Source organism: Poecilia mexicana, unplaced genomic scaffold (assembly GCF_051168715.1).
Source record: "Poecilia mexicana isolate PSO_F unplaced genomic scaffold, ASM5116871v1 scaffold_14, whole genome shotgun sequence".
Classification (NCBI taxonomy): Eukaryota; Metazoa; Chordata; class Actinopteri; order Cyprinodontiformes; family Poeciliidae; genus Poecilia; species Poecilia mexicana.
Window position 1 is genome coordinate 29,092,507 of NW_028263383.1, and position 288,358 is coordinate 29,380,864.

Genomic DNA, 288,358 nt, shown 5'->3' on the forward strand with positions numbered 1-288,358 from the left:
CATCTTAACACTAATGAGGACAATGAGAATCGTCTATAAGGTAAAAAATTACCACTTTGTTTTTAAACCACTCAAAGGCATTTGATGATGCTGTAACTAAAAGAAGGTATATACTGGCATTTAAAGCTTCAGATTAAATTTTTTCTTATCAGATGCTTTATTGAATCTCAAGTGATTAAACAGAGTGAAAAAAACTCTTATGGAGCGATAATCTTGTTGCATAACTGTGAACAGAGTAAAGCTAATATTTGTTTTATTCCATCCAGTTTACACCTGCCGTCAAAACCTGATTACAGTGGACATCTGTCTATTCACAGACACTATTTACACAAAATTATCCACTGAAAATCTGTGGATATTTGAAGCTTGACAGAACAAATGCAGCTTGGGCAGATTCTACTGGTATTGATCCAAAATATCAATAATGTCGACCAAGACTAATGTGTAAGATCCATACTTTAGTTTCAGATTCACTCTTGAACTTTCTTTCTTTTGCATTGTGGTTTCTCCACTCTACCTAAAAAATTATTTTGTTTTGATTTGCTTTTCATCCATAATAAGTGGAATATATAATACATTCTGATGTTTATTTAGGATTTTGATGCTGGAACCTGACAAAATGTAATGCCTTTTGTTACCGGTTTCTCAATTATTGACTCCATGTTGTTTTTACTACTTTTTATTTTTGTGTTTTTATGATTTAAAGCACTTTGAACTGCATTGTTGCTAAAATGTTCTGTACAAATTAACTTTATTGATTGATACATGAGACTTGAATAACAGAATCTGGATTTTAACACATTAAGTTTGATTAACAGTGATTCTTGAGAATAGGGACAAAATGGGGTTTTAATTTTCCCATAATTTTTTTTTTTGTTATTTCTCAACCTTATGTATGCAAATATGACAAATAATGTTTAGGAAATGTAAAGATGCTAAGGTACAGGCTCCCAGTTCCAAATTTTTTTTTTTTTAAATTACATTTTTAATTGACCCTATTAGTGATATTTTACTCATTTTACAGACAAATGCTTATCAAGAAACAAAAGAAATATTATTTAAAACCAAAAACAACAAAAAGGCCATCTGACAGAGTTGACAGTGCATGACGGAGTTGACACAGAACTGAAGGTGGTGACAAACTAGTGAATAAAATGAAAAACGTGGTACATGTGAAGTAATGCAATTTATGTAAATACATTAAAATAAATTAATTGCACATTTAAGTGAGATTTGACAACAATTTCACTGAAAGAGTCAGAAAAACTCTGATGGAGTTGACATCTGACGGAGTTGAAAAAAAGCCAAACTACCTATATGATGTTATTCTGAAGGAGGCCATATTGTAGCTCATCAGATCCATGAAATCTTTACAGTTTACCAAAATTAAGCTTTTATTTCACAAAATTTCATCAAAGTTTTGTAAATTGTCAGTTATGGTGTTGACACATCATGGTTGTGACAAGCAACTTAGGAATAAAACAGAAGAAAAAACTAAAGAATAACATAAGCTAACCAGAGCTAACTAGCCCTCTTAGCAAAGGAAGAGAAAAGACGACGTCATGGGGTCCTCAGAAGTTCTGGTGCCCCCCAATAATGCCTGATTTTTTTTTTTTTTTTTACATTCTTTTCATTTCTGACGGTGTTGACAAAAACTAGGGACAAATTTCAATGGAGTTGGAAAATATATAAAAATGATTTTTAATTCAATTTATTGATACTTTTATAATTATTTATATGACTACTTATACTTAATTGTCACAATACATAATTTTAGTATTTTTTAAATTATTTTAAACTACTATAATGTATTGAGTTCTGCTCCTGGACAAGGGCTTTTACAGGCATCATCCACCAACTACAATGTTTAAAATAAAAAAAAATATTCAGCAAATACCTGGAAAATATACATTGTTGTGCTCACATGACCCAGGTTAGTTGAGTCAGATATTTGAAAAAAAAGTATATTTTGTGTATATTTTATTCAAATTTTGTCCAAAACAGGTCTTATGACCCGTTTTGTCCCTATTCTCAAGAATCACTGTTAATTAATTTCCTAGATTTTAGTGCATTAACATTTTTAAAGCAGTTGCCATTTCTAAGCCAGAACCTTTGTATTTCTATGTTTTTGGTATACCCATAAATCTGTCGCACAAGGTCTGATTTACTTGGTTTAGCTGGTAATATTTAACTTTAACTGAGTTTGGTGCATTATCAGCTGTCCAGTTTCTCTTGGTGTTGAGCAGAAAACAGCTGTTAACATATTGGAGCACTTATCAGGAAGGAGTTTCTACACATTAAACCAGTTAAAAAGGTGACGTTCCCTCTATCATTGTTTTCTCATGGATTTCATCCAGAGCTGGCCCAAGCAGCATGCGAACTAAGCAGCTGCTTAGAGCCCCAACACCACCAGGGGCCCCCAAGAGCAATTTTACACACATTCTACACTTTCTGTTCCACATGTAGAAACAAAAGATATAAAACTTGAATTTTCCTGTAAATTCAGTGTTTGTCTGCAGGTGTTACATTTAAATAGTTACATTAATTTTAACATGCCACACTTAAATACCATTCTGCATTTCAAAATACCAATTAATTAGAGCATCTTTGCTTGTTTGCTACTCCTGCAGGTTAAAATCAACAACAATAGTAACACCAGTATGATGTACATTGCAAAAAAAAACCACAATCTTAACCTGATTTAATCACTAACATGGATACATTGGATTCAGGTAAAGAAATAATTAGAATACCAGACATCTCTATTTCTGCTTCATATATTTTCTTTTAATCATTAAAATCCCTTCTGTTGAGGCAGCAAATCCAACCTCATCAGTCCTGCTGAGAATTACAGGCAAAAATCAAATCTTCAAGGTTATAGACAACTTGCACTGCCCCCATGTGGTTAAAAGGAGAACTACTATATGCTTACAATAGAATAGAAATACGCTTTATTGTTCCAAATGCAACAGCAGAAAAAGTGACAGGCAATCAAAGCATGTAAATTCAGACAAAGTGTAATGAAGGTCTTCATTACTTGGCGGCACAACACTTGAAATGTGTTAAATGATAAAAGAAATGCATGATGAATGAAATGAAACAGATACAAACAGATTGAAATGATTTATTGATTGTGTGTTTTATTCAGTTGCATCTCAGCTGGAACTGATGGTGTCCTGTTAAAATACAAACAAAAGGATAATATAAGTATTGTGATTGTTTGAAGGCTTTGTGTGGGTGTGGCTTACCTCTCTCTTCCTCTGCAGGGTGTTCAGGCTAAAAGATTCCCTGGGGGCCTGAGCACCTTTTAAAGGTTCCAGAAGAGACCAAGGCAGATGAAAGAGGGGGAGCAGTAGAGCTAGGCATTTTATAAATTTAATGTTGGATTTATATTTATATTGATAAAAATGTGTTTTAGAGATGCTTAAAATTAATAGTATTTGGCAATATATATTATTCTGAGGATTTAGTTAGTTACTTTGTCAAACTTTGTGTGTATGTATTTTGTTTTACCCCATTTCTTGGTGGGTTTGTGAATTGGAACAGCCAGCAACTATAAAAGGCTGCATGTTGGCCACAGTGTGTGTTGCTGCTAAGACCCTAGGCCACTGTAAACAGGGTTGTGTGTCTGTTAAATGTTGGTGAATAAACACCCAGTGGGTTTGCACAGTTTCTCTGCCTCAAGTCTCCTACTTCCTCCAGCCGCAAAGGGCCATCCTAACACAAAGACATGAATATTAAAATATACAAATACAGAATAAAAGCAACATACTGAACAGTAAGGGCAAAAATTCAACATAAATACTGTTTATAAAATAAAATAATGACTTCCTATTCAATGGAATATGCAACTTAGAAGGTTAATTTTTAAAAATGAGAAATTGTGCATATTTGAGTATTAAAAAGAGACTATTTACAATAAATGACTGTAAAAACAGTGGAACAGCAGAGAAATTCAGAAATCAGCATTAATGTTATGTTATTTAAAATATGTAAAAGCCAGGATGTGTACATATATTGTTTGTTTTTTTTACTGTTACAAATATACTGAAATACCAGTAGTCAATAAATTACTGAAGTAAGAGTAAACAAGTGGTAAAAAGATCCCCTGAGTCCTAAGTAAATGACCTGATTGTGTGACTTAATATTTTAAAAATAAAGTAATCAGACAGACATGAATGCAAATTGTCGTATTAAAAATGAATACAAGTAACATAATTACAAAGTAGTAATTTTAAGCAGAAGAAGCACTTTTCCAAATCAGCCCATCCATCCATTCATCCACTGAATGTCAAGGTAAACATCTAACGTGTTAACACCGCAGCTCTTCAAAGTAAAAGCATTTCCGGCCGTGCTTTATTGTGTTGGTCCCCTGAGCGGAAGTGGAGTGTAAGCGTTAGATAAGGAGCTCAGCATCGACTCCGCTGCTGCTGCTGCGCTTCTCTTCACTGTGACTGTGCGGAGATGTTAGACCGTTCCCGGTGAAAAAAGCACCGAAGCTCTGCCCCGTGGAAATGCCTCACCGCCGCAGGCTGTAACCGAGCGGGATTCGCGGACAGCCGAGCGGGGCAGAGAAGGCCAGGTCTCCGGGACAGGTTGGAAGGAAAACACCGGCAGGATGTGGCAAGTTTTAGCATGCGGGGCTGTAGTTTTCCCCGGTCTTTTCTTCGTCTTCAGGAAGATTCTGCCCGCTGTGTTCAAACACTGGACCGATGCCGACGTGGTTCTGGTCAGCGAGAGGTAATATGACTCGGTTCGGTTCGGCTGTTTTCGGAACGTCTTGGCTGATTATCGGGGTTTAAGCTAGTAACGGTCGCTCTCATCCAGTTAGCTGGCTGCGCTGCTGCACTTTCTTCCCCCGGCAGAGGAAATGTTCCTGAAACGGGAATATTTCATCCTGCCGGGGGGGTTTCCTGCTCCTGCCGAGGTTTAGTTGGCTTTTTGCTCACTGGACGCATTATTACATAAATGTCACCGCGCATCCAAACTATGGGTCCCTGCAGGGAAAAAAGCAAAGTGTGAGAAACGTCTTGGTTCTGGGTTTACATGGGAATGTTGATGGGATTAGGTCACATGTAGACTGGGATTACTCACCTACACACCGGGATTACACTCCAACATTTATGGAATAATAAATTGGGCTGGGAAATATATCTCTAAACTTATTTGTCCCGTTATATACTCAGTTTTCTTCCTTCCATTTCTCAGTTATCCTGCCTTCCATTTGTTTTTTTTCCTTCCTTCCTCCTTTCCTTTCCTTCCTTTTTTCTACCATTGTTTCCTTCCTTGCTCCTATTTGTTTTCTTGTTTTATAAATCCTTATTTTCTGCCATTTTTCTTTGTTTCTACCTCCTTTCGTTCTTAGTCTCCTACCTTTTTTTAAGTCCCTTTTCCTGTCATCTTTCCTTTTTTAAATCCTTGTTTCTACCTACTTTCCAGTTTTTTTTGTTTCTTCCAACTTTCTGTTCCTTGTTTCTGCCTCTTTCCATTCTTTGTTTCCTACCTTCTTTCCTTGTTTATTAAACCGTTTCCTTCCTTGTTGCCTTCATCCTTTCCTTTCCTGTGTCCTCCCTCTCTCACACAGTTTTGTCAGGTCAGAGGTTAGACCTCACTCCCCAATGATGTCATCAACAGGAAGTATGACATCATACCTAACTGGGCCACTCTTCACCTCCAGACTGGAAACCAGCAGGATTTTCTAACTGCTGCTGAGCTTTCACTGTCTAACGATAATCCTCACCAACCAAAACAATGGCCACGTTAGAAATGTTTCCATCAGCACAGGGGTGTCAAAGTCAAATGGACGGAGGGCCAAATAAAAAATTTAGCTACAAGCCGAGGGCCGGACTGATCGAATGTTCATTGAAATTTTTTTAAATGACGCATATAGTCTAGTGAACCTAATTGAACCTACTGAAAACCTAACAAATATATTCCAATATGATCAGATAAATAAAGCAATATTTTCTTATGGCTCTGTCAGTAATCTTTAATTTTCAACAGACACAACTGAAATATTTTTAAAATATAATTGGATTGAAATACAATAAAATAAAGTGCAAAAATCTATTAATCCACATATGTCAGAGTCAAGGCATTTAGATGTGTCGCCGGCGAATTACGGTACTGCAAATTTAGATGTGTCGCTGGCGACACATCTAAATTTGCAGTACCGTAATTCCGCCACACGTAGCGCTAAGTGGAAAAATTCCAACGGTTTCTGAAAGGGGAGACGTTGCACTTTCCAGCAAGTATCGGGTTAATACGGTAACTTCGCAGCTGCAGCTGCAGAGAGTGTAATTAATCCGGGGGGCACTCGTTTAATAGACGGTATATTTCGGCAATAACTTGGTGGATATTGAAAGTTCCGGTTGTTATGGATACATGGGTAAGTACATCATCTCACAGAACATTTAAAGAACTACTTACAGTTCAAATAAGGAAGATATTTTTTTTCAGACGTTGTGCCGGCTTGCTGCGGTCTGCGGGCCGGTTCTAATAATAAATCAAGATCATCCCAGGGGCCGCAAAAAAACTTCTCGCGGGCCGGATGTGGCCCGCGGGCCTTGACTCTGACATATGTGCATCAGCAGTTCCAACGTGTTCAGTATAAATATTAACTTTAGTCTTCATGATTCCTCCTTTTAGTTCATGTATAGCCAGATTCAGTTGATTACAAGAAGCTCTGAAAATATAAAGTAATACAGGACGATGGCAGACGGATAGATCAATAGGGAGTAAAACTGGGCTGACATTAACGACCGATGTTTGTAGCCATCTTGATGCTGATGGAGAAGGGATAAGGTTGGTTATGTTGTGTTTGTTTGGTCATGTGATCGGGATGCACCAATAAATTGATCGACCGATATGTCTGAACCGATTTTCTTAAATTTGGGAGATTGGAGATTGGTGGTCTGCCGACGTAGTCGTGTAGCGTCTTTGTGTGAAAAGTCGCTATATTTAGCAACTTTCCAGAAAATAAAAATCTGCATCAGCCAAAATCGTATGGTCAGACATTTTAGAGATTGGTGATCAGCAAGAAAACTGCAGTCAGTTCTCACCTCCTATTGTTGGTGTTCCGTGTTAGCGCTTTGGTTGTTTTGTTTTTTACTCCTTGAGAAATTTTTCTAATAATTATCGATTAGTTTTTAGGGGTGGGGAAACCTTAAAGTGCTGCTGTGCCAGTTACTCAGCAGACTGTTGCTAGGTAACCAGAGTTGGGGAGGGGAGTCGGACTTGAAGCTGTTTATTACCCAGCAGGTTGTTGCTAGGTAACCAAAGAGTGAAAGCTCAGTGAATATTCTAGAATATTTTATCAGATAAATTATCTATTGATATTGATCACGTCTTTGGTGATAGATATTGTTATTGATTTGTTGTCCGGCTCTGGTGCAAACTAGCGGCTACATTAGGATTGGGTGCTTATCGTATAGTTTGTCATGATGAATTTCTTGCTTTGATAAGAATTTTGATTTATCATCGTCATAAATTCCAATTAAAAATGTTTAAAATCTAATCTGTTCATATGATCAGATTGATAGTTTTACTTTTTCTCCTCTGATCAATAGAAGCTCCAATAATTCTGAAAATACAGTCACCACATGCAATTTAGTGATACAAATCACACTTTTTTACACATTGCAGAGGATCATCTCTGTCACAGTTATTATCCAATTGTTGAGCTTATTTTAACGTATGATTGTGATTAATTGATTTATTGCTTATTGTGACAGGTTAGTTGTTTATTTCTAGGAAGTTAAATTTGTCTTAAGGAGTTCCCTAAACGTAAACGGTTCCCTCCTCAGTGATGGTTGCTGTTTGTAGTGAGCCGGGTCAGCGGGACAATCATTTCTGCTGTCAGTCCGGTTAATCCTGAACCCTGTTAGTGAGCAATGCTTCAGCTCATTTCCTAATGCTCAGCCAGCGGAGAGCCTGGCCGGAGCAGCATTCACGCCCCAGGGGAAGACGCCCTGTTCATCCGCCACAGAAACAATGTCTATTATTCCTCAGAGGAGAAATCCAGGAATCATTTCTGATGTTTCCTCAATGTAGTTTAGCTTCAGATCATCAATAACGCTGATATCAGGCAAAAATAACCGAGGAAATACAAGCAGCACTTTTCAAACGATGATTTTACCCTAATACAGCAGGTCTGATGTGAAAAAATGTGAAGAATTTACTGGTCCTTCAACATGAAGTACAAATTTTCCGCAGCAAAGGTCACACAGTCAAAGCAAATAGACTCACAGAAAGATAAGAAAATAAGATATGTAAAAGAATACAGAGCAAAACACTGTAAAGTAAGGTCAAAATTTAAAGGTAAATATGGTGGTTATAAAAACAATAAGTAGGTTAATTTAAAAATATGCATTAGTGGTGAGCATTTATCTCATGATTTACCATTTAGTACAGTAAACTTTATTATAAGACTTTTGATTTGTTACTGTCACAATAAATTCCAATTAATAATGTTTAAAATCTTCCAAAACAGTCTGTATTGTTGGTATTTTTTTAAATTTTCTCCACTGTTCATGGAGTGTATCAATATCAATAAGTTTGAAAATGAAATACTTACTGTTTGCAGATTAGGGACACAAATCGCACTTTATTTTGTTTAACAAGCTTCCAAAAGAAACATTTTATAAATAGGAACAATTTCTAAGAGCAGGATTTGTGTTTGTGAAGCTTTAATATCTGTGACACACAGTCACAGTCATAGTTATTTAAAAAAGACGTAATAAATGAGACTTATCACCAGTTTTATCATAATTAGGACTGACATTATAAAAACCTTCCTGGACGACAAAGTGTCCCTGAAGTTATTGTGATAAACAGATTATTGTTTTTAGACCATTTTGCAGTATTATGATAATGGCTTAATAATGCAAAAACACATTGTCAAAGATAATTAACTTTAGATTCTAATGAACATTTAACACTGGAACTGGAAGACATTTTAAATATCCAAAACAATAGAAATAACAAATAAAATGAATTATGAAGTCTCTGTAAACAAGATTATCCTTCAAAAACAGAAGATACTAAAGACCAAAGTTCAAGGCTGAAGACTTTTATCATCCAGTTTTTTGTACAGAGAAAATGGAAAAACAATCATGCAGATGAAATTATTGATACTTGTTTTAATTTATCATAAGATTAATTAATTTATTGTCCAAAACAGCATTTAAAACTTTTAAAAAATGAATTCTCCAGCCTTGTAAGTGGCGCTAGACATGCGGTATAAAGTATTTGCATAAAACCTCCACAGGAAATTGGCGGCAAACGCAAGAGAAGAATAGCAAATTGCGGCTGAAGTCCTGGTCCAGCTTCTTTATGGAGATAATAAGTTTATCTGATAATAAGTTTGGCTCCGTTTTGTTTGGCGTGTAAACACAAAGTGATGAGTTTGTCTGAGTGATGCAGAAGAAACTCCAACAAGAGTCACATTACCAGCGTTATGCAACCTGATTACTACAGCTGGGCTGGAGGCACGGTGACCCAGCTCCAGTTACCGTCCCGACAGCCGCGGTATCACCTTCTGTTAAATGTGTCTTAATGGCTTCAATGTGGCACCAACACAAAGCAGTGAAGGAGGGAAACTAGAGGAAAATTATAACTTCTTTTAAAAAAAAAAAGTTTGAAAAAATGTTTTGAAGAAAAAAATCCAAAAAAATATAAGAAAAATAATTTCTAAAACAAAATAAAGTCTTAGGAAAATAAAACCTGAAAGAAAATTCCTAAAATAAAAAAAAAAATCTTAAAAATACAATTTAAAAAAATTGAAAATTATTTGAAAGAAAAAAACATTTAAAAAATAGCTAACTGCATATATTTCATGATTGAAATTTAATGATTGAATTTTTGATTAAGGAGTTTTTAAAAGTTTTATTTTTGAAATGCATTTTCCCCTTCAAATTTTAATCTTTGAAACATGCTTTACTTGCAATAACATTGCAACAAATTTCTAACCATTCTCACTAATTAAAAAGCTGACTCAGCAGATCATCTTCACTCTTTGGTATTTCTGGAGGAAGTTTGTGGTTTTGTGAATAACATCAATCTTTTTTTTTCCCTTTTGAAGAACTGGACATAAAACGAACTGGTTCAGATCACAATCGACAATCGATGAACTGTTTAGTCGATCTCATTTATTCTCCTTCCATTGATCAAGAAGTGCTTCAACATAAACAAGATCATCAACATAATTTCCTGTTTTCTAACTGATTAACCGCTGCTCAGGCACTCAGTGATGTGGCAGCATCCATTTATCAGATGATGTGGTTCTAATGTAGAGAGAGACTTCCTGTTCCGATCCTGGAGGATTATAACTGGCTCCAGTACCAAGCTTTGGGCTCTGCTAGGCTGAGTAGCAGCAGCAGCAGCCTATAGGAAGGAAACACTGAGGTAGCCCGGCCTGATGCAGCAGGAGCATAAAGCCGGGCATTTCTCCTTTTCCCTCCTCGCTCTGCTCACCCCATCGACCTCAGAGTTTCGTCAGCGGGGGGGCGGGGGGGGGGTTACTGGCGGACACGATGAATGAACGGCAGACTGTGTGAAATCTGGGTCTTGTGACACGGCGTGCAGCCACACAGTCAGAGCACCAGCGGGACTGGAGGGGGAATGTTTGGCCATATTCCCTTCCTCCAGTCTGTGGTTTCAACCAGTAACTTTTAGGGTTTTCTTCTTCAAAATGAGCAAATCTGAACTGAAAACCCGTCTTCTTGGGAAAACAACTTACTCTTTCACATTTGTTACAAACTTTGTGAACTTTTAGGATGTTTTTCCTCTTGATACACCGGTAGTCTTGGTATATTTGAGACCAAAACTTTATCAACTGTTCCATCTCCAGCTGGTTCTCTTTCTCTCTGCTCTGAGTTAAATCAACCAATCCCTTTGAGCAACCTGTTTCCCTCTTCACTTGTGGGGGAACTGTATCAAGAACCACTGAAATTACACAAAACTTCAGAAGAAGACGCTGACCGTAACTTCCTTCATGAAATGGGAACAAAAATGGATGTTTGGAGTTTGGTGCCTCTAGTAAGGCACAGACCCACCATTGGGTGTTACTTCTTACTTCCACTGCTGTGTGCCTTCTGCATTCCTCAACACATTCAGGTAGCTTTTTAGGTTGTGAGCTGTCAAGTCTGACTGCGCTTGCATTTAATTAGTATCATGAAAACAAAAAACAAAAGATTTCAGCAAAAAATTAAGAACATAAAGACCTGCTGTGTGAACGAAGCCTCAGTCTCTCCTCCAGTTAAACCAGTAAACAGGGTTGGACTGTAAATTGATTTTTATCAATTATTTAAGTTTTTGGTTATTGAACATTTAGTTTTTGCATGTTTTTCTCCTCGTTTCCATAGTTCAGTGGTCCAGGGTGGCCATTTGTTTTAAAACTTCTGTTTATTTGGACTTTGAATTCGGGACAGGCAAGATTCTTTTCTTTTTTCATTACAAGAATGAGGTAGCAACGTGGGCGAAACAAACAAGGTAGCAACGTGGGCGGAACGAAGTAGCAACGTGGGCGGAATGAGGTAGCACTGAATCCGTAACATTGGCGGAACGACAAAGCAAGTATGCCGTGACGTGGGCGAAAGGAGTTCAAAACAAGGTTGTAACGTGGGCGGAACAAGGGTTATAAGGTGGCTGGAATGAGGTAGCAACGAGGTCATAACATGGTCGGAACGGGTGCAAAATGAGGTCGGAACGTGGGCGGAACGAGGTCGTAAGGTGGTTGGAACGAGGTCATAACGTGGCTACACAAGGTTCAAAACGAGGTTGCAAGGTGGGTGGAAAAAGGTAGCAACGAGGTTGTATGGTGGGTGCAATGAGGTTGTAAGGTGGGTGGAACGAGGAAGCAATGAGGTCGTAACATGGGCAGAACGAACTCAAACAGCGAGCGGAACAAGGTAGCAACGAGGTGGTAAGGTGGACCGAACGAGGCAGTGATGAGGTCTTAACGTGGGCGGAATGAAGTCGTAACGTGGGCAGCACAAGATGTACGGTAGCAATGAGGTCATTAGGTTGGCAGAATGAGGTAGCAATGAGGTCGCAACGTGAGCCGCACAAGATGGCAACGAAGAAGTAACATGGGCGAAATACGGTAGCAACGAGTTCATAAGGTGGGCAGAACAAGGTCGTAACGTGGGAGGCACAAAGTCAAAACCCATGCAGGAAAAAGCTAGCAACAAGGTCATAAGGTTGGCGAGACAAGGTCAAAACGAGGTCGGAATGTGGGCGTAACAAGGTCATAAGGTGGGCGTAACGAGGCAGCAATGGGGTCGTAACATGGGCAAAACGAAGTTGTAACGTCGGCGGCACAAGATAGCAACGAGGTCATAAGGTGGACGGAATACGGTAGCAATGAGGTCGTAAGGTAGACGGAACGAGGAAGCAATGAGGTCATAACGTAGGTGGAAAGAAGTTGTGACGTGGACAGAACGGTAGCAATGAGGTCATAAGGTGGGCAGAATGAGGCAACAATGAGGTCATAACGTAGGCGGAACAAAGTCGTAATATGGGCAGGGTGAAGTCAGAATGGAGGCGGAACAAGGTAGCAATGAGGTCATAAGGTAGGCAGAACGAGGCAGCAGTGAGGTCATAACGTGGACAGAACGAAGTGGTAACGTCGCTGGCACAAAATAGCAATGAGGTCATAAGGTGGGCGGAATACTGTAGCAATGAGGTTGTAACGTGGGCGGCTCAAGATAGCAACGAGGTCATAATGTGGGCGGAAAGAGGCAGTAATGAGGTCGTTCTGTGGTTGTAACGTGCGCGGAACGAAGTCGTAACGTGCGCGGAACGAGGTTGTACGTTGGGCGGAACTAGGTCAAAATGAGGTTGTAACATGGGCAGAATACGGTAGCAACGAGGTAAGAAGGTGGGTGGATTGAGGCAGCAATGAGATCGTAACGTGGGCGGAACGAAGTAACGTGAGCGGAACGAAGTCATAACGTGGGCGGCTCAAGCTAGCCACGAGGTCATAAGGTCGGCGGAACGAGGCAGTAATGAAGTCGTTTTGTGGTCGTAATGTGGGCGGAACGAAGTCGTAACATGCGTGAAATGAGGTTGTAAGTTGGGCGGAACTAGGTCAAAACGAGGTCGTAACGTGGGCGGTACAATATAGCAACGAGGTCATAAGGTGGACGGAATATGGTAGCAATGAGGTCGTAACGTGGGCGGATCGTAGTCGTAACGTCAGCGGCACAAGTTAGCAACGAGGTCATAAGGTGGATGGAAGGAGGCAGCAATGAGGTCATAACGTAGGCAGAACGAAGTTCTAACGTGGGCGGGACGAGGTAGCAACGAGGTCATAAGGTGGGAAACGAGGTATTAAGGTCAAAACGAGTTCGGAACGTGGGTGGAATGAAGTCGTAACGTCAGCGGCACAATATAGCAGTCAGGTTTATAATGTAGGCGGAACAAAGTCAGAGCGCAGGCAGAACAAGGTAGCAATGAGGTCATAAGGTGGGCGGAACGAGGCAGCAATGACGTCGTGACGTGGGTGGAACAAAGTCGTAACGTCGGCGGCACAAGATAGCAATGAGATCATAAGATGGGCGGAACGAATTCAAAACACGGGCAGAATAAAGTAGCAACAAGGTCATATGGTGGACGAAAGGAGGTCAAAACGAGGTCGGAACGTGGGCGGAACGAAGTCAAAATCAGTGCGGAAAAAGGTAGCAATGAGGTCATAAGGTGGGAAACGAGGTAACAAGGTCAAAACGAGTTCAGAAAGTGGGCGGAATGAAGTCACAAGGTGGGCAGAATGAGGTTGTAATTTGGCCGGAACTAGGTCAAAACAAGGTCTTAACGTGAGCAGAACGAGGCAGCAATGAGGTCATAACGTAGGCAGAACGAAGTCGTAATGTGGGCGGGACGATGTCAGAACGTAGGCGGAACAAGGTACCAATGAGGTCATATGGTGAGCGGAACGAGGCAGCAATGAAGTCGTAGCATGGGCGGAACGAAGTCGTATCGTCGGTGGCACAAGGTAGCAACAAGGTCATAAGGTGGACGAAAGGAGGTCAAACCGAGGTCGGAACGTGGGCGGAACGAAGCAGCAATGAGGTCGTAACGTGGGCAGAACAAAGTCAAAATCCATGCGGAAAAAGGTAGCAACGAGGTCATAAGGTGGGAAACGAGGTAACAAGGTCAAATTGAGTTCGGAACGTGGGCGGAATGAAGTCGTAAGGTGGGCGGAATGAGGTTGTAAGTTGGCCGGAACTAGGTCAAAACAAGGTTGTAACGTGGGCGGAATACAATAGCAACGAGGTCATAAGGTGGGCGGAATGCGGTAGCAATGAGGTCGTTTTTTGGTCGTAACGTGTGTGGAACAAACTCAAACCGCGGGCGGAACAAGGTAGCAATTAGGTCGTAATGTGAATGGAAACCCATTTCGGCCGCTTGTATCCGAGAGAGGGGCCAGAGGAGTCAGGTGCAGTGTGGGATGGGTGGTAGCCGAGGGAGGGGACCCTGGCAGTCTTATCCTTGGTTGCAGAAACTGGCACTTGGGAAATTATACAATCATTTTTCTTGTTAAAATAACTTTTTTTTGAATATTAAGATGTTTTTCTATTAGTTGTTTTTAACCTGCTAATATTATGACTATTCTTGTAAAAAAAAATCAAAAACAAACAAGACATGGATGTTTGAAATAAAAACCTCTTTTGTAATGTTTTATGTAATTTGTAAATAAAATATTTTAAAAAAAAGCTCTTATCTAAATGTGAGATTCAATTTTAAGCTGTACCAGTAAAGCCAGTTCCCCTCATCAATGTGCGCTTGTTATGCACATCCATCAGAGGAAATCATTATTCAACAAAGTGTTGTGTAAACGGAGCTATTACAGCTCCAGAGTGGGGGGGGGGGATTAAATGAAATGTTTTCAGATTTTAAAGGAGCTTAGTGTTGGTGCTGCCAAGCTGGAGCGTCGCCAGCAGCAGAGCCGGGCCCAGCTGAAGCTCCCATTCACAGCCTGGTGATGTAACCAGAGGTCCCACTCCGACATCACTCGCCTTCATCCTGCTGCTCTGTCCCTTCATCGCTGGCTTCCCAGAGGTCACAGAGCTGGTTAAAGACGCAACTTCTCTTGGGTCACCGCTCTGGGCAAAGAGGGAGGAAACAGGCGACGCTAATCCAACCGTGCTACGCTATGTTATGCTACGCTAAGAGTGGCCTACAACTTGACCTCTGTCCACTTTATGAAGCTGTGGTTACAGCAGAGCAGCAGATCAGTCCCCATTATATTTAAAATCTGTGTTCTTATTTCTGAAGATTTCCCTGAGTTTTAATGTTTGTACCATAAATGTGTAAAATCTTGTGGCACCTGGAGCTCATCCATCCTGCAGGATCCCAGAGGAAAACTTCCTGTTAGCTGATTCCTCCGTTATAAACGGACTGATTAATATCATAATATTAAACGCTGGTTATTTATTGACAGTTTACCAGCTGCTTGTTCTGATTCTATGAATTTTGACCCAGAAAACGTGAACCGTTAAAAATGTTCTGATGCACAGACGTTCCCTGGAGGCCATCTTGTCTGGAGCATTAATTCTTATTAAAGTTATAATTTTTTCAGGTAATGATAATGAACCTGTCTTTCTTTGCAGGCTGGTGTCCTCCATCCACGCTGTCATGGCAACAACAGCGGGGATCATCGTCGTTTCCTCATGCAGCAGCAACATAATTTATGACAGGTCAGATTTTATTCTTATAGTCCTTGTAGCTCAAATTAAATTTTCTTCCAGCATGTTTTAGTGGGACTGTTTGGAGACATTATGAGCAGTAAATATCTTACGTTCAGTACTTGGCTTTACTTTGGATAAACAGATGATAACGGCTAGTATGAGAGAAACTGTTTTTAAAAACCTTTTATCTGCACATAGATTAGTAATAATAATAACAGTTTTTATTTAATAAGAACAATAGCCGTTTTAATTTCAGTAGATACACTTGAGTTTATTTCCTTTACAGGGTTTCCCCCAGTGTATTATAAGGCTGGCGGCCCGCCATGCTTTACTAGCCCCGCCGCCAGGCTAAGCGTTGCTTGTTTACGTTTCTAGGAAAATTAAAAGAAAACACACACACACAGCTGACACAGCGCAACCCGAAGTCCAGCGGACATCGGAGATGATATGTGGAAACAACATTTATGTATATTAGAGATGTGCCGATCAGGTTTTCCTGTAATTCCCCCTCAAAAAGCGCAGTGGAGAATCTGTGCTGTCACATTCAGCGTTAAGCTCCCAGTCGGGGAAAACCCCTGATTTAGATCGGAGCGGCCACGACGATCCGCCGTAACACACCACACACTGCAGGATGATCGGTTACGAAATCACCAGCGACAATCTTGGATCGCCCAACGTTCTAAGATTGTCATAAGGGCAAAATGGGGGCAAAAAATCGCATAGTGTGAACTATTGCATTAGGTAGTCAGATGTGCCCATCTTCTCTACCTAAATCTAGTGCTTACTGAAGGCCAATATAGTATACAGACTTTATAATCTGCACTTTTTTGGTTGAATGCAGTATTTATTTCCACTTTGGCTTTATGTTGTTTAGTTTTTATTTAAGTACGTTTTTTGTTAATGGAGACTGAGAATCCATTTTATTTTTGTTTTTGATTGTTTTGTTTATTTAGTTTATCAGTTCCAGTGTTATGTGTTCTTTTGAAAATAAAGTGTATCTATCTTTGGCAGGAAATCGCATGCATTATTAGTCAATATTATCGTTTATCACAATAATTTTTTAGACAATTAATCGCTCAGCAAAATTTGTTATTGTGACAGGCCTAATAGGTTTATAGTTTATGGATTTAAAGCCGACAGCGCGCGGACCAATCACACCGCTGGCACCTCTGCGCTTTGCCTCGCGCGCTGCCGCTGCTATACCTCAGGGCGGATCGCTCGCGGCTCCTTTCACTCAAACTGGACACAGGCTGACCTGTATGGATATTTACATAAACCTACTGTGAGGAATTATGATCCTTTGGAGAACTCTAGGTAAGAGTTTAAAACCCTCCCCGTTAGCTCTGGTTGCTCTAAAGGTTGCACTGAAAGTCCATTAAAAATGCCAACTTTGCATTAAATTATCATAATTTACAAAATCATGCAAAGTTGGCACTTTTAATGGACTTTTAATTCAACTTTGCATTAAAAGTGTCATTATTTACCGAATGACACTTCATGACAACTGTCATAAACATTCATAAAGACTACTTTATGTTCATGACAGATGTTATGTCATGTTTTTGACAGTGTTATGTCAGTCTTATGCACACCCCTTCAAATAAAGTGTTTCCTCAAAGCCTTATATTCAGCGTCTCTAAAATACAGTTTGGTTTTGGACAAGCTTTTTTGTTTTTATCTAAACCACACAGATCAATTCATGGTGAGATATTATTGTGATAAAAATAAAAATGATGACTAAAAACTATTTATTACACATTTTTAGTGTAATTGAAAATCATGTGCCATGTGGTTGCATAAAAAATAAGTAATGCATAGGTTTTTTTAAAAATCGTAATTTATATTGTTTTCACAAGAGCTCTACAAAATATCATGGTGAAATTCCCAGTCCATATCTCACACTCTTAGTAGCGACCAAGAGATATAATTTGGTGTAAACAAGATGGGCTCTTCGTGTACCTGCTACTGGCTGAGGTGTGTGTTAGCGTAGCGCTGGCCTCTCTGTGATTCAGGAAAGTGTGATACTAGGCTAATGCTAGCCGTTTAATCCCACTGAGTCAGCAGCCGGACCAGGCAGTCCCAGTTTCAGCCTGCTAATCCCCCCCTTCAGATTAAATCCTCAGCGCTGCTCAGTTCAGTGACGCTCGTTGAGCCTGTAGCTTATCAGACCCATGCTCCTCACGAACGGCCCAGAGACTGAACCTGTCCTTTGATTGGGACGCTTTGCCTTGTCTGCTGGACGTAATGAAACGGGCCTCATTAAATCTGACTTGGTTTATTGACCTGAACTCGTTTTCCTCATCTGTGGAACATCAACAACATCTGAGCCAAAAAGCAGCCTGTGGTTTATATAAGACGTCTTAACTGGGACCCAGAATGGATCACAGAATGGGAACATCTAGGGTTTCACTTCAGTGTTTCCTGCTTTGGAGAAGCAGATGCTGTCCTTCCATCTTTCCTACCATGAACCATTTTTAGACTTATAGGAACCCTGCCCTGCTGTCTTGATAGCACCCTAAAAGCATGATAGGCATCAGAGGTTTTCTCCAGCTCATGCAGTCTGTGTTCCATTCTGATCTCTTTGGCCGGTTTCTGCTTTTAATCTTCTTCCTCCAAGTTTCAGAGCTAAAGAACTAAGTGAAAGGTCAAAGGTTGTCATTTGTATTCAGTTCTGTCTTCAGAGTGATCCACTACGTTACTCTGAACATGAACCTACCTGCTGATTCTGCTGGTTTTCCATCTACTGCCTTCTATCATACATCTCCTTTCTCCTCAGGCACTGGCTGGCCACCTATTTTGTCATTTGGTACGGCGTTCCCTACATGACATACGACATCTTCGCCATGTACCTCAGCCACTACTACCGCTACCACGTCAAGGGCCACGAGGACTACAAGCAGCACTCGCTGAGGACCGTCAACTCCTTTGTCCGGAGAGAGTTTCTGCTGGTGCTGCACCACATCGCACTGCTCACCATCCTGCTGCCTATCACACTGGTACGGAGGGGCGGGAGGGGTCCTGAGACAGCAGTGATGAGGCCAGTAGTTCAGGCCAACAATTAAAAAAGCTGGATGCAGGCAGGCAGCAGCAGCTCGGCTGGTGATAAATCTGCAGCTTGACGCATCAGGATTAGATGTTGCTGACGCACCAGGAAGCACCTAGAGAGGAGAAAACGTCCAAACAGCCTCAGAAAGTCAGGAAACACCACAAACACATGAATTTAAACTCATAAAACTCAAAGTTTCTAACAAGAGTTTGTACATTTTGGTGATTCACACTTTAATAGAACAAAATAATTTTTACAGCAGAACCTATATATATATATATATATATATATATATATATATATATATATATATATATATATATATATATATATATTTTTTTTTTTTTTTTTTACATGCTACAGTTCCACCCAGAAACTTTGTATTCATGTGTTTCTGGTGCGTCCATAAATCTGGCACACAAGCTGCATGATCCGCTAACAGCACCGATGGATGAAAATGTCATTTTTTAAATTATATAGTTTTTGATTAAACTGGAATTAACTGAAATTAACTCAGTTAACATTTTAATGGACTCCCAACACTAATTACATGCAAATCTACATAAACTTAGCATTATTATTGTAATCCAACAAATAAATTAGCTGCTCGCTCTCCTGAGTAGCGCCAACAACTAAAAATTACTAACTTATAACTAGATGTCTCCGTGTGTGCGGTTAACAACGGTCACCAACTTTGCAACTTTATCACTATATTTATCAACTTTTCAGACAATAAAATCTGAATCGGCAAGTCAGTCTTTTTGAAAGATCAACAATTGGTCGACACCTAGCACTGGCCAACCAGGATGAAGGGAGATCATGGTTGATTGTTTTCTGTTATTGTAAAAAGCCGTCTACGAAAGTTCTCCTGATGTTTCCATGTAGGAGAGAGAAAGTTGTCCAATGAATGTGATCAGATGGTTAGAAAATCTGATCAATAGTCCTGAGGTTGATGATTACTTCTGATGAGTAAAAGTCATGTGATTTTTCCGTAAACCCGCCTGCCAGTAACCCATTAATGCAGGAGCTCTGATGCGTTGCAGTGGTTTGAAATCAATCTACGCATAAAGCTGCATTACCTCCTAATGATTGCTTAAGTGGCAGCAGAAAATAGACCCAGAACTCAATGTCATGGATTACCTATGAAGTACCGATCAGACGCTGTGAGTCCGGCCGGCCCGGGTGGAAATAAGGCGGACACAGCCTGGAACAAGGAGGCGACTAAAAATAGCAGGAGCATCACTTTGAATGCTGACTTTAGATCTGATGGTAGAACTCATCCCTCACCTTTCTCTGTTCTGAGATACTCCGTTGAAATGAAAATGAAATTAACTGAGTCAGTTTGGTTTGTAGACTGTCTAATGCGCTTTGATCCAACTCTAGTCCGTTTGTCTAAAAAGTCCGGTTCGTTTGGGGAGATGTGAATGTGTAATTGGACTCTGTTGCAGATCAAAAAAAATAATTCAAACTTCAGTCTGGGTTCGGTTGAAGTTAACTCTAGTTTGGTTTGAATGCACATGAGAACGCCAAGTGGACCGGAGACCGCTCTAAAAGCAGGAAGTGGACTACAGCGCAGGGCATTCTGGGTAAATGCAACTAAAACAAACGTGCTAGCCTAGCGCTAGTATGAGAAATGGCTCACGGTTTTTAGCTAAAGCCTAAAGAGAAATCCTCCAACCTGACACCTCCATTTTAGTTTCCATTTGGTGAAGAAGGAAGTTGCGCCCTGTGTCTTCAGAGGTTTTTGTGGCGCTTCCTTCAGTGGTTCTTGATGCAGCGCCCCCACAGGTCAAGAGGGGAACGGGTTGCTCAGAGGGTTTGGTTGGTTTGACTCAGAGCAGAGAAAGAACCACAGCAGCTGAAGATGGATGCCGTCAAGTTTCACTTTCTGCTCTTCAACAGACATGTCTCCTCTCCAGTCAGCTGTAAAACCAGACTGTCCTGCAGGTTGAACATTTGCTTGAATAAATGACCCGATATTATTCTGATCACGTCTCTTTCCGTTAATGATTCAGTAATGGAATCATGTAACCATGACTTTTGGACCTGTTGGTTTTCTGTTTAGCTACTACACCTAGCAGTGAATTATTCATCATGCAGGAAGATCATTTCTACTAAAACCAGCAGCTAATCTGGATACTTCTCGCTTATAAAATCTATCCTTATGGATTTTATGAGGTAATTTTAGAGATTGATCAGAACTAGTTTCATGTTTATCCTGACGGCCGGGCAGGTTGGTGGTCCAGGTGGAAACCAGGCCTTTGTTAGCAGTCTGTGCTCTCAGATCACATTACCCTACATTATTCAGCTCCAGCTGCAGTTGGCCTCTCTGTTTGAAACGCTCCTCCCCGTTCTTTGTTTCTACTCCTGTTCCCTCACTCATCAGCTTCATGCCAGTTTGGCCACAAAGTCCCACTCTGAGAGGAGGGGAACGTGCTGGGATGAATGGAAACCTCCCAGTATGAAGAACACCGAGCACACGTCCCGGAACTGAATCCTGGAAAACATTTCGGAGGAACTGGAGCAATCAGACGATCATTTATATGCCTAAATTCATTTAGTTGAAATTATTTATTCTGCAAATAATAAACAACCAAAAACATGGCCACCTGTATAAATTATAGTTGCTTATTGTACATAGGATAGGATAAAATACTAAATTTTATCCTATAAGAACTAAATGTTTCATCTTTTTCGTGAGTAAATAAAAAATAATAATTGAAGATTTTAAGAGGAAGATGGTCCAAACTACCCTGGTCATATGAAAAGTAACACTAATTAACAACAGTTTTTGGAAAAGTAAGTTCAGTTTCTATCAGGATGTTCAGTCCTGACTGCCGGATCAGAAGAAATCTCTTCATTAGAACCGGACTGGCAGCATGAAGCAGGCTGAAAGATTGCAAGAAGCAGGGGGGCCTGCTTCCACTTTGGAGTAAACCTTTCTCCTGGCTCCAGGTTTTTTATCAGCAGCTGACTGCTCTGCAGTCGGGTTTCCTGATCCTCATCAGCTCTCGGGTTGATGCTGAATCTCATTTTTGTGGCAGAAAATTTGAATGATTCCCTGAGCAGATGGAGCGTCTGATGGGAACCACAGATAATCCATTGTTACCTGTGGCTGTAGGCAAATCACAGGCGCTAATGTCTCAGGTGGAGAAGTATTTACACCCTAAACTGCCTCTGTTTTGCTTTTTTCATCACATTTTAGCTTCTTCTGAACAAACAGAAAAGCTGTTTATAGATTGTGATTTTCATTTATTAAGAAATAAAAGCTCTAAAGCAACCCGGTGCTAACAGGAATGTTAGCGCACGCTACACTGGTCTTCAGTAGAAATGGCCTGGTTAAGGTGACATCAACATATCGTAATTAAGTTAAAGGATTTAAGTCTGTACTTTAACTAGGCCACTAAGGGGTGTTTTCACCAGTAGATTTGTTTCAATTTTAGACCAAAAATTCTTTAATTCTGTAAAGAACACGACGCACATTATAAATATCCAAAATAAAGCACAACAACCAAAAACCATAAACAAAATGGAAATGAAAACCAAAACCAAATATAACAAACACAACTAAAACCATAAACAAAATGAATCATGATTTCTAGGGGTGTGAGAATCCTTGTTAAATGACGTTTAACTAAAGTCCTACGGGGTTTAGAGTCCCAGTTGACGGTGTTTCAACTAAAAACCTAGAGGTTGGAGTCCTTGTCAAACAATGTTTTTGACTAAAGTCCCAGAGGGTTAGAGCCCCAGTTAAACGACATTTAACGGAAGTCCTAAAAGGGGTGCGGGTTTTAATGTTTTTATCTTTTTTAATCTTTTTCAAAATGTCTTTCTCTTTCTCACTGTTTATTCAATGTCACATGCTGCTTTTATTTTAGTTATGTAAAGCACTTTGAAATGCCTTGCTGCTGATATGTGCTATACAAATAAAATGTGATTGATTGATTGATTGATGCCCTTTAAAAAATATCAATCATTAGAATTAAATTGAAAATGATCACGTTCATTTTAACTTGCTATGCAATTAATCGATTAATGAAATTAATGCGACAGGCTTAGACAAGCCTATGTGTTCTTTTGGGTCAGCAGAGGTTCTGGCATTCAAACTCTTCCATTTTTGTCTCTTTCTTCTTGAATCATGACATTTGACCTGAACTGGGTCAGTGAGGCCTGCAGGTCTTCAGATCTTATTCTGGATGAATCGTTGAGAGATTCTGTTGGCTCGGTGTGTGGATCCTGGTTCTACTGAGCTTCTCTGGACTTCCTGAACCTTCTAGGTGGTTCTGTAATCTGATGGACGTCACATATTTTGTTCTGTTGTTGAATTTATTTGGTTTGGGACCAGATGTGTTGTGTTGCTTTTCTGGATCTCTAAGCCTACTTCCTGCTGCCAGACAGGTTCCGATCCAGTGATCCTTTCGTTCTCCAGCTGCGGCAGCAATCAGACCCGGGTGTGTCTGCTGGAATTAAACCCAATATTGAGGTTTAGTTTAATTATATAGGCGATAAATACTTTCCCACACTGGGCCAGGTTGGTTTGAGATACTTTTTTCTCTTTTATTTAAAATAATTTAAAAACATTTGTTGTATATTCACTTACTGTGATATGTTTCTCAGTTCTGCCTGACCAGTCGCCAGGCGGATCGGTAAGAGCCTCTGGTGGTTGGTCCTCTGGTGACAGATGGTGAAGCCTGGCCTGCAGGCTCATGGTTTATTGATCCAGCCCAGCTGCAGGCGGGCTTGTCTTTTGTCTTCAGGCTCTTTATCCACCTGGCCTGACTCACCTGTTCTGGGGGCGGCGTCAGTCACCGCTGCTCAATATTTGAAAGCTTCATTCATTACTTATAGCCGGGACGCCACAGCTGGCTGCGCTGCGGAGGTGTCGCCTTAGTGAAATTCAAAACAAGAGCAACATTGAATAAAACCTGATTATTATTATTTTGTTTTTTCTTAGGTAGTAGTATGGACTCTAATGTCACTGTGTGTCATTAGAATGTAAATTTTATTGATCTCTGAGAATGTATTATACTATTATCATTATATAGCCAGGAAATGGTCTCAAAACAACAATATTATCGTTTATTGTTGTAACGGAACAATTTATCGTCCAGCAAAATTTGTTATTGTGACGGGCCTTGTTGTCACACCGATTATACCCCCACAAACATAAATACTGCTCTTGAAAATTATCCCAGTATTTATAAAACGCTTTAAGAAAATTTAAAGAAGTGTGATTTGTATTACTAAAACTTCAGACAGTAACTGTATTTAATAATATGTTCACATTTATTGGTATTTATTGATGCTTTTATTAAACAAAAAGTGGTTAAAATACTAAAACTAACAATTGAAACAATATGGACAGATTGGGGCGTCTTAAACATCATCAACTGGAATTTATTCTAACAACAATGAATCAAAATTATTATGAGTTTACTACAATAAATGATAAACTATATAAAACAACTATGCGCAAATACCTGAGACTCAGTCTAAAAACACTTATAAAAATCAGACGCATTAATTCGCAGTAAAAGGCAATAAAAGTGAAAAGGTTCAAGGGAGTGTGAAAACTTTAGTGACACTATTTTTTTACATTCATATTTTTAATATTTTTATTGACAGCAAAGTGGAACTGAAGTTTAATTCTTTGTGCAGAAACTTGGTGAATAAAGCTGGTTCTGATTCTGGATGCAGTTTTTATATCCTGATTGGTTGGAAAAAAATCTGTCTGTGACTGCGGTTTATCAGAGTTGATCAGGTGCCAGAACATGGGAGGTTTGAACCTCACAGCTCAAGTCATCGTTTGTTCATATTGTAATGCGCTCAGATCAGTCTCACGCTTCGGTTGGTGGAACAAAAATAACGCCATAATAATAAACCTTCAGTTTATTACCAAAACTGAGAAAGTGAGATGTTTAAACACCCACAGCCCTCATGGTTGTGACCCCCATCCTACAGATGATGACCGGGCCACCATTGAAGCACCTTTAAGGTTCTGGTCTCTAGAATATTAAAAAGCTGCAAAAAAAAATCTAGAAATGTTTCCTTTTTAGAATTAGAACCTGAGGGAACCCTAGTTTTAGTTGTTCTGTTTCAGCTGGAACGTTTATTTGCCTGTAGGATTAAAACTGAGGAACGAGTCGGGACTTGATGCTCTGACTGCGGAGGGATTTATCTCTGAATGTTGGCCCGATCGAACCAGTTCAGCTGCTGCTAACAAGACTAACGCCACCGCAAGTTGGGTTAATTGGTTAAAGCTACAAATGTTTAAATTTCGCAACACAACATAAACATAGAATGTCACCTTCAATGACATCTTCAGTGTCAGAAGTCTTAATTCCACTTCTACTTCTCCTCAAACAATGTCATGGTGAACCTGGAGCGTAGCTTGGGTTCATTGTCCTGTAGGAAGGTCCAAAGATCCTCAAGCTGTAACTCCCTCACCAGCAGCAGGACATTTTCTCCTGGTAGTAAATCATCTGGTTCCCCAAATGATGCCTCTATGCCTCCACCATGCTTCATTCTTCCCCCAGACAGTCCACTGATCTATAAACCCAACGGTTCCACAGAACAGATCAGCTGAGTAAGCACAGGCCGGTGCGGTTCAGTGTTTCCCAGTCCGTCTACTGGTCCACATACTGGTGAAATGAATGTTTGTTGTTTTTCTACTTATTTCCTCAAGTAACTAGAAACTAAACCCAGATGGCAGCATTTGACTGAAATCTCAGCTAAAGAAATCTGCAGTAGCTTTAACTGTTCCTCCATGAAGGAAAAAGGCAGATCAGATGGTGATTATTGGTAAAGTTTGGTAGGAAACGGTTTTATTGTCTCCGTTTGTCTCAGTTCTTCAGGAAGGACCAGGGGGATTTCTTCATCGGCTGCTTGTTCCTGACGGAGCTCAGCACGCCCTTCGTCTCCCTGGGGAAGATCCTCATCCAGGTGAGACGCACGCTAATGCTATTGCTAATGCTAATGCTAACTCCTGTTTACTGGGAGTACAGCCAGCTACTGGTGGAATTGTTAAAAGGTTCATGGGGTTGAGTATTTATTTAAAAAGGTTTGTTTCTTCAGATGAACAGAACTGATTTTTTTTTTTGGTCAACACATGAATTATTGGTTATGTTTGTTTATTAATGTGAGTGTAAAAGTAAAAAGGACTTATCTGGATTTTTAAAATATATAATAATAATGTTGGAGCAGTTGGAAACTTAAAGAGAGTTTAATCTGATTGATGCTTCAGATATTTTCCAGACTCAAAATGAAAATTAGACCCAAATATTAACAGATTGTCGAAACATTTTATGAGTTTTATTTTGGAGCTGCTGACTTCCTGGTTTGCCCCTCTGACAGGAAGTGATTGATGTAAGCTCTTCAGCTCTGGTCTTCTACTGAAGCGGGTCGATCGTTTCCCCTCAGGGCCTCATGAGGAGCTGTGATTACTGCTGCGGGACGAATTATTCACCTCTGAATATGATTTATTTCAGCTGCTGAAACTGGACCAGAACAACAAACATAACAGGTTTTACTTTTAATCAGAACCGTGCAGCAGCAGCGGTCTAGTCACAGGTTCTGTCTGTTCAGAGCAACAACAGACCAACGAGAGCTTCAAATTTCTTGGGAATCTGAATATTTATGCAGAACTTTAACAGAAAACTCGATTATGTTGTTTATTTTGACATTAAATTACATTTCTTTTCATTTGAAGAGCAGTTTGGCCTGGAAAGGTGCATGTAAACTTCTGGTTCCAGCTATATTTCAGCAGCACAACAAACATCAGAACTCGGTCCAGTTAGAGGTTCTGATCCGTTCCAGTGAGAGGTTCTGATCTCTGTAAACCCAGTGATTCATTCGGATCTCTGCTGACCTCTAGTGTCAGCAGGAGGAACTGCGATGCTGCTGCTCCAGTCGGATCAGAACCTAGCAGACGTGTTATTGGGTTGTTTGGTTCTGGTCAGATGACTTCCTGTTGTGTCTGGACCGGCAGGAAGTTCCCTCCTTTTATCAGAACCATGAAGCTCATTGGGCTCCTGCAGGTCTGGAGGTTTAACTAGAAGAAACATGCGAAAATTCAGAGACTTAAACCCGATCCAAACTTCCTCCAAGACATTTTTCCTTCTGCTAAATTTTCTGTTAGTACGCTGAGATACACAGGGATCTGTCTTTCTTCCTTTTTTTTCTTTATTGGTTTTTTTGTCTTGATTTCTTTTTCTTGATTTTTTTCTTAATATTATTTCTTGATTTCTGTTTTGATTTTTCTTGATTTTCTTAATTTTTTCTGAATTTCCTTTTTCTTGATTTCTTTGATTTATTTCTGGATTTATTTATCTTTTTTGATTTATTTTTCTTCTGTTTTTCTTTCTCTTTTGATTTTCTTTTTGTTCTTTATCTCTTTTTTGTTCTTTCTCTTTATCTCTATCCTTCCTTCCTTTCTCCTTTTTCTTTCTTTCCTGATCAGAATCTGTTTCTTTAAATCTGGACATCAGAGGCTGAAATGAATATTTCTCATAAACGATGGAGAAAACTCAATGATTCATCTTTAATTCGGACCTCGGGGTTTGATGATGTCAGCTGAGTTTTCTTTAAAAGCATCGTTACATCCAGCAGTCCCAACCCGGCCTTGCCCGGTTCTGACTAATAGAACCTCTGACTGGGTCGACTCATTAAAACACACCGACGTTCCCCACATGTTGGCGCTCATTATCCAGATTTCCTCCTGCAGCTCTGATGGATGGAAACTCTCAGAACAACAGAGCAACCAAAACCGACCCGACCCGGGTCATCAGCATGATAAGAAAGCTTCATCAGAACGAAGCTTCTGTTAACGAGTGAAGGGTTCTGATGCAACGAGTCCAACATGAATTAAAGCTAAATTAATCTGAATTTATCTAAAAATTTCTGTTTTCTCATAAATTACATTAACATTGAAACTCCACTGTACCTCTTTCTACCACATTTTATCCTTCCACTAAACTTTTTATTAGTAAGCTTGTATATACTGAGTTCCTATGCAGTTTGGAAACATCTGGAACTAGATAATGACGCGGCATCACTTCCTGTTTGACCCCAATTATTCAAAATCAAGCTTTGTGTTGTGTTTAAGGACCCAAAATAAAGTGGTACTTTTCGGTTTTCATCCATGTATTTTATGATCAGGTCGTCTGCTGGTTGAATTTTAATGTCTTCTTCCTCCTCTTCCTCCTCCGCCCCTCCAGCTGAGCCTCCAGGACTGCTGGCTGCATAAGGCCAACGGCGGCATGGTGCTGCTGACCTTCTTCATGTGCCGCATCGCCCTCTTCCCCTTCATGTACTGGATGTACGGCCATCACTACGGCATCCCGCTGCACGCCGTTCCCTTCCACCTGCCGCTCGCCACCAACCTGGGTAACTGCTGCATCCTGGCGCCGCAGCTCTACTGGTTTGTACTGCTGGTGAGGAAGGGCTACCGGCTGTACCTGCGGAGCCGCGGGGCGCCGCCCGCCAAGGAGGATTGATGCTGCGGCCGCGCTAACTGGACCCGTTACGGTACTGTAGTTCACCAGGACTGCCTGCTCTCTGTCGCTCCTCCTGGGCCTCCATACTCCAACTCCTCTGTAACAAAGCTGTTGCCTGAAGGACCTCTCACTCTGTCTGATTTTACTGCACTCTGAAGAAAGGTCACATTCACCTCACTGGGAGCGGGAGGCGGAGCTTCCTGGAGACTTTCTCTGATCTTTCACTCCTGCTGTTTCTACAGCTGCTGCTGTTGGAGAGGTTTGTTACGGCGCTAACTGCTAGCCGCTCGTGGTTGGTGGTTATGTTACAGCTCTGATGTCACGTCTCCTGGGAGCACCTCATCCACATTTAAATCTGTTACAAGTCTGCATTAATATTCCAACTACACTGTTTATTTTTAAACTTTATTGGGGCGATTAAACGTTTCTGAAATTTCAGGGTGGCAGAAGTTTCAAGGGCTTATTTTTAGGATCTGATTTCATCGTTAAAATCGGAAACGGATTGGATCATCCAGGAGTTTTTTTTATTTACTGCTGTGTGATTTTTCTAATGTGAATTTCCTTTTTCATTGCATAATCCTAGTTTAGGTTACACTGGAGGAGAGCGGGGTTAGGGCAGCTGGGAAGAGGCAGGATGATGATGGCTCAGGTTCTGGTCCAGTAAGGCTAATGCTAGCTTCTTAGCTGGACTTATTGTCCAGAAACCCAGTTTATTAACAAAAAGAAACAATTCAGCATGCCACCTTTATTAAGTCATCACAAAACTTCAACAGCCACATTTATTTAGTTATTTTTTCCACATTTTTACTTTATTTTTAGTATTTTCACATTTTTTCCTTTCAAATTTTTTCTTTTCTTTTTTATATTTCTTTTTTTCTCTCTTTTGTTCCCAACAGTTTCATTAAAACCAGAAAAATGTAACACTAAAATATTCAAACCAACCAATCACGTGTGCAGATGAGCTGACCAATGAGCAGTCAGGGGGCGGGGCTTGCAGTGTGGTTGTAGCAGAGGCTCACTCTGTGCTCAGCTGAACCACTTAAACATTCAGAGTCTGTTTTTCTGCACCTCCTCAGTTCAGATCAGCTGTTTGAAGTTTTGTTTGAACCCCGTTGAGCCCCATTCCTGGACATGTCGCCCTGCTAACGAGGCTGACATCAGGAGGTCAGAGGTCAGCCTCTCAGTGGGTCCATCAGTTTTGTGTGAACTAGGGCTGAAACGATTCCTCGAATGATTCGAGTACCTCGATTACTAAAATTCCTCGAGGAAAATTTACCTGCCTCGAAGCTTCGTTAATTTATGTTTTATTAGTTAGCGCACCGTGTTCCGGCCGGGACTTCATTTGCGTTGCGCGGAGCTCTCACTTCCGCCTCTGAGTTGTTGACAAAAGCTAAGTCTCAGCGGCATAAAGTCCAATCTTCAAGATTGGCCCGTGGGGATTTTATGGATTGATGATAATGCCTGACTTTTTATCGTTTTTGGGGAACCAATAAGCATCCTTAAATGACTGGGGGAATGCCTGGAGTACGGCAGCATTTCTCCTCCGGGGCTGCTGGTTGAAAGCGAACGGCGGGAAGAGCGCTGAGGTGAGCGGATAGCCTGAACAGGGCGGGCGGCTGAGTAGCTGATGCTTACCGTGTAAATGTAGCTTTACCGACGAACCGCACAATAAATTTCATATCCCGGTCTGAAGAAACGGGTGGCGGAGCGCATCGTACATGGCTGGTAGATGAGTTTCTGAGTGTGATCAGTGAAGGTGTCGTAAATATCCCGTATTGCTTCCCCCCGTGTTCGTCCCCCGGTCTAACGGTTCGTCAGTCCGCTGGTCTATTTCCTCCCCTCCACCCATCTTACGTTCGTTCATTCGCCCTCTCCTCCCACTCCAGGCGGCATTTCCCGTATTTTCAAACCCAAAGCGTGACAGGTTAGGTGGCAAGGTGAGTTTAATTAATCTATTAAACTCACTGAAGATGAATACATAAACTAAAAGCTGGATTGTAGACATTTTTTATAAGCATATTTGTGAGCCTGCCTCTTTGTTATTAAATTCAATATAATTTCAGATTTTTCTATAACTTTTCTTCTGGTTAACTTAGAAAGTGAGCTATTATTGTTACAGGTTAGTTTTCTAAACTACAAAAAGCAACTGTTAGGGATGCTCAAATATGAAAAATTGGACTGATATTGATATCTGATAGTAACACCGGTATTATGCCAGATTTACCAATATTTCATTTTATAATTTTTTTTATCCGATTACTCGATTAATCGTAAGAATAATCGATAGATTACTCGATTACTAAAATATTCGTTTACAACAGCCCTAGTGTGAACTTCTTTATCAGTGGCTGCCTGAAGCACTTAACAGGAATGACTGTATATGAAGATTTAAAGATTGAAATCATGTTTTATTTTAGCTTGAGGACAGTTTGCCAACTCAAAATGAACCTGCTGAACATGGGAGGACCATTCCCTCATCCTGGTAGATATTTATCTGAAAGATAATCAACACTTATTGATTAGTTTTAGTTTGTTGTCTATATCATTAAAATATCTATAGAAAAGCTAATTATATTTTACATCTAGGGTTTGAAGACATGAAGACTTTGTGTGTCAGATGATCTTATTGTTTCCTGTAACTTCTCTATGCAACAGAGGCCTCTGCAGCGCCGCATGCTGCGCCGCAGTCAGCCGTAACGAAATTATCCTTTGACATAATAATCCAACGCTACGTTTCTAACTTTCCCGTCTGGTTGGTCAGATTTAAAGCTATAGGGTCATTATTGAAAACCGGATCAGGATTAATGCACTAGGCTACGTTCACACAGCAGGTCTGGATTCTAAACGCTTATTTTTAATTTTTGTGCCACCATTCATGACACTAATTAAATACAACCACAATCAGTTTTCTGTGTGAGCGGTTTGTGACACCAAAATGAAGAAGAACGTAGCCGTCTTCCAGCAGTGCTCTATCTACAGCAGTAAAGATGGCCGCCGCATCGCTCTAGATGGGTTTTAAAGTTATTCATAACTGACGGTATGGCCACCGGATCAGAACCAGATCACATCAGCTAATAAACAGAAAACCCAGCTCACAGCAACGGGCTTTAGTGGAGAATCAGTCCGGATGGATGAAGTGAGGCCTGTTGCTCTGATCTGTTAACAGTCGGCTTCCTGAACCCAGCCTTGGGGATGGAGTAGAGCGTCTCCATGCTGGGAACTCTTTCCACCTGATAGTCCGGTAGATTCAGTTCTGTTGAAACCAAAACTTCACTATGTGATCCATCTCCAGCTGCTGTGGTTCTCTGGTTCTTGGTTGGTCGCTTGGAGACTGCAGCTAGCTTAAAGCTACTGTTGCTGGAAGTTCCAACCTTCATCCATAGCCAGCTGATTTCTGGGCCGGTTTTTGCCTGGTGCAGAACCGTGAAGCAGGCCTAACCAGATCTGACTCCATCTTCAGTGATTATCCAGCATTGCTAACACTGGCCTCAGTGATATAAGCTAGCAGAGCAAGCTAGGTTGTAGCAGAGCATGGGACTAAGCTGAGCCAGGAAGTGCTTTGTTGTTGTCTGGATTACTGATGGGATCAATCAGAGTTCTGATCGCTTCGTGGTTCTATTTCCTCCACCCACAAGCTAATAGAACATGGACACTTCGGTGTTTCAGATCATCAAACCAGGTTTTATATTAGACAAAGAGAAACAGAGTAGATACAACCTATTCATTAGGACCTGTCTGACAGCATGAAGTAGGCAAATCACATCCAATCTGAAGAAATTCAAGGAGCAGACTATAAATAAACATCCATCAGTCTGGAAAGAGTTACAGAACTGTCTAGAAGGTTCTGAGTTTCCAGAGAACCTCAGTAGAACCGGAATCCACACATAGAGAATCTTCCCAGGCTAAGGTACCAGAATGACTCCAGGAAAACATCAGGGACTGATCCAGGAGGTCCAAAAGAACCCACAGCAAAATTTTTATGACGCATTGGCTGGAACCATAGCTTCTCCCTTAGTTAAAGTCAGAGGTCACGACTGAACAATAAGTAAGAGAAACTGGGCAAAATGGCTTCTATGGTAGTGATCTAAGACCAGAACCACTGCTGACCCAAAACAGCACAAAGACTCATCCTGATCTTTCTGGAAGGTTTTGGTTCTGTTACGTCTGAATTAAAACATCAGCATTTCAGAACCATCCCTACATTCAAACACAGTGGTGGGGGCATCATGATGTGGGACTGCTTCGCTGCTTCAGGACTTGGTGGGTGGAATCATGAGTTCTGCTATTTGTCCGACCGTCGGTCAGGTCATGTTCTTAAACTCTGTAATGTCTCAAAAACCAAAACCCGAGTGGCCGAGTCAAACTCCAGACATGGCGTAACACTTTAGCATGCCCTCAAACAGGTTAATCCAGCTAGAAAACCCTCCAGTGTCTGGATGAAATGAGTTCAGTAAAGCAGCAAGGGTCAAAGTTCCTCCAGAGAGACTCATGAACACCTGGTGGAACCAGCAGTTTGGAGGTTTGGGGTGTGAATACTTTCCCCAGCGGACCGGGCAGGTTTCCTTTGTCTCGCATGAAGTCTGGTTTGGTGATCTGAATCGCTGAAGTATCTCCTTAACTTGCTGAAGCGTTCCTGCAGATCATTCCTTTCTTCTCATTCGCTGGAGCCAGTCAGGTTAGAGTCCTCTGCTGCCCCCTGCTGGCGAGACTCATCCCTCCAGCCTCACGTTTTCCTCCATTCAGCTTCCATAAAACGTGTTGAAGAACAGGAATATGTTGCTGCTTCATTAATACATATTCTAAGGTTTTAATAAACCAGATACCTCAAACATTAATTATTCCTTGTTTTGCTTTTAAGGTGAATCTTATCCGTTCTGAGAGCAGAAACCAGAGCTTAAAGAAATTAATCAACCCATAAAAAAATCTGAGCCTCACATTCTCAATCGCACACATGTAGCATTTTTATTTAAAAACATTTTAATTAGTTTTTAATATTAATGTATTTGTGAACACATTAAGCATATCTTTATTTGTATGGCAAGTTACTAGTATCAAAAGTAAATCATAAATAACAGGATGTGCAGATTATAGGGCATTTTCACCAATTCATCTCGCCTTACCAGCTATTTTTAAACCATAAAACATTATTAATCTTTAACAGGAATGTGTTTATTTCTTATTTAGTACACTACTGTAGTTTTCCATTTTGTTTTATAACTTGAACTTATGTTTTAGTGATTCTAAACTTGTAGTGATCAATTAAAATACCCTAAAATCCAGGAGGAAAGCACAAAAAAAAAAACTTCTCGTTAATAAAATATGCACAAAGCGCCATTATGTCACTGTTGCTAAATAAAAATCAACCAAAACAAACAAAAGAAAATTATTAGAACAGGGGCGTCCAAACCTTTAGTCACTGGAATCTAAAGTACTCGCAGGCCAAAAATAAAAATAAGAAAATAGATTTTGTTTTCCGGTTTGTGAGAGAGGAATTTTATTCAATACAAAAAAAAACTTTAGAAGGATTTAATTATAAGAGAGGAATCTGGCTTTCAAATTATTTTTGGCTCGATTGAACAAATTTATTCTCAGTTATAAAAGCAGAATTTGGGTCAAAATGATTATGTTTAGCCTAATTTAATAAATTAAATAAAAGCTGGTTTAGGTGCAGGAAATTTTACTTTTCTGGATAAATGTTGTTCTACTCTTGATAAAAACCTGGAAATTAAAAGCCAAACACTTTGTGTTGTACTGAACATTTTCCATTGTTAAAATATTATTTCTGTATTAATTTTACCTTGATTGAAAATATAATGCTGGACACCCTCAATGCATTAACATGCAGATTATTTTTTATACCAACCGCTTGCCATATATCCAGCTCATCAAAAGCTTTCAGTAATAATCCAGAACTTTTTTAGATCCATAAATTACAGTCCTAAGTAAACCAAAGAGTCCTGTTTATGGTGAGAATATAAAGTCAGATTTTTAATTTCAGTAAACTGAACTGACCTTCAATCTGTTTAACTTTATTTTTAGCATCTAGCCGTAAAAATACAGACTTCTACTAAAGTTTTATATTATAAATTCTGTTTTTCATTTTTGAAAATGGAGCTAGGCTGCAAAACAAATTCACCAGGATCTTCTAAATATTATTGGACGTAGTTTAGACTTACAGGGCCACTTTATTAGGTACACCTGTTTTATTACTTCCCAACACAAAGCTGCTGAGCTAACTGGGATTTTCACCTACAACATGTTTTCCTGTTGGTTTATCAGCCGACTTCTTTAGAAAAGACAAATGTGATTTTGATTTATTCAACCTGTTTAAAAGAGCAATCCAAATTCTGTTATGTCTGACAATAAGCTGTACATTTCTCTAACTGGATATTTTTATGTTCATAACGTGAAAAAGTCTTAAGTTTTGGATCTACTAATATTTAAGCTTCCTCTTTCTGTTATCAAAAAAACATAAAATAAACTGACTTTTTTTTCCTTATTTAATCAGAAAATTACTGTAATTTTTTGTGGTTTTAGAATTTTGTTTTGACTTAACAATTTTGTAAATAAGTTTGGCCACCCCTGTCCGACTGAATCTGTACCACAGCATGTAGACGGTTCTGATGGGGGGGCGGTACCTAATAAAGTAGCCATTTATGCCTCTGTTTCTACTTAGCGGTAGAAACTGATGATGTTTTGTCAGTTTTGTCCCCAACAATCAACCCATAGCGCGTCATTCCTGACGCGCCTTTGGTTGTAGGTTAGTAGGTCCACAGTCCGGTCCAGTTGGGGCCCAGTCCTTCAATCAGTGGTCAGAAAAACGTTGCATATTTGTCATCGTACTACATCGTACTAATAAGACACTGTGCGCAACTTCCTTCTTCATCAAATGGAAACAAAATGGAGGCGTCAGATTTTAGCAGTTGAAGACCACGAGCCATTTCTCTCGCTAGGCTAGCACGTTTGTTTTGGTTGTATTTACCCAGAATGCCTTGCCCTGTTATCCACTTCCTGCGTTTGGAGCAGTCTCCGGTCTGCTTGGCATTCACATATGCATTCAAACCGAACCAGAGTTCACTTAAACTGAACCCAGACCGAAATTTGGAGAACCAGAGTTTGATTAGCGTTCACACCTCTCCGACCGGACCGGACTGAACAGGACTGACGAAAAAAGCTACGATTTTCTTCTGTTCTTGCGTTCAAACCGTTTTACTAAAGGTCAATTCAACGTTGACCAAGAAGACGTTTTTGCTAACGGTTAGCATTTTATGCTAGCTTTAACATAAAGGTAAATTAGGATTGTTGATCTTCATGTTGGATCTGTAATTCAAAGATAATGATTTTGTTTATCAACTTAAACCCTTTAACAGATGTGGCAATTTAGCCATCTACTAGAATGTTGGCATGCTAATCTTTGAGCACTTTTTTGTCCAACAACACTTTGACCTCTGCTAGCTGTTATTTTACTGCTGAGTCACATCAAGGCCTTGATGAAGCCTTTGATATTGTTTCAGTCAGAGTGGATTTTAATTCATACATTCCTAATTAGTCAACATAAATAGCATAAGCTAACTTCAGAACTGCTGAGTCACTTTACGCTCAAAGCTGGCATGTCGATTAGCCAGGTCAGACTTCCTTGCTAATGGCTTAACAAATTTAACAAAAGTTTGTTTCTGACATAAAGTAACAATGGAAATTATTTATTAACTTCAGTGTGTCTGAATAAACTTTAGAGCCACTAATCAACAGAATGTGATGACGTAAAAGGCCCCAAGCTACATATTTATGACCAAAATCTCAAAACAGTTGATCCACTTTACAATAATGCTTCCCTTCATAAATGTATAAATTCAGTGAATAGCCAGGATACATTTATAAATCACCAATAAGAAGCTTTAAGACTATTTCTACTAATTCAGACAGAATAACTGTTTGCTAAACTGGTTTAAAAAGTAATTTATTTTTTATTATACTTTAATAATGGTACTCCTGTCTTGAAAGCAGTGAAATTTAAACTCAATTTTTTTGCTGTCTTGTTGAGCTGCAAGTTGCTACGCGCCTTCAAATTAAAAGCATTAATAAGGTACGACTGGAGCTGGTTTAAATTCTACGATTTTTTTTTTACTAAAGACGGACTTCTGTAGCTGTTTGAAAACATTAAATTTAAGTCCAGCAAATGGCCTCCTTTTTCATTTTCTAAAAGGATAAAAATAAAGAGTAAAAGTAAATGTAGTAAAATACAAAATAAATAAAAATAAAGTCGTCTTGGTTCCTTTGGCCTTCAGGCCAGGAGTCTCCTGATGCCAAACAAACTGTTTTTATTTGTTTTTGCTTTAAGAAAATAAATTGAGTATCCAGAAATCAGGCGGTCATTTTCCTCTCTGAATAACCAGAAGCTATAAAGATATAAAACCAGATGTTAGGAAGATGTTTTGTTTGTCAGAAAATAATAAGAACTGATTTTAAAACTTGAATTAACCCTGTTTTTATGCTGTTCTCTATAGAGTTGTGGGTCATTTGCACTAAAATGTTATTCCAGGGTACAGAGAGAGGCTGTGCTGGTCAGAACATTTCAGCCTAAAGCTAACAGACAAAACATGCAGCTAATTTAGATTAACACTAGGGGGCAGCAAATCACATGCTGGTCCACCAGCTGCAGCATCTCATCTGGTTTTCAGTGGAACAAGAGCATTTTTAGTAAAAACGTGCAAAAAAAAAAAAAAAAACATGCAACCCTGCTAAAACATGCATGTTATAGAAAAGGATATAAAACATGCAGGGTTTTAGAAAGAAAAATTCAGGTTTTTAGTATAAAAGATGGAGGTTTTATGTGTACTGCAGCTTGGATCCAGTAATTTATTAGAATTGAGTTTTTTAGTGATTTGTTGACCAGAGCCGGGCTGGAAGGGCCTTTCACAGATTGGATGGGGCCAACATCCCACATGTCGCCACTAGGGGTCAGCACTGACTCTGCTTGCTGGTTTTGCTTTTATTTATTGAATCCAATCAGCTCCACACAGAGGAACGTGGAGACGAGGTTTATTCCTCACTTATTAACCAGATATGTAGATTTTCAACACAAATTCACCCAAATTAAAGTGTTTTAGGTTAATTAATGTGGATTATTTGAGGCATTTGAACAGATTCAGAGCATGAAAACATGGAACCCATCATTTTATCACAGCTGCCATATTTATTAAGCTAAAACATGTTCCTCACCTTTTGTTTTTATGAAAGTTTTTACATTTATCAGAACGTTTAAATCTGGAGTTTGAGTTGGAGCGGCTGATGGTTTCTTCGTCAAGCTGGACTGGATCGTCCAGTCAGAACTTCCCCATTCCTCAAATAAATCCTGCATGTGGCTCAATAGAGAATAAATATCAGAGTAAAACTTTTCCTGGGGCTGAATTTGATCTGTTGACTGAACCGAACTTGGTCTCCGGTGCCTTGTGAAATATTTGATATATATCTACAAAACTGAGTTTAAAGAACTAAGTTGGCAGGCCGTGTTTACAGGTTGTGGCTGTGTTTATAGTATTCATTATTTTAAATTAAAGTTTGCAGAAATGAGGCTCATTAAAGTCAACTTTAGTTTTTAACTGATAGATTTCTGATGTAATGAGGTGAAAATCTTTATTTTCTAGTTTTGTAGCTATTAATAGGATATTCAGATAATTTTTTCTTTCTATTGCTTGAGGTTTAAATTTTGGTTTCATTTGCTGTGTCTGTTGATTAGTGCAGAGGTGTCCAAAGTGTGGCTGATGGGCCGTTGTGGCCCTCAGAATCGGCTTGTTTGGTCCAAAATTCAAAACTGGTGAATTTTTTTAGAAAAGGTTTTAGATTTTAACTGAAGGAGGTAAAACGCATACGAACCATGCTTTTTGCTTTTATTTAAATCTCAAACTTCCAGTGAATTTTACTGAAAAAATCTGGATAAGACAATAAAACTGAAAATTGATCAAAAAATACTTGAGATAAAACTGAAATCAGGCTGTTTGTTTACAACCTGACCTAAAATACTGTTCATTTTGATGTTTTTGTCATTTAAATTTGGTCAGGATTGGCCCTGGAGTTCATCAGGGTGGACAGTTTGGATCCCTCTGCTTTAGTGTTTTGACGTTTGGAGTTCAGGCGTGACTCTGCTGTTCATATCACTTCATTTTCCCGACCGATTTGAACGCAGCACCTTCACAACCTTCAACACTTCCTGCCCCACTTATTTTTGATAACACTCTAGTTTTTTCATACATATTATCTCAGACTTAACGCATCTGTTCCGGTTTTTTTGTTTTTTTGTAGCGTGACTTTTTTCGGGGAAACTTTTCCTACCTGAAATGTGACTCAGCTGTTTTCTGAGATGATGCGGAGTTCTGTACTGTAGTTTGTGAAATGAGAGCACCCCTTTAAAATCCAATAAATTTGATTTGATAGACTGTTTGCTGTCTGCTTCGTCTCTGCACTGTGGCGTTATTATTTGACGTTTTCCAGAATTCATATGAAAAATTAGCACCTATTTAATTATGTTTTTGTAGATTTACAGCAGCTAAAAATGTTGAGGCTTCCTGAACGTTCCTGTGATGGAACCACAAACTTTATTTTTCCTAAATGTCGTTAAAACTGAAATCATCCAAGTGTCTTCATCAAGTCTTTGAGGCCAGGAAGGAGCTCCAGCAGCAGTCTGTATTGCAATGAATCTGAAGATGCCTCTGACTGAAGACTGTTAGCATGTCATGCTAATGAGGATCGAGGGAAAGGAAGGCAACGAGGCTGGATAAGAGGAAGTGACCAAGGAAGGTAGAAGATGAAGGTGTTAAGGAAAGGAAAAAAGGAAGGATGGATGAAAGAACAGAGGGAACGAAAGAAGATGTGAGAAATTAAATAGATTAGAGGAAGCAAGGAAAGCAGGTAAACAGAGAGGGATGCTAGGAAGGAAAGCAAGACAGTGGAGAGCAGCAAGGGGGAAAGGAAGGACATAAAGCAGGAAGGAAATGATGAAAGAAGGAATGGAGGTAGAGAACAAGGATGGGAGTCTGGCTTCTTCTGGACCAAATTCCGGATTTTTCCAGACCTTGACGGAAACCTGGAGGACATCCAAAGAGACAATGGAGGATTTGATGGAGTTCTTAGTTGTGAAAAACGATTTCCCTTCAGAATAAAAGCTCTGGAATAAACGGAAACATTTCCAGGTAACTTCAATCATCTCTGCTGTGAAGGCCCAGAATGAAACTGATCCCAACACACACGCACACACACACACCTCTCGACCCCCGGTTGAAGTGGCAGCTGAGGGACACACAAACATCTGAATAATCCTAGCTCCGCCTGCCCGTTTTATCTCTTCCCGCCCCCTTTATGTCCCAAAATACAGAGGCGACGCAGCGAAGCGGCAGGGAAGGAGCTGCGCCTGCTGGACTCTGGGGAGGCTCACCTCTCAGCGGGACGGGATGTGCTCCATGGCGCTGGCCGGCTCCGCTTCTTCCTGCAGCAGCAAACGTCTGGAGGCAGCAGGAGCGTCCGGCAGATAGAGGTTCAGTTTGAAGAGAAGCAGCATGGAGGAGGGTGCGGTGAGCCGGGCGCTGGCTGGGTTCAGGGCCACGCTGGACGCCGCCATCAGAGAGGTCCACGTGGACATCAGCGCCTTCAAGCAGCAGGTGGAGCACCGGATGGACGAGCTGCGGGCATCTAGCCGGCCGCTGAGTGACGCCGTGGCCCGGCTGCAGGAGGAGAACCTGCAGCTGCGGGCCCGGCTGGACGCCCTGAGCCGTGCTGTGGGGGAGCTGGCCAGGGCCCGTGGCCCAGAGAATGGCCACGACGAGGCCGAGCCACCGGACTGGGCTGCACCAGAACCTGACTGGGGCGGGTCTGGACACGCTGAGGTGCCGGGACCGGGCAGCAACGACCCTGATCCAGCTCCCTGGAGACTGAAGAGACACGCGGACACAAACGTGAGTTTTCCTCCTGCAGACAGAATTCTGGTCCAGGTTCTGGTCAGGATGTGACGGCATAAAATTCATTCCTGGTATCTGATGTGGTGGAGCGATAACAACACACATCATTGTTCCACCAGTGGATGATCAGAATGGTGGCCTGCCAGGCTGAGCTCCTGCCCCGCCAGGCTGAGCTCCTGCCCCGCCAGGCTGAGCTCCTGCCCCGCTAGGCTGAGCTCCTGCCCCACCAGGCTGAGCTCCTGCCCCGCCAGGCTGAGCTCCTGCCCCGCCAGGCTGAGCTCCTGCCCCGCCAGGCTGAGCTCCTGCCCCGCTAGGCTGAGCTCCTGCCCCACCAGGCTGAGCTTTAGTTATTTGGTTCAGGTTTAATATTTGGATTGTTTAAAACTTTATGGTTGATGTTTTAGCATTTTTGGTAATGTTTTCCAATAACTCATGTTTATCGAGGGATGTTTTCAATTTTTCTGTCAACTTTTAAAAGTTTTTAACAGCAAGCCGTTGATTGACTGTCCTTGTGCCCCTATCATTGCCACAAGGATATTATTCGTTCATCAATTTCATTCATTCATTTGAAGCTGGCACCCTTTCAAATTAAATATTTAGTTGGCAAGCTTAATTTTTATCTCCAAACTCAACATCTAGCTCTGTGCTATCTAAATATTTTTTCTAACCTAAATATTTATTTCAGTATTTATCTCTAAACTGAATATTTAGCTCTGAGCCAGTTAGCTCGGAGCTAGCACAGAGCTACATGCTGCTTAACTACCATGCAAATTTTCTTGCTGATAACCAGAAGTGGACTATCAAAATAAAAGCTGCGTCTTGCTAATCTCTATGAACTCCTGCTGGTGAGTCTGAATCCATCAAAGCTGATGCATCACTCAGCAGATCCTAAACGTCGGTTGTCCTGGAAACGGCTCATCCTGTCTTTCAAGCTAAAATGTTGTACAAGAAAAGAGGAAAAGAAACGTGACAGACATTCAGAAGACCCTGCTTTTGTTTTGTTAGTCCACTTCTGGTAAGCTAAATTAAGGTAAATATTCATCCCGCTAAATAAATATTTAGTTTCAAACTGTGACATTTATAAATTAATGAAAAATCTGGTGAAATTATGACTTTGAAAAATGAACCCCTAGTTTTTTCAGACAGACTAAATAACCACATTATTACTGATAATTTATGACACATTATTGTTCCTTATGAGCCATTGACAGACCTTAAAGAACCGTGTTACAGGAAGCAAAAATTAGGAAAATTCCAGGTTTTTGCTTTAAGTGCTGATTTCTACCATCATAAGATCAGAACCTGCATCAATAAATGGACCGAACGTTCGGACCCTACCGACCAATCAAAGCCAGATTCTCCCATAAATACACCTTCAGACCTGGATGCTCAGGTGCACTGACAGCTTGGGGCTAACTGCCTTGCGCAGGGGCAACAGGTAGCTAAAGGAAGCTGGAATTGAACCCACAACCTTCCGACTCGACTGTTTCAGACAGACGGAGAAATCCAACACAAACGTAAAAACCAGAATTTCTGCCCTTTATGCAGTAAAGCACAGCCCTGTTAGGGTGTCGGTCTTTGACCTCTGACCCCAGTGCACCGCCTTTCGGTGGCTAAAATTATTTTCCTGTTATTGGCTAAATGTGACGGTTTGAGGCTGCAACCCGAAACGGCCTCCTCCAGAACCGAGTGAAGCCTGGTTCTGGGCCGCCTGCTGCTCATGAGCCGTTTTTTTTTTAACCAGGCGGGTCCTCCAAAGGGCGCGGGTATTTTTGGGTTTGTGATTTGGGCTGCAGCAGGTCTGGATCTTCCTCTCTTATCTGAGGCACAAACTGTTCTCAGGCCCCAGCAGGGGGTCTGCAGGCTCCGTCTCTACACCTCGACCCGGATCGATGAGGAGCGATGAAGATTACACGTTTAAAACGGCAATCTGGGTTTCTGCTAACGTCAACGCGCCGCCATGTGGCACGGCCAGACGTCACTCAGCAACTAATACAAGCCCACCCCCCTAATCGCTCAGGAATGCAGCCTCTGAGCCAAGTCGGGTCTCAAGTCTCCTGATGGAAAGTTGAAAAGCGTCTCCGTCGCTTCGACCCGTCAGCACACACACTTCAGAGAGACTAGCAGCTGTCCTCTGGAAACACACACCCTGCCAACATTCCTGCCTGCTGAAGTCACCTGGTCTTTAATCAACCCCCCACAGACAGACAGACATCTGACCGATTAGCCCTCCGTCACACAGGGAGCCTGAGCAGGGAACCCTCCATACTGCCGCAGATCAGGCAATATTTCACCAACATCACAAAAAACCTGAACCATCAGTTCAAGATGGCGGCCATTTTTCATTCATTTTCGCACTTAATTTGGAAATACTTATCACAGATCAATACATCTGCTGTCAAATCAAATATAATTGAATGCACAGAAATCATATTTACTCATATTTTTGGGATTTTTCAAGATGGCCACCATGATTGTGGAAAATTAATGGAATATTAATTAAATATTTTCTCAATCTTTTGTTTTCCATTTCTGGTGGGCATTGTTCTAAATGGCCATCATAGTTTTAATAGAGAATATGTTTGCACTAAAATTGCCAGAAGTTTTTAGCCACAGCTAACCAAAAAAATTAGGAGTGTAATTTTTTTTTTCTTTAGTTTCTATTTTTTTCAGTTTAAAAACAATTTTTCATCTTCAAATATTTTTACTGTTCGGGGCTGCACAGTGGTGCAGTTGGTAGAGCTGTTTACTTGCAGCAAGATGGTTCTGGGTTCGATTCCCAGCCCGGGGTCTTTCTGCATGGAATTTGCATGTTCTCCCTGTGCATGGTGGGTTCTCTCTGGGTTCTCCGGCTTCCTCTCACAGTCCAAAAACATGACTGTCAGGTTAATTGGGTTCTCTAAATTATCCTGAGTGTGTGTGTGCATGATCTGTCTCTGCAACAGACTGGTGACCTATTCAGGTGACCCTGCCTCTCACCCGTTGACAGCTGGAGACAGGAACCAGCACTGCTCCTGACCCCACTCGGGACCAGTAGGGATTAGGGTGTAAGAACATGGATGGATGGATTATCTGTTCAGTAGAGGGTCTCTGGCCCCCGGTGGGCCCCATCCAGAGCCGCCCCTGGCGATTGCTGAGTAATTTCCAGAACTTTTGGATTTGTGCTGCTGACATCATGTCGATGCTTTTAGAGGTTAGTGATCCGGACCCAGCGGGTCGGCTGGAGGATTATCCGGGTCAGACAGCCAGACTCAGATTCCCAAAGACCAGCGATAATCTCCAGCCGACGACGGACTGACGCAAGAACTGTATCGCATGATGGCCGCAGCGTTGCATGCTGGGAGAACGGCCCGGCGGGCTCGGCGTTCTGCCTGAAGTCCAAAGGGTTCGTTTGGGTCTATATTGGGACAGACGGAGAGGGCAGCGGAAACTCCTGGAATCTAAAATAGATCCGCCTGTCAGAGAAAGAGCTGCTGGCAGCTGGCGGCCCAAACGCCCAGAACCGGGTTCACAACCAGAACCGGGTTCAGAACCAGAACAGGGTTCAGAACCAGAATTGTGTTCAGACCCAGAACCGGGTTCACAACCAGAGCTGGGTTAATAATAACAGACTAATAAGAACATTTCTGAAGAAATTTAAACGGGGCCTGCCAAAGTGTGCCCATCTAATGCTACAAATTAGCATCAATGCTAAAGTAAGCTGCAATGTACTCAATAGCATGTGGAGAGTCACAAATATGTTGAGTAACATGGACTTACTCCATTCTGTATGTAAAAATTAGTGTACAAGTTAAAATGAGCCAAATTGCTAACATTAGCCTAAATGCTGTCGCTAGCATGTTGTTTTACATTTACTTCCTATATTCAGTATACTAAGTGTGACTAATAAATAAGAAAAATAGATAAAAGCTATTTTTAGGGAAAATGCTAATGGGGAGCAGTGAAATGCTAAGCTTGCTCTAGAAAACAACCATCCTAGAGTTTCCACCAGACCAGAGGTTCCCCTGCAAAGAGAAGGCTCCCTACAAACAGAGAAGACCAAGGAAAGACAGACCTTGAATCAACGAGGGGTCGCCATGCATAGTTTGGCCCGGCCTTTGCATCGACCCACATCCAGGTTGCAAACAGAGGAGACCAAGGATAGACAGACCTCCAATCAACCAGGGAGGTCTGAAGAAAGATGGACCTCCAATCAACCAGGGAGGTCTGAAGAAAGACAGACCTTGAATCAACGAGGGGTCTCCATCCATAGCCTGGCTCAGCCTTTACGCCGACCCACACTCAGGTTGCAAACAGAGGAGTCCACCAAAAGCCAAACCTCCACACAAACAAGGAGGTCCGAGGAAAGACAGACATCCATGCGACCAACCTCCACTGGTTGCATGGAGGACCTTCATGTTGGCGTTGGCATGAAGGCCAAGCTAAGCCCGGCTTGGCCTTTACACCGACCCACACCCAGGTGGCACTAACCTAGGTCACTATCCAAGCCCAGGTTTTGCCAACACTTTGCATTAGGAAAATTTGAGGCTTTGCACAAATTTGGCAAAGCCTCAAACTGTTTAACAAATATCCATCTAGATGATGGATGATGATGGTGATGATGATGATGAATGAATATTTGTTAAACAGTCAACAGTAAAATACGAAACAGAGAATTTGTGAAAATTCATTTGGCTCTGCTGCTGTCCAGAAACAACCAATCAGAACCAAAAGGCAAACTTTTGGTTCTGATTGGTTTCTAATGTGTTGAATGTGTCTCAGCACATTCAGCTACTATGTAGTGTACTGCAACTATGCAATTGGCAGAAAAACAACCTAACATTATATCATCATTATTTATAGAATGATTTAGAAAACAAATTCTTTACAGGCTTGTCAAAACTATTTCAACCCATATTAGAACTTTGCATTGATTTCCCTTCATAGCTGCGATTTTGCCTAACCCAGACATTTTCCCTAACCCAAACCAATATTAGTCTATTCCTAACATTAACTAAACCTTAATTCACATTTTGTCTCTTATCATTACCCCTGACCCAAAGCAATGAATCCATCATATTAGGACAAGTCTTTGGTCCTAATATGGTGGACCTAATATGACACTGGACATATAATGGTGCGTTCATACTAAACACATTTTGACTGTCAGGTGCATCTAGTTTACATTCAAACTCTATGTGGAGGCGCGTCGAGGGCCGTTGCGATGCTCTTCGAGCGTCTAGCGCGGCGCCATTTGAACCGTTTGGAGCGTTTGACGTGTCCAGCGCATCAAATACTTCACATAGACTTTGAATATTAAGCAGACTCGCCTGACGCTCAAAACGTGTTTGGTGTGAATGCACCATTAGAATGTTTAGTTCCTAAACAATGTCCTAACAATGACATCATCAGTGATGACATCACTCTTTGATGCATCAAAGGAATCTCCCTTGAGTTTAGCACACAGACTGTTTTTTCAGACCTGTTCCTTATAAGTTAACTTGTAAGTTCCTGTAACTTTTAAGTTATGAATCTTCTACAGGAGCATTAAAATTATTTGAAGGCACAGAATCAGCCCAGTAGGTTCACATTCTCAGGTGAGAGACTCACCTGGTGTAAAGTAAATTTTTTGGTATTGGAATTGCACAGAGGATAAATTACTTTAATCAAAGCATGTCATGAATATATGTGCATATATTCCATCTTAAGTACATAGCATAATAGTTTTTTTGGGGTGCTTTTTCCAGCACTAGATGATATAACATAAACAGCACTATTCAGAGATGCAATGAGTTTATATCAGTGGCCCTGATGCCAACATCTCCAGAAAACATATTAAAGATTGTAGCATGTGTTACACACATCAGGGCTGGTGTCGGTGTAACAGATGCCGATTTTCCTGTAAAAAGTCTAAAACAGGTAGGAGTGATGAGGCAGAAACAAATCTGTGCTTCACTAATCCTCCTGGAATCTGTTCTGGTTAAATATTTAACATTTCCAAACAACAACATTTCTGATCTTTCTTCAAAATAATCATTGTGTCCAAGTTATTTTCTTTGTCATTCTAGACAGTATGCTTATTCCTGTAATAAACTGTTTTAGATCCTTTAATACAGAGGTACAGCTTATATCACACACTTAAGTCTCAGAATAACCCCCATCTGCTACTGCATAAAAAATATACAATATATCTGGGGGGGGGGGTTTCTGTACACCAACATTTTCACAGAAAGACACAATATAGCTAAACAGATTCGACTCATGTAACAAAAAACAGTCTAAACATGTCAATATTACTTTCCAACAACTTCCAGAACCATTTTATTTCAAAGCTGATAACTGACAGTGTATTAAGCAATCTGTACATATAAACAGATCGCAATTCAGCTCCTGTACAGTAGGTTTATACCTCAGCTAACTAGAACCGCCGTCGCTCTTTTTCCTCCCAGCGCCCATTAGTTCAGTTGCTATGACAACTGTAAATAAAACAAAAGGAAAAGGACGAGTAACAGTGTGTTCCACCATGTCTGTAGTTCTAAAGAGCAGCTCAGAGGGGCAGACAAAAGTCTACGTCTATTTTGAATCAGACTTTTGTTTTGAGTTGAATTTGGCTCATTTTGAGTTAATTATGTCGCCACAGTTACTCGAAATGCCAACAAAAGCAATAGCTCCCCTCACGGGATCGAGCCGCACGTTTTGATGTATATATTGTGAAGGGGGCACACAGTGGTACGAGCCACATTAATGGTACCAGGAAGAGGCAGTTATTTTGAGGTGTAGAACAATAGGTGTCTGCCTATGCATTGCTACGGCAGGCCCCAATAATAATGGTCCTGAATTAGCTGGAGCTCCACATAGGTAGCATCACCTGGAAGGGAGGAACGCTGCATGTGGGCCGGAGTTCTGACTAGATCTACAGGTTCTGACTGGTTCTGACTTGGTTTCCTGGTTCTGACTGGATCCCATGATCTGGTTTTTATAAAGGTAAGAGGTTCTGGTTTTGTGAGATGATCTGGATCAGAACCAGTCCATCCATCCATCCATCAGCTCAGTCCGTCTTTGTTCTGAACTTTTATTAAAAAACATGACCAAAACTGAAATAAAAAAACTAACATTTCCAGTGAAATGTGAAAAATGATGGAACCCTGAGCGTCAGATGCGATTCCTGTCAGATAATAGATTTGTAAACAAATCAATAATGTGATAATCCTGAGCAGAATCTGGGTTTCAGTTCTGGTTTGTGTTGGGTTAACACAAAGATATGTCTGACTGTGAGATGTATTCCTCGGTTTTGTTTTTCCTGTTCAGGGCACGAATGCTAAAGGAGACAGGAGTAACTGTGAAGAAGCCGTGGCTGACCAGGAGAAAGAGACTGAAGCAGGTAGGACTCCTCTCCATGCAGAGCAGTTACCACGGTAGCCATCCTCACCAGGATGAAGATGGCCGCTGAGTCACACTAAAGGACTATTCCGCCTCGTTTACTAAAGCTGTACCACTGTTAAAAACATTGAGCTGCTGATTTTAACCTTACTCGTTCTAAAATTAACACCAATGTTTTAAAAAATTAGGTTCAAAGTCATATTTTATTTATTCATTCATAAATATTGGTTTCAAACTAAAAGCTAGAAAGCTACATATTTAGCTCCATAAACATTGTGCTTCCTTAATGCTAACTCAATATTTATCCAACTCAGAGCTAAATATTTACCTTGAAATTCAATAGTTAATATGGTAAATATTTGGCATATATGTAGAACACTAAATAGTTAGTAAAATATTTAGTTTGTTTCTAAAATAAATATTTAGTTTAGAAATATTCAGCTTTCTAACTAAATATTTACATTCAAGCTAAATAGTTAATAAACTACATACTGTAGTTTGTTAAATATTTAAAAACTAAATAAATATTAGTTTATTAATATTTGGAGCTAAATATTTGGTAGATAAACTGAATAGCTTGCTAACTAAATATTTATTTAGTTTAAAATCCAAACCATAAATTTATGAATGAATAACATGGTTAAAATATGATTTTGAAAACTAACACTTTTTTATGACAGTTTATTAATTTTTGACTATATTACTTAACAAAGTCACCCTGTAAAACCTGCAAACCAAGGATACTCAACCTTGAACTGGATTATTTTACATAATTTACAGATTTGTAGTAATTCTAGTTTATGATTATTTTAATTTCTTTGTGAAAAGACAACTCCTGATTTTAGGACTTTTAAACCGTCTCTCAGTGTAAAGCAGTGCAGTTACAGTTTGATCGTTATCTAAGCAGGAGGTTTTATAGAGTTGGTAAATGCAGCAGAATCGCTCTTTAGTGCTGAATGTCAATGTTCTTGTTTTCGCTCAGGAGCTGCGTCTGAAAGCTGCGATGAAGCCACGCCCCTTTCTCACCTGGCCACAGAAACCCTCAGCTCACCTGGTCAGTTCGTGTTTCTTCATCCTCCTGCTGCAGGTGAAATACAGGAAGATAAACGTTACTGTCAGTGAGGTCTGACAGGGACTGAAGAGAAAACCATCCACTCTGCTATGCAACAAAAACTAATAAACGATTAATCAGATTAATTGATTATGGAAATAATCGTCAACTAATTTAGAAATCAATTAATCGTTAATTGGTGTATCCAGACTCTAAAAAACGATCATTTGCTGAAAAAACACACACAGAGCAGTAAATAAGCAAAACTGGGTTTCCCTCCTATGGTGCCTTCAGGTACTGTTGGACACCAAACCTTATGTCCGTTCTACAACGACTACTGTCCTAAATCCTAGAAAAAGCCGATAAAATGTAGTTATTGTCAGGATTTTAACGTTATTCACCCCAAAAAGTGAAGAAATGAAACATATTTCATTTTATTTTGCGGGAATTGGACCCAGAAACGTGAGGAATATTAAACTCTGCTGGGAGACAGGTTAACTCTGTGTTTGTTACTGCAGACCAGGAAGAGTCGGGTCCATTGACCAAACCGCATCTTCCTCTCACTGCAATGACAAAAACCAACTCAGATGGTCCGGTGAGCACGCCGTCTCCCACTGCTGTGGCCCAAACCAGCAAGGAATCCCAGTCCAAACCAGTGGAGTCGACTGTAATCAGCGGTGAGTGGAAACATGGCCTCTGCCTTTCTGATGTAATGAAATAAAACCTGAAATCTGTTTGCTCCTCTTCCAGACTCTTATGAGCCGCAGCCCCACCTGCCTGTCACAGCCATGAGCACCAAACCCGGCCTGGAGGGATTCCTCGGTGCCAAACCCGTTTACTCTCCAGCTTCAGGGCGGAAAGCCGCAGCAGATCATTTATTTATCGGAGGTCGGTCACACGGATCTGCAGCTGACATGATCAGGATGTTTGATTCAGTCTTCCTGTTTCTTCCAAACTGTTTCAGTTTGTTAATCTCAACTTCTGGGTCCTGACAGAGAAAACAACCTCAGATGAGGGCTGCAGCTAACAGTTATTATAATATTTGATTATTCTGACGATTAATCATGAAATCAATCTATTATTCGGACGATTAATCAATTAGTCTGATGATTAATTAAAAATTAATCAATTAATTCAAATTAATATATTTTTCTGATAATTAATTGTAAAAATAGATTATTCTGACAATTAATGGATTAATTTGATGAATAATCGGCAGAAAAATCCTGAATCCTCAGAAAAAATAATTATTCTGATGATTGATTAATCAAATTGAAAAATCACATTCTGCTGATTTTAATTTAAGCCTCTTTATAAAATAGAAATACATTGAAAGATTTGAATCCTTTTTTAAAATTAGAAAATATGCATTTTATTGCCTAATAGTCAATAATAGCATTATTTTAGCTTTATCATTTGTAGCAAAGGAAACATATGCAGCCAGAAATCATGCGAGAGGTTTATGCCAGTGGATGCAAAGTGCTAAGTTTCTAATTTATTTACAGGAATAGCATCATAAATATATCATGGCAGAAACATTTCCCTCTCTACTTCTGTTGCAACCTGGTAGAAAATGTCAATCTGTTGTGACTCTCCCATCTTTTAGTCACATCTACTGTCGTTCTAAAATCAGAGATTCAGCTGACCACGTGGAATACAACAAAATGGTCGACCAGTAGTAGAGCCAGAAGCCGTTTCTCTGTTCATAAATATATAATCTTTTGTTATATGTGGATCTAAAGCCTGTGAAACACCGACACTGAGTCTTCTGTATTTCTGCAGGCGCTCCCGGAGCGAAGGATCCGATCTCCCAGAATCCCCGGGATCAGTCCGACTCTGAGGCTTCGTCCCATCTTCCCATCGCTGCTGCCACCAGAATCCCGTCAGATGTTCCTGCAGCGCCTAAATCTGATCAGACCGCCGAATCTCGCCTCAATCCTTCAGCGCAGGAAACGCCAGCAGCGCCGAAGCAAACGGATCATCCAGTCAGACGTGGTGCGGAGAGTCGGCTCCAGTTTCTGCCTCCTGGTTCATGTGGGGAGTTTGTTTTAAACCAGTTTACATTTTAATTTTTAGACGTGAACGAATCCAAACACCACCTGCCACTCTCCGCCATGACCAAGCCGAACACAGAGTCGGCCATTTCTGCTCCGTCTCAGTCTCTGTCAGCATCACTGGACCTCACAGTGAAACCAGGGGAATATCCCTTTAAACGAGGCGAGTTTGGCTCCAGCCAGCAAAACATTTAAGGTGCTTTCACTCCAGTCCGCTCTAATGAAACTCCAGTCCTTTTTAACCCAACTCCAGTCCATTTTAATTTTTCTTCTCAATCAAATAGGGTGTGTCAGGTGTGAAAACAGCCTTACTTCGCTGTTATCCTCTGATTGTTGGTTCTGTTTAATCTCTTCAGCGCCGGTTCTTAAGACGCCCAGTCCCAGTCTAAAACGGAGCGTGAGTTTTCCTCAGCCTGCAGGTGCGACTGGCTCTGTGGACTTTCCTCCATTGCCTCTTGTCCTCCCTGCTGAGATTTCTAACTATTCCTCCACAGAGAAACTACTTCCCTCCAAATCCTTCATGAAGTCCGGACTCTCACCCAAACTGGACCTGTATGTTGTGATAGAACATCATCTTCTCTCACGCTGCATAATTTATGACGAAAATCTGAATTTGTTTTTAAAACCTTCAGCAGGTCGAACAAGTCTGGAGGTATCGAGTTTAAACCGGAGGTGATGAAATCCCAAACCCTTCCGCGCTCCAACGGCGCCCAAACCAAACGTGGCCTGTTTGAGCGAATGAACTCTGACCCGATAAAGTAAATGAACCCAGATCAGATCCTTCAGTCCAGAAGAGGCTTCTGTTGTATAATCTGTTGCACTTTTTACCAAACAGGCCGAAGGACTCCAAGCCCAAACTGAAGCGCTCCCAGAGCTTCGGCATGTCGAGCGCCAGCGGGATTAAGCAGATCCTTCTGGAGTGGTGTCGCTCCAAAACCATCGGCTACAAGGTCCGTCTTCACCAACCCTTGCAGGTTTCCATCAGAGAGACGGATGAACGTCTTCCTGAGACGCTTCCTGTCATTTCTCCTCTAGAACATAGACATCCAGAACTTCTCCTCCAGCTGGAGCGACGGCATGGCCTTCTGCGCACTGGTCCACTCCTTCTTCCCGTTGGAGTTCGACTACAACGCTCTGAATCCGGCGAACCGCAGACAGAACCTGCAGACGGCCTTCACTATAGCGGAGTAAGTCCAACGAAGCTAGAGCTAAAAAAAACTTTGGTGTCTCTATATGGTTCTCACACATGATTGGGTTGGTTGGCTGACTGTTCACCTTTGCAACTACTTTGCTAAACCACGTTGAGGCGCCATGGTGGACGTACGAAGCGACAGGAATATTAATTTTCAGTCTGTTGGTCTTTCTGACTGAGGTGTTTTAAAGTTCTAGGTGTGTTGTTTCCTTTCAGTCGGCGTCAGTCTTCTCTCTCTGTGTTTCGTCTCAGGCAGCAGGCGGACTGTCTGCGGCTGATCGAGGTGGACGACATGCTGGACATGGGGGACAAGCCGGACCCCATGTGTGTGTTCACCTACGTTCAGTCGCTCTACAACCATCTGAAGAAGTTTGAGTAGCTCTGGCTAGTTTCACACAGAGTGAGTGTGTTCACCAGCTGACTGAGTGTGTGTGTGTGTGTAGCGGGTCCTGAGATCTGAAGATGAATACTGGATGGGAGAGAGGACGTCGCCATCTGCTGGTGGAGCAAAGGATCGATGCCCACCTGTTGTAGTTGAAATTAGTTGGTTAACTTAATGAACTCTGGTTGGAAGTGTTTCACTGAGGCGTGGAAAGTCAAGGTGGTTGCTATGGTTACCGCCCAGTCTGGAAAATGGTTGAGAATGAGAAAAGAGGAGTTTTTCTGTTTCCCAATGTATAAACGTTGTTTCCTTCCTTACTTTTTCCTCCTATCCTTCCTTCATTCTAGCTTTCCATCTATTCTTCTTTCTTTTCTTCCTTTCTTCCTTGGTCCCTATATCTTTTTTGTGTTCCTTCCTTCCTTCCTTCCTTCCTTCTTTCCTTCCTTCCTTCCTTCCTTCCTTCCTTCCTTCCTTCCTTCCTTCCTTCCTTCCTTCCTTCCTTCCTTCCTTCCTTCCTTCCTTCCTTCCTTTGCATGCTTCTTTCCACCATTTCTTCCTTCTATGTTTCCTTCCTTTCTTCCTTCTATCCTTCCTTTTGTCATCTTTCTTTCTTTGCGTACTTCACACACTTCCTTCTTTCTTTCTTTTCTTATTGTCTCTTTTCTTCCTGTTTCCTTTCCCTCCTGTCGTTGTGTCCTCTCTTCCTTCCATCTCTCCTACCTTGTGTCCTTCCTTCCTGTTCCCTGCTGTAGAAATATCATCCATAGATTAACAATGAAGTTTCTTTATTTTATGTTTTAGAAAGAAGGTTAAGGACTGGAAACTCTGAAAAAGTCTGGAACTTTTACATGGAAATGTGTAGCTGTCTGGGTTTTAATCTAACTAAAGTCTGTGTACCTTGAAAAGAAATAAAATAAACAGAAAACACATAAAATCCTAGATGTTTTATTTATTTTAGATCGTTTGAGGTATTTTTAGATTCATTTTTCACTGTAGAAACAACAGAAAAGGGAATTAACACTGGTCGGTGTGATGAAAAGAAATTTAAGTAAATGTTTGAATATACAACCAACAAATGAAGTAAGAAGATGGAATCAGAGGGAACACATTAAAACTTTTTAAGAATCTGTTATATATGGAAGCCCATTCCTGCCACAGAAGAAAAAATAAAAGCCAAACAGCCCTTCATAACTGTGGAGGGTATAGTCAAAATTATGACTATAACAGCCATAATTATGAGAATGAAAGTCATTTTCAACTTTTAAATTAAGAGTTGCAAGTTTTATCATTTATCATAATTATAAGTTTTAAAACTCGTATAAAACTGCACAGGTCCTACACATAAAACCAGTAATTCTAACTTTAAACATGTAATTATGAATTTTATCCTTATTATTCACTTATTCTCATAATTATGACTTTTATTCACATAAGTACCTCCTTTAATTGAATTATTTTCCACCTCACAGAAACCTGATAGCCCTCATGAGCATGCTAACATTAGCCTGACAGCTAAAATAATTTAATTTGGTAGCTATGTTTAGTATTCATTCTAGTTATACCCCACATGCTACTGACAGCATTTAAGCTAACCATACCATTTAAGCTGTAGTGAGCTAAAAGGCTAACAATTTAAGGTGTTGACACACATAGAATTGCACATTGAAAGGAGCGATTTAATTTGAGGGCTGCATAGTGGCGCAGTTGCCTTGCAGTAAGAAGGTTCTGGGTTCGATTCCCAGCTTGGGGTCTTTCTGCATGGAGTTTGCATGTTCTCCCTGTGCATGGTGGGTTCTCTCTGGGTTCTCCAGCTTCCTCCCAAAAGTCCAAAAACATGACTGTCAGGTTAATTGGTTTCTCTAAATTGTCCCCAGGTGTGTGCATGGTTGTTTGTCCTGTCTGTCTCTGTGTTACCCTGCGACAGACCTGTCCAGGGTGTACCCTGCCTGGAGATAGGCACCGGCAACCTTCCCGACCCCACTAAGGGACAAGGGTGTGTAGAAAATAGTTCAAATGCTGGCCTTATAACTAAAATTTGTCCTACAATTAGTAGGTTGCTGATTCAATTCCTGCTCTGGTGCATGGCAGCCTCTCCTCTAGGGCAGCTATGGCTACAATCTAGTAGCTACCATTTAACTGTGAATTCTTGTCCTTTTGCTTCTTTTCATGCCATAAGTTGGCTTCCACAGTCAGAAGACTGTTTTATTTATTTATTCATTTAATTTTTTTGTCTCACTAAAATGAAACACTTTCTTTATTACGAAAAAGTGTAGTTAATGACTTCCATAGGATTCTAGTTTTGTTTTTTTGTTTTTTTTAGTGGCCCTAATCCTCTTCCATCGGTTATATTTACAGATAATAGAAACTTTATTATCATTGTCTCCGAAAGTTGGAATATTAGAGTGAAACCACAATGAATTCTGATTTGTGCAACAATTTCTTTTTATTCCGTTAAAGTAGAGCTTTAAAAGTCCCAGCCAATATTTATGCTGAGTTAATGTAAAGTTCGGAGCTGCGGGATTCCCATGTTTTTAGGGGGCGTGAACGCACCGCTTCCCATTGACCGGGCATCCCTTTCCGGTATATGAGGTCAACTTTTCCCTCGATCCGCCATTTCAGTCCCGGAGACTGAGGTCGCTCGTTAGTTTCTGTGTTTTGATAAGCAGAAACCGGCGGTTCTGTTTGGTTTCGAAGAACTTTAACCGCAGGAAGTCGAGGCTTTGCTGCGTTTGTTTGCCAGCGCCAGCGTCCGGAAACAGAAGTTGTATGAGTTACGGGGAAAACGGGGTTCTGTCCTGAAAGCTCGGACCGGACTCCGCTGCCATGGCCGGTCATTTTGACGCCGAGGACCGGGATAGCTGGTACTGGGGCCGCCTGAGCCGCCAGGAAGCGGTGTCCCTGCTGCAGGGACAGAAGCACGGAGTCTTCCTGGTCCGGGACTCGTCCTCCATCCCCGGAGACTACGTCCTCTCCGTGTCCGAGAACTCCAAAGTTTCCCACTACATTATCAACGACATAAGCAACAGGATGAGACCTGGATCAGGTAAGGCTCGGTTCTTACTCATCCAGGTGTTTTTTTACGGCACAGATGTAGTTTTAAGGTGAAGATTCTGGGAGGGATATGGCAGGCCATTTTACCATTTAATCACATTGACATTCCAGATTTCTTAAATTGGTTAATGACTGGACACATGAGTAAATTAAGGAATCTCTAATTATATTTGACTATACAAATTACAGGTACTGGGGCTGTAATGTAATTTTGACTTTATGAAAGTCAGAATTATATTCTGGCTTTTATAAACAACATATTCAAGACATCCAGAAAGAATTACTATATGAAACACATTTCAGATATCTACAATTAAATTATGACTAATCATAAAGTAAAATCAAGAAATCTTACCTTTTGTTCTCATGTCTCCAATTAAATACATCATAATTGTATATTTAGATAAACATTAATTAGATTTGACTAGGGCAAATTAAATTGCAGTTGTCTTGAAAGCAAATAATGACTAGAAAAATCTAAATTAGGGAAATCTGAAATTAAAATTTTGAATGATTCTTTTTAAGATATCTCCAAATGAATTAGTGATACCTTTAATTAGCTTTTCAATTTGAGTTAACATTGTGACTAGTCAGAATGACATTACTGCTATCCTGAATTTGTATTCTGTCGAATAAAAAACAGAAAAAAAGATTTTTGAAAATTCTTCATTTTCAGCTTGGGAATCGGTTTACCACAGCACTCCTACTTTTCTAAAGCTGCTTTTAAGAGCATTGCGTTTGTCGGAAGTGAATAAACAGGAATTGTTTGTGCAGATTTCTGAAGCAATATTCAAGTGCATGAAGTTTGTACTGTTTGGACGGCTCAGTGGCAGCACCAGGTTGACTTGCACCGCCTTGTGTAAATCTAAACATGTAATTTAAGTTTGAGATCTTAAATTATGTCATTTAAGATATTAAAAGGAATTTTGACTTGTGAGGATGTAAAGATAAATTTTTTTTTTTTTTTCTAGTCAGAATGAGAATGCAGATTTCTTAAATTACCGTCAGATGAATGTAATTCCTTACACTCAGACTCAACTGGTTTTATGGTAAAAAGGCTTGCCATAGGGAGGGATGGGTTCTGTAGAAAGCTGCAGGTTGTGACGTCACAACTGGGACATGACTGGGCAGATTGGTGTTTCAGGAATGTCTCTAGTACGTCCCATTCACGCTGCTTTTTCCCTGAATCCTGACTGCTTCACAAACATTTCCTCAGGTGTTGCACAGTTCTGCCTGTAACCCACCAGAACCTCCAAATGTTCTGCCTGTAACTCACCAGAACCTCCAAATGTTCAGTTTATTTCAGTCACTATAGATTAATTCCACACAAACTGGTATTTCTATGGAGGGTAAAGAGTGCCAAATTACAGTAACAAGAAATAATTATTTGATAAATAATTTAATAAATAAAATTGATTAAATATCAGTTAATATTCAATTAAATGTTGATTTCATATTAAAAATTACATTTTGTTTTTCATGAGCAAGGAGTTGCTCACCTACAGTTTGCTGTAAATAATTTATCAAAGCTTTTTCCACACTTTCCAGTGAAAGTCGAAGAAGTTGTCTTGACTTGCTGTTTGAAGCAGCCAGTCAGGCGTCAGGGTTTCTACAGAAGCAGCCAATCAGATGTCAGGTTGATTAATGTTGTTTATCAACTAATGATTAACTGATAAGCAGCCATTTTCTTAAGAGTTTTCTTTTGCGTGAAAATGGACAACTGTCTTTCCATAATCTGTAGGGCAAAATGTTTAATAATATACTGGATTTTTAAAAAAAAAGTGAAATTTAAGGATCTTGAGAGTTTATATTTCTAAACAGAACCGCATAAAGTGCATTCTCCCTTCTGAACTGGACTCTGTTTGGCCCATTTCTCTTCCCTGTTCTGGTGGACCTCCGCCATCTTTATTTCTGTTTTAACAAATTAACCAGCAGCACCCTCTGCTGCATGGAGGCCGAAACTACAACAATAAGAGGTTTATTTCTCAAACTTTCTCAGAAACGTAAATGATTATTTTATATGAAGTGTTAGAGATGCAGTCAGTCAGTGCAGGCGTAGCAGTGCAGCCCCAGATCTGTGTCCCGGTGCCACGCTACATATCACAATACTGTTTTAAAAACAGTAAAAGTTCTGCAACTCATCCCGAGAAACTGAAAAAAATCCCTATAGATATGAAATCCTCTGATCATATAAACAATGTTTCACATGTTTTGTTTCTAACTGGTATCTTCCGCTTTTCTTTTAAACGACCCAATCTTAAGCAGCTTATCCATCACTATTTTTAAATGCTTTCCTTTGGTAAGCTAGTTGTACGGGTCACACTCTGAGCTCATCTCACAGCAAATAAATGAATGTTTACACGCAGTAGTTTTTTTTGGCTCTAGTGGCCTTTATTTGATAGTTAATTGACAGGAAAGTGGGTAATGAGAGAAGGGGCAAGACATGCAGCAAAGGTCGCCAAGGCCAGGAATCGAACCTGCGACAGCTGTGTTGAGGAGTAAGGCCTCCATATGTGGGTTGTGCTTAACCCCTGCACCACCACAGCACACCCCTACATGCAAAACTTTGTGGACCAAAGTTTAAAAAGGACTGGTCTAAGCAGGCATTATTAGTTGATTAATTGTGGTCCTTTTACATCTGACTCTATCTGTCAGGTGTGGAGACCAATCGGTTCCAGATCGGGGAAGAGTCGTTCCCGGAGTTGCCCGCTCTGCTGGAGTTCTACAAGGTCCACTACCTGGACACCACCACGCTGTGTGAGCCGGTTGAGAAGTCCAGGAGCGCCCCGGCCCCGCCCGCCGCCCCCCCGCAGACCAAGGAGCAGGAGTTTGTCCGGGCGGTCTTTAACTTCCCTGGCAACGATGACGAGGACCTGCCGTTCAAGGTGGGAGACGTGCTGCGCGTCCTGGACAAGCCCGAGGACCAGTGGTGGAGCGCCGCCAGCCAGGACGGACGCATCGGGATGATCCCCGTCCCCTACGTGGAGAAGTACCGGCCCAGCTCGCCCGGCGGCGGTGGCGGGGCCCCTCAGGGAAACCCGCAGGGCGACCCCGGCCTGTACGCCCAGCCCCAGCCCATGGTCAATGCCCAGCTGCCCAACCTGCAGGACGGCCCTGTGTACGCCCGCGCCGTCCAGAAGAGGGTCCCCAACGCCTACGACAAGACGGCGCTAGCCCTGGAGGTAGGAGACCTCCGTCCTCATGTCCACACACTGTCTCCCTTCAGCAGCTGCACACAGGTCCATTCACAGGGTGGTTCTGAACAGAGCCTTTAGAACCAGCTGTCTATGGCAGGCTGTTATACCATAAAATCACATTACAATCCAGATATCTGAAATTACTTTATGACTACACATATAAGCTGATTAATATTCTGACAGAATATATTGACAATATTCTGACCAGTATAAATAACTTCAGATTTATCATTAAATTGACTGGAAGCTGATATTCAAGTGAGACTGCAGATAACAATTACTTTAATAATCGATTAGTCTAACAATTAATCTGTCAAATAATCAATTTATTGCTTATTTTTATGAGTATTTGGGTAAGAAAATTGGCAAATTTAGCAGATTTTCTGTTTTGCCACTTTTTCATGTTTTAGCTTAAAATCAGCTTATATTCTGAAATTACTTTGACTAGACATATCAGTTAATTGAATGTATCTAATTATCTTTGTGCAGGAAGCTAAATTTGTGCAGATATTCAACAGTTCAGTTCAATTATGATAATCAAATGTAGTGGTGTCTCGTCAGAACTCATTTTTAGATATTTACTGTACTCTTCTGCACTAAATACAAAATCCAATAAATGAGTTTCTTCCTGTTAAACCTGAGGATACAGCAGGAACTAAACATGTAGAGAAAACCTTCAGGTTTTTAAGTGTTTCAAATTAAACTCTGGTTATAATGGAGTTATAATGTGTGGCATAACGGAGCGCTGACTGGTGCTCTGGCTTTTTTTCCCGGGAACATAACTCTTTCAGTGATGAACAAACTAACATTGACATCTGAACCAAAGACCCACAGTGTCGTCCTAAAGTCAGTCTATGGCAGGCTGTTTTAACATAAAATCAGTCTGTACAACTATCTGTACTTGCAACCAAACATCTTCAACGTGTGAATCCAAGCATAAACATTAGCATGCTAACCAATCAGGTTGATTGTTTTCCACTTGAATGTTTTGTAAAAATCACACACTGCAGCTTTAAGCCTGATTGGTTTTTCATTTACAGGACAAGCCTTCCTGTAAGCTGCTATTTCCCACTCACTTCTGTAGAAAACACAGATAAATATTCTGTAAGCAGCTTCTGAATACTGCACTGCAAAAACACAAACTCTTACCAAGTACCTCTGTCTAGTTTGTAGTGCAAATAATTTGAAACACAAAAACTAACTTATAAGTAATTTTTCAGCAAGAAATATGAGCTTGTTTTTAGTAAATAATGCCTTAATATTGATGAATAAGTCCCAGTTCCATTGGCAGATTATTTGATTTATAACAACACGTTTCCCTGGTTATAAGTAAAATAATCTCCCAGTAGAACTAAAACTGCATCAAATGCAGTTGAAACTCGACCAAATTATGCGCAGTGTGAACCTGTCGGTTTGGTAGAGTCGTACCCGGAAGCCGTTTGTGGTTCCGGTCCGACAGGCTGGTCTGGTTCTGTCTCCTTCAGGTGGGGGACACGGTGAAGGTGACGAAGATCAACGTGAACGGCCAGTGGGAGGGCGAGTGCAACGGGAAGCACGGCCACTTCCCCTTCACCCACGTCCGGCTGCTGGACGACAGCGAGAGCTGAGCAGAACCGGGCCAACCTGGCCGGGAGGAAGCTCGCCCACCGTCCGATCTGGATCGGGACCGGCCGGCGGGAGGCGAGTGGGCCGGCCTTCCTGTTGTCTTTGTGGCGGACAGGTTTGAGCCTGGGGTCGGACCGGGGTCGCCTGTTTTCCCCCTTCATCCCAGTTTCAGCTGCTGAGTGGAAAACCAGCCGCAGGATGAATCGCCCCTCATTTTATTTGAATTAATGGTGGGTTTTTTACAACTTTAATATTTATTACCATGGTGCAGATAATTCTGGAACGTCGGATCAGTAAAGGCGATGTTTGTAAAATGAACATATTAATATTATGGGTGTCTTTTTGTACTCTTGATTTTTTTACTATTGTTATTTTTGGACCAAACATCTGCTCAGAAGCTTCCAGAAGTTGGCTTCTGGTTCTGTGGCGGCCATCTTGAAACTAAATACTTTCTTCTTATTTTGAACATTTTCTGCTCTTTTTGACCACAGAAATATGGAAAAAATATTAAAGTTTTTATTCAACTAAATTTATCACATTTAACAACAGGGGTTAAAGGTCAAGGCGTTCTGGTTTCTGTGGTGGAAGGGAACCTTCAGAGAGTGGTTTCCTTGTTTGTGATAAAACGGTGTGATGCATCAGTAAGAGGATCATCCCATATCATGATGCCTCCACCGCCGTGCCTTGGTTCTGCTGGTCTCGGATGGAGCGGATCTGTGTCTCGGTTTGAGTCGAGATCAGCGGGTCGCTCACCCACAGTGAGACGGTTTAGAAATGTGAACTTTTTCCCAGTTTTTGTTTATTTCCTTTAACTTCCTGTGAAGCGTGTTGACGTCCTGCTGACCTGAGGATGAAACTGATCTGAAGCCAGAGGAGGGTCAGTTTCTGGGTGCAAACATTTTTAAAAATCCACATCCACAAATTAACACCTTTTAAATTATTAAACTTTCAAGTCAGGTTTTTTTTTTTAACAGTCATTATTGTATTGTAGATTTGTAGTAGTACAATAACCCCTACTGTTCAAACTGTTATTTTAATGTTTGAATTTTAATATTTTCTCTGGTGATAAAAACATGTTTGTTTGTTGTTGTTTTTTTTTTTACTTTGTTTTTATTCTTTAAGCAGAAGAACATAATTTTATGACTTGAAAAACTTTTGTAACAAACATCCATGTTTTATTAGGATAGAGATCAAACTTTCTGGTGTTGATAGTACTTGTCAGTTGTTCTCTCCCTGACGCTAGATTAACCCCTGAACTCCTGAATCCACAGATGCATCCACAGGGTTTCTCCGTCTGCCTTAAAAATATCCAACACATTTTGTTGGGACTCATATAAAACTGACCTCTCAGTCTTATACGAACAAATTTATGCTGTTTTTATTGCGTTTTATATATTAAAAACACCAACGCTGTATTGATGGATTTCTTCCCCTGTCTTGAGTTTACAGTCTTTTTCTTTCCAGTTTCTTTTCAGTCTTAGAGTAAAATGTAAAACAAAAAAAAAGTTATTTTGTACACTACAATAAAACCATGTTTTATTACAACGAAAATCACAGCCAGTTTGTACAACACTGCATATACTGTATTAATAAATACATAAATATATGAAATATTTCTGACTCAGTCGTCCATTCATCCGAGGGATCCTGGAATCTTGTTTTACCAGAGGTGGAAAGAGTACAAAAATAATGCTATCAGGTAAAAGTACAAAGTAATTGTGCAAAGTAATTTGTACAATTACTCTCGCATAATTTAGTCACATATACAGTGATGGCAGTGACGGCCTCTCCATGTGGCTGGCACAGAGCATCCCGATCTGTTGCCTCAAAACAACCATACAGAAGTTCTTGTCCGATGGTTTTATACCCATCTGAACAAAGGAGTTTACATTTTAAGCTGAGAAAAACAAGATTGTTCTCACTTTCCCAGAGGTGTGTGTGTATATATATATATATATATATATATATATATATATATATATATATATATACTTATATGTATATATATATATACTTATATGTTGGAAATGTATGAATCCATGACATTTGCATTAAAAAGAATCTCTTTTCTTAGAGCTGCTGGCAAAGAAACACTGCAAGTGTATCAGAGAGAGAAACATGACTAAAATCTCAAGATAATGTCACAAACGCATTAGGGTGTTGGTTAGCTACAGAAAGTTCTAGTAACAGCTGGCGACTGAATGCATATGCTATTAAAAAAACAGGAAAATTAATATGGATGATAACTTTCTGCTAACAGTACAAAATCTGTTTTACAGCGATGGATTACACCTCTTTTTCCCCCCCACAAGGACTGCTAATCCACCTCCTTTGCTTTTGCCATTCCCTTTTAAATCTGTTTGGTTCTGTTTGGTAAAGGTCACAAAGAGATACTGTAATAAACTCATCTGTAAAACAAACAATACTTAATTTTAAAGAAATTAAACGTTTTTTTAATATAAGTTCAGCATGAATATAGCAGAGAAAGTCCAACCAGCCACGCAGTTATAGATATAAAATCAATCACTTTAATACATTTTTAAACTGTTTACATAAAATCAGGGTAAAAAAGATATTTTAGTGGATTTGTAGCTTCGCGGGAGGCGTGGATGCTGCTGCTGCTGCGTGGATTTCCCGGATGGAGCTGCGGCGCCATCTTCACGCCTCTGCTCACCGGTGGGTCTTCGGCTCAGCGGAGCGACAGAGCTGTTGCTGATCCACCGCCAGGACTCTCCGAGCAGCCCGATTATCGTCCCCTGTTTCCCCACCGGGACGCTGAACGCAGCCCTCCCCGCTACCGGAGCACCATGACGGACAGAGAGAACCTGGTGTACCAAGCAAAACTGGCCGAGCAAGCGGAGAGATACGATGGTAAGGCTGCGGACACACACAGATCATAACGGTCACTGCGGAGTGCTGCGGCCCCCGCTCCGCCGCCTGCCTGTCTCCCTGCGCAGCGCAGGGGGCTCTAAGCCGCAGGTACAAGAGCTCACATGGATCTGGGGGCTGAGAGGACACAAAATGGCGGAGACTTTCCCTGCCTTATAAAGGGAAAATCTGCACCTCATAAAAATCGGTCTGAGTCCCGACAGAAACCGGGGTCCGTTTACGAGCGCGAGCCCCGGTTTCTGCTTCGCTAACCGGTGAACGTTTATGTTAATGCAGCTAAGCTAGCGTCCTGCTAGCGCTAGTTAGCTGCTAACTAGCTGGTTAGCCTTTCTTTACTCAGTCCTCCAGCTCAAACTTAAACCAGTTTACTTTCCCCCAATCATAGCAATAAAATATCGCTTAGTGTCTAAAATACCGTAATAGTTCATTTTAACGTATTTCTCCACAAACTGTGTGATTTTAAAGTACAATGACTAGCCCTTTAATTCAGGTGTTCATGTTCTCTTCACTGCAGGTGAAAATGAGGAATGGGCATGTTGGCAAACATTTACAGAACAATTCAGTCCCTAATTAAACTAATTAGGCAGAGCATTAGAAATTAATTTAATGTCACTAGTTTGGGGTAAAAAATTAAAACTGTTTCAGTGTTTTAAAACTAAACTTTCCCGATTCATGTGCGTCAGTTTGAATTAATACCAGTTAAGTGTTGTGAATCAAAAATTCAAAAAATAATTAATTTAAATTTTTAAATATTGCCCCTAGATGGAATGTGTCCCTGAATAGTCTTGCCTTTTTTACTGTTATTAATAATTATCAGTTAATTGACCATTAACCGTCACTTTAATCATTCAAAAGTTCACATTTTACTGGATAGTTATATTTTCACCCTTTAGAACAGCAACCAAACGTATTCTACATGCAAACTAAATATATCAGATACTGATATATTCAGTTTACATTGTTTTTCAAAGTGAGCATTGGAGCCAAATCAAGTTTCAAGATGAAAGATTAAATATTTTTTCATTTAAACTAGACATCTAGACATGCTTTTGTTTATGAAATTAACTAACTTTTCTTTTTTTGGGTTGGAGCAAAAAAAAAAAACAAACAAACAAAAAAAACAAGTTCTTTTGACATTTTAGCAGAAAAAAAATACGATCCTCAAAAATGAATACAACAGCTCTAGTTCTTCTAGCTGAGGCGAGTTTATTTTCGGTGAGGTTGGAAAGCCTCCTCGCCATCAGCCTAATTTTCTGTAGGTTTTACGGACTCCGATTTTGATTTAGTCCAAATAATGAGAAAAATAACTAATTTATGAACTAATTAATAACTAATTTACTAGTTAATATTTGGGCTTCTTTTTGTAGCTGTAAGTCATTTGACTCTTATGTTGTCAATTCTAGAGTTTTCTTGCAGCAATGTGTGAAAACAGACGAATATTGGAAAAAACATTGATATTGTCTGACCTCATTTCCTGCCCTGTTGTCTAAATCGTCCGTCCTGACTCTGAGGCAACACGTTCAGGAGGCCCTGCGCCTCTTTCTGTTCGATCCCGAGGCGTTCCCAGTTCCCAGTGCTGGTTGGCATTTATTGTTTATCATCTATCCTGATAAATTTGTTGGAAGAATTTTGGTTTATTGTTGTCACAATGTTTAAACCCCCCCCAAAACCAGTCTTTATTGTCATGATTGATAGTTTTACTATTTTCTCCACTGTTTCTTCAATGGGAACATCAATAAATGCCAATAAATTTAAAAACAGTGTGAAGTTTAGTGACATAAATCACTTCCTGATGTGACTGGTGTTATAAACGGCAATGTTTTTCAGGACCCGGGTTTTGTGTTTGTCTCTAATCTGGTAAAACTGGCAGTGATGATGATGATGATGAGTTTGTAGTGAAGGGTCAGAGGTCGGTTCTGCGGCTGATCTCCAGGTGTTCAGAAACATAAACACTGATATCCACAATAGTAATAATAATAATACCCAAACAAAGCATGGCAAAACGCTTTCCCACAACAAGACATTTTCATTTTGCACATTTTTCAGAGCAGCTGCAGCTGATTGGAGGATTCCTGGGTTTGCATCAGCAGCAGTTTTAGATCAGATACTGATAAAATGATCAATATCCATATATCTGAAGTGAGTTGTGGCTGAGATGAATGTAGCGGATATGGCTTGTAAATGTGATCATGTTGCTTCAGTTTCCAGGACCTCCTGAGCATCGATCAGCTTCCTGCTGCCTCAGAGGAAGGCTCTTCACCCCAACGTACAGAAATGCATTCCATGCTGGGGCTCCAACTAATAATTAATCTAATAATCAATTATTCTGACAATTACTCTGTTAAAAAAATCTGCAAATTTTGATGATTTTTCAATTAATCATAAAAGATTTTTTTCTGCAATATTAAAAACAGCTGAATATTAGATTTTTTTTGTGTCTATTTTACACATTTTGAACCAGATGAAGCTAAAACTGCTACATGACGAGTTTTTGGTGAAACATAATAATAGAAAAATAAGTTGTTTTTGCCCTCCTGAATGCTAAATGTATGTTATGCAGGTCTGTCCTAATAATAAATCAGTTACTGTCATGATGTCAAAATTAATTTCCATTTGGATGAATCATCGATTTTCTCTTTGTGTCAAAAACTGGATGATAAAAGTTTTCCATCTGGAGTTTTGGTCTCAACTAGCCGCTTATATGAAGACTTTATCATTAATTTTATTTTATTTATCATGATTATTAAAATATCTTCCAGTTCCAGCGTTAAATGTTTATTAGACTTAATTAAACACTTAAAGTTTAATTATCTCTGAGAATTTGTTCTTGAATTATTATTATTCCATTACTTGAAAATGGTCTCAAAACAACATTATCGTTTATCATGATAACTTCTACTTCATCGTCCAGCTGAAAGAAGGTTTTCTTCTGAATGAAAATGCGTTTTAAAGCATCTCATTCATCTGTTGTGTTGCGTCTCAGAAATGGTGGAGTCGATGAAGAAGGTGGCCAGCATGGACGTGGAGCTGACGGTGGAGGAGAGGAACCTTCTCTCCGTCGCCTATAAGAACGTGATCGGCGCACGGCGAGCGTCCTGGAGGATCATCAGCAGCCTGGAGCAGAAGGAGGAGAACAAGGGCGGCGAGGACAAGCTGAAGATGATCCGGGAATATCGGAAAACGGTTGGCTCCGCTCCGCACCACTGGGAACGCTGGCTAACCCAGCTGGCCTGAAGCCGATCTGACCAATCACAGTGTGTTTTACTGTCCAGGTGGAGAAAGAGCTGAAATCAATCTGCAACGACATCCTGGATGTTCTGGACAAACACCTCATCTTAGCAGCAACCACCGGAGAATCCAAGGTTTTCTACTACAAAATGTACGTACACACACACACACACACACAAAATGGTTTCCAATCCGCCAGAAATCAGTGAACGTGAGTCCAGAAAACCAGTCATGAGTCAGTTTCTGTTGGCACCGCTGACCCACTGCCTGTCCCGGTCCAGGAAGGGAGACTACCACCGGTACCTGGCGGAGTTCGCCACGGGCAACGACAGGAAGGAGGCGGCGGAGAACAGCCTGGTGGCGTACAAGGCGGCCAGCGACATCGCCATGATCGAACTTCCTCCAACGCACCCCATCCGCCTCGGCCTGGCACTCAACTTCTCCGTTTTCTACTATGAAATCCTGAATTCGCCGGACCGGGCCTGCAGGTACACGGCCGAGCCGCGGGGCGGCGCGGGATGGATGTGACGCAGTGTAACCTGGTATTTTGACCCTGGCAGGTTGGCAAAGGAGGCGTTCGATAACGCCATCGCGGAGCTGGACACGCTGAGCGAGGAAAGCTACAAAGACTCCACACTTATCATGCAGTTGCTACGGGACAACTTGACGCTATGGACCTCAGACGTTCAGGGAGACGGTGAGACGCCACGCTCTCCACTGCAGCCTTCTCATTTCCCTCCTGAGTTCTTCCTTCCACTAACTCTTCATCTGCTCCTCATCCTCCTCAGACTGTTGAGGAGCCTCCTCTTCCTCCCCTCCTCTCCGTTAGAACAGTGTGTTTAGTAAGTCATTCCTCCTCTCTGGCTCCGCCCCTCACTGCTACCCTAACCTCCCCCTCACACCTCTGAGCTGCTTCCTGTTTCCTGTCTGCTTCCTGTTTCCTGTCTACTTCCTGTTTCCTGACTACTTCCTGGGTTCAGAGACCATCGGGAAGTTTCAGTGTTTTTGAAAAAAATAAACATATTTCCAGACAATATTCCATATTTTCATCCACCCGTCCATCCATCCATGATCAATAACTGAGCTTTTATAAATTCACATTAAATATTTTCCTTCATTTCTCATGAATTTCTGATCTTTTCTCCAGTGAAAACGGCTCTTTGAGTTCAGATTCATTCATTATTAATGATGGCAATGACTGTGAGGTCACATGACCCCCGTCACTCAACCCTTGTCACGTGACCCCACAGGTCGCTCCTTCATCACTTCCTGTTTAAATCCTGATGGATTCCAGTTGTTTGTCTTCCTTACACAGGTTGATTTGTCGTCGTCACGGTAACTCCCCTAAGCTACCACCGTTTCTGTCTCACAATGCGTTTTCCCTCCTACTGACCTCACCAGCACTCTAACAGCGCCCCTCCCAGCATGGTGCCACGTTGCCAGCAGCAGGTTAGCCTCTGAAGCTAACAGGAGTCATGCTGTTTGTTTCACTGGGGTGCTTGATGTGAAGTTTTTCCATCACCACTAATGGGGAAAATGGGTCGTGTTTTCTTAAAGGGACAGTTCACTCTTTTTCAGGTGCTCTAATCAGAATCTCTGAGCATCTTCAGTTTGAGGTGACATGTCATCAGTAAACACTACGCTATGTTATGGCTGTTTATGCCATGCTAGAATATACCATAGTATATGTTAGCATGGCTACTAGTATACTATATTATCACTATATATGCTCTCCTATGTTAGTATGTGTTATGGTATGTCTATCTGCATATCCATTCCTGTATTATGGACATTTATACTATATATATGTTAGTATGTACCTATACTATGTTATACTAGGTTCCCGCTGTCGTAGGAGTTTCCTCCAGACTAAACTTCTACAGTTATTTTAACTTTATAATCTTGTTTTGTTGCTCTGCTCCTCACTGAACTGTTAGCTTTAAAACTGAAGATGCTGAAAAAAGCATGTTCTGGTGTAAACAGAGCTTGACAAACTCTGACGTAATGTGACGGAGGAACGTTTCTACCCAACTCTGGATCCACTCCAGAAGTTTGACGCGTTAGCCTCACGAATCCTTGCTAATCGCTCTTTTCCTCTACATTTCAGGTGAAGAACAGAACAAAGAAGCGCCGCAAGACGCGGAGGAAGAAGCCCAGCGAGACTGAACAACTCAAGACAAACCCTCCTCTTCCTCTTCTCTATTTTTTCTTTCTCGTCCCAGAACCAGCTCCGGTTCCAGCCGGGTTCACCCCACCATCTTCCTCCTACCCTCACATGCACGTCTCCTGTCTGTCCCCTGAGGGTCCTCCCCGTCCACCGGGGGGCATCCTACCCTTTCTCTCTCTCTCCGTTAATCATTCTCTGCGACTTTTTTTTTTATTATTATTATTTCGCTTTCTTTGCTGCATCATCTGTTGCCAAGTCCGCTCGCCTGTATTTGTACCACACATCTGCAAGGCTTTATTTAAAGATGAAACTTGTTTTTGTTCCTGTGTGTGTTCATGATGCGCGTCGTCTCCATGCTGTCGGTTTGAAACTCTTCAGTCCTCACGATTAGAGACTCCAGCTGAGTCTTCAGGGTTCTCTCATCTCATCCTGTCTCTTCTTCCTCCTCCTGTTGGGTATGTGTAACGTGAATCTGATTTGTACTACTGGATATTCTCACCGGAGCCACAAGTACCATCTGTATTCTTTCTGAAACGCAGCATGGAAAACATTAAACTTCAAACTGAAAACTTCAACCTGTGTCCTGTCTAAAACTCAACCACTAGAGGGCAGTCACGTCTTTTCAAAGACTTCAGCCTTCATTCTCTGAAGTGTTAAAATATATTAAAACAATTTCATTTATTTCACTATAATAAATAATATCTAGTTGCAATGTATCACTATTGTTAGTTTTAGCTGTCAAGTCGTCAACATAAGAAGCTAGGTCTTAATATATAATATATAATTTAAAAAAGGATACAATTCTTTGCTACCAATTGTCAGCACTGGGACAGCTAAAGACAAGAAAAACTTTTTAATAAAAAAAAAAGAAATGGTGAGGCAGAGTGAAGCAGGTCAGTAATGCTAGCTTGACTTTAACTACATTAACATGTGTTGTGGAATTCGGTATTTTTCAGATAAGTGTGCTAAATGTTTTCAGATTTTGCAAAAGCACAAAGCTAAAAACTAGGTCCACTTAATACTGGATCTAGTAGAAGCAGTAGAAATTATGTGGGAAAATTAACTTGGAAGCTAAATGGACTAAAATTTTTCTGATAGTAAAAGTGCCAAAGTGCCGAGTTCATTCACATGAGCGAAATGCGGCTTTCTCGTTTCCGCTTTGAGTTACCATGTCAGCTAGAAAAGACAAAGTCGTATTTAAGACGCAAATAAAGCAACACCTTGAATATTGTTGTCTTCCAAATATAATGGGCTTTTACGTTTTCATGGATTTCCAAGCGATCCTGAATTAAAAAGACGGTGACTTGTAAATATTCATTGTAACAGTTAAAGCTAACGCCGCACAGCAAAGTCTGCAGCCTTCACTTTACTCCGGATCAGCTTCTTCAGGCTAAAACAACCAGGGGGAGACGGATGGTAAATAAAGAAACCGTTCCTCAGTTATTTCCATGGAACCACTTCTGTATTCAGTCTGAAAGAGCGAGTGTATGGGAACGACCAGCAGACCACAGCCAGGCAGCTGAACATCCGCCTGTGCGCACTGCTGTAACACCGTCCTATTTGAGCTTTTCACAAGAAGCATACAAAAGTAATAAAACGAAATAACACGGAGACCTAAAGAAACACGCCCATAGTTTTTCTAAAAGCAACAACTTTGAACCTGAACAGTCAGGTGAACCAGATCTGACACCAGAGCTGCGCTACTTTTAAGCTTTTTGTGCTCCGTCATGCTTCGGAAGCTAAAAGCCCGAACCGTAATCTTCCCGTTACATGGTCTCTGACACTAAAGACAATAAACATACATAACATAGTTGAAAATAAGGCCAAAACATCGTCCGTTAGAATGGATTAAAATGCTTAGATACTTAAATAGGACATTTTTACAAGACAAATGTCTGAGAATATTGCCTACTAGCATAAGCTAAAGTTAATGATAGTCATAAAATAAAACTCACCCTCATCTTCGGATAGATGTCAGTTACCTTGGCCAAGCCCTGCAAGCACCAAGTGCAGGGGTGCCCAAAGTCATGTTTTAGTTCTCTCCCTAGTGGTAGTAACAATCTCCTCAGCAAGTCAGTGTTCTCCTTAGGCCTTCTAATGAGCCATCATTTGATGCAGGTGTCCTAAACCAGGGAGAGAACTAAAACATGCAGGATGCCGGCACTCGAGGACCGACTTTGGGCACCACTGACCTAGAGTAAAATGCCCATTTTCAATAGACCGGAAACGGTCAAGCCGCTTTTCCCCGAACGCGGAAGCTGACGTGCAAAGAGCCCATTAGCTCCGCTATTAGTGTCAGTGTCTCCATCACTGAAAATCAGAATCACTTAAAAAAATAAATGACACCACATTTTAATTTGAAATTATTTTTTCCTTTACTTAAAAAAGATCAAAATAAAGACGTACAATTAAATCAAAAGACGCCCATGTGACACGTCCGGTCTGGAGACGGATGGCAGGACAGGAATGCAGACCTGGACCGGTGCAGCTGGTTTCTTCCCTTTTCGTAAACATGTATGAGGACGGGCCGGATGATGAAACGTCTAACAGCACCTCTGGGCGTCTCGTGTCCTCCCGCAGACTGTCCAGCTGGACGTCTCTTCTACAGCATGGTGAGCCTCCCAGAGGATCCACAGTGATTCAGCTAAGACTGGCCCTAATCCCAGTCAACACACAACATAGTGGGAGAGATGGCGTCGTTCCATTGATGGCGGTAAAGTACTACCCTGATAGTACTGACTCAAGTCATTTTTTTTTTTAGTTCTCAGCATAAAAAAATAGATCAAAGAATGGAAAAAACTAAATAATCAGAGAGCAGGAAGTTGGTTCCTAGAGCCGCTCTCTGGATCTACGTCTGCACAGTGAGGACTGTCATGGCACCGTCTGTTCCAGAACCACAATCCGGACCAACGGCTCAACTACGCATGCGCTGAAGAAATACTTCCAGATTATTCTTAAAACGTACATCAACAAAGTGTAAGATAGTTCTAGACAATGAATAATAAACCTCATAAAATATTTGATTATTGTAAAAATAAAGGCCTTTTTTGTCCACCAGAGGACTCATTGACAGTAGCTACTAGCTAACAGTCTCGTGAGTCCGATACATATTGTTCTTATCTTTGAACTAAACTAGAAGATTTAACACACTTCCCGTGAAAATACAGTGTGAATGCTGTAAGCTCAGTGGTTTTGGTGAAAATTGCAGAAGCATTTATAGTCAACTGCAGAAGACTTGCAGAAATGTAAGAAATTGGCAGAATCAGCAGAAGAAAGCAAAAGTCTGCAGAAGGTCAATTAGAAAAATAATTTCAGGAGTGAAAACTTTAAGTGAATGCAAAACTCACACCCAGAGGCTTTTAGAAATTGATGCTTTCAAAGCTAAACTGTAAGGTCACAGCAGTTTATAAGGTAGAATGACAAACTAATCGTAGTTTGTCATTTTACAAACTGTGATAGCCTACATGCTACTGATGGCATGTAGACTATCAAAGACTAGCACATTGGCCTACTGCAACATTCATTCCATGCAATGTGAAAAAACACGTAAAAGCTAAAATTAATTGAAAAGCTAAAGCTAGATAAAATCCTAATAATAGCACGTAGGCTGTCAATAGCATATTTACTTAGAATAGAAGTGTGAAAAATCCCATACACTAGCTACATTTAGCTAAAGTGCTAATAATAGCTAAAATGTTACAAGCTACAGCAGTCACACTAATATTATGACAAACTAAAATAATTAAAACATTGTTTATGAAAATACATCCTCTTATAACAAATAATATTTTAATTAATATAAATGAATATGCTGAGCTACATTTTAAGAATAACACGGAAATATTTCTTCAGCGCATGCGTATTTCAGCTGACGGTTCAGATCGCGTTTCCAGAACCGATGGTTCCGTGACAAAGACTACACGGGTCGGGCCTATAGGTGGAGCTAGTAACATTCATCCTGGAATATACTTCAGAAACTTTACTGCAACAGGTATCAGAATATTTGGGCAGTGGATACCCTTCACATTTAGTTCGGATGCTCCTATATTAATAGAATAAACACAAAGTTCATCGGTCGTCGCCGGCTTCGTTATTGCGACGAATAAAATCTCCAGAGATGGTTTAGAAAAGAAAGAGTCTTCACTACAGCGTCTGCTATGTACACGAGTTTAAAAAGCAAGCACAGCCGTGGGGATGTACAGCTAGAGTTCCTCCTCAGAATATACATATTTACTAATCTTCACAGTATTCTAGATTTGCTCATATATTCAGTATCAATAGATTTAAACTTCCGCTTTTATGAATAGAAATATCTGCGTTTGTTCCCGTCGATATCTGTCCGAGAGCGGTCCGCTCAGAAAACACCAACTAGTTTCAAGTGTGCAGTTTTTTTCTCTGATATTATTTTTTGTCCTCCGGTTGGAATAAAAAAAAGTTATGGTTCGTTCCCAGCGGCCCGGCAGCGACCCGCTGGCCCGGTGAATCTGCCTCCTGGTGGTTCCGGACGGTCGGTCGGTCAGTCGGTTGGTGTTGCATTAAGGCACTTGAGAGGTTTTTGGTTTTCAAGGAAGCTCAGAGGAGACGAGGGCCAGGCCGGAGCTCTGGCGGACGGGCGGCCCGGTGTGGACGGCCTTGGGGCAGTCGGGCGTCAGAACCCGGCCGTTCTCCCCGACGCTGCCGGTGATGGACAGCCGAGCCTTGTTCCTCATGGCTTCTGTGAAGGTCAGCTGGGAAAGACAGACACAAACGAGAGGCTTGTTTCACTCCGGGGTTCTGGTTCTGGACATCTGGACGGACGGCTGCAGACTGGAGTTACGGGTCGACACTAAAGGAGTATCAGGAATGGCCGCCGAGGGCCAAGAGTTTGAAACTGAAAAAAACAACAACAAAAAAACAACTTGAATCTGAAAATTAGTTTTGAACAGTTTTTTTTCAGCTTAACATCCTTTTTCCAGTTTAATTTTTCAGTTTCAATTTCTTTTTTTTTTACTTTAAAAACTTTTTTCAGTTTCAAATCTTTTTTTCAGAATCAATTTATTTCTCAGTTCAAAACTTTTATTCAATTTTAAAAATAATTTTTAAATTCTTTTGATTTTTCAGTTTCAAAACTTTGTTTTCAGGTTAAATTTTTGGATCTTTTGAACAAACTTTATTGCCCAAGTTTATCTCTGAATCTGCCTTCTTATGGGTTTATTATCCAAAAATCAGTTTCAAACAAATTAATTTAAAGGTGACCTAATATGCTTCCTTCAGCAGGTTAGGATTCAAAACATGTTGATTGCATTTTCCACAAAATCATTCTTGGACAAGATTTTATTCTGCTCTGTATTTTGAGCTGTTTTAGGGCCTCTGTCACTTTAAATCCAAATAAGCTGCTGCTGGCCATACACCCCACTCAACTTTTCACACTTCTGTGTGAAAATGGCCGCAAACAGATGCACAATTATACAACTATATGTCTTTGAAAAGCAGAAGTGGAGCGTCCTGCACGACCAACCAGAATGCGGCAAGTGGTTTCTGGTTGATAAGTCAACAACAAAACACTTATCTTTTCCAGCAGTCATTATTCAGTGCAGACAGCGATAAAACCAGCTGAGCAAAACGTGCTTGGGTTGCTAGGTAACAGGTGGCGCTCCACTGGAGTTGCAAGGCAACATCACAGTGCCCCTTGTTGTGACTTAATCAGTCGGTTTTGGAAGTAGTTCATTTTCCAGACAACAAAAATCATTACCTTATTGCCAAAAACCGGCTGGGTGTTTTTTGTGTTGGTCTGGAGTGGAACAACACTCAATTGGAGTTGCTAGGCAACGATGCAATTGTTTTTAGAAGCAGTTGAGACTCAAATTGTTACTTTCCTATAATAATGGCCTACATCATTTTTTGCCAAACGTTTTTTTTTTTTTTGTTGCCTAAAACATCTTGTGGAAAGAGGTGGTGATTTTTTTATTTAACCAAGAAACTTTTAAAAACTCCAATCTGCAAAACCGATGAAAGCATGAGACCTACAGCTGCACCTCCAAAGAGCCAGAGCTTCCCGTTTCCTGTGAAGAGGTCTTCATCAGCATTTCTGTTTGAACTTTGGCTGCATCTCATCAAACGGTGACCTTTGACCCACTTAGATATCAAACTCAATGAATCAATGCCGTGTCTGTCCACACATCAATCAGCATTTTCAAGCTCTAAATACACAGAGTTAGTTTTAAAGATGCTAATTCTTTAGCTGGATCCATGAAAATACCAAAGATGTCACACGTTTGACCGACGGAGACTCTGAGACCCATCAAGATCAGAATCAGCCGATTTTCACCTTCACCTAACCTGTACATTGATTTGTCAGTCAGAAACTCAAAAAAAAAAATCAACCCACAGTACCTTCTGGGTATTTTAACAACAACCCTCTTCGGTGTACATGTTGTTACTGAGTGATGAAGACTCACAATTGACTGTTATCAGCAACAGGAAACTACATTTTCCACATACTAGGTGACGTCTGCAGATGTTTCTGGCTGTGACAGAGTGATTGAGAGCAATACTTTCAGCAGATAAAATCTTAGCAGAATACAGAAAAGTGGCTGTTTTATCTATTTGGAGGATTTAACATCCGTCATGGACCATGCTGGAACTGGTAAACCATGCTGGAACTGGTAAACTAAGGAGCTACACATTCTAGGAAAAGTAGCTGCACTTGAGTTTTCAGTAGACTCTGTTCTACTGGAACCAAAACTTCAACCTTTGTTCCTCCTCCAGCTGCTGTGGTTCTCTTTCTTTCTCCTCTGAGTCAAACCAACCAAACCCTTTGATCAACCTGTTCCCCTCCTCGCCTGTGGAGGCGCTGCACCAAGAAACACTGAAGGAAACAAAACAAAAACCTCTGAAGACACCAAGTGTTACTTCCTTCTTCATCAATTGGAAACAGAAATGGAGGTGTCAGATTTTAGCAGTTGGAGGATTTCTCCATGAGCCATTTACCCAGAATGCCCTGCACTGAAGTCCACTTCTGCTTATTTGGCTTGATTACGTGTTCACACCTCCCCACATGAACCGTCAAGGTGTGAATGTTTACACGAACTGAACTTTCAAACGGACTTAAGTTGGATCAAACGTATTGAATGGGGTCTTTGTTTCAGGTCTTTGCCAGATGTTTTGCTTTTTTCGATTTTCAAGGTTTACTGGCACTTCTTATGTCCAAAAACCGATACTAGTCACGTTGCAAGGTTCTGCTGGACTCAGAAGATTTATCCAAAGCAATCCAAGTCCAAAGAAAAACTTTGAAGACGCCCAGAAATTCTGGAGAGCTAAAAGTTTGACTCTTTGGAGGGAAAACATGAAAGTGGTTCTGCACAGTTCTGTAGACATGTATATGCAGCCACTTATCTCTGTATAAACCCATTACCAACAGAATGACTTCACAGTGATAGGTGCAGGGAAGACAGGGAAGCTGACTGAGCAACGGTGAAGCTAATGAAGAGTTTATGCTGATGGGGGACACAACGTTGGACAGATATAGACTGGGGACAGAGATCTGGAAGTCAACAACAGAAAAGATAAAGTTCTTGGACTCGTCTGGAGGATTCTGTTCCTGAGAACATGAATTTGATAAAGGTTGGGATCATTTAGGGACAGACTTAAGACAGTGTGTCCTTTAGAAGGACAGATTTTTTTCCTATAAGACTTAAAGTTTGAAGTCAACATAAAATGGACAAAAGCTCTGCAATTTGATGTCCTCACAGTTGTAAATGTGAGACATTGATCCTCATCTATCTTTTCTCAAGCCTGAGAGAGAAGCATCACCTCAGGGGTGACACTGGAAAAGAAAGAAACCTAGATCCAGCAAGCTAAGCACTTATTGATACTCCTGCTTGAATCCCTAAACCCATTGGCACCCCAGCAGCCCACATTGAAGATGTTTCTTTATTTTGAGGTGATCAGAGCATTTAGGAGCTTCTAACTGCTGATGGACGTTCCCACATCAGACAGAGGAGTCCAGGTAAGATGGGTCTTATGAAGCAGAGCGATACCAGACCAAGCTAACCTGGAGGCTAACTCTACAACCAGTTAGCCAATAGAGGACCAGCGATGGACACATGGTGGAAAAGGAAAGTTACTGGCTCTGGTTCCTTCATGAGCAAAGAAGAAAAATGTTCTCAGCATTCTGGTCACAAACTAACTGAGATTAGCATTGAAAGACCTAGCAGAGCATAAATTTAGCATAGTCTTGCCAGAGTACCAGAATCAGTTGTTATTGTCACATTTACATGACAAAAATTGTGTCATTTTGTTCATCATTTCTTGATCCCTCTGCTCCTCTGCCTGGACGTGTTCAGCGTAGATCCACTTAGATCTACGCCGGGTGGATGTCCGGGTCAGGCGGACGTCCACCTTTACATTGGCTTGTCCGATGGATATCTGCTTTGAGTGAAGAACATCAGACTATTTGGGAGCCTTGCCAATAACTAGACCAGCTTCTGCAGCGTTCGACACTCAACACTGAATTAAAGGTTGGATGGGGTGCCAATAATTGTGGAAGGTACTGTAGGTTAAAGTAGCAATGCATGTTTTGTTTTGGTGGGAAGAAGGTTTCTGTGTGATGAATGAGGTCCAGTCTCTGTAGCCACAGAAACTGCGAAGCATTAGAGACGACATAAAGTCTGAGGATGACTCATCACGTCCTGTCACACCGAGGGGAAGCTCAAACGCAGACCAGGACGTCACAGCAGCACAAAGTGAGCAGCTAAGACAGGGAGGTGGGAAGCGCTTTGCCACTGGTCACCACAGTCACTCAGCATGGCGGCGCGAGAACAGGGAGGCAAGGCGACAGGTTTCACTTACAGTCTCTGGCAGGGAGCTAGTGGAGGGAGAGCAAAGGGTTGGGTGAAGCTTCTAGGAAAACCACAGCTACATCTTAGCCTCCCCGTCGCTGCCATAACCATTGAAAACCTCACTAAACTCGGCTAAGTTGCGGATGCTGCCGCTGCGCCTGGGGCTCTGGCTAGGCTCGGGACTATGGCGGGGGCTGCCGGAGCGGCAGGGGTAGCAGCGGCGGTGGGAGTGGTGGAAATGGGGGTGTTGGGACGGGGTTTGGGACGGGGACTGGGCCTCCACCTTCATTCTTTTGGCCTCGTTGCGCGACTTGTAGCAGAATTCGATGAGGGCCACCAGCATTGCCAAACCCAGGCCCCCGACGAGGATGTAGAAGACCCCCGCCACGTTGCTCAGGCTGAGGGCCTGGGACGACTTGTCCTGTTTCCAGTGAGGACAGGAAAAACCAAAATCAGGACAAGTTGGTACAGAGAGGTCAAAGCATCAATAAATATACATCAGTCAGAATAAAAGGAAGAAAAATCTCTCTTCAGACTCTCATCATTCACTCACAAACACACCAAACTCATCAAACTGCAACCATTTTCACATTGACCTGAACTACATTGACTCAAGACTAATGAATCAGTTAAAATTTAAAAATAGATTTTCTCACTTACCCCATTTTACTAGAACTGAGTTGTTACTGTTTTTAGGCACAGTGAAGCTTAGTCTAACAGTTTACACTGTAAAAAACACATTTATACTGTTTTCCTGAAATTCTAACATTAAGGGGGGAATAATAGGCGTTTTCCAGGTACAAGGTCCCGTATTGTAGCATAATTAAGTAATTATGTTAACTTCTAGTTATAAAAATTATATATATATATAAAATATGATTTAAAAGAAATTTTACTTCCTGATTTAACGCTCTAAAGCTCTGCCTTCAGGAAGTCATCCCAACTTGGTTCCTCTATTAACCCTTTAATGCCTGATGAGGGAAAACTTTAAAACATGATGGAATGCTCAGAAAAGTTGATTTTACATGATTCTGCCTCTTTTGATTCAACTGAACTTTTCCTGTTTAGGTCAGCAGAAATCAACATTACTTTTTGCTAAATGTCAGAATACTTAAAGAGACTTTCTTCAGAGTCAGAAGTTTCTCAGAAAGTCTTCAGACTTTGGTCAAGCATTGTGGTTTTCTTTCGTCAGGATTTTTACCATAGGTTAATGGAGTTTTGGCCCATTCCTCCACACAGAACCAGTGCAACTGGGTCACCTTTTCAGTTCTGACCATGACTTTTCTGTGGGACTCAGATCAGATTCAGATGCTTCAAAACATTGACTTTGTTCCTTGAACAACCAGCTTATGGGGTGGTTAGATGGATTTAGAGACATTTATCCCATTAATTAATTAAATTCTAATTTTAAAATAGCTATTTTTATTTACTAAGATTATCTGTTTCTGGTGTTTGATTATCTGAATAATTTAAGTTTGACAAAATAAATAAATAAAACTAAAAAATCTGTAGGGGGTTGAAAACATTTTGTAAAATGTGATTGTCTGCAGTCTAGCTGAGGTTCAACCACTGACTTCCTGTTAGTTTCCACCTTGAGGTAAGTGAGAAAATCTGTTTCCATGTTTTATATAAACTGCTCCTTTAAGTCCTCCCTTTAAAACAGATCCTGGTTTTCATTCCCGACCTTTGAACCCTGATTTTGTTCAACCAGATGCAGCAGATCTGAGCTCACATCCTTCAGGCACATTCAACCCATGACCTGTTGGCACCAAACGGCTGCCTGTCATGCTTACTCTCATCTAGCTGATGCCGTGTGTGTGTGTGTGTGTGTGTGTGTGTGTGTGTGTGTGTGTGTGTAGCGCGCTGTGCTGCATGGATCTGATTGGAAATGTGGAGTTTGCATGCAGCTTTCCTAGATGAAGCCTCCTCTGTGCTGCAGAGCATCAGCAGAGTGGATCAGTCAAAGGTTCTGGTCATGTCTGAACATGCCTTCTGACCGCCTGTGGTGGTAAACAAAGTGTTTCTGCAGCTGTGACACATTCAGACGTGGCCAAACGTTTTTACAGTGACACAAATGTCGTCTGTTTATTTCAAGTTTTTATTGGTTACTGAAGCAACATGTTGCTGAGAATAGCGTGGTTTCAGAACCAAATTAAGAGTAACCCACTCTCACTGGTGGCTAATTGCTTGTAGCTGGAGGCTATATCCATTGCTAAGCTAGTACCGATCTGATTAATTAGCAATTGGCACCGATAATTGAGTGGCCAGCGCTGGAAAATGAGAAGGAGGCTACTCGCTAGCGTTAGCTTTCAATAGACAAGCTGCTACCTAGACATTCACAACCCATATTTTCTAATTCAAAGGAAACTTTATCGAGACAAATGGAAACCTTGAGCATCGTTAATTAGCTCTTGTTTAAAAACCAAAATGGTCACTCTTCAAACTTGGATGAGATTACCCTAGTCTGAAAAAATGTTTGAAACCAAGATTGTGACTAGCGGAACCTTTATTTGATGTGTGTACGTACTATTGTTTTATTGAACTTTTATGGATCCATTTAACAGGTTACACTGTCTAAGATGTAAGAAAAAACATTGTGGCTTAAGCACTTTATATTAGTCAATATTAATAATTATTGATAAGATTTTTTTGTTTCGAATATCTGAAATATTGCTCTCTGTGACCTTTCCTGTTTTATCCAGCTTTCTCTCTACGCTGTTTTTTTTTAAGCAGTTATGAGGCACAGCACTGCTGCACAACTTACTCAGCAGGTTGTTGCCAGGTAGCCAAAGAGTGAAGGAGTTGCTAGGTAACTAAGAGTGACTTAGTTGATATCACCAACCTAGCTTAACTAGCGGAGAGAGGCTGAGTGGCTATAGTCTTTCTTCTGCCTACATTCACATTTGCTGCCATCTAGTGGTTGGAGTTATAAATATTTATGCCTAATTTTCTACTAAATATACAACTTTATATCCAATGTATGTACGTTATGGAAACAAACCATCTCTACTTAATGCATTTCTTCATATGTTCTTGATAAATTCAGGTATAATGAGTGTAACAGAACAAAGCTAACATGGTTAGCATGTGGTAAAAAGCCGTTTGTGTCACTGCAGAAGCGGGAGGCCGCAGCTGCTGTGCGTGGTGCTCATGCCTCGTGTTGGTCATGCTGTGTCCGCCATCTTAAGCTTCTACCTGCATGTCTGTCATTGGCTGCACTGTCAGCAGGACAAAAAGAGTGCAAAGACACACAGAGAGGAGGGGGGGCACCCAGGCTGGTGGGACTGACCTTACTTCCAGAGTCCTTGGGTCCACACTCCCCTTTATCGTACCACCATTTGTTTTTCAGTTTGTCTAAGACTCCTGCTTCACTCAGTTTCAATACGGCAAGGTTTACGGGCGTTCTTCAAATCACGGGGGGCAGGGAAGGGCGGGGTGGGGAAATAACATAAATAACATCATAGGACATGTTATTTTATGTTATTCAGTCAGAAGAAGCCCAACAAGAGCAGCTCAGTACTCTTCACAAAGTGACGGAGCCAGTGAGGGCCCCACGGACGCTACATGTCTCTTTGCTCTCTGCTCATGTGACCCCAGGTTGGTTTGGGAAAGGGGGCGGAGCTAACAGACATACAGGTGGGGCCCCGGCTGCGTCGCTTTTCTGGAACGGGCGCATACTGCCGGGACCTTTCTGAGCTCAACGACTAGCGCTGCTGGACCAGAACTACCGGCTCCGTTCTGCGTCAAGAACAGCAAGTATTTCTGCTTCAACAGCACTCCTCTTCCTCACGGGGTCAAAGATGGGTCGACCCGGCAGATGCTCCTGTTCCCAACAAACATTTCTCTCCTACCCACATCAACGTCAAAGCGACATCGCGGCTAACCTTCTCGCCACCGCCTCCGCTGCCACACTCTCCTTTGTCGTACCACCACTTGTTTTTCAATTTGTCCAACAGGCCCTGCTCATTGAGCTTTAACACGGCCAGGTTAACGGCACTTCTTGAAAACGATAAAGCATATTTGGTGAGAGGGGTGAGTATGCTGTCCAATTTGGGAGGGGAAGGAAGAAGAAAGGGGGAGAGGGAGGAGAAGTCAGAGAGGGACAAGGGTGGAAAAAAGTTAATCCCAGTTAAAAGACCTGAAAGCTCCCCGAGCCAAACCTCTGCTGTCAGGTTAAAGCTGGAAACAAACATTAGCATCTTTTAGTTCCCATTAGCCACTGGAATTTCAGCATGACAGTCATTTTTCAAGATGGCTGCCGTTTGAGCTTTTTAAGCCAAATATTGCCATAAAATGACCCCCATTTTAATTATTTGGATGAACTTTATGTCATTTATTTTTTATGTTTGTCGTCCTGTTTATACAACTTTAAAATAATATGTAGCAAAATCAGAAAGTGAGGACGTTGCTGTTAGCGAGACTCAAACCGGTCGTCAACAGGAAGGAAATGAAGGTATGAGACACGGACTGAGACAGTCGTCTAAATGGTTAGCATTAGCAATTTTTTTATGTGTTTAGTGGATTAGTGTTAGCTTATGCAATTTTGTTTGTGTTTATCGGGTTAGCATTAGCTTCTGCATTTTTTGTGCTAGTGGGCTAGCATTGGATTATGCACATTTTTTTTATGTGTTTATCAGGTAAGGGTTAGCTTCAGATATTTTTTTGTGCTGAGCAGCTTAGCATTAGCTCCTCCTAATTTTGTTAAAGTTTCGCCGACTGATACAGATGTAATATTCGCTACAGCAGCAGAACTGAGCAAAAGTTTTAAACCAACTCAAAAACAGACAAAAACACGGAAGTAGTTCAGAAAACCTAAAGAACGATGCAGGCGGTAATAAATAAATAAATACACAAGAATAGTTTAAATAAAACAAACAGACCAAATAATTTTAAAATAGCCATGGTTTCTTAAAATTAATTGGTCATTAATAAAACTTTAGTGAATAGTGCATCAAAAATTCTCTAATTTTTTAAGAGATTTCATTTGTACTGCTCAACAAGATTTTAGAATAAATAGGAACAAAAAGTAATTCTATGCTTTAACAATAAAATGAATTAGAAATATTTTATTTCTGCACATTATTCCTCAATTTTGTAAATCAATGCCTTGATTTAAAGAAAGATACATACATTTATGTATGTATCCACAATGTAGCCACAAACTACATTGTGGCCTTTAAGAGAAAAGTCTTCAGATACTGTCTCATTTTAATCAGTAAAGCAATAGTTTAACAGGTTTTCTAAAGCTTTTTAATGTGTATATTTTTCATTTTAAAACAGTACATACTTAATGGTTTAAAACTTTTGCACATAAATACACCTTTATAAAATAGTTAAAACTGCTGAATCAAACAAGTAAACATTGCTGCCACCTAGTGGACTGGATGCAAAGCTGCATCAACATTCACATTTCAGAGCTAAAATCTGAAAGTTCGCTTTTTGTTTTGTGAATCCAAACAGGTTTTATTTGTATAACTAAAAATAAAATAAACACAATTTAAGTAATTACAGAAAGTTGTGATTATAGTACCCCAATTAGCTAGCAATTCAGGTCAAAGGTCAGAGTGTGTTTTAAAGAGCTGATAAAGCTTTTGCTCTGCTGCTGTGACCCAACAGATGAAATACAGTGACCTCCATCGCCATGACAACTGCATAAATCAAATCAAATACATCTCTAACTGTTCCCTACTTCTCATCCTGAACCACAAACATCTAGATATTTTTACATGAATCTGAAGGCAGATGGTTTTATTTAGGGGTGTCAGTTATAATGAGCTTTAAATGTTCATTAGAATTTAAAGTTTATTGATCTTTGATCTCGCCATTACCATTAATTTGATTGAAAATGGTCTCAAAAGTACAATATTATCATTTACAGCAATAAGTTCTGGGATATGGGCTGCACAGTGGTGCAGTTGGTGGAGCTCTTGCCTTGCAGCAAGAAGGTTCTGGGTTCGATTCCCGGCCCCGGTCTTGTTCTCCCTGTGCATGCGTGGGTTTTCCTCCCACAGTGAGTGTGTGTGTGCATGGTTGTTTGTCCTGTGAGTCTCTGTGTTGCCCTGTGACAGATTGGCGACCTCTCCAGGGTGTACCCTGCCTCTCGCCCGGAATGTTAGCTGGAGATAGGCACCAGCAACCCTCCCGAGTACTCCAAGGGACAAGGGTGTAAAGAAAATGGATGGAGTTCTGGGATACTTTGTCATCCAGTGAGATTGATTACATTGACAGGCCTTGTTTGGGTCGGTTTAATGAAATTATTAAGGGTTTCTGAGTCAAATATGGGTGAAATTTTCTGTAAATCTAAAACAGACTTCATGATTTTTCTCTGCCGGTTGAGTGGAAACACTCAGGGTTCATTATAGTTCAGTTTTATTTAGTTGGCTTTTTCTTTGTCTAATTCAGTTTTAATTAGTTTTTAGAGTTTATTTGCTAGTTATTAGTTAAATGTTTTTTGTTTCTAATAGTTATAGTAATAGTTTTAGTTTTTTCACACCTTGGTAAAAGGTCAATGTATTGTGGTTATTTTTACACTGCATTTACATTACAAATACTCAAATGGATTAAATTTGTGGACCAGCTTAGCGTAGCGTAGCCGCCAGGAGGAAAACGGAGAGCCGTAATTCAGCCGACATAAACTGCTTGTTTCACATCAGTTTAAAAGGTTGATTAATAGATACAAATAAACATAAATACGAATTTAAGTATGTTTTAGTTATATTTTTCCCCATTAACATTTTTATTTATATTGCTTAACAAAATGTTTTCTCCAGTTCAGTTTTTGTAAAATTTTAACAAAAAAATAATTTAATAATCTTGGGATCGTCTCCAGGGTCCAGAGGTTTGTCTCCTGGTGCGTTCAGATCCTTTTCAATTCTTTGCATCATTGACAAAATGAAACATTGGTAATGGCAGCAGATTGCAGACAGAAAGCAGCATGATGCTGAGTCAGAGGAGCAGTGTGAACGTCCAGCCTGCTGCTGCTGCTGGTTTCCCTGCGGGCAGAGCAGGAAGTGACAGGGTGATCCCGCCCCATCCACAGGAAGCAGCCTGGAGGAGAGGACCACCAGCATCTGTCACTGAGTGCAGTTTACTACAGCTTACTATAGCTTACTGCAGTTTACTACAGCTTACTAGTTTACTACAGCTTACTGCAGTTTACTATAGCTTACTGCAGTTTACTACAGCTTACTAGTTTACTACAGCTTACTACGGCTTACTGCAGTTTACTATAGCTTACTGCAGTTTACTACAGCTTACCACAATTTACTAGTTTACTTTAGCTTACTGTAGTTTACTATAGCTTACTGCAGTTTATTACAGCTTACTGCAGTTTACTACAGTTTACTTTAGCTTACTGTAGTTTACTATAGCTTACTGCAGTTTATTACAGCTTATTGCAGTTTACTACAGTTTACTTTAGCTTACTGTAGTTTACTATAGCTTACTGCAGTTTACTACAGTTTACTATAGCTTACTATAGCTTACTGCAGTTTACTACAGTTTACTATAGCTTACTGCAGTTTACTATAGCTTACTGCAGTTTACTACAGCTTACTGCAGTTTACTACAGTTTACTGTAGCTTACTGCAGTTTACTACAGTTTACTTTAGCTTACTGTAGTTTACTATAGCTTACTGCAGTTTACTACAGTTTACTATAGCTTACTGCAGTTTACTACAGTTTACTATAGCTTACTGCAGTTTACTACAGCTTACTGCAGTTTACTATAGCTTATTGCAGTTTACTACAGTTTACTATAGCTTACTGCAGTTTACTACAGCTTACTGCAGTTTACTACAGCTTACTGCAGTTTACTACAGTTTACTTTAGCTTACTGTAGTTTACTATAGCTTACTGCAGTTTACTACAGTTTACTATAGCTTACTGCAGTTTACTACAGTTTACTATAGCTTACTGCAGTTTACTATAGCTTACTGCAGTTTACTACAGCTTACTGCAGTTTACTACAGTTTACTATAGCTTACTGCAGTTTACTACAGTTTACTATAGCTTACTGCAGTTTATTACAGCTTACTGCAGTTTACTACAGTTTACTATAGCTTACTGCAGTTTACTACAGTTTACTTTAGCTTACTGTAGTTTACTATAGCTTACTGCAGTTTACTACAGTTTACTATAGCTTACTGCAGTTTACTACAGCTTACTGCAGTTTACTATAGCTTATTGCAGTTTACTACAGTTTACTATAGCTTACTGCAGTTTACTATAGCTTACTGCAGTTTACTACAGCTTACTGCAGTTTACTACAGTTTACTTTAGCTTACTGTAGTTTACTATAGCTTACTGCAGTTTACTACAGTTTACTATAGCTTACTGCAGTTTACTACAGTTTACTATAGCTTACTGCAGTTTACTATAGCTTACTGCAGTTTACTACAGCTTACTGCAGTTTACTACAGCTTACTGCAGTTTACTACAGTTTACTATAGCTTACTGCAGTTTACTACAGTTTACTATAGCTTACTGCAGTTTACTACAGCTTACTGCAGTTTACTACAGTTTACTATAGCTTACTGCAGTTTACTACAGCTTACTGCAGTTTACTACAGTTTACTATAGCTTACTGCAGTTTACTACAGTTTACTATAGCTTACTGCAGTTTACTACAGTTTACTATAGCTTACTGCAGTTTACTACAGTTTACTATAGCTTACTGCAGTTTACTACAGTTTACTTTAGCTTACTGTAGTTTACTATAGCTTACTGCAGTTTACTACAGTTTACTATAGCTTACTGCAGTTTACTACAGCTTACTGCAGTTTACTATAGCTTATTGCAGTTTACTACAGTTTACTATAGCTTACTGCAGTTTACTATAGCTTACTGCAGTTTACTACAGCTTACTGCAGTTTACTACAGTTTACTTTAGCTTACTGTAGTTTACTATAGCTTACTGCAGTTTACTACAGTTTACTATAGCTTACTGCAGTTTACTACAGTTTACTATAGCTTACTGCAGTTTACTATAGCTTACTGCAGTTTACTACAGCTTACTGCAGTTTACTACAGCTTACTGCAGTTTACTACAGTTTACTATAGCTTACTGCAGTTTACTACAGTTTACTATAGCTTACTGCAGTTTACTACAGCTTACTGCAGTTTACTACAGTTTACTATAGCTTACTGCAGTTTACTACAGCTTACTGCAGTTTACTACAGTTTACTATAGCTTACTGCAGTTTACTACAGTTTACTATAGCTTACTGCAGTTTACTACAGTTTACTATAGCTTACTGCAGTTTACTACAGTTTACTATAGCTTACTGCAGTTTACTACAGCTTACTGCAGTTTACTACAGTTTACTATAGCTTACTGCAGTTTACTACAGTTTACTATAGCTTACTGCAGTTTATTACAGCTTACTGCAGTTTACTACAGTTTACTATAGCTTACTGCAGTTTACTACAGTTTACTATAGCTTACTACAGCTTACTGCAGTTTACTACAGCTTACTGCAGTTTACTACAGCTTACTGCAGTTTACTACAGCTTACTGCAGTTTACTACAGCTTACTGCAGTTTACTGCAGCCTGGAGCTCAGAAAGAAACTAAAGAAAAATACAAGACTGAGGGATGGATGATTTAAGAGACTGATGATTTGCTGACTGTATGAAAAGTTGGATGGACGATTCGTTGGATGACTAGTTGGATGGATGGACAGACAGATGGATGGATGATTTAACTAAATTCATCCAACTAAATTATTAGTTGGATGAAAAAGTCCAAGGGAGAGCGTCTGGACCTCCAGGTATCCTGGTGAACAGATGCTTCTCTAACCATAAAGAAGGTAATGTGGGGCGGTTTAAGACTTTTACACAGGTCCACATCCCGGATCAGTGGAGTCTGAGGAAGACAGAGCTGGACCTTCACACGGCTCCTCAGAAGAAACACAAATCCTTTAGCTTCATGCGGCTCAGCCACAGAGACTTACCTGGACTGCACACCTGGAAGAGACACAACAAGAGACAAGCCCCACCCCCTTCCCGCATCATCATGCATGCAGCAACCCCCCCACCACAGAAAGGCGGCACGCCAGGGAAGGTGGAATACCATAACAACACGTCGGCCATATTGTTACACTATTCCACCCACCTTAACTGTGAACCCTTGGGCGTAGCGACGCCGTAACCCTTGGAGTCCAGGTTCCCGCCCACTTTCATGGTGTCGCAGGGCTTCCTCTGCTCCGTGTACTCGTTCATGGTGGACTCCAGCAGGAAGGCGTACTTCCCCTTCGACTTGCGGACCCGCGCCACGCCCTCCGCCGTGGTCTTGGTAAACACCGTGGGCTCGGCCGACTTCATGTAGCCCCACATCTTCTCGTAGACGGCGATCTTGGAGCGCTGCGGGGAGTCAGCAGGGTTCAGGAGAAACACACCTCCAGAAGTATTTACCCCCAGGGGTCCAACACACACACACACACACACACACACACACACACACACACACACACACACACCTCCAGAAGTATTTACCCCCAGGGGTCCAACACACACACACACACACACACACACACACACACACACCTCCAGAAGTATTTACCCCCAGGGGTCCAACACACACACACACACACACACACACACACACACACACACACACACACACACACACACACACACACACACCTCCAGAAGTATTTACCCCCAGGGGTCCAACACACACACACCTCCAGAAGTATTTACCTCCAGGGGTCCAACACACACACACACACACACACACACACACCTCCAGAAGTATTTACCCCCAGGGGTCCAACACACACACACACACACACACACACCTCCAGAAGTATTTACCCCCAGGGGTCCAACACACACACACCTCCAGAAGTATTTACCCCCAGGGGTCCAACACACACACACCTCCAGAAGTATTTACCCCCAGGGGTCCAACACACACACACCTCCAGAAGTATTTACCCCCAGGGGTCCAACACACACACACCTCCAGAAGTATTTACCCCCAGGGGTCCAACACACACACACACACACACACACACACACACACACGCACACACGCACACACACACACACACACCCCCAGAAGTATTTACCCTCAGGGGTCCAACAGACCAACACAAAGCAGAAGTATTCACTGCCTTTATTGATTTGATAAAATAAAAATCTCCATTGTCTTTTGGCCTCCATTTTGTAACTACGTGGAATGTTCCGATGTTGCCATGGAGACTGTACTGGAACGTATGCACACGTGGAAAAGCACCAAACCAAAATGAAGAGATTCAGCCGGTCCAAGCATTTGGACTTGTTTTGGTTTTATCGAGTGGTGGGCAGACTGAACAGAGTCATGAGCTTCAGGACCAACTAAAAGAAAATATGTGGACACTCCAGACCAATGTGTGATAGAAAGATACATGAACAAAATCGCTGCTGTCCGGATCGACCCGTACAAGAGAGAGTGGATCTCTGATCTCATTTTCTCAGTTTTTCTCCCATTCACTTGGATTCCTAAAGTTGATTTTTGACCGGCCAATCAGCGATCAGAAGGAAAAGTCGTAAACTATGGCGTTGACTTTCTGTGATGTTTTAGAACTGAAGTCCGCCTGCAGTTTTAGCAATAGCAGTGGAGGAAGTGAACATCTGTGTTTGCCACGCTTCCACGTACTGAATAGCATTAACAGCCACCTTGTTTGGCACGGCTCTTCTGTCTTATTAATTTATTTAAGTTTGAAACGCTAGCAGAAATGCTCTGCTTGTTGATGCCTCTCTTCCATCATGTCGCCTGCCTTACAGTGCAGGTGACATGATTATCTGACGCGATGAGGAACTGTACATTCAAATGATTCTTCTCTAAATAACTACAAAGGCTGTCAGATGGCTAAAACAACAATAAATGGAAATTAAAACGTTTCCATCCACAGAAGAGGCTGTCTGCAGAGAGGTGGCGCTCTCTCTGTGCCTACCTGCCTGCCACACTTTTCAGATACTGTATCATTTCTTGGTGTTTGTGTTGGTCTGCCTTCCTTCTGGGTCGCAAAGAGACAAAAACTTTCAAAGGCAAAAAACAGAAAATCATTTCAGTTGGCAGAAAATAGACCTGATGTGTTCTCCTACCTTCCCTGGGGTTGACCTTTGACCCCTACTCACCCTGAAGAACTCCTTGGTGGAGCCGGAGTCCAGTGTGCCGTAGGCGATGTCGGTCTGCTTGGCCAGATCCTCGGCGCTCTCGATGGGCGAAACCATCCGCTCCACGGTGAGGAAGGCCGCCAGGTTGGCCGTGTAGGACGAGATGATGATGAGGGTGAAGAACCACCAGACTCCGCCCACGATCCGGCCAGACAGCGATCTGTAGGGGGCACCGCAGAGGAAAACCAGAGGGCAAGACAAGAGAGAGACGAATCAGTCAGAACGGAGCGAGAATAAAGAAATAATAATAAAAAAAAAAAACAAGCATAAAGCCTCTATAATACGTAAATATTTATACTGAGGGATAATTAACAGATCAATTTTCAATCAGGCTCAACTCCAAAGAGTTCAGGATGTACAAACATGTCTTCACTGAGGATCTGTACAACTGTTTATAGTTTTACACTGACGTCTGTTATCAGTGACTGAACACAAAACGGAGCAGAGCGAGTTTCATCATGTAGCAAACACAAAGGAAACCTGTTCCCACGTTGCCTAGGAAGGAGTTTCAGTGAGGAGGAGGAAGAACAATAAAAATATGGAAAAAAAAAACAAAAAATATCAATCCCAAAAATGTTTTGTTTTCAAATATAAAATATAAATTAAAATAATTGATTCTGAAGCTCATTTTCTGATCGACTGCCAGTCAAATTCATCAAGCTGCTTTACTGCTCTTGCTAACTGTACCGCAGGGAATCAGAGCCTCTCTGCTCCATGGTAACACCTGAAGCATGGCAGCTGAGCCACCACCAGGGGGAGCTGTATCTCTGTGTTCAGCCCTCATCAGGGCATCAAACCCTCCATGTTCCCACTGATGGAGGCGATTCTGTTTCTGACCACAGGAAAAGCACTGCAGCTCCTCTTCCTCCTCTGGGGGGGCAGACGGATCAGAGCAGCGAGTGAGGAGAACGTCAAAGCAGAAACGCTGCATGGAGGAGAACAAGCAGCAGGGGGCGCTCACAGCACACAGTTCAGGAAAACATTCCCCATTAAAGATCTGCTGCGGTGGAACATGTTGGGAACTTTAGCCTTGAAATGGACTTATTGATGTTTCAGCTCCAACCTGAATACCGATGAGTCTCTGCTCCGTCTGTTTCTGGGGATTCCACTCAGTTTAGCAGGGAAATGTCGACAGAGAGTGAGGCGGTGCTGACAGGGTGCATTGCGGTAAAAATAAGGTTAAAATCATTAGAATGTAAATGCAGCCAGAGAAAGGCAATACTTACAATCTGGGCTTAATAAACTGATTCAGACTTTAAAGCTACAGAATGTAATTTTTGCTAAAATATTTGATAAAACAGCCAATCAAAGCAAAGAGGCAGGTCGTATCACTGTCAATCAAACTCATGTATGCACTGCTAAATGTGCTAATAGAGAAACAACTTACAGTTACAGAAAAACACCTTGTCCGACTTCATTGGCAGCTATGCTAACTACCTTCAGCGTTGACTGCAGGCTGTGCTAGCTGCAGAGTAGCAGAGAGCAAGGAGGAAGATGTGAGCAGCCAACATGGAGGGTGATTGACAGCGCTAAGCCCAGCCTCCTGGCTCTGATTGGTTGTTTCTAATTGGAACAGGGAGGAGGCAGAGATTGATTTTTCACAGATTATTCCTCAAACTGTCACAACATGGTAAATATGTAAAAAAATATATATATTTTTTATAAAGTTACACTCTGCAGAAGAAGCTGGTTCACTGACAGTTGTTCCTCTCCACTGTCGCCTCTCAGGACGTGGTTTTATTCTGCTGTAATATGGATTAAACTGGGATGATTTCTCTGAATTGGCTTCATTGCTTGATGAATGGTGACATAAACAGAAACTGAACTGACTTAATTAGAAAGAGGAGAGTCATCATGTTTTCTGTCTCTGCTGCTTTATTCAAACTGGACCAGAGGAGCAGAGTGTTTCCCATGATGCACTGCTGCGTGTTGGCTGGCTGGTAGCTCTGACTGTGATCCGCAGTGACGCGCCGCTGCGTCCCGATGCGCCTGAAGTAAACAGTCGGTGGAGGAAACCTCAGCGAGTTATTTCCAGGCTGCATCACTGCTTTGCTTCTTCATTTCACTGAAACTTTGTTGGTTCCAGATATTAATCTTCAAAAAATGGTGAAGAAATATTTTGAAATTAGACAATAGATATACCTTAAAAATGAGTCTTTATACATCCCTCATTTTTAAAATTTTACTTTCAAGCAGCCAAACTCTCTTTAGTCCTTTCAGACTGGTGGGATTTTCTTTGGACTTTCGATGCTTAACACTTATTTTTGAGTCCACTAACTCAATATTAACGGTTTTAAACAGAAACACAAAAGATTCAGTTTCTCCCTATTTTCAGCTGAATGTTTGAAAAGTACCAAAGACACAAACAAAATGGGATATTTGCATTTTATCTGCTCTTTAGGAATGATTTCTGTCCTCCACTTATTCATTTTCCTCTATTTACTCAAATTTTTAATCAAGTTAAATCTAAATGAGTTGCTGCTGGCTCAGCGATTACTTTCACACATGAGAATGGCTGCAAACAGATGCACAACTATACAACCGTACATCTTTGAAAAGCAGAAGTGGAGCCTCCTGCACAACCAACCAGAATGATTTCAGGATGGTAAGTCAACAACAAAACATTTCTCTTTTCCAGCAGCCATTGTACAGCACATACAGCAGTAAAACCAGCTCACCAAACATGCTGGAGCTCAGCTTGAGTTGCTAGGTAACGAGTGGAGTTCCACTAGGGTTGCTAGGTAACGGGCAGCATCTGCTGATTTGTGACGTTACACTCTGGAGGTTTTTGAAACGGCTCATTTTCCAAACACCAAAAACATAGAAATATAGATGTTTAAAAGCCTGGAGTATAAAAAAGTACAAAATGTGAATTTTGCGCATTAGATCTGCTTTAAACTATTTAAAAGGAGCAGAAAAAGTTGACATAATACTTTCAGTTTTTTGTACTAAAAGGTTTGTCAGACATTTCACAAGCTGGTTTCCAGATATGGTTTCAGTGCAGAATGAAAGTCAGTTTTCATGAGGAAGCAGAAGAAAGCTCCATCTCTCTCTGATGCTGAGCTGAAACCTGAATGTCAGGATGTATGAGGCGAGTTTTCCCTGAGCGCTGGAAACAAGAAAACCCAGACAGGAGAGTATTAGATTAAATAAAGTGGAAACTAAACAGAAATTGGCTCCAGAGTTGCTGCACCGCAGCCCGCTGAGCCTCAGGGAGAACACAAAACTCAATATTGGCCAAAAAAAAAGAGACACTTTCAGCAATTAGTTGGTGGTTTTCCACCATTAGTGGAAGTTAAACTCGTTTGTATTCATTAAATAGGAGAGAAGCGCTGCTTTATACTCGGTTCCTCCACATTTTAAACGGCCAAATTCCAGATTTCACAGATATTTCTACTGCAGAGCTAAATGTTGACTTTGATGAAAGTATGACTTTGAAAAATGAATTCCAGAGCTAAATAGGACAAAATATTGTTGTTAATTTTTTTTAAAAACTTTATTAATGGCCCTGGTGCTAAATTATGACTGTTGGTGATTAATAATAAACCCCAATCAAAGAAGAACAACCATAATCAATAAACCTCAGAAAAATTGTGATTGTCTGCTGCCGCCCCCTGCTGGTCAGGTGAACAACGACTCGATGCTCTGCTGGGATTCCTGAGTCAGAAAACTGTTAAACTAATTATAAACTGAGTTTAAAAATTAAACATAAAACTGTTCAAATGATCGTATAATCATATAATTACTGCTGGATATAATAAATAACTATATTTTTGTTGATGTTTCTGTTATTGATGCTCGTTTTGTTTTTGGTGAAATTTTAAAAAATAATGATTGTTCCTCTACTGTAGATAAAATTAAATATATACTATATCCAAATGTTAACTAGTTGTAATATTCATGGATTATACATGTCATAAATGTAAAATTAATTAAAAATAACAGGAGCAGGAGTGTTGATAAGTTTATACACACTCCCATAATATGTAAAAAGTTTTGAAATTTGTTCTACACACTAAAATTATATTTTAAGGAAAATGCAGTTTGGGAATCTCACATGGCAAACTAGCTGACATGCTATTAGCTGGATCCAGGGAAATCATGAATATTAAGCTTCTGCATTAGCGCTAGCCTGGTTTCCACTGAGCCTACTCATTCTTATTAAGGTATATTTGTGGTTTTAACTAATAAAATAGGAAGTTTTAAGCATTTTTAGTGAGATTCTGACACATTTTCTGGCAGTGCGGTGAACACAGGGGTCAGGAGTAATTGATGTTCTGAATTTTGAAACATTAAAGTTGTTGATGTTTCATCTGGATTTGAGTGATGTGTGTGAATATCTCCACACGTCGCTGTAATGTGACTGAAGAGCCACAAAGTGCTTTCTGAGAGCAAACATCCCAGCTTCAAAGCCCTGCTGGAACAATCAGCATATAGATTATACGGCAAATGAAATGCTTTTCTTCTTTCCATCTGCAGCCGTAAAAACGAATCATATGATGGGAAAATCAGACGAAGGAACTTCAGAGATCATAATCAGGATGAAAGAAAAACAAATCTCCCCTCAGGATCATTAATATGCCATAATCTGCTTTATTATCAGTGACTGGTTAGCACAACAACCTAAAGGGTCTATAGTTTTTATTTAATAAAAAGGTTCTGTCGCTACAAAACACAGATTACTGATCCGCTGCACCTTTATTACTTTAAACTTCTGGATTTAGGAATAAACGGCTGACTTTTCAGATAAAAAAATGGAATACAATTGCAAAAAAATCTGGATTTTATTCACAGACTGAGGAGAAAATTATAATTACCACCTCTTAGCTGGTAATATTACATAGATGAATATGTTGCTAGTCTAATATTCCAAAAGACTGTGTATTTGACAAAGACATGAAAGACTTCCTCCAATGTCTTTCCTGAGCGCCTGCTCCCAGATTATTTGGTGTTCGATGCCTCCTAGTGGTCTGGAGGACTTACAGTTTGCAGCGTTTCATACCGGCTTTTACTTTTGCATTTTTTGATTTTCTTTTGCTTCTCTGTCTTGTGGTTTCAGTGGTTTTCTGTAGCATTTATGTTTTTGTGTTTGTGTGTTTTGGAGTTTCATTCATGCATTTGAATCTGTTGGCCTCTGTAATACAGTCTAAAGGTGTTTCCCCCTGATGATCCAGTAGATTAGGTTCTATTGGGACCAGAACTTCATCATTTGTTCCATCTCCAGCTGCTGTGGTTCTTTCTCACTGGTCTGAGTCAAACCAACCAAACCCTTTGAACAACTTGTTCCACTCCTCACCTGTAGGGGCGCTGCACCAAGAACCACCTAAGGAAACGACACAGAAACCTCTGAAGACACTGAGCATACTTCCTTCTTCACCAAATGGAAACAGAAATGGAGGTGTCAGAGTTTAGCGGTTGGAGGATTTCTCCACGATCCATTTCACATGCTAACGCTAGGTTGACGCTAGGCTAGCATGTTTGTTTTGGTTGTATTTACCCAGAATACCCTGCGTTCCTTTTGGAGCAGTGTCTGGTCTGCTTGGCATTCATATATGCATTCAAACCGAACCAGAGTTCACTTCAACCGAACCCAGACTGAGGCTTAGACGACCAGAGTTAGATTCAGAACCGAACCTGACTTTTTTTTGCAAATGGACTGGAGTTAAAGCAGACTAAACATGACTAAACATGGCTTAGAAAACATACATTTTAACAGGAATGTGTAGATTTTTTTAAGTAAAACCAGAATATATTTGCACCTAAACATCAGCCATACATATTTGTTTTTCATAGCCAGAGCATCGTTAGCACTGGGACCCGAATATCAAAGCAGAAGTTCTAAATTGGAGCTCGTCTTTGAAGCTCCAGGCCAGCGGTGAACCAGGCCCAGTGCGAGCCTCCAGAGCAGCCCAGAATATGCGCTGCGAGTGCAGAGAGGCGCTGCTGACATGAGCAATAAGCCATGCGGCAGAGCAGCGCTGTGGCGCTGGATAACAAAAGCTAATTGGCATTGCACTGATGGCGCGGCGTGAACAGATAGAGCAGCTTCAAAGTCTTCCGCCTCTCTTCTTCTGGCCTGCGACTATCTGCAGCCGTCAGGAACGTTGCCTTCACAATCTGAGCTAATCGGCACTAATCAGGAGCAAACGAGCGGCGGCATGACTCAGCAGAAAGATGGTCGGTCAGCCGGAGGAAACCACCTGGAGCAGCGAGAAGCTCCTGATGCCGCCGCAGGAGGGAAAACTTCACCTCTATTCAGCTGGGATTTGTAGTCAATTAAAAGGACTTTGGTGTCACCGTTTCATCTGAGCTCCCTTCTTCTCCCGTAACCATTGGAGACCGGGATATTAATCACTGAATTAATTATTGCGGCCGCCCGGAGGGAGCGGAGGGGGGCAGTAACCCGCATTTAAAGGAGAGGAAGACTATTTCCAGCTCTGTTCGCCCTTCCTGTCAGAGAGGGAGAAATTAGTTAAAGATCTAGATTAGGAAGGAGATATTAAGTTCCTGGAGGGACAGAACCACAGACCGGTCCACACAGAGCTGAGGGAATGTATTCACTCCCTCACTGATGCTCATTTCTTTACACCGTCCAGCGATTTTACACAAATCTGTCTCCAATTAATCAGAACCTCAACAAGCCAAATGCATTTCTTTCAGCTGTTCTTTAAAAGCTCTGGCTCTTTATGAAACTCCACCTTCAGGAACGACTTGTCCCATTTACAGTGAGGAGAGGAAAATCTAAAATCAGGACCAGCACTGAGCAGTAGCTCCTATAGCAGCTCCACAGGGCGTTTGCTAATTGCTGCTGGCTAGTCTGAAGGAGCAGAGTGGGGGTTTCCAAGCTTGGAAACTGGATTTTCCTCCAACATTTTAAGCTCTTAAGTAAAACACACTATATGTATGTAAAACACATAAACCTTCTCACAGATGTTTCTGGGTGCATTTGAAGGTTTTGGTAAAATCTCTCAGCAGCTGTAACTTGCTTTGTGATTGTTTTTGACCTCTGACCTCGTCCCTTCTGGTTTCAGGGTGAACTGGAAGCGAGGGAGCGCTCCTGTTGTTGGACGGGGCCGTCATGAGATTAGCAGTGATGGCAGGAAAGCACCAACAGAGCAGAGGATGAAAAGCATTGTTGAGCTTTAAGGCTGTTATCTGCAGGAAGGCAGGCGGAGGGCGGAGGTGGGATGGAGGCAGGTGGATGTGCACAGCAGGTGTTCTCCTAATCACACACGCCAACCGCTGGAGTACGGGCTGCTTACGTGAGCTACGGTTTTAACGCACCTCCGGATACTCCACGTTGTCTCCTCCTGTGTGGGCGCGGCTGACACGGGCTGATTTCATCTGCCAGCGTTACGCTATTGCTCGACAACAGCAGCCATTAGAGAAGCAGCAGCACAGGACGGCGCTGATAGAGCAGACGCTCCTAAAATAACCCGAGCGCACCAGCAGCAGGAAGTTTAAGCCTGACAAAGCCATTCACACTGAGATGGCTTTGCAGCAAATGAGAAACCGTGGGGAATTAGAGGCTTTATAACCGTCTGAAGGCTTCGCCGCGTCGCAGACAGGAAGCCTGATGTCACAACAACAGGCGACTTCTACCGCACAACAACAAGCACAAGCCAGATCCTCCACCATGTTTACTGGGAACCAGTTTGCCGATCCCAAGGGTTCTTTGCCTTCAAATAATAGAAGAGAAGTTGCAGACATGCAGTGAACAACAAGTACAGAGACGGTCTGAACCAAAACCAGCAGAATCAGTCAGAGCAACACGGGACGTTCGATAACGAGCTGCAGCAAAATGCAACACAGAACAAGCAAGTTTTTACTTTGAGCTACAAGCAAACTCCCTTACCAACTTAAAACTCTCTTCTCAAACAGGAGAATGAGTTCAGCATTTCTGGGAAGCATCATCTGATGTAACAGCGCTGCAGAAAACATTTCAGTACTCATTCTTTAACATCACATTGATTTGTCTCTCATTTTCCTCGTCTCCTTATCTCACATCACTTGCAGCTGTAATCATTTCAGACATACAGTTCCTCTTTCTTTTTGAGTTTTACCCATTTAAACTGGAGTTATGTTGGGTAAGTATAAATAATCGGTACCCTACCATCAAGAGACAGCAGCGAGACTTATCTCTGTTTGGAGAAACAATCAGCATTTCACCTGGGAGACTAAAGCTAAAACCTACACTGTAAGTGTTTGAAATTTAAAACCTTCACAGTTTAAGAAAATGCTATGGTGAGGCAATTTTAAACTGAAAATCTGTAGCATTTCCTTATGCGAGCAACTAAAACAGCTGACAGTGCGCCATTATGTTGTGGAGCGTAACCCCAAATTAGCATCAACAAGCTAGCTGGAGCTTGTCTAACTGGAGATAAGCTAGCAGCTGTCTCCACATGCTACTCAGTGAAGCTAGCTGAGCAGCAATGCGAGTATCTGGTCATATTGCTATTCACATTCACTTTTATTTTTGCTCCCATTAGAAGTTTTCAGTTTCTTCAGACTGACATTTCTCTGAGTGCTGCAAGCAGATTGAGCCACGGCCGATTTCGGCCATCTTTGTTTTGATTTCACAGTGGACTCCCAGTTTTACTATATATTTCAGCTGTTTAGACAGACGGTATGTCCCTATACTGAATTGTGAATAGATTTATCATGTTCCCTAGGTATTCCTGAAAATGTCAAACTGTTCTTCACATTCTCATGTTAACTTATCAGCTTTATGCTGCAGTTATAATAATCTCTGACCTACATTAACCTACAAAGACACACTGCTGGTAACCTTAAGGATTTAAAACACAACACAGATTTTTCTTCTTCTACTTTGCTGCCACAAACTGCTGCTCGTCACAGCAGGGTGTTAGCATTCACTCAGCTCCTATTTGTGTCAATCAGACATGTTTGAAATATTGATGAAGGATTTAATTGGATTGACAGGCCAGGGATTTGAGCACTAAGTTATCTGTATGATCCAGATAATGCAGCCTGACATGATGTCAAACTGTGAATTTAATTGGCCTGGAGGTCATGTACACCCTGAGGGGATGAGGTCTGAGCTTCATCACAAGAAGCTTTTAGCTTCTCTACAGTTAGCTTCATCACGAGTAGATTTGGTTAGCAGTAAGGGTCACTAGATTAGCAATTAAATTTATTACAAGCAGCTATTAGCTTGTCTAATAGCTACAGTTAGCAGTTAGCTATATTGTGACTAAAAATTACCTTCATTCCAAGTAGCTTCACTTTAAATAATTACCTTCAGTACAAGTAGCTGTTAGCTTGTCTACAGTTAGCAGTTAACGTCACTGTGAATCACCTTTGTTACAAGTGTTAGCTTGTCTACAGTTAGCTTCATCACGTGCAGCTTTGGTTAGCAATTAGTGTCATGAGATTAGCAATTAAATTTATTACAAGCAGCTGTTGGCATATCTACAGTTAGCAGTTAGCTTCACTGTGAGTAGTATTTAGTTTGTCGTCAGTTCTTCTTCTTCTTCTTCGCTGCGACAAACTGCTGCTCATCACAGCAGGGTGTTAAGATTCACTCAGCTGTTATTTGTGTCAATCAGACATGCTTGAAATTTTGATGAAGGATTTAATTGGATTGACAGGCCAGGGATTTGAGCACAGAGTGAGCGCTAAGTTATCTGTATGATCAACATAATGCAGCCTGACATGATGTCAAACTGGAGGTCATGTAAACCCTGAGGGATGAAGTTCATCTCAAGTAGCGACTAAATTGTCTCAAGTTAGCAGTTAGCTTCACTATGATTAGCAGTTACCTTCAAAACTAGTTGCTTTTAGCAATGAAGTTAGCTTCATTACAAGTAGCCCATCTCCAGTTAGCAGTTATGCTAATCACAAGTAGTTACTAAATTGGTTCCAGTTAGCAGTTATCTTCACTATAACTAGCAATTACCTTCATTATGTTTAGCTGTTAGCTTGTCTCCAGTTAGCAGCTTCGCTATGAGCAGCAGTTAGCCTGACATGATGTCAATCTGTGAATTCAATTGGCCTGAGGTCACGTCTGAGCAGAGTTTGAGGCAAACGCTTGACGACTCTCCCTCTTCTTGGGTTAAAGTTTGGTGGAAGAGCGAACTCACCTGGGGGAGATGTCACAGCCCTGCTGCATGAAGGCGCCCAGGGAGAACCAGAGAGAGTTGAAGATGCCAAACTCATTGGGGGGCTGGTCGCTTGGCGGACCGTCGGTGCCCTCCTCGGGCTCCTCGGTGTGCCATTCGTACGGGCTGAAGCGGCTGACCAGGAAGAGCACCACGCTCACGCCGATGTAGGCGAACACGATGCACATCCAGATCTCGTAGGCCAGCGGGTCCAGGAAGGAGAACACGCCCGGTTTGGACTTCTGCGGCTTCTTGATCATGATGGAGATGCCGAGCGACATGAACGGTTTGGAGAAGTCGATCACCTCCTCCCGGACCAACGTGATAGTCAAAGGGGCCACAGCGATTTCCGCTTTCTGTGGGAGCAAGAGGAAGAGGATTTGGTCAAGATTAAGTCAGGATTAGGTCGAAATTAGGTCAAGATTAGGCCAGGATTAGGTCAGGATTAGGTCGAGATTAGGCCAGGATTAGGTTGAGACTGCAAATAAATATAAGGGCCGTGGTAGAAAAAAAACAGTAAATATCTGCCAAAATACTGAGAAAATTTAAGAATGATCTCAGAAATTTTTAATCTATTTTTTTTTTCATTATCTATAATAAATCTTTGAAGGATGATGGAGTTACAGCAACATTTAATTTCCCTTTTGGATTAATAAAGTATTTCTGAATTGAATTGAGAAAACAAGGTCATTTTTGACCTTGAAAAGTTGAAAAATTGCTACAAAAAAACCCTCAAATTTTGAGAATAATCTCAGAAATATTAAAGAAAAAATAAAGACATTTCTGAGCTTTAAAAGTAAAAATAAAAATGGAAGAAAAAAACTCAAATTCCACTCTTAAAAATTTCCAACTTTATTTTTCTAAATGATTTCTGAGGTTAAAATCAAGTTTTCTGACTTTAAAGTAACTTTTCAAACTCAGAAGTTTCCCATTTTTTTCTAGAAAATTTCTAAAAAAAAATTTCTAAAATTTCTGAGGTTCTAGCAAATTATTGACTTTTCAAACAGAAGTTTACTTGTTTTTTGTAGAAATTTGAGACAACTGTCAACATTTATTTTTTCCCTAGCCATTTTTTAAAATCTATTTCTGATGTTTTTTTCAAGCAATTTTTGGATTTTCCAAAATCAGAAATTTCCAATTTTTCAAAGACAAATTAATTAAGATTAATCACAAAATTTGTGACTTTTTCTAATATATTTCCGTCCTTTCAAGCTCAAAAACTTTTACGTTTTTTCCTAGAAAATTTCTGAATTAATCTAAAAAGTTTTTATAGAATTTTTTTATTTTTCAAGCCAAGACATTTTCTTGTTTTGTCCAGAAAATTTCTGAGATCAATCTCAAAATTTCTGATATTTTTTTTCTATCGACAGTGGTCTTAATACGCCGTCATATAAGTCAGTGGGAGTTAGGAAATAAAAAGCAAAAATAGTCTTTAAAATAGTCCTAGGCTTAGCTGCGACTTTGAGAATCAGCAGGAAGGATAAAATAATCAGAGAAATATGCTTAGAGCGCAGGACAGTGTGTCACCTCTTTGCTCTGCAGCTGTGGAAAAACGCTCGGCAGCTCGCAGAAAATCCACAAACCAGATTACAGCGAACGTCTCGGCAGCCATGGCAGCGCGGGGCTTACGCTCTCACAGCATTTTAACTTTCATTACGGCCGTCCAACTCGTTGGGAAACAGAGCCGCAGGAAAGAAAACGGCAGAGATTTAAGTTCTTACATCCTCAGCAGAATGCGCTAAGACGACAGCCTGGCAGCGTTTAGTGTTTTAAAAACTCGCCGGGTTGAAGAGCTTCTCCAGGGAAGAAATGGAAAAGTGTTAATAATTTCCCTGGATGTTCCCAGTAAACACAGAGCCGCTCTAACTCACATTTCCACCATAAACCTTCTGCCATTTTCTGCTTTAATGCTAAATTATTCAATATATTCACCACAATCACCTGCAGGGGGGGCTGTTCTCACATTTCAGTATTTCAGATCACCAAACATACTTTAATATCTTAAAGTATGTTTGGACAAATATAATCCAAAGATGAAACTGGTCATGCTGGTAGTGTCACCCGTGGCAACAACTCCAGCCATTAGGGGTTTCCCGCTCTGTTTAATAGGGGCAAACGATGCTTTCTGTTAAACAACCGAAGTAGTTCAACGAAACATGATTATTACACTTTTTGCTCAAAATCAGATTTCACCTCCTCAGTTCTGAGCTCCTGTTTTAGAGCTCCGACACTTTTATGCAAATAAGCTGCTGGAAGCCACGCCCCCAACTCAGCGTTTACATGTCAAAATGTCTGCAAACAGATGAGCAACGATAAAACCTGGGACTGTAGGATAAACCATCCATCCATCCAACCAACCAGCTAACCTCTGGACAGAACCAGTGACCATAGCACCACCTACCCCGTACACCAGCTCCCCGACCATGCCGTTCCAGATCTTGGTCTCTGGGTCCCTGGCGCCGTACTTCCCGTCCGGGACGATGGCAATCTTGTACTTGATGCCGATGTGTTTGGCGATCTCGGAGGCCAGGTCCACACAATAACCCTCATACTGGTCGTTGCCCTCGAACGACTCCCAGTTCTTCTTCAGCATGACGTAGGGACCCTCCTATGAGACCAGTAAAACCAGTGAAACCACAGCGCCAAACACAACACAGGTTGGTGTGCTGTGTTTTCATTTATTCTACTGGTGAAACAGAGAAACAGTCTTTTCTGTATGGAAGCCTTTAGCTGCCAGAAGTAGAAACAAAATTCAGCAGCAGTATGTCATTACAAAACGCAAAACTCATTAAAACGAGAAAATTTAATTTTAATTAGATCAGTTTTATATGACGGAGCACTAGCGTCAGGCTAAGATCTTTTTCTTTCAATGACAAGAATAAAGTCATTAGATGAATAAAGATGCAACGCTACCAGAAAATAAGTCAGAAAGTTACAAGCAAAATGTCATTTTAATGAGAAAAAAGATTCAATAGAGTCAGTAAGATCTGGCTGGCTCAACAAATCTGGAGTTTCTAAATAGACTCAATAGTTTGAAAAAAATGTCAAATGTCAAATGTCAAGCTACTGATACTCTGATGTTGTGTTAAAAGATGAATATTTTCTTATTTGTAAAACCAGTAAAGTGTAACTTAACAAGATGCTCAACATTACTCATTTATTTTCAGAAAATTACTTCCTCCTAAAATGACAACTTTATTCTGGTATTATAGCTTTATTTAGAGTAATATCAATAAAGTCACATTATTCATATTGTTACCAATGATACCTGTTATTATCTGTATAAATAATGTCATTTTATCCGTCATTTTATTCATGACGGATAAATGCAATAGGATATGATTTAGCTCCAGGTACGGAAGTGGAACAGATCGGATTTTTTGTGGTAAAAGATCAAAACCGGTTCGTCCAGAATGTTGTGAAAAAGTGGGATTTGGGTTTTGTGAACGTGGCTTTAGACTCTGGTTCGGTTTGAATCAGGTGAACTCAGTTTGGACTGGAGACCCGTCAGAGGGAGAGACCGGTGAATTCCTGAATTTTCTTTTCAGTTTTGGCATCATGCTTCATGTTGGTCCGTCGCATTAAATCCCGGTGAAACAGACTGAGGTTCATTGGTTCCTATTCGACAGTTCACCAGCAGAGTTCCTGCCTATTGGGAACCTTTTGGGTTTCGGAGTTCCTCTGAAGGTCACTCCAGCGACAGACGGAGCGCCGGGTCGAACCACCAACCATGTAATTACTGAGCGGCTCAGTCTACTTCCTGAGGCGGGAGGATTCATGCTGGGGTTAATTTAGAGACACATTACAGGTGTGACTGCAAAATCCCCCCGCTGCTTTTCTGCAACTCTTCATGAAGGCAGTTTGTTCCTGGAGCTGATCTGCCAAACCCTAAACATTCAGTTCCTAACATCTGAGCTGCAATAGAGAACCAGAACCACGGACTGGGTCTTACTGGGACCACTGCTGCGTCTCCTCAGAGACGACGCTTTTCTCTGCTCACGTTTCCAACGTTTGTTCACAAAGTGATGGAGAACAGAACCGAAGCCGGGTCAGAGTCCAGCAGGAAGTGGTCAGAAGAACTCCTTCTGCTGCTTTCCGAAGGTGATTACTGAGATTAGAGCGTTTATAATTATTACCTGAACCTAATGATGGTTCAGCACAGAACAGCGATAACAACCGGCTCTAGGCTTCAGCTCAGCCGTTTGAGACTTTTATTTACCGCCAGATAAATTAAATGTTACATGAAAAAAGTCTGCTTATAATTTTAGATAAATGTCTATTAAAGATATTTGTTCTCATGATTAAAGAACTGTCATTTTATTTCTGTTTTTAGATTTCAACATGAAGAAAATAAAGTGGACGGATACATAATCTTCTACTGGATGTTGATTTTATTTCCTCAAATGTTCACTTATGAATACTTAATGCCTTTACACTGTGAGCTCTTCATAACAAATTACATTTTCTGATCCTGAAAATGTGGAAAGTTTCCAACCCGACAACAACAAAAGCACTAAGAGACAGAACTGAAGATCTGATTCAGATATTAAAGGCAAACTTAGTTTTTAAAATGAATTTCAGACATTTTAAGACCTGTAATCCTCTCCACTCTGACAGACGTCAGTGACTTTCTGACGTCTTTAATCTTTAATGAAAACAATTATGTTTTGTAAGAAACCATCCTTCACATTAAGCTGGTCCGTCATATAAAATCCCAATAAAATACGTTGAAGCAGATAAAACTACATCAGGTAGTTTCAACGGGTTCTGGATGGATCGGAGTTCTGGTCGTTTCTGGAAGGGTGGTTCTGACAGAACGGTCCGTGTTTCTGGCACAGGAGGAGAGAGCGATCCTCCACAGTCTTCACTTTAAAGGCCAACATGGCTGACAGCCTGGTCAATAATCAACGCTCCGCAGCCGCCTAATGAGGCTCCAGACACGGGCCGTCCAGAACAAACACACAACCCGGCCTGCTTCATGATCCAGTTCCAAACCAACACCCCAACACGTAACCAAACAGAACCTGTTTGCTCAGCGCCACGCCGGCTTGTTTGGGTCCGTGTTCGGTGTTTGGGTTTGTGTTCGGGACAAACGGTCTGTTTGGTCAGGAGCGCTAATCAGCACCAGATCGACAGCCGGAGGTCCAAACGACCCGGCGACACAGAGACAGCGCTGACTCACCCAGCAGCCTCTTCATGCATTATTCCAGTTTTTATGTCATGAAGCTGCTGAACGGTTTATTGGGCTCTGGTTTGCTGCTGCTGCAGGCGTTGAGCTGCAGAGGCTCAGGGATCATCCTCACTGCAAACAGGTTCTGCTCTCAGAGGGACCAACTATTAAACATCGTACCACTAAAAACTAGAGCTTTGTTTTAGCAAAGCTTTCATTTCTTCTGAGTGATCAACTGAACTCATCTCGTTTTCCTCTCGTTAAACTAAAAGTCTTTTAGATTCAGTGAAATGTACCTGTTATTTACACCATTACATTTTCTACTAACTGTAATTTCTGCAATGACAAAAGTAAACAAAAATGACCAAATGATTTTGATTACTTTCATATTTTAACTGTTACAGTAAATGATCATGTCAAAGTAATTATTTCTTCTCTATCATAAAATAATCACGTTTCCTTTTAGTTTAAGCCGCTGTGTACAAACACAGCGGGGCTTAAAGCTTTCAGAAGACAAACAGGAAACATCAGGATATTTCACAAAGTCTGTTCCAAACACGACCGACAAACACGGTGATCCGACATCAGAAGCGGCGCTGAAAGGAAGCCGCCACAGAGAAAGAGTAAAATCATGCTACATAGGAAGGTGATGGATCTGAATTGGTGTGATTATGGGAGCATTAGTCTTTCTAAGCTGTTTTAGGGCTTACAGGGAGTCCTCAGAGTGTGTAATATACTGTAAGTAAGAGCAGGTAGTCTGACAAAGTGACAGATTTAGAGCAAACAGCAGTTCTGCTACTTTACAGACCAGGATCCATCAGTCTGGGAGAAAAACATGCAGTTTTACACCTAAAGGACCAAAAACACACACACACATGCACACACACACACACACACACACAGAGAGCGTGTCTGTGAAGAGACGTTGGGACTGAAGAGACGTCCTCCATCCTCTGAAAAACAACAAAGCCAGCTTCTCCCTCCATATGCATCCCCCCTCCCTCTCCTGGGACTCCATTATAGCTCTGAGTGTTTCTGAACAGGGATCCATTAACATGGCCGCTGTCTCTCCTCTGCTCTGGTTCTTCTGGGCTCGTTTGGGCTCAGGACACTGCGTCCATCACCGCCACTAAGGCCTTTCATGTCCCCTCCTGTCCAACTGGGGACCAGTTTGTTCAAATGGGCTGAATAGAGGGAGGAAGCTGAACTGACTTCACTTCCTCAAGGTGCAAAAATAGCTGAGAAATAAAATATTTCACTTTAACTGCTAAAAATGAAAAGCTTGAAGATTTTTAAATCTATTTTTTATAAAATGTTTTGCACATCACTGCTATTCTTGATCAGCAAGCGACAAAATAGATCTGGAAGATTTTAAGCAAAAGCTAAAAACAGGAAACGTTACATTACTAAGTCTAAAGAGAGCAAGTCATGTTTGGGAGTGCTTAAAACTGATAGAGGTTTAAAATAAAATGTCGGGTTTACTTCAGGTGTCCAGAGTTAATTAATCTGATTTTTTAGAGCCGATCTAAACTCTAATGTTTCCTGCTGAGGCGTTTTAGCATGGTGGTCGCGCTAATGTGAAACTCCAACTCTGGTTTTCAGTTAGCTGTCTCTTTCCAGCACTTAGCGCTAATAGCGCTTAGCATTTGTCATCAAATCATTGGTTGAAGTGAGAGCGTTGCGCAACACAAATAATCATCCAGCTGGAGCAAGTCGCGCTAAACAGTAAAACAATTTAATAAAGCTGATGAATCGCTACAGCCAGATTATAGTTAAAAAGCTGCAATCAGAAATGACACAGAAATAATAATTTATATAAACCTTCAAAAGAAGCAAATTTTGGAGAAAAGAGGAAAAGTGCAGTGAGTGCAGCATGCTAGCTTACCATGATGGTCGTCACGATAACGGTTCGGTTGTCCATGCCTGTGGTGTCGTTGGAAAGCTGCTGGGTTTCCTCCTCCAGAACCAGTTTGTCGTCACCGTTCCAGTAGCCAATCTGCAAGAAGAACAAAGCATCAGAACCAGAACACCCAGTTCGTACGCTGAACTCTAACTGGGGGATTAATTATTAATATTACTGATGGAGAATCACAGGAGTTTACTGGAATTGTTCTGGGTGACAGAGCAAAGAATCTCAGTACAAACAAAACATGAAGCTTTATTTAGTAGCTTTATGAGTTAAACAGTCTGGTGCATAAGCCAAATAATTTGATCTCGACTAAAAAACATCCATGATTTAATTAGTTTTATAAAACCAATGCCATGAAGGTCAGACTGAACACCTCAGATTTGGTTTTCACAGGACAGCTTATGTCAGATGAAGCATTTAGCTGAACCCTGGAAACATGACTGCAGTTCCTGATTATACCGGCTGGGTTCATGTATTTGAAATTTTATGTAAAAATAATAATTACTGGGTTCTGATAAGCTTATAGTACATTAAAAATAAATTAAGATATAGAAAAATAAGTCAATACTTGTAAATTAATCATTAAGTCGTCCTCAGCGATTAAACAAAATGTAATAAAATTGTCAAGAGAAGTTAAGAAACTGATTTTATTTCAGTTCCCACTCATTTTTAGAGGACCATCATCATCCCCATACATGTGGCCATTTATCACATGCTACCACATTAGCATTAGCGCTCCATCATTGGCTGGTAAACATAATTATGGAGGAAAATCTGGGGTTCAATTCCCGACCTTCTAACCTGTCTAGTTTCTGTCAAAATACTTTTATAAATCCATAATTTTAAATGCAAATACCAGAATCTGCATAAAAACACTTATAATTACCTATTTTAATATAGCTCAAAGTGCATTTATACACATGTTGGAAAATATCGCTAGGAAAATAAATGGTTCTCCTGGATTGGCTGCTTTGGAAACTCCAGCCAATAGCATGTCAGCTAGCATAGCATATAGATAGCCTATTTCAGATTCCAGAGATGCATTTTAGAAATGCTCTACAAAACAATCCATGAATAGGTGGAATATGTACGAAAGTTTTTCAATTACCCGAATACTAAGCCTGGAATAACCAGAGGTCCTCAAATTTATTTTAATAATTAGCATTAGCATCTCACAGTATTGAGCTAATCACGATTAGCTCATGATTAGCTAATTAATGCCTGAAAATGGTGTGATGAAAACATTTTATTCTAGCATAAAATTGAATAAATAGGATTTTACCACATTGTTAGCAGTTTAGATAAATATGGTATAAGGTCTTATTAGCATTTAGCATCAGCAACTAACATATAGCAGTTAGCATGAGTAATTATTTGTTTCTGACTGATCATTTCATTTAATGAACCATTAGTCCCTGGATTCCTTCTTTGTTAGTTCTCATATAATTAATCCAGCCTTTTGGTTTTTAGGTATTATTAAAACATTTTGCCATTTAGCAATTCTGTAGCAATGGTACCATCACTACGTGAAACTGACATTTGAGATTTATTGCTTTCCGTTGGTTTAAACTCACTCTAACTAGACTTTCATGTTACTCTCTGATAAAATCTTATTTTTGTCCTCCAGATGCTGCGTCCTGCAGCAGCTTCCATCCTGTGATGCCGCTTAAGCAGCAACTTAATCACTAATCTTTGAAGAGCTCTCTTCGTCTGTAAGAATCTCCTTCCAGAGGTCATCTGGGGTCAAAGTGACTGCCAGGAAGTGACATACAGGATGTGCTTCGGTCAGAGCATCAGCACATCGTGACCAGGGAGCATCGCAGGAATTTATGGTAAAAAGCCGGAATGTGAGAAGCAATATTGTGTCAGACTGATATACAGATCATAGAGGATGCAGAGGCTGTGACAGGCGCTGTAAACAGCCATAATTCAGACAGAGTGGAGGAGGCGGGTCGGGGCCGGCGGCACTCGGCCTCAGGATGATTGAAGGACATGCAGAGTGTGGGGGCGAGGCTCTGACCTAACCCAAACACACACCAACACCCACGCATCCTGGAGCCGGCCAAAGCAGCTTCTGATTGATGGGAACTCCTCTCCTCCACCAGCATACCTTGATTGCCTTCTGTTTCACTTCATCCTCTCCCCATCACTCTCTCAGCCGCTCCCGCCTTCGCCTCCATTTCTTCCACACACATCCATCCTCTCAGACCAGAGGCGGAGATGCTGCCCAAGGCTGTTTTTTTACACCTCACTTATGATAACAGAAAATGGTGCAACACGCATTAAGTCCTACCAACCCCAAACCACTTCATCTATCACAGCAGCCTGAACACATCTCTGATACTATTCTGATTTACAGGCAGTGGAGAAGCAGAGCTACTCTTAACACTGACCCGTCTGTTAAGCAGCTGATGCTGCAAAAGCTGTGAGCAGGTGAGACGACTTGGGCATGTTTAGACGAAGGCACAAGAAAACAATAAGGGAAAACCCATCAGAGCTGCTGCTCAGCCTGTCTTTTTATCAAAACAGGGTCAAAAATACATACAATATACTATATATGTACACACACGCTATAGCATTTGGCACATCAACAAGCCTCTGCCGTCATTCAGGCTTGCTATTAAAACAGCAGAGTTTGTTTAACGAACAGGTGGGCACTGCTAGCTACAACATTAGATATGCTAACAGTAAAACGCTAACCATAAACAGTTCCACTGACAATAAACTGTTACACCAACACAGTATTTGGGGAAGCTAATGCTAAAGCGCTAACTTCAACCATGTCGACACCCGCCGTCTATCAATGACACAACATGAGCTTATAGCGCCTCCACAGGCGTAAACCTGTTATTAAACTCCTACCTGTGCGGTTTGCACTTCAGGGAGTGATTCTTTGGGACATATGTTTCATTCATGCTTTCAGTTTTACAGCTGACTCCGGTCAGAAAACACGCTGGACGTCAGTAGATTTTAAACGGTTTACAGCAATGCATTCTGGGAAAGCTGGGAACGAATCTGGACCCAGAACGGCCATGTGTGTCCAACCTCCAATGATGTAGACCAGGGGTGTCAAACTCAATTTCACCGAGGGCCACTTCAGCATATTGGCCACCCTCAAAGGGCCACATTGACGGTACAAATCAGGAGTGCCCAGGTTCAGTCCTCTAGACTGCAACTTTTAGATGCATCCCTGCTAAAACACACCCCAGGCAAAAGGTTGACTTCCCTCATTAGCAGCAACTCAGTTCTGTAGAGCCTTATAATGAGTAAATGATCCAGGTGTGTTAGAGAAGGAACGCATCTAAAGTTGCAGATGGTAGCTCTGGAAAACTAGACTTGGGCACCCCTAGCATAAAATGTATGAAAATACAATGTTAAAAATAAATTGAACACCTCATATTGTTTGTTAAACAACTCTTTGGAGCTTCTGGTTAGGAAGCGCATTCAAAACCTTTGTTTGAAATGGCGCGTTAAATTCAAGTCTCCATTACAGACCAGAGAAAACTAAAGAGAATGCAACTTTGTGTTAATCCATTTGAGGAGCCGGCAGTTTATCTTGAGGAAATAAATGACGATGCAAAGGTTAATTAGATTGTAACATGCGCAGTGCGCTGCTCAACCACTGCGGAGGCAGTTACGCTACGCCACTGCGAAGAATTAAAAACCGCTGGGAGTAACTCATCCAGCGGATTTAACAAATGGAGCCTTCTGGGTTCACGTTACCCAGGAGAGCGGCGCTCTGGAGGAGCTGCAGACGTAACATCTGTCCGTTTCGGAGAAGCGAAAAAAAAAAAAAAATCCTTAAAGCGCACACCGGACCCCGCAGGGTAAAACACTCAGAGTCCAGTTGATCTGTTTGGATCAGACAGATCCAACTGACTGATGAATTAGCGCAGGTTTTTCTGCAGATGGGAACCAGGAGGAAGTGCGTTCAGACCCCAGCGGGTGAAGTGATGCTAATTTAAGTGAAGTCGCTTAATTTAATTTATTAAAAGTTATTGGGGCCTCAGTCAGTGGTTTTTTTGTCACTACGGAGAAAAATGTAGATACATTTATCTGCTTAATTTGTGATGGGATCAGGATTTACGGTGAATATTCACTAAACCGCATAAAATGCGGCTAAATAGCCGATGTTAATATGATTATAATTTCACGGATAAAAATAGTACAGGGCCAATTTATTTATTTATTTTTTTTTATGTTGTCGGTCAAGATAACGGATAACAAAAAAGTCTAGCGCCACCTGCCGCCCTGACACCAACTCACACACATCTTCATTCACAGTCTTACTTGTAAATCGATTTTTCTTTTCTTGGACGTTTTGATGTTAGCTTGTCGAAGTCTCAGTTTTATTCGCTGGTAAAATCAATAAGCAGCTTAAGGTGACTCTGCTGCTCTCTAGTGGCGAGAAGCCGTAATGTTGGCTGGTAACAATCGGAATGCATTATGGGAGATGTAGTTTGTCGTCAATTCGTGCTCAAAACCTATTTTAAGTCAATCATGGACCTATAAAACGCTGGGGGGGGCCACATAAAATGACATGGCGGGCCACATGTGGCCCGCGGGCCTTGAATTTGACACATGTGATGTAGACGATGATTTGAAGTTGTTGAGATCTGTGGTGTTTCTCTTTCTCCATTATTCCAGATTCTGTGCAACAGAACCACTGACAGTGAAACAGGACCAGAATCAGAACCAGAACTAATCCTGTTCAATGAGGCGGTTACATGCTGCTCACGCATTGAGCCCATCCTGTGAAGGTGCTTATTGTTATATAATGGAAACACATTTTATCCACAGTTCAGGTCAGAAGTGTACATCAACTCGTCATTTAAATGAATGTCATTAATTTGGAGCTTTTAATGAAGCTTTTTAAATGTTATTTTTACAAAATGGAGCAACTGGAGGTTTATTTTCAATTTTCTGTCATCCACTCAGCGTACACATAATGACTAAAATATTACTCTACATTCCCATTAATATTCTCTGAGCAGCTTGTACCCTGACAACAGTCAATGCTGAAGATTAATTATGTTGTTTACACAGTGTTAGTCAGAAAGTGTCCGGATTTAATGTTCCAGGTCACTCTTACCTGAAAAGACAGGAAGGAATTAAAACTTGTAAAGTTGTAGAAAAATTATTTGATAAATTGTTATGCATAATCCAGCTGCAGAAAGTATGGGAAATTTTCACAGGACTCCAGCAGGAACATGCTAAGAGATCTGAGTCAGACAAATAACGGGACATCGTCGGCTAAAACATTCAGATGAGAAAGATTTAGTAGCTATAGATTTTTATAAGATATTTGGAGATACTCCAGAAACTTCAGCATCACTTATCAATGCCAATTAATTAAAATCCACAGTCGTGTTGTTTTAAAACTCATCACAGTTGTTATCCTGTAATCCTTCCACTCTGGAAAAAAAAACTACTGAAAGAAAATCACTAAAAGCCCCAAATTAAGTCTGAGACCTGCTGGTCGTCTTCAAGTCTTACCCTTCTGGGTCCGTTGTTCTTCAGCTCAAACACGTCCATGGAGTAGTTGATCCTCTGCCCAAACTCGTTAAACTCAACATTACCTGTTAGTCCCTGCAGCTGGACCTGCGCACAGACAGACAGAGTGACGTCATGCAGAGGGGAACCAACCAACGAGACCTGCACCAATTTATCTGAGCCACGTCCACAGAGCTGGCCCACAGTCGGCTCTTCTTATCGGGATTTTATGTGACAGAACAAATAAAGCAGTAAATAAATGTGAAGCTGAAGGAAAACGACTCCTGATTTTCCTTAACGCTCCACACAGAGACCTTTTGAAGCTGCAAATCTCTGCAGATACAAGACATTTCCTGTCAATAATCAACAGGTTCCCAGCTAGATTTAGGTCTGAACTTTGAGTAGGCCCTTCTAGGCCATCTCTTCGTTTCAGAGTCTTCACTTTAAAAACTAAAACATTTGTCACTTCATTACTCCTTCAGTTCTCTTTCTGTCACTTAAAATATGGAAAAGTTTGAAACCTTTAAAGTAGAAAGATGAAATTAGGTCGATTTCTGTCCAAATCTGTGACTTTGTGTTACAGTTTTATAATGTTTACATCTTCAGTGAATCTAGATCATCATGTCAGCCATCATGCAGCTAAACAGAAATAAAGACAAAGAATTAATCCGTCTCCATCGTAATCCAATCCACTGATTTCCTGAAATAAACACATTTTTTAGATTACGATTAATTTATTCAGTTGTAGTTTATCTCTTTGCATCGCCGTTTGAACAATGTGTCCAGGCATGTCAACCAAAAGGTACATTTTCAAACCAGGTATCACTTTTCATCAGATGTTTTTCTGTGAAAAATGTTGAGTCATGTTTTATTTTCCTTCCACTTTACATTTATGTGCCGCTTGTCACATTAAATCCAATTAAAACAGAAGTTTTATGGTTAGAAGGCGACCAAATGGGAGCAGTTCATGGTGGTGACTAAATGAACTCCGGGTCCACTGGCGTGTTGCTCTCGCCTGTTTCAGGGTGCGCTCCATTTCTTTGCCCTGGTTCCAGGGGGCGGCGGGGTTCGCCAGGCAGTCCCCGGCGTTCCCCCGTCGGGACAGGTCCACCTTTCGACTGCGCAGCGTCCTGAAGGCCTCGGCCATCACCATCACGCCGTCATATGTCAGCGCAGAGGTGTACTGCAAGACACAAGCAGGGGTTAACAGATAACCAGGTCTGTTTCTGACTGGCTGTCTGGAGTTTAAGGATATTTTCCTCCTGATGGTCCAGTAAACCCGGTTCTACTGGAACCAGAACTTCATCATCTGCTCCATCTCCAGCTGCTGTGGTTCATTTCTCTCTGCTCTCAGTCAAACCAACAAAACCCGTTGAGCAACCTGTTCCCCTCCTGGCCTGTGGGGGCGCTGCACCAAGAACCATTGAAGGAAACGACATGAAAAACCTCTGAAGACACAGAGAGCAAATTCCTTCTTCACAAATGAAAACAAAATGGAGGCGTCAAATTTTAGCGGTTGAAAGATTTATCTTTAGCAAAAGGCGAGTAATTTCTCCTGTTATCAATATGCTAGCATGTATGTTTTGGTAGTATTTACCCAGAATGCCTTGCGCTGCAGTTCACTTCCTGCTTTTGGAGCCAGAGTTAACTTCAACCGAACCCTGATCGAATACAACCGCTAAAATCTGACACCTCCATTTCTGTTTCGATTTGGTGAAGAAGGAAGGTCTCTGCGTCTTTTTCAGTGGTTCTTGGTGCAGCGCCCCCACAGGCGAGGAGGGGAACAAGTTGTTTGGTTGGTCTGACTCAGAGCAGAGAGAAAGAGAACCACAGCAGCTGGAGATGGAGCAAGTCAAAGCGAGTCTACTGACTGTCAGGTGCTAAAACACTTTAAAAACTATGTAAAACTCAGCAGGCAGAATGAAATGAAAGTCTTTGTAAGTGCAGTCGGGAGGAGACCCGACCCGGTCTGAGGAATGAGCCCAATTAAACTCTGATTTAGCCCAACAGGTTTAATGTTCTGCTGCTGCAGGTGTTTTCAGAGGACGTGCAGAGTTTCTTCAACAGAACGGGAGCAGGAGACTCCAGTCATTATTTCCTGGAAACAGAGGGGAAGACGAGAGCAGAGCCCCCGCCCCCGGGGTAAACTCACCAATTTACCCTCATTTATCTGTGACCTGAAGACGCTCCGCTGCCTCTGATTATTTGCTCTGTAAAAATGTTGCTCCCCTTACAGTGCCATAAATTCTCCTGAAACTAACCTCTGGCAGGGCAGAGAGGTAATTGAGTGAATGACGAACCGGCAGCCTGGCTTTGGGGGTTGAGGAGTAATAGAGAGGAGGGGTTTAATAGAGGGGTTGTGGGGGGGTAACGGGAAGCGTTTTGTCCAGCCGGGAAGCAGCCTGGCATTAATTACCCCGGCTGGCGGGAGTTTATTAACTCTGCCTGCAGCCGGGGCTGAACCCCATTCATTAGCCTGCTGCTCACTGCAACATTATAGCTTCCAAAGCGCGCTAAGCCCCGCCCATGCTGCTGCCCGACCAATCACAGCCTGGCACCTGCTTCCATCACACCTTCAGCAACACAAACCTCCCTGTGAACCAGACACCTGCGCAATGCTTCGGTTTGTTTGGAGCGCACCACAGAGATGCTTAGAGAAGAGATGATTTTAAAATCAGAGTAAAAATAAAAAACTGTTTTAAAACGATGATGAAGGAAAACCAGTGAAACGTAAATCATGAACTCAGCCATGATGAGGAACCTGTCTGACAACACGAAGCAGGTAATCATCTCAACAAGCAGCACGTTGAGCCGTATACGTTAGTCTGAAATGTTTTATTTTTCTTTTGAAGACTCAAAAAGTCTTAAAAATGTAATCATGTGCAAGTAAAAAAGAATTATATTAAAATATTTTAAGCTTCCCTTTTTTTTCTTGTGGAACATTTTTTTTCTGAAGCTGAGCATAAAAAAGTAATAATGTGCAAAATTTGAGCAATTTGTGTTTTTCTACCAAATATTTAAGGGCAATAAAAATAAATTTTTCTCATTTATCAGCAAAAACAAAAAAAACAACAGAGTACAATTATTAATTATTATTATTATTAAGTTATTTATTTATTGTTTGTCTTTGGGCCTACACAGTAAGTGGGGAAAAATATTCCATTCAATTAAGTGAAAAAAAAAAGTATTGGATGAGAAAAAACGTGCCTTCAGGACTTGCGGTAAGCGAGAAATACAAAAGACAAAAGGACAAAAGGTAATGAATGAATACATGCATGTTTTTTGTCCCCTTTGACCTCCTATAGGAGGCCAAAGGGGCTCTGGGGCCCAATGGTTTTATAACTGATGGCTAGACGGAAGGAAAACTCCAGCCTGAGTGGGAATCCTACTTCAGATCCAGAGACATAAATGCTTCTAAAATTTCTAGGATTTTAATAATAATAAATTTAATCTCATCAGGTCTCTATCTGCCGATAAGAAGAGCTTGACCGAAGTGTTGCTGTTTTTATGTATCTGAGTGAGTAAAGATGGCGGAGGCAGTGGTCGCCGTGGCGTTCGTTTATTAGCTTAGTGTCAGTCTAACCGCAGAGTCTCAGTGGGGAGTCCACTCATTTAGGCTGAGTGGATTTCCAGGAGAGAGAGCAATTCATCAACACACACACGCACACACACACACACACACACATCGCTGTGGATGATATCACACTGGTGTAAACTTTTAATTTCACCCAGCCCAATACATCACACCCACACACACACACACACGCACGCACGCACTCGGCTCCTCTCTGCTGCTCCTGCGTCTAAAGCAGAGATCTGTGCTGGACACAGAGATGAGCTGCAGGGCGGAGGTTTGCTGGCCGCCGTGGCGTGATGCCCCAGTGCCTGAATCGTGCGCGGCTGAACAGGAAGTGGGTCAGACTGTCACATCGCTGCATGCAGCAGCGGAGGATGACACGCAGACGGCTCTTCCTCTCTGGGTTCGCTCCTCAGATCTCCGACCGGCTGAGTCATCCCCATTTTACAAACATCAGAGTTCAGCTTCAAAGTGAAATTAAAACATTTCAGCTTTAAACCTGACCTATAATGCTTCCTAGAGCAGGTCAGGATAAGTCTATGGCCTAGTCAAAGCAAGTTCATTACATTCTCTGCAATAAATCATTCTTAAATAATGAGATTTAAACTCAGTTCTCCCTATTCTGAGCTGTTTTAGGGTCTGTCATTGGTTCTGGTTCTAGTCCTGGTTCTGGTTTTAATTCTAGTTCTAGTTGTGGTTCTGGTCCTGGTTTCTGGTTCTGGTACCTTGGGTGGGGCGTCGGAGCCCGGGTACTCCCTCTGGTCCAGCTTGTTCCAGCGCTGCATCAGCTTGATGACCATGGGGTTGCTGAAGTTGACCAGCTGAAAGCCGGTGACGTTGGCGCCCCCATGCATGAAGCGCTCCAGGTTGATATCCTTAAATCCCTGCAGAGGACGAGAGCAGTGGCGTTTACGGACGACTCCACGCCGTCACACTACCTGGAGAGGAAAACCAAGATGGAGGCGACCGACTCACCAGGTTGGCCATGATGTAGTGGTAACCCTTCACATGTTTCCCAACACTCACAATCTGAGGAAGACAAAGCCGAGTTAATCTGACAGGATTACAGAACATCACAATCTGGGAGGAAAACACGTTTAATGGCTGAGATCTGTGGATCTCATCATCAGGCATCACTGTGGATCTATTGGTAAACCTCTGGATTGCCTTTTAAAAGGTTCTTCCTTTGTTTTAAACTGAAATGCTGAACAAGAAAAGAGAAAAAGAAACGAAAATAAAAAGGATTACACGAGATTTTTTTCTCTTATAGAAGGCTAAATAACCCAGATTATTGCTGTTAATGTTTGACTTTGCTCCTTTACAAACGGCGCCCCACAGAGGTCGACTGAGATTTCTCTTTTGTCTTTGGCTAAAGGCTACGAGCCATTTCTCTCGCTAGCGCTAGGCTAACACGCTTGTTTTGGTTGTATTTACCCAGAATGCCCTAACCTGTAGTCCATTTCCTGCTTTTGGAGCGATCTCCGTTCCAATTGGTGTTCAAACCGAACCAGAGTTCACTTCAACCGCACCCAGATCGAGGTTTGGAGGACCAGAACTCGATTAGTATTCACACTCCAAAAAAACGAACCGGACTTTATAGACAAACGGACTGGAGTTGGTTAAAAAGGACTGGAGTTGGGTTAGAGCGGACCGGAGTTGGGTTAGAGCGGACCGGAGTTGGGTCAAAGCGGACTGGAGTTGGGTAAAAGCAGACTGGAGTTGGGTAAAAGCGGACTGGAGTTGGGTAAAAGCGGATTAAAGTGAACTGGTGTCAGATGGAGCTCAAAGGAAGGTTTCTGTCTGATTAAACAGACTTTATCTGTCTGGTTTCCAGTCCTGATCTTCAGCTGGACCGCAGTGGTGATGCGTTTCCTGTTGACTGCTCTCTGAACCTCTGACTCCATGCTAACGGGGCGCCGGAAGCTGACCCGCATCCCGCAGTGACTCAGCAGCTTCGTCATTAACCGGATTAGGAGCTCTGCCTCGGAAACTGAACCGTCAACCTTTCACCTCCCTCATCTGCATCCAGGCTGCGTTTTAAAGCTGATGAAAACTGAAGCAGGAAAACATGCGGTAATATTGGTTATGGGGACATAATGTGAATAATGTTCCTGCTGCTAAAAGATAATTTAACTCATTATTTACATCTAGGAAGCAGCATTTTATTGAAAAGTTGCTTTTGGGCAACATAAAATCTCTAATAAATCAAACATAAAACCCGATGAGATGTGCTTTAGAAGAAAGCTACAGGAATTATTAACGCAGCAGATTATTTTCCTCCGACCAATGAAATATTTCTTTCACTGCATGAAACATTTCACAGACCTGAACTGAAAACAAAAAAAGTCTTTAATAAAATCCTTCCAGGGTTTTAAACAGAGCTGGTTCAGTTCAAAGCTAAAGAAAATATGAATGACAAAAAAAAATCTGAAATTTTATTCAAGGTAATAAAAATAAAAAGCAGCAGAATGGAAAAAAACCAAAAAAATTTTAATGTTTATTCCAGTTTTTAATTCATGTTTTCATCTTCAGTCAATAAAAAAAAACGAAGCCTCATTTTGAACAGCCATTCATAGCTTTTATGTTTCTACAAAACCGGGACGTTTTTATCAATAAATAAAATCCCTTGGATGAAAAGTTTTTTATGCTAATAGCATTTAGCATTAATCAACAACTCACAGGTGGAAGTGAGAGAGTTCAGCAACACAAATAAACAGCAAAACGTTACAGCTCTAGTTTTAACATAATTGGTAAAAATGAAAATAAATAAACTTCAGATTAGGCTGAGAGTCGGCAGCAGAAGCAGTCAGCCGAGACTGCTGATGAAGGGGAGCAGGAGGAAGTGGAGGGAGGAGCGGATTCTGAGTGAGCTGCTGCCAGCGACCATCACTGGAGATGAAAACAGACGTCTCCCAGGTTCAAACTGGTCTAATTAGCAGGTACAGCGTCCTCCCAGTACCGCCTGACTGGGAGGGAAACACTCTTTGAAGATGTTGGCATGACGACGCATTAAATCCCTGCAGAGCTGAAGGCAACGCTGCAACCTGAGAGCTGCAGCCAGAAGGTAAAAACCAGCTGAACTCTGAACCTTCAGAGTCACATAGACACGGTTACAAAGTCGGCCTTCCACCACCTGAAGAGCATCTCAGGGTTAGAACGAGTGAGAAACTCATGCATGCGTTTATCTTTAGTCGCATTAATTGCTGCAGCAGAGTCTTCACAGCTCAGAGAAGGCAGAGGTCGACTTTTTCACAGATTATCTCTTATTACAAACTGTCACAACATGGGGACAGTTTCACAAAAATATTTTTAATGAAAGTTCCATCCTGCAGCTTTAAATCCAGGCTAAAACCTCCACATGTTTAGATTCCTTTGAACAATAATAATTGAAACATTGATCATGATATTTGATCTGTATCAATTACTTTAACGATAGAACTCAACAACACGTCAAATCTGTTATTAGTTTTCCCAGCTGTTGACTGTATGATGCGTTTATGATGCTTTGTTTTCACAAACTGCCGTGTTGCTGAAACATGCTTTATGATTTATTGATTGATCGATCACCTGCTCCAGCATGTTCTGCAGCCTCTCGGCCTCCAGGTCGATGACGAACTTCTTCTCCTCGCGGCGCTCCAGGTCCTCCAGCAGGCGGCGGTAGTTGGCGTCATTGAAGTTTTCCACACAGATGGCGCTGACCTGCCAGTCATCCAGTCCGGCTTTCTCCATGATGGCCTGCAGGATGGCGTACCCTGAGACACACACACACACACACACACACACAAACACACGCAGAGGACGAAGACAGTCAGGCTCCGATACGCTTCACAACGCCCTCTGATTATCGATCAATATTCCACTGATCGATCTGGTTTTAGTTTAGTTTATCACAGTAAAGACTTCAGTTTTTTGCAGGATGTTACTGTAATATTTTACCAAATGCTGTCAGAGTTTGACAGTTTTTCACAAAAAGAAAAAACAAAAACGGTAACTGTGTCTTCTGCTAATCGGCTGATGCGCCAATAGCAGAGCTAATTCTTACTTTGGCACTTCAGCTAACTGTGAAAACGTTTAGCGTATTTAGCTTTCCCAAATACGATTTTCCCACTTGTTTTGCTTTTCTGCTTTTTAAAGTTTCATTTTAAATAAAGTTGCTATCTTTATTCTGTAAGTAGCCGTTTATATTGATTCTCTTATTTAGAAGTTACTAGAGAAACAGTTTTAAGATTTAAAACTGAATATTTTCTTGTAATAAATTTAGTTTTACAATGATTTTCTACTTCTGGGATTTTCTAAAAGCTAATATTTTCCCAGACTATTGAAGTCGGTTCTGTTGACATAATTTAATATTCTTAATAATCTGGATGAATTTTCTACTCCATTAAATGTGTGTTAAAGTTTATTTTAAACATTCCAGAGTCTGTTGGTGCTTTTTAATGCTGCTGAACAACAGTCAGGATAAATCTCTGTTAATCTCAAGTTTGGACTCCGTATTATTTTACAGACTCGTCTCTGGATCCACTCTCTGATCTGAAGCAAACAGCTCTGAGCAGAACCTGAAACGAAGTTTAGAACTGCAGAGTTGAATCTCGACGTCCTCAAGGAGCCAAAACAAACTCTGAAGTGTTTCCAGACCGAAGGCAGATCTGGGCGCAGGGCGGCCATGACGGCGGCCACAAGGGCGGCCGTGCTCCAGCAGGAACAGATGTCCCCCTTAAACGGCCCCTCCTGGTGGCCATCACAATCTGGCAATCCGGCTCCCTTTGCTCCCAATTAGTGGCTTAACCTGCGCTCTGGCAACCTGGCTGCCTGCACACCTCCATCCCTCCTCGGCCCTTCACTGCCCATTAGAGGGCTACTGGTGCCAAGACACACACACACACACACACACACACACACACGCGCACACACGCACACACACACACACGTCCCTGCAGAGAGGAAGCGGTTCATGGCATTTTGGCTTTTTTACAGCCGAGCCCCCAGATGGGAGCAAAGTGTTTCCAGTTGAAAGGGAAGATTAATGAGGTTTTGTGCTGAAAACAAGAAAAAAATTGTTTTAAGTCTCACTGAGGGATTGTTTTTGGGACATTTTCATGCATAATAATTTAGTATTTTTAGCAGCTGTAAAATTTTATAAATTCTTAAAGACATGATAAATGGGAAAATAATCTGTGTTTGTTGGTTATTTTATGTAGTGGTGGAGAGAAAAACTTATTGGATAAAGGACTGCAGCTTTATTTCATTATTTGGTATTTATTGACAAAATTTGTGTAAAGTCATTTTGTTTGTTTCTAGCAAGACAAATTAAGTATTGTCCAGATATAACATATGGAAAACAGCATTTTGGATAGTTATTATGTAATTTCAGAAATGCCAACTTATGTGCATTCTCTCTACCAAATAAATTAAATTAAACTGTATATAAGTAAAACGTATACGTATCTGATTTATTTAAAACAACAGCAGGTTTCCAGACAATTTTGTTTTTTTTATTTTACCTTTGATTAATTCTAGCAGAAAAGAAAAAAAATAAATGAAGTTGGTTAATATTTAATGACCAGATAGCAACAAGCTAAAGCTAAAAGGCAATAAGCTAAAGATAGAAACATTGCTGCTTCCTCTCTTCTGCACATTCAAAATCCATCAATGTCAATGAAAATAATTATACAACAGACTAAATATGAAATATAAATGATCAAAATAAGAACTAATGAACCTGGTTAGCATGCTAGTTTTAGCACGAGCATGCTAAAGTTAGCGTTAGCATGCTAAGGTTACCTAAAACTGAAATACAGTAAAATGTATGTTTCAGAATGTTAGCTTACTGATGCTAACATTAGCATGATAACCAACATCAACATAATTTTCCATCAATCCTGGTTTAAATTCACAGTTTCTGATCTAAACCAGGAAACATCAGGAATATTTGGTCTGAAGTTCAGAATATTTATTAGGTTTTTATTACCTGTAAACCAGAATTATCAAAACTAGCAAGATAAATGGCCAAATTATATCACATTCAGTGAAATAGATCTATATTAGAGTCTCAGTTTTAAATTTCTGATTGATTTCCCTCTTTATTTATTACATCTTTAGGAAAGTCAGCAGCGAATGGAAGGAAGCCAGAGAACAAGGGAGAAAAGATGAAAGATTATCAAAAATAAAAAGGAAAGAAATGGATAAAAGGGGGAAAATGAAGGAAAAAAGAAAACAGGTAGAATGAAAAAAAAACTAATAATGTGAGGTGGAGACATTAAGAAGAAAATGAAGAGGATGAGAAAAGGAAATGGAACAAAAACTGAAACAAGTAGCAGAAATATAAAAAGATTAAATAAAAGAGAAATAAAAAAGTGAAAGAAAACAAAAACATTACAGGACTAAAAACCAGGAATGAAAAGAAAAATGAGACAAAGATGAGACTGAACAGGAAAATATGTTGAATAATGAGAGGAATGGATATGAATGTCAGTTTGAGCCAAGAAACAGTAAAAGCTGTAAAAATTAAAGATGTTTGTAACAAATGAGTCTGCATGTAATCACTGAACAACAATATGACAACAGACAGTCAGAAAACCAGATTTAACCGTCTGACAAACCAAAAACTCAAACATTCAGCTCAATAAATATATTATAATTAGACCTTTGACATGAAATTCACCCAGGATCTGGTACCATTAAATTTACATTAACTAAGAAAAACAAATAGATCCATAAATTACACGACGTGTCAAAGTGTTAAATTAATCAGCAACTGAAGGCAGGAAGCCAAGAAAGCACCAGAAACCTGTCAGCATTTAGAGAGCAGCAAATATCAGTAACACAGAAAAGTTTCTGGATTATCAAACAAGAAGCAACTCAAGATGAGAAAAACCAAACATCAATCTATAAACCTTCACAGAGTTTAATAAAATCAATACTTCTGTTAGAGGAGTCAAAATATTAAACTGAGAGCCTCAGGAAAACATCAAATTATAGATTTTTGATGAAGAAAATCAGGAATAAACTCAAGAACCCTGGCCTCTATCTGCTCTCACCGAACAAGACCCACAAAGTTTAAAATAGTGAAGTTTGGTGGGAGGAAAATCACGATGTGGTGCTGTTTTTTTTTTAAATCTTTCCATCATGTCACTTCCTGGAGTGTTGCTTTGACTCTTCCATGCATGTTTATGAAATCCTTTAAGGCAACCATTCAGCTGGCTGGACCTGGCTCTGCCTTCGAGGCATAGCTCCTCCCCCACTCAGCTCCTTCAGACTAGCCAGCAGCAATTAGCAAACGCCTGGTGGAACTGCTGAGCTCATTATAGGAGCTGCTGCTCAGAGCAACGCTGGTAAAAACGTAAAAAAGGGCGGAGCTTCAGTAAGAGCAGAAGTTTTCAAAGAGCCCAATTTCAGAACGTTAAATTAGAAAGTAAAATTTCTTTTAAGTCATATTTGATATACAGTATTTTTATAATGTGGAAAGTTGACATGGTGGCTTGGTTATGCTATATGGTGGCGCTCTTTGCCTAGAAAACACATGATACTGGCCCTTTAAAGCAAATATTCCTGACTTCTCCGCCCTGGTGTTATATGGTAAATGAGCTTGCAATACAGTGATGAAGGCTCCACGCTGTCCAGAAACCAGAAGCAGGAGGACAACATGTTCTCTCTCTCCCCACATGTTGCAGTTGCTCGGCTCGAGCTGGCGTTAGCTTCAGTGGGCCAACACCCAGACAGAGCCGGGTTGATGCTGATTGCAGCCGGCTGCTGTTCCTCCTGCAGCCTCCAGCCACACATTCATCAGCTGGTAATCAGCCGGCCCGGTCCAGGCTGCGCTTCACTTCCTGTCCGGCCTCTTTACGCCGGACAGGCTGAGCGCCACGCAATGGGACATGAAGCCTCGTCACCACGCCACAAACAGAGCTGCTGCTGCTGCTGGGATTTCAGGCATTTCATCTGTTAGCTTATTCATTTCTGGGTCTTTCTGGTTGTTTGGTTTCTTTTCTCAGAGAAAACCAGAACCAGCTGAGAACGTTCAGTCATCTCAGAAGCACCGGCTTTAGTTCCTCAAAGTAAAGTTTAAGATATATGTCTGGACAGCTTTTCCTCCTAGGTCATACACTTCACAACACTCTCAATGAAATTCGCATTATTGCGACCACAGTTTTTCCTTCCACCAAACTTTCCTTGATCTGTAATCTTTGCCAGCAGCCTTCCCATGATTCAGTTCATAGTATGAAATCAAAATCTGATTTTACTGGATTAATAGAACATTCTGATTTATAACAGAAGAAAATAAAAATAATAAAACTACAAAAGTAAAGTTGAAGTAATGCAAAATCCAATCATTGTGACTTATCTCATAATCAACTTTATTTTGATAATTATATACCTTTTTCTAAACATCATCACTTTATTCTCATATTTTGATTCTGGTCTGATAGTTTCATATTTCTTCTCAGTGTGCCTCTATAATCCTCCATCGTCCATCTTCAGTAAACATTTCTTCTCAGACTTCCTGTTTCCTGTATATTATGATAAAATATCTGATCATGTGGGGCTGCTCTGTGGCTCTCAGCACAGCAAACCGTTTCTGTTTCTGGATTATCTAGATCAGCTCTGGCTGCGTTTTGCTTCTCTTGCCTTTGCGTCATTACTATAAAGTTTCTGATGAATCTGCGTTAAAGTCCCGCTGCGTCGTTCTGCCAGGCGGCGCCACCTCCAACAGGAAGCCATGTTGGATTTCTGCAGAACACTTGATCAGATTCCTGCGGCTTTTGTTGAGCGGAGAGAAGAGAGAAGCTTTTTACCCAGTCAAGCATGCGTGACCCCCAGATAAGAGACGCAGAGGCAGGAATGGGTTTTCTGAGCAGATTGGGTCGGTGCCGCAGCCCCGTCAGCCAATCAGCTCAGAGATGGAGGCAGCAGCCCGCCAGGCGCCGCCGCCGCTCTGGCTGTAATGGAAATGTGACACGGTGCGCTGAATCCGAACAAACCGGCAGCAGGGAGAGAAGTGTGAACCGAGAAACGCTTTCCGGAGGTTTCACTTCGATATTAAACCATAAAACCAGAAAAGAACAGATAAAACATCCTGACACCAAGATTTATCTGCATTTAAAAACATTAAAGTTCAACTCTGAGAGGCAAAAACCAGAAAGAAGGTTTTGGAGTGGCCTAGTCAAAGGCCTTGCAGAAGCTGTTCAGCCATCTCAAAATGGTTGAGTAGCAGATCACACGCCAACCAAACCTAAACGCGTTGATTCAGGGAGCAATTACTTTTTAATAATCTTATTAAAAAATGCCTTTTTGTTTTTACTCTGCTCTTCAAATGAGTTTGATGATCTGAAATGAAAACAGAAACATAATCACTGAAAGCTGTTATTATTATTATTAATCATTTTAATTATTAGAATTATTAATTTATGATTCCACGATTGTGGAAATTTACGCAAAATCAACAGATCCCCATATTTTTTCACACTAACGGAAGATTATTGCAAGATTTCAGCAGAAATTGTCAAAAAAGAAATTGGGTTTACGCGATTTTAACTCCCACCTGCAGGTGGCGGCATTTCCAGCTCCTTCTCCTTTACTGCACCTCAGTCAAATTACAATGGGCTCTTTGCACCTCAGCTTCCGCGTTCGGGGTAAAGCGGCTCGATTGTTTCCGATCCAATACAAATATCATTTACATTAGGTGCTTGCAGTGCTTGGCCAAGGTTTGTACATCGATCCGAAGCCCCAACAAGTCAGCTGGAGAAAGGTTTTAAGATGTTCGCCTCGTTATACATTCACTGACACGAAGGTGAGTTTTATTTAAACTTTGTGGCTAACATTAACGTTAGCTTATGCTAGTAGGCAATATTCTCGGACATTGTTCTTGTAAAATGTGCTATTTAAGTATCTAAACATTCAAACGGACAATGTATTTATCTTATTTTCAAGTATATTATGTGTGTTTATTGTCGTTAGTGTCACAGACTAACGGGGTTCGGTTACGGTTCGGACTTTTTACTTCCGAAGCCTGACGGAGCTCAACAAGCCTCATAGCTTGACAGTAGCGCAGCTCTGGTGTCAGAGATCTGGTTCAGCTGTTCAGGTTCAAAGTTGCTGCTTTTAGAAAAATATGACCGTCTTGCTTCATGTCTCCGTGTTATTTCGTTTTATTACCTTTGCATGTTTCTTGTGAAGAGCTCAGATAGGACGGTGTTTACAGCAGGATGTACAGGCGGATCAGTTGCTCGGCTGTCTGGCTCTGGTCTGCTCTCTCGTTCCCATAAACTCGCTCTTTCAGGCTGAATACAGAAGTGATTCCATGGAAATAACTCAGGGAGGCTCCTTTATTTATCATCCGTATCCCCGGTAGTTTTAGGCTGATCCGGAGTGAAGTGAAGGCTGCAAACTTTGCTGTGCGGCGTTAACTTTAACTGGTAGCGACAGATATTTACAAGCCATCTTCTTAATTCAGGATCGCTTGGAAATTAACGAAAACTTAAAAGCCCATTATATTAGGAAGACAACAATGTTAATAGTATTGTTTTTTTGCATCTGAAATACGACTTAGTCTTTTCTACCAGTCATGGTAACTCAAAGCGGAAAAAAGTGAGCCGCATTAGCTCCTGGAGATGTGACGTCAACGCCTTAGGTGCAAAGAGCCCATTCATGTTTCCAGTCCATTTTAATTTTTCTTAATATTTTTCTTCTACATGTAAATTTTATCAGTGGTTTAACGAGGAAAAATACAGCAAAATTTCTTTCAAATATTTTAAAAAGGCAACAACAAAATCTGTGATTTTGATTAGAAAAACCCCCAAAAAATGAGCTATACAGTTATTATAATTATTGTGCAAATGGTAAGCAGTGCATTTAGAGCTGCACGTTTATTTATTTATTTAATTTCAGACACAAACTAAAAGCAGAAAGAAAAAAGTGAATAATCATATGGATTGACATGCAGTTTTACATGATTTGTTCAAAAAGAAGCAGTTGGAAAATATAACAAATTATGATTTCCACCAGTTCAAACTCTTCAGTTATTCCCACATTGAATCATGTTTAAACCTCACGTTAATTATTTATACATATTTAATATAGACACCCATCCTATACGACATAATAAGCTCCTTATTGATGCTTTACTAAAAGCAGAGTGAAAGATTCATTCTCATTCATTTAAAGCATAAAAGCATCGATTAGTCTGATGTTTGGGACCAGACTAATCGCTGGAACAGACCAACTGACTCATGCTGCGTTTGCTTCCCGTTGGAAAACAGGAACGTGTTTCCAGAAGCGGCCATCTCACCTCGGTCCGTGTCGTACAGGAAGACGAACTTCTTCCAGTCGTAGTGGTCGAGCAGGGAGAGCAGCGCGCGGCGGATGGATGGCCGCAGCTGCAGGGCGAACTGGCTCTCGCCCTCGGTGGGGAAGCTGGGCGTTATGAGGGAGATGTGCAGCGCGCTGCAGAACGACGTCAGCGTGTGCACCGACCGCTTGTCGTACAGGCCGAAGATGGCGAAGACACCGCGGGAATACTGCGAGCAAACTGCGGACAAACACACAATAGGAGGCAGTCAGCAGCGTGCAGAGGTCAAAGGTCACCAGCCTGGGAGCAGGGCTGGAACAGAGAGTCAGAAAAATTAGCTTTAAAATGAAATCCAACGTAAAATGAGCAGAATTTGTGACAACAAACCGAAGCTGCTGGATTTAATCTTTCGCTGAGGCTCAAGCACTGTAAAAACACAAAATCATACCAGATATTTTTACCCAGATTTTACTACAAATATCTGTTCACTCGAAAGAAAACAAGCTTAATAGCAACTTTTCAGAAAGAAATGAGTTTAAGTCAGTAATGTCTTTATATTTATGAAAAAGTTGTAATTCCGTAAGCATATTATTTCACTTATAACATGAGAAAAATGTTTCATTATAAGTGAAATAATCTGAGAACGTTTTTATAAATATAAAACATTATTAACTGAAAACAAGCTAATGTATCCTGCTGAAACAGTTCATTGTTAGTGGGCCTGTCATGATAACAAACTCATAAATTATGCCAGCAGTTGTCACCACAAACAATAATATTTATCCATAGTTCTGCTTTTTAGTAAAAATCTCCAGCGGTTTTTACTAAAATGCAGAAACGCCCACATATAAAACAAGAGAACTGTTGTGTCTCTGTTCCTATTGCTAAAAATACACAAAAAATACAAAAAAAGAGAAAACTTTTGCTTTTTTTATCTGTCAAACCTGCAAGAAAGAGTTGCAGAGATCTGACTGCTTTTAGTTGATTAAAAATTCTGTGATTAATTTGTTTATTTAACAAGTAAAAACAAAAAATGAAATGGATTTCGTGATTCAAATTTATTATTGCCACAGGCTGTTTATAAAGAAAATAATCTGCAACATTTTCATCAATATTCTGTTCAGCAGCTCTTATGAAAAACTTTTCAGTCCCTGCAGGATTTCCACGAATTGTTTTTGTGATTTTTTTGTGATTAAAATCTCAGATTTTGTGTCGATAATTTAGAAATATTTGGTAAGATTTTTTTTTCTCATTAAATTTCTTCATACAGAAGAAAAAATGAGGAAAAAACAAAAGTGACTCAGGTTGGAGTCACAAGCTGTAACTCAAAATCAAGTAAGGCTGAGGCAGCAGAACAGTAGAAAAAACAAACACTGCCCCCTGCAGGTTAAAGTTAGCATCACTTAAATTTGATGTTTTTGCCTTTTTTGCAGAAAGATTCACAAAAAATAAAATAAAATAAAATAAATAAATCAGGAATTTGATGATTTTGTGTGAAAATCCAGAGAAAGTGACTTTTAAAACCCTTATTTTTTATACCAGAGGAATGAACGATGCTGTTAGCATAGAGGCTACATGCTAGAATAAAAGCTAACAGAGCGGTTAGCTGGAGCACGGCGGTGGAGGCTGATGGTTGGGACTCGTTCTGATCAAACATTTCTTCTGTGCTGACGTAAACAGAAACAAACCGTTTCCTTTGGCCACGCTTTGAGTTAAACAGAAACTTTGATTAGCATAAAGTCAACAGCAGCTCTCATTACAGAGCGGCGCGCCGCGGCGCTAATGGCCTCCTTTCTTCTTCTTCTTCTCCTCGCTGTGCGGAATGACAACAGGAAGGAGATAATGAGCCGCCGCTGCCAGTCTGAGCAGAAAGAGAAGAGGAAGAGCACAAGATGTCTCTGAGACAAACAAACATTTCCTCTTCTGTTCGACACGCGGCTAACGCAGACGGTGGCCAGATAAACCCTCTAGCAGCAAACAACCGTTTTCATCTCAGAATATTTAAACTGCGGCTCCAAGAAAACAACAAATATTAACTCCAGAGAAGAACCACTTCAGAAACACCCAATATAAACTTTAACACGACTCAGAAATTCAAGAAACACAAAAAAGAAAAAGCAAATAAAATCAGACTTTTTATGTTTTATGTCAGGGGTGATCAAAGGGAGGCCCGTGGGCCATTAGTGGCCCTTAAAATTATTTTGTTGGGCCTCAGAATAAAAGTCAAGAATAGAAAAAACAAATGATGACCCAGAGATGTTTTTGAAAATGTTTATTTTTCTTTTAATAATGTGAAAGTCCAAAGTCATTTTTATGTTCTGGGTCTTTAATTTTATGTAGAGTTCATAAAAGATTAAACAAATAGAAATAAACGCAATTTTACATCTTTATTTTAATGATTTTTCTCACCCTCCAACTGTTCTGATTTGCCAGTTTCAACAGAAACATTTAGTATTGTATTGGTAATGTAACATATTAATAATCTAAACTAATTCTTAATTTATTTCTTAGCAGAAAATGTTTTTATTACATAAAACAGAAATGTTCAATGAAAACTGTCAAATTTAAACAGCAGAAGAGCCACAAAATCCATAAAAATGTTTTATCTGATCAACAATAAACAAGATCTTTACAAAATCTGTATAAAATTAAAAACCCAGAACATAAAATGGCTTTGGATTGTTGCGTTATTAAAAGAAGAGCAAATATTTCACATTTTTAAAATTGCTTTTACCATTCTTCACTTGTAATAAGGGGCCAAAAAATAACTTCAAGGGTCACTAATGGCCCCTGACCCGCACTTTGATCACCACTGACTCTGGCAGTCCACATGCTCTCTTTCTGTGCTCCATTACTGAGGTCTGGATTTGGGGAAGCATCATCTCTCTTAAATCTTCTAATGAAACGTTGAAACTTTCTCCTGTTTTCATCTCATTTTATCAGATAAAAACTATTAAAGGAACAAAATAAAAACTGGAACTAAAACCAGAAGGTCTGCTGTTAGCATTAATGCTAATCTAATGTAATAATGACTGAATATTGAATGAAACAGATTAGAAACACTTTAAAAGTCAGCGTTTCTGTCCATGATGCGTCTACCCCGGTTAGATGTTGGGTCTAGAAATTGGCAGCTAGATGTGTCGGTGAGGAGCCGTTCCAGGCCTCGGCGGCCATGTTGTGTTCACTGATCAATAATTCATATCAGCCATTGATTTACTGCTGAGTTATGAATCACAGACTCATCAGTGGCTCTCTGCGTCTGTTTTCCAGCTCACTGATTCTGGTTTAAATCTTTTTTTTTTTTTTTTTACCATTTCGGATCAGACGCTGTGACTCTGAAAAATAAATATCTAGACTCAAAACTCCCAACAAAACTGCAGCATAAAGAGACAAATCTGGACGAATATTGTCCTAATTTCGTATGTCAAAGCTTCACTGACAGAGAAAAGTGTTTCAATATTTTAAAGATTTTATGTGACAGAAAAACGCAAAGAAAAAGAAACGAGAAATAAAAATAAAAATCTGCAAAAACAGTGATGGCAGCATCATTCTGTGGGACAGGGGAGTGTTTAAGAGTTGATGTGATGTGGATGGAAGAAACCTGGCAGCAGACTGGAGTCAAGGTTCAACTCCCTAAAGCAGAGTCCTAGGCCTAGTCAAAGGCCTAATTCCAAACACGACTTAAAAACCTGATTTATGAAGAATGGGAAAAAACGCTCCGAATGTTCACATGTTTTAGATAAAACCCAGAGAAACTGCAGCCAGATCTGGATCTACAGAGTTCTGACTCATTCCAGATTAATATAAATGCATACCACACTTTTAAGATTTTTTTTGTTGAAAAAAATGTAAAAAAATTATATTTTTTCCTTCAATTTGACAGGTTCTTATAAATTTCTTAAATTTTGTGTTTGGGTGTTTTAAGCTCCATCAGTGGAAAAATTAAGGTCAGATTTACCTAAAGCAGGGGTGTCCAAACTGTGGCGCGGGGCCCTAGGTGGCCCTCTGTATGATTTTTGGTGGCCCTGATCACAGTTCAAGAGCAGATTAAAGTTGGTTTGCTGGTTCAAAAAGTTTAATGCAGATCCGCATTTAGAATCAAATTTGGTGACTTTATTTATTCAAAATACAAGTAAAATCTTAAAATGGAAAATGTAATAAAGTATTGATCCAGGTTTCTGATTTTAATTTAATGGTAATGCAGACATAGACACACCCAAGAAATAAAACTGTTGTCACTAAGAAGACACAAAAATACAGAAAACAATACATTATTTTTAATCTGTCGGAGATCTGACTGATTTTATTTCATCACAATATTCTGTGATTTGTTTTACTTAGCAAGCAAAAATAAATTAAACCGTCTAAATTCAGACCACCAGAATAAAAACTTTTATCACCCAGGTTTTAGTAGAAGAAGAAAAATTATAAATCATGAAAATGGAAAGTTTGTTTTAATTTACTATGTGATTAATTGATTTATTGATTATTGCTACAGGCCTCCTTATCACTAGAATACTGATAACTTTGTGGCCCTTGGAGGAGTTGCAGAGTGTCATTCTTGGTCCCCACGCCCAGCGCTTGGCCCCTCAGGTAGCCGCAGCGATCCGGCCCGGCCCGCTTAGTGGTGACCCTGAAACGGCCTCACACTCCACTGCACATCCAGGTCAGCGCGCCGCTGCAGCGGGTCGATGAGCGGCACACTAACACAGCAGAAGCCCCGCCCCCGCTGCGAGGCCCCGCCCACACCGCCATGCTGGATCCATTTATCGAGCCGTGCTGCACAGAACGGCCGGCGCCAGTTCTGCTGACGGTCGGTAAGGGCTCCGCACGATTCAGAGTAAACTCAGGGTCAAAGTTCAGCTGGGGCTGAGTTAAATCTGCTGACGTTCACCGACTCCTTCCAGCTAAATTATCTCACATTTTCTCACATTAAAACTGAAAATTACATTTTATTTCTCTGGGATTTTAAGTGATAAACATCGGGTGGTCAAAGTGTGGCCCGGGGGCCTTTTGTGGCCCTTGAATTGATTTTGTTCGGCCCCTGAATACAAATCAAGAATGGTAAAACAACAGATGGCAACATTTTTTAAAGTTACTGTTTTAGTTATGAAATCATTTTATGTGTATAAATGATTTTGATTATATTATTGGACAAAATGTAAAGTTTGTTTCTGCTTCTCACTGAATGTAGTTTTTTATTTACATGTTTTTAAAGCACTTTGAACTGCTTTGTAGCTAAAATGTGCCGCACAAATAAACTTGACTACTTAATTGAACAATCTGAAGCCCCGTTTGTGTTTTAGCGTTAGCACAGCTTCTGCTTCAGCCAGCGGTCTCCAGCATATTGGATGATGTTGAATCATTTTCCATGAATCAGTCAAAGTCTGAGGAAATGTCTCCAGAAACGCAGCAGGTCTGCCGATGAAGACAACAACGTCGGCCATCTTGGAGGAAACGCAGCAGGAGATCAGAGCTGCTGTGCAACATTTTCACAATGTGCAGAAAATCCATCAACATCAAATTAAATCTGAGAAACAGAATATAAGAGCAGCTCTAATTTCCTGCAGCAGAGGATCATGAACATGTATGAGGAAATCAGAGAGTTGCAGCATTAAGCGTCTCATGAGCATGTTTGACAGAAACACGCCTGCTTCCTGCAGCCACACCGTTAAACCTGCCACCTTACAGCACTCTGCTGCCTCCTCTCATTCCCCAGTGTGTGTGTGTGTGTGTGTGCGTGTCAGAGTGAATAAGACTCTTGTGCCCTGTGCTTCTGTGCAGTCGGGTGGAAGCTGCAGCACGTGAGCATTTGTGCGCAGGAAACCCACAAACGTGCAGCAGGAGGGACAGAGAGACGTCACATCATGCTTGCTGTCGTCACACAGCGCAGCGCTGCATTCTGTCTGCTTCACTTGGTCTCCCATCATGCCCCGGGAGGAAGGAGAGATGCTCCACTCCTTATCCTCATCCTGTTTTCCAGCAGCCTGTCACAAAGATCAGAGTCCTGAGGCTGAACGCTGGAAGGATGAGAGGAGAAATTCATCCTGATGTGATCTGAGCCTGAAAGGAAGAAACTCCTTAAAACTATTTACCACGATATAGTGGTAGTGTAGCGCTTCAGCGTTAGCTTCCTCTAAATAACATGTTGGTGTAGCGCTTTAGCATTAGCTTCCTCTAAATAACATGTTGGTGTAGCGCTTTAGCATTAGCTTTTACTAAATAACATGTTGGTGTAGCGCTTTAGCATTAGCTTCTATTGAATAACATGTTGGTGAAGCGCTTTAGCATTAGCTTATATTAAATAAGCTAATAACATGTTGGTGTAGCGCTTTAGCATTTGCTTCTATTGAACAACATGTTGGTGAAGCGCTTTAGCATTAGCTTATATTAAATAACATGTTGGTGTAGCGCTTTAGCATTAGCTTCATCTAAATAACATGTTGGTGTAGCGCTTTAGCATTAGCTTCTACTACATAAAATGTTGGTGTAGCATGTTAGCTTCCTCTAAATAACATGTTGGGTAGGGCTTTAGCATTAGCTTCTGCTAATACAGTGTTGGTGTTGTATTTAGCGCTGTCTGCTTTCACCAATGCAACTGAACTTGGACATATCTAGATTTTAAAGAGCTAAATTTTCCTGTTTCATTGTAATTTGACGGTTCAAACTGAGCTGCAAACATTTGCATCAATTTTCCAGATTTTTGCTTAGATCCTGGCGTGAAGCTGAAGGATTTGACTTGGAGGATAATTCAGCCTGCAGACTTTAACTTTATGATCCCGCTGTGCAGGAATCCGTAAACACAGCAGCAGCAGCAGCGTGGCTGTAACTCAGCCACAGCGGCACTGAAGCAGGTCAGTAACTCTACGGCTTTCACACTCATGACAACAGGTGAATAAAATCTACTCTGACTCTTAAAAACAACAACAAAAAGCTTCAAATGAGGTTCAGCAGCTGACATCCTCAGGGGATTCAGTAGAGAGCACCGAATGCTTCTGAGTGTGAATATTTTAAGTGGCGCCATTGAGGTGTGAGTGAACTAAACTACTTTTAATGCTTTATCACTTAGCATCCATAAAACATGAGGAACCAGGAGGGAACGCAGACAGAGATCAGTCAAATAAAAAGCTTTTACAGTCACCTGTAGGGAATGATAATTTGGGATCTAAACGCCGAGTCATCTCCAGGATGAAGCTTCAGATTAGCTGTTAAGACACCAAATTATCTTCAGGCACAATTAAACTTTTTCCTTTGGTCAAAAGAATAAAAAGACAATTATTTAAATACAAACCTGTTAAGATTTGGTGGAATTAACAAACGTAGCTAAAACTGTGTTTCATTTGGACAGTGGTTGGCATGCTTCCACTAACATGCTAAGCTTAGCGCGTCAGCATTCTTGCTAACTCTGAAAATGATTAGCGCACTTAGCTTCCACTAAATTAATCTTTCCAGGCAAATTCTAAAGTGCTAAGTTAGTTAGCGCGGTAGAACTTGGTTATTCATTCTACTGTAATAAAATTAAAGAAAACAAGAAATCTGATTCCAGCAGAAACATGAAACTGAGCATCAGAAAATGACTTCTTCTGGCTTTCTTCTTCCAGCTGGAAACTATGAATCATTTTCTGTCTACGTCACATTAAACTTACATAAAACCTTAACTAAAAACTGAAGTTTATTATTATGTGACAAAATGTGAAGAAACTCTTCTGCTATTTTTTCTCCCATAAATTAACCTCCAATCATCTTATTGTCTCCATATTTGCTGCTTTTTCAGCAGAACTGCCTCCAGCTCTCTCTCACACAGATCCAGTCGCTCCACACACACACACACACACACTGGGACCTGTGTGAATCCCAGGTGGAAACATGTCAGCAGTAAAACCAATAAGCTGCGGCGCGGCTCCCTGACTGCAGCGTTTTGACAGATGCTGCGCTGCAGGTGACTTGGCGATGCCGATGCGTCGTTTTCCTCATGAAGACATCAAACGTGTCACCAAACAGATGCTGTACAGCCGCGGCCATTTTCAAACTCTGGATCTGGACCCGTCACCAAGTCAAACCCAGACTTCTATTATCACTATTCATAATAATAATAGTTCATGATGCAAGAGGAAAACTCATCCTTATTTAGCCCAAAGCCAAATTAAATGTCGTTACTGGATGGTATTGGTCTAGTAGCAGTCAGTATTCCAACAATTCTGTACAGGCCTCTGATTGAAGACTGTTGCTGTGTGACAGTCTCATACTAACATGCTGACAGCTCAACCTCAGCTCAATATAAAACATGTGTTTTAGAGAGAGACACTGGAGAAGGGGAGATGATGGATGGAAGAGATGGATTGAACTTCCTCCTTCTCTCTCTGCTCTTTGGTTCTCGTTGTCATGGTTGCAGATCATAACAAATGTCCAAAAGTAAAATTGTGAGAGATAAAGAGTGCTTCAAGTGGAACAGCATCCAGAACCAGAGGGAATAACGGTCCAAACACACAATAATTCAACCAGAAATATTAGAACTGAGCTGCTCTCTAAGCTCCTCCCCTTTCCAAAGATCCTCAGTAGACTGAGATGTGTGCTTAATGAGGACTTCTTGAAACTTTAAGTACAAACCCATAGGCGGATTTCTAGGTGAGACACAAACTAACGCAAAAGTGAAAGCATAACTGACAAAAACAAAAGCAAAAAAAATTCACAAAAGTAGGTGGAGCCAAGATAGACTCAGGGGCGTGGCCAAGTGAGCGGAGGAAGTTCAGCACTTTGTCGCTTTATTTAGCAACTTTTCAGATGCTCAAGGGTTTTTTGATTTAAAAAGAAACTTGTCACAAATGTAGATACTTTTTCTGTTATTGAAAGTTTTATGGCGACATGTTAAAAAGAAACAGCTTTAAACAACAGGAATTTTCACGCAAAATATTACAGAATCAGCAGGTTCTTGTATTTTCTCAGGTTATTAAACATCGGTTTAATCTGAAACATGCAGGCAGGACGAATCTGGACTTTGAGCCCGTATGAAGACTTTTGGACCCAGTTCTCAAAGGTTTAAATAAAATTCAATTTAATTTCAATGTTTCCGTCCTTTGAACCCAGAAGACGAGCCTGACGTTCCTGAAGACGATGAGACATTTCTGGAAGCGGGACAACAGTTTCTGTTCAGGACCGGTTTGAGATTTATTGTTCTGTTTCCAGTTGCCTGAGGTTCTGCTCCAGCAGTAACTCGTCCTGTTTTCTATAGCCATCAGCTTTATAAATGGCTGCGTCTCCGCGTTCAGCCCAGCTGACGCCAACACCCAGCTGGAGGCCAGAACCATAAAGAACCGGATCATAAAACCAGAACCAGAACTCTCCATACGGCTCAGCGACTCCCAGACAGAACCAGAGATCCAGAAGCAGAAGATCAGCAGGTGGGTCTGGTCGTTTGGACCAGAGTGTTTAGACGGCGCCGAGATGCTGCACTGCCAAAAATCTAAATCTTACCAAATATGTTCAGTTTAGTTTCCAATGCAAACAGTTTAGTTCACCTAAAATAAGATAAAACAGACAGACAAGTAACTAAGTTTTAAGTTAGTAAATCCTGGCAGATTATTTAACTCTGGCATGATGATTTTCCCATATTATAAATCACATAACCTGCCAGTGGAACTAATATGTTCTCATTTTAAAAAGGCATTTTTTGACACTTTTTTTGTTTTAAATGTCAAAATGTAAATTAGAAATTTAAAATTTACATTTTAAATATTTTTGTTCTTCCATTTGGGTTTCTACTGTTTCTAAAACTGAGATCACTTAAAAAAAAAAAAACACACCCAGCTGTTTTTCCTGCAAGAAGCTAATGTCTCTTTGGTGTCTGGAAAATGAGCCGTTCAAATACATCTGGATTGTTAACTCATATTCCACACTGTGCCGTTACCTAGAAACCTCAGTAGAGTTCCTCTTTGTTACCTAGCAACATAAGCTGAGCTCCAGTATATTTGTTCAGCTGGTTTTACCGCTGTATGCATTGTACAATGGCTACTGTTATTGACTCACCATCCGGGAACCTCTTGCTGGATTCTTATTGGTTGTGCAGGAGGCTCCACTAATGCTGTTCAAAGATGTACGGTTGTATAATTGCATATCTCTTTGTAGCCATTCTGACATGTGAGTCTAAACACTGTGTTGGGGGCGTGTCCAGCAGCAGCTTATTTAGATTTAAAGTGACAGAGGCCCTAGAGCAGCTGATTCTGAAAGAAGAACTGAGCAGACTGAAATGTCATTATCTAAGAAAAATTCTGTCTAAAAAACTGTAGAAACATGTTCTGTATGCTTTGCTAACCTGTTCAAGGAAACATGTTAGGTTACAGGTTATTTTATTTTGAGTGAAATTAGGTATTTGTAGAAATGAGACAGAAATGCGTGGTAGATGTTGTTTGTGTCGTGTCCCTCTGTGTCCTGACCCGGTTCATCGTCCTGTCAGTCTCCTCCCAGACCCAGAGTGAGTGATGATTCCCCTCCAGGCCACCATGATCACTCCTGTCTCTGGCTGCTGCTCTGGGTGGATGACCGGTTTGGGACAGCCTGACCCGGTCCGGTCCGGTCCAGCTCTGAGGGTGAATGGTTCTGACAGCGTCGGCTGAAAACGGCCTGCTGTCCTCAGAGTGAGTGGCTCGGTTAGCGAGCGAGGCGTCCGGCGCTCTGCTCGGTTTGTTCCCCTGACCGAAACCGCGTCCTGTCAGGGAGGAGGCTCCGCTGGGGCCCGGAGCCGACAGCAGACCAGCAGCCACCTGACCCGGCCTCGTGGTGCAGCTCTGCCTCCGGCCCACACTGTGCTCTCTGAGTCAGAAACCATTAGCTTGCATGCTAGCACCGCCCATCCCCCACCAACAAATACAGAGAGAAAAATCTGCCTTCATGACATCAAGTCATAATTTATCCTGCAAAAAAAAAAAAAAAAAAAAAACAAGCTCTTTACTTCCTGTCTGATATTAAAGGTGACGTATTACGGGTTCTTGAACAGATTGGAAAAACATGTTTCTACATTTTTTACACAAAATCGATCTTAGTCTGCTCAGTTCTTCTCATCTGTAGCTTCTGTGTCACTTTAAATCCTAACCTGCTGCTGCTGGCCACATCCCCCAAATCAACGTTTACACTTACACATGAAAATGACTGCAAACAGATGTACAATAATATAACCCTTTGAAAAGTAGAAGCGGCGACTCTAAGAACACAACACTAGGTTTCTGGATGTCAAGTTAAGAACAAAACACTTCTCTTTTCCAGCAGCCACTGTACAGCGCATACAGTGGAAAAACAGGCGGAACTTTGCTGGGGTTGCTAAGTAACGGTGCAGTCTGACTCAGCATTCTACAGGTTTTTGAACAGCTCATTTTCCAGACACAAAAAAATATTAACTTATTGCCAAAAAACACTTTAAGTGCTTGGTGTGTTTTTTTCTAAAGAAGTAGAAACTCAGAAGCACAAAAACCTGCAAAATGTGAATTTTGCACAATTTGTCCCCTTCATGGCTGTTTTACTTCCCAATAGTCTGGCAGACCCGGTTCCATTAGAACCAAAACTGTATCATCTGTTCCATCTCCAGCTGCTGTGGTTCTTTCTCTCTGCTTTGCATCAGACCAGGAAAACAAGAAAACTTAACCAAACAAATACTTAAATGTTTACCTGAGAATCTTTAATTCAGCTTACAAATCTGCTGACTCATCATTTTCCTTTTAGGTCCAATTCCTTTTCATTTATTTTACTTTTAAATGTGAGCAGCTTTAAGATTTGACTGAAGAGGAAAAACGTGGTATTTATTATAGTTGCATATTTTTGTGTTTGTCTCCAGAGTTGGAGTTTAAGTATCGTCAGTAGTTACTTCCAAATACACGAGTCATATATTCAAACTTCCTGTCAAAAACAGAAATAGTGAACTATAGGTTGTTTACGTTAGCTACAGCTAACAGGCTACGCTAGTTTTCTGGGGGAAAATCCTGAATTATGGAGCAGATATCAATGTTTCTATAGTTTCAACCAATAATTATATTAAGACCCTTCATTAGTTTTGTTCTAATTTTTGAGGAAAAATTTAAAACTTGTGAGGAAAGCAATAAGTTGACAAAGTGTTGAGATGTTGATGTTTTCCCGGCTGATCGTCTGGGTTACTAACCGGTCAGAACTCATCAGAACTCGCCGACGGGTCAAAACCAGATCCAAAAGGGACTGACGCGGTGCAGGCAGCGTTCCCGGCCACACCACTGCACCGAACGCTGCAGAGATCCCAGAAATTTTTAGAAACAGCTGAAAGCGTCTCAGAAGCTCAGACAGGCAGAAGATATCAAAGGGCATGCGATGTTTAGAGTTCCCTGGCACAGAAACGCCTGGAGGAGGGGCGACGGGATATTTAAAGCCTTAAGGTGAGAATCCAGCCGGGTTCCCAGGAAACGCTCGGAGGAACTCCTGATGCCTGATGGAGGAGAAGCTGATCTGCTGCTCCCGCTAACAGCAAGCTACGCTACGAAACGACAAGGTCAAACCAGTCCAGGGACACGGTCATCATTTCCGTGGCAACCGCTGCCTGGTCGCCCCCTGCTGCAGGGCGGCAAACAAAAGACGCCTTTGTTTACCGTTTGTGTTTCAGCTTCAGCCAAAAGAAGCAAACAGTTCAGGATCAATATGAGAATACAGTCCTCTGCATTCAATTATACATTCAATAAATTTATAAATAAATATAAAAATGTATCCATATGTCGATAAATAAATAAATTTGTGGATAAATTAATTTATACATAAATACATATATTCATGAATAAATATAACTAGATAAATATATAATTAAATTTATGTCTAAGTAAATAAATGGATAAACAGTTATGGATAAAAACAAGATCAACACGTACATTTATAAATAAATTATAATTAAATTGTTTCGGCTTTATGGATCTGCAGACAATTTATCCCCATATAAACGAATAAAAAGCAGCGATCTGCTACAAGAAGTTCACATCAGATAAAATAAACTGTATTCAGAAATTAATTTAAAAACAAGAAAACTGAACAACGATGTGAGAATTTTGCACAGTACAGATTCAGTTTCCATGAACGGAATCCTGACAATGAAATCCATGAAACCAACCTGGAAGCAGACGGGTGGGTTTATGAGCAGAGAGTCGGGCCGAAACATGGAGCCTCGTGTTGGGAACCAACTGGGAGCCCCGAGAGGCTCCTATGGGATCCTGAGTGGGTGTGTGTGTGTGTGTGTGTAAGGATTTACAGTAAGTGGTGTTTGCAGAAGAGAATCGAACACCGGAGAAAGAAGCTACATCAGTGGCAAACTCCATCAGAATGCTGGGAGAACTGGGAACACCCACAGATAGAGGGTTCCCCAGTCCTCCCAGTGTTTCCAGTACTCCCAGTTCCCCCAGTGTTCCCATCCTGACGGGTCCAGAGATCCTGCTGGCAGCCATGGAGATGCCACATCTCTAACCATTATCATTAAAGCTCATCCAGTAAATATCCCAGACCCAGTTTGTTGTTTCTCACTTCGCCGTGAAGATCGCAGCCAATCACAAGCCGACTTCTGAAATACTTGGCTCTAACCAATTACACACTGGCTTCATCAGAATCTGTCCTGGTTTACAGGAGAAAATGGGTCCAAAGGGAACCAGAACCACAATGAATGAGAACAAAGGGGAATAAAATGTATTTTAATAATAATAAGCTTTGAAGGACTGAGCCATAAAGATGAGAAATGGACCGGGTCAACGATCTGTTTCAGTCCGACAGGCTACCAGCACACTCAAAACTGAAAATCCTGTCTTTTTATGGTCAGTGAACGCACCGCACTGAGAAAAGAGTCAAACATTAACAGCAATAATTTGGGTTCATATAGCCTGCCATACTAAGTCATTTTCACCATGGTATTAATTTATTTATAAATATTCCACAATCTGTATTGAAAAGTTTGAAAAGTGGCCAAAAAACAAACAAACAAAACCCCAAAAAACTAATTGATTAATTTCTAATAAAAGTCAGGTAAACTCCACTGGGCTTGATGTGCTTTGGGCAGATTAAACTAACATGCAGCTTTCCAGCCATAAAACCTCCAGATGGAAAGAAATGAAAACACTGTGAAGTAGAGAAGAGGTTCTGTGATGCTGTGGGCCTGATTCTCTACCAAAGGCCCTGGAAACATCAGCATTCTGAGGACGGGCCGCCGTTTGGACTATTGGCAGGAAAACTGCATAAATCACGTCAAAAATACTTCAGCAGAGACAAGTGACCTAAAGCCTGGATCATCTACAGGAAGTGACATAAAGCCTGCACCATCTACAGGAAGTGACATAAAGCCTGCACCATCTACAGGAAGTGACATAAAGCCTGCACCATCTACAGGAAGTGACCTAAAGCCTGGACCATCTAAGGGAAGCTACAAGAGCTTAAAGGGATAAATCTGTTCCTCCTGCTCCTCATATCGTCTCTCTGGAAACGGTTGGATGGCTGAAACGCCCTCTGGTCTCCTTCCTCCTCCTCCTGGTGCAGAGCATCAATAGAGCGGCTGTGAATTGTTTCAGCCTGTCTGTTTAATTGCTTCTGTCGTTCAGGACGGCTCCACACAAAGCACCGCTGCGCAGCAGCAAGCGCCACTGTGAGACCCAACCCTGGTGCTGGACCGACTCCAGAAAGCCGGTCAGTTCATTTCAGGGTCTGTAATTAATTCATTATGTTTACGTCCATAAAATGAGCAACATAAGTTATTGAATAAATAGACATACAAGCTTGTTTTAAATGTATTTAGAACCATCAGATTGATGCAAAGTATTATTCTACCTACACTCAAGAAATGAGAATATTGATTCTGATGAAGATGATTTTGAAAATTGACAACCTTTTACCTTTAAGCAGGTATTAAACATACTTTTCATTAAGGTCACAGTCCTGTATTAAACTGTTTTTCCATTACTCTGATGTAATCACATCAATATTCACATTTAAATGGTTTTACTGGCTGTAAGCAGAAAATCAGCATAACTAACATAAATAAAAGCTTTCAAACTTTGATCTGGTGCAATTCATCAGTATGGATTTCTGAAATAAACAGGCTTTTAAATAATGTTCCAGTTTATTAAATGTTTCTGTATTTATCTTCCCAGAGTTTCTCTGATCGTTCCTGGATCTCCTTCAGCTCTGCGTCTCCCTCTGCGGATCAGACTCCAGCATCTTTATTGGGGTGAGCCTGGAGGCCAGCGGACTTCTTCTTCTCTGGATAAATCTCCATCTGAGGAGGACAGCGGCGACTCTGACCTCATTACCGCTGCTTAGCGGCGTTAGTGTCGCCGTTTAATCTCAGGATTTATCTGCCTCCACTTCCAGCTGCATTCCTGCCTCTGCAGCCGCAGGAAGAGCTGCAGCAGCAGCGAAGCTTTCAGTGCAGCCGTCGGCTCTAAGGGAAATAAAACCTTCCAGTAGAAGAGAAGGTCTTCATTAGCCTGGAAGGTGGGTTTGGACCAAATATCAATAAGTCATATCAGAACTTTTTCTTGACTTCTAGATTTGTTTGTTTTTTGGTTTAGACGTTTCGTGTTTCATGTTCAGGTTCATGAGGTGAGGAAGATCGTCGTCGTCTGGATCTTCATTTTTAAGTCTGGTGATGCAAAAACAACTTTATTCCCCCATCCTGAAACACATCAACACGACACGCGTGTGTGTGTGTTTTACATTAGCCTGATGTCAGAGAACATCAAGAGGTTTCTCCTCTCCCCTGAGATTACTTCATCTTCCCTCTCAGTCTCTGGTTTTTGCAATCGCTTCATTCATCGCAGGTTTAGTAGATTTTTTTAAGTTTTTCCCTGAAAACAAACACTGATGGTTTGCATTACTTTTTTATTACTCTCCAAACCCTATCCCTCTGAATAGATTGTTTTCTTAAGGTGCAGACACAGGAACGATGCAAATAAAAAACAGAAGCTAAAAATGCTCCGAACACAAAATGGAAATATGGTGCAAAAAGGAAAAACAGCAGCAAACGTTGCAACAGAACAGAAAGCAGAAGTCCTCCTGACCAGCAGGGGGAGTCGGCCAGCAGATGATCTGCAACATGATGCTCAGTAAAGAAGAAACAAAAGCTGCGTTATACTTTATGTCTTTTACCTTGAAAGCAGCAGATTTATTTAGGTAATATCACCGACTCCAGACTCCCCCTGGTGGTCTGGAGGACTTCTGTTTAATGGAACGAGTTAGCAGCTTTGATACTTGATGTTTTTATTTGTAGCATTTTCTTCTTTTGTTTTCATTTTCTGTGATTGCAGCTTCTCTGTTTAAATTTGTTTTTTGGAGTTTGCGTCGTTCGTGTGTCGTTTTCACCTGCGAGCGGCCGCAGTATTTCCTAAAGATTCACCGATCTGACGAAAAACGATTCCTGGTCTTCATTAGGGTCTGATTGTGATCAATCCAGATTCTTTATTCTGTTGAGATCAGCTCAGACCAGAATGCGCTGCAGCTTCAGCCCGCAGCACTGTGAGTCACCACCGTGCTTCAGTGTGACTGGTTTTCACCTCTACAGTCAACGTTATAATCAAAGTTAATCTCTGAATGAAACACCTGGCTGTCTGAGCTCCACATCGATGATTTCTGTTAGAGTGAATGATCCAGTAACTGGATCAGCAGCGTTCATGTTGAACCTGCTGCTTTTCTGTTCCTCTGCTACTGAATTATTCATCACCTCTCCAGGCGGCGACCGATCCGGTGCTGCTGTTATTTTAGGATCAGATCTACGTTTCCTTCCAGGTTCTGAAGCAGAAAAAGATCCGGTCCAGTAGAAATCAGCATTTATCTCATTATTTATCATGATTAATTACAATTAATATTTAAAACTCCTAAAAACTGTCAGAATATTTAGTTTTAGTTGTTTTTTTCCCCACTATTTGTCCAATGAAAGCATCAATAAATACAGATAAATTAGAAAAAATGATTAAATCAAGTTAGTGTGAGAAGAAATCAAACTTCTTCATGTTACTGCTGTCCAGACGAAGCGTTTTGTGAAATAGGAATGCGTTTCGAGGAGGATTTGTGGTTTTTTTTGGCCGCAATTACGGCGACACAGTTACAGTCATGGTGTTAGTTTCGATGGGAACTGATCAAATTTTATCGATACAGATTCCATTATTGATCTCACTTATTGATTATTCTCTATGAGTTGGGAAATAAACTCTAATTCAAAATATGAACCATGTCGTATTCCACTTCCTGTCTCCACAGGAACAGGAAGTGGCCCTGCAGGAGGGAGGAAGAAGCATAGACATAATATAAGGATAGACGCCTCATGCCCCGCTGTCGCCTATTGTCGCTGACGAGATTTAGGGCGGCCATCTTGGAGCGGTATACCACTCCACTCGGTCCTATGTGTTTAACAGGCACAGTGACGGATCAGCGCATTTAATCGATCATAACACGCTTTTTTGTTACTGGAAACCATATTCAAACATCTATCAAAGCTACATTTATAAACAATTGTATTATTTAAGTATGTTATTCAAGTTATTTAAGTATTTAAATATGCTTAGTGGCTAAAACAATAGAATAGGAATGGAATATTCTGATATTGATGTATAAAGAGCATATTACAAAGCACACAGCCGTTCATAATTTATTTAATAAATTATTTAGTAATATCAATACATATTTAAATAACTATACAACACAAATAAAGATTCATAATGGCACAAATAAATAATTAATACTGAATATATATATATATATATATATATATATATATATATATATATATATATATATATTTATATTTATATTTATTTATTTATTTTTTTTGCCGACTTCTAGCTTCAGAGATTCAGCAGCTGAGATTAAGTCCAAAATCTGATGAGATAAATCCCTGCTGCAGTGAATCCGTCTCTCTTTATAGATTTCTCCCTCTTCTTCCTCACATCGTGTCTTTATGAAACTTTCAAAACAAAAACGGAAGATTTGGGATGTATCTTACTAGTGAAAGAATTACATATAAATAATAGTCTTTACCACCTGTGTAAACTTTGCTGGTGAATGTTATAACACATAAGTTTTATAATATGTGTTATATTGTTTCATTTCTAATGCTCTTGTGTCATATAATCTAAGTCAATGTTAGAGAATAATTAATATTTTTAGATGTACAGAATCTCAGTTAGCCTTCATAGCGGGGCTGAACCCGTATTACACCAAGCACTGTAGCTAATATTAGCTAGTATCTCGCCGGTGGACATAAATACAGTAAAGTAATATTCTAATCACAATATATACACAATAATATGTCCATCTTACTTGTGAAATGCTGTCTGTGGAGCCCTCACATCAATAATCCATAGATCCGAACAATAATATCCCTCAGAGCTGAGGCATCGTCTATTGTTTTGATTGAGGAAAGTAGGAGTTTATACCGCTCTAAGATGGCCGCCGTATTTCCTGCGCCGGAGCAGCCAATGCGGCGTCTACCCTTATATTATGTCTATGGGAAGAAGCCCAGGTCTATGAATGATAGATGTGTCAGCGTGAGAAGCCTAATCTAATCTGGAATATTCCCAGTGAGTCGGATTTATGGTGTTTTTTTCTCTTCTTTTGTTATCGGTGCAACGCTGAAATTACATCCCACACATAAAAATATAAAACATGCCGTGAATGCAGAGCAGCTGAAGCATGAATACATTATGTGTGGAAAACAGGATGAAGACGGATTTATTCTCCATTCATGGCTGAAATAATATTCTGCTGTTAATCAGTTTCTTCAGCTCTGCTGTAAAACGTGAAGCAGAACCAAACTACAGAAACGGTCCTGCTAGAGTCAAACTGGACCAACATTATGAATATCTTCATTCTTTAAATGAAGAGCAAGTAGGTGAGGATTGTTTGCATGTCATCAAAATAACTTTAATTCTAATAGAGAAACTCATTTATACAAACATTAACAAATGTTTGTTTTGATCATTTAGCTTGAAGCTCATTTAAACCCCCAACCTCACTGATTTAATGCAGAAATGATGTCAGACACCAAGGTTGATGTTTCTCTTCTACATAAACATCAAACATCTGGGTTTACAGATCCGCTGGAGACACGAATACGAAGCGATTCTTCAACAAATAACTCCAAAACTGTCAGATGGCTAAAAACTCCTGATGGAAATCAGAACATCAGTGTCGCAAATTATCAAACTTAAATTATGTTTTAACTAAACCTCAGAAATCAGAAGTGGGAAAAGTGGATTGGCGCATTCTTAATTTACATCATTTAATCACATCTTCAAGTTGACTGTTTTGTTGATGCTCTTGTGGGGCAGAAAATGGAGAAAGTAGAAACAATAACATTTGAGATAATGTCAGTTGTTCTTTTTTACCATCAATAACTGAAGAATAAATCATAATTAGATATTTTTCCCGATGAATGGCCAGTCCTAAGTTGAGGAAGGAAAAGGCGGCCATTTGCATTTTCAGTCTCTTTGCTGATAATGAGCCATTCGTCTCCTTCTCTGCCCTCTCTCCTCCTTTGCGTCTGTCTCTTTGCTGGTGTTTGTCGGATTGAAATGTCTGCTGATGCTCCCATCATGCTTTCTGTTCCCACAGGAAGCAGCCAGTCAGCGGATTTAGCAGAGATCTGCAGTCAGGACTCAAGGACGATCCCTGATCTCCGCCGGAGAGCAGAGGGGCATGATGGGAGCCGGCCGCGGTGAAAAGCTCGATTATATGAGTTTTGATTCCCCGAAGTGAGCAGCGAGGAAAAGTCAAGGGTGTGACCTCCAAATCCACAGCTAGCTGTCTGAGGGAGTCTGCTGAGTGTTAGCTGAAGGGTTCAGGGGGGAAATGAATCTGCAGCGTACGTTCTGTTTCCTCTGCAGTCAGCAGTAAACACAAAGTTTGCTGCTCCTGCACCTGATACGTCCGTGTTGCTAATGCAAAAATATCTGCTAAACATCAATACGTGAGAAGCTGAAAAACAACACAAAAAATACTCAATGTAGAAAGGATGTTTTCCACCAGCGTTACAAGATGCAGCAAACTTTGTTTTTAGCGCTAGAAAATGATATTTACAGTAAGAATGCACTGTTAGCTACTGATACTTTTAGAATGATTACTGTTGATGGATATCTGTATGAAGATTGAGATCTGCAGCAAGACCAGAGGTTCAAAAACTATCAGGAACTGGATCAAAAAGCTGTTAGGATGATAGAAAGCTTTCCTGCAGCTGGAAAACATCAGATGTATACCTGGGAATTCAGCAAAAGTTTAGATTACTTGGCCGGTCAGGAGGACAAAAGAAGATTGTTTTTTCAAAGTCAGATTTTCAATTCAAAGTCATGATTTTTAAAATATTCAGTCATAATTTCACCAAGTAATTCATTCATTTATAAATGTCACAAGTCTAAACTAAATATTTAGATTAGAGCTAAATAGTTAGCTAGCAAGCTAAACATTTAGCTACAAATACATATTGAACTCTGAGCTAGCTTCCTATTTAGCTAGCTAGTTAGCTCAGCATTATAAACATTTAGCATGCTAAATATTTACCTCTGAAGTAAATATTTAGCTAGAACTATGCTAGATAAGTATCTAGCTAATATGCAAAAATAGCATGACTCAGAGCTAAACTTAATATTTAGCTAATTAAAAGTTATATATTATGCTAATGTGCTAATTAACTTCCTGATAAGCGGAAGTGGAATATCAGAATAAAAGCTAGGTTGAGACTGAATGCTGATAGATCACTTTAGCTGTGAATTTGCCTTTAAAAAACGTCTCATCCTTGGTTTTAAGCTGAAATGCCGTTTAAAAAAAGAGGAAAAGTAACAAAGAGGTGACATGAAGCAATTCGAAAGCAACAATTTATAAAGAGGTTTGGACGCCCAGCTTTTATTTTGTTAGTCAACTTCTGGTTAACTACAGATGAATTTGTATATCAGATAAATATAGCTAAATGTTTAGCTTCATACTTAATATTTGTCTAAGAGATAAATAATTAATTTGAAGCTAAATATTTAGCTTGTTAAATAAATATTTAGCTTCAAGCTAATTACCCAAGTTGCTAACTGAATATTTAGTTCACTTAAATATTTAGCTTCAAACTGTAAGATTTGAATAATGAAAAAATTATGAAAATACGAGTTTGAGCCTCTAATTTTTTCTCTTGCAACTAAATTATTAGTGTTAATTTTTGACTGTAGCTTTACATATGGGAGAGTTATAATTGAGAGACGCTCAGAAAGAGCTAAAGAGGACAAACAGATTCAGAGAAAGCCCTGAGGCTCAGGAGCAAACCGCCTGCAGTAATCGGTCGAATGAGTCAGTGACCTCCTTTAACTCCCCCCTCATTTTTCCTCTTTAAATCCACTTTTATCTGTAATTCTCATTTTCAATCAGCCTCGCTGATTAATTTGTGTTCTGTCAGATTGATTTTCCTGAAAAACTGGGGTTTCCGAAGGTTTAAGGTGACAGACAGGCTAATAACAGTACCTCAGTATGAAAATGCTTTAAATGTTCAGACTAGTGATTTTTCTGACTCAGTGAAAAAACGACATTTTGGATTCTGATTTCCTCTGACCAGTAAGTCAGCGCAGTTTAGATTAAGAAATTAAACTAATATCACGTTCAAGTGACAAGTCTCTAAAAATCATGGCAGCGGCTCAGGTAAATAGTAAATATATTGATAATTCAGCTATGGTGCTCATCATCCATCAGCCAATCAGAGGAGATGTTTGTACCTGGGAGCGGCTATGTATGAGGAAACTGTAGGCGGCTATTTTACAGAAGAGCAATGGATTCAACACGTTGAACTGTGATGTTGTGAGACTTTCACACAGTCTCTGAAATATAAAGTCTTCATCCTCCCCCCACTTCCTGTCGTCTTCGTTGGCGTTTCCGCCAGCAGTAACATCGAGTAGTTGATCAAGTGATTAGAAAAAAGTGTTTCCATTGCAGTTTTGCTAAATACATCCATTTTGATACAGTTGAAAAATCTCCTCATCCTAAATTTGCGCGTTTCCACGAAAAAATTTATTCCAGTTGGCTAGATGTCAGGCTATGTGGAAGCGCAGCTACAGACACTCTGAGGTCTGTGAACAGGAACGCCACCGCCTGATTCCTCTGAGCCACAGACATCTGGATGGAGCCGCTCAAACTGCAGGTGAAGGAGCAGAAACATCCAGCTGGGAGAAAACACCTGGGGTTTTACAGAGTATCATCAGCCTGGCGGGCCTCCAGGCTTTACCTGCCCACCCACCAGGCTGAGCATCGTTTACTTATTTTAAATGATTTTTATTTTTACACCGCTAACAGTGATAGCAAAGACGGGTTAAACTAGACTGATGTACAATAAAACATCAGCAATTTTAGCAGACAATTATCTATTTAAAAAGAAAATGACATTTGACTGGAGATACACAACCTACAGAAAAATTAGTTTTATTAATCCACTGCTGGATTTTCTTTGTTGTTTCCAAAATTTCCTGTCAACTTTGAACATTTTTAACAGAGAAACTCAGTGGGGCGGCTGGCGGACGGCCTAGCGTCCCCTAGCGCCAGGCTGAGCAGGTTTTCTGACGGAAACACTGATTTGGCAGCACTAAGGAAATCTGTTTTCAAGTCTCAGTGTGAAGGTCATGGCGACCTCGGGCTGGTTTCCACCTGGAGTGAAGCAACACCTCACACACGGCTTCAACAGCAGCAGCGAAAAACCGACTCTTCCTCATCAGCTCATCCTCTGGCTCTCTGACCACCATAGCGGAGGGGGGGGAGGCTCGGATAAAAGTGAAGTAATTGGCCAATCATGCAGCAATCAGGGGCTTTTCTCTGCTGGACTGCTGGAGAGAGTTCAAAAGCTGCAGCCGCTCCAACAACGCGCGCGCGCGCGCACACACACACACACACACACACACACACACACACACACACACACACACACACACACACACACACACACACACAGCGGCACAGTGATGGTCCAGAATTGATAACCAGTAATCATCTGATCTAATAATAGATGAGAGCGAGCAGTAGTAGAGGAGTGAACGCGCTGCTGTTGGTCTCCATGTTGGGACCCGGATCATTCCTCTGAGGAAAACCAGCAGCTGGACGACACAGCGCCTCACACACACCACACACACCCACACACAGCTGCACTGAAACCGAGCTAAGGCCTGTTACCAGACGAGAAGCAGTGACATAACAGTAATGACATAATGATGCAAGATCAATAGACTTTATAATGAACATTTAACACTGGAACTGGAAGACATTTTAAATATATTTTAAAAAATCAGATATAACATTTTAAATAAATAAACAAAACAAGAGACACAACTAGGTTACACTATGATTGTAACTAAGCAATCAACCAATTAATCCATGATAAATTAAAATGTGCTCCAAGACTTCTATTCTGATTTATTTACACACTTCATAATGTGTTTTATTAATGGTTTCAGTCTTATGCAAGTTTTATTTCCTTTTTATTTGTTGTTTTTGTTCGTTTTCTGTGTGAGTTTTCAGTACAAAAGGACAGTTTATTAGACTTTTAGAAGGCGATGTTGCATTATTATGTAATTATCAATAAATTACTTGACAATGGTCCCAAAAAACAATTGATTATCCCAATAATTACTCGGAAAATTGATCATCCAGTAAAATGTAGTGCACAGCTTATTACTAAATATGACTAATGTATGTTCTTTTTACTTTTTTCTTACGATACCGCTCTATTAAAGTAGAAAGCTAAACATTTAGCTAGCAAGCTAAAAACTTAGCTTAAGGTTAAATATAGCTTAAAATTAGCTCGCTAAATATTCAGATTGAAGCTAAATATCAAAAACAAAGTTACAAGATTCTTCAACTAAAATGGAGCAGAGAAAAATAAAACTAAAAAGTTAACATTTTAGGCCATTTTTAATCTAAAACATTATTTAAGTTTCAATGTTTTGATGAACTAAATGTTCTGATGGCCATTTTGTGGTAGAATGTGGTTTAGTGATGTTGGTCCGGTGAACTGACCCCTTGGTAAAAATGCTTGTAGGTTTGACTCTGCCTGGCTGCACACAGAGAAACTCCTGGTTTCCCTCTGAGAAAAGAAAACCGAGCAGAAACCTGAAATCTAACTCGAAACCTGATCAACACAAACTGGAACGGCGAGCTGTCCCAGTGTGTTGGACATGCATCAGAGCATCCAAGCAGACTTCTAACTGAGAAAGACAGTGATGAAAACGCTGCGTCTTCCTCTTTAACGCGTCCGGTAACAACTCAGCTGACGCGTCAAACCGTTTCCATTCAAACAGCGACAACATGGCGGCTGCGTCTGAACCGCTCAGCCTCACGTTTAACCACAGCAGCTTCAAACCGTTTCCTCATCAACACCCAGCAGCAAAACCAACCAAACGAAACCTCTTCTTCCTCCTCCTCCTCAAACATCTGATCAATATCTGATCATTTTGTTCTTCCGCTGATCATTAACTCCTTCACATTTCCCCCCTTCTCTTCAGGGGAAAGCTGTTTACAAAGAAGCAGTTTTCCAAACCAAACGTGAAAAAATAATCACTATGCTTGTTAATTAAGGTTAACCGCTCGTTTTCTTGGAAAGCTGAGTCCATCTTTGCCTGGTTTAACCCAAACCCAGGGCCTACGGAAGCCCTGAAAGTCAAAAACACACTTTCTAACTCTGATAAAATAAAACAAAAAAATTGGATAAAATATTTTAAAGCTACTTTTTTTTTCTGAAGGTTAGATAAAAAAAAGAATTAGCAAAATTTGATCAATTGTGTTTTTATATTAATTCTCACTATATTTATTTAATTTGTACTGAAAAGAAAAACAAACGTGGTGGAAAAGAAAAATGTTTGTCTGCCTTTTTCTCACTCAAATCCTTTAGTGAAAAAAATTAATTTTTCTGCTGTGTTAATCTGCTTTTCTTCTCATCTGACATAAATGATGCTTTTCTTTTGCTTTAACTTTTTTTTTCTTTTGGTATTGTTGAAATAGAAAAAAAGAAAGAATACAATATAAGTATTCTTTTATTGTCCCACAATGTGGAAATTTCTGTCCAACAGAAGCAAAAACGGCAAATAGACACACACAAAAAACAAAAGATAAAATATATAAACAAACACCGTACAGTGAGGGAAAAATTTCAACATAAATATAAGAAAATACTCCAGTTCAGAGGAATGTGCAACTAAATTGCACATTTGAGACAAAAATGTCATGAAACTATTTTTTTTATTTTCCCTTCAGGACTTGGAAGGAAAAAAAAGCTTTTATTTTCTTTTCTGCTCTGTTGGTTGATGAGTGAGGGAAATAAAGCCAAAACAAAACATAAATATCTAGGAAGGGAATTTTTTTTACAGCTATATGCTTTTAATAATTCTAAGCAGCTGACAGATGTGTGAACAGGCCAGATTAGACTAAAAACCTGACGAGCAGCACATCACCTTACATTTAACCATCTCTGCAGGCCAGTTTCAAGTGTTTAAATGTGGACATTAAATATTAATATGTTACAGTCACACTCTGATGAGATAATTGGTTAACTACAGGCATTTCAAACTCATAAAACTTTATAAAGCTCCTTTCAAGATATCAAGAGTCCCAACAACACATAGAAAACAGAAGAAATTAATAAAAATAACATGTTTGAACTGGGCTTTAATAAAGAAAGAACAGAGCTGTGCATGAATAACTATCTCCAGTTCAGGATGTAAGACAATGGAGCTTAGTTTGGTAATATTTATCACATGATTAAAAACTAAATATTTGCAGATTTTTCAGTGGAATGCGACTCCAAATTATTTGTGAGAAATCAAACTGATTTTTTTGGAGATGATCTACCATCTCTTAAATCATCAGTAGAGCAGGCTTAAATTAGCTAATCTATTTGAAGCTAATTTCCACATCAATCACTTATTAATATTTGCAAAATAAACTTCAAGTCTTAAAACATACAGTTGTTATGGACTGAATGGTCTGTTCTTTGTGTGGGAAATTAGTGTTTTTGGTGTTGAATCCAGATACATTAGTGGCGTTGTCAGCTGCTATGACAACGACAAAAAAGTGGATTTGAGTTGTTCTTCTAGGTTATTTTCCTTTTGCTGTGGCGCAGTGCACTACATTAATCATACTTATAACTCAAGGTTTCATTTAGTTAACATAATTTATCTATCGCAGCAGAACGGCTATTGATCGTCTTCTTGTCTTCCTACCTTGTGCGCATGCGCGAAATTTCCGGATGTAAACAATACATCTCTTAGTGAAAAAGTCTGAAGTAAGTGGACTTTTTGGTAATATTCTTGTTTATTGAATGGACAGGTAGGCGCAATGCTATCAGAAGCAGAAACATCTGTAAATGTTCTTACCGCCAATCCGTGTTGCGGCCTTGAATCGAACATTTTCCGACCACCGCGGTTCTCTAGCGTACGATCAATGAAGTGGAAAGCCGCTTCGCACGACGGCCACAGAGCACCCGGCTGTACAATACCTGACGTCATACGTTGCCGTTTGCAAAAGAGCCAATCCAGGAGCGCCATTCATTGTTTTCGCTGCTTATTGGCTGAACCGCGAAAGTGCGAAGAGCTGTTAGCTTGCCTAGTAGCCTTAAGACGTTTTCCATTGTATTTACGAATGAATATTACGGAATATTTGCAGTTGAACCATTAAAATAGGTTGTTGTAGGTGTTTTTAGAGGCGGTCTGGAATAATCACAAACAGCTGTGGTTTACAACCCTTATTGTTTACTGTGAAGCATATATTTTTTTTAAACTTACCTATTTATATTTGAACTTACCTATTTATATTTACCTATTTATATTTTTTTTATTTGAGATATTTGTGTCATTAATTAGAACATTCAGTGAAAATTATAATAAGGTGAAGAAAAAAGCTAATCAAAGACTGCACTCCCACTGCAAATTAAATATGCTTTGACTGTGTGAAAAGTTGTTGATTTTCTCTGATTCTATGACACTTTTGCTTTTATCAACTGGTTTGGCAGCCAATCAGTACAAGACAAAAACATGATGAAACAAATTATTGGTGCTAAACATTTTTAAGAAGACATTCTCTGCTCTCCAAATCACCCACTGCTTAGTGAATTTGAGCTCAACAGATAAAAATGTATTTGTCAGGATATTATTCAGATAAGCTTCAAATGTAAGCAGGCATTGTGTTCATCACTTAGTTTATCTGTTTTATTTAAATATTTACACTGACATTTGATGGTATCATGACTGTCTCTATGTTTGTCTTAAGTTTCCCCCCTGCTGCTAGGAAAATGAAGCTGACAATATTAAAGTGATCCTGTGATACAAACCGAGGTCTAAGCTTCATGCTTTCCTCTCAGTGCTTCTGACAACAGCTACTCCTAGTTCAGCTGCTTGTTTGTTTTTCATGGCCTCCGGTTTTTATCATATTATGTGAAGCACTTTGTGTTGCCGTTGTGTTAAAGCTGTCAATAAATAAACACTGATTGATTTAAAAGATGCTAAATTATTCTGCAGTCTGAACGCTTCTACGAAGGAAGATTTCACAGAGGGATCTTCACTCTGTTAGCCGTTTCTTCAACTCTTCCCTCCAGGCTGTAATAACAGAATAAATCAATCATCTGAACGATCATAGCTTGAACAGTTTCTGCGCATAAACACACCCGTCCGGAAGCACCTCAGACCAGGAGGTGGAGGAACAACGAAGGGAACAGACGGAAAGCAGAGATGCACACATCGACTAGAGAAGCGGAGATAAAGGCGGCACCAAACGTACGGCCGCAGCGTGAAAGTAAATGATGTCGGGTTTAATCAACACAGTTAATCTTGATTATTTTTGGTGGCAATGCCAGAATGCTAACGGCTTCTATCTAAAATGAAATCTGTGCATTCACCTTGTTTGGTGTAGAGCAGATGGTTTCCAGGTTCTTCAGCTTCTAGTCAGTAAATTAACAAACTAGTGATGAAGTGAACAAATCCTGAAAGATCAAAACATGTAAACATGTTTTCCTTTAAACTTCTACAAAATACAGGAGGTTGCTTTATGTCAATAATTCCTCAAGACAGATGAAAAGTACTTGTGTGAACAAGAACTTTTTTCATCAATGTTAAGGAATTATTGATGTAAAACAAGCTCTTGTTTCTTGCTGAAAAGTTGTACGTTTGTAAGAAATGAGTTTTTCTCATTTCTAGTGAACCAAGACATTTGCACTAGAAACTAAACAAAAATACTTGGTAGGATTTTGTATTTTTGTAGCGTATTGACCCCAACACATTGGTTTGTACCTCAGCACCACAATTCCAATAACGAAGTATTGAATTGGAGCAAACAGGTTTGGCTCGTTTTGATCAGACAGACAGTGAAGTCCTAACTTCCTCTGTGAAGACATGTTTGTCTTTCTGCAAGGTTTTCCTTTCATCTGCTCATTATTCCTGCTTCTCTGCTGCTTCACTGCATTAATCTCTCATTAGCAGACCTCTCCTTTTCTCCAGATCCCAACGTTTCACACAGAGGCAGCCAGTGACGAAAGGCCTCAGCGTTTCCTTCCAAGCGGAGGCATCTCCAGACGAACGGGGCGCAAGCTGCGGCCATTTAAAGGCCAGCAACAGCAGAACAAAGAGAAGTAATCAAGCCCAGCAGGGCTGACATCAGGCCAAGGAGACGGAGAGAGGAAGCGTTCACGTGAAACCGCGCAGCGCTCGTCGCAGGAGCAGAGGTGGCTGCCTGCTGTCTGGATGTGGAGTGAGTCAGAGCGCCACGCTGAATATGAATGACTCAACGCACATTAAGATGTCACCAATTGAATGGAGGCCAAGGCAGCGCGGAGGAGGGACGCCTTAACCCCTTCCTGCCAGGCAATCATCAGGTCTCAGCCTGGGCACATGAGACGAAGGCAACGTGCTCTCTGAGGAGTGGCCATGTTGGTCAGCCTCCTGGTAGGGTGGTGGCCATGTTGGTCAGCCTCCTGGTAGGGTGGCGGCCATGTTGGTCAGCCTCCTGGTAGGGTGGCGGCCATGTTGGCCAGCCTCCTGGTAGGGTGGCGGCCATGTTGGCCAGCCACCTGGTAGGGTGGCAGCCATGTTGGCCAGCTTCCTGTTAGGATGGCGGCTATGTTGGCCAGCTTCCTTTTAGGATGGCGGCCATGTTGGCCAGCTTCCTGTTAGGATGGCGGCCATGTTGGCCAGCTTCCTGTTAGAATGTCTGCATGTCTGAGGCCTGTAATGAATGATCGCTATGACTCAAACTCTCCTTTCCTCCAACCGTTCACATCATTTACGTTAAAAACACTCGACTCTCTCTGAGAGCCGCCCACACCGGCCGCCTTACAGAGAGTCACTGATCATTTCTCTGTTGCACCATGAGGCAGCCAGGCTGCTCAGTCAGCTCAACCAACCAACAAACCAACAGAACAACCAAACAACCAACGACCCATCCATCCATGCATCCATCCATCCAGATTCCTCAGAGGTTGTGTTCTGAATGTGCTTCTTTTATTTTGAAAGGCAACATCTTTCCTTCCTGTTTACTGACTCTGCAGCGATAAACAGCGCAAAACTCCTTAATAAAATAAAGACTGATCCAGATGAAAGGGTTTGTGTTTATTAATGGTTGCTTTAGAGGCGTAGCGACCTCAGAGTGGACCGAGTTATAAATCAAACACGTGTGAAATCATTTGTGTCTGTGTCCACAGGAAGATTATCACCGACACGGAGATCATCTAGCTTGTCCTCTTCCTCCTCCCACCAATTATCTCCATCATCCCCCCTGACAGCAGCCGCCCCTCACCCCACCACCTCCCCCGCCCTAACCCACTGCCTGCCCTCTACCGCCCTGATCACATCCAGATCTTCTGAGGCTCTGATGGCTGAGCCGAGCAGCAGCCGAGGAGCAGAAATGCAGTGAAATGTAACACGGAGGGCTGGGGGTGAAAACAAGCCGTGTGGGTTCGATCTCAGACTCCCAGCTGACCCTGAGCTATCACAGCCATTGATTGGCTCATGTAATTCTGCTCTGATTTGGCTCGGCCAATCAATGAGCTGCAGACCAACTTTCAGTGGATGTGGAGCCATTAAAGTGGGAAGTGGAAAAGCCAGCGTAACGTTCTGTGGAGGGAAAGCGTTTTCACTGGATCATTTCAGGATCTGAGCGTAGAAGACTGGAAAACTCCCAACAGGAGGATCTCAAAACGTGCAAAAATCTCAAATGTTCAGGTGTTTGGAAGAAAGTTACACGAGAACACATGAAATGGTTGGAAACAAACTGATATGAGAAGGAAATCCAGAGGAGGTCTGGGTCCATTCACACTAGTCCAGTCCAGTTCACTTTAATCCGACTCCAGTCCGTTTGCCTCGAGAGGTGAGATGTGAATGCTAATCACCTACAAACTGTCGTCTCGGTTCGGTTGAAGTGAACTCTGGTTCGGTCCGAATCTTTTCGACTGACACCTCTCCAACAGCAGGAAGCATAAAGGGATTAGATGTTTAAAATGGCCAGGTTTTGTGCAATCTGACTGCAGAGAGAACCAACCTGCCTTTAACTGGCCCGGTTGCCATGGTTACCCACTCCTGTTTTAACATTAGCTATAGCGTGATAAAATTATTTATGCTACCAAACAAACATTAGTGAATAAGATATGTCCTCATGACCCAAACGTGTTAAGTGAATAAATGACAAGAAAAACCAAGCAGTCATTTTGACTGCAGGGAATTTCCTTCCGGTTCAGCTTCTCTGGCTGGCCAAAATAAAAACACATGGTGGTTTTCTTACGGTGCTTGGTCATCCTTACAGAAAAACTCCCATGAATTTCACATAAAAAACGAACATACAGCTGCAGCCATCAAGGCAGGCAGTAAACGAAGTTATCAGAAATCAAAAGTACAAAATACTGAACAGGAGGCTGTACTGAAAATAAAACCTTGCAACTTTGTAAGTCATTTTATTTGCATAATGGTAAATAGTTGAAATAGTTGGAATAATATAATCCTGCTTTCTTTATCCAAGAGACATGTACAGTGCAGCAGTTGCTGACACAAACTGACGTTGACTGAAAATCCTTCTACAAAGCAGGGCATTCTGGGTAATACAACCAAGACAAACGCTAGAATCTAGCTAGAATGAAGTTGTGCTCAGTGTCTTCTTCAGAGGTTTTCATCTCTGTCTGCTACTGGAGATCCTTCCTCCCGGTTCATCACCATCTGGATGAGCTGAGTTACAACGGCCAGACGGCCCGTTCTGCCTGTCCGAGGTAAACCCAGCTGCCTGCTGCCTGCCATGCACCTACATGAAGCCACTTCATTCTCTGCTTAATTTAGCCATTGATTTTTTAAAACAGCAGATAGTGGGAACATCAGGCTGAGGAGTTTTATGGTCCTGCAGCCGCTGACAGAGTGAGCAGGGTGAAAGAGGGACGACGATGCTCCTCCAGGGAGAACATCCCCGCCTGCTGCGGTTAGGACACCCAGGCGCAGTGTGGGACCATCTTCCTGTCGCCGTCGGCAACCATGGCTCAGCTGTTGACGCCACGTCATCAGTACTCAGCTGATGGAAGCACAAAGACCTAAATCTGTTTGGGGGAGTTGGAGGACACTGATAATGTAATTATCCATTTTACTCTTTACTTTATGGCTGCGACTTCCAGAAGCAGATGGTTGTTTAACCAAACACACCGCGATGTTCCTGAAATGCTAAATGCACAAACAGAATCAGCAGAAATCCGTCAGCGTCAGTAAAACTGTGAGGAAAAAAAAATAATCACCCAGTTTTTTTCTTCTGTTTATTTATTCAGCCATCATCAGCAGCTAAAGGAAAATTCAAAGCAAGTCTCTTCAGACCCGGTCAGTTACATCCAGTCCGACTGATCCTGGTTTTCAACAGGAAACCAGCATCCAGCGTTCAACAGTGGACAGCTGATTCTTAAGTTTTTATGAATTTAACCAAAATATCGTCACACAAACATCACCATTTTGTTTACAATGCAATGCATTCTGGGTGGATGACGCACGCTGCGTCCAGAAAGAATAATGTTTGCGCAATGAGTAATGATCCGTCCTTTACATTTGAAGCAGAGCGCATTGAAATAGAAGGTAGAGGAAGAGAGAAGAAGAGAGAGTCGGTCATTAAAGCAGAGCTCCACTTTCCAACTCAAGCTATTGATGGTTAGCATGGAGATCAACACACTGTGAAAAAGATGCTTCATTGTCACTTTAAGCAACCATTTATTATCGGCCAAACTGTTTTGATTTCATATTAACTCTAGTTATTGACATTATCTCCTGCTAATGGTGTTAGCTCCTGCTAATGGTGTTAGCTCCTGCTAAGATAGTAAACAACAGATCATAAACTGACTGATCACGTTTCTTCAACATATCCCATGTATCACAATGGCACTTTTTATGAGATATTATATTACAAAGACAATAAAGATATACAAGTTTTTCTGTATCAAAAAGCATCAGGATTTAGGTTAATAGGGAAATTACAACATATTTAGGCTAATCTGGCTTTAAATAACTCAAGCCAAACTCTGAAGTAAAGCCACAAGAAAAGTTATTTTCAGTTAAAGTCCATCATGCTGGTCTGTGACATCAGAAGAGTAATTAGCATGCTAATAACTTTTCCAAATCAGTGGCTCGCTGCACAAAAGGACAAAAAGATTCAATGGAAGGTCACAAGTTCCTTTTTTCATGTCATTAATCATAAACTGACCAACTCAAACCTCGGACAGCATCGACTGAATGTGAACGACAGAGAGAAATAAGGTCAGAAGAAGCAGAATCTCAGCCTCCTGTGTTTACAATGAAAGAAATTAATTCTGTCAATAAGATGGGGATGTAGAACAGAGCTACCACTCCACAGGAGAATCCACAACTGTTTCTAACAAAACATAATCCTCTTCTTTTTACTGTAGCTTTTTGAACCAAAACAGAACAAAGTTTAATGTTTTAACCGCCTCATTAATTACACGCTCACTTAAATTCACAACGCAGAGCAAAGAAGCTAAGACCAGCAGAGTTACGGTCATTTCTCAGCCCGTTATTTCTACTGTGCATGGAATCAGTAGGAGACTCACAGGCGTTGGTGACGGCAAAGCTGTTGGCCGTTTCGATGTTGTCCACATGAGGCACCAGGTTGAACGGGGCTTCCGACGCGTTGGGGCTCGTGTTGTGCAGGAAGATGGCCAGGCGGAAGGCCGTGTACTCCTGATCCGTGTTTCTGATGAACAGACCACCTGCAGACGGGACAGAGAACATTCAAACCAACGTTTACGGAGCCATTCAACCAGGAAACAGCAGCAAAGAAACGACACAAAGTGTAAAAACTAAAAGAAAAAAAAAAACTACACCGTAGGAACACAAATCAACAAAACTGTAAAAACTAAAACTAAACTGTGGAAACAAAAATCATCTTCTTCTGCCTCATTTGAATGGAGGAGGAGATTTAAGGACTCCTGTAATAATTTAAGTCAATTTTCATGTAAAACGCTTTGTGTCATTTTTAATTTTTTAAAATTTGTTTTCATAAAAACAAAATTACAAACACAGCAGTAAAACAAGCAGCTAAGAATCAACGCCTCGTCCCCAAAGTCTGATAAATTCAGATTAAAAATCAAAACCAGCAACGGAAGATGTTGGAAAAACAGCAGCTTCATAATGGAAATTATAAATGAAAACACAGAAACGCAGGAAAAATGGACTGGAAGCAACGAGAGAAAAAGATCTGCCACAGAGGGGAGAAAACTAACTGGCTTTTAAGCTGCTGGGAAGGCGGATGGCGGCAGGAGAGACGTGTAGAAATGATTGGGACAAATCTCCCTTTATTATGACTCCATTGTTGTGAAACTTTCTCTAATATTAGTACGATTTTTGTCTGGTGTAATGACTTTTTCTTGTATTATCGTGATATTCTTCTAGTGTTATTTCAACTTTTTTGTCGTACGGTTTTATTCTTATATTAAGACGTTTTTCTTGTATTATTACTATTTTTATTTTGTGTTTTTATGACTTTATTCTCTGATTGTTTCACCTTTTGTCGTATAACTTTATTCTCGTATCATTACAACAATTTCTGGAATTATATTTTTCTCTTATTTTGAATTTTGGTGTACAACTTCGTTCTGGTATTGTGACAGTTTTGTCGTATTATTGCAAGTTTTTTATCTTATTATTATGGCTTTAATCTCGTATTTTTATGACTTTTTTCTTGTATTTCTGTGGGGGTTTTTTGATCTCGTATTAAGACTTTATTCTCATATTATTTAAACTTTTTTGTATGACTTTCTTCTTGTGTAATAGCTGTTTGTCCTTGTGTTATGCATTTCTCATATTATTTAGACTATTCTACGACTAATTTGACTCTTTCGTCGTATGACTATTCTATTACTCCAAGATTTTTTTTTATTATCCCAACTTTAATCTTGATTTATTAAGACGGTTTGATCGTACTATTTTTTTAATCATATTACAACTTTATCCTCACATTGTTATGATTTTATTGTCATTTTATTTTGACTTTATCCTCATAATTAAGGTTTTTTTTCCCCCCAGTTTGAGTCTAATACTTCCTGCACGCCCGTTTCTGCATCTCTGTCTGTTTGTTGCTCGGCTGGATGAGGCGATGCCGTTCCTGCAGCATCCTGCTGGATCCTCCGAGTGTTTGTTTCTTAGCTGAGCGCTACATCACCCTGGCGCTGCAGATCAGCCTCGTCCGCTTCAATCTTCATACGGAGACCTACACTAAGCCGCTCGTGGTTGTGCAAATGTCACAGGTGTTAGAAGTGGTTTGTTTCATATTTTAAATTCAGACTTAAGGCAACATTTGCGCGGACGGGACAGTGTAAATGTCATTTAAAGCTAAATGTCAGAACGTTCTTTCATGGCTGACCTCTTTGAAGAAGGTAAAGCTCAGAATAATTTACTCGTCTTTACGCTCGGTTCAGATTTCACCTGAGCGCACAGATGACTCCTGTCGTCTTCTGTGTTTCATTAGAAATGGGAGAAAATGAAACCCTCTAGTAAATCTTAAAAGTGCGGTGTGCATTTGTGTGAAGTTTAGAGCACTTCACTCTGATCCGCCTGGGTAAAACCAAGAGGAACTAGTAGTTGTCTTCAGAAGTTAGGAGGAACCCAGAAAAATGTGGTGGCGGCAGCATCATGCTATGGTCCAGAACCCAAGAAGACAAGCAGCAACCAAGAAACTGTTACTAGAAAAATAAAATCATAAAAAATATAAAAGACATAAACTATAATGTAAATAAAACGTTCGCCCCTGATCCGAACCGGCCCAAAGCATAACCAAACTAAGGGAATTTAACACAGACTATCACCGTCATCAAAATGATTAGATTTGTTTACTGAAAATGAAAGTAAACCTTTATTTATGTTGCTCCTTCAAGATATTAAAAATATTATGTCAGTACGTCCAATAGTTAATCCCGTAGAATAGTTTTACTTTTGATTCGCTAGGTAGACAAGTTAGCTCGACTCAAGATACATTAAAACAATTTAAGTTGTTTAAAATTAAATGTAAGATTTAAAGGAATCAGATCGTTTATTTGTAAAAGAAACTTTCCAGCTGTTGCCTTCCTGCACTATTCCACTTGATTATCATCTCCCTTCAGAGTCTGTCTGGGATTTCTCCCATTGAGCTCAATTTTAATTCCTATTCCAATTTAAGTAATTTTTTTGGTTGAATTTTAATTTGGTTTTCATCGGTGTACAGAACGAGAAACGACATGAATGATGACAACTTTCTGAGCCGTTTCAGGATTTCAGTCTGCTTATCGACTCTTTGCATGCGACATCAGGCTCTTCAGAAAGCGACCCACTCTGCCATGACAGACCTTAAAACAAGTTAGTTTTACAGGAGTTAAACAAGTTTTAACTCCTGTAAAACTGGTGAAAAACGTACAGCCAGTCGCCTCATGTCACTGTTATTTAGCTGATTTCACAGTGAAAATGGTAACAGTCAGCTGAGCTGCACAAACAGGCAAGGATGTAAACCAAATTTGATTTAATCATAAGCCTGTTGACGAAGAAAGATGACACACTGATTTATATTCATGGATTTGCTGTAAACGTTTTTTTTTAAAGTAAGAAGATTAATGTTAACTTAATTCATAAGCATGATTAGTAAGATACAATTAATCATATACAGCATTATGGAAAAGGAACGCATAATCATTAATAACCATTAATGCAGGCCAAATACCCCACCACCATTTAGCCTAGCATGTACGAAAAAACTGGTTAGCATCTAGACTTTTGTACAGTATTAAATCTGCTTTGATGTAAGGGGAAACGCCGTTTTCTGCGCAAAGTCAGTGATTTGATCAAACCAAAAAAAGATGTCAGAAGGGAGAAACGTTGGGTTGGTTTCTAAGCTAGCTAGCTACTGCAGCTAGCTAGTCAAGTTAGCTTAACTCAAAGAAGTAGTAGCCATGAATAAACTGGCAAAAAAAAAGGAAAATAATGGCAGCCACTTCCATCCCTCACTTCCGGCATCCATCATGGCGGCTCGGCGTCGCTAGGTAATTTAGCTAAAGGTAGATACAGCTTAGTAATGGCAGCGGACGAAGTGACCGAAACCGTTCAGTCCGTGTCGGCAGTTAAAGTCAGAGCAATATTTAAGCTCTTCGAGGTGCAGGTTGGTTGTTTGCAGCACATTTCCGGTTAGCTTCAAAGCTGAGCGTTACTTACTGACCATTAGCGATTCTCAACACCTGATGGTCCAGATCTTCTGTCCGAAGCAAAGCGCAGAAAAACCGGAGCGGGTCGCCGGAAACCTGCTCATCTGCAGACCTTTCTCTCTGAACCTGATGGGGTGTGGGTTCTTTCCGGCAGAAGCGCTGGTTCTGCTGGGAGTTACCATTGGAGAGGTTCTTCCTGGTTCTGATGCGTCTTCGACACGTCAGCATGAACCAACGAACTGAGCTGCTGCCATTTGATTGGCCGAGCCGATATCTGCGCTAACGAGCATGTGAAGGGGTGTGTGCCTAATAAAGTGGCCTCCTTTGGTTATGAAGAGGCTCCTTGCAAGGTGGAGTACCTATGATGCTGTGGGCCGTTTTACAGACCTGGATTCTGAAGAGACGACCTCAAACAACCAACTAATAATCCAGATTTTAACTAATAATCCAGATTTTGTTCCAATATGTCATATTTTCTAAATGTTTAATTTATAGAATGTGTTAATGTTTCACATTTTTTTCTTGATAGAAATATTAATTTCTGTTCCAAATCCACAGAGTCATGATGTCGGAGGCTGATGGACCTCCAGGTAAAACGTGAAGCGGAGTGCGTGTGGTGCGTGTTGTGCGTGTGTTGCGGGCGCAGGTCAGCCTGGGCCGACCGGAGGTTGCATAAGCTGCGTTATCTGGCAGCGGTTTGGTTAAATTAATGGTAATAAGCTCTGATTGTTGGTTTAAGCAAATATCTGGACGCACACACACACGCACACACACACTCGCGCGCACACTGGTTACATAAAGCTGCAGCCGTAGAGGTGAAGCTCTGCAACAAACCCTGAACTTTGACCTCTCCTCTCCCCTCCAGTGGGTCGCTCTGGTTGCTCGGCTCGTCGTTTCCCTCCAGTCTCTCTGTGGTTTTTCCTCTCGGAGGATTCAAGGTTTGTTTCTGATTTTAGAGGTGATCAACAGCTGGAGGTCACTCGCTGCCCTTCCCTCTCTAATGGAAACCATAAAGCTGTCACCTCTCTGCTCCCAGCAGGAGCTGCAAAGTGGTTAAACTGGAGGGAGACCAGTGGGACTCACACACACAGAGAGAGAGACTCACAGTTTACCGCTGTGATCTACTGCAGTGGCAGCCTGAGCCCGCAGATACAAAGCGCATTAACCCTCCTGACTGCATCCTGGAGGAGCAACCCGAGCGCCGCCGCAGCCGCATGCGGGACGTCCACGCAAGCGAGCCGCACTCACCGATCTGAACGCTGCTGGGGAAAGCTCCCATCGCGAAGCCCGAGAACATCCACACCATCAAGCCACAGGGAGAAATCCTCATCTTGGTTCCGTGATTAACTGAAGAGAAACATCGAGCAGATCCTCTCCCTTCCTAGGGCAAAAGCAACATCCTAAAAAGAAAAACCCCAAAATAAATCTAAAGAAAAATCTGCAAACAGCGTGTTGTTGTTGCGGAGAGCAGCGTGCTGGTTAAACATCCATGTCCGCTCCGGCGGCGGCTCCTCCTGCGTCCCCTCCGTCCGGCGCGGGAGATTTTTGCGCACAACAGCACCAAGATGAGGGGCGACGCGGAGAGGACAAGGAGGATGATGATGATGATGAGGATGAGGAGGAAGAGGAGGAGAGGAGGGGGCGGGTATCAGCCAGCGGCGGGCAGCGAGTCTGGATGCGGCGCAACTGGCAACACAGCCGCAAACACACATGCGTCTTTTTTTTTACGGTACCGGCGCAGCCCGGAGGGGCAGGACCCCCCCCAAACACACACACGCACACTCACACACACTCACGTAGACACACAGCGGGACCCCAAACTTCCTAAACTGCTGACATCAACACACCCAGAAATGGTCTGACCGGAAACAGGCGGAACCGTCAAACCACACCGCGAACATTTTTCGTTTCTGTTCAAATAAATAAATAAAGTTTAACATTAAAAAAAAAATCTCCAAATCAACCAGAACCCGTGTGTAAAGTATTCACACCCCTTGTTTTCCTCCCACGTTGTATTATTATTCAAATTACGAGCAAAACACAGAAATTAGTGTAAAACCATTGAAAACTATAAGATTGATTTAAAAAAAAAATCTAATTTGGATCGTGTTAATGCTGCAGAGAGCGGGGATAATTGTCTTTACCAACTGAGCCTCGTTTCAGTCAGAGTTCTCTGACTGTTTTGTAAAATTCTCCCGAGTTTTCAAAGCAAACTGAAGTTAAATACAGAAAATCACATTTAGAAATAGTTATTCCAACATTGTTTTGGCGCCCCCTCCAGCGAGGCGCCCTTCTGACTCATTGGGGCACCATACATTTTTTTTTAGCTAGCTGTATTAGCATTGTCCTGCGGAAAAACACATCACAGTTTCCTAGAAAAGTTGACATCAGTCATGTGATAATATTACTTTTTTGTCAAATTCTGACAAAAACATATGACAAAAACATCATATTCTGCTGAAAACCACAAAGAAGAGACAACAGGAAACAGTAGGAGGCTGCTGGTGCATTAGTGAACAGTAATGCATTGTTTTGTAATCTTGACGTGTTTACAGACTGGTGGTTGGTGGTAATAATTTGAGTTTCAAAATAAAAGCACGTTTTAATGACTGAGACGTAGACAAATCCACATGTCTGTCTTTCTCCTGTCGCCTTTCTTCTGTTTTGTCTCCTTTATTTAACCAGATGAAACCCCGCTGAGGTTTCTAAAATGTCCTAATTAAAGTAATGAGAACGTGTGGCGTTAGTTTGCAGCTCCACACAGAGAACATGTTGATCTGAGTGATTTCTAACCTTCAACATTTATCCCCACAAAAGAGAAAACAAAGAGAAAATCCTGAAGAGAAGAAATTCAGCCCAGACTTTACGCCAACTGAAAAAAAACAGTAAAACATTTTGATCTGAAATTCTTCATCTCATGCAGCATGAAGGAATGTCTCACTCCATACCAAATTAATAAAAAACTACAAAAAAACTTGTAACCAACCAAAGAGGGGTCAAATAAAAATGTTACTACTGGTGAAAACCACAAAGAAGAAGACAACAGAAAGCAGTAGGAGGCTGATGGTGTATTAGTGAACAAACTTATTCACAGGTGATTTAAATTGTGTTTTTTATTTAATTGCAATTGCAAAATTGTGTTTTGTCAACATTAATGGAATAGCGATATATCAAAATTGAATACAATTTTGCACACATTTGTGAAAGAAACGCACTGAGGTGTCAAGGAGAGACTGAACAAAGGTGGATCTGTTTTGCTTTAAAGGGAAACACATTTTGCAGTCATCAGCATAAAAAAACAGTCATGCTTTCTAAAAATAACTTCAAGAGGTGATAAATTAATCATAAAAAGTAGAGGGCTGAGAATAGAGCCCAGTGGAACTCCCTGAGGGAGAGGCGAGGTCCTGAACATTCACTCAGAAACTCCAAGGTTATTTTCTCTTGTGTTTAAACGACTTACATTCCTTTAAAAATAAAAACATAAATCAGAAAATTACCAAAAACAAAAGGATTAAAGCCAGATTTTAGATTCTTCAATAATTTACCGACAGCTGGTGTGAACTGCTTGTGTGGAGAAAATAAATCGATTTCACATCAGCTTGAAAGGCTAACAGATTAACAAATACAAAAACGAAGGATATTATATCCATAAGTCAAGTATGTTTTATGTTAGTTTTTCCCCATAGTGACTGTTTTTATGTATGGAGTTAATAAAAACTTTTTCTCAGTTTCAGCTTTTGTTATTTGGTTTTAGTTTATAATAGCCTTGCAGTAGAGCTGGATGACACTCTGCTGGAGATGATGATGAATGCAGCTGTTGGTAAAACCCTCCTTAAGAACATGTGCAGTGTTTTCATGGTAAAAAGAAACAAAACGACCTGAAGTTTGGTGAAGCTGTGGATGTTTCCTGGTGCCAAATGTCCTGAAGCTTTCCACAGAGGAGAGGAGTTCTGCTCGTCCCCAGATGTTCCTGGTGTTTTTAATGAACTCAGAGGAAGGAAAAGAAACTCTTCCTGCCAAAAAGTGGACGCTTCTCCTTTAAGTAACGAGGTCAAAGTGCCAGGTGATCACCAGCAGCTTAAGGAGAAACGTGTTGGTCCAAATCTGCAGCTCAACAACGTGGAACTGGAGGAGGAGATGTGAGGCAGAAAGTGCTGAAGGTCGGCGCCGGTTCTGCTGATCCGGAGGTTTGCTGTTCCCTGCAGGTGGAGAACCTTTTCAAAATGAGTAATTATGAGAGACAGAGAGAGAGAGAGAGAGAGAGAGAGAGTCATGATCCGATACTTATACCGACTTCTTATCGATGTCATCGATTGATTGATCACCTCTGCCAAACCGAATAGTCTAAAGACTCTAACGGTTCGGAATAAGATGGAAACAAAAACAAGTGAAATCAGAAACATTACAGATTCTCTTATTCATTTTTATCTCCAGTCAGACAGAGAGGAAAACTTTCATGTTTTCGCCTCTTTGTGGCGAATAAAAATCCAGCATCAAAGTTTTGCTTGCACAATTTTTTTTTTACGCCAAATAATTGTTTACCATTTTTGTCCCATCGAGTCTCCAAATGATTCATCGTGTTTGCATATTTATGACGTCACCAAGCCTGGTGTTTTGTGCTGTTGGCTCCAGTTCTTAGAGGAATAAACAGCTCAGACAGAAGATGAAATAAAACGCCGTCTTGGCTTGTTCAGAACGCCTCCTAATGCCTCCCAAACTCCAGACTAAACTTTCCACGAGCTGATCGATAAAAATAAATGTTTGCAAACAGATTCAGAGCACAAGTGGCGGATCAGCAGCTTCATGCGGAGCAGCTGCTGCTGCTCACAGAGTGCAAACACTCCGGAAGTCCAGGATTTGGTGCAGATTACTGCAACGCACAGGAGCAAAATGGAAACATCTCATTTCTGCTGCGTGTGTGCTTTTATTCTGAAAGAAACGACAACAGATTAGCCACCGTCGCGTGGATGAGAGGAAGCAGCAACGCGTTGCATGTCGTCTGGTTGCTCTGGACCAGCAGAGATGCTGAAACTGAAGCGATCTTCTTCGCTCTTAAAGCCGTGAAGAGGAACTTCCTGCAGACGCTCCGGCTCCTCACATTAGAGGGGAAATTGAATCTGCTGTTCCAGCTGCCAGGTTGGTGCTGAGTGGCGGTGCAGCTGTCAGAGCACATTTCAGAGGTCTGCTGTGACTGAGCAGTATGAAGCAAACTCATTTATCAGGACGACAGGCATACATCTCCTATGAAGTGGTTTGCCGACACAAGCAGCTCTTTAGCCTCCTTACTCTGATTTATGGAACGACTGAAACTCGGAAAACAACAGAAAACTCATCATCTGCTGCAGAAGTACGAATATATAATATTTAAAGTGTGGCTGAGTGTTTCCCAACACGCCTGCACACACACACGCACACACGCAGCAGCGTTAAATATTACGCACTGCAGTCCAGCTGGCTGCTACCAGACGTTAGAAAAGTAGAAGTTTAAAAAAACTAAACTACCGAAGGAGCTGCAGAAGAATTGAAGATCGAACGACTTTAAACAATTTATGACAGTTTTTACTTAAATTTATTAAAACAGCAGTAAAATAATGTATAACAACTAATTAAAAGGAGAACCAGCAGCCAGATGTAAGCGACATAGATAACACCTCACAGGCATGAAACGACTCTGCAGGAATAAATCTGTTTGTTTGTATCTGAACTGTATTAAAATTAATTAACTGAATTAGTGTTAATTTGGACAAAACTGGTTCGAAATTAAAGCGTTTAAGTTGGACCAAAGCCGTTTGGACTTTATTTGATTTTCACATAAACCAAATGTAACTTTTTTTTATTATTATTTTACAAAGAAAGGTTTTAGAAAAATGTAAAACAAACTGACAAGCTGTACCTGTATAAATGAGGTGTGTGTGTGTGTGTGTGTGTGTGTGTGTGTGTGTGTGTGTGTGTGTGTGTGTGTGTGTGTGTGTGTGTGTGTGTGTGTGTGTGTGGACTGCTGCCATGTCGCGGTGCTGAGCAGATGGATGGCTACAGCAGGTTTTCCTGCTCACATCAGGGTGACACTCAGAGCTGTTGAGCTGCTGTCAGGGAATCCCGAACTGCCGACACGTTGCAGGTGTTTGGATGCCAAGGTGTGCTGGTTTGTCACCCGGAAGACCAAAAGCAACAAAACCCAACATGCTATTTTTCTGCAGCACTTGGCAGTTCCAATTCTTGGCTTCCTGTTTTTTTAAGCTCTTATGAAATCTGTAAATGGTTGAAAAAGTGTGAAATAAAAGCAAGGAGGTGAACAAAAAAGCAACTGGAATGAATAAAACCTGAAAAGTTAGAATAATATAAATCCTTGAAGGTGGTGTTGATCGGTAGTGCTGCGGGCTTTTTTCTTTTTACCTCCTCTATTCTGATTACATTCAGAGGAAAATGTTACGGTTTCAGGAGGTGAAGGACTGAGGCGGAAATCAAGAATCAGAAACAACACAGAAACTAAAACGAGGAAGAAGAGGATACTGAAAACAAAGAGATGAATGCTTCAAATAAACTGAAGACAAAGAATAGACTAAGAAATAAATACAATAAAACAGTCAAGATGCTATACAGAAGAAATGAAAAAAACAACCAATGATCACGACAAAAAGGTTTTTAAGAACTTAACTCTGAGTCACTGAGGCATATAATGTTCCTAAATAAATCTCATTCAAGTTAAAATATTTTATCTCAGGAAAATTAAATGTCATCATAACATCCACGTCTGATGCTGAAGACGGGAAGGATCTCCTCCAGTAGCAGTCAGTCTTCCAAAGACACTAAAGAAGCCTCTGACTGAAAACTACAGCAGTAGTCTTCTGACTGAAGACTTGTAACTATTAACAACTAACAGCTACAACTGAAAGTCCGATATTCCTCAGCAACACGTCCTGGATGACATCATCAGCTGTTAGCAGCTCTGCTAATCCGCTAATTTATCTGAGAAATCTGATCATTTTGATCCCGATGCTAACAGAGTCATAAACTGGAGCAGCAGCAGCACAAACTCAGGTTCTTCTCCCAAATGTCTCCTCTTCATCCGTTTCCTCCTCGTTTTCATAAACCAACGAGCAAACTGAAGTGGCGCCTCCTGCAGGCCAGAAATGAATGAGAACACAAAGCAGGTGAAATGTTTGTGCTGCAGCAGGATTAGCTGTGATGCTACAGATGCTGCATCAGTTTGTAGTTTCAAACAGCCACCAGCAGACCCAGTGTGGCCTTTGTAGCAGCTCTCCTCTTCCTCTGGCTGCTGCCTGCTGGCTGTGTTTATGTGTGTGTGTGTGTTTGTTTGCGTGTACGCGCGCGCGTGTTTGTGTGTGTGTGCAGGTATGTGGCTGCGTGTGAGAGCCGCTCTGTTATTTGTAATCAGCTGCTGCTGCAGGCGCAGGAACTCTGCGCTGTAAGAAGGCAGCGGTGCTGGTGGTTTATGATAAATAGTCTTTTCTTGCCTTAAAGCCCATAACACACACACACACACACACACACACACGCACACGCACACATACGCATACACACACACACGGCCTCCTCTCTGAACTCACACTCATGACATTTGCTGGGACCAGATTCATTTGTTGTACCCAGAGCCGCCGCCTGTTTTCCCATCAACCTGAGCCGCTCCTTCCTCCAGCGGCTGTTTGCCGCCGACATCCTTGAAATTCAAGACGAGCTTTCAGGAAGCGAGGCTTTATTAACTTTACCTCACATAAGCTTGTTCTGGTGATGGCATGTAGCTTTTGATACAGCCCAGGAGATGTGATGTTACAGACCTGCTGAGGGAAACATTTTCACCGAGTCCCCCCCTCCACTCTGGGTCAGGATCGCCGAGGCGGCTGAATGAAGTCGGACCTCAGAAAAATACAAGAACCTCAGTTAGTGTGGAGAGGAGGGAGAGAGACTTCTCTCTGCTGCTTTACAGCTAGCGGCAGGTTACGCTATGCTGTAGTAAGATATGCTATAGTAATCTTTGCTATGGTTTGGTTTGGTCTGGTAGACTATGCTATGGTCTTTCCCAACATGGCCACTGATATCCTCCATAAGAAAGTTAAGAGCTAAACCAGCTGGTTATGACGTTGTTTTGACCAGGTTTTGTCTCTGGTCTCTCAGCCAAAGGAATTTGTTCATCTTCTGCCATTTTGTCCCAAACTCTTGAGCGAGCGCAACATCCAGTCCTCTGGAGGTTGCAGTTATCTCTGCTCCTCCTCCACATGTTTCTGTCACATTTTGTCCTTCCATTCAACTTTCTCTTAGAGCATCTTGATTTTGGTCAGATGAAATATTAACACTTTCTGAGAGAATCTGAATTCTGATTTGTTTTACCGGCGTTAAGCCAGAATCATCAAATCTAACAGAAATAAAGTGAACTCACAAAGTCGTAGTGTGGTGGGGCTGCTCTCTTTAAGTTCATCGCGTTAATAACATCTAATATCAGCGTGAGTTTTTGAAATAAGCCAGCAGTCTGATGACCTCATGGTTTCCTCAGTAGCTCCTGAAGCTCCTGTTCTAGGTGTGACCCAGCCTCTGTGGGTTAGCCTCCCTAACGCCCGGCTCAAGGCCAGACTGTTAAATCTGTTGCCTCAGATGTGATGGCTGAAGTGTGGCGTCCCTGCGGTGAGCGTCGCTGCAGCACCTCCTCCATCCATCGTTCTGAACTCCAGCCTTTCATGCGCCATGCTCTCGGTTGCTCTGTGACAGGCGAAGGTGGGCTGAGGGAGAATGAAAGGCATCATTATTGTGCTGAGTGTGACTCACGCTATGATTCACTGTGGAGCTGCTGAACAACAACACCATGTGACTTCAGAAGGTTAACCTGTTTGTATGCAGCCCACCTTTCTGTCCCAACAGAGCAGCGCCGAAAGGTTACATCTGCTTCATCTTGCCTTTGTTAGCCTACTGCGTCCTGCGCTACCGACGTTAACGCGCTTTTATCAGGGTTTGTTGGTCAGACAGGAGCTTCTGTCAACTGTTTGTGACGTCACAGTTCATCACGAAAAAGTATTCATTCCCCTCAGAGATTTATTGGGGTTTTCTCACACTTAGGGTGTTTTCTGGTAAACTACGGAACCAGAACTTCATCATCTCCTCCATCATCAGCTGCTGTGGTTCTCTTTCTCTCTGCTCAGTCAAACCAACTTGTTCCCCTCCTCACCAGTGGGGGCGCTGCACCAAGAACCACTGAAGGAAAAAACACAAAAACTTCCTTCTTCACCAAATGGAAACAGAAATGGTGCGGTGATTTTAGCGGTTGGAGGATTTCTCTTTAGTCTTTGGTTAAAAACCATGAGTCATTTCTGCTGCTAGCGCTAGGCTAACATGATTGTTTTGCTTGTATTTACCCAGAATGCCATAGTCCACTTCCTGCTTTTGGAACCATCTCTGCTCCACTTGGCGTTTATATATACATTCAAACCGAACCAGAGTTCACTTCAACTGAACCCAGACCGAGGTTTGCAGGACCAGAGGTCAGAGGTCGATTAACATTCACACCTCACCAACCGAACCGGACTTTCTAGACAAATGGACTTGAGTGGGATTAAAGCGGACTGAACTGGACTGATGCGAATGCAGACAAATATTCTTCAGAACATAAAAAAACAAGTCTTTAATTTCTCTGTGGAGGAATTTGGACCCTTTCTTGAACTGGTATAAGCTCCCCTCACAGTCTTTCATTTAAGTCTGGACTTTGAGTAGGCCACTCCAAAACCCTCTCTCTCCTTTTTGCTGATCAGGTGAATTTGCTGATGTGTTAATCCCATTTTGCTTCATCTTAACTCCCTAACTTCCTACATTTAAAAAAAATTGTTTTTTCTGTCAAGGATGTGTTGAATTTAGAAGAGACAGTTATAGATAGTGCATACAATAAATACAAATATTATTATTACTGGTGAAATGGGGCATATCTCTAACTGCTGATGGGAAGCAGGTGAAAGCAACCAGCAGTCAACAGAGCAAAGGAGCAGCTGGAGAAATGACAGAAACAAGGATATTATGACAAAAAGCAAAACAATGATCAAAACGTAGATTCAGTCTTTGGTTTAGTCAGACTGGATGTGATTGTAAATGATGTTTTCTACCGTAAAAAAACCATCTCAGTTATATAGCAGCAAAGCATTTCCTAGTAAAACTCAGCAGACTGTTGGTAACTCCCATAGTTTATACGCTTTGTGTTCATTTCTGCAAACTTACAAGTCATAAAAAAAGTCATGAAAAACTCAGACGGTGGTGTAAATCACATCTGAATCTTTCCTAAAACTGCTTTCATGGAAGCAAACGACATTAAACTCAGATTATCAGGTGGAATATTGGACCATCACGAGGTTATTCATGACATTATTGTATTTCTGTCTGCAATCTAATCTGCAGACATTCCCTTCCTGCAGCTGCATTCAGATGTTGGTTTGTAGCCGAGTGTGTAGAGCGAGGCTGCTTTCTGAGGAGCGGCTAAGTGACAACACGCTGACATCACATTAGCAAATTATCAGAGGTAATTTCAGTACAGCTGGCTAATTTAGAAAACAGGAGACAATCTGAGGAAGCACAAATCAACGGAACAGGAAATAAATGGCAGACATCAAGCAGGTAGCAGCAATTAAACTCAATCATATAAATACAAGAGAGAAACGTCATGAATTACTTTACAAAAACACACAGAGGTCCTAATTAAATCAAACATGGAGCTTATTAAAGGATTCCCACAATGGATTATAGTCACAGACTTTCTTCTCCTTTGGCTTTCTTGGCACACTTATTAAAAATAGTCCACAAGCTGTTAGTGTGGCGTCTTCGTCAGGTTTTCTGCACCGGCTCTTTAAGAAACACTGACTACTTCACATTTTATTTCTGCCAATATATTTCAACCAGTTGATGACCTTCAGAAAATCACACCGTCTTTATGACAAACATGATCTCTAACTAGCAGAGACAACTTTTTAACGCCGCCATCTGCTGGCCAAACCTTGTATTTACACAATTCAATGTAATGCAGATATTTCAGAAGAAAAATGTAAATAGTAGTGGTGAAACTCAATAGAAATTTTAATCAAAATTACATGCTACACAGCCCCAGTTTCAATTCAAAAACCATTTTTGCAGCTAAATTATTGAATAAATACTGATATGAGCTGAATAACAAAGACATTTAAAGTTTTAAATCTGTTCTTCAGATTCTTTTACCATCAGATTAAAGAGTCTGATCAAAGTTTCAGGAAGTCCTGATCATTTATGGAACTTCTTTAGAAATATGACTGTGGAAGCTAACATTAGCTTTAACTGCTACGTTACCATTGAGATGCTATTTAAGGCTAGCATAACTTCGCTGATAGGCTAACTGGTTTTAGCACAATTTGAACACAACAATAGTCTGACCAAGGGTCCAATCAGATCGGCTAGAAGCAGAAATGAAAACCCAGTGGGACCAGAGGAGACGATTCGTCATTCATCGCTGTTAGTGATGTCACTGTGCATCAGATTTACGGAAATACTGGAAACACACAAAAATGTGTTCAAATCGAACTGATTAATTCTTGAAAGTTAACGTTGTTAAAGTCCCAGGTTTAGTAAGTAAAAACTAAAGACAACCAATAAAACAAAATGATCCAATTACACTGCCTTTTTCACTGACAGACTTTGATTCCCACTTTGATATTTCAGAGAGATTATTACTGAATATGGAAAAAACTGCTCAAATCAGTAGCTACATTAAAACATGTATGAAGCAGAAATAATGTGTTTGTTTGTTAATAATCCTCCTTTTGCTCCTCATGAACCTTTCATCCTGCTCAGATTGTTTAGATCAGTAACCACAATGCATCACTGCTCCATTCATCTCTATGCTAACCGTCTGCAGCACAGGTAGCATTACTCTGGACATGGGAGCTGAAATGTTTCCTGGAGCATCAGGCGCTGCTGCTGCGGTCCACAGTGTGACAGGCCACCGGCATTAAATGATGAATCGTTTCTCATTATGGTTTCCAGTTTGAGCCGCTGGTCCCATTAAACACCGCTGAGCAGCATCGACTCCTGAATGCTCACAAACACATGAGAATTCATTTAATTATTCAACTGTAGCTCAAACTGTTGATTGGTTTGACTAACAGCGTGACGCAGTGAAGCGGCGCTGTCTGCATGCAGGAGGTTCACCTGCAGCTGCAGCCGTGTTTCCAGGAGCTCATCAGGACTCTGACGCTGCTGCAGGAGTGGAGCTCCGTACGAATAATGCTAATTAGTGTTTATTTAAATGACCTCCTGCAGCCAAAGTGTGCGTGGCGGCAGATAAACTAGCTGCGTGACTCACATCGATGCCACAAACTAACAGCTGCTCTCGTTTTGGGCACAATAGTTTCTGTGTCTGCAGCGGAGACCGGTCGGTAATTAAACCGTTAAGAGTCAACAGAGAGTCCTCTGAAGCCTCAGGCGCCACCTCTGCCGGATCCTCCGGTTCCAGATCCGTTTGCAGACATTGTTTCTTAGAACCACCTCAGAGGGGGTAAAACTTGGACCTGGCAGCAGACTGAACTCATCTATTGAAATCATAGTAAGCGCGGCATGCTGCAGATCTATGACTCCATGGCCTTGAGGTCCAAACCGTTCATCACCCGTGGAGGAGGAGGAGGCAGCCCAACCAGACCTTAACCAGCCAGAGACACTCTTTTCCATGGAGAAGAGGCTTTAGTCAGGACCAGGCCAAAGGTCTTAACCAACATGGCGTCTTGTTCTCGTCTTCTTCAGAAACCAAATATGATCTGCGTCACCTTTTCTGGGCTTCATATCAGTCAGTCACTGGTTTATTCAGCTGCAGGCATTTATCCACGTTTTACATTTTCCAGACAATGTTTGGATTTTTAAAAAAAATAAACTTTACTCTGCACTCTAAGCGCTCTGGGTAAAAAGTGTCTTCATGTTCCCCACCGAGTACCTTTAACCACTTTTAAATGAAATAAATGACAAACACCAACAGCTTGTTAGAAGTGACCCGTCTCTGCACACAGACAGGGTGTGTGGGCCGTCTTCTTCATGGCAGCTGATTAACCCTTAAATCAGTCGATTTGAATGAATCGGCTCCATTAACAGCATAATACGCAGTAATTACAGTCATTTAGTGTTAAATCAAGGGGGGGATAAGCCGGGGCTTATAGATGAAATTATTAATTACTCCTGTGGAAATAAAGCGACATGATGAACAATCCTCATGTCTGTTTCACTGGCAGCCGGTTTCTGCTCTGTCAGGTCCGGTTCTGGTCCAGTCAGATTCAGATGAAGATCCTCCTCCTCTGGTCTAAATACAGCCACTAAATGAACCAAATCAATGAGAAACACGGAACCGGCTCATTATGCCTTTAATAATGCACAAAGGAGGAATTAAAAATTAACCGCCTATTTACTGAAGGAAGAGAAGCAACAGCATTAATTTTTAAGAAAAGGAGAATCACCAGGGGAATTATTATTAAAGCGTTTATCTCCCCCTGGTCATAATAATAAGCCTCAAAGCAACACATGCTGACCTTCTATGGAAGAAGCTCAGAGAGTCGTGAATATGGTTTCATGTTACTGCAGCTGCTTACGACCGTGCTGGACCAGGACCAGGACCAGGACCTGGACCCAGACCTGGACCTGGATCTGGACCTGGATCTGGACCCGGACCTGGACCTGGACCAGGACCAGGACCAGGACCTGGACCCAGACCTGGACCTGGATCTGGACCTGGACCTGGATCTGGACCCAGACCTGGATCAGGACCAGGACCAGGACCAGGACCTGGACCCAGACCTGGACCTGGATCTGGACCTGGATCTGGACCCGGACCTGGACCAGGACCAGGACCTGGACCCGGACCTGGACCAGGACCTGGACCTGGACCTGGATCTGGACCTGGATCTGGACCCGGACCTGGACCAGGACCTGGACACGGATCTGGACCCGGACCTGGATCTGGACCCGGATCGTCCTGCATGGCTGTATGATCAGAGTCCAGTGAATACTGACGATCATCTGAGACATTTGGGTTCCCAGTCTAGAAACTATCCTGGTTCTTTTGGCCGTTCAGGTTCTGCAGTTTTCCTCACTGTGATTCACTGATTCTACCTGAGGAAGAGTCAGAACTAAACTTTCCCAAAGGTCCGGATCTGATTCTGGATCCCATTCATTTAATTTGCTTCCACTTTAACGCTGAAATATTAATCATTATTTCAGCTGTTCGCTGCAATGACTGAATTAGAACTGAAACTTGAACAACTGAACTACTTTCCATGTTTCATTGAATGAAAATGTATTTATGTAACTTCACACGCAGGAATTAGCTGAATTGTAAATTGTACTTTCACAGATCCTCTCTCCATCAGCATTCACACGGTGCTTCAGAGTGAAAATAAAAATATGAAAACTAAAGTTTAAGTGCTTCAATAAATAAACAAATTCAGGTAAAACTATTTAGAAACCAAAACTTACACTGGATCAAATCCATCTGTTAGAACAGTGACAGTAAAAATAATGTTCACTGAATCTGAACAGGAGCTGTGAACATAAATATTTCACATTAACATGAACTCTGTGTGCGTGCGTGCGTGCGTGCGTGCGTGCGTGCGTGCGTGTGTGTGTGTGTGTGTATGCGTGTGTATGTGTGTGTGTGTGCGCGTGTGTGTGTGTGTGTAGTTTTGTTCTTTATTCAGTGTTTCTCACATTGGGAAGACAAGACAGAACGAGTGACACTTTATAATAATATTTTAATTCAAAGTGAAAGGAACAGTGCAGTAAATTATTGACCAGACTCAACAGTTTAAGAGACGCTAGGCTAAAGCTAACTGGTTTCGTCTGATTCAGAGAAAAAACAGATTATTAATCATAGACGGACGGACGGACTGATGTTTATGGATCCATCCATCCATAAACAGTAAACATTGTGATCTTGGGAAAATGGATAATTTTACTATCCTCACTTTAAAGCTCCTTAAAAAGTGAAACTGTTGCTACGCAGCGTCACCTGTGAGGTTTGGTCCTCTCTGAATCCAGTATCAGTGTTGGGAATCGGGTCTGGTGCCATGCTGTCCGAACCATTTGGATCAGAACCCTCTGCCTGCCTCACCAGTCTGCCCTGCTGGTGTGTAACTGGTTTCTCTGCGCTCAGACTGGGATCCTGCTGGATGAAAGCTCAGAGGCTCCTGAAGGTAAAAACGCTGAAAATGAGCCGCTACAGGTTCCCATCATTTCCTGAAACAATGGTGCTGATTCAGAACCAGGAAGTGGAACCTGACAACAACAGCTGATGAGTGTTTGTAATCAGGCAGCAAATTAAGCTGTATTCTCCTGATTCTTTGTTTTCTTCCTGATGAATGAAACAGACGAGTAGGTGGAAGAAAAAAACCCATCTGAGCTCATTTCATCTTCATGCATAATTGCACTGCGGTATTTTTTTCTTCTTCTTGAGTCAATGCCTGCAAGACACAAAGCTTCAGTTTATGCAGCTCTCTCCATAAATAGCAACATGCCACCCCCTGTAGGCAAACCCCCCACCCCCCCTTTAAATTCAAGGCTGGCCTAATCCCTGCGCTGTGCAGCGCCGCAATCTCACCAGCAAACGCTTTCCTCCTTTCATCCTGCACAGCAAACCCAGCCGATGCGCCGCGACGACGTCTTTAACTCTCTCAGCTTGTCATGATTTCTGACAAATCATGACCTCTAACGCCCCGCAGCCACTTACCTCTGCTAAACAAACACCTGATTTGTGCATAAACACTACAGGGAGGGCTGAACGCACCCGTTTGACAAGTAAATCTAAAGGTCCGACGTGAAATCAGATTAGATTTAGAGAGTCAGATTTAGCTATGCAAGCTGAAATTAAACACGCAGGAAGAAGAAATGGAGGAGGAAAAAGTTCAGGATGCCTTTAGAAACATCTGATGGTGACGACCTGGTCGGCTGCGGCTGCAGCTTCACTGCTGAGGCCTCAACCTGTCAGAGATCTACAGAAATAATTTGGTTCATTTAGTCATAAGAGAAAAAATGGTGGTTCGTTTTTCAAAATCATATTTTCTCCATTTTATTCATACATTTATAAATGTCAAAGTTTAAATATTTAACTAGCAAGCTAAGTATTTTTGTTTATAAACGAAATAGCTTCAAACTAAATATTTATTTAACAAACTAAATGATTAAAACTCCAACTGAACTTGTTAACCACGCAGGACTCCACTGGAGGCGTCGTAAAGCTGTTTCACTATTAAATGTTTCTGTTTGAAGTTTTAAATGCATTTCAGTCAGTGGGTTTAATATTAGCTGAAATGCTAATAGCATTAGCATTTGAACTAATTTTGATATATAAGCTAAACCTGACACAGAATGAAATAAGTTGATGTTAGCCAACATAGTGACGACATTTTAGCTAACTGTAGCATTTCAGCTAATTCTGATATATAAGTTAGACTTTATAATGACATGTTATGTTATTCTGGTATTTAGCAAGTACGAAACATTTAGTTTGTCCCAACCGACTGGAAAACAGAAACATTTTGTCTAATTTAATATCAAACTCTGAAATGTTTATGTTTTTCTATGCAATATGTAATTATGCAGCTTCAGCTGATTAGTACAGTTATTTCACAGTTTAATGTGTTAATTTTTTTTATCATAATCCAAAAATTCAGCTGCTCTGAATGTTTTTGAGGAAATGTTTCACTGATAAGTAAGATAAATATTCACCCCCTTCAGTCAGAACACATATGAACTGAAATTGTTTTGACGGTAGTTTTTCAGAGTCAAACCAGATTTAATTATTGAGAACATGAACGAGTGGTTGTGTCAGAGAAGCAGAGAAAACTCCGGTTTCCTGTCCAGCTCTCACGAAGCCGAGCGAAGCGCCAGCAGCTGCCATCTCACGCCGCTTTCTTCTCCTCTCAGCAGCTGGAAAATCTTTCCCAGGCAATTAAAACACTCTGCTTAAAACAGTCAAATTAATGGTTACATAAATCCCTGCGTCACTAATGACAACCTCCCCGCAAACGGCTGCACAATGCGTCCAACAACGCTGCAGACCGATTAAAGGATTTCACAAACAATAAAACTAATGAGGATTAAAGAGGAGGAACGAGCATTAAGATTAAAATAAATGAGCAGAAGAAAATGACATCTGTACGTCTCTGCACAGCTGGAGAACATCTGGAACAGGAACGATATCCTCACACTTAATCAAATCAAAATAACAGAGGTGTCTGCTGAAGACCAGAGAAATTAATTTCCAATATTTTCATTGATCTCGTCAGAATTTGGCAGATTTATCGTTGAACTGTCTGACTCAGATCAAACGTTTTGCTTCAATAGCTTCCACCTAGTTTTCTCTCTTGTTGTTCTCATGTTGTTCGGTTCATGAAGTGCACCGGTCCCTCCTGGAGCAAAACAGCCCACATCATGATGCTGCCACCACCGTGCTTCTGTTGGGCTGCTGTTCCCCAACTCAAAAATTTATAGTGATAAAAGTTGAACATTTTTCAACATTCTTGTGTTGCGTGTGTGTTTGTGTGCGTGTGTAAGTGTGTGTGTCTACATTTACGAGAGCTTTCCCGTGCACGTCATCGTTGGCTTGGCTGGAGGAGGGGAAGTGATTGTTGTTTGTCGTTGAGCCTTTTAAGTAAATTTAAAGGGCTGGATAAATTTTGTTTTTACCACTAGCTCATGCGGCTAGGTGCTTCTGTGCTAAAAATAGTTTAACTTGGCAGTACAGGGTTAACATAGCAGAACGTCTGCAGCAGGAAAAGCACAAAGCTGCGGCCAAGAGCCACAAAACCCCCAGAAATTTCATTATTTTGCTTTGATTCATTGTTTTGCTGCAGAATCCTCCAGCCATCCTCCATATTTACAGTTTTCTGTCTTAAATTTCATAGCAAAATGGCTCTGGTATGACCCTTAACAAGGTTACGCGTTTTATTTCTATTTAAACAAAGTGAGTAGAAAATAACCTGAAACAGGAAGGCAGCGGAAGTTTTCACACCCTATAAACACCCAGACAGATGATGAGGCTCGTTAATATTCGATGAGTCCCAGTCGTCATGTAAGTGGGTGTGAATTATTGACGGGTCGTTTCTCAGCATCGTAACATCATAACTGTGACGGGCGCTAACAGAGCAGCTGAAGGACGAATCCTTCTGGAAACATCAAGCCCTGCTTTTCTGAAGGATGTGGCTAAAATCACAAACATGATTTAGTTTCCTCAGCAATTACCAGCTCTGTTTCAATAATGTTGGTATAAAGATGAAGCTGAGAATCCGTCAGACGAGTAAACATCAGCAGCTGCTTCAGTTTCAGAGGAAATGAGGAAGAAACACAAAATAATTTGGATTTTTTTTTTGTTCTGCACCAGAATTTATCTCTGCATCACAGAATATATAAATGATGTATTAATATCATAACTACAACTACAAACGTTTGGAAACTACAGGTCCACCTGTGCAAAGATTGATGCAGCTGAGCGAAACTGAAGCAAATTTGCAGAAGTTTTATTAAAAAAACAAAAAAAACTGGTGTTTTTCCTGTGGAACGGGTAAAACAAAAACAGGATTTCTGTTGTGTTTTTACTCACTAAACTTAATAAATGTATTTTAACACGTCTACGATTGATTTTAGATTATTTTTTGAAATACCCACATTTATCATTTTTATCCAATTGGAATAAAATAATAAAAAAAGTTGCTACATTTGAACTGGAGTGTTTTTTAAAATCCATTTTAGAGAAGAAAAATTACAACAAATTTAGGCTCACTTTATAAAAAAAAAAAAAAAAAAAAAAAATTAAAAAAAATTAAATAACTGCACTCAGCTGTTAAAACGCCTGGGTGGGTGTCGCTGTTAGCAGTTTATTGAAACCAGAACTTTTTTACATTAAGCTGAATTTAAGATGAGCAAACTTTAACTTTATTTAACGTCCGGAGCAGAACAGACGTAACTTCTGCACTTATCATGTTTTCAAAGCAACAGTGTTGCTTCAGTTGTGAATAACTGCATGTGAAATAATGTTCTGGCTACCTTCTGACATCGTTGTGTCTATTAACATGCTCGGCACGTTTTTATTCAAATATGTTGTTGCTATGATTCATTTCAGTGAATTTTTCTCCAACCTGATGTTTTGGTGCCCATGGCCACTTGGTGTCCTACATGCAGAAAAACAGGAAATGATTCATTTATGCTGTTTTATTAAGATCTGCTGCCAAACTTCATTTAACGCTTTAAAAAGAAATCCTGGACACGCAGTAATTAGTTAGTAAACGACTCCATCAATGATTTTTACCACTTTTATTTGTTAAATCTGGTTATTAATAAACAGGACAGGCTAAGTCACTGATGAGTGGAAGAAACGAATCAAAAACAAAGATTTGAATCAAGAAATGCAGGAATCTGGTTGTAAAACAAGATCAGATCTTTTTGTTTCTGTAGCCAGTGGAACGGAAAGTGCTGCTTGGAGAGCATATGGCTCTGTTTACAGGAACGGCCTTTTGTTTGAGGAGACCAGACGGAGCGAAGCCGCGCGGGAAGCAAAGCCAAGTCCTCTGAGGCAGACCAGCAGCGAATGTGGGTCAGAACCAACAACACAAACAAACTCATCCATTAAACCCGGTTTTACTATTACAGACTCATTCCTCCATGGATGTTTGGAAGATGGGGAATCCTCCTGTCTGAAGGAAGCTGTAAGGCGCTGCGGCAGGGAGTCAGCGCAGAACCAGCCTGACCCGAACCGCTCGGCGCCGTCTGAGGGGAAACTAGAACTCACAGGTGGAAAACTGAAAACTGAAAACAGGCGCTGAGCGACGGCCGGTGATCATGTTGTTTCTGCTGCTCAGCTGATCCTGAAACTTTAAATCCAAACCAGTGTTAGAATAGTTTTGAGGTTTTTTACTATAGTTCACTTTCATTTTGTTCAGTTAGTCTAAATTTGTTTGCTAGTTTTTATCAGTTATTGTTATTTAAATATGACTTAGGTTTAGATTGTTTTTACACTGGTTACATTTTAAGTGCAAAAATCATAAAGATTAAATTGTTGTGATAACATAAACTTCGATTTACATGACTTGATAAAAAATAAATAAAAATTTTGTTGAACAACTCTGAAGTTTCCTCCAAACTTTTGCTGTTGTCATTTTGTGGACTAGCATATCATAGCACAGCATAGCTTAGTGTAGCATAGCATAGCATAGCATAGCATAGTATAGTGTAGCATAGCATAGCATAGCATAGCATAGCCACCATGAGGAAAATGAGCGCCGTGATTTACCGACAGCTATGTAAACCGCTTGTGTGGGGAAAAAAAATTCACACCAGTTCAAAAGGCTAATAAATAAATTCATAAGCACAAAAACAAAGGATATTATATAACTTCAGTATGTTTTAGTTAGTGTTATAAACATATGATACAGTTCAAGTGAGCTTTAGTTTTTCCTCATTGTTTCTATTTCAGATAATGAAAATGTTTTCTCAAATCAGTTTTTGTTACTTCATTAGTTAATAACTTTGGTTTGAACAGGAGGAAACAGATTCAGGCTGAAAGCTGCTGAATGGATTAAACTTTGGACTGCTGGAGAAATTTAATGTTTAAAATTTCTGAGTTCAAAAGTTTTCTTTTTTTTTATTTTTTAGAAAAGACTAGGACATTTCTGAGCTTGAAAAGTCAAAAAAATTTGCAAGACAAAATTTGGAATTTTCTGAGTTTCAAATGTTTATTTTATTTTTTTTCCAGAACAAATCAAAGATTAATCTCAAAATCTTTCTGTTTTTTCCCATTAATATCCTTTTTTCTGTGTTCAATGGCCGTGATTCACCATGAGTCATTAGAATATGGATTATATTCTGATTTATTAAATTTGGCTCTATTCACATAAACCACATGTACATGTTTTATAATCTAATGCATTCTTGACTCAATAATAATAATAATAATAATAATAATAATAATAATAATAATAATAATAATAACAGTTGAACTCTGGAGGAGTTTCCTCTGCTTCCGTCTTCAGAGCCGGTCGGTCCTGATGAGGGATTAATAATCTGGGCTGAATTTCTTCCTCTCTGCCTCCTGTAGTCTGTGTGGGATTGAATTAAGCCTGGGTTGTATTTATGAGTGAAAGATATGAATATTATTTAGGTTTTAATCATTCATGATGAGCCGCTGAGCTCAGAGACACCGGCACCCCTGGAAATTACCGCTTCACCTCAGAAGCATGAATTATCCAGCAGCTTCCCATCAGCTGTGTGTGTGCGTGTGTGTGTGTGTGTGTGTGTGTGTGTGTAGGTGTGTATGTGTTCAGGTGTTCTCTGTACCATCTACTAATGAGATCTTCACCATCACATCCTCAGAGAAGTTTTCACTTTGATGAACTTATTTACCCCACGCTGTAAATAATGACAGGCAACCTGGAAAGTATTTTCATTGTTAATTAATTATATTTTATTTTTTATATTTATTAGTATTTTATTATACATTTATTTATTTTTAAAAATTGTATGCATATTGTTATGTGATTTATTTACTTTTAAATTAATTTAAATCTTAAATTTTTTATTATTTATTTATTTGTGTTTATTTATATGTATGTATTTTGTTTCTTGCATCCGGGTCTGAATTCTTGTAATGCTTCTTTATTTTATTTGTTTAATATTTAGGTCAGAATTAGGTTACTTATGCTTCTACACTTGCTTTAGAATTTTTTTTTTTATCAATAAAATTTAACACTTTAGATTGGAGCAGGTCGTCCACAAAATGACTGATTTCCAATCGGGGATCAATAAAGGTAAATTCTGATTCTGGTTTGTTTTCTTTACATGTTTATTTTACAGAAAATAATAAAAGTTGCTGTGAAATCAGCAGAAGTCAATGCTGGGTGGATGATTTCAGGACGCTGCATCAGGTAAAAATAATTATTTGGTCTGGATCTGAAAGGTGCGGCCGGTTCATTTCCAGATAGCCTGAATGGAAACTGTTAAAGGTCAAATCTGTGACGTTGGTCTGAACAGCAAACATAATTGATTCCATCTTTAATTTCCTGATATCTTGGATCTTTCATATCTTAAATCATCGCATACATGCAGAAACTTGTGAATTCCTGCTCCTCGGAGTCGTTCTGATCTCTTTCTCTGTTGACATGTTTCATGTTTTCATCTGGAAGGAAAACAGATCAATGAATCGTGTCTGCTCTCGGTGTTTCCGCCAGAACCGGTCTGAACTGGACTGTACCGGCCAACTGCTCTAACAGTTTAACTCACCATAAATCACCGGTTTCCTCTGACTGGGTTCGGTTCTCCTCAGCGTCAGCATGCCGGACCTCGTTTGGCCTCATTGAGGTGAAAACAAAACCCACGTCTGAAGATTCAGAGAGTTTGTCAGCAAACAAGTCATGAGGATCAGAGCAGGCAGAGAAGAACTGGCCACAGATCCACAGATAAACTTCCTGCTTACAATAAGACAAACCACTCAGTCTTCACACAACAAGCTTTCCAGACCAATTAAGCTGCTTATTTCCCTTCAAAACTTCAGCTGGTGCAGAAATCTTAGGTCTTATTTTCAACACTATTTGCTATAATGTCTTAAAACGTATGTCTTATGCGTTTTAAAGGCACATGGAGCCATTTTATAGCATAATAAACAAACTATGTGACCTCCAATTGTTATAAAAATGCTACACACATCAGATATTTAAAAGAAATTTAACTCCCTGATTTAATTGATTAAATTGGGCCTCTGTCTCTTTAAGAAACTCCTGCTCTTTCTGAAGCTGCACCTCTAGGAAGTCATCCCAACATGGCTCCTCTATTAACCCTTTAACAACGTTTTCACCAGTGTGGCTCTGAGCAGCAGCTTCTATAATGAGCTCAGCAGCTGTTTGCTAATTGCTGCTGGCTAGTCTGAAGGAGCCGAGTGGATGAGGAGTTGTGTGTCAAAGGCAAGGGGGAAGGGGGTTAAGTCCAACCAGCTGAATGGTTGCCATGGAGATTAAAGGATTTCTTAGAAAAGAATGAAAGAATCGATGAGAGAAAAACTTTATGACATAATGGGAAGATTTTAAAAGAGTCAATTTTACACGTTTCTGCCCCTTTAAAGTGATGATTCTGCAAAAAAAAAAGAAGAAAAAAAAACACAACAGATTTTTAATCCTCCTTTGAAGCTTTCTATGTTTTCCCGACTGAATTTATAAAATATCTGGCTGTGACTTTAACATGAAGGCCAGTTTCTTTCCGTTTTTGTTCTGGACTGAGACGAACCGAAGTCAGAGAAGCAGAGAGAAGTTCGGGCTGAGCTCTTCTTCAGCCCTCGTGTTATTAGCCGAGCGGCAGAAAGCCAGCGCAGTAATTAGCTTCCCAGGGGCGGCGTGTTTAGCACCGATAAGCGCCGCTCGGGCTGGAGAGCAGAGGAGCTGCTGGTTATCTGAGCAGAGCAGAGGAAGAGGAGGGAGAGGAGGAAGGAGCTGCTGAACTCTGCAGACTGAAGGGAGAGGATGGAGGTCTGCATGCTGCTGCAGCCTCCGTGCTGCTGCTGCAGCAGCATGCAGACCTCCACCCTGCTCCACCCTGCTGCTGCAGACTCCGGGAGGATCCGGAGCGGGCGGGATGTTCCGCTGCTGGCCGCGGTAAGCATCGCGCCTTCACGCCAGCATCATTATTCATGGTGCGTCGCGGCTGCGGAGCGGCTCATGACGCAGTGCTCGTCAGGATGCGCCTGTCGACTGAGTCTGACCGCCGTTTCGTATGAGGAAGAGGAAGGAGATGAGGAAGAGGCTGCTGGGAAATCAAGCTGAGGTCCGGATGGTTTAGAAGCGGACTGGGCTGAAAACCCAGACCGGTTCTGGTTCTGGTTCTGGAGCGCAGCAGCTGATTACTGTGAGCTGCAGAAAGTGCTTTTTTTTGTTTTTTGTTTTTAAATATTATTTTATTTGTTCAAACTGTCACGATAGTTTAATGTGAGACAGATCATTGCTTTCCTCCTCTGTCAGAAACAACCAATCAGAGCCAGGAGGAGGGTCTTGGCGCTGCCAAGCATGCTTGTGTATGCGCTGCTCATGCTGCCACTCTTTCCCTCTGCTATGATTCATCTGAAGGCCTTTCTGTCATTTTAACTGATTGTATTCCCCCCTCCTGACCACTAGGTGGAGACACAGTGAGTCCAGGTAACTAAGCCAGTCAAAGTCTCAGGAGGGGGAAGTCACGGGAATCAGGACGTTTTCTGGTCAATAAACTGGAGAAATGTTCCCCGATTTCCAAACTTTTTCTCCAAAGTGCCTCTTGTAGTCCCAGTTTCCAGTGTGGCAGCAAAAAAGCATCAAACCCCAGAATGAGTCGCCTTGGAAACCAGGAGAGACGAAACAAACCAAAATGATCAAATTAAACTGAAGGTAAAACAAATCATGACGACATTTAAACCTGGAAGAATCAGACAGAGAAAAAACATTTTTTAAAATGTAAAAGTTTAACCTTTTAGACGGTTTCGTAGAACTTTGGATGTGAAAATATGTTTTCAGATTTGGTTTTTGTAAGGTTTTATGCAAATGTAATATTAAATATACTATTTTGTGAAAGTGTTACACAAAAATAGTACATTTCATTGATTTAAAAACATTTTATTTACATGTACAGATAAACAGAGATCCTATTTTCCAAGTTGTGTCAGTTTGTGCCTCTTTATCAACTGCAAATTTTCTCTCCAATTTTAGGTGAAAACATTTGTCCACTTTGTCTGAAATAAACATGTTGTAATATTTAAACACTGTAGGCTTAAACCTCTTTCAAATTTACAACAATTTACTGAAGAATGTAAAAAAAAATAAAATCTGAAAACTTAAAGTCTCCATAGTTCAGCTCAGACTGAAATCAGGGCTGGACAGACGGAGCAAATCTTTAAAAATAACTCAGACAGAAGAGGAAAGGTGAGAAGCTGAAGCTCTTCATCACCTGGACCGGCTGATTGGAAAGCCTTTCACCTGGGCAGAGAGCAGCGCAGCAGGCCGCACTTCAGGAACACAGAGCGGAGGAACGCTTCAATCAGCAAAGCGGACCAGAACCGCTTCCAGGTCCGAAACACTGATTCTGGGTTTTATTGCTGACGAAGCCGGATGGAGAGCAGCTCCTTATGCAGCCACTCAGGAGCCCGGCTGGCTGCTGGAGCCTCCAGGAAAACATCAAGGATCTTTAAAGAGTTAACAGCCTGCAAATCAAACCTTAAAGGCGTTAAAAGCAGGAGGAGGTGGAACAATGGGATTAATTTTGACTTGTTCCTTTTTCAACTTTTTTAGACTTCAGGGTCTAATCACGTTTTAATCGAAAACTACGCCTACAAAATAAGCAACATTTTCAATTCAAAATGCATTTTTGCTGCTAAATAATATTTTTCAATCTGTTCCTCAACCATCAGATTGGAGCAAAGTTTCATGAAATGTTTTTTATGTATTCTGTGCATCACTTTGGTCCTTTTGATAATTTAAGGTGCTTTATAAGTAAAGCTGGACTGGATGAACACCAATAGCTGCTCAAAAATTTATGTTGAAATTAAATTTTGAAACTAATTTGATGTCGCTGAAGTGGCTAGAAGCTAATGGGACTATGGAGTGATGGTTTTTAAATACTGTAGTTTTAAAAAAGTAGTAATTGTTCAAAATAGATACATAAAGTTTGACTGACCATGTTTAAATGTATAACCTCTTGATAATCTAACATCTGATTAAAGGTAAAAACATAATAAAAGATTTTTAATTCAGGCTTTTGGGGCTCAAACACACCTGGACTGAAGTGGAGAAAGTTTTTCTTCTAAGATCCAGCAGAAACATCAGGATGAGTCCAGGTTTGTTCCTACGGTTCTGCCAGGTGTGGATTAGGTTGACCAGCACATTTCGCTGATTCAAACCTTTAATTAACCATAAAAACAGAAACAGGATGTCAGGCATAAACTCAGTCTTTTGTCTCCATGGTTTTGCAGAAACGTTTAAAAGTAAAAGTAAATCCTACTCGTTCCGACGCCTCCCTCAGCACCCTGATGCAGTCTGAGCTGTTTTCATATTCATTGTTCTCTGATCTCATTGTCTTCATGCGTATTTTTATTTATTCATTGGTTTTGGGCTGCATGAGGAATTGCCCTGCAGTAAAATATTTATTATCCTTTCTCACCTCAAGCTGCAGCAAAAACTCTTGGGTCAAGCAAAAACATGGCTAAGAGAAAATGAAAAAATGTTTTCATGAGGAATGAAACGTTGCAGTGATGAAGTTTGGAGCAACAAACTCCTGGAAACCATCAGGACCAACCAGTTGCACCGTCTGAAAGTCCAGTTTCAGTTCAGAAAAAGAAGATTCATATTTTAAATCAGACAGGAGGGAGAAGTCTGGATTTGGGTTCTGTCTGCTGTTTGAGATCTAACACACCGGCACCCTGCCCAGGGTTTTAAATGCGACATGTGGTTATGTGATACAAACTGTAATTCAGTTTTTAATTTATATTTTAATTTATTCTTACAAAAACACCTTAAAACACACACACAGTTTAGATTCAGGAGTTTTCAGATACATGCTACGTTGGGATGTTGCTAAATTCATTCTTCCTGTCTTTCTCTCCTTTCATCTCTATGTCCATTACAATTTAAATAAATTCAAATAAATGTCTAATAAAGCTTCACATTTATACAAAGTGGAGCATCATGACGAACGCTGCGATGCTTAAATCTGTTGACTCTCACCTAGGAAACGTTAAAAAAACGTTTCTGCTCCCGTTCTGACCAGCATTATTACCCTGCCTTTCTACTAACATCTGTGTCACCAAGTCATCCATTCATCCCAACTGATTCCTCATTTCGGAAAGCAGGAACGTTGTGTATATATCAATCAATATATGACATAACGTCTGTAAACGATGAGAATAAGAAATTTAAACAATAATTATAGTACATTTTGCATTTTAATAGCACCCTGATGTGTGATTTGTCCTTCTACAGAAATCCTCCATAAAACATGTAATAACCATGAATATTTTTCTGTTTTATAACTAAAACTGTGATTACCATCAGATTGTGTTACATCATCATCCAAAAAGCTCTTTTCTCTCTGAAAGGTTTTGTTTTACTTTAAGCTGTAAAGTCAAAGTGAATGTATTTCTGCTCCATCCTGTCAGGATTTGCTGGTTTTCTGGATTTCATTAAGTCTCGTTTCTGTTCTCTGAGTCAGCGGCTCATTGTTCTCCTTCACGCCGCTTCCTGTAAGCAAACGTTGCAGCAGCTTTCTCCGATCTTAATTACAATGAAATAGTGTATTTACAACAAACGTCTGTGTTGGCGCTGTAAGGAGAAGATTTAATGTGTCTGGGTTTTTCTCTGCTGTTTTATTGGGTCTGGATGTGTGTGTGATTAGTTCAGGGTTTTCCAAACAGCCTGGGACCTGCACAGAATAAGAGTCGGGTCCAACATGGCGTCGGCGAGATTCACCGTAACCCACGCCGACGTATAGATGCCAGCGGAGAGTTCAGGTGAGGGGAAACCCTCCAGTGCTGCACAAGTTCACAACGGTTTTACTCCGTTCTCCTCCAGGCTCACGTTGTTCTTCTAATTTTTAGAGGACAGACGAGTGGATGCTCCTCATTAGAGGCTTTTTATAATTCAGATTTTAATAAGTTAAAATGGTTCCCAGAGGAACCTTCATATTTGTGTGTTTCTGGTGCACCTGTAAATCTGACGAACATCATCTGCAAACAATACAACATGAAACCCTAAAAAACTGAGTAGCACTTTGCACTAATCTGAGGAATAACTTCACATTAAAGCTGTAAATGTTTTTGTTGTTGAGCTCATATGTCTGTTTAGTCAATAATTTAGCAGAAAAATGGATTCTGAACTGAAAATGTTACTTATTTATTTAAATAGTTTGATTAAAATAAAATTAACTTGATTTAAAATGTTTGTTTTTTCTGAAAATGTAAACACAACATAACTTTGCTCAAAAGTTTTCCTATAACAGTTTAAAAACTTAAACATAATTTAACATAAAGATAATTATTAGTAATATGTGAACCATTTTCTGCTAAGATGATCTTTTTCTTTTGGATTTTTTATTTATAATCTGATAACAATGTTGTGTTTTTCTTTCAACGCAATAAGATTTTACAAAACTTATTTAACAAGATTGAATCAGTGGAGCTGAAAAACATTAATATTAGTACTAACACTAATATCAGCATAAAGTGCTGTTAACAGTAACCAACTAAACTTGATTTAACTCTAATGAAGCATTTTGAATGAAGCTGCTGTAAAAATGTGCAGAAGCAGATTCACTTATTCATTGATTATTGATTAGAGAGGAAACAGAAAAATCAAATCTCACAACCAAGAACAAACCGTAGCGCTGACTCCATTGATCACTGACAAATATAGACACAGATATTTATTTAAATGTTTATCCGAGCAGCAGAGATCATTTATTCGGCTGAGATGCACGCCACCTCTGTAAAAAGAACAAACAGTTTGTGGCAGACAGACGCTGTGAAGGTCACATAAGATGAATCTGCCACCCAAATAATGAGTTTGCCATTTACGGCTTGATGAATTGTGATGTAAACAAATTAATGCAAAGCAGACTGGTGTTGTTTTTTGTTTTTATTTTTTTCTCCCAAATGTTCTAAAATTCAATGATTTCTCTGGAGTGAAGTGAAGAGGCGGTCTGTCTGAGGTCTGATGCAGACGGACAGACGGAGCAAACGCTGTTCTACCTGGTAAACCTGCAGCTCTATGACCTTTACATGGTCATTTCCTCTAACTGGAAGCTTTGCTGCAGAAGCGTTGAGGGGGGATCTGATGCGGTGAATCCGTTCAGCTGCTTTGTATGCATGCGTGTCCGTGTGGCCTGCATGCATAATGCAGAGCACAGCGGATTGTTTAGCGATTCCTCAGCAGCATCGCGCTGCCGCCCTCTGTGAGCGCAGCGGGTCGAAGCGGCTGGAGGACGGGACGCAGCGGGAGAGGACGCTGCTGCCGGGACACCGAGCTGAGTCCCGCCGGCAGCAGACGTCCCGGTGGCAGCTGCCACGGCTGGACTCACCTGCAGGCGGCAGGCAGGCCAGGTGAGGTTTAAACACACCTGGATCCGATTTATTTCCTAAACTGATCTGTCATTCTGATCCGAACGTCTCATGTTCTACAGACATTTGTAATTCTCCTTTGACATGCTCAGGAAAATGATTTAGATTTTAATAAAACCCATTTAATTTACAAAGAGTTTCACGAAGAGTCACTGCTGAGCAGAGTGTTGGCGGTAACTATGGTTACTTTTATTTGAGTAACTTTGGGAAAAAATGTACTCTTATGAGCATTTTTACTATTTTTTACTCTTATTTGAGTGAAACGTCTGTATTCTCTACCCACTGAATGAAACATTAAACCAAAAGTTAATCAGACACACTCCTGCAGTTTTTATTCAAGTTTCATGAGGTTTTTTTATTAAAAGAAAGTGATGTGGAAAAAAAGTTTCTTCTGCATGTTTTTGTCATTTTGTAAGGATATTATTTATATGGCTCACTTTGGTCAACATTTCCTCTTTGCTTTATATTTTTGCTCCAACTGATGATGTAGTTTTTTAAATACTAAATGATTGACAATTTGATGAGTTACTCAGCACTCGAGTAGACTTTCTATCAAATACTTTTTTTTTACTCTCAATTACCTGTAAATCTGCTAACAAATTAGAAACCAACATTATGTCACAATGAGCGAGTTTGTTGACCAAAAAGCAGAGCAGAGCTGCGAGTCTCAGATAGCATGACATGCTACATGTAGGCTGTCAGTGTCACTTTAAAGACATCACTATGTAACTATAAATCAGGTAAAAAAAAAATAGACATATGATCTAAAAATGGAGGACAATTTGTCATTTAGCTAAACTAATTGATAAATATTTACTCCTCCTTCCCGCCCGGTACGTGTAACAGAGAGGAGTGTTAAACTCATTGTCAGTGTCAATTATCAGAAGAAAGGAGTCCAGAACTAGCTGGTGCTAAAGCTAACGCTAGCTTAGCCACTGAAAAACCTTTGTGATGCAAAGTTTTCCTAAACATAAAGTCCAGCAGGAGAAAAGATGTGCATCACATGTTCAAATCACTAAAAGAAGAGAGAAAGAAGCTCAACTCTGTTAGAGGAAATGCCTCCATTTTGATCAGCATCCAAATAGGAAGTGACATGTTTTACCCACAACCAACGCCTCTTCTGCATAGGCTGGTTTGGATAAAAACTAAATAAAAACTACATTTTTATATTTATTAATTTATTTTATCCTGTTTATCTGTTTAAATAAATTTGATGGTTTGGACCATTAATGTTTGGGAGGGAAAAAAAAAGCAAAACTGAAAATGTGTCGGGAGATGATGGCTTTGTGTCTGATTCTGAAGAAAAGGCAAATATCTTTTTATGAAGAGAGTCAGGCCATCGCTGCCCATCACTTCACATTTCCGCGTTTAACTGAAGCGATTCATTCCCAGGCTCTCTGCCTCCATCTTAATTAAACAGCAGAGAGATAAAACGTGCCTCCGAGGGCGATTCGTCCATAATGTGCATTAGAATAATTCTCTTTTCATAAAAACACAGGACCTCAGCTGATTGGCTTTGCACCGCCAGCCTTTCATCAGCTGCTATGCAGTGGAAAACCGACACAAAGCGTCGGACCAATAAAAGGATTTATTCACTTCAATTTCCCTCTTACTCTGAAAATGAATGAGTTCGTTCTGTCCTCCACTTGAGATATCACCTTTTTTAGACCAGAGGTTCAATTTAATCTGATGGAAACAGAGCTGAAGCTTAGAGGAAAAAAAAACATTTCCTGTGATTAGAAGAATCACAGCGAAACGTCCAGACGTTAAATGGACTTCAGCAGCTAAATGTTGCCATAATTATGAGTTTGTGACTTCATTTCCTCTCATTTATATGAAGGTTATTATAGAAGATCTGCTAAGAAAATATAAGGAACTAAATGTGTTCGTTTCAATTAATTAATCAAATTAATTAAAGATTTTAATGCAGTTAATCATCTTATTAATTAAATGAAATATTTTAATAGGAAAACAAATATTTAAGTATGGAACTAAAAAGTGAAACTAAATATTTAATTTTCTGTCATTTAAAAATAAATAAATAAATGTGTCATAGTTATGACAGTGTCAAAGTGTCATAACTATTTAATTTGCAAGATGAAAACATAGCATAAATATTTTTGCTCTAAATTAATTAGTTTAAATAAATACTTATTTTTCTAACTGAATATTTAAATTTGCAAGCTAAAATTTTGGACTAAATATTGAAATGAGTAACTATTTAGTTTGTAAACTAAGTATTTGGCTCTAAATTAAATATTTATTTTAACAGAATATTTAAGTTGCAAGCTAAAACATTTGTTTGTAAACTAAATATTTAGTTTGGATCTATGATAAATCATGAATAATGTGCTTCCTGTGAATCTAGACTAAAGCCACCTGTTGGAGTTGTTTTTTTAAATGAAAACTAACCATCTTTTAAATGTGTAATAATGTATAAATTGTTGATTTTCATGTTTTTATGATTTACAGCACTTTGAACTGCTTTACAAATAAACATAATTGATTGATTGATTACATGTGAACACGGTTATTTCCCAGAAGCAGAATCAGTTTTATGATCAACTCTAACAGGTGAAAATCATCCAACGTCATGCTCTGAAAACATTTATGTTACAGTTAAGCAGCCATTTAAGGATGCATTAATCTTAATGGTGCGTAGAGCACCTCTCTTTACGAGAGCCGTGAACAAATGACTCGTTACAGGAACTGAGACCCGGAGCGACCGGGAGCTTGTAAAGAAACTCCAGCGATGATTACACAGAGTGATGGAGACCAACGGCAGCGCAGCGGTGATCGGGTCGTCATGGTAACGAGTCACAGCAGCCGACTCTTTATTATCCAACCAGGATTCAAGTTGCTTAAAGAGCCACAGCGTTAGCAAACCAAACAAGGCTGCAGGCTGATGTTATGATCTTGTCCTGTAAGCAGAGCTGTCAGCACTATTACACACACACAAAAACACACATACACACACACACACACACACGCACACGCACACACACACACACACACACGCACACTGAGGCCGGTCTTGGTTCTGCAGAACCGGAGCAGTCATCTCAGGTTCAGGCCCGTTTGTGCAGCGCAGTGTGACGTGGCGCTGACACCAGGCTGACTGCAGCCAGAGACCCAGAGGGAAAGTTCTGGATAAAAACTAAAAACAAAATGTGATCCAACAAAACATTTCAGTACTGGAAGCCATTTACATCTTGATTTTATTTAAGCTTTGGTTCTCAGTTAATTTTACAGCACCAGGTCCAAAGTGTGGCCTGGGGGCCAGTGGCCCTTGAAAGGATTTTGTTCGGCCCCTGACCACAAGTCAAGAAATTTGGCAACAATTTGGCCAATAAAACAGAAAACAACTGATGAACCAAAAACAAAAGATTATTGTCTGTTTTTCGTTTAATAAGTTAATAAGGCCTGAAGCCTTTTTATGTTTTGGATCTTTAATGATATAAAGATTTCATAAAATAAAGTGTTTAATGTTGAGCAGGCTCTTTGTTTATAACAGACAAAGTTTCCAACCAGAACCTTTGTATTGTGTTTCTGGTACCACCGTAAATCTGATGCACAAGCTAAACCCGCTAACAACAGCGACGAAGCCACTTCTCTGGTCCCACTGGGGATTCATTTCTGCTTCTAATCGATCTGATTTATTGTGTTCAAGTTGTGCTAAAAGGAGTTAGCCTCCCAGTGAAGCTGTGCTAGCCTAAAATAGCATCTCAATGCTAAACACACAGCAGCTAATGCTAATGTTAGCGTCCACAGTCCACATCAATAAAGAAGCTCTATGAATGATCAGAACTTCCTGAAACTCTGTAAAGATAAAAACAATAAGTTTGAGTCTCAAATGTTTGTTTATTCAATCATTTGACTTAATTTGAAAATGTAACTTATTTTGTTGTTATATGGGTTGTAATTAATTATTTTTCTGAATTTGTCTTTAGAAGAATATAACTGAACACAAACAAGTACAGATTTTATGAAGCAGTCTGTAGATCTGCTGGCAGTCTGTGCAGTAAAATGTCGTTTTAAAGCCTTGTGTCACCGACAATTAATCTATAAATCCAGACCAATTAAAGCGTAATAAATCACATGAAGTGGAGGCGGCTTGGTCCAGTGATTAATAGAAATAAGACGTGTTTTCAGCGTAGAGCAGGGTGACTTTGTCCAGATCTGTTTGTGTGGCGAAGGGAAGCGTGACCAAACCGATGTGAACGCCGCTAATCTGGTTTTCCACTCAGCTCGCTTGCCTCCTTCACCTTGAAATGGGACGGGACGTTTCCTGACCAGCCAAATCAGCTTGACGACGGTCACCGTGGCAACTAGTAACTCAGGCCGGTTGTGCTCTTAATGCAGAAATTAGCAGCACGTCAGTGGGAATCCGATCAGGACTAAAGAGAATTAAATCTAAACGGTGACATTAATGTAGGAATCTGTTCAAATTCAGACCAATCTTCTCAACAACCAATTAAAACCAGATGAAGATAAAACTTAGTTTGGTGAACTGCCTTCACCACATCCAGCTAGTTAAGAAGACTTAAAACTTTACTGACTCACTTTATTTTGATTTATAGATAATTTGATAGACTGCTAAAGAGACAACATCGTTCCTCTTTGTAGTACAATAAAGTAACTATGTTACCTTCAGTTTTTAATAATATGGCTTAAAAGAAACTTTACTTCCTGATTTAAGGCCTTTAAATTAGGCCTCTGTCTCTCTGAGGAGGAGCTGTGTCTCGAAGGCGGGGCTAGGCCACCCAGGCTTTTGTGGCTGAATGGTTGCCATGGAGATTAAAGGATTTCTCAAACATGCGTGAAAGAATCAAAGCAGCACTCCAGGTTTGTTTCCTATGAGAATAGCAATAAGGTGGAAAACTTTAAAAATGCTATTATGTGATTATGTGACTCTGGCCCTTTAAGGTCGAGATGTTTCTGCTTTGATGTGAAGCTGATTGGCAGTTCTGGGTTTCTGGGCTCAGAAAAAAGGAGCAGAACTGCTTTAAAACGGACCAGAACCAGTCTGAACTCAAGAGTATTACTGCAGGAAAGCAGCAGCTCAGAATCATGATGAGGAAACTTACAAACCAGAACCAGAACCGTCCAAAAGTACTGGAGCTAAAACGAAATCCGGGTTTACTTGAGTAACATGCACTATGATTTAATGCAATTAATAAAATTATTTAAAAACATGAAGAATAAAAGACTGAAACTGTCAAAAAATAAAGCTAAAGATATTTTAAAAGCTCAGAAGATTGAGGAAACAGGACAAAATAATTAAAAAGCAAATATTCTCTTCAGAATGTCCATCAAAGATATTATTTCAGATGTCGGCTCGTTAAAGAACACCTGTAGCTGATGCGTCATGGCAGGTTTGCTGAGTCATGGGAGCAATGAGCGACTCATGAAGCCGAGGAGACGCCATGACTCAGCGTTTCATCAACACTCAGTCGGTGACTTCCACAGGAGCCGCTGTCCAGGCTGACTCACCACAGACGAGCACAGAGCAGAGCAGGTGATTGACAGTGCTAGGCCCCTCCTCCTGCCTCTGATTGGTTGTTCCTAGTTAGCACTGAGAGAAGGCAGAGGAGATCCATTTCTTCTGATTTTTTTTTTTGCCAAATTTAGAACGCTTTTTTTTATGTCCATCAACCTTTATCAATGCAGTTCTTCAAAATGCAAATAAACAAAAGATTACAACATGACTGGAGCGTCTCCAGCTGCATTTCCATTGACCATATAACTGCAAAATTTAACGTTTCGAAAATAAATTCTCTCAATGGAAGCACAGCAATTTGACAAAACTTGTGCTGCAACTAAAAGTTTTGGTGCTGGAATCTATTATCAAAGGAGATTTATTTCACAAAACTGCAACGGAAGCACTTTTTTCTGAGCACATGATCAACAACCGGATGTTACTACTGGCAGAAACGACAAAGACGACGACAGGAAGTAATTGGAGGATGATTGTGCTGCAGGTTTCTTAATGACTTATTCACGTTTCTTATTTAATGGAAACATAATTGTGAAATTGTGATTTTTTTTTGTTTGTTTTTTACAATGGTGGAATATTTACAAAGTTTTGAGTAAATACTGTTAGTCAGGCTCTGATTATTAAAAACGAATTTAAATACAGATCAAGTTGTTGATTACTGACAGACTGGAGCACAGGGAGCAGAGGGAATAAAGAATGTTCCCGTTTCTCATGTTGGGCTGTAAAATGGGCCAAATCAGAAAAATGAAGCCCGTTTGGGTTTTTTGTGTCTGATTTGTCGCAGCTCTGTCGCTCGCCTGCTCTCTCTCTCTCCCTCAGCAGCACAGCTGTGTTCCTGTTACCGACTCTGATAACGCCAAATCAAACGCCATCTGAGAATTAATGTAACATCCCGCACATCAAGCTGGCTGGGATCAATAAATTAAACGCTGTATAATTCCTGAAACCATCCGAACTTCTCTGGTTTTCAGAGAGTCGCTGCTTTGCTGTCAAGACGTTTTGGTTTCAGTGTCTGGTGGAAACATGAGCGATGGCAGCAAAGTTCAAAAACTGACTCAGTCCTTGAACATTATTGTTGTTGAAAATGTTTTAAATCTGCATGGAAACCATTAAAACAGTTTTTCCGTTTCAGAAGCCAGATGGTGGATTTCAGAAGCGTTTAGTGGAAACGACGGTCGGACCAACATGGCGACACCAAACCCAGCAGCAGAACCTCGGCTACCAGAACAACCGACACATTTTACAACATGTTGGATGTTGTAAAAGATTATTATTATATCAAACTCCATAAATCACCTCCATGTCAACCCACTCACCACATTTCACAACGAAACTTTACGCTGACGAAACAAAACACTCATCAGACCAAAACTGGAACTAAACATGAGTCCAACATGAGTAAAGACACAGATTTTATTTGATTTTATTGTTTGTTAGATCAAAACAATCTGATGCCTGCAGTCTAAACTCGTCCAGAGAATGACCTTTAACAGTCGGTTTCAGATCAGCAGTAAATGCAGTAAAATGGTACTGATATAAAATAATGCACTTAAAGTTACTGAATAAAACCAATCACAATATTTAAAATAGGTGAAATTCTGGCTCAGCTTTGAACCTTGAAATAAATATTTTAATGACTTCCAAAGCTTGCAGAGAAGACTGTGTTCAAAGTCTGACCTGCAGAACGACTTCACCGTCATGATTACTGACTCTGGTTCTGTTCTATCCAGCCGGTGGTCCGGTTGGATTCCTGTGCCATGGAAACCAGATTGAACCTTATATTGAGCTAAAACCTGTAGCTACAGAAACAACTGGCTGTAAAATGTGTCAGTCACTAGACTGTGTTTGATTCTAGCGACTGATTTGTTGCAGTCAGATGCAGCGGCAGTGAAGGAGACCTTGGAGGATTTATTCCGGTTCTTTTCCGGTTCTGATTCGTTTCTTCTGGTTCTGAATGAAGCCGCTGGACTGGACCCAGCTCACAGACTAACTCTGGTTCTGGTTTCAGATTTTATTCTGGTGCTTTTCCTCACCTGCTAATGAGAAGGTGCCAAACTCAGTGGTTACCGTGGCAACGGGCACATTGTGTCCCAGGTGACGTTTTGCCTTCTATTGTCCTCATCACACTTAAAGGTTTCAGATAAATAAACGTTAATATCAGGCTGAAATGGTTAGAATAAATATAAAAATGAGTTTTTAAAATATATTGTATTTATTCAGATAAAAACAATTTTCTTCATTTAAAATTATCTCGAAAAAACCTGGAAATTTCTGACCTCAGAAAGTTTCAGATTTGCAAGAAAAATAAAAAATGTTGACATTTATCTCAGAAGTCTTCTAGAAAGAACTTGGAAATGTCTGAGGTCCAAAGGTTGAACATTTTGAGAAGATAAAATCAAATTTTTGAGATTAATTGCAGGAATTTTCTACAAATGTGAAAATTTTTAAGCTCCTAATGTCAAATGTTTGCAGGAAAAAACTCAGAAATGTTCTGATAAATCTCAGAAATTGTCTAGAAAAAACTTCAACATTTCTGAGCTCCAAGAGTAAAAAAATTGCAAGAAAAAAACTAAAAGAAATTAAAAATAATCTCAGACATTTTCCAGAAAAAATGTGGAAATTTTGGGATCTGAAGGTCAAAAATTTCCAAGAAAAAGCTGAGAAACGTTGAGATTTCTGCCACAAAGTTTCTAAAAAAATACTTGGAACTTTTTGAGCTCCGAAAGTTGAAAAGTTGCCAGAAGAAAACTCTCAGAAATGTTTTAGAAAAAAAATGAGAAATTTTCTGAGCTCATAAAGTTGAAAATCTTTTACTTTTGTAAAAATTCAGAATTTGAAAATTTCTAGAAAATTTCTGAGATTGATCTACAAATTTCTAATGAAGGGTAGAGCGGATAGGTGGAGCGGATGGAGGGAGCGGATGGAAGGAACGGATGGATGGAGCGGATGGAGGAAGTGGATGGATGGAGCGGATGGATGGAGCGGATGATCCATTGGAGGAGTTTTGCCTCTGGCTGGAAATCGGTGATCTGCTGAAAAGCTGAGACGAGCCGCCAGCAGGTTCCTCTCTTCCCTCCTGCAGTCCTGCATTTCAAATCAGCCGGTGGAATAATAAAACCCATCACACATAAATTAGTGAGACATGCTGGATTCCCCTCAGGATTCATCTCTATGAATATTAAAGCAAATTCAGAAGGTTAAAGGGAGAAAGACGCAGGGAGAGGAGAGCGGCCATGTTTGTTTATCTCACAGCTGAGAGGAATCAGAACATGAAGAAATGTTTTCCTGTTCATTAAACCTGTCATGTTTTATCACATTAAAACCAAAGTTATGACATTTTCAAGAAGCAAACCATTACTAGATGCAGGAGGGTCAAAGGTCAGGCTTTTTCATCAGATTATTCGGATTCACGTTTGAAAATTGAAATTGAAAAAAAAGATTTTGTGTTGAGAGTAATTTAGAATGTGTTTGCCAAGATGAACCTGCTGTGATGTCGTTTGCTGTATTGTAGATTTTAGTTTTTAAATTATGATTTAAGATATTATAAAATTCTATTATTTCAGATTGAATTTTTTTCAAATTTTATGTTTTTCAAATTATTTTTACATATTTTATTTTTCAATTAAAATGTTCAGATTTTATTTTTTCAAATTTTATTTTTCCTATTTTATTTTTTCAAATTATTCTTTTTACAGATTTTAGTTTTTCAAAATATTTTTTTCAGATTTAATTTTTTATTATTTTGCCAAATTGCCTTGTGTCTGAGTCAGTCATAAACCAATCTGCTGTAACCAATAGGAAAATCCAGCTGCACTATCACAGTTCTTCCCAAAGAGGGCAGCACTGACATGGTTTTATCCTAAATATCGCAAAATTAAACAAATTTACACAAAAATGTCAACATTTGCACTTAAGGAAACATAAAGACAGAACCCTTAGGAACTGACTGAGGAAAATAAAAAGTTAATTTTGAGTTTTTCAGTTTTATCTGCTCCAGATGAATAAGTGCATCGATCTGCTGACTGACTGCTGCAGGCTGGGTGGATGTTTTCAGGCCGGTGCTGCAGTTGATGCAATCGGAGCGATATTATAGGAAACTGAAGACATCAGGAAGGAAAAGAGCTCCAAAGAGGGAAGAAGTGAAGGTTCAGGTTATCTTTTTACGAAGGGCACCAAAAAAAGAAAACCTTCATTCATATCTTTCGTCAGCCAGTTTCATGAAAGAAGCCCCTTCACTTTTCAACAGAATGCACATTTATCACAGGCCCACATTCCTCCAGCAGTGACACATCTCCTCTGCGTTATCGCGCTTCCCTTCACCTCTTCTATGCTAAGAAGCCCATTTGTATTCCACAGCAGCCTGCGCTTATCTCCTCAGAAGACGACCTCTGAACAGCCTCCATCCCACAAAGCCGACCCAGCTGACACCCAGTTGCACGCGGGCAGGCAGGGTTCAGGGTGTGTGTGAGGGGGGAAGTAGCCATCAAGGCTGGGACGGCCCACAATGCATTTGGTGCAGCGCCGCATCAACGTGTTTCTGTCAGAAACAGACGGAGAGTCGGAGAAAGAAGCAGGTTGTTGCTGATCAGAAGCTGACAGCGCTAACCGCTAGCCACTAGCTAACAGAGGAACCGGAGGCTTCAGGGCGGCTGCAGGAGAAAAACAGAGAAAAACAAAGGAAAATAAAGAAGACAGAAGGTGTCCTTCTTAGAGAATAGATGTGAAGTGTTCACGTTAAATAACATCAATTGCAATAAAAATTAGCGACGCACCAATTTGAAAATTAGGGTCGATATTGATATCCGATATTCATATTGCTGTTATGGCCAATTACTGATATTTATCAGTATTGTATGAGTTTCACTTTTCTTTTGGCTACAGTGATAACGTCACCACCACTTCGGTTAAACTTCCCACAATCCTGCACTGCATCACAAGTCGTGTTTCCTTTACAAATGAGTTCAAAACTTGTTGAAAACAATTTTACAGTTGCACTGTTTCCATTAATTAAGTACTGCGACTAAAATTACACATGAATAAGTTTGTTCATGTGATAAATCATTAAAGGTGACTTATTATACTTCCTTAAACAGGTTAGGATCAGTTTATGGTCTACACAAAACATGTTCACACGTTTTTCCTACAGAATCATTATTAGGTCAAATGATTTTATTCTGCTCAGTTCTGCCTGATTTCAATTTGTTTAGGGTCTCTGTCACTTTAAATCCTGCTGGCCACACCCCCAACTCAAAGTTTATACTCACAGTAAAAATGGATGCAAACCGAAGTGCAATTGTACATCTTTGAAAAGCACAAGTGGAGCGTCCTGCACAACAAGAGGTTTCTGGATGGTGAGTCAACAACAAAACTCTTTTTCCCAGCAGCCATTGTACGGCGCATACAGTGTTAAGACCAGCCGAACAGACCTGCTGGAGGACCTGCCTGGTTGCTAGGTAACCAGGTGGGGTTGCTAGGTAACGGTGCAGTGCCTGCTGATTTGTGACGTTACATTCTGCTGGTTTTGGAAAAAAAATCTTATTTTCTAGACATCAAAAAACATGAAGTCATTGCTAGAAACCGTCAGGTGTTTTTTAAAGTGCTTAGTCAGTTTTTAGAAGCAGTTTAATCCAAATGAAAGTATAAATATAAATTTTGCATAAGATGTCAACTTTAAAGAAAACACAGCCCTCCAATCACTCCTGTCGTCTTCTTTGTCATTTCCAGTAGTGGTAACATCCAGTCATTGATCACATTCATCATGTGATGCAAAGAAAATGCAGTTTTGCAGTTTTCTGCACCTGCATGAAGAATATGATTAAACGTGTGATTTTCCCCCAGACTGAGCCTGAAACCTGCCGTTTCTTCACTTTGTGCCTCTCCAGCGGAGCTCATGACTGACGACGGCAGAAACCAAACTCCAATCCAGATGAAGGTGTGACGCCGTCAGAGCGTTTTAATCCCGGTCAGCTTTTTCTTCCAAGCAAAGCTGATGTCAAACTACATATTTTTATGCTGGAGGTCATGAAGTTTTGCACCTCGCTGTGTTTTTAAAAATAAAGACGAACAGCTGTTTTGTTCATGCGGAGACGGGAAAATGCTGCCAGTGCAGAAGCAAAAGTTGTGCTGAAACACGGAAAACGCAGTAATGGACTTTTCTTCTCATGCTCTGAATAAGTAATTATTCAGACATTACTGAGGGAGGCTCATTATTTCTACTGAGTACGGTCCTGACATTGCTTCTCTTTCTTCAGCTAAATCATTTCTTTTGTGATTTAGATGTGGAGAAACATAACAAGCAGGTGTAGCATTGTGTTATAAAATCAAAGGTGAAATTTATTCCTCCACCAAACAGAAGCGTCAGAGAAATGAGGATGAAGATGAAAGGCTGAGAATCACCGCAAAGATTTTTCTGAGGAAAACTGAGAAAATAACAAATACAACTAAGATGAACCAGAACTGCAAGCAGTTATTAATGGGTTCCAAGAGAAACTCTAATTATTAGTAAAAAAAACAGACATTTTCTCTTTTCATGTTATTTTATCTAACATGATAAAACCTTAAGCTGAAATTTATTCAGGATTTATCAAAGATGGTCAAAAGTTTAATCCCTCTAAAACATTCAGTTTCTTATTAGCTTCAGTTAGCTCAGATAAATTGTCCTGTTAGCTTAATTTAGCTTAGCAACATTTGCTAAAAAGTAAAGGTGTTAGCTTAGGTAAGCTTCCCACAGTTTTAATAAATAAGTAATTAAATGGTCCATTAACTTAGTTTAGCAAATTAATCTGTGTTAGCTTACGTAAAAATAGCAAGTTGTTGTAAACAATAACTTGCTGTACCATTACTGTGAAATGTTTTTGCTTGTTTTATTTTATTTTTACCATATACAGCACTTTGAATTACCTTGCTGCTGAAAATGTGTGATAAAAATAAACAAACTGCTTTGCCTGAAAGCTTTGCAGTATTTGTTTAATAAATCAGTAGAGTACAAATTATTAGCTTAGCATAGCTAAACTCTGAAAAATAAGTTTACTTAAGGTAATTTTAAAAAACATAATTTTAGCATTATCTGTTATTTTACCTTTTTTGTCAGCTTAAGCTCCAGTGTTAGCCTCGCGCTAGCAGGAAGCACGATTAGCATCTGCAACATGTAGCCAGTTAGCAAGAATTTATGACATATTTTGTACTGAAGAGGATTGAACCTTCATTACACTGTTAGTGTTTGTCTGCCCTTGGTATAAAAAGTATAGATTTCCAATGTGATGCGTAGTTTAGAATTAACCTAAAGCTAACACAATTAGCATCAGTAAGCTAACAATTTAATTTGATATTCTGGAAAATTCAGTCATCCAACTGTCAAATGTTTTCTGCTGATCTGAGATTTCCTGAAGGCTAAAGAGAGACTTTACAGATGATTTTTATGAGATAATTGAGGTTTTGATGCTCAGTTCGTCTGTTCCCTCTGGGAGCGCCAAGACCCGATCGGACCAGGAAGAGTGTTTCCATCAGTCTGAGGTGTGGCGGCCTGGGCATGCTGATTGCTCTGAGCAGGTCAAACATGTTCAGGATCTGCTCTGCGTGAAACCTGGAGAGCAGCACAACGGGCAGATGTTTGTTTTTATCGCGTCTCCCTGCTGGTTTTCATTTCACGTATTTATCCACATTCATAAAATCAGCTCAGGTTCTTATTTATTAGCAACTAAAACACTTAGAACTGATGAATGTTTTCATCTGGTAAGTGATCTCAAAGGAGTTGATTTCATTTCTACTTGCTTAGTTAAACAAACGGCTTATTGTACCAATAATTACACTTCGCTGATCAGTCAGTAAAGCAACAGAAAACCTTTCTACATTTACATTTACATCTGAAAGAAATCTCAGATCAGGGGAATGTTCAGCAAACAATCTGGAGTCATGTTCCCCAGAAAAATAGTCGAGGTTCCTTTGTCCAACGAAAACAGACGTTTATGACGGTTTTTTATGTTAAAAATTTATTCTGAATATATTTTAGAACTGAAAGAGTGAGCAAAAGTATACAGCATTAAAATTTCAGTGGTATCTTTTATCCAAATCCTGGTGACACATATTTGCCTCCGTATTGTGCGTCTCTGATCCTGCAGTGTCCCATCAGTTGCAGCAGAAACCCGGCTCTATTTCTGCTGCAGCTCTTCCTTCCTTGATGATAATTGTTTGTTTGACAAATTGCCAGTAATAATGCACCGGCGCCTCTGTTCTTACTTAAATAATTACCCTTATTCAGCGTCTTGTAGCCCACTTCCTTGTGCAAACACTGATATGCTAATTAGCCTTTCCGTCTCGTCCTCCATCAGCTGCTTTCATTGGACTGGTTTGTTGCGTCCAGCTGTCTGTCCCGGTCCGTCCCTCCATCTCAGGAATGGAAAAGTGTCTCTGCCAGCTGCTCTGTTTTATTTAAAAGCCTTTAGTCAAAGTTCAAATGCGGGGCGTTTTGGAGTTTTTATCTTCGTTGTCCCTCCGTCCCTCGTCTCGTTACGGAAACGTCCCCACCGTCATGTCGTCATGACCTCTGACCTTCAGAAGGTATAACAAATGTCCAACTGGACCTAAACGTGACAAAAACAGAAACGAAGCTCAGAAATCCTTCAATCTATCCAGAATGAAGACACAGTGGAAACTTACTGGGATTACTGGGAGGAATGGTGAGTTCTTCATCATCAATGCCAGAGGCTTCATTCAATGGGCCAGAAGAAAGTATTGTGGAAGGAAGATCATTCTCAGTGGATGTGCCTGTGTCTCACATGTCTAAACTATCAACACAAATTAACCTGATTTTACTCCTTAAAGGGCCAGTACCACATAAAATCTGCTTTCTATCTTTACATCAAGGTTTTTCTCTCATCAGAAACAAATCTGATTCTTTCAGGCATGTTTGAGACATCCTTTAATCTCCATGGCAACCGTTCAGCTGTTCAAAACGTCTGGGTGGACCAAGCCCCGCCTTCGAGACACAGCTCCTCCCCGACTAAGCACCTTCAGACTAGCCATTTCAAAACGTTAAATTAGGATGTATTTTTTTTATGTCATATTTGAAATGAACAGTATTTTTAAAACAACTGAAGGAAACACAGCTCCGCTTCTGCTTTCATGTTTTTACATTTTCCTCCCCACAGCATCACACTTCCACCTCCATGCTTCACACCAGGTTTATGCTGAACATGTTAATTCACACCTAATCAGGTCTGGTTTGGTCCGGACCGGATGTCGTTGCCATGGTTACCCGTAGCTTTGCTCCTTTTGGAGATCAGCCAGACCCACCGGGTCGCGCCGCTGGGTTCCTGCGTTCTGCTGACTCATGGTTCTGAAGCGTCTCGTATCATTGTGGATTGTTGAAGCGCTTCAGTGTTCAGTTCACCTCACAGCAACACCAGCCGTTCATCTGCTCCCACTAATTACCAACAGCAGGAGCAGGAAGACGGAGCGGCCGAGGCGTCGCTGAGGCAGAATAAAGGAAGAGACTGGATTATTATAATGCTGATATGCAGCGCTAGCCGGTATATTAGCTCATCCTCCACTCTGATGGGCATGTAGCGCTGCAGTGGTGGGATTATGCAAATAGCAAATTGGAGAGGAAGGAGCTGCTGGTTCCCCTGCAGTTGACTTCAAAGCAGGAAGGAGAGGAGAAGGAATTAGAGCTCAGCTTAATCCCACCGGAGGAGGGAGAGGAGCCGCGCTTATTAACGCACCAGCAGCCTCCATCAGAGAGCTAAAACATGATGGAGGGATGAGCAGAGGAGGAGGAGAGGTGAAGGAGAGGCAGAGAACCAGAGGTGGTGGAGGACGGACAGAACCAGATTCTGCTTCAGGTTCAACAGCTGCAGACAGAAACTAACAAACATTTCCTGGAAAGTTTCCTCCACCAGCGAGCATCCAGAGCCGTTCCTGCTGTTAGCAAACCCTTAAAGGGCCAGCGCCGTGGTTTACAGCTACATGGAACCATTTTATAGCAATCAAGTAACCATGTTACCGTCAGCTCTTATAAAAATGCTGTTTATATCTAATATGTCTTAAAGAGATTTGGCTTTGTATTTTAACGTTATGAAATTGGGTCTCTGTCACTTTCAGAAGCTCCTGCTTTTTCTGAAGCTCTGCCTCCAGGAAGTCATTCCAATATGGCTCCTCTATTAACCCCTTAATGTTTTTACCAGCGTTGCTCTGAACAGTAGCTCCTATAATGGCCTCAGCAGTTTCACCAGCTGTTTGCTAATTGCTGGCTAGGTCCACCTAGATGTTTTGACAGCTGAATGGTTGTCATGGAAATGAGAGGATTTCTCAAACATGAAAGTATGAAAGGAACACTGCAGGTAAAAACATTTTAACATGATGGAAATATTTTTTAAAAAGTCAGTTTAATGTGACACTGGCCCTTTAAGTCAGTGATTGGTTTCATCCTCATGTTGACCAGCAATGCCAGTTTAGAGTAGCAGGACAAACTAATGGTTCCAGCGTATCATCAAGGTACGGCACAGCACCACTATCTGGACGATTTGAGTCTGAAGCCAAAAGGCCACGCACACAGCAAATCCAGGAGGCCCAGATTAACACTGTCAGATTTGATTTCAACACTTTTAAAGTGTCTATATGGGTCCACACCAGAAAGTGTTAATTTAACTCGTTTTAGAGAGTTGATACCTTAACTCTAATAAAGTGTCAAATATCAAATCTGCTGGAGTTAATCATTTAACACTTACTAACACTAATTCAGTGTTAGATCTTAATATTAACTCTCACAGAGTACTTTAACTTCTTAAGAGTTATTTGTAATTAATATTAAATAGGTACTTTATTGTGTTGAACTTTTAAAAATTCTTGGGAAAATAAACATTTAATAAAGAGGCAGTGATTTTCTCAAATGCATTTATTTCAAAACGTGCACCATAATTACAAAACATATTACAACGTGGAATAATGTGCATGTTTCACATGACGCTTTCCTTCACATATTGCTTTTTTAAAGGTCTAACACAGGGATGTGAAACTCAATTTCACCGAGGGCCACTTCAGCATATTGGCCAACCTCAACGGGCCACATTGATGGTACAAATCAGGAGTGGCCAGGTGCAGTCCTTCAGACTGCAACTTTTAGATGCATCCCTGCTAAAACACATCCCAGACAAAAGGTTGACTTCCCTCATCAGCAGCAACTCAGTTCTGTAGAGGCTTATAATGAGTCAGTCAGGTGTGTTAGAGAAGGAACGCATCTAAAGTTGCAGATAGTAGCTCTGGAAAACTAGACTTGGGCACCCCTAGCATAAATGTATGAAAATACAATGTTAAAAATAAATTAAACACCTCATATTGTTAAATAACGCTTTGGAATGTCTGGTTAGGAAGCCCATTCAAAACCTTTGTTTGAAATGGTGCGTTAAATTCAAGTTTCCATTACAGACCAGAGAAAGCTAAAGAGAATGAAACGTTGTGTTAATCCATTTGAGGAGCCGGCAGTTTATCTTGAGGAAATAAATGACGATGCAAAAGTTAATTAGACTGTAACATGCGCAGTCCGCTGCTCAACCACTGTGGAGGCAGTTATGCTCCGCCACTGCGAAGAATTAAAATCCGCTGGAAGTAACTCATCCAGCGGATTTAACAAATGGAGCCTTCTGGGTTCACGTTACCCAGGAGAGAGGCGCTCTGGAGGAGCTGCAGACGTAACATCTGTCCGTTTCGGAAAAGCTAAAAAATAAAAAAAATCCTTAAAGCGCACACCGGACCGCGCAGGGTAAAACACTCAGTTCAGTTGATCTGTTTGGATCAGACAGATCCAACTGACTGATGAATTAGCGCAGATTTTTCTGCAGATGGGAACCAGGAGGAAGTGCTTCAGACCCCAGCGGGTGAAGTGATGCTCATTTAAGTGAAGTCGCTTAATTTAATTTATTAAAAGTTATTGGGGCCTCAGTCAGTGGTTTTTGTCACTACGGAGAAACATGTAGATGCATTTATCTGCTTAATTTGTGATGGGATCTGGATTCACGATGAATATTAACTAACCCGCATAAAATGCTGCTAAATAGTCGATGTTTATATTATTGTAATTTCACGGACAAAAATAGTACATGACCGATTTTTTTTTTTATGTTGCCGGTCAAGATAACGGAGAACAAAAAAAGTCTAGCGCCACCTGCCGCCCTGACACCAACTCACACACATCTTCATTCACAGTCTTACTTGTAAATCGATTTTTCTTTTCTTGGACGTTTTGATGTTAGCTTGTCAATGTCTCAGTTTTATTCGCTGGTAAAATCAATAAGCAGCTTAAGGTGACTCTGCTGCTCTCTAGTGGCGAGAAGCCGTAATGTTTGCTAGTAACAATCGGAATGCATTATGGGAGATGTAGTTTGTAGTCAATTCGTGCTCAAAACCTATTTTAAGTCAATCATGGGCCTATAAAACGCTGGGGGGCCACATAAAATGACGTGGCCTGCGGGCCTTGAGTTTGACACATGTGGTCTAACATATCAGCTGGGCAATACAAAATGCAGTATGCTTAATAAATTTTTCTTCAATACAATATGCATGAAATTATTCAAAGTACAAGGTGGAGAAAGTAAAGCCTGTATCAATGCATGCAGTTTATGTAATATTTGATAGAGTACATTTTCTTTTAACAGGTATGTACAGTACATAACAGACCAACCTGATATTCAGACCCATCATTTCTTATCCAGTTTCTGTTTCTGTTGATAAGACACAGTTTCTCTCTGCACTCCACCAGAGAGATATCCACTCACTAACAAATTGTCTTCAGGTTGTTGGGCTGTTCGTGAAGTTTGGCCGGAGACACCAACATGCTCCTCTACTGCATCGGACCGTCTTCAGTCTCTTGAGTACTACAGCCAGTGTCGGTCTTTGGATCATAACAAACAAAAACCATAACAATGAGAAACGGAGCGAAGGAATACATTTTTACTACAACACTACCAACAAGCCTCCATTACAGAAATGTGGAGTTTCACAGATATTAACACTTACATAATCATTTTTGGAGCTTGAATCTTCGAAGAATCCATGGAGGGATCAGGAGGGGGAGGTTAGGCTGGAGATTCATCCGCAACCAGACTGGTTGTATACAAAAAGGCAATAAAAGGATTAAAACATGCTGCAAAACGTATATAAGAAGACACAACAGCGGGATTAATGCTCTCAACGTGAAAAAGCCTTTTACATTTTTTCAAAGGAAAAAAATCGATCAGAAAGGTTGATAAATCTGACCAATATGCACGTAAACGTTCAACATCACGAAAAAACATACTCCAGATTATTACGGATCTGTTCAAGTTAGCCAGTAATTTGATTAAATCTTCACCGGCTCGACATTTTTCCAACAAATACTCCGCCTACATTCAGCATGCTAAGCTAAATATGCTAACACCGAGCAGTCTATCATACAGGTTGAGCTCAACTCAAAATAATAGTTATAAACCATCTCAGAAAAAAGTAACTTACCAAGCGCAGTAAATAACTCAGACATGTGGAGAGTAAATAGTCCTGAAATGACTTGGCTTCTGTGGGAATCTGTGATTCTGGGGCGGAGGCAATGAATGAACTCCTTCAGTGTTAGAGCCGCTGGTGGAGTTCAGAGTTCAGAGGTCAAGAGTTACTGATTCCATTTTAACACCTCTAGATTTGATACGGAAACACTTTGTTTTAACACTGGAGTTTAACTACTAATAATATACACCCCAGACTTACATAAACAGAAAGTGACTCTATTAGAGTAAAATTAACTCTGCTTTTGCACAAAGTCTACTAACACCAAAACATTTAACACTTTTGAATTTGCTGTGCAGATTACATTTACTGTTCCACTAACTGTGCGGGAAAGAGATTTCTGAGTGGGACAGAAAACCAGTCGGACTGCTGACAATATTTTTGCATTAAAAACAAAATGAAAAACACGATGAATAAACTTTAATGTGGATGTGATTTAACAAACAAAAATAAATTTCAACAGCCAGCCAACAGCCTGAAAACCATCAGCAGCCATCGATACTTATGGCCACTGATAGCTGGCTGTTGGACGAGCAAAGAAAAAAAAAATTGTGCCATTATTTTTCGACCTGAGTAAAAATGATCTGCTCTAGGCAAAGTGTGGGTGAGCATGTGGTCCTGACCCGGTAACGGGCCAGTTTTCTTTTTTCTTTTCATCCCAACACCGGCTGGAAAGAAAAGGTTGCCACGGTTCTATAAATACGGCATTTGGCCCAGATGTGGCACAAATACGCTCTAAAAAAAGATGTGTTAAAAAAGAACACAAAAAATGTGTTATTAAATTAAAAGCATATTTTGTGTTAATTTTACACATTGTGTGTTAAAATGAGTATAATAATATGACACACAGTAGGTGTTGAATATTTATTTGAATATTTCAACACATATTTGTGTTAGTTTGTGTTTGTCAGGTACACAAGCATGAATCTGAATGGCAGATTCATCTTCTATTCAGATGGTAATTCATCTCAATAACAACTACTGTAAAATAAATTTTTATTTTAACATTTCCTTTTAATTTATTTTTAAACTGTGGTTGTTAATTTAGTATTGTGATAAGATTTAATAATTTTTAAAATGATGGAGAGGTATTTGTTGGGAGGGGGGAGTAAATCAACACATAATGATTGATTATCACTTTTCATTAAATTACTACTATTCTTACATTATTTTAATACATGGTTATTGTTTGCTATTCAGTCAATTTTTTAATATTTGCAATAAATAACAATTATTACATATATTAATTATAAAATATTTGAGCAAAGAAAGTTGATCAAATCAAACATCAAAGAACAACCTCAAGTCAGCACAAGTGGCCACCATGAAGGATCAAGTTTGGATTTTTTTTCCCCGCACGGAATAAGCGAACACATGCAGGAGGCAAATATGGAGATCTTATGAAATACAACTTCAGTAAGTTTTAAATTTGTTTAAATGCAATATAGTCTAGAATCTGGGGACTCAATGGTTGGAAAAAACGTTTTTTTTTTTTTGTGACACTACAGGGTCTGCATAGTTGTAACGTTAATTATCTCACTGTGGCACATGAGATGGGGTCACCATTTTATCATTTGTGTCTTTTTTTGTCCAAAGTTTATTGAAGAGGGTAAAATTTTAAAATTAAGGGTTAAAGGGAGATCGTTGAAGTTTTGGAATAAATGACACATGATGAATATTGCAGTGAGAATTTTTAGATGCAATGTACATTATAGACAAAATGTAATTTCTTTTTTTAAAATAACACCTCAGTGATTCTTGAGAATAGGGACAAAACAGGTCCTATGGATAAAGCATGAAATTTGAATAAAATATACACAAAATATATTTTTTTCAAATATCTAACTAAACTAACCTGGGTCATGTGAGCACAACAATGTATATTTTTCTTTTTTTTGCTGAATATTTTTTTATTTTAAACATTGTAGTCGGTGGATGATGCCTGTAAAAGCCCATGTCCAGTAGCAGAACTCAATACATTCTTATAGTTTAAAACAATTAAAGAAATACTAAAATTATATATTATGACAATTAAGTATAAGTAGTCATATAAATAATTATAAAAGTATCGATAAATTGAATTAAAAATAATTTTTAGATATTTTCCAACTCCGTTGAAATTTGTCCTTAGTTTTTGTCAACACCGTCAGAAATGAAAAGAATGTAAAAAAATCAGGCATTATTGGGGGGCACCAGAACTTCTGAGGACCCCATGACGTTGTCTTTTCTCTTCCTTTGCTAGGAGGGCTAGTTAGCTCAGGTTAGCTTAAGTTATTCTTTAGTTTTTTCTTCTGTTTTATTCCTAAGTTGTTTGTCACAACCATGATGTGTCAACTCCATAACTGACAATTTACAAAACTTTGATGAAATTTTGCTAAATAAAAGCTTAATTTTGGTATAATGTAAAGATTTCATGGACCTGACGAGCTACAATATGGCCTCCTTCAGAATAACATCATATAAATTGAGGTAGTTTGGCATTTCGTCCACTCCGTCAGATGTCAACTCCGTCAGAGTTTTTCTGACTCTTTCAGTGAAATTGTTGTCAAATCTCACTTAATTGTGCAACTAATTCATTTTAATGTATTTTACATGAATTGCATTACTTCACATGTACCAAGTTTTTCATTTTACTCACTAGTTTGTCACCACCTTCAGTTCTGTGTCAACTCCGTCATGCACTGTCAACTCCATCAGATGGACTTTTTCTTGTTTTTTGTTTTAAATAATATTTATTTTATTTCTTGAGAAGCATTTGTCTGTAAATTGAGTAAAAATATCACTAATGGGGTATTTTAAAAATCATTTTAGATTTATTTTTGTCAGATGGTGATGACAAAGTTCTGGGTCAGGTCGATTAAAATTGTAATTTTTTTAAAAAAAATTTGCAACTGGGAGCCTGTACCTTAGCATCTTCATATTTTCTAAACATTATTTGTCATATTTGCATACATAAGGTTGAGAAATAATAAAAAAAAATATGGGAAAATTAAAACCCATTTTGTCCCTATTCTCAAGAATCACTGACCTGCAATTTATTTTCGGGAAAACATCTCAATATAATAAATATTGTATATAAGTGCAAAAATTGTCAAATAATTTAGATTTAAATTAATTATAAATAAATTGATTATAAATCAAATAATTTAGCTTAAATAAAGCTAAATCATTTGACAATATTATTATTATTTGACAATATTTTAGCTGGCGAACAGCTTACAATAAAGCTGTTAACTTTTCTGTAAGTAAACAGAAAAGTTAACTTACACAACCGTAAGTTAACGGTTCTGTAAATTCCCTTTGGCAGTGAAGGAGACACTAACGGTTGGAGCCGTTAACGGCCGTTGATATTCGAGTGGAAGCGCCAGTCCTCCGGAGACGTTGGAAAGTCGGTCTGACACGGTAATATTTACTGTTATTTTACTGATCTAACTGACAAATTAAGATGACAGTTAGCGACCTGCCTTAAAGGTCAGCTGGCGAAAAAAAAAGACATAGAAGTAATTGTAAGATGTTAGCCATGTTAGCACTTTCGAGTGGAACTGACATTGAGTGTACCGGAGTTTTGATCAATTACACAGAGAGGCACAGAGAGGCGACTCAATACCAGGACCGATGGAGGCACGGAGAGGCGACTCAATACCAGGACCGACGGAGGCACGGAGAGGTGACTCAATACCAGGACCGCCGGAGGCACGGAGAGGCGACTCAATACCAGGACCGACGGAGGCACGGAGAGGTGACTCAATACCAGGACCGCCGGAGGCACGGAGAGGCGACTCAATACCAGGACCGACGGAGGCACGGAGAGACGACTCAATACCAGGACCGACGGAGGCACGGAGAGGCGACTCAATACCAGGACCGCCGGAGGCACGGAGATGCGACTCAATACCAGGACCGACGGAGGCACGGAGAGGCGACTCAATACCAGGACGACGGAGGCACGGAGATGCGACTCAATACCAGGACCGACGGAGGCACGGAGAGGCGACTCAATACCAGGACCGACGGAGGCACGGAGAGGCGACTCAATACCAGGACCGACGGAGCCACGGAGAGGCGACTCAGTACCAGGACCGACGGAGGAATGGAGAGGCGACTCAATACCAGGACCGACGGAGGCACGGAGATGCGACTCAATACCAGGACCGACGGAGGCACGGAGATGCGACTCAATACCAGGACCGACGGAGGCACGGAGAGGCGACTCAATACCAGGACCGACGGAGGCACCGGAGAGGCGACTCAATACCAGGACCGACGGAGGCACCGGAGAGGCGACTCAATACCAGGACCGACGGAGGCACGGAGAGGCTTCATCCCAGCCAGCATGCCTAGGTGGGACCCGTGTGGGGAAAGGAGGGCTGATATATGGGTCCCATATGGGTTTGTCCGCGGTTCCATGATGGCCCCACATGGTTTTGTCCATGTAGGGCCACAGCCCACATGGGCCACAGCCCACATGGGCCCTATATGGTGGTAGCCCACATGGGTTTGTCCATTTAGGGCCCATGTAGGGCCCATGTGGGCTGTGGCCCGACATGGACAAACCCAGGTGGAGCCATCGTGGAACCTGCGGACAAACCCAAATGGGACCCATATATCAGCCCTCCTTTCCCCCACATGGGGCCCACCTAGGCATGCTGGCAGGGATGGAGCAAGGATCGACAGAGGTATGTCAGTATTGGCCCTCATTTATTGAAACACCTTCTGAAGATTTTAGCAGCACCAGAAAAAAGTCTTTTAAAAAAACTGCCCGTCTTTTCCTGCCGCTTTTCCAGTTCACTTAAAAGACACAACACGATTGTGTCGTCAAACATCTCATGCTCCATGAACGCCAGAGTCCATCCAGCAGAACAGCCCCAGGTCTTCTTTAGGTCTTTGAAAACCTTTTTCGTCAGGCCTGGAATCCAGTTCTCCTGGATCACGATCGGCTGGCCCTCGATTTTAACACAGATGTTGTGAACAATGCGTTCCTGTGCCTCTTTCAGGTCCTCAAGACACCAAGATGTTTTGGATTTCTTGATGCCTTGACACATCAACGACTTAACAAAAAGTCGGATTGTGTCCTTTCTCTGTTTCTCGAAGGACGTCCTCAGTTCTTCGATTTGATGTCTCACTGTTATCAGTTGTTGGACGATATTGATCACAGGTCGAACCAAGGAACTGAACCCTAAACTCCGCCTAAGGACCACTTTGGGGTCTTGATTCATATCATTCATAGGAGACTTGACTACAGATATTATATGCTTTAAGAAAAGCATGTTAAATACCTCAGTGCACTCTCCCTGAATGATCTCCTCGACCCCCATGGCCTTGGCAAAGGCCTGAGAAACCTGGTTTCCAAATAAGGCTTTTAAATCGCCATATTTGTATTTCAGGTTCTCAAGTAAGTTCAGAACGAAATCAGAGAAAACCTCCGTCAGGTAATGTAAAAGGTATTTGGTCCTCTCTGTGACACTCTCATTCAAATGCAACAAATTAAAATCCTCCTCCGGAATATTATAAATGTATTCCTCAATTGCAGGGACAGCAACGTCATCAACTAAAGCTTGCAGATCTCCTCTCAATATATCCATTGGTGTTGTGCTGAATTTAACTCTACTCTGTTTCCTCTAGAAATGTCTTGGAATATGGTAGAATTTTACCAACAGGACTTGTATATACCCCGCCCCCGTGTTACACAACAAAGCAGTACGTGACATCACAACCTATGATGCATCAGCACAAGAAAACACACATTGCTGTGATGTAATAGGCCAACAAATCAAGAGTTCTGACGATCTGTGCTGCCTCGTCACTTTGTCTTAACGGACCTCGTCTTTCAGTAACGAGTAATCCAATGAGTTACTATTTCAAATCCAGTAATCAGATTAAAGTTACTTATCCAAATCACTGTTTGTTACTATTTTATGTAATTTTATTCCTCTATGCATCTTGGGGAGCAATCGTTGTCAGGAGCGACAGAAATGTAAACAATGGACGGAGGAGAGAGATGTGCATTTTGTTGCTGGACAATCAGGAACTATTTTGAGTTTCTGTCAAGTCCGATTATTATAAGTGACCTTGTTTTTTTGTTTTTAAAGTCATTGCAAATTGAATGAGTCGCGGGTTGCAGTTTTTTGGGGGCTTGTTTTTAAACATGAAGTTGCTCGTTTGGGCTTGGAAATAAGCACAGACGCATGAGACCCAGATGGCTCTCCCTGTTCCCTCCCTGCCAGCATGCCTAGGTGGGCCCCATGTGGGGAAAAGCAGGGCAGACCATATGGGTCCCATATGGGTTTGTCCGCGGGTTCCACGATGGCCCCACATGGGTTTGCCCATGCAGGGCCACAGCCCACATGGGCCCTATATGGTGGTGGCCCAGATGGGTTTGTCCATTTAGGGTCCATGTGGGCTGTGGCCCTACATGGGCAAACCCATGTGGGGCCATCGTGGAACCCGCGGACAAACTCATATGGGACCCATATATCAGCCCTCCTTTCCCCCACATGGGTCCCACCTAGGCATGCTGGCTGGGGGGAAATGTTCATCTGTGTCTTTAATATCCAGGTACTATAAATACATTTATAAATGTAAATATAAAAATATATTTATTGGCAGTCCTAGCCAAAGAGGCTTAAATTTCAAATTAAATTTCATTTAAGCCTGTTAAATTTCGGTACCAAAATTAAATTTGGTCAAACTGAAATTTTAATTTCTGCACCAACCAGTCAAACTGAATTAAAATTTCAGTTTGACTGGTTGATGCAGGCGGTGTTGTGTGGACGGCCCAGTTTGGTCCGTCCGTGTTGTGTTCAGGGCCTGTAGGACGTGACGGCGCTGTTGTGCCTGCAGCAGTCTCCCTTGGATCAATAATCCAGCCCTGATGTATTTCACATAATTAGAGCTGCAGATATGAAACCAGTGGCGCATTTTCTCTGCTTCTTGCCACAAATTGATCTCTCTGAAGGAATGGAATTGATTTTCCCTGGGAAACGAGCCTCTCTGCATCCTGCGGAGAGCGGCGGAAAGCAGACGACTCTACTGTTTGGACAGTGTGTGTCGCTGCCAGATTAAATCAATAGGAAATAAGACAAAGTGTCCGACGCCTGGACACCGTGCTGCAGTATTTCACCGGGCTGCAGGTAGAGCTGAGGGTTTTCTGTCCAGCAGCACCTTCACATGGACGTCTGGAGATACGGCGGAAACAACCACAGCTGTACTTCCTGTAACTATATTTGGTGTTTGGTTCACTAAAGAATTAACGTTAAATATGAAGAGCCGTTTGTAAAGATACGATAAAAAAAAAATATATATATAGTAGCAATAATTTGTGTTATTAAATATGTCACCAGAGAAAAAAAATAGGTTTAATTTTTCATCATGTTATTCGTCACAGTTTAAATAAATAGTTCGTCAACAGGCTAAATATTTAGTTTAAAATCTAAATATTACTATATTTGCCTCCAATTTAAATATTTAACTAGCTCCGATTTAAATAGTTCGTAAAATATTAGGCTGGCTAACTAATATTAGTTTGCTAGTTTCTAGCGAAATATTTAGTTTGAACCTAAATATTTAGTTAACAATCTAAATATGTAGCTTGATTGAAATACTTAGCTATCAAGCTTTATGTTAGGTTTGCTAACTAATAATAGTTTTCTAGTTTGAAAATATTTAGTTTTAGCCTAAATATTTAGCTAGCTCTGATTTAAATGTTTAGCTACCGAGCTAAGTATTTAGCTAGCTAAACATTTAGTTTGAATCTAATCAATTGTTTCGCAAGGTAAGTGTTTAGATCACAGTTGAGTATTTACTGTTTTTAGTTTTAAAGGTGAAGCTAGCTAAGTAGCTCCAACATAAATATTTAGTTGTGAGGTAAATATTCACTAAGGTCCCTCATTAGTCTCCATCTTCCTCTCAGATTTTGCTGTCAGAAATAAAAACAAGAAAAGACGGATTTGAACCTCAGACCTGTTAGCTCATTACACCTGGATTAGAAACACTGACTGTACTGTTCATGTGCTGAATGAGCTGAAACATGTTACAGATTCAACAGATTTGATCAGAATTTACTAAAGCTAACCCTGGTAGCTGCTGAGTCACCCTTGATTAATCCCTCAGCCTCAACACAGCATGGTGAGTCTTCACTGCAGAAAGGGGAGGAAGAACTGAGTGAAGATGTTGAATGAATGGATGCTGTTGTCACGAGTCGCTGCTGTTTGGTCCAAACATGGATCCCAGTGTTCCAGTGACCCAAACATGAAAAGCACACTACCTGTGCTTTTCATGTTTTTAGCTCGTTAACGTCAAGGTTTGAAGGATCCATGATGGATCCATCACCCAGCTGAGGGAAACAGGAACGGCTCCTCCAGAAAACCAGGAAATGTCTGAATGCCTTCAGACTGGTAATGATGATGATGCTCTGTATGCGATGAAGGAAGTGTTCTTCAGAAGCTTTTCAGTGTCAACTTAAAGGGTGATGACAGAGCCAAATCCTCTTATACTCCAACCCGTGTTGACCCGCCTGGATGCTTTCTGTGCATCTCAGCTGAAATCCTCCTCAGATTTATGACGGCTCTCATTTCCTCCGTCTCTTTAAGAACCTGGACTGAGTAATAAACAACGTTCACCTCCAGCTCTTCCGCTGTGGAAAAACATTGAACATGTTTAATGGTATGTTTCCCAGCATACCATTAAACTTGTTCCTATTTCCTCAGGTAAAGAACTTCTGCATCACTACGGCAAGTCAAGAATCCAATCAGATCGTTTGGGAGCAGAAATTAACGCCCGGTGGGAACGGAGGAGCGTCCATTGTTGCTAGTGGATGTAGCTTGTGCATCCAACTTAAGGAGCACACCAGAAACGCGTAAATACAAAAGTTCTGGCTCAGTGGTTTTTTATGTCAAGTAAGATGTCAATTCAACAAAATGATCTCATTAAAGTCCCAGCCCTAAAAAAATCCATTAAAAATCAGTTTAATTTCTGTAAATACTGTGACGTCACACCTTTTTTATATGAAGGTTATTAAAGTATTTTAGGTTCTTCTTGGGGAAGCTGCAGTTGTGTTGGTTTGTTAAAACTCTGGCTTTAACCAAACAGAAATCATTCAGATTGCTGCAGGAATCATCCCAGGAGACACACACACACACACTCTCTCTACCTGTGCTTTTCATGTTTTTAGCTCGTTAACTTCAAGGTGTGAAGGATCCGGATTGATCTGGAGTTCAATCCATTATCCGTCCACTCAGCCTCAAAGTGGAGAGACGGGAATCCATCAGAGTCAGGACTGCTCTGGGATCTGAACACCAACTCCTTAAAGTGTTTGTGACAACTGCAGCGCTGTGAAGCGTTTCAGCTGGCTGCACTCCACACCGCTAATGTGTTTCCCTCCCTGAACAAAGCTGCTCTGAGCAAAGCTTTCATTTAGGGAAGTTTCAGCTGAAACATTTTGATTTGGCCAAAGAAAAGAGAAAGTTTTCAAATACAAGGTGATAAAGTGTGAACGTTAGTCACCATCATGCATATGGAGGATCCTGACTTGTAAAAGTCACTTACATATCCAGTGGGAATACAGGGGGCGGACATGTGAATTGCTTGTCTCAATGAATAAATATCTGAGCTCAATGAGGGGTGACTCATTTCATAGAGTGCAAAAGGAAGAAATTGTGTTCGCCTCCGATTTATCAGGCTGTCAGTAAAGCTGAATCAGCTGCCGGCTCCACCAGATGTCTTATTGTCAGGACGCTCTTCGAGACATATTTAGAGTCAGACTTTCTCTGAAGAAGAACGCTGATGTTCCCGCTTCCTCAATGATGACGATCCAACAGCAGCGACAGCTTCTGGGCTCTTCTATTCGCTCAACATACACCTTTAGCTTCTTTTAGCATGATAAACTGAACTGAATAGTTCAGTTCAGTCATGAATAGTTCATGATAAACAGTTAAACCTGCCCTGTGAAAACAGGAGAGGTTTGTAACTCCTGTAAGGTTAAAGTCAACAGCCATGATAACACTGATATGACCTAAGCTAATTACAAATTATGCTAATGCAGGTATGTTAAACACGAGTAGCTTAGGAATGACGAAGCTTCTGCTGTTGACATGTTGGCATAGGGGGCCACAAACGAAAATCTGCCCAGAGCCCCAAAAGGCCTGGGCATGTAAAGGCCTAAAACCCGCAGAGCTGTTCTCCTCACTGTTTTCGTGTTTGCGTCAGTCTGAGGAGTCGCTGACTTTAGCGGAGGACTGGAGCTCTGCCCCGCGGTTCTGACTGACTCCCAGTTCGTCTGCCGCTAATCCCCGTTTTCGCTCATGTCGTTGCGCTACGGTGACACAGCGCGGCCTGCGCGGCTCTCTGGAGTCACGAAACAAACCGGAACCGGAAAACTACCAGCACGGAGCTAACTGGGAGCTAACTGCGGAGTTTAGTACCAGCTAGCTGCAACTTTAAATCTGGAAGCTAAACTTTATAGGACGCAAGAAGAAAACTACGCTGTGTGTAAAGTTACACAATAAAAGGTGTGTGTTCATTCCTCAAAGTCATTTCTTCACCATTTTATTTCTACATTTGTTAATGTAAGAGTTCCAAACTAAATATGTAATTCACAAGCTAAATATTTAGTTTGTAAACCCAATATTTAATTTGCAGCTAAATATTCGATTTGAAAACTAAATATTTAGCTGCAAATTAAATGTTTAGTTTGCAAATTTATTTTCAAAATGTCAAATTGTGTAATTTCACAGATAGTAATAACAGAACTAACTTAAAATGTAACTTTACAGTAAGATATAAAAGCGTTTTTTAAGTTAATAATTTTGAGTATAGATTTAAAAAGTCTTAAAACATATTTTTCCTGTTTTAAGTGAAATTATTACTGATTTAAATCTCTATTCAATAATTGTTAACTTAAAACAAGCTTATATGTTAACTTTTAAGTTATTTGTGTCTTAATTTGAGTGTGTGAAGATATTTGCTCTAGAAGCCACACTAAAATGCTCGTTAAGGTTTTCTGTTTCTGTTCTCTATGCGTTTCATTTTAGACTCTCCTGTTAGCGTTTGTCTTTTTAACATCTGCTTTTGCAAAAAAAAAAAAAAAATTACATTTCATCAAGCTTTTAGAAATCGGATAATTTTGCTAAAATAATGACTCTTGCGCCTTGAAGTTGTATTTTCTTCCTCTCAGTTCAACCATGTTCAGTTGTGTGTGAGTTTGCTGCCCTCTGCTGGTCACTGAAATTCAAAAAGGTCCAAATAAATCTTCACATCTCTTTAAAAATACAACAGAAAACTCATTGCTGCTGCTTCTACCTGGATGATTAAATTGCGTCAAGTCAAGATTCTGACCTAATTTGAGAAAAATAATGAGGAGCTTTGTTTGTTTTTATGACCAAACACCTAAATAAATGCTAACGCTTCTTAATCCTGCCACTTTGACACTTAATCAACATTATTATAACATTAATCACAGAAAACTGAAACAAAAAGACAACAAGCCAAATTTAACTGACATTTAATTTTTATTAATGTTTCTAAAAGTACAGCACAGACAAATTAAATCCACAGTTACAATATCATTACAGCACTTTATTGAAGCATACAGAATGAAAACATCCATGCAGATTAAAGCAGAATACTGGAGCCTAAATTCATCTAGATTACAATGGAACGCCACAGATTACCAGATTAACCTAAAATATTTTAGAGCAAAGCAAAGCGGCAGGACGAGGTGAAATCAGAAACATTCAGCGGCTGCTAAACACCGACTAGAAGCTTCAACTCGACCCAAACGACCAGCAGTGGCAGTAAACATTGATGCTGTACATTTTATCTTCTGTAAGGATTTTCACACCGTGGTGATGAATATTAAAGCAAAGCAACAACCTTAAAGGAAATGTGCAACTTAGAGCAACTGAGCGCTGAGACAATCAAACTGCTGCTGAGCCCGTAAACGGGACGTTTACAACTCTTTAGTCTGAATAAAACACATTTATTATTTCAGATTAATAACTGTCAAATCTGAAGGGTCACAAAAATATCAGGATGAGAAATTAAAATAAGAAACTAAAAGGTTTAACAATCTTTGGTTGTTTCTGACACTCAGTAATGAAAGTATAAAGATTTATACGTCTAATTTAGTTTAGTTTTATTTTTTTAATGATTTCTGAAGAATTAAACAGATTCAGCTTGGAGAAGCTTGGCGAGTCAAGCTAACATTTCCATCTGCTGCAGGTAAGATATTGACTGCAAACAGCTCCACATGACCACACGACAGTTAGTCCAAACTATCACTTTGAAACATGATTAAACTTTAACTCTGAAGTCCTGATTTATCTTATTTACATGGTAACAGTTAAAACTACATTCCTCCAGAAGAAATAAACAAAATAAAGTAAAAAAGTGACCCAGTTAAACTTATCATTACATTTTATTAAGTTTTTATTTTTTGCTCATAATAGACGTTTGTATCTCTGTGTTAAATATTCGAAAAGTACTTTTAATATCTTCACATCCATCTGATTAAATGTTCAGTATTTGCATAAAGCATTAAGGAATATTGTAGATTCGACAGTTTGATTAGTTTAAGTTCTAACAAATTCTAATTTGATAACTTAAACACGTTTTTAAAATATCTTATCTGAAGATATGCACACCAGAGAGACAATGACTGGAACAGGTTTGTTTAACCTTTGACCTCTTGTGTGTGTGTGCAGCAGCCTGACCTTCAGCTCCAAACCACAAAGTGAAACAAGCAGGCACGCGCGGCGCGTTTACAGAAACCAAAGGAAATTATTGCTTTGGCTGAAACAACTATAGAAACATTCAGGAAATGAAACAGATTCAAACATTCAAAACAGAAGAAAATGTGCAAAAACTCTGAAATGTGAAATATTTATAAGTAATTCAACTTTCATATTGAAATATTTAAACACCATTTAGCATTTTTGTTTTGTTTTGTGTTTAATACTGAGCTACAAACTAACTGCTGCTGAGTGTTTTTGGCAAGAAGACGTCTCTCGTGTTCAAGTGTCCAGAAAATGTAAATTACAATCTATGGCAGTTTCAATAATACAGATACAAGGTGAAGCAGCTCATTAAGTTCATAAAACCACCAGGAGCTTTCGCTCTAAATACGTCAGAAACATCTGAACACAAAACATGTCGCTAACGGCAACATCCCAACAGATGAAATGATGAAAATGTTCATGTCTGAGGTGAAACGGCTGCAATACAATCGACACGATTCCTTAAAGCAACGATGAAACGGAGAGAAGCAGCTACAATCGCCAAGGTCATCCTGATGCTGGTGGTCTGAGCTGCAGCCGGAGGCAGTGAATGAGACGGCAAGGTCAAACTGATTCAAGGTCATACTGGTCCAAGGTCAAAGAGACTGAAAGGTCAAACTGATTCAGGGAAATAACCAGATTATAGCATCTGCACCTGGCTTTAGCACGAGGATAACTCCACCGTAGCAAATACTTTCCACACTTTCTGCTGTGTTTGAACTTCTCGTCCACATGCTAACTGCTAACTTAGCGCTTTTTGTTGCTAAACTTATTTCTGTTGAAATTGACCGCAGAGATCTGGGCTAAGATCTGGATTTATTTGGTTAAAAAAGTTCTTTAATGTGTTTAAAGTCCAGTTCTGTTGGTAAGGTGTGAATGCTAAGCTAACTCTGGTCCTCCATACCTTGTTGTGGGTTCGGTTAAAGTGAACTCTGGTTCGGTTTGAATACTTATGAGAACACCAAGTGGACCAGAGACCGCTCCAAAAGCAGGAAGTGGACTACAGCGCAGAGCATTCTGGGTAAATACAACCAAAACAAACACGCTAGGCCAGCAGGAGAAATGGCTTGAGGCTTTTGGCCAAAGACAAGGAGGAAATGCTCAGCAAACAGCGAAACACACAAAGACGGGATGTCCAGGTGAAAGACGGAGGAAGAATGTAAAGGTGTGCTATGTAGAATTAGGTAGGTAACATTACAGACTCCAGAGTCCCCCTAGTGGTCTGGAAGACTTCCTATTTGTTTTTTGTTTTCAGCGTTTCTCTGTCACATTTGTTTTTTTGTTTTTGTTGTTGTTTGTGTGTTTTGGAGTTTGCATTGCGACACTTGCACCTCTCTGCCACTAATTCAAATAAAAGAGGAGCTTCATTGTTTTGGGAGAATGATGAGTCGGAGTGGAGCCCCGCAGTTAGAGGACTTTAGAAAATATCTGTGAATACCAAAGATCTACTCTAAACATTTAGAACTGCCTAATCTAACAGTTCACACATCAGATATACCTCAATATGGATGAATACACATAGTAAAACCAAGTTAGCGATACAGCTGAAGCTAACATTCAGTCTTCGTTATCTCTCCCCTCTGAGGGGTTCAGCCAATCAGCAGCCAGGAATATAAATTCTGATTTGTATTTGGTTTAGGATAATTTACGAGGATTTTATTGTACAAAACAATCCATGAATTATTTGGAGTTACTCCTCACAGAAAAATGTGTGAACACTAAAAGTAGGCGGGGCTCCACTGACCTCTCAGGATCAACTTCCTGTGTGATATTTTAATTTCTTCGGTCAATTATCGCCACCTGCTGGCCCAGATTCTGGTGTTGCTGTGAGTTTTCATGTGGACAGACGTGTCAGCCTGACATGCAGACGGTGTGGAGGGCTGAGGGCGACCAGGAGCAGGCGGAGCGCCGGGGACGGTGAGCTGGTGGCAGTGACGCTATGATGCTAGCTGGGGAACGCCTCCAGCGGGTCGGGGAACCGTCAGCGTGACGCTTCGCCGGCCCGCTGAAGGTCGCCTGGGGGTCGGGGGGTCACAGGTTGACAAGGTGGAGGTCGGAGGCGGAGAAGTGGGGGCACAGAGCCATGTCCGGGTTCTTCAGCTGCCGCAGGATCCGCCGGTGGAACTTGGAGCGGACCCGGTTGAACTCCATGATGTCACTGGGATCCTCCTCAATCCAGAACCGCTGGAACTCCTGCATCAGGTAACCTATTGATCCATAGATAGATAGACAGATGGACGGATGGATGGATGGATGGATGGATGGATATTTCAAAACTAAATATTTAATTAGCAAGATAAATGTTTAGTTTGAGGCTATTTATTTAGCTTCAAACTAAATATTAGCACAGAGCTAATTGCTTGGTTTAGAGCTAAATATTCAGGTCGGTTTCCTAACTAAACATTTAGCTCCATACTTAATATATAGCTAGCAAGCTAGGCATTTCATTTGAGGCTAAAATTTAGCAGCTAAATATTTAATTAGAAAGATAACTAAATATTTAGTTAACTTTAATAAGCTAAATATTTCTAACTAAATATTTAGCTTGATTTGATTAGCAAGCTTAATATTTAGATCAAACTAAACATTTATCTAGCCAACTTAACAACTTGGTGAAAATTTGACTTTGGGAATTGATCCCCTTTGTTTTTCTCTTCTGAAAAACTAAATAACCCAAATTATTTCTGCTAATTTTTTATTGTGTAACTTTAGAAAAGTTTTTAATAGACTGTGTGTCTAACTCTCTAATGCTAGCTCCTACACCCTTCGTCCCTCAGCTGTAGGAAGTTTTATTTATTACTGAATAGATAATTAACATTATTACGGCAATGATGAGCCAAAATATGCTTTTCTAACAAGATGACAACTTTTTTGCTACATTTTTCAGTTTTGCTCTTCAATGTTTTTGTTCCCAGTTGTTAAAATGTGATTGTTCTTGTTGTTGAGTTGTTTTTTTGTGTGAGCTCACAGAAGATCTGCTGGAAGTGCTGCAGGCCGGCCATCTCCGGCGCCACGTTGTACAGGTGGGTCTTCAGGGCGCCGCTCACCAGCAGCGAGTAGGCCAGGTCCGTGATGTTGATGCCCACGATGGCGAACGAATATCTGGACGGAAACAACAGACGGTGATCTACGATCTCAGGATCAGAACCTAAAGTTTGGACCAGTAAACTTTAAACAGAACATTCTGTCTGAGCAGAGTCTGCAGCAGAACTCCGGTCCAGCTGAACCTTCAGGTTCCCTGAACCCACAGTCCCTTTAAGAAGCATCCACACCCCGTCAGAGCTGAGTACTAGTTACATTTACTCAGTTGCATTTACTTGAGTAACTTTTTTGAAAAACTGTACTTTTAGGAGTATTTTTACTAAGCTGTACTTTTTACTTTTACTTGGGTAATTTTATTATGAAGTATTTCTACTCTTACTGGAGCAAAATGTCTGGATTTTCTACCCACTGAATGAAAAAAAAAAAACATGTTTTAACCAAAAACTCACCAGACAAAGACACACCTGCAGTTTTTATTAAAATTTCAAAGTTATTTTACTGAAAGATAATTTTGCCTGATTTTGTTTATTTTTTGCTCCTTATATGAATTACTGTCATTTTTGTCCTTAAAACTCAAAATTTTCCCCTTAATTTTATATTTTGGTCCATCTGATTATGTAGTTTTTGAATACTAAATGATTAATAATTTCATCAGTTATCAGTACTTGAGCAGACTTTTTACCAAATACTTTTTGACTTTTATTTGACTCATTTCTTGGCTACTTTTTATTCCTAGTTGAGTATAAATTTTGGGAACTCTGCCACCTTTGCAGAGAGTAAACTTTTCATATTTTATCACATTACAACCAAAAACAATCGCATTTATTGTTTTTATTTTTTGTGACAGACCAACATAATGTGAACGACAAACTTACAGAAAACTGCAGAGATGCTGAAACACTGAGTTCATTTAACTAAAGGCTAAAACTGACCTGTTTAGAGTTGCTTTTGAACCATAATTAACTGATCATTAATTAAATCCAATATTTGTTCTCAAATCAGTGACTGTATGATGTTGTTGTGACTTTTTATTTTTGTGTTTTTATGATGTAAAGCTCTTTGTTGCTGTAACGTGTTATACAAATAAAATTAGCTGATTGATTAATCAATTAAAACATTTTAAACCAGCACAACTGAACCCTCAGGTTCAGTTGAGCTGAACCTGAGGGTAAGACACTAACTGCTCATAACCGCTCCACTGACTCACAGAGACTCACCCGATGGCTTTGTCAGGGACCTTCTGCTCCCAGTCAGGCTGGTTCAGCTCACTGTGGACGACACGCCGTGAGTCACGGTGGGAAGCAGCACACACACGCACGCACGCACACACACACACACACACACACACACACACACACACACACACACGCACACACACACACACACACTGTAAGCTGCTTTACATGAGCTGGTTCAGAGACGTATAGACACTCTGAGCTGCTGTCGCTTTAACGATGCAACATGAACTAATAAATATAAATACTGTAATAAAGTCTCAGCGGTTCTGATCAAATAAAAGCCGCTGCTGCATCAGCAGACCCAGAATTTATTTTCAACTGAAAAACCAAACACACACAGGAAAAAGTGATACAGTTTTTGCTTTTTTGTCATATTTAAAGGTTTCAAATGATCTAAATATCAAACAAATCTAAATAAAAACAAATATAGTTACTCAGGAAAAATATATATTTTTAGGAGTATTTTACTACCTTGTAATTTTTACTCATAGTTGAATAAAGTTGTTTGTTCTTCATGCAGGGAATGAAAAACAAACATTTGGTTTTAACCAAAGACACAAACTAAGAGTTTATGTCAGAGAGAGACCTCTTGTTTCTATACCAGCTTTGTTATTTTAATGGTATTTTCTATCTGCTGAAACTTTTATGGCTTTAGGAGGTCAAATAAAAACATAAACACACCATAAACTTTAACATGTTAGCTAATAAAGATGGTAACAATCAGGTCAGATTATTATTATTCTTTGTCTGATCTCAACATTTATTTGATAATCTGAAACATTTAAATGTGACAAATTGCAAAAACTAAACAAGTCTGTATTTTACAGCTTTCTTTTTTTTAAACTTTAGACCTTTAAGTAACAGAGAAACTATTTAAATGCAGTTTATCTACATGAAACATGACCCTGAAGGACAAATCAATGAAAGGTAAATGCAAGTGAATGAAAGTGGAGGTTAGTACCTGGGCTTTCTGTGAGAACTCCTAGATGGACAGAAAGTAAAGGAGTGCGCAGAAATGAAGGTGGAGAGCAAAACAAACAGAAGAATCTTCATTTGAGACATGAGTCGAGTCAGTGAGAAGCAGCAGCAGTCAGAGAACAGTGAGGCAGCGATGGCATGGAGCGAAGCAGGCAGAGAGATGGATGCTAGCAGCGGCTGGTCAGACTTTAACTAGCCAGTAACACAGACTGATCTCAGGTCAGGAAACGTCACGCCAACATACTTGTGCTTTGGCTGCAGTGAGTCCTGGAGCATCTGCAGCGCCGCGGTTCTGTCATGTTCTGCAAAATACCTGCAGAGATCCAGAGCAGGTGGACAGATGCTCAGCAAGGCAAACACTGCAGCTAGCTTCCTCTGCAAAACAACAACGAGTTAGCGTGTTTTCAGATTAACAGCTATAAACTAACAGGAGCCATTTGTAAAAAAACACAGGAAAATTAATAGCAATAATTTCTGTCAATTTGCCTTTAATAAGAGAAAAACTGTCAACGTCTCACTGTTTTCATTCATTTATAAATGTCACAGAAACAAAATATTTCATTAGTAAGTTAATTATTTAGTCTACCAGCTAAAAATTTAGTTCCAACCTTAATATTTAGCTGAAAGCTATTTATTTAATTAGCAAGCTCCAACTAAAATGTTTAACTCAGAGCTAAATATTTAGTTTGAGGATAAATATTTAGTTAGCTACAATTTAGTTCACAAAGTTTAAAACTAGATATTTAGTTTGAAGCTTAATATCTAGCTAGAAAGCTCTAGCTAGCTAAATATTGAGATGGAAAGCTCAATATTTAGCTTTAACCTCAACATTTAGCTCTGAGCTAGCTAATTTAGCTTGTAAGCTAAATATTTATGAAGCTAAGTGTGACATTTATAATTGGATGAATAACACAAACATGACTTTAGTAAGTAAATTCCAGTTTTTGCCTCTAATTAATTTGAATTATTGTTGTTAGCTTGACCCTGTTTCCAGACGGCGCCCCGAAGTGTGACAGTTTGTTGGTTTTCTGGGTTCTGAGCTTACAGCAGGTTCTGCAGGCCCAACAGGCCCATCCCTCTGAAGTCAGTCTTGGGATCGTTGCCTTGGAAACCGATTTCACACCACTGCTTGGAGATGCGCCCGGTGAGGGGTGTGTCGGGACGCAGCTCCTTCCACAGCTACAACACAGAACCAGAAGCTCACAAAGCCATGACATCATCATCTGGGCTTTCCCAAATAGTTTAAAGGTGCAGCGATACTAGTGCATGTAAACATCTGAATATGGAGAAAGCAGCACTGAGCTCCACAAGCTAGGCCTAAACCATCATAAGCATTAGCTATGCTAACGCTGCAGTGCTAATCATAAACATTAGCTATGCTAACGCTACAGCACTACACAGACTGCTGCATAGACAGTCTTCATCCACTTCAAAATAAGAGCTTGAATATAAATGTCCAAATACTTGAACTTAACAGTTGATAAGCAAAACCTTACCACAGATGTCTAAATTTATTGAACTAAAGGTTTACAAAACAGACAAGTGAATTAGCGCTGTGGAAAATATTCAAAAAATTAAACTTAGGAGAAGTGCCCTAAACATTTTAAAAGTTGGTAAAAAAGCTGAATCACAAAGTAAGTAATTAGCTCCTCTATTAGCAGAACTGTCCCCACCACTGAATTAATGAACCAGTTGAATATTTCCTCTGCTCATTCTGGGTTTTCCCAGCAGACTGCTGTACCTTCATCAGCATGCTCTCATGTTCGGTGTTTTCAGAGTCGTACGGCTCCCTGCGCAGCTTCTCCACCTCAGCCATCAGACTCCGGTAGCCCACGATCTGCAGCAGGCTGGCCTGCAGCGAGACGCCCAGCCTGGAGGCACAGAGACAGCCAAAGTGACCTCTGACCTCAGTTACAAGTACACTCAGGATAAAACGGAGTCGTACTGCGGGTTGGTGTCCGGGTTGATCTTCTTCAGGGCCATGATGTCGTCGATGGTCTTCTCCACCTGGTCAGGATGGACGCTGAGGGCCGACCGCAGCAGCTGCACAGGAAGAGAAGAGGGAGACGTGAAGGAGAACAGGCAGAGAACAGGCGTGTTTATTTATCCGACATGCCGGGACTGCAGACTGGTACCTCATACTTGGAGTAACGCAGAGACGACTCTGAAAGGAGAACGTTGAACAGCGTTAGTAAAAATGATGAGAATACCAAATAACTGTAATTATTATCATATTAATGCAGTGCTGCAGGTCAGACAGGGATCAGGATTTTAAAACTGAATTTTTCAAACAGTAAAGACGGAAACAGAGATTCAGTTTTTACACAACATTCAGCAGCTTTTTTTTTTTAACTTTTTTAAAAATAAAATCTTGATTTAAAAACATCTTCTTGTTTTTACTCCTGTCAGTTTTATGTTTTTTTAAAGGTTTTGTTGGCTCTAGTTGGCCTCAGGCCTTTATTTGAAAGTAGTTTGACAGGAAAGGGGGTTGTGAGAGAGGGGGAGGACATGCAGCAAATGTCACCAGGCTGGGAATTGAGCCTGTGACCACTGGCATGAGGACTAAGGCCTCAATACATGGGTTGTGCTTTGCCCCTGCACCATCACAGCACCCCCGTCAGTTTTATGTTTTATGTGTTTTTAGGCTCATTGCCATTTTATAGCAAATCCAGTGACTATGTTACCTTCAGTGTTTATAAAAATGGTACATATATCTAATGTGATCTAAAACTTATTTCACTTCCAGATTTAACTACTTGAAATTAAGAAACTCCTGTTCTTTCTGAAGCACCGCCTCCAGGAAGTCATCCCAACATGGCTCCTATTAACCCTTTAACGTTTTTACCAGCGCTGCTCTGAGCAGCAGCTGAAAGGTAGACTTTAGCAAACTGCAGATGTTTGCTAATTGCTGCTGGCGAGTCTAGAGGAACTGAGTGGGGGAGGAGCTGTGCTTGGAGGGCGGGGCTAGGTCCACCCAGGCATTTTAACAGCTGAATGGTAGCCATGGAGATTAAAGGATTTCTCAAACATGAAAGAATCAAAGCAATAATGCAGGTTTGATTTTGATGAGAGAATAATATTATAATATGAAGGAAAAATTTAAAAAGTTAATTTTACATGATACTGTTACTTTAAAGTTTGAACTGAAGACATAGAAATGTGGTGAATACTTTCTGACCTCTGACCTCTGCAGCTGCTGTTCCAGGTTATTAATGGATTCATTTCTGAACCTACAGTAATGAAGTCGGAACAGGTTCTAAACTTGAGGGAATCTTTCACTGCAGACATTTGTTTCCTTTTCTTATGTGAAGTTAAGCGCGGCGCAGCATGCAAATATGGCAGTGCGCCGGGGCAGCATGCAGGGGCAGCGTGCAGGGGGCAGCGTGCAGGGGCAGCGTGCAGGGGGCAGCGTGCAGGGGGCAGCGTGCAGGGGCAGCATGCAGGGGCAGCAGCGTGCAGGGGCAGCGTGCAGGGGGCAGCGTGCAGGGGCAGCGTGCAGGGGCAGCGTCCAGGGGCAGCAGCGTGCAGGTGGCGGCGGCCCACCTATCTTCAGAGTCCTGCGTGCTCCCGGCTTGTTGCTGTAGCAGATCCTCTGCAGCTCGCAGCGGCCTGTAAACTTCCTGGTGACGAACTTCAGGCCTCGCCACAGACATTTACAGTAGAGGAAGACGAAGAACTGGGTCACCACTCTGCAGAGGAGGAACAAAAAAGAAACACAAAACACACCCAGAGGGGGACATGAAATCTGATTTTACAGATTTCATCATTATTTCTAATTTTAAAAGGTGAAAATTAGAATTCATTTGGTACATAATAACATTAAGATTGTTCATTATCTTAGTTTTTTTTTGTTTTGTTTTTTTGTTACAAACAGATGAAGATTCAATGCTGGGGGTGGGGGTTCAGTCTGAAGATGTTTTCACTTCTGACCAAAAGCTTCTGAACTGATTTGAATTCAGATTTTCTACAAACTCTGGAAATCTTTTCATTTTTAAAGTTTGTGGATTGAAACATTTTTCTGTGGTAAATCTGGACGATCCAGATTCTAGATTTTTACTGGTCCAAGATTGTCCTGATACGTAAAAAAGTCCTTTACTTTACTGCTTGCTGTGTGGAAAAAATATGATAAATATGAGTTTTTATAAGTTTAAATTCTAATAAACATTAGAACTGGAGGACATTTCAAAAATTCAAAATAAATAAACAAAACAAAACAACAGAAACAACAAATAAGATGAATTATAAAGTCTTCAAAAAAGTTCTAGTTGAGACCAAAACACCAGACTGAAAACTTTTATCATCCAATATTTAGTAGAATGAGAAAAATGATAAATCATGCAAATGTTAGTTTTAATCTATCATGTGATTAATTGATTTAAAACTATAACTGTTTTGGATTCAGATCGCTGGTTCTGTTGAAAGTTTTTAAAACAAGATAAAGAAGACCAACTGAAATGAATTCATTTCTGTTTGTAATGAGATCAGAGTTAATCTGACAGGGAATCAGAGAAGAGGGCGGACCGCCATGCAGCGGCAGGTTATTTCTGACAGCAGAGCCTGAGTCGGCCTGCAGGGAGCAAACCTCCAGCAGCCTGAGAAGAATCACATCTGCATGTTCAAAACGCAGACCGTCTTCACGTCCAGATCAGCCTGAGCCAAACGGCACAGCAGGACTAAAGCTGCTGCAGGAGCAGAGCTGCGTGCTAAACGGCCCAGATTGACTCAGTCGCTTCCTCTTCGCCTCCAGGGGAAAACAAACGGCAACAAGAAGGAAAACGGGATTCTGACTCCAACCAGTTTCACATCCTGGTGCTTCATTCTAAACTCTGAGTATCAAAACGACCTGCAAACCTGAACAACGGTCTGCAGTCATTAACTCACTGAAATGATATCTCTTCTTACAACAAGAGTTCAGATTCAGCAAAAAGAAAAAAAACACGCCGCTGTTTCAGCAGCACCTGCACAAAAACACGACGTTTGTACTTGCAGTTCGAACTGAAGCACTGATAGGAGTTAAAGACAAAGAAATAAACAGCAACACCATAAATATAATATAATATAATATAATATAATATAATATAATAATAACACTGATTAATAATGTTAGCATTGCAGAACCATGAATAAATAAAGTTAATAATCACTATTTTAACAAATAATTAGCACAGCTAGCTGCAACAGGAGGTTAGAAAAGTATCGGTTTCTACTTTCCAGGTCACATATTTAAATATTCTGGGATATTTAATAATGTTTTTATTGTAATAATGACAGTAGAAATAAAAATAACAGCTGAAATGTAATCCTCACTTGTTCTTGTTTATGTTAGCATTGCAGCGCAGCTAGCTTTAATAGCAAGCTAAAAGAGTTTTATTCCTTTCAGGAGTTATCACTTTCGAACTGGTTATTTTATCTCCATAAATGAAGAACAGAAACTAAAATAAGAACTGAAGCCTCTTCTGTTTATGCCTAGCTAGTTAGCTTTAGCTCTGCAGCTGCCACAGAAAATCAGATTAGAGCAGCAAGAGTTCAGATTATAGAAAATAAATACTGAAGGCTAAATTATTGCATTATGCTGAAATAATACAACATGGCTAAAATAGTAAAGTTCCAGCAGTTTAAAGGTTTCTTTTAGAGTGATAACTGTCTTCTAAATTAGAATAAAAAACATGACCAGAAATATATTTTGAAATTATTTTAAGCTTCTGGTTAAAAACTAAAAGCCCTCTACATTATGTCATGTCATGTTATCTGTTTAATTTCTTTTAAGTCTCTAGCAGTGTAAACATGTCCTTTAAAATCGGCTGGATTTTATTATTTACATCCAGCAGCTCAGCAGACAGTTTTGCCAGCCATCATTACCCATTAATCTGATTCTGGTGTTTATCATCCAAAGGCTGAACAGTCACAGACCCTGAAATGGAGTCTTGATAATCTGGATTTTACCAGTTTAATAAATTACAGACAGATTTAAAAAGCGTGATTTTTCCAGGATTAAAATCCTCTGAAATAAGAAGCTGTCCAACATGCTGGGCTCTAAGCAGAGCGGCTCTTTCTGTGCCTGCAGATAAACTCCGCTCATGAATTAATCAGATGTTTTATTGGCTCGGTTCGCCCATAAGCCGCGCAGGTAAAAACCCATTCGGTTCAGTTCGGTTCCGTCTGCCTTTCAAGCCTCCATCTTGATTCCTACCGGAGGAAGTGCTTCATCTTGGCGGCTCCTGCTGGTTCGGTTCGGTTCGGTTCGGTCCTGGACCTGAGGACAGAGCAGATTCTCTGTTATTCAGGCCCGGATATCCGGAGCTGTCCGCGGTGCTGACGGGCCGCCGCGCCGAGCCTGATCCCCGGAACCCTGCAGGATCGGTTCGGTCCGGTCCGGTAGCAGGTCCAGAAGTGAAATGTTTTCTTACCTGTTCTGATGACACGAGGGGATGCAGCGGAGGGATTCTGCGTTTGTTGCCCAGCTACAGCCTCTGCTGCGCCTCCATGACGGCCACCGACGGTATGGCAAGCCGTCACCACATTTAGTCTGACACACTGGAGCCAATACGTCATCGATCGCTAAGTTCCGTTTTTTTGAACGCATGGATGATTTAAGAGGAAAAACAACTCAGTGTGAGTTTAACTAAACAACAGGCGTCCCAAAAGTATTCATACACCGTTCATACGTTTCTTCTTCTTTACTGATATTCTGAAAAGTGTGGCATGCATTTGTAGCCACCGTTCTCTGCAGGTTGGTCGGAGAACATATGAAAGTCTCAGTCTGGATTTTGACTAGGCCTTTCTAGGCCATGAATTCTTCCACATAACTGAAAAAAATAAAAAAATAAAAATTTTAACTGAGTTTGAAGTCCTCTGGTAAAACCTGAAAAGCAGGCTGAGCCCAAAATTATTCAAACCCCTGGAAGATTAAGATTTAAAATAATATCAAACCTGACCAACAGGTTTCTTTTGAAATGATATTAACATTCTGGATAAACATAGCTGTAGATTATGATATAACAACATTTCTATTTAAACTAATTAAAGTTCTATGAGGCATTAATAAGTGCAGCTAAAAAACTAATTTTTCATTGTTGATTTTTGGTTCACTGCTGACTGTTTGATTCGCTCCTGGATGTCAATTGAACGTAAATATAAAAATTATTTCAGAACTGAATTGATGTTATGATTCCAGATGTCGTCTTGTTATGACGGTCTCTGATAAATGCTAAAATGACTTGCCATAGCGCTGAAAGCTGCAGCGCATGCAGACACTGCAGCGGACAGACATGCATCATCCCGGCGCTGCATGGTTTGTTTCTGCAGCTCAGGACAAATCCAGAAAACACGTCGATCATCAGAATCCCGCTGGATTCTGAGAAATGTAATTAAAAAAAAATCCGGCCTGGCATTATGATGTATGGGTTTGCCTCTAATCCGTCATTTTCTCACCACTTGGTGGCGCTGTACCAACGTCTTTGTCCTCATAATAAACATTTTCCTCAGATTCTAAACTTTTCCTCTGAGAGGAATCTTTATTGTTATTTATTAAAGTTAGTCACATACAACCCAGAGATGTGCTGATTTATGGATTTATTATCGGAGTAAAGAAACTAAAATGATTTGAAGCCTGAATTCACCAAACTTACCACTAGATGGCACCAAATCCATCAGTTTGAACAGGAGACAGACTGCAGATTTCATTAAAAAAAATCTATTTATTAATGAAACAGTAAACTGTGACAGCATGGTAACATGTTCCTCTGATGGCATAAACTCATTTACAGCATCTTTATCTTTGGTGAATTAATAACAAAACATAACACAAGGCAAATAATTTGGTATTTAGACGACAGACTCTTTTACATCCAGTCCCAGATATTTACTGTAAATTAATTTAATAACCTCCTAAGGTGGCGAAGCTTCAATCTATGGAGGCACAGATCAAACAAAATGACACTTAGTGGAAAAGTTTCAGCTCTGATTCACAAAGCAAAACGATAAAAAGCTGTAGAAGGTAAACATTCACGTGTTTCTTCATGTAAAGTGCAGCTCAGAGTTATAAATAATATACAGACTGGCTGAAGTCCAACTGGAAAGCTTTAGCGATGCACAATACATCGGCATCGGACGATGTTCACCATTCAGGAAAATATCAGAATCGTATATTTACATATACATATGAAGAAAAGGAACGTCCAAAATATCAATGTCAACATCATCAGTATCGGCTGATCGGCCATTTTGTAACGCATCGTATCGGTTGGATGAGTGAAACTGGGCCGATAAACAGCTGATGTTTATTTCTGTGCTGTCTGTGTCACAGGAAGGGGTGGGACTTGGTCATGTGACTCATCGTGATGTAGCAAAGGATTCTGGGATGTTAAACTTAAGCAGGATGGCTGTTTATTCATGATGTCAAAAAAGACAATAAATATATCCGATATCAGTTTTTGGCAACATAACAGTAGTTTTAATATCAGATATTGATATTGGCACAAATCTGGATATCACTGCATCTCTAAAATAAAATAAAGTTTAATATAATATTATTAATATTATTAATGTTACCGTTCATCAGACTCTGAAATCAGTCCGGTTGTATCAGTTTATCCGGATGAACGGATGAAACCATTCAGATGGTTTCACCGTTTCATATGTTTACAGTTTTGCTTAATTTTTGGTCATATTTCACTTTTTGGAGGTAAAAGTATCCGAGTCCTTCGGAATGTTTAGTAACAACCTGAAATCAGTTTTCACCAAATTTAAGGCAAACATTTAAAGTTATTTTAAAATAATTTACCCAGTCTACTGTAAGAAATGTGATGATGTAGAAATAGTCCAGAGAAATACAAACCTTTACCTTTCTGCACCCTTTAGGTCAAGAGGATAGTTAAAGAATAATTATTTTATTTTGTTTGATTAATACTCAAAATCTGATTTTTATTTTATGCATAGAGATCAGAACCAGCAGACTGAAGAATTTTAAAAACAATTTATCTCTGAGACTCAGTCAAATGTGGAACTACAAAAATAAAGATTGATGAATGTGTAACAGCTTCAGCTCACTGGTTCTGAACTGGTTTGTTTACTGGAGGCAGGAAGGGAAGACTGGGCCACATGCTGGTGCAATGAGGAGTGTAGAGACCGATGGTCCGACCTGCTAAACTTATCAGGAATATTCAATATTCTCTAACAGGAACAGCCACATAATTCAGAGGTTCAGAAACAGGAAAAACTAAAAGGTCTGTGACCCGGACTGTAAACCGTCTGCCTGGATTGGGAGCAGAAAACGATCCGGTGTAACTCGTAACAGTAACTGGCCTCGGTTACAGAACCTGGTTCCATCAGAGAGTTGTGAACATCACGACCGATCCGGTTCTCTGAGTGTCTCCGCCTGCAGCCAGCAGCCGGTCGGCGGCCGGATCAGAGACGGCGTCGGCTACCTGCGGGTCGATGCCGTCCGGAACGGCGGAGAGCGTCGGCACGGCGTTGAACATGATGAAACCCACGGTGATGATGATGAACGAGACGATGTACAGCACAGAAAACTGAGCAGAAAACAACATGGAGACGACAGAAGGCCCATTTAGTAACAGCACTGAGGACCAGCGAATGCACCAAACATGCAATACCAGCGATGGCCACTAGGTGGTCAGAGTCCTGATGGCAGTCAGCCTCACCTTGTAGCTGAAGAGGAAAAGGCCGCAGAAGAGGCTGAACAGGTCGGCAGTGAGCAGCGACAGGTTGACGGCCGTGGCGCTGGTCAGCCTCACCACCACCGGCATGAAGCTGTACAGAGCGTACATGCACAGGGCATAGACCGCAAACAGCATGACTGCAGCACAACAACGCATGACTGTTACTTAGCAACCAGAGACAGGAAGCACCATCACAGGTTCACATAAAGCTGCTGACTTACAGATGTAAAGATCCCATTTTATCGCTTTAACAGCATTGATTTCTAGTGCAGCCCTGAAATCACAAAGCAGACGAATAAACTCAAAGCTGTAGAAAGAGAAGCTCCAACATGGAGGCTAACGGCTCCGACATGGAGGCTAACGCTAACGGCTCCGACATGGAGGCTAACGGCTCCATCATGGAGGCTAACGGCTCTGACATGGATGCTAACGCTAATGGCTCCGACATGGAGGCTAACGGCTCCGACATGGAGGCTAACGGCTCCGACATGGAGGCTAACGGCTCCAACATGGAGGCTAACGACTCCATCATGGAGGCTAACGGCTCCGACATGGAGGAGCTCTTAAACAGTGACTTACAGCTGCGCGCCGCTGATCAGAGTCCCAAACAGTCCCATCATTCCCAGGAACTCGACCCGGCTCAGGTTCTTCACCGTGTGCTCCTGGCACAGGTTGGACACAGCATAGAGGACGGAGCTGAGCAGAACCAAGCCGTCACCCAGAACCACATCACTGGCTGCATGGAGGGAAAACTGGCAGTCAGAAACGCTGGAGATAATAAAAACCTTTAATCCAGCAGAAAACACAGAAGATGTAATTAAATTAGTGAACCTAAAAGCAAAATGAGACATGCACAACAACTGCATACCTTCCAGAAACCATTCTGATACATCAGAGTAAAGATAGAGGACCACAGCAGTAGCTGGAACTGGAGCAGACATTACGTTTATCTGAATGCTGATAGAATCTTTGACCAAAGTGTGTTTTTAAATCCCTGGGTAGAGTGCCGGTCTGTTAGGTCTCCATATTACTGCTCTCATCTGTTCTGAGTTTCTCACCAAATATCCTTCATGATCTCACAGCAGAGCTGCAGATTGACCACTTCACTGAGTGGACACCGTTAGCTAACCAGAGTTAGCATCATGGCTCTTCAGCAGTGAAACACCAGACTGAAAGCGTCCTTACTGGATCCCTGGTCCCTCCCGGCTACGATGTCGGCCCCCACCATGGCCCCCACCCCCAGCAGGCACACCATCACGGCTACGAAGTGCAGCGGCCTGTAGCGCGTCTTCAGGAAGATCCACGAGAGAACCATCAGCACCGGGATCACGAAGCAGTCCAGCAGCTGGAACCGCAACACAGGAAACACCATTCACAGATAAAAATGAAACATTTTTCCGTTAAAATGATTTCTGGTTCATTTGAAATGTGAATCATTTCACTTTTCTGCAGTACTTGAAAAGAAACGCCTCAGATAACGACAGTTTACTGCAGCTGCCTGTGTTTCCTCCGTACCTGAATGCTGGTCAGAGTGGTGAACTGGTACGCCTTCACCACCATGTAGTTTGCCTCCACATCGGCCAGACCCATCACCAGATATTTCCACCACTTGGTTCTCAGGATCTTCAGGATGTTGGTGTCACCTGCAGGAACATGTTGGCAGACAGATGCCATTTTCTCCCAGGCTTACAGAAAAACACAACTTTCCACAGAGCAGATGCACTATTCAGTAAAAATAAAATAAGAATAGTTCAGCTGGTAAGTAAATCACTTCAGTTCTGTTTTCTTCCATTAAACGGCAAGCTTAAATGCACCAGTTTAAAAAAAAAATCAAAGTGAGGAAGTCGCTATGGATGTTCAGATTCTCAGGGAGTCGTTCTGACCTCTGTGGATGCAGAGGGTCGGGGTGAAGGTGAGCAGCAGCAGGGCGTAGTTCAGGAAGCTCTGCAGCATGGGCGTCTCCACCCCGGCATCGGCCAGGTACTGGCAGCTGCCCGCCGTCCCACAGATCAGCAGGGACAGGACCTGTCCCATGGCGATGGTCTTCAGCAGCTGGCTGCAGGGAGGGAGAGACAGAAAGAGGGTGGGAGAGAGAGAAAAATACAGCAAGAGAGAGAGAGAGAGTTACAGTTTTGATGTTTATTTTGTGATATTAGATTAGCTACTGCTGCAGTTAGCTAATCTAAATTAGCTAATCTGACACAGCGGTGGTTGATTAGCTCATTTAAACACCTGCTCTCTTGATGATCTGTCAGAGTTGGTGTTTGGGTTGCCTTTTACTTTAACTGAACCAAAACACACCTAATTCCACAGCATGTCTACATGTTAAGTTGTCAAAGTCAAGCTAGCGCAACTGAGCTACTTTCCTCTCCCTCGCCATTTTTTGCTAATTAAAACTTTTTCCTGTCCTCTGAAAACTATTCACATCCTTTAACTTTTCATTCATGGTGCCATTACAAAACCAAACATCCAAATATTTCATTAGGATTTTATGTGACAAACCAACACTAAGTGGTGTGTGTTTGTGAGGAGGAAACATTAATTTTCAAGTCTTTCCTTAGTTAAAGTTAGATCTGTCATTAACATGTACACTTGCTGTGGCCATTAGGGCTGGAAAGTCCTTTCAGTTTGCCAAATATGTTACTTTCATGCAGAGCACAATGCAAAATCTGAACAAAAGTTAAAGGACCAGCAGCACGATAAATCTGACAAAACAGTCAAAGAAGAAATATTTTACACACAGTAACTAAAAACTGTAGATAAGGCCGAGAGAGAGCTGCTCACCATGAGAAAATGTCCTTCAGCCTGTCTCTGTCCAATCTGCAGCCGTTTCTCCATTTGCCACACAGGCTGTCCTCTGTGGGCCCCTCCATCGCTATGACAGCTCAGCCTGGCCCCACGGGATTAAACAGAGTTATTGTCATTTTAAGTCATCTTCATCTGACAGGCCGAGCAGAAAATCAGACAAATGTCCAAAAACCCTGGTTCCTCCTCACAGAGGAAAAGAAAAATTCAAATTATTTTTTCCATATTGGAAAAATATAAATGTAATCCTGCAGAAAATGAAGAAGAGACCAAAGCAATCAATCTGAATCATTTGGCTCAACTGGAAAACTTGAAAACACTTACTTTAAATGATAAGCTTACACTTTCGCTCCAAAAGAAATAAGCCGATTGTTACAGGAACCCTGACTGAGTCTTACAGTTTGTATTATTTCAGTTGACCAGCTTTTACTATCTGCCAAGAACAGCAGAAATGCTAAAACTGTTACTATTTATGTGGAATTTGTTCTAGCTACTCTACACACGAGCCAGGCGGCGCTGATCATCGCTTCTCTGTGTTTTTAAACAACTCTTGGCTAAAATGCAGAAAAACGAACAGAAAAATGAACGTGAACAAACCTTCTTCTCCTCTGTCATCTCATTGTTTAGATATTTTCCAGACGAAAATATTGATCGTATTTCAGCTGTATCTTCACACACACCTAGCAGTACCGACTCACTCTAACCTCGTGTCATTAAAACCCGCCTCCTGCGCTCTGATTGGTTGAACAGGAGCTGACCAGACTCCTGTTTTTGGACTGTGGGAGGAAACCGGAGTACCTGGAGAAAACCCACGCATGCACAGGGAGAACATGCAAACTCCATGCAGAAGGACTGGGGCCAGGAATTGAACCCAGAACCTTCTTGCTGCAAGGCAACAGCTCTACCAACTGTGCCACTGTACAGCCTTCTTTAATATGCAATAAATATGATTTGGGGAAGTATTTGCCGCACTTTGTTGTTTTTTGGTCATATTTACTGTAGATATTATACACCATGCTATAAAATAAAAGATTAAAATATCTGTCAATAACTATTTGGGCATTTTAGGAAAGAGATTTGATTCAAATTCAAAAATACTTTATTTATCCCAAAAGTAAACTAAATGTTTCTAACTGGTATTGTTCAAGTACCTGCAAAGAACCGCTTAGAATGGTGATGCTGTGGGCAGGAAGGACCTCTGATAGCAGTCAGTCTCGCTACGGTTCTGAAGAAGCCTCTGACTGAAGACTGTTGCTGTATGACAGTCTGATAGCTATCGTGACATGCTATCAGTTCAACATCCAGGCAGGAGAGACAACATTCTACCGAAACATGTTTTCTGTGAACAACTTCAACTGTTGGCTAGCTCTGCTAATCCACCGCATTTGCAAAGCTGGCCAAATATGAATCTGAATCTCTTCAGCCCTTTCTAAATTTATTGAAAAGTGAAAACCAAACCATAAGTTTTGTTTTCATTTTTCAGCTCACTGATAATAAAGAAATGAGAAATAATGACACTTTATTATTTTATTCAAATCAAATTTTATTTGTATACCACATTTCAGCAGCAAGGCATTTCAAAGTGCTTTACATCATTAAACACAAAAAAGTCAGTTATTAATGAACTATCTTCCTTGAGAATCAGTCAGGACTCTGATTTCTGATCCTCCACCTCTTTTCAGGAAGACAATGGATATTTTTCTGTAACTTATTGTAATATATTCCTAGCAGGCATAGAGTCAAGGCCAGTTCTTCCAAGACAACAATGGTTAGAGTTTGACTAAAATTTCATTTGGTCATTGTTGTGGCTCTGTATGTTGAATTTTGTAAATCATAAGTTAAGAACACACCAGGAGATGTGGTGGACGTCTTTTGTTTGTCAAATATCCGGTGTGATGACAGAAAGTTGTGATAAAATTATTTTTACCAGTTCACTATAGTGATGGCAGAAGGTGTTTGTTTAACATCTCTGCACAATTCTCATGCAGACTCCTGTCCTGGTGGTGAATATTAATGCCACCTGAAAGGACGTCATCTTAGAAATTACCCAGGATTTTAAAATATTGCTTCAGTTTTCTGAAAATTCTTGTTTCGGTCTTAGCAACTGTGTTGTTTGCGTTCTGATTATCTGTCCTGTTGTTTTTCTACGCAGGTTGAAATCCCTCCTGCTGACGTGGGAAACCTTGATCCAAGTTCATCAGGCAGAACAAGGAATGATAACAAACACTGAGGTGCAGACGGAGCAGGAAGTTCCCCTGAGACCGTTCTGACACGTTCTGGTTCTGATCCGACTCAGTGGGATCTGTGTGAAAATCTGCCTTTTGCAGCAACGCCTACCAGACGGTGCTGAGGGGAAAAACCCGGGTCAATCCCAACACTGCAGAAGTTCAGTTTCTATTTATTAAAGAAATGCCACAATTAATAACAGTGCTGTGAAAAAGTAAGTACACCCCTCTACGGATTTCTGCTGTTTTTATATTTCTATATCTGAATTGAGCCAGTCAAAGATTAGACATTATCTATCTTATAGTTCTTGGGTGACCTGTCCCTTTCTAATGCCTCCCTGGGCAACTGCCCAAATCAAAAACAACCTAAAAACAACAAAAACAATCTAAATATTACATTAGTGTGAAAAATGGTAGGTCATAGCATGATCTGAACATTGCACACAGTGATATTGCGATAACAATACATTTGCAGTATGTGCAGCCCTCCTTAGTGGATAAAAAACAACATTACAACAAGTTTGCTCATATTTAACACAAACTGTAAGTGTGTCTGATATAATTTTGGTTAAAACACGTGAAGTTACTCTTAATTGGTGGAGGATTCAGAAATTCAACTCTAGTAAAAATAACAGTATTACTGAAATCAATATAAAAAGAACAGTATCCTAAAGCTACTTCTAAAAGTATTGGTACCCCCAAAATGTAACATGCTAGCTAGTTACCGCCAACCTCTGCCCAGTTTCAACCTGAAACATCCGAGGGGACTCGAAAGCAGCATATTTCCCCCTTTTGATGTTCACGCGAGATTTTCCGAGAGGATAAGTTGAGGGAACATGGCGGCGCCGTCTAATTTGCTGAAGGTAGGAGCCTCAATTCAATGATGTGTTCTGTCGGCTGACTGCAGCGGCTGTCCGGTCCGCGGTACCGCAGCGGTTCCACTCCGGGTTTAGTGAACAGCACCGGGCCATGGCGGCACTGTCAGGGCCGCTCCTCCGGGTTGTAGCAGCTACACTCTGGGGCTACTGCAGAGCTAGCTGTGGGGAAATAAGGCAGAAACAACGGGACTCGATGGGGAACAGAACCCGGTTCTGAATGGGAGGTTCTGCCTCGGTCTCCTTCCGGGCTGGTCTCAGATCTGATCCGCTGTCATTCAGTAGATGTGACGGTTCTTCCAGACCCAGCAGGAGGTCCATGGATCAGCTGTCAGCCTCCTCATGTTGTCCCCTGATAAACTGATTCTGTCAGCTGGGCAGAGATGATTAAAGCAAATCATTTAATTTGAAGGAGTCAATTTATGTAGTCCTTCATCCAGTTTAGGCAAGTTTATTTGTGTTCCAGTAGCAGAACAATTCAACTTGTAAATGACAACAAACAAACATTACAGGAGTAAAACAAAGACAAGGAATAGAAAGTTGTAATCCAGATTAGAATCAGTTAATATTCCAGTTGTTATGAATGAAAAGCGGCTCTGACCAGGCGGGTTTTTAGTCTAGATTTAAAGGAACTCAGGGTTTCAGCTGTTTTTCGGTTTTCTGGATGTTTGTTCCAGATTTGTGGTGAATAGAAGCTGAATGCTGTTTCTCCATGTTTGGTTCTGGTTCTGGATGCAGAGCAGAACCAGAACCTGAGAGGTCTGAAGGCTGATCCAGCAGCAGATATTTGATGTGTTGTGGTGCTAAGCCATTCAGTGATTTGTAAACAGCAGTATTTAAAGTTTATTCTCAGACCTGTGAAGATGCTGCTGCAGTAATACTCAAGACAAATGTCTGGATGAGTTTCTCTGGTGCTGAGACATTAGTCCTTTGATCCTGGAAATGTTCTTCACCTGATAGAAGGCCCACTTTAGAACCGTCTTTATGTGGCCCTGAAGGTTCAGGTCAGAGGTCAGCCTGATCTCTTGTTTCTATAACTCTGGACCTATAACTCTGGATCGTTCCCCTTTAGGCACAAAGATAATAACTTCAGTTTTGATTCTGTTTCGCTGTAGAAAACTTTGGCACCTCTGTACAATTATGGATGTGAATTTAGTTTTTTACTTTAATTTCATTAGCAAAAAAATGTGTCTGCAAATATGACTTTCTGATGACTCAGGCCAAGGCAATCAATGCCAGATGAAACTCGGTGGCCTTTATCCAATCAAATTAAGCTCCTTGGATCATGTGAGACCAGCAGGCTGGGCCACATCCTATCTATTAACAATTAGCTGGTTAGCGTCTCTAAACCAGAGCCTCTGCAGGTAGGTGGCGCTCTAGTTGTCAGTGAAACATGACATAAAGAGCAAAAAATCCTCACTGGCCATGAAGAAGTAGCTGGTATGATTTCTATTTAAGAGAGAAAAGCTCCTCACTCACGTTCATTAAGCCATGCTGCTAACAGCTAACTGAGAAGAGGCCCGGCCCACTGGAGCCACATGATCAAAGGAACCTAATTTGATTGGCCAAAAGCTGCTTGACTCGATCTGGGGTTGATTGCTTTGGCCTGGATCTCCAGAAGGTCTCCACGTTTCCAGTCAAAGTTTTGGTAATTTCATTTGAATTGGAAACGGTCAGGAACTGATGACTGAGGGTTTCTGGTTCCCTGATGCTCTGCTCTTTAAGATGCTGCAGTTATGAATTTAAGTTTTTTATTTATTAGTGAAATTAAATAACGGGAATATGACTTATGTAAAGGGAGAAATGTGCTGTAGTTTGTGCTCCTCCTCTGTCTATCTCCAGAACAAAGGCTCCCTCCAGTTCGAGGATAAATGGGACCTGATGCGCCCCATCGTCCTGAAGCTGCTGCGCCAGGAGTCCGTCACCAAGCAGCAGTGGTTCGACCTCTTCTCGTGAGTCTTCCTGTAATTCTCACAGCTTGTGTTGCTTCCTGTGAGCGCCACCTTGTGTCTCCTGGTTGACTCTGCAGGGACGTCCATGCGGTCTGCCTGTGGGACGACAAAGGACCAGCTAAGATCCACCAGGCGCTGAAGGAGGACATCCTAGACTTCATCAAACAGGCTCAGGCAGTAAGGCGTCCTGCTCGTCTTTCTGGTTAACCTGCTATAATCATGTGGTTATAACAGAAAATCTACTCTTAAAGGGGCGGTGTCATGAAAAATAGAAAATGTTAACTTTCCTTCATGTTATAATGTTAATTCCTCATCAAAAACATACCTGGAGAAATCCTTTAATCTCCGTGGCAACTATTCACCTGAGCAAAACGTCTGGGTGGACATAGCCCTGCCTTGGAGCCGCAGCACCTCAGACTAGCCAGCAGCAATTAGCAAACACCCGCTGAGCTCATCATAGGAGCTACTTCTCTGGTAAAAGCGTTAAAGGGTTAATAGAGGAGCCATGTAGGGATGATGATTCAGAAAGAGCAGGAGTTCTTAAAGAGACAGAGGCCCAATGTCAAGGCACTAAATCAGGAAGGAAAATAAGATTTAAGTCATATTTGATATAAGTAGTATTTTTATACCAACTGAAGGAAACTGATGATGCTGTAAAGTGGCGCTTTGTGCCTGTAAGACCTGGTGGTGTGTTTGGTCTGGCAGCGGGTGCTGAGTCACCAGGACGACACGGCGCTCCTCAAGGCCTACATCGCGGAGTGGAGGAAGTTCTTCACTCAGTGCGACATCCTGCCCAAGCCGTTCTGCCAGCTGGAGATCACTCTGATGGGCAAGCAGGGCAGCAACAAGAAGTCCAGCGTGGAGGACAGCATCGTCCGCAAGGTGAGCCGCCGTCCGGTTCCGACCCGTCTCCGGTTCCGACCCGTTCTCCTGACTCTCCCCCTCCTGACTGACTGCAGCTCATGCTGGACACGTGGAACGAGTCCATCTTCTCCAATATCAAGAGCCGTCTGCAGGACAGCGCCATGAAGCTGGTCCACGCCGAGCGGCTGGGCGAGGCCTTCGACTCGCAGCTCGTCATCGGAGTACGGGAGTCCTACGGTGACAAACTTCAATCATCTCTGCTCCTGCTGGCTTTTCCTGAACTCACAAACTCTAACATTCAAAACTACAAACCAAAATAATGACTCAGTTTAGTTTTTAGATCCGTTCCACATCAACGGGAATATATTATTAATTTTGAGGATTCTCATTAATAAATAAAGAATAAAGGAAACAAGTTCTGCTTCTCAGAAAATCAGAACCTTACATCATCAGGCCTATCACAGCAATCATTCAGCAAATAATGACACTTTTAATGCAAGAAGACGTTTTCAAAGATCAATAAACTTTAAATTTTAATGATCATTTAATACTATAACTGGAAAACATTTTAAATATCCAAAATAAACAAAGCAACAGAAACGACAAATAAAATAATAGTTCTAGTTGAGACCAAAACTCCAAACTGAAACTTTTATAATCCAGTTTTTGATAAAAAGAGAGAAACAATAAATTATACAAATGGAAATTAATGAGCTTGTTTCTATTTATCATGCGATTAATTGATTTATTGTGATAGTGTCTCAGTTATGTTATGTAATTTATATGAATTATTGTAATTTTGATCTTTGAAACAGCAACATTTCCACATACATGTATTTCTTCTCCGTCTGATGAATAATTTTAAACATTAAATGATGTTTTGAGCAGTTTTCAGGAGCCTTTTTAACAAACGCTTCTTTACTGTTCTTTGAGTCATTTCTTGGTCAGGATGCTTTTTACTTTTACTGGAGTAAAAACATGTTAAAGTAGAGTTACTACCCACACAACTATAAGCTGATATTGGATAAATACATTGATGGCTTGCCATAGGGTTGTGATAATATGCCCTTATGGCTTGCCTCAGTTCCAGTTGAACACTCATAGTGATTCCTTGAAACGAACGATGTTATTACTGCATTAGTTTGGAGTGAAGTGCTTCAGATAACACATGCAGTCTTCACTCAGCTAAACCGACAGATTTATGAGACTCTGAGCAACAGAACCACCTGGTTAACGGGCCGTTGTGATTGGCTGCTGGACTCCAGACGCTCCCAGCTGCTCTCTGACCTCTCTTTGTTTTTTAATTGTTTCTAATATCCTGTCGTTTACTGATTTCTCTCTTTGCTTGCTGATTTTTCTCAGTGAACTTGTGCTCCAACCCTGAGGACAAGCTGCAGATCTACAGGGATAACTTTGAGAAGGCGTACATGGACTCCACTGAGAGGTTCTACAGAACCCAGGCGCCGTCCTATCTGCAGCAGAACGGAGTCCAGAACTACATGAAATACGTGAGTTCAACACACGAAGCCACTAATTTACACACACGCAGTAAAAACTGTTTTTTTTTTTTTTTTTTTTTGTCTCTGTCTGAAGTTAAATCAGTACGGAGCCCCCCAGGGGACATGGGGAATTTTTTTTCTTTTGCGTTCCCTCGCAAAACTTTTGCGTTCCCTCGCAATAATCTACTGATCAGTTCATGGGGCATAATTGATACTATAAGCCTTTTTACGGTGGCCGCCATACTTTCTGCTTTAATACAAGCTTATAAGGTTTTTCCATGGACTATTGAGTTATTATCGCGGGGTAATAAGTCATCTGATTGTGTCTCTATTGTGTTCGTGTCTGAATGGTTTAAAGGGCAGCTTTCTGTGCCGTTCCATCTGAGCCTTAACAGACATAAACATGCAGTAAATAAATCGATTTTCAATCAGTTTTTTGCACCAAAGCGTTAATAATAATAAACACGTTTTATTATTATAAAACACAGCAAACTAATGGTGGTAGACGGCCGCACTGGATTAACTCGGGGAATCTCATCTGTCCGTGTATCAATCAACTCCTAACCTCTTCTTTGTTCTGTCACAATTATCGATTTTTTAAATTTTTATTATGCTCCAAACTTTGCGAGGACTGACCCCCCAGCTCACCCGCTGCCTCACACACCGAGCCAGCAGCGTCACCTTCCCATTCATACTTCATGACAGTCACTCCCACATCGACACGCCCACCACCAGGTGTCAAAGCCGCTGCTCCTGTCATATCAATAATTACTTATTTCATTCATATTGCTCTTATAGAGCCTCAGTGAAAACGTGTTTATTATTATTAACGCTTTGGTGCAAAAAACTGATTGAAAATCGATTTATTTACTGCATGTTTATGTCTGTTAAGGCTCAGATGGAACGGCACAGAAAGCAGCCCTTTAAACCATTCAGACACGAACACAACAGAGACACAATCAGATGACTTATTACCCCGCGATAATAACTCAATAGTCCATGGAAAAACCTTATAAGCTTGTATTAAAGCAGAAAGTACGGCTTCCACCGTAAAAAAGGCTTATAGTATCAATTATGCCGCATGAACTGATCAGTAGATTATTGCGAGGGAACGCAAAACCTTTTGCGAGGGAACGCAAAAGTATTGCGAGGGAACGCAAAAGTATTGCGAGGGAACGCAAAAGAAAAAAAATTCCCCATGTCCCCTGGGGGGCTCCGTAAATCAGAACAAAGTTTTCTTGTTTCAGGTCAGTTAAAATGACAAAAATTATTTCTATTTGCAAAACGCCAGAAAACGTACTGAGAACATCTTTTAGGAATCTTTTGTAACTTTCATTGAATTCAAAAGCTTAACTTTTGTCTGTTCTGGTTTCTGTAACTGGTTTTTTGGTTATGTAACTGGTTTTCTGCCCAGGCGGACTCGAAGCTGAGGGAAGAGGAGAAACGAGCGCTGCGATATCTGGAGACGCGACGCGACTGCAACTCCGTCCAAGCTGTGAGTTTTACTTCCATGTTGTAGTGATGGATCATAAAACTTTATGGATATTATGAAATGTTGTGACTGGATATTTCTGATGTGCTGGCAGTTGATGGAGTGCTGCGTAAATGCTTTGGTGACGTCCTTCAAGGAGACCATCTTAGCTGAGTGTCCAGGCATGATCAAACGAAACGAGACCGACAGTGAGTCCAGAACCCAAACGGACCCGTGGGACTTTATTTATTATCATTAAACTTTATTTTTAATTCCACTGAGATTAAAAATAAATTTTACTAGAGAATCCTGACCAAGGCTGTGGTTGGAATAAGCTATGTGTGGATCAGAAACAAACCGTCTCAAAACACTGCAGACTAACACTGCAACCAACCATCAGATTAGCGATAGATTTTTCTGACAATTAATCTTATAAAAAATTGGCACATTCTGCAGTATTTTCATGTCACCACAAAATATTAGAGTTAAATTAAAAGATGCAAATAAAGAAATAATTCATTTCATTTTTTAAGCTAACGAAATTTATATATTATTGCCTAAAATACACCAACAGCATTCCTTTAGTGAAAGCTTCATTTGTAGCAAAAGATAAAAAATCCTTCTGAGATCAACATGTGAAAAGCTCAGATTTGTTTATTTTATTTTATTTTGATTAACCAATTAATAATTGATAGCAGATATTTATTTCTCCAGAATGTGCACCAGCTGAAGCTAAAGTATTTACAGATAAAGGTTTTTTATTTGTGTTTTTGTCCAGTTTTGCCTTAATTCTGCTCTGACTCTGTTGTTCTTTTAGCAAATTATCTTTTTTAGTGTCTCTATACTTCAGATTACTTGAGTAATTGATTAATCGTTTCAGCTCTTGTGCAGAGTTTTTAGCAGCAGAGCTTCTACAGCTTCTCCGAAACATTTGAGCTAAGCCTGTGTTGACCTCTGACCCCCAGAGCTCCGCCTCATGTTCTCCCTGATGGACAAGGTTCCCAGCGGCATCGATCCGATGCTGAAGGACCTGGAGGAGCACATCATGAGCGCCGGCCTGGCCGACATGGTGGCTTCGGCCGAGACCATCACCTCGGTGAGGCTCCACCAGTTCAACCAGTTCAACCATCAGATCCAGATCAGAACCAGAAACTTCTTCCATTCCGTGAATTCACTCAAACTGAACACACTCTGATTTATGAGAGAATTACAATATAAAATCAAATACACAGCAAAACACTAAATGTTACCCAAAAGTTTTTTTTTTTTTTTTTTTTTTTTTACTTTTATTGATAAAATCTCAGTGCAGACAAAACTTTCTTAAAATGTCTTGACAGAAATTATAGGAAAGTGTTCACCTCAAAAATAGAAACTCTTCAGGTCCTGTCGGTGTTTTCCTGCAGGAAATCGTGTTCCAGGTGTGACCCGCAAAAACACCTGGATCATAAGAACCAACTGAATGTGTCATTATTAGGAGCTAGGAGGGAAAACATGGAGGTTCTACTTTTCTCTCTTGCTCTGGGTGAAGGCGGACGCTTCTTTCCTCTGCTCCCTCCCTACCCATGCAGGGAGCAAGAACTGCTTGCTCTGTTTTTGTTCTGTCCTTTTCTATATTTTTGGAGCCTTTCTTTGCACATCATCCAAATCTGCAAATTATGGATCTGGTCAATGCAAATAATCAAATTTTCTCGACGAGAAGTCTGGGTACAGGAGAGCCCTCTTGTCCTGCGGGGACAAACCCATTGGGATTCACCTGGGATTTATTCATGATAACAGGATTTCTGCTGTTTGGAGCTTGTGGATTCCTGGATTATCTACAAATTTGTGACGGACTTGGCCGAACTAGCAAACACTCGGCCTGTTGGTGTGGACAGAGACCAGGACTCTAAAACTCACTAATGGGATGGAATCGATCTTAAAGAAGTTGCTAGTTTCAGTTCAGTGGAACAACCAAATTAATTTGGATAATTGGTAACCGAGATGTATCGGAGAGACTTTAGGGAAGATTGAAATTCATAATCTTCCCGACCTAAGACATTCTGTTTCTGAATTGGCTGCCCCTGTGTGGCCTTGGAAGGGCTGCATATCTCTAATCTTCTTGAAGATATGTAAACACAAAGCTCTTCCCTCCTCACCCCCTCCTGTTATCCATGGAGCTGTGGAGCTGAACACTCCCAAGAACATTCCTAGCCCTTTGATGTCACCGCCTTCACTCATGTCTCTGTTTTGCCCTTTGTTTTGTCTGAATGTTGCCATTTGCCCTAATGTGTCCTTTCCTCTTTTTTGTTTTAGTTTGATAGAAACTGTGGAGTACTCACTATTTAACCAGAAAAGGATTATTTTAGTTTACTAGTAATATTAGTAATTGTGGAGTACGCACCCTTTAGCTCAGTATTATACAGCCCAGAAATGGAATCAAAATTAGAATTAGAATAACTACGAACTTGGAATCCAGAAATACTTAGACTCCTGTTCTCCCAACCCAGAAATGGAATTAGACCAGAAGATACTTAGCAACCCTGAACAGGAGCTCCTAGTTTACATACTTTAGATCAACATTAGATTAGATTATTTTCCTTCTTTTGCTCTTTTTCTTCTTCTTTCCTTTGGTTTGTTACTTTGTTTATATTTCCTTTTAATTGATGTAAAGCACTTTGAATTGCCTTGTTGCTGAAAATGTGCTATATAAATAAAATTACCTTACCTTTAGAATAAATGTTTATGGTTTCAAATGTTTTCTGCTGCAGGATTCAGAGAAATATGTGGAGCAGCTGCTGACTCTGTTTAACCGCTTCAGTCGGCTGGTGAAGGAAGCCTTCCAGGACGACCCGCGCTTCCTCACCGCCAGAGACAAAGTCAGGTCCCTCTACACATAAACGAATAAAACTGTTAAAAAGCGACGATGAGGTTTTCCTCTGACGCTTCCTCTCTTCCAGGCGTACAAAGCTGTGGTGAACGACGCCACCATTTTTAAGCTGGAGCTTCCCATGAAGCAGAAAGGGTAAGAGCACCTCCTGCTGCTGAAGCTGCGCCTGGAGGCAGCGCTGACCTCTGACCTGCTGCTCTCAGGGTGGGGATGAAAACTCAGCCGGAGTCCAAGTGTCCGGAGCTGCTGGCCAACTACTGCGACATGCTGCTGAGGAAGACGCCGCTGAGCAAGAAGCTGACCTCAGAGGAGATCGAGGCCAAGCTCAAGGAAGTGGTGGGTCCACAAGTATTCATACCCCCAGCCGCTCCATGTTCTGCCACCGCAGGGGATTTAAAGAGACACACACAGAAAAATCATGGTGTCACGATTACAAGGTTTACTGGACGATTTTAAGATCATTTTTCAAATAATAGCATAAAATGAATACAGGAACGCATTCTAAAAGATTAATAAATTTTTAATTCTAATGAACATTTAACACTAGAAGACATTTAAAAAAATGAATAAACAAAACAACAAAAACAACAAATAAAATGAATTATGAAGTCTTCAAATAAAGATCTAAACTGTTAAATAATGATAAATAGCTGCTCTGCATTCAGAAAGTACATCTTAAATTAAATATTATTGAACATCTCACATTAATTTCACGATTGTTTTCGTGAAATCACAGAAATTTGCAATAAATTCACAGTTACACATCAGCGCCAATAAAAAGCAAAGTTCTGTTGAGATCAAGTGAATTTATAGAATGCAGAATCGCAAAAAACCAGAGTGTATGATTGATCTGGCAAAAAACAGATAAAACTGGATTTTACTGATAAAATAATACTTAAAAACGAAGCTGTTTGACACATGGCCTACTCAAAGTCCAGAGCTAAATCCAAACTGCTGTTCTCAGATCCATCCAAGAAAGGAGTAAAATGTTCAAAGCTGCAGCTAGACGAGTCTCTAAACCCAGGAGGGCTGAAAATAAATGCACTCCACACTTTTCAGATTGTTTGGGTGGAAGATAATCAATCATGAGTCTTTATCTTCTGATCGGTCCTTCAGAACTTGATCTGAGTCATGAAACAAGCCGGATGTGATCCCTGAGCAGAGCTCGGTGTGCTAACGACCCGTTTTCTTTGTGCAGCTTCTGGTTCTGAAGTACGTCCAGAACAAAGATGTGTTCATGCGGTACCACAAAGCCCACCTGACCCGCCGCCTCATCCTGGACATCTCGGCTGACAGCGAGATTGAGGAGAACATGGTGGAGTGGCTCCGGGTACCACGCTCAGCCTGCGGTTCTGATCAGAGCAGGTCTGCCGGTCCGGACCTGACGCTGTGATGTCATCTCTCCTGACAGGAAGTGGGGATGCCGGCGGACTACGTCAACAAGCTGGCCCGGATGTTCCAGGACATTAAGGTGTCCGAGGATCTCAACCAGTCCTTCAAGGAGATGCACAAACACAACAAGCTGGCGCTGCCAGGTAAACACAGAACCAGAGCCGGGCTTTGGACCGCTCCTACGGAGAATGATGCGCTCATATTGTTCCAATAATACAAGAAAAACGTTGGATCAACCAGGCTGAGTATACAGTAGGAATATTCAGTGAGGTAGCCTGAAGGGGGCGCTCAAACATTTCATAAACCTGCAGCCAGTTCAGATCAAAAAACTTGAAAATATATAAACTATAATGAAGAAGAAAATAAAATATTTTTATTTACTTTTGGGAACCAGCCTTAGTGAGTTACCAGGTTTCCCTGTTTTAACAAGGCCACAGATCAAACTGTCCGACCCTTATATGCAGAGGTGGGCACTAAAGGTTTTCAAAGTTAGCACAGCTAACCGACGAGTTAGCGGTGCTATTAGCATAATTGTGGGAACTGGTGCTGGTGTTTTTCTGAAGCTGTTTGCCTCCTGCAGCGGACTCGGTGAACATAAAGATCCTGAACGCGGGCGCGTGGTCGCGCAGCAGCGAGAAGGTGTTTGTGTCTCTGCCCACGGAGCTGGAGGACCTGATCCCGGAGGTGGAGGACTTCTACAAGAAGAACCACAGCGGCAGGAAGCTGCACTGGCACCACCTCATGTCCAACGGCATAGTGAGTGCAGCTGACCTGCAGCAGACGCAGCAGAACGCTCAGCATCTAACCCTCAACCTGCCTCACGCCTTCAGATCACCTTCAAGAACGAAGTGGGCCAGTACGACCTGGAGGTCACGACCTTCCAGCTGGCTGTGCTGTTCGCCTGGAACCAGCGGCCCAGAGAACGCATCAGCTTCGAGAACCTGAAGCTGGCCACGGAGCTGCCCGACGCCGAGCTGCGACGGACGCTCTGGGTAAAGAGCCGCAATGTTCTTTGGGCTGCTGGGTTTGGGTTGGCTGACTCGGTTCTGGTCTGATCCGTCTCTTCCAGTCGCTGGTGGCGTTCCCCAAGCTGAAGCGCCAGGTTCTGCTGTACGACCCGGCAGTGTCCTCGCCCAAAGACTTCGCAGAGGGAACGCTGTTCTCCGTCAACCAGGAGTTTTCTCTCATGTAAGGAAGTGGAGGGCGGTGGCTCAGGGCGGCAGCTGGCACGGGGGTCACGATACCTCACAGCTGCTCAGACAGGAGCAGAGAAATGTTCAGGAGAGTTAAAAACGGGGTGTAGTTCTCACCAGACAACATAAACCAAACAGAGTTAGTCTGATGCAAATCGGAAACTTACAGTGTCGTAGAAAAGTTCATTTAGTTTCATTCAAATTAAAACATAAACCACATAAATATATATTTTACTCAACCCAAACCTTAAATCCTCAGAGAATCACATCATATTGATAAAGAAAGGACTTTTGGAGAGGAAAGTTAAGTGGAAGGAAAATCTCTGGTAGAAAAATATCAAGAAACAACAGAGTAATGCATATCCAATAAAAAGTTTTCACCCCCCTGGATATTTTACCTTTATTTACATAACTTTAAAAAAACAGCTACGATCAACAAAAAGATCCCAAGAAATCCTTTTAATGTCAAGGCAGCTTACATATTTTTTATGTAATGGTCATTTATAGAAATCAGTTTTCATTTATTAAGTGTTTTTGTAAAAAAAAAAAGTCAAATTTTGTTGCTCAGTGTTAATTTCTAAAAGCCATAAAAACGATAAAACATTGAAGGGAGTGAATACTTTTCATTGACAGACAGGGATTTGTATTTCTGATAATTCTGGCTGTTGCTTGTGGATTTTTTTTCTACCGCAGTTTTTCCTTCCACTTAACTCTCAATTAAAATAATTTTTTTATAGATTTGACGTGCTACTGTGAGGACTTGAGGCTTGTTTTCTGTAAGTGTGAATCATCAAAATGAACAGAAATAAACACATTAAGTGTGTTTAAAGACTCTACCTGATTACAGTGGTTCTGATCTGCAGATCTTCAGCTGTCCATTCCCTGAACAGAGCAGCTTCATGTGCGCTCAGACTTCTGCAATGACTTTTGATTTTTAATGTTTCCAGAAAAAACTCAAAGGTCCAGAAGAGAGGAAAGATCAACCTGATTGGTCGACTGCAGCTCACCACCGAGCGAATGAGAGAGGAGGAGAACGAAGGCATCGTCCAGCTCCGGATCCTCAGGACTCAGGTAAGAAGGACCAGCATGAATGCACATGTGGACTACATCGGAAGGCATTCTGGGTAAATACAGCCTAAACTAATGTGCTAGCCTAGCGCTAGCAGGAGAAATGGCTAAAGAGAAATCCTCCAACCACTAAAATCTGACGCCTCCATTTTAGTTTCCATTTGGTGAAGACTGAAGTTGCGTTCAATGTCTTCAGAGGTTTTCATGTTGTTTCCTTCAGTGGTTCTTGGTGCAGCGCCCCCACAGGCCTGGAGGGGAACAGGTTGCTCAAAGGGTTTAGTTGGTTTGACTCGGAGCTCAGAGAAAGAGAACCACAGCAGCTGGAGGTGGAGCAGATGATGAAGTTCTGGTTCCCAATCAAACTGAGTCTATCAGGAGGGAAAACGGTCTGAATTTGATCATGCCGTGCTGCGACTCAAAATGCTTCTTTAAATTTGACATAATGTTGTAGCTAGCGGAGACTCTCAGCACAAAGTCTACAGAGAACCTTAATAATGTCTTCAGCTTCAAAGTGTAAACATTACATTGTTTACCTTGTGTTGCTGAAAAAGTGACGTGTTGCAAATGACAAATATATCTTTTTAGGAAAGTAAAATGAGGAAAATATGAGTTTAATTAGTACCTTTAATCTGATAACACATTAGAGTTCTGTTGCTTCACCTCCTCTCTTCCTCCTGCAGGAGGCCATCATTCAGATCATGAAGATGCGGAAGCGCATCAACAACGCCCAGCTGCAGACGGAGCTGGTGGAGATCCTCAAGAACATGTTTTTACCACAGAAGAAGATGATCAAGGAGCAGATCGAATGGCTGATAGACCACAAGTACATAAAGCGGGACGAGACGGACATAAACACCTTTATCTACATGGCGTAGCGCCGTCGGGTCTGAGCTTCCACTGGGCCGGGCCTGATGGACTCCAGAACATTTCCAGGACTCCCAGACTGCTGAACAGAATTTCGTTTGTTTACTGCAGGGAGGCTGAGTTCAGACGAGACGAAACAAACTTCCTGCCTTAAACCTGTACACAGAAAATCAGCAGCAGAAGAAGAAGCTGCGTCTCTGATGCCGGGTCTCCACAGGTTCTATAGAACCACGACTGCGACTACACTCCTGGTCCGGGTTTGAGGAAGCCGCAGAACCTCTGCAGTCCGACCCAAATCCAGACCACTTGAACTGAAGCGCTGCCATGTTTTCCTCAGATGCGATGCTGCTAAGTGACCCGGTCGCTCTGGTTCCACACGGTTCTGATCCGACATGATCGGAACCGCTGCTCGGATTCATTCTGGGTCATCCTCAGAGAAACACTTCAAAGGTCAGAGAGGTGCTGGACCCAAACAAAGGGCTGGCTCCGCCCACTTCGGCCTCTGGCTCCGCCCACTTCGGCCTCTGGCTCCGCCCACATCGGGCCTCTGGCTCCGCCCACATCGGGCCTCTGGCTCCGCCCACATCGGGCCTCTGGCTCCGCCCACATCGGGCCGCTGGGTCCGCCCACATCTGGGTTCTGTGCTGCAGAAAATCAGATTATTTCAAATTATTCTTAATTTTTGGTTTTCATCCACTTTTAGAGACTGAATCAGAAAATCACCAAAATAAAAACATAATTAATTCCTTAAATTCAATTCAGAACTCAAACTGAACACTGATGTTATTCAAGCCTTTATTTCTGCTAGTTTTCATGATTTCTCAGATAATTACAATATAACATCTGACCTTTACTCTTCAAAAACACAAAATCTTACCCGAAAGTATTTTTTATGTGTAGTTTCTGTTGATAATATTTTGGTATATCTGAAATAACACAAAAGTAACTTTTTGGCAAGATATACCAGCTTGTTTTACGTCAATAATTCCTCAATATTGTTGAATAGTTCTTGTTCCACAGGCAAATTTCACTTAAAACGTGAGGAAAATGTCTTAAAAAAAATCTCCTATATCTTGCTGCAAAGGTACTTTTATCTTAGTTCTTTCTTAATTCAAGTGTAATAACATATTTGCATTTGAAGATAGACGAAATACTTTTTACCATGTAGAACTTAATGCTGACCATTATTCCTGCTGAGCGGGTGTAGACTGTCTGCTCTGGGCTCCGTTTGAATTCCTGCATCAAAACGAACAGAAATAGAAGCTAGAAATGTCTCAGTATGTGTAATAAATATGAGTTTCATTTATTACACAAATAACAGTTCTTAGATGATTCTCTGATTTATTAAGATGAGTTTATTTAATGAAAGCGGTGATAAACAGACATGGTTCTGGTCTTTGGTGAACTGGGTTTCATGGTGTGTTCGAGTTCAGAGATGGCCGCACGCACATGGAAAGCAGTGACGGCTGCAAAAATAAACATTTTCTTTTCTTTTTATGATGCTTTGTATCTAATTAAAGCAGCTGCTTTTGTGGACAAACCTTTAGAAAACAGGTCTTGAGCTTTTCATACTGGCAGCCATTTTGAAATGACCTCTGAGTATCTGAGACCCAGTTCCAACTTTAGCAGTTCTGTTGTCGAGTTTCAGTTGAAACTGAAAAATCCAGACTTCCCAGAACAAACTGAACGCACCGTAACTTAAATAGACCGTATAGAATCAAATTAAACATTTAATAATCAATAATGCTGTTAAAAATACAAAATCATAATCATTTTTGAATTAATTTAGATGAAATCAGTCTACATTTGTCTTGGTGCTTTTATGTTTTTCATTTAGCAGCATCAGAACCATCTGTGGGCGAAATGGGTTTGACCCGATTGGGTCCAAACTGGTCCAGAGTGATGAGGACTTAAACAGAGGCCGAAGGCTTAGTATGGAGAAAACCCTTAGTACCAGGGGTCAGAGGGCGGAGCCAGAGGGGGGGGGAGTCGGGTTTGGAACAGAACCCTGGTCTCCAGGAGGCTGAGGTCAGTATTACTGAACCGATCCAACGTATCAGGAGCAGGGGGCGGGGCCAGATGTGAATAGTGGAATAAATAAATAAACAGCACCTTATTATGAGATATTGTACAGGTGTGTCTTTGATCGTGGCTCAGAGAGCTCAGGTTGGTTCATGTTTCATTTATTTATTTATTCTCTGTTTAGTTTCTGTTCACCTTTGAAAATGATCAAATAAGCTGTTTCAGAATCAACCCAATAAAAGCTTTGCTTACAAAACATGCATTTTGGGTCCAGTGCTTCAAAAAACAGAAGATATTTGACATAAAAGGGTGCCATATTTCTGACTTCCAATTTTTGTTTTTGTCTCAGGACGTTTACTTAAATTTAAGATGACACAAATAAACACAAAATACAGTTTTTAAATGTTTATTGTGAAGTTAGAAAAAGACCTGGAGGGCCCATAGGAAGGGTTAGCTCCTAGTTAGCGTCTCGTTAGCGCCGGTTGTCCTGTCTCACATGGGGAACAGCAGATGACCGCTGAAGGTGCAGATGTGGTTTTCATCGTCGTAGATGACATGGCCGGACCAGAGACGAACAAACACGACGTCTCCGGCCTCCAGCAGCAGCGACACGCCGTTAGATGCACTGCCGAAGCCCAATATCAGATATTCATATGAGTCCAAGTTGTTCCTCGCAGTGAAAACCTGCTGGTCATTCTTCACTAACGAGGTTATTGTGTTTCCACCGTTGTTGACGCCGATGTACCACTGAAAGTGGTAAGCTCCTCTCAGTGGGGCGGTAAAAACTCCTGCAGGACAAACAGAGGAATCCTCTCAGTTTCTCTACTTCTGGTAGAACAGCAGCTTGTTTCTGTTGTTACCTGTCTGTGGGTTGTAGGCGTCTCCGATGTTTGTGACAACGCGTTTGAAGACCAAGGTGGTGTCTCTAAGGACGGGTCCAGTAATTCCAGAACCCTGAGCCAACAAAGAGGCTGAAAAAGCCACTTTGTTGCCTGAAACTGAGCAGAAATGTTCTGTTTTCAGGTTCATGGTTCATTATTTCATCTAATCAAGTGCTAAACAATCAGATTGTCTTGGTAAAGCAGTACCTTGAAGATGCTGCTTTAGATTTTCAGCCAGAGAAATCAGATTCTTCTCTTGAGTGTCTACCTGAACCCGCTTCCACTCCTGTCCTACAGAAAAAAAACAGAAGATGTTTCCGTACATACATTCAGAAGAAAGCAGAAGCATTGTGGATAAAAAGTTTATTAATTGTGGAAAGCTCTTAGATCTCTACCTTCAGTTTTCTTTGTCAGTGTGGATATTTCGTCCTTCTCCTTCCTCCAAGTTCTCATCCTCTTCAGTTTTGTTCCTTGCTCTAAAAATCAACCATCAATAACTGTAAGCTTGACTTGATTTGGCTTGAGACATTAAGAAAATATATTAATCTGAAAACAGGAGCCGTTCCTCACCTTCAGTCTCCTGCTCTAGAACAGAAACTTTGCTCTTCAGGGCAGCCAGGGCAGCGGCCATCTTTGCCAGGGCAGTGTGGACGTTCTCCTCAGGATGGACAGTGGAGATCTTTCTGTCTGAGTCCATCTGATTCATGGAAACAGAGGAGAAGAGAAGAAACGGCAGGAAAACCAAGGCCACCTTCATCCTCATGGTGAAAATCCAGAGCTGTGGTGGCTGCAGACCTGATGGAGATTTAAATGCTGCAGCTGGAGTGAAGGAGAGGCGGGTCTGAGGTCAGGAGGTCACTTCCTGTGATTCACAGACTTTAGTTCAAAACAGGTGGAGAAAACATTCATGCAGAAACATGTTGCAAGAAGCCTTGATCTAAAGGATCTCAGTGTTTTGGCCGTTTTTCAGTTTTCCGGAAGTTTGTTCAACATTTATGTTGCATAGAGGTTGAAAGCTGCTTCTCCATGTTGGGTCTGGATGCAGAGCAGAACCAGAACCAGGAGACCAGAGAGGCCTAGTTTGATCCAGCAGCATCAGCAGCAGATCTTTATAAACTACCAACAGTATTTTGAAGTCTCTTCTCTCAGAAGAACTGGTGTGATGTTCTCCATCTTCCTGGTTTTAGTCAGAACGCCAGCAGCAGCGTTCTGGATCAGCTACAGCTGGACCACCGATTTTTTAGACAGAAATGTGAAGGATTGCCAAAAATCCTTCATAAACATTTTCAACAAATATTTTCTCTGTTATAAACTCCAACACACTGAAGACACATAGAGAAGAGATAGCATGAAATAATAAATGCAAATAAATGGCAGTTAATTAGGATTCCTGCAGACTGCAAAGTCTGGATAAGGCTGGAAAATGAACAGTTTTATATAAATCTCACTTTTCCAGAATTAACTAGAATAGAATAGACAGAAAAGAATAAAAATAATCTTTATGGTCCCACAGTTCCGGTATACCAGCAGCAAAGAAACTAAGGCATGTAGGTTCAAACATAGAAAAGAAGTATTAAAAATACATAAAATGAATGCTCTGCAATGTAAGAACAAGATTTTAACATAAAACACTGTGCAGTTATCAGAAATAGTATAATCTGATCCAATTGATTGTAGAAAACCTCTGAAACAAACATCCATGTTTGTTTTTGCATTAAATGTCAAACTGCCAGCAATGTGCCAGAATAAGGAACTATGGATTAACAGAATTGATCTAAAATAATCTTTTGAGACATTTATAATTTCTGTTTGATTCTATTCTTAAGCTTTTGTGACATTTATCAAAATACAAATTAATCTAAAAACATGGCATTGGTATTAAAAAACAGTGATACTCAGTTTTATTCTTTTTAGTTGGTTTGATGCTTTTTAGCATTTACACTGTCAGTTTCAAACTGTGTGTAAATTAGATTCTTTTCAGAAACTCAAAACCTTAATGATTACATTTGCTAAAAATAAATAAATAAATAGATAAATAATGCAAAAAAAGAAGCTTCATGTTAATTAATATGTTGCAAAATGTAAAGGTAACAAACCCCAAACAATTGAAAACAGTTTTTAGTCAAACATGTGAAATTTGGGTCACATTTTAAGTCTAAATGAGAATCTGGATGTTAACCTGGTTTCAGTGTGAATGTCTAAGGCTAAAAGGCAAAGAAATAAAATATAATTCATGTGACTGGATGTGCTTTTGCCATCTTGCTTCACTGTTCAGATGGAGGTCATGAACCTCCTGTTCTGTTTGGCCGCTGGTGAGAGCTCAGGGTGGAGGCGACAACGCCTCATGGTTGGGAAAGGTTTTGTTTTTCTGATGTTCTCTTCCACCTCCACTCTGTCCAACCTCTGAAGGCTTTGTGAGGAAACATTGCTGTCATCGAGTTCAGACATACAAGTCTCTCTTTGGGGTCAAAAGGCAAGCATGACCGGATTCTGCCTCTTTTTACTAGAGACAGAGTTTCATTCAGGCCTAAAAGTCCAACCCAACTCGGCCCAAAGCCCGTAGCCATTGTGTCCGAGCCTGACCCGACTAACTAACTATAGGCCTGAGATTAAAACCTAGTGGTGTGAGGCAGCTGGTGGATGAAGCACCAACCATCTGACAGGTTAGGAGGAAGCTGAAGCTCTGCTCCAGTCTCAGGTTTAGACTCCAGCAGGTTTTCTTCCAGCTCCAGCTCCCATCAACTCTCACCATTTTCCCTGCTCCTGCTGAAGACAGGTTGACTGATAGTTGCCCCGCAGACAGGTTACTGTGGGTCATTTGGTCCAGTCTCCATCTTGGCTGATCTCTGATTAGCGCTCTCCTTGTTCAGCCTGGATGTTTAGCTGGACTTTGACTAGGCCCTGTCTATCTAGGTTTCCAGTTGGGCCAGACTCTTTCCATTTCCAAATGATGGCTGAGCAGTGAGGCGTTCAAATCTTGGTAAATCTTTTGAATCATCAAAATGCTTTGAGCCACATATGATTTTCTTTCTACTTCACAATTATATTCCACTTTGTGTTGGTTTTTCAAATCAAATATATTAATGTTTGTGGTGGGAGGAAACTGGAGTACCTGGAGAAAACCCACGCATGCACAGGGAGAACATGCAAACTCCATGCAGAAGGACCAGGAATTGAACCCAGAACCTTCTTGCTGCAAGGCAACAGCTCTACCAACTGCACCACTGTGGTTTCCTCCCACAGTCCAAAAACATGGCTGTCAGGTTAATTGGCCTCTCCAAATTGCCCCTAGGTGTGAGTGTGTGTGTGCATGGTTGTGTGTCTCTGTGTTGCCCTGCGACAGACTGGCGACCTGTCCAGGGTGACCCCGCCTCTCGCCTGGAACGTTAGCTGGAGATAGGAACCATCCCGACCCCACTAATGGACAAGGGTGTAAAGAAAATGGATGGATGGATGGATGTTTGTGGTTGTAATGTGAGAAAATATGGAAAAGTTAAAGGGGTGTGAATGCTTTTGTCAACCCATGTAAATGTGGTTCTGCAGTAAAGTAAGCTGAAAATGATTAAGCCGACTTGTGATCAGTTAAATCTAGTCAAAACGCTTGTCTGACAGTAGAAATGAACAAATCGTTTTCTCTTCACGTCTTTCTCCTGTGGATCTCCCACCGGTGTTACAGCTAAACCTGTTATCTGCGTCCTCCTCCTCCATCGATCATAAAGTACAATGTAAAAAACTCCAGGGTTCTTACAGAAACTGGAGATTAGACCGAAATTTGGTTTTGAACATTCAGAGTCACATTACAAAGTCGGCATTCTAGCAACTGAAGAACATTTCCAGGATTACATGACCAACGTCCGAGTGTTAGAGAAACTCAGCCGTGTGTTTCTCTGTAGTCACATTGGTTCAGTGTCTTCTTTACAATACTGTTGTTTGTTTATAAAGCTCTGAAACGGCTGAGCGCCAAAATACATTAAACGTCTCTGTTAGGAAACCGCAGCAAACAGTGGCATCCTGGGTTTATGAGTTTCCATATAGCAACCTGCAATCTTACATGTAAATAATTTAATTTAATTTAATTTAATTTAATCGTGCCACAATAAACACAAACATCATCTCCACTCAGACTCAGAATTCAGATTTTCAGTCATAAACACTGAGTGTGTCTGTAGTGAAGCAACATGTGGAGATTAACCTCACTGTGCACGGTGGAGGATGTATGATGCTGCGGGTCGACTTTCTTCCATAGTCCTTGGGGACTTTGATAGCAGTGAGTTATGGACTCATTGACAGCAGGACATTTGGACAAAAATCTGACTCAAACAACCAACACAGACATGCTTTGATACGCTTTATTATCTGAACCCAAACAGAAGAGAAGGAAATGTTGCACATCTGAACAGGAAGAAATCAGGATTTACAGATGAAATCTGATCATCTGGATGCAGATTAGGAATAGTTTAGCTTTTAGAGACTTCACTCTACAGCCTGACAGGCAGATGATCATGGATGACCTGAAACCAGACGGCCCTGGCTGAAGTTAGCGTCTCGTTAGCGCTGGTTATCCTGTCTCACATGGGGAACAGCAGATGACCGCTGAAGGAGGAGATGTGGCTTTCATCATCGTGGACCACTTTGTTGCAGAACAAACGGACAGACACGATGTCTCCGGCCTCCAGCAGCAGCGAGACGCTGTTAGACGCACTATCATAGCCTAAACTCCCGACATCCCTTGCAGTGAAAAGCTCGTCATAGTCATTCTTCATCAACGTGGTTATCGCGTATTCACCTTCGTTGACGGCGATGTACAACTCAAAGTGGTAAGCTCCTCTCAGTGGGGCGGTAAAAACTCCTGCAGGACAAACAGAGGAATCCTCTCAGTTTCTCTACTTCTGGTAGAACAGCAGCTTGTTTCTGTTGTTACCTGTCTGCGGGTTGTAGGCGTCTCCGATGTTTGTGACGACGCGTTTGAAGACCAAGGTGGTGTCTCTAAAGGCGGAGCGTTCAGTACTTCCAGAACCCTGAGCCAACAAAGAGGCTGAAAAAGCCACTTTGTTGGCTGAAACTGAACAGAAATGTTCTGTTTTCAGGTTCATGGTTCATTACTTCACCCAGTAAAAATCTGACTTTGTGTTTTTGCAGTACCGTTAAGCTGCTGCTTTAGCTTGTCCACCAGAGAAATCAGATCTTTCTCATGAGCATCCGCCTGGACAAGTTTCCACTCCTGTCCTGAATAAAAGACAGAAAAGGTTTCCATCCTTTCTATTATTTACATGCATTCAGAACAAAGCAAAAGCATTGTGTATAAAATGTTCATTAAATTCGCAAAGCTTTTAAAATCTCTACCTTCAATCTTATTCTTCAGTGTGGATATTTCATCCTTCTGCTGCTCCCTCCAGGTCGTCACATTCTCCAGCTTTTCTCCTTTTTCTAAAAATCAACCAAAAATAATTGTAGGCTTTCAAACTGAGATAAAATTATTAATCTGAAAACAGGAGCCGTTCCTCACCTTCAGTCTCCTGCTCTAGAACAGAGACTTTGCTGTTCAGGGCAGCCAGGGCAGCGGCCATCTTTGCCAGGGCAGTGTGGACGTTCTTCTCAGGATGGACAGCGGAGATCTTTCTGTCTGAGTCCATCTGATTCATGGAAACAGAGGAGAAGAGAAGAAACGGCAGGAAAACCAGGGCCACCTTCATCCTCGTGGTGAAAATCCAGAGCTGTGGCGGCTGCAGACCTGATGGAGATTTAAATGCTGCAGCTGGAGTGAAGGAGAGGCGGGTCTGAGGTCAGGAGGTCACTTCCTGTGATTCACAGACTTTAGTTCAAAACAGTTGGAGAAAACATTCATGCAGAAACATGTTGCAAGAGTAAAAGTGGCGTAAGAGCATGATGCTTCCACCTCCATGCCTGTGTGATGCGTTCAGGTAACGCTCAGTATTTCTCCTTGATGCCACAGCAGCTGAGTTTAGTCTCATTAGAAACCAGAACTTTCTCTCCAACCTGTCCTGAAGCGTTTGGACTCAGAGAGACTTTTAGTTTTGTCTGCTATTGTCTGTCACTAAAACCACATCCTTTATGTTTAGGACGACACCAGAGGAGTGCTTGGTGACTTCTGGATCAGAACCAGACGTCAGAGTTGGTTTCCACTTTTCATACTTTTTCTCTTTCTGGTTCAGAATCTAAACATGAACGTCCTGGCGCTCCACAGGATCTGCACTGTAAAAAAAAAAAAAAAAAGTCATAAAATGTATGGTAAAAATCTGTAAAATACTAACAACAGCTACAGACTGTAACATCCAAAGCATTTTGTTATCATAGAAAATAAATGGAGTTACCATCACTCAACTGATATAAATTTCTCATTTATGAAAAGTAGAAAACACAGAAGTTTATTGTGAAAACTTCTGTGTTTTCTGTGGAAATCTTAGAAATTGTAAAATAAAATTGCTGACGGTCAGTTCACGTGACCAGCCACCGAGTTACTATCGTTCCCAAACTCTTCCATTTTCCTATAATACAGCTGACAGTTGACTGTAGAATATTTAGGAGCGAGGAAATTTGACGAGTGGATTTGTTGCACATCCTATCACAGTTCCACACTGAGATTCACCAAGATCATGAGAGCGAAACATTCTCTCACTAATGTTTGTAAAAACGGTCTGAATGCCGAGCTGCTTCACTTACACGCCTGTGATTGAACACCTGATTCTGATCATTTCAATGGGTGAACAAATACTTTTGGCAATATAGTGTATCTTAAAGTATCTTCAGTAATAAGGTTGGTTAATTTGTTTTTCCAGAATCTGCTTCTTGCTTCTCATTCGATCCCAACAACAGACTTGGACACAGTTTACCGTGGAGCTTAAAGAAAACATCAGAAATGCTCAGCATTCCCCAACCATGAGGCGTTGTCGTCGTCTCCACCTCCATCTATTTAGCACCGATCAAGTGAAACAGGAACTTCATGAGAACGAAGACTTCCCGATGGCAAATATCACAGTCACTTTCTTTGGCTTTTAACCTCAAACGTTCACACTGAAACCAGGTTACCATGATAAAGTTCAGTCTCTGCTGTCCATTCCTGCAGATTAAAACAACGTTCATATCAAAGCTTGTCATCAATTATTCATCCCAGCTTGCTTTGCTCTGTTAGTAAATGCTGGGGCTGAGGCTCAATATGGGGATCGATGTTCATATCCTTTGTTTTTGTGATGTTTAGTTCTAAATCCATTTGAACGAACCACTGAACAACGTCATCAATAACAGGTTCATGTTCATCCTGCAGCAGATTAATATAACGGTTACTGTGTCGTTGGTAGAGTTCAGGATGCTGACAGTCGTTTATGTAGGAACAAACAGGAGGGGGACAAAACACAGCCCTGTGGAACACCAATAGAAGAAAGGAGACATAAATACTTACATTGACCTGCATCAGCAGGTCAGTGTAAGTATTTATGTCTCTAACATTGACCGACTGTCCATAGTTGTTAAACCTGGACCAGTGAAAAACTGAGTTAAAAGTTTATGTAATTTGAGGTTTTATTGCATTGAAAACAGAAGTTTAGCGTGAGTCTTTGAATCTTCCAGATGTTTATGGTGCAGGTTCAGCAGAGTGATGGCAGCATCCTCCACATCCTGTTCTATACGCAAACTGCAGGAGATCCAAGTTATTCTCAGCGTTAGGCAGCAGTTCCTTTTTCATAAGTCCTTGAAATGTCTTCATTACTGAGGATGTTAAGACAAGAAGATCATTTAGCTCTTTAGCAGCTTTACATTTATAAGAACAAATCTTTTCCATTTAATGGGAAACTTTTCCAGTTCCAGGGAGTTTAAAAATATACTTGCACCAAGGAGGAGAAATACTGAGGCACACAGGCATGGAGGTGGAAGCATCATGCTCTTACGCCACTTTTACTCTTGCAACATGTTTCTGCATGAATGTTTTCTCCAACTGTTTTGAACTAAACTCTGTGAATCACAGGAAGTGACCTCCTGACCTCAGACCCGCCTCTCCTTCACTCCAGCTGCAGCATTTAAATCTCCATCAGGTCTGCAGCCACCACAGCTCTGGATTTTCACCATGAGGATGAAGGTGGCCCTGGTTTTCCTGCCGTTTCTTCTCTTCTCCTCTGTTTCCATGAATCAGATGGACTCAGACAGAAAGATCTCCGCTGTCCATCCTGAGGAGAACGTCCACACTGCCCTGGCAAAGATGGCCGCTGCCCTGGCTGCCCTGAAGAGCAAAGTCTCTGTTCTGGAGCAGGAGACCGAAGGTGAGGAACGGCTCCTGTTTTCAGATTTGAGCTCAGTTTGAGCGTCTCAGAGATGATGCAGCCAAATCAAGCTTACAGTTATTTTACTTTTCAGAGCAAAAAGAAGAGCTGGAGAATGTGACGACCTGGAGGGAACAGAAGAAGGATGAAATATCCACACTGAAGAATAACATTGAAGGTACAGATCTTCCACATTTAGTGAACATTTTTATCCACAATGTTCTACTGTAACATCATCTGTTTTTTTCTGTAGGACAGGAGTGGAAGCGGGTTCAGGTAGACGCTCAAGAGAAGAATCTGATTTCTCTGACTGACAATCTAAAGCAGCAACTTCAAGGTACAAGAAAATCTGATTGTTTAGCATTTGAAGTAATGAAACATGAAAGCTGAAAACAGAATGTCTCTGCTCAGTTTCAGCCAACAAAGTGGCTTTTTCAGCCTCTTTATTGAATGAGACTGATAAATATACCGGACCCTTCGCTATACTCACCACCTTGGTCTTCAAACGCGTCGTCACAAACATCGGAGACGCCTACAACCCGCAGACAGGTAACAACAGAAACATGCTGCTGTTCTACCCAGAGACAAAGAAACTGAGAGGATTCCTCTGTTTGTCCTGCAGGAGTTTTTACCGCCCCACTGAGAGGAGCTTACCACTTTCAGTGGTGCATCAGCTCCTACAAAGATGAAACCACAGCAGCAGTGTTGGTGAAGAATGACCAGCAGGTTTTCAGTGCATGGGAGTACAGAGGCTTTTTCACGACCATGAATGACGACATGGGCATCAGCAGTGCTTCTAACGGCGCCTCACTGCTGCTGGAGGAAGGAGACGCCGTTTCTCTTCGTCTGTTTCCCCTCTGTGTCATCTTCGACTACGGACTGCACATCTCCTCCTTCAGCGGTCATCTGCTGTTCCCAATGTGAGACAGGACAACCAGCGCTAACGAGACGCTAACTTCAGCCAGGGCCGTCTGGTTTCAGGTCATCCATGATCATCTGCCTGTCAGGCTGTAGAGTGAAGTCTCTAAAAGCTAAACTATTCCTAATCTGCATCCAGATGATCTGATTTCATCTGTAAATCCTGATTTCTTCCTGTTCAGATGTGCAACATTTCCTTCTCTTCTGTTTGGGTTCAGATAATAAAGCGTATCAAAGCATGTCTGTGTTGGTTGTTTGAGTCAGATTTTTGTCCAAATGTCCTGCTGTCAATGAGTCCATAACTCACTGCTATCAAAGTCCCCAAGGACTTTGGAAGAAAGTCGACCCGCAGCATCATACATCCTCCACCGTGCACAGCGAGGTTCATCTCCACATGTTGCTTCACTACAGACACACTTCAGTGTTTATGACTGAAAATCTGAATCCTGAGTCTGAGTGGAGATGATGTTTGTGTCTATTGTGGTAGGACGCTGTTTGCTTCCAGGCAGGCTGCTTGCTATTGGGATATATCCTACAGGTTGCTATGGAAACTCATAAACCCAAGATGTCTGTTTCTAACAGAGAAGTCTCGCTGATCATTCTGCTCACTGTGCTAAGCTGATGGATGTAAATATGGCTCCTCATGCAGCTGTGAGTCACACCATATTTATGCCCCAGATGAACTGAACAGAATCAGATTAACTTCAGCATTAGAGGAAATGCTGCCAGCTGTTGATGTTGATTAATGAAATTACAGCTTAAAATGCCTTGCTGCTCCCTCCCTACCCACTGTCTGCAATGCTTTGCTCTCTGTGCTGTGCTCTTTTTGGAGCCTGTCTTTTCACATCCTCCTAACTGTCAATAATGGATCTGGTCAGCTGGTGTCTCAATTCAAATGATAACATGATCTCGATGAGAAGACTGGGTAAAGGAAAACCCTCTTGCCCTAATGGGATACATGCAGCTGGATACACTTTGAAAGTGGAAGATAATGTGTCTGCTAATTTTGCTCATGGAAGACATTGAGGATTTGTATTTATTTGGACTTTTGATAACAGGATTTCTGCTGTTTGGAGTTGGCGGTTCCCTGGTATATCTGGAAGCTTCGAAGGTGTCGGCAGCTGTTGGTCACCAGTGTGAAGGACTTGGCCGACCAGCCAGCGCTCAGACTCACTCATGCTATGCTAGCAGAGCTGTAAGCTGGATGCAGTTCTTGTTGGGTGTCTCAGACCAGCTGTGATCTCTGGAGGTCAGGAATCAACCTAAGATGCTAGCTCGGTCTGGTGGAAAAAACCACAGTAATTTGGATGATTAGAGTCGCCACTGAGATGTACCAGAGACTTTAGGGCGGATTAAAAATTAGTATCATCAGCCCATCCTAAAATAACTTCCTCTATCTGAACTGGCTCGCCTGAGTCGACCTTGGACGACTTTATGAAATTCTCCTGGATGATATGTAAACAAGGCGCTCTTCCCTCCATCTATTCCCTCTCCCAGTTACATCTGTGGATCTGTGCCAGGCTACACCAAGGACACTGATAATCTCTCCGTCATGGATCATAGACTGACGGAGAGATTGCTGCCCTGGGATCACTTTCCAATTTTTTGTAAAATCCATATTTCTAAAGAGAAAGAGGTGGTGGAAAGGCAACTGGAGCATTTCATAAAACAATTACTACAAACCGGACATCTGGCTAACCTGGAAAAGTGATTCAGAACTAATTCAGAACGAATGGCTCGTTCCTCTAAAGCAGTTCTTCATGTCAGTGAACGCCTCATCAAAATGAAACGTCCTGACGCAACGACAACATCAAGGAATGCTGAGAGAAACAAATGTTTCCAAAAAAATGATCGATAAATCCAACACAATGACAGATTTTGAAAACTAGTTGAACATTTATGCCTGAGTGACTGATTATACAGTCTTCTGTGACTGGGTCTTTTTTGACCCGTGTTAGAATAAATGTGTTTTTTATTTTGCTACTTTTGTCATTTTGATTCAAAATAATGTTTTATATCATACTTTCTGCTATGCTTTATTCCACACTGTAATTATTTCATGTTTGAAATATTTTTATTTTTCACTTTTTTAAGCACTTGTAGATCAATTTGTAGAACATTTGTGATGGTTTGTAGAACAATTTTAAAACAGAATGACACCAACAACTTTACAACAGCAATGGAACAATGTCAGCGTCCATCATGTGTGTGGGTGTGAGAGAGGGAGCTGGGGGTGCTGGGGCAAAGGGAGGGCACGTTTCTTGAAACTAGCTAGCTAACCAAGCTAGCTAACATTACTGTCTGTATTCTATTATGCTACGTGTATCATGTATGTAGGTGTATGTGTGTGCATTTATCTGTCCGTCCGTCCATCCGTCTTCTTCCGCGACCCGACTTCGGGTTGCGGGTTCAACAGTTTAAGAATGGAGGCCCAGACTTCCCTCTCCTCAGCCACTTGTTCCAGCTCCAGAGGAATCCCCAGGCGTTCCCAGGCCAGTCGAGAAACATTCCCAGCTTGTCCTGGGTCTTCCCCAAGGCCTCCTACTAGTGGGACCTGAACACCTCACTAGAGAGGCCTCCAGGAGACATCCTGACCAGATGCTCCTCTCGATGTGAAGGAGCAGCGGCTCTACTCTGAGTCTCTCCTGGTGTCTGAGCTTCTCATCCTATCTCTGAGGAAAAGCCCAGACATCCTATGGGGAAAACTAATTTCGGCCGCTTGTATCTGTGACCTTGTCCTTTTGTTCATGACCCAAAGCTCATGACCATAGACGAGAGTAGGAACTTAGATCAACCGGTAAATCAAGAGCTTGGCTTTTTGACTCAACTCTCTTCACCATGACAGATCGGTACAGTGCCGCTTCATTGCAGACGCTTCACCAATCCGCTTCCACTTGGAGCAGGAGATCCTCTCTGATCCGGAGAAGGCACTCTATTCTTTTCCAGATCATTTATTTATATAGCTATGAATTTTTATTTTATTAATTGCGATAATAAAAGAAAGAACCTTGAACACTCTGATCAACAGCTTTTGCATGTCATTCAACACATTTTCTTTCTCTTGGTTTTCTTATCCAGGGTGTCAGACACACACAGACACACATACGCGCGCGCGCACTGTCGAGAAAAGTCGAGCTCATCCCACTTCCCCATGCTGGAGATTTTAGTTTAATAATAACAATAAATAAAGTTATCTTTAAAACTGATTACACAGGTGACATCAAGACCCAACAGTAGAGTCAGACGGTAATAAAATTAATCTGGTTGTGTGTGTTGTTATTGTGTCCTGCTTTAATTCTACTTTTTTCTATATAATCATAAAAAAATCATAGTCAGGCAGAAGGAGAGTTATGCAACAGGAAAAGCAGGTTTCCTGGAAAAAGAGGAAGTTTCCAGCATGCAGTGGTTAAAAATAGTTCAGACTGCTCATTTTGAGCACTAAAGGTTTAAGGAATAAAAACTAGACATTTTGAGTAATTGGATAAAACCCAGAGTAAAATACTTAAATTAATAATGATAACTTATGATTAAGCCGATAATTAATATTGGTTTAACCGGTGGTTGATGCTGGTTTGATTATAAGAATATTTACACTTACTCTTACACTTATGGAAGTACTTAAAGGAGAAAGAAGTAACTGTAACATGGTGTCAAATAATTAGAATAATGAATTATTCTTGGTTTCTTTTCAGAAATGTCTGTAATAACTCACATTATGATTATAAGAGTAACTAATAAGTAATGATTATTATAATATTATAAATGAATGCTAAACCAGATAAACTAAAAGGTTATAAATGTGATTTTGACATTGAACTTGAAATGTGGTGAAATGTGTAACTGTAACTAAAGGTCACTGATGTTGTGTTAGAGGTAGATGGTAGGTGAAAGGTCAGGGGGAAAGAGGAACTGATGGGAGAGCGGAGGTATCCAACGCCTTATTGCTAAACTTCAACTTACCTAAGAGAAGGTTAGACACAAGAGAGCTGTTGAGCAACTCGGGGACACTGGTACAGACATCAGGTCATGTCCAAAGATGGTGATGGATATGAGATTATCGGTCCAAGCAGTCAGCCAATGAAACAGGCACAGCAACAAAGCTAGCCAATGCAAATGCACCAAAAGGGTGGATTAACCCTTTATAAGGTGAGTGCAAAGAGGAATCTTTGGTTGGATCCTTCAGGCAGCTTCGAGCCAAGATCGAGATGGACAAAGAACTCTGCAGCTGAAGAAGAGCCGGGGCCACAGAACCGAAGACTGTTCTGCACATGGGGACCAACCCGTTAGCCCCGCAACATGTGGCTTCAAATCGCACTTTTCTCAGCTGGGTTCGAGACCCCAAAGACAAAGACCAAGGCAAAGATGAAGATAAAGACAAAGATAAAGAACAAAGGCAAAGAGGAAGAACTGGTGTGTTCCTTCCGTGAGACCAGCTCGTCTACATCTCGAAGGACCAGAAAGATCGTGAGACGAGGAGAAAGGAGCTACAGAGCTGCAAGACAAGAAGGAGAGGGCCGCTACGAGCATGAGGAAGTCACCCTGAGGCCCAAGATCTGCCGCTCTGACTCAGTACTCTTCCTGTACTGGGAGCCTCCTGCTGCTGCAACACCTTTTTCATCATCAGGCCAGTTCTGGGGTTCAAAATGCCAACCTCCGTCCGTCTCTTTCAAAGTTTATCTTTTTTAGTTCACAGTGTCAGCATTAGGGAAAGATAGGCTAGATTATTGATTTTACTTATTTGATTATTTCTGCTACTGATTTAAGCTGTACTGACCCTTGCAAAACTGCCTTACTAATAAAAATACTTAGCATTAAGAAAATCTAAAAGATGTTGTGGACATTCAGTTAATGAGTCACCTTAAAGTTCTTTGATGGTTGTAAAATAGCTATGAAGTTTGATTCTGGGAGGAGAAAGTGGAAAATGTTTTATAGGTTGCTTTTAGCCAAAACTAAAACAACACCCTTGGGACTCGCCCGAGTCACTAAAACCAACCTGGTTCAATAACAAGTGCAAGTTGTAATAAGAGAAAGAGCGACCGTTAACAGGTGTGCTCTGTGAAACTAGCTGATTCTGGGCTGCTCTATCTGGCTAGTTCACAGGGTGAGAAAGGGTGGGACATCTGGATGAAGGTCGTCAGAAACCAGGCTAGTCTTTCTCGCACCCAGCTTAAACAGAGTTTACTTCAGTTCTGGGTAGGGTAAATCTCGGCAGATTTAGGAAACTCAATTCACCCGTTAGACGGAGAGCTGGGAGCAACATCTCCCTCCTCTCAGAAGAGGAAGTAGAGAGAGAGAAGGGGGGGGGGAGGTGTTGTGCAACAACAAGGTGGCGCCCAACGTGGGGCCACGCCCCTTGAGAAGAGGTGGGGCACCGCCCCTTGAGAAGAGGTGGGCCCATTTCAGCACACACGCACACACACACACACACACACACACACACACACACACACACACACACACACACACACACACACACACACACACACACACACATCCCCCCCCCCCCCCACACACACACACACACACACACACAAATCATACATTAGATAGATAAAGTGTTGGCTAATAGGTTGATTTGTGACAGTAACACTGTCACAGCACTAATGATTGATACACACACACATTTGTGAGAAAAATAAAGATAATACTTATATGTAAGAGTTCTTGCTGTGTAAAATATTATTATTCAGGGGTGACACTTAGGACTCGGTGTGTATGGTTCACAAAAAAATGTTTTCCTGACAGTCACAGTTGGTAAGAAACAAAGATTCCCATTAAATTCCATAGGAATTGAATGCGGGCCACTTTTGACCCACTCATGGAAGAAAGGGGTAGTAACAGAAAACATGCTATTTCTTCAAATGTATAAAAGGTAATTAAAAAATTTTAATTGTGTGATATTAGTAACATGTTTTTGAGGAATTCCTGGAATATGAAGTGATGAAAAAGTGCAGAAAAGTGACCTCACCGGGTCAAAAAAGACCCACTTGCACATTAGAGTGTTAAAACTTCTCTTCATTCCAGATTTTAACTTTTAAATATTGAACTTTTTATTTCTTTTCTATCTTTTTAAAAAGTTAATGTTTTTTGTTTTATTTTTAAGTTATTAGTATTTTATTGTTAATTGTCGTATTTTATGACTTCTGTTTCATTATTTCTGTGAACAGCTCTTTGGTCGTGTTGGAGTTTGAAGTTCTCTGGACCAAAATCAGGAAGAGTAACTCCAGAGCTGCAGAGGTTAGATGCTGCATGTTCATTTCTGATGCAAAATAAATACAAAAACTGAATAAATAAATGACTTGTAGTGTTTCTCCTCATGTGATTTAAAACTCATGTCACATTTTTAGACTCAATTCAGGGAAAATATCAACTGAACCATGAATGTAAAGACGTCCAGCCAGGAAATGTTTCTTTTTCTTTAATTTATTGATTAATTTTTCATTTCTGAGGCAGAGAAAACTCCATTAGGGAGGTCAAGGTCAAGTGAGATAAAAACTAAATAAATTTTTCCCTTATTCTACAAAAATGTGGGACAAACTGATGAAGATGCAACTATAAAATTACATCTGAGACGAAATTTGACGAGAATTTCATTTCATAATAAGTTTGTTTTATTTAAGCCCAGTTGTTCTTTTTATCCAACTCATGTATTTACACACATTCATGATCACAGCTGATTTCTGACATGGAACTTTTCCGGTTAAAGAAATCACACCATAAATCATGCCGCTGTACACGGCTGCTCCACCAGAGTCGCCCTGTAGAAAAATGTCTATCAATATATTTATTTGTGTTGTAAAACAGAAAAGTCTTCTAATCACTGGAGAGAGAGAGATTGAACTTACATGACATACGTCTTTGTCCGGTGCTGCAGCACGGAATATATGCCCACGTGTCGGCATGAAGTGGGAAACAGCATCAACATTCATGTCAACACACTGAAGATGTGGTGGAAGAGGAGTTTTGGTTACTGCAGAGAAACATCAACATGTTATTCACTCAACCTTCTCTGTAGAGACAGAAACAAAGATTTTATTCTCATGGCTCCAATATTTCTCTCACTTCGCTGATAATTGGGGCCGATTGTCGTTCCTCCCTCTCCTGCCAGCTGAACGACATCGCCTCTAGAACGCGATGAGAATAAAATGTAAAAATACAAGACAGCAATACAGAAAAAGAATTGTATTAAAAAACAGAAATGAAATCCACGACGGACTGAATCCGTCTCCACCTCCGGTCCTCAGTGTCCTGCGTCCTTTACATGCGTCTCTGGTCCAACACACCTGAGCTGAACGGGTTCTGGTTCTGCTGGTGGCCTGATTACCTGACTCAGGTGTGCTGAAGCAGAGGCAGCAGGACTGGAGGAGTGGGGACAGAAAACCTGAAGTCCTGTCATTGATCAGTGAAAAACTTACATTCTAAGATGGTAACTGCAGTCTGCTAGCTGAGCAGGTTGGACGTCTGTCACTGGTCTCCGAAGCTTCAGCAACATGATGTCGTGCTTCTTGCGGCGGCGAGTATAAATCACAGGTTTGTGAAGGATTTTCTGACTCTGCTGTCCAGCACTCCGCGGATGAACTTTTAACTTTGCTACGTGAGTCCTGCGGAAAAGTTTAGATTATAATGAACACACAGAAAACCTGAACGTCTGCAGATAAAACTGTCTTCATGTCTCTTTCCTACCATCCTGGCGCCGACCTCCAGCAGTGAGCCGCAGTCAGGATCCACTGAGGGTGGATCAGAGATGCTCCACAGCGCCACTTTTCTTTACCCTTTATGTTCAACAGGCGAACATGATAAAGACGTTCCTCGTCATCACAGTCATCACCTTCAATGATTCTCTTCTGCCGAGAAACGTCTGAGTTCACTGAAACTCCTGAAGAAGAAAAAGGAGGAGTTTACTCAGAAACCAGGTGCAAACATGGCTGCTGGAACAGAAAAAGGATAAAAAGTTTCAGATGAAAAAGCATCACAGTTTCTACGCAAAGAAGTTTCAGTCTGAAACAGAGTCAGAGGGAAGTTTGGGAGTCACAGAGAGCAGCAGCCTCCCTGGAACCAGTGGAAGTGTCTCCAATATGTCCAGTGTGTCCAACTCACCCAGCCCCAGCACCAGCAGCAGCAACAGAACCTTCATTGCTGGTCCAGCTTCCTGGGGATGTCTGCAGTCCTGCAGCAGTTTTTAAACTCTGTTTACAACTTCCTGCTGGACAGGAAGCCACCAATCACAGGGCAGACACTGATCTGTCCAATCAGAGGGCAGACACTGATCTGTCCAATCAGAGGGCAGACACTGATCTGTCCAATAGACTTGATTGTAAACTTGATGAAATTAAATTATTTTCTGAAGAAAGAGTGACTTGTCCTTGTTTTCAGGTTGAGATATATATATATATATATTTTTTTTTTTTTATAAGAAAAAACAGTTTGGTTTCCAATTTACAAGAAAGCAATTCTGACTTTTGTAAAACGCTTAAAAGAAACCTGTGGTAAATTAACTGATGTGATCCTGTTCTTATTAAACACACAGACCTCTTTCATCACTCGTGATTCTTTGCTTTTGCTATTTTTCTTGGTTGCTTCGGTGCATTTGTGAACAGCTGAACAGCAGCACTTCGGGTCAAAGTGACACATTTTGTTATCAAAAGGCTCAAACTGTGCCACAACATTTAAAATATTAAGCAAAAGCAAATACTGCTCTCAGTCAGCCTTGAAATAAACATGACTATGATTTGACCAATAGCAGTGATTACATATTCATCTGCTAATAAAAAGAAAAAAACTGTTTTATGTGGTTAAAAGTTAGTTTGGTGTAAAGTGGAACTATATTGTGATAAGAAAGATCAAGTTAAGGACAAATATAAATACAATATCAAATTTATTTATATAGCACTTTAAAAACAGGTGTAAAACTGCACCAAAGTGCTGTACAAGAACGATAATAAAATAAGTTGATGAAAAAAAGAGAAACATTACAAGAAAAGACAAAAAAAACATATATTGTTAAAATAATAAAAGTAATAAGTAAAAAAAAAATCTAAACAAAAGAGCTACAGTATCAGGCCTCAACTGAATGCCAAAGAATAAAAATGAGATTTAAAATGAGCGATTTAAAGTGATCCAGGCTGTGGGAAGAGCTCATCTGGAAAGGCAGATTATTATATGATTATTCCAGAGATTAGGAGCAGCAACATGAAATCTCAATCTCTGATTATGTGATCGTAAAATTCTGGATACAGAATGAAATTTCAAAAGATCCCGAAGATAAGGAGGAGCTAACCCATTTTAAACTTTATAAGTTGTTAAAAGAATCTTAAAATCTATTCGATAGGAAACAGGCAGCCACTGTAAGGAGGCCGATAACAGGCCTTATATGGTCACGCCTCATGGTTCCTGTATGAAGCCGAGCTGCTGCATCCTGGATCACTTGAAGACGCTGCATCTGACATTGTGGTGGTGGATAAAGAACAGAGGAAAGCCGTTGTGGTGGATGTAGCAATACCAAGTGACTACAACATCAAGAAAAAGGAGCACGAGAAACTGGAGAAATACCAGGGCCTCAGAGAGGAACTGGAAAAAGCCTGGAAGGTGAAGACCACAGTGGTGCCTGTGGTCATCGGGGCCCTCGGGGCCCAAACTGGAGCAGTGGCTCAAACAGATCCCAGGAACAACATCAGACATCTCAGTCCAGAAATGTGCAGTTCTAGGCACAGCCAAGATACTGGAGGACCCTCTAGATGCAGGCTTCTGGTAGAGAGAGAGAGAGAGACAGAGAGAAAGAAAGAGAGAGAGAGAAAGAGAGAGAGAGAGAAAGAGAGAGAGAGCCTGCAGAAGAGTGAGGAGGGAATTCTTATATATATATATATATATATATATATATAATTTTTTGCTAATAAAAAAAAGAAATAGGAAAAAGACCTGAAGCTACATTGTAAAAAACAAAATGACTAATGGAACTAAAATGTCCTTCATATATGAAACTATGAATCTTGTGACAAAAAATTCATAAGGAACACTCTATCATGGACAAAAGGACTCTTTGTCTTTTCTCTCTGTTTTATCTGCTCACATGCACACGGCTGCATGCTGACACAGCCATAACATTTTATACTGGTGATAGTCAAACAAAAACAAAACCTGATTAAAGCAGGTCAACACCTTGGAGAGGGAGCAGAAAGAGGAGAAAATAAAGGTGAACTCTACAATCTTTGCTTCACTTGGCGTCTCCTCTAAGCTGAGCTGAGTGGAGCCCAGCGCTGGACGGAGAACGTCACTCTGTATCTGCTAGGATTTCGATGACCTGTAACATTTGATCAGTTTCTGCATTAAAGCCTGTTTCATACTTAAACAAAGCTCATTATTTCTGGACCTGGGTGGAGCACAGAGGGGGAAATGGGTGAACTACAACAACTCTGACATCAGTTTTCTTCCTCTCTACCTTGAGAAGAAAACATTTGTCATTATATCTCAGAAGAAAATGAGAACCAAACAGCTTTCTAATCCACTCCCACAAAAGAATTTAAAATATTAATTTCATAATTATGTATGAAGTTTTCCCTTTAATGACTCTCTTCAAAAGAAATTCAAAATAAATATCAATCCCTGCACCTTTTGTGAGTGAGACTTTAAGACGATACATCTTTTTTCAATAGTAACTTCATTCATGTTTTTAGAAAGATTTTTCAAAATTTATTACATATTTGCATTTTAATACAATAAAATTTGGTCTTCCAACAGTGGATGAAGAGTTAAAGATTATCCTTTGTCCGGGTTGGTTGGTAATGTATGAGGTTCTAGAAGAGTCAGTGAGTTGATATCATTGATCCCATTTATTAAGGGCAAAATGCAGCACTGGTTCATCGCCATGTTTCTTTATCGGACAACACAGCAAAAATAGTTTCTGATTCCTTCTGTAGGTTTTTATCTTAGCTACACCTTAAAGAGGGCGATCCCTACTGTGTCTTCCGTTAGCCTTACGTTTGTGTGTGTGTGTGTGTGTGTGTGTGTGTGTGTGTGTGTGTGTGTGTGTGTGTGTGTGTGTGTGTGTGTGTATACATGAGCATGGAAGCAGCTAAAAGAGATGGAGGAAAACACAAAATTATTTATTACTACCAGCCCCCCCAATGGGGTGGCACAGATACCATCCCACCAGAATCACTAAGTTTGGTGCATGTGGATGCTAAGCTAAAATATGGCGGACCGTTCTTTCAAGTCGTCACATTGTGCTGTGGCCCCCCCACACAGAACGACATGTCTCCAGTAACGGCCCGCAGACCTCAGTGTTGCAAAACCCTGGACACGTCCCACAAAGCTAAGCTAATGAGAGACTAAGATTGAAGTTATTAAACGTAGCAATGAACATGGATGAAACCAATGAAAACATACTAAATTCAATATGATTCTCAAATAAAGTCTATCAACCATGATAAAAAATATTGCTAATTTAAAGGGAAAAAGGAAATGGAGAAGTAAAGTAGCACCTGTGGAGAAAAAAACCTATCAGTACAGCAAAATGAGCATGTAAGGTAACGTAAGATTAGTTCATATGTCGAACCTCTCTATCACACTATAATGAGCAACACCATCTAGTCAAACTAATCCTAAAAGCATTAGAAAATGGTTTAATTACAATAAAATAATAAAACATAGCATAAAAACTGTACAGTAAAATAAAAGATTCCATAAAACCTCCAGTAAAACCCTCAGGATAAAAAGTTAAATCTTAAAAACGGACGAAGCTGGAAAACTGCGAGGGTCCAATCCCGTGGCTTCTCTCGGGCCGGCTGGATTGAACTCAGCGGGTGATTGGTTCATTTGCTGGGGGGCGTGGCTAGAGACGAGTCATCCTCCGGATCGCAGTCTGAGGAGCGTTAGTTTTTAAATGTCCATCATTTAATTGACACAGGTAAAAAGAATCTAATTTGATGAAATGTTGATCCAATGTTATTCACACAAGCTTTTAGTTAAATGTTCTACTTTTGATTCTATTAGCTGCTTTAGAAGGCGCTTTATAAATAAACTTTACTTACTTACTTAACAGCAGACTGCACCATTTAAATCATGGAAAGTCCACCAATGAAAAAATCAAAACTACTAAACAATGTAAAACCTGCAGTGGTTCAGACTCACGGTTCAGTCCAGATCGGTTCCGGATGAGATCAAAAAAATCCAGGCATGAGTTTACAACACAGCAAACAGGTTTTTATTGAACCGAACAGAGGAGGTGAACTCACACAGACCGGCTGATGCTGGAAGTAGAAAAACATTAATACAGAAAATACAAGCGGCTGCAGTTCTTCCGCTGTCCGCCAGGTGGTGCTGCAGGAACACAGCAGCAGCCTTCCTGCAACCAGGTTAAAACTAACAGTTCCCAACTTCATCAAAACTTCATCAGAACTTCTTCATCCTCTGACAGAACCAGTGATCGAGTCGCTGCAGGAACATCTAGGGAGCACAGCTAGATTCAATTCAACACTGAGATATGAAAAACCCTTCACAATAAAAGTCATATTACAACCACTGATACTTTCATAATAAAAGCTCGAAAAGATCTGAACGTATTCATCACAACGTAAAACAGAATAAATTAATATGAAGTTTAAGAGAATCTGTACTTATCAAAGTAAAATCAGTTTAAACTCGGCGTATATTTGCTTTATTTATTTTACAGCTTTAAGCAGATAAACTGACTCATGATGGATTTATCTCACATTCATAAAAACTGATTAACTTAAATAAAATGCAGATCTGATCCGGTTCTGTTTTTACAAGATTCTAGTTGGCTCCTTCACAATAAAAGCCTGGAGTTCTCAGTCTACACCTGGAAGAGGAGCCAGGTGCGTCCATGAGGCTGAGCACCTGATTGGTCAGTGTTTATGACATCACTTCCTGTCTGTTCTCAGAGGGCGTTTCCTCCTCTGTGTCATTCCTCTTCTTCTCTGGTGATTCTCAGGCCGTTGGCCCCGCCCCCCGGCCTTCCAGCATCCTTTGCGAGCGGGGACGGACCAGGTCTTGGCACGGACCCGGGCAGTGGGCGCTTGGCGGCGGAAGGCCACGGTGGCGGGCGGAGCTTGGCGGAGACGCAGCAGGGGCTATGGCCGGCGGAGGACAGCGTCTGCTGGCTGCCGTTCAGGAAGGACGAGGCGTTTGACCCTTGCTGGCAGCGGTAGTTGTAGTACGCCTGCCATCCCTGGCGCTTGCTCTTCCAGCGGCAGCGCAGGATGCGGATGAAGGCCTGCGGGCGGAGCAGAGCGGTGAGGAAGACTGCGGGGAGGGGAGGAGCTTCGCAGGGCCTTACCTGTTTGAACTCGCGGCTGTAGCAGGGGTAGATGATGGGGTTCAGGCAGCTGTTGAAGTATCCCAACCAGAAGATGACCTTGAAGAGGGTCTCTGGAGGTCGGAGGCTGCTGTTGAACGAGCCTGAGGACGAACAGAGAAGAAGATCAGAGTTTCTAACGAGGCGACGCTCGTTAAGGAACAACCCAATTAAACAGCAAGTAGTCTGAACTCGGAGAAAACATATTAATGTACATTTATCAAAGTCATATTTTTACCATATTTATTTATAAAAGTCAGTTTAAAGCTAAATATTTACCTAGCTCACTAGTAAATTATTTAGTCTGAAGCTAAATAGTTAGCAGAAAGTGAGACTGGAGAAGATAAAGGAACAATGGAGGATATAAATGTTTTTATTTATATTTAATTAGGGATGCACAGACTCACTTTTTTCACTTCTGATATTGATATTTGAGGGTTAGTATCGGTGATGTGGGTCTGATACAGAAAAACAGATGATTTCACTTAAAATGTTTCTTTAAAAAAAACAATGACATAAATGTCCTGAATTACACATTAATTTAATAACTGCATCAGCACAGCTCATCATAACACCAACAGCTCCACTAACTGGTCAAACATGTAAAACAACTTTAATTTGTTCAGTCAGAGCAAGTAAGAGAATAACAGCTAATAGAAAATAACAATAGGTTGACTGTCTTTGTCAAACATGTCAAAAACAAACTTCAACAAACCTTTCAAACGGTTCAGAAAGTGCAGGTAGAAATGCTACATATAATGTTTAACGTCTTTAATTTTAATTTTAAAAAACTGGCCAGTCAGAAACTGTTCTACAAACCCTTCTGATAACGCTGTGAATAATTTAGCTTTAGTGTAATTTTACCATTTAAAATGAAAAATAAAAACCAAACTGCCGAAACTCATTGGAGTCTCAGCTCCGCCTCTGAAGGAAAGCTTCCTCGTCTTCCTCGGCTCGTCCTAGAGCTCGCGCTGATGATCCGCTGATGATCCTCTGATGAGCCACTGCGTGTCCCTGGATCATCCTGGACTTAAGCAGGATCAGGTTCTGGATCAGCCCGGCTCCTCAGCAGGTGGATTAGCGCCGCTGCTCATGGACTTGTAAGGCCATCCTGTGCCTGAGGCTCTGATCTCTGACTATATATGAAGAGTTTCCCGGCTGAACCAGACGTTGGAGCCATGTGACACCTGCCCGCCGTGCAGCAGTCCCAGGAAAACTTATCTTTCCAAGTTTGGAGATCCTCCTCCAAACCGGCAGCAGGACTTATTTTGGTTGGAGGCGAGGGAAGTTTTGGGTTCCTGCCACATTGTCCGGCGGTTCCCAGGAGCTTCTGGAGGAATTCAGCTGGTTTCAGACCAGTTAGACGGACTCTGAAGTGGTTTCTGGCTGCTGAGAAGAAAAACCCTCAATAAAATCAACGATGAGACGTCTGGGTTGCTAGGAAACCAGAGAAGACGCTCCAGATGCTGCCTGATGGATGGAAAGCAGGTTTCAGTGGGACAGCTGGACTGAACGGAGGAGCTGGACTCAGCGTTTCACCTGGAACCTTTGTTTTCATTTGTTTCTGGTACACCCGTATTTCTCACGCACATCTGCCAACAGCAGTGATGGAGGATGAAGCGGCTTCTCTTAATTTTAGTTTCTGCTTCTAAACGATCTGATTATAACAAACTATTGTTGTGTTCAAGTTGTGCTAAAAGCACAAAGCGATGCTAGCCTAAAGTAGCATCTCAATGCTAAACATGTAGCAGCTAATGCTAATGTTAGCATCCACAGCCCTGATTTCCAAAGAAGCTCCATTTGTTGTTGAGCTCATACAGCTGTTTATTCAATAATTTAGCAGCAAAAAGGTTTTATGAATTGAAAATGTTGCTGATTTTGTCAATATATGGTTTGATTAACAATTGATTATTAATTACAGAGCCTGGAATTAATGCTCTTAAAAATAAAAACGTCAAACCTCTAATAAAAATATATTTCTGAACCTAGCATCCAGATTAATTCAAAGCTACAGAAAATTAAAGATTGAATTAGTTTGGAGTTTACCTTTTAGTTAAAGTTTCAAAATAATGAAATTAATTCAAATGTTTTTAGAAATATCCGATTTTTAAAATAATAATCCTAAATAACCTAACTCACTTTGTTGTTTCTGATCTCAGACTAAAAGTTAAATGACTCTTTCAAGAAAACTTAATATGTATTTTAAATGTAATAATATAAACTAAGCTGAATTTAAGGAAATACAAAACATTATTAACGGTTTCATTTGCTCCTTTGTTCCCTGTAATTCCTGGATCTGAAGGTCAGATTCTGCAGGTGTAAATGCAGCTGCTCTGCTGCAGCAGCTTTAATGCAACACTGCAGCGCTTCCTGTGAGGACGCAGTGCAGATCATGACTCAGCAGAGAGACGAGTCCCTGAGTGGACTGTCTTCATCACCATCATCAGCCTGTTGGACAGCCTGAAAATGGAAACTCAGCCTGAGACAAACTTCCCACATTACTGAAGAGAAAACTGGAAGCTGGTCTGGTGTCAGATAACTGGGTCGAGCCCACAGATCCAGCTGCAGGTCCTATGAAACTGAGTTTACTCTAGATGTTGAAGCCGCCATGTTTTAGAGTCCAGAGGAACTGGACCGGGTTCAGAGTCAAATCAACTAAACCCTTTGAGCAACCTGTTCCCCTCTTGGCCTGTGGGGGCGTTGCACCAAGAACCACTGAAGGAAACGACATAAAAACCTCTGAAGACACTGAGCGAAACTTCCTTCTTCACCAAATGGAAAGAAAAATAGAGGCGTCAGATTTTAGCGGTTGGAGGATTTCTCTTTATTCTTTGGCTTTAATCAAAGGCTCATGGTCTTTAGACCTTGAGCCATTTCTCCTGTTAGCGCCAGGCTAGCATATTAGCTTTGGTTGTATTTACCCAGAATCCCCTGTGCTGTTGTCCACTTCCTGCTTTTGGAGCAGTCTCCGATCTGCTTGGCGTTCACATTCCAACCGAAACAGAGTTCACTTCAATCGAACCCAGACCAAGACTTGGGAGACCAGAGGTCAGAGGTCAATTAGCATTCACACCTCCTCAACCAAACCAGACCTTACAGGCAAACGGACTGGAGTGGGATTAAAGCGGACAAAACAGGGCTGGTGGAAAATGTTCAGTTTGGATCCAGTTCATTTAAAGACTTAAAACTTTGGTAATCAGTTTGTTGAAATGAAAAACAAAACAGATGATTAGAATAATCTGTTGCTGCTGGTTTGGGTTTATTAAATCCTCCTCAGTACTCAGCTGATCCATGTGGCAGCACAGATCTCACAGACTGTATACAAACTGCTTCCTGTCTGCTGGGATTGGATGGATCTGGAGTGATAAACTTTCATGATGTGGGAAACAAACTTCCTGGTGAGGAAACTGGACCCGTTTCAGGATTTTTTCTGTGAAAGTTGGTGAGCCGCAGCTGAAACTATTCCAGACATTCAGCATCAGTCGGCTCCTTTCGGGGTAAAAATGGATCTGGTTTTATCCTGGAAACACGGCGAGGCCTGCTGAGAGAATCATGGGCCCACAGCTAACCACTAACAGTGCAGAACCAGAGGAGATGATGTTTGCTCAAGATTGATGGGAGGCGGCGTGTCGGTCTGATTTTCAGCTGGACTTCTTGTTTCTCCTCTAATGAAGTGGCTCAGTTGTGCTGTGATGGGTTCTGACCCAGAAACAGATGTGTTGAAGTGATAAAATAACATCCCACCTCCGATAAGAATCTCATTAGATACGTTCTAATGTTTACTCTACTTTGACTTTTACTTCTAAAGGTTTTTAAAAGCTGAGGCATTTTTTGTCTGCTAAAAATGATCTGAAGCAGAAATAGTAGAGAAATAAAAGATCCTTGAAGGATGATCTGTTGAAGAAACTTCAGCCTTTTTTAATCTAAACGATATTGAAGAAGCGTTGGTCCATCACTGAGACGATTGGGTCAACAGAACCGGTTCAGACTGCATCAGGCTGACATCAGCCAACACCTCTGCAGACCCCACACATACTGGACACGAACTGTTTGTTTTAGATAAACCAATCAGCAGCACTGTGTGGACTTACTGATGGGCAGAACCAGGAAGAAGGGCAGCCAGCAGAGGATGAACATGCCCACCACCACCCCCAGCGTCTTGGCAGCTTTCTTCTCTCGTGAGAACTTGAGCAGCTTGACGGTGAGGGCGCCACGGCCGGCCGAGGCTCCGCCCCCTGCGGCCTTGGCGGGAGGGCAGAGGTCGTGGATCTGCTGGTTCCGGCAGTGGATCCTGAGGGTGAGCTCGTTGGAGTCCTCAGCGCGGTCCCTCATCATGCCGGCCTCCAGGTTCCTGGTGGTGCGCTTGGCCACCACGTAGACACGGCAGTACATGGCCAGGATGACGGCCAGCGGGATGTAGAAGGAGCCCAGCGATGAGAACAGGGCGTAGAACGGCTCCTCCGTGATCACACACACTGTGTCATCCTGCACACACACACAGCAGAGCTTC

General features: G+C 40.9%; 13 protein-coding genes and 1 long non-coding RNA gene across 18 annotated transcripts in view; 6 read left to right on the plus strand and 8 right to left on the minus strand.

Moving 5' to 3' along the window:
- The first annotated feature begins 2,848 nt into the window (after positions 1-2,848).
- Positions 2,849-28,959, plus strand: tlcd3a (TLC domain containing 3A). The gene is made up of 5 exons (XM_015005750.2): positions 2,849-4,740; positions 15,612-15,698; positions 18,466-18,685; positions 25,582-25,677; positions 27,951-28,959. Exons 1-5 carry the CDS (start codon positions 4,619-4,621, stop codon positions 28,227-28,229), a joined length of 804 nt encoding a protein of 267 aa, XP_014861236.2. The 5' UTR covers positions 2,849-4,618; the 3' UTR covers positions 28,230-28,959.
- A 10,619-nt stretch (positions 28,960-39,578) lies between these two features.
- On the plus strand, positions 39,579-53,149 carry LOC106911537 (uncharacterized). 2 transcript variants are annotated; one of them, XM_088012460.1, is made up of 13 exons: positions 39,579-40,174; positions 47,465-47,537; positions 48,519-48,623; positions 49,106-49,264; positions 49,338-49,475; positions 50,370-50,582; positions 50,664-50,804; positions 50,998-51,060; positions 51,136-51,193; positions 51,274-51,399; positions 51,477-51,591; positions 51,677-51,828; positions 52,086-53,149. In XM_088012460.1, the coding sequence occupies exons 1-13, from the start codon at positions 39,779-39,781 to the stop codon at positions 52,210-52,212; spliced, it is 1,866 nt and encodes a 621-aa protein (XP_087868586.1). In that variant the 5' UTR covers positions 39,579-39,778; the 3' UTR covers positions 52,213-53,149. The 2 variants fall into 2 exon arrangements, with proteins under 2 accessions (XP_087868586.1, XP_087868587.1); XM_088012461.1 differs by having other exon boundaries at positions 39,580-40,174; positions 48,519-48,590.
- A 1,261-nt stretch (positions 53,150-54,410) lies between these two features.
- LOC106911536 (adapter molecule crk-like) lies at positions 54,411-61,681 on the plus strand. The gene is made up of 3 exons (XM_014978342.2): positions 54,411-55,258; positions 57,922-58,448; positions 59,948-61,681. The coding sequence occupies exons 1-3, from the start codon at positions 55,039-55,041 to the stop codon at positions 60,068-60,070; spliced, it is 870 nt and encodes a 289-aa protein (XP_014833828.2). The 5' UTR covers positions 54,411-55,038; the 3' UTR covers positions 60,071-61,681.
- A 1,013-nt stretch (positions 61,682-62,694) lies between these two features.
- On the plus strand, positions 62,695-68,927 carry LOC106909056 (14-3-3 protein epsilon). Of its 2 annotated transcripts, XM_088012463.1 has the most exons (7): positions 62,695-62,939; positions 65,941-66,140; positions 66,230-66,336; positions 66,467-66,673; positions 66,746-66,882; positions 66,974-67,027; positions 68,293-68,927. In XM_088012463.1, the coding sequence occupies exons 1-6, from the start codon at positions 62,876-62,878 to the stop codon at positions 66,979-66,981; spliced, it is 723 nt and encodes a 240-aa protein (XP_087868589.1). In that variant the 5' UTR covers positions 62,695-62,875; the 3' UTR covers positions 66,982-67,027; positions 68,293-68,927. The 2 variants fall into 2 exon arrangements, with proteins under 2 accessions (XP_087868589.1, XP_087868588.1); XM_088012462.1 differs by lacking the exon at positions 66,974-67,027 and having other exon boundaries at positions 62,697-62,939.
- Positions 68,928-70,702: 1,775 nt separating this feature from the next.
- LOC106909055 (glutamate receptor 4) lies at positions 70,703-165,904 on the minus strand. 2 transcript variants are annotated; one of them, XM_088012465.1, is made up of 16 exons: positions 164,790-165,904; positions 159,927-160,085; positions 126,887-127,126; positions 119,170-119,354; positions 116,578-116,631; positions 116,328-116,486; positions 113,041-113,208; positions 112,029-112,133; positions 106,509-106,619; positions 101,855-102,061; positions 99,436-99,809; positions 89,294-89,492; positions 87,285-87,532; positions 80,461-80,575; positions 77,455-77,592; positions 70,703-73,079 (listed from the first exon to the last, which is right to left on the minus strand). In XM_088012465.1, the coding sequence occupies exons 1-16, from the start codon at positions 164,869-164,871 to the stop codon at positions 72,915-72,917; spliced, it is 2,709 nt and encodes a 902-aa protein (XP_087868591.1). In that variant the 5' UTR covers positions 164,872-165,904; the 3' UTR covers positions 70,703-72,914. The 2 variants fall into 2 exon arrangements, with proteins under 2 accessions (XP_087868591.1, XP_087868590.1); XM_088012464.1 differs by lacking the exon at positions 80,461-80,575 and adding an exon at positions 81,056-81,170.
- Positions 165,905-166,636: 732 nt separating this feature from the next.
- On the minus strand, positions 166,637-169,263 carry LOC106922328 (uncharacterized). Its single transcript, XR_001419166.2, has 2 exons — positions 168,084-169,263; positions 166,637-167,755 (listed from the first exon to the last, which is right to left on the minus strand). It is a non-coding gene; the product is annotated as an uncharacterized LOC106922328 (long non-coding RNA).
- A 53,885-nt stretch (positions 169,264-223,148) lies between these two features.
- On the minus strand, positions 223,149-235,898 carry elmod1 (ELMO/CED-12 domain containing 1). Its single transcript, XM_014994640.2, has 10 exons — positions 235,882-235,898; positions 233,235-233,380; positions 231,827-231,855; positions 231,637-231,734; positions 231,433-231,562; positions 230,737-230,870; positions 229,936-230,004; positions 228,693-228,743; positions 227,402-227,535; positions 223,149-226,640 (listed from the first exon to the last, which is right to left on the minus strand). The coding sequence occupies exons 1-10, from the start codon at positions 235,896-235,898 to the stop codon at positions 226,465-226,467; spliced, it is 984 nt and encodes a 327-aa protein (XP_014850126.1). The 3' UTR covers positions 223,149-226,464.
- Positions 235,899-237,368: 1,470 nt separating this feature from the next.
- Positions 237,369-242,903, minus strand: slc35f2 (solute carrier family 35 member F2). The gene is made up of 9 exons (XM_014994638.2): positions 242,774-242,903; positions 242,156-242,261; positions 241,255-241,427; positions 240,887-241,014; positions 240,557-240,716; positions 239,951-240,107; positions 239,593-239,645; positions 239,354-239,508; positions 237,369-239,221 (listed from the first exon to the last, which is right to left on the minus strand). Exons 2-9 carry the CDS (start codon positions 242,242-242,244, stop codon positions 239,018-239,020), a joined length of 1,119 nt encoding a protein of 372 aa, XP_014850124.2. The 5' UTR covers positions 242,245-242,261; positions 242,774-242,903; the 3' UTR covers positions 237,369-239,017.
- A 2,275-nt stretch (positions 242,904-245,178) lies between these two features.
- LOC106922324 (cullin-5) lies at positions 245,179-260,723 on the plus strand. Of its 2 annotated transcripts, XM_014994631.2 has the most exons (19): positions 245,179-245,264; positions 247,119-247,228; positions 247,306-247,405; positions 247,934-248,110; positions 248,188-248,329; positions 249,455-249,600; positions 251,006-251,086; positions 251,178-251,271; positions 252,028-252,158; positions 253,810-253,917; positions 253,999-254,063; positions 254,132-254,264; positions 255,127-255,258; positions 255,340-255,463; positions 255,901-256,076; positions 256,151-256,312; positions 256,390-256,508; positions 257,461-257,584; positions 258,262-260,723. In XM_014994631.2, exons 1-19 carry the CDS (start codon positions 245,238-245,240, stop codon positions 258,454-258,456), a joined length of 2,346 nt encoding a protein of 781 aa, XP_014850117.1. In that variant the 5' UTR covers positions 245,179-245,237; the 3' UTR covers positions 258,457-260,723. The 2 variants fall into 2 exon arrangements, with proteins under 2 accessions (XP_014850117.1, XP_014850115.1); XM_014994629.2 differs by lacking the exon at positions 245,179-245,264 and having other exon boundaries at positions 245,283-247,228.
- Positions 260,724-260,859: 136 nt separating this feature from the next.
- Positions 260,860-262,125, minus strand: LOC106922325 (complement C1q-like protein 2). Its single transcript, XM_014994636.2, has 5 exons — positions 261,919-262,125; positions 261,744-261,824; positions 261,556-261,639; positions 261,328-261,465; positions 260,860-261,255 (listed from the first exon to the last, which is right to left on the minus strand). Exons 1-5 carry the CDS (start codon positions 262,109-262,111, stop codon positions 260,960-260,962), a joined length of 792 nt encoding a protein of 263 aa, XP_014850122.2. The 5' UTR covers positions 262,112-262,125; the 3' UTR covers positions 260,860-260,959.
- Positions 262,126-265,683: 3,558 nt separating this feature from the next.
- Positions 265,684-267,923, minus strand: LOC106913642 (cerebellin-2-like). Its single transcript, XM_088012666.1, has 5 exons — positions 266,855-267,923; positions 266,692-266,775; positions 266,491-266,574; positions 266,270-266,410; positions 265,684-266,197 (listed from the first exon to the last, which is right to left on the minus strand). Exons 1-5 carry the CDS (start codon positions 267,039-267,041, stop codon positions 265,917-265,919), a joined length of 777 nt encoding a protein of 258 aa, XP_087868792.1. The 5' UTR covers positions 267,042-267,923; the 3' UTR covers positions 265,684-265,916.
- Positions 267,924-269,346: 1,423 nt separating this feature from the next.
- On the plus strand, positions 269,347-270,775 carry LOC106922276 (cerebellin-2-like). The gene is made up of 5 exons (XM_088012667.1): positions 269,347-269,618; positions 269,713-269,796; positions 269,872-269,955; positions 270,030-270,167; positions 270,241-270,775. The coding sequence occupies exons 1-5, from the start codon at positions 269,426-269,428 to the stop codon at positions 270,540-270,542; spliced, it is 801 nt and encodes a 266-aa protein (XP_087868793.1). The 5' UTR covers positions 269,347-269,425; the 3' UTR covers positions 270,543-270,775.
- Positions 270,776-277,124: 6,349 nt separating this feature from the next.
- LOC106922323 (kallikrein-5-like) lies at positions 277,125-278,670 on the minus strand. The gene is made up of 6 exons (XM_088012645.1): positions 278,634-278,670; positions 278,220-278,421; positions 277,952-278,137; positions 277,599-277,660; positions 277,382-277,506; positions 277,125-277,294 (listed from the first exon to the last, which is right to left on the minus strand). The coding sequence occupies exons 1-6, from the start codon at positions 278,668-278,670 to the stop codon at positions 277,148-277,150; spliced, it is 759 nt and encodes a 252-aa protein (XP_087868771.1). The 3' UTR covers positions 277,125-277,147.
- A 4,508-nt stretch (positions 278,671-283,178) lies between these two features.
- The window catches only part of LOC106922321 (alpha-1A adrenergic receptor-like), an 11,317-nt gene continuing 6,137 nt past the window's right edge, over positions 283,179-288,358 (minus strand). Inside the window, exons 3-4 of the mRNA XM_088012466.1 lie at positions 287,940-288,333; positions 283,179-283,952 (exon numbers count right to left, since the gene is read on the minus strand). Of these exons, the coding sequence (XP_087868592.1) occupies positions 283,456-283,952; positions 287,940-288,333 (891 nt within the window). The 3' untranslated portion in view covers positions 283,179-283,455. The remainder of the gene's footprint in view (positions 283,953-287,939; positions 288,334-288,358) is intronic.

Bases quoted from the DNA above. Each gene is read 5' to 3' on its own strand.
- LOC106922323 (XM_088012645.1), bottom strand. From the start codon at position 278,670: ATGAAGGTTCTGTTGCTGCTGCTGGTGCTGGGGCTGG. The intron at 277,507-277,598 runs GTGAGAGAAATA...GTTTCTCTGCAG, and splicing joins CGGCCCCAATTATCAGCGAA to TAACCAAAACTCCTCTTCCA. The intron at 277,295-277,381 runs GTAAGTTCAATC...ATTTTTCTACAG, and splicing joins CGGACAAAGACGTATGTCAT to GGCGACTCTGGTGGAGCAGC.
- LOC106922325 (XM_014994636.2), bottom strand. From the start codon at position 262,111: ATGAGGATGAAGGTGGCCTTGGTTTTCCTGCCGTTTCTTCTCTTCTCC. The intron at 261,825-261,918 runs GTGAGGAACGGC...GTTGATTTTTAG, and splicing joins TCTAGAGCAGGAGACTGAAG to AGCAAGGAACAAAACTGAAG. The intron at 261,466-261,555 runs GTACTGCTTTAC...ATTTCTGCTCAG, and splicing joins TCTAAAGCAGCATCTTCAAG to TTTCAGGCAACAAAGTGGCT.
- slc35f2 (XM_014994638.2), bottom strand. From the start codon at position 242,244: ATGGAGGGGCCCACAGAGGACAGCCTGTGTGGCAAATGGAGAAACGGC. The intron at 239,646-239,950 runs GTAAGTCACTGT...TTGTGATTTCAG, and splicing joins CTGATCAGCGGCGCGCAGCT to GGCTGCACTAGAAATCAATG. The intron at 239,509-239,592 runs GTAAGTCAGCAG...GTTGTGCTGCAG, and splicing joins AAAATGGGATCTTTACATCT to TCATGCTGTTTGCGGTCTAT.
- elmod1 (XM_014994640.2), bottom strand. The intron at 230,005-230,736 runs GTAAGCTCAGAA...GGATCTCTGCAG, and splicing joins TTGGGCCTGCAGAACCTGCT to GTATTTTGCAGAACATGACA. The intron at 227,536-228,692 runs GTGAGTCTCTGT...GTTTCCGTCCAG, and splicing joins GTCCCTGACAAAGCCATCGG to ATATTCGTTCGCCATCGTGG.
- LOC106922324 (XM_014994629.2), top strand. From the start codon at position 247,059: ATGACTTATGTAAAGGGAGAAATGTGCTGTAGTTTGTGCTCCTCCTCT. The intron at 249,601-251,005 runs GTGAGTTCAACA...TTTTCTGCCCAG, and splicing joins TCCAGAACTACATGAAATAC to GCGGACTCGAAGCTGAGGGA. The intron at 251,272-252,027 runs GTGAGTCCAGAA...TCTGACCCCCAG, and splicing joins CAAACGAAACGAGACCGACA to AGCTCCGCCTCATGTTCTCC.
- LOC106913642 (XM_088012666.1), bottom strand. From the start codon at position 267,041: ATGAAGGTGGCCCTGGTTTTCCTGCCGTTTCTTCTCTTCTCCTCTGTT. The intron at 266,776-266,854 runs GTGAGGAACGGC...GTTGATTTTTAG, and splicing joins TCTAGAGCAGGAGACTGAAG to AAAAAGGAGAAAAGCTGGAG. The intron at 266,411-266,490 runs GTACTGCAAAAA...ATTTCTGTTCAG, and splicing joins GCTAAAGCAGCAGCTTAACG to TTTCAGCCAACAAAGTGGCT.
- LOC106909056 (XM_088012462.1), top strand. From the start codon at position 62,876: ATGACGGACAGAGAGAACCTGGTGTACCAAGCAAAACTGGCCGAGCAA. The intron at 66,141-66,229 runs GTTGGCTCCGCT...TTTACTGTCCAG, and splicing joins TCCGGGAATATCGGAAAACG to GTGGAGAAAGAGCTGAAATC. The intron at 66,337-66,466 runs GTACGTACACAC...GTCCCGGTCCAG, and splicing joins AAGGTTTTCTACTACAAAAT to GAAGGGAGACTACCACCGGT.
- LOC106922276 (XM_088012667.1), top strand. From the start codon at position 269,426: ATGAGGATGAAGGTGGCCCTGGTTTTCCTGCCGTTTCTTCTCTTCTCC. The intron at 269,619-269,712 runs GTGAGGAACGGC...TTTACTTTTCAG, and splicing joins TCTGGAGCAGGAGACCGAAG to AGCAAAAAGAAGAGCTGGAG. The intron at 269,797-269,871 runs GTACAGATCTTC...TTTTTTCTGTAG, and splicing joins ACTGAAGAATAACATTGAAG to GACAGGAGTGGAAGCGGGTT.
- LOC106909055 (XM_088012465.1), bottom strand. From the start codon at position 164,871: ATGAGGATTTCTCCCTGTGGCTTGATGGTGTGGATGTTCTCGGGCTTC. The intron at 119,355-126,886 runs GTGAGATGGCCG...TGTGTGTCTCAG, and splicing joins CCTGTACGACACGGACCGAG to GGTACGCCATCCTGCAGGCC. The intron at 113,209-116,327 runs GTACCAGAACCA...TGTGTCTTGCAG, and splicing joins GCTCCGACGCCCCACCCAAG to TACACCTCTGCGCTGACATA.
- tlcd3a (XM_015005750.2), top strand. From the start codon at position 4,619: ATGTGGCAAGTTTTAGCATGCGGGGCTGTAGTTTTCCCCGGTCTTTTC. The intron at 18,686-25,581 runs GTACGGAGGGGC...CGTTTGTCTCAG, and splicing joins TCCTGCTGCCTATCACACTG to TTCTTCAGGAAGGACCAGGG. The intron at 25,678-27,950 runs GTGAGACGCACG...CCGCCCCTCCAG, and splicing joins TGGGGAAGATCCTCATCCAG to CTGAGCCTCCAGGACTGCTG.
- LOC106911537 (XM_088012460.1), top strand. From the start codon at position 39,779: ATGGAGGAGGGTGCGGTGAGCCGGGCGCTGGCTGGGTTCAGGGCCACG. The intron at 49,476-50,369 runs GTCGGTCACACG...GTATTTCTGCAG, and splicing joins AGATCATTTATTTATCGGAG to GCGCTCCCGGAGCGAAGGAT. The intron at 51,061-51,135 runs GTGCGACTGGCT...ATTCCTCCACAG, and splicing joins GAGTTTTCCTCAGCCTGCAG to AGAAACTACTTCCCTCCAAA.
- LOC106911536 (XM_014978342.2), top strand. From the start codon at position 55,039: ATGGCCGGTCATTTTGACGCCGAGGACCGGGATAGCTGGTACTGGGGC. The intron at 55,259-57,921 runs GTAAGGCTCGGT...TCTATCTGTCAG, and splicing joins CAGGATGAGACCTGGATCAG to GTGTGGAGACCAATCGGTTC. The intron at 58,449-59,947 runs GTAGGAGACCTC...TGTCTCCTTCAG, and splicing joins AGACGGCGCTAGCCCTGGAG to GTGGGGGACACGGTGAAGGT.